This window comes from Notolabrus celidotus, chromosome 2, assembly GCF_009762535.1.
Source record: "Notolabrus celidotus isolate fNotCel1 chromosome 2, fNotCel1.pri, whole genome shotgun sequence".
In the NCBI taxonomy this organism is placed as follows: domain Eukaryota; kingdom Metazoa; phylum Chordata; class Actinopteri; order Labriformes; family Labridae; genus Notolabrus; species Notolabrus celidotus.
Window position 1 is genome coordinate 31,722,614 of NC_048273.1, and position 288,358 is coordinate 32,010,971.

At 39.3% G+C, this 288,358-nt stretch overlaps 4 protein-coding genes and 1 long non-coding RNA gene across 13 annotated transcripts; 3 read left to right on the plus strand and 2 right to left on the minus strand.

Annotated features, from left to right (window-relative positions):
• Positions 1–11,622: 11,622 nt before the first annotated feature.
• mcf2l2 (MCF.2 cell line derived transforming sequence-like 2) lies at positions 11,623–132,262 on the plus strand. Its single transcript, XM_034706807.1, has 35 exons — positions 11,623–11,726; positions 21,122–21,205; positions 25,908–26,022; positions 27,656–27,746; positions 28,662–28,781; positions 30,861–30,977; positions 31,075–31,224; positions 32,591–32,715; positions 32,824–32,938; positions 33,372–33,491; positions 35,080–35,271; positions 36,801–36,992; positions 37,082–37,268; positions 37,462–37,565; positions 44,168–44,256; positions 66,701–66,767; positions 69,012–69,127; positions 72,428–72,497; positions 74,031–74,123; positions 75,940–76,032; positions 78,421–78,543; positions 81,126–81,206; positions 82,439–82,579; positions 86,147–86,239; positions 86,964–87,042; positions 99,645–99,681; positions 99,860–99,957; positions 108,501–108,596; positions 112,085–112,183; positions 115,950–116,021; positions 116,462–116,569; positions 117,623–117,732; positions 120,018–120,133; positions 128,583–128,656; positions 130,771–132,262. Exons 1-35 carry the CDS (start codon positions 11,684–11,686, stop codon positions 130,860–130,862), a joined length of 3,702 nt encoding a protein of 1,233 aa, XP_034562698.1. The 5' UTR covers positions 11,623–11,683; the 3' UTR covers positions 130,863–132,262.
• On the minus strand, positions 49,524–53,275 carry b3gnt5a (UDP-GlcNAc:betaGal beta-1,3-N-acetylglucosaminyltransferase 5a). The gene is made up of 2 exons (XM_034706817.1): positions 53,097–53,275; positions 49,524–51,442 (listed from the first exon to the last, which is right to left on the minus strand). Exon 2 carries the CDS (start codon positions 50,886–50,888, stop codon positions 49,689–49,691), a length of 1,200 nt encoding a protein of 399 aa, XP_034562708.1. The 5' UTR covers positions 50,889–51,442; positions 53,097–53,275; the 3' UTR covers positions 49,524–49,688.
• On the plus strand, positions 52,565–63,230 carry LOC117829228. Its single transcript, XR_004634583.1, has 3 exons — positions 52,565–52,650; positions 52,893–53,101; positions 62,962–63,230. It is a non-coding gene; the product is annotated as an uncharacterized LOC117829228 (long non-coding RNA).
• Positions 132,263–149,782: 17,520 nt separating the features above from the next.
• Positions 149,783–202,611, plus strand: ect2 (epithelial cell transforming 2). 9 transcript variants are annotated; one of them, XM_034707924.1, is made up of 27 exons: positions 149,787–150,161; positions 150,627–150,784; positions 155,844–155,923; positions 158,794–158,886; positions 161,927–162,109; positions 163,677–163,766; positions 164,092–164,199; positions 168,138–168,211; positions 168,707–168,837; positions 168,960–169,075; positions 169,598–169,660; positions 171,582–171,807; positions 171,901–172,083; positions 173,396–173,520; positions 177,176–177,295; positions 177,401–177,469; positions 177,703–177,813; positions 178,406–178,502; positions 178,736–178,817; positions 180,269–180,347; positions 181,414–181,533; positions 183,253–183,391; positions 185,770–185,924; positions 188,719–188,826; positions 192,211–192,345; positions 194,294–195,113; positions 201,282–202,611. In XM_034707924.1, exons 2-26 carry the CDS (start codon positions 150,652–150,654, stop codon positions 195,080–195,082), a joined length of 3,609 nt encoding a protein of 1,202 aa, XP_034563815.1. In that variant the 5' UTR covers positions 149,787–150,161; positions 150,627–150,651; the 3' UTR covers positions 195,083–195,113; positions 201,282–202,611. The 9 variants fall into 9 exon arrangements, with proteins under 9 accessions (XP_034563868.1, XP_034563858.1, XP_034563815.1 ...); XM_034707915.1 differs by having other exon boundaries at positions 149,789–150,161; positions 171,898–172,083; XM_034707943.1 differs by lacking the exon at positions 171,901–172,083 and having other exon boundaries at positions 149,789–150,161.
• A 37,977-nt stretch (positions 202,612–240,588) lies between these two features.
• Positions 240,589–243,741, minus strand: LOC117829052 (the record flags this gene model as incomplete). The annotated part of the gene is made up of 2 exons (XM_034706576.1): positions 242,385–243,741; positions 240,589–242,123 (listed from the first exon to the last, which is right to left on the minus strand). Coding segments are annotated over exons 1-2 (2,892 nt in total), but the record flags the coding sequence as incomplete, so codon positions are not given.
• Between the last annotated feature and the right edge of the window lie 44,617 nt (positions 243,742–288,358).

Sequence of the window (288,358 nt, forward strand, 5' to 3'; positions counted from 1 at the left end):
GTTGGCACATATTTCATCAATTCACACCAGAGCTCAGTAGGGCCCCATATTAAGACAAAATATGCAATATACAGGAAGTACAGGAGGAAGCAAACAACAAACTGCCATTGTGATTTAATGGAAAACATCCATGATCAGAGTTGGTTAGTTTTGCAGAATATTCAGTGTTGAGTTCAATAGAATTGATGTTAGATGTACATTAACTTGATTTTCTTTTGTCAGTAACTGTTCAAATTGACTTTAATTATCAAACTTCCAAATAAATCCCACAGAATCTGCATGTTCCTAGCTCGTCTCAACATTTTGTTCTGCAGTTCAGTCTGCAGTTTAGCTGGTCTTCTTCCAGCAAGCTGTTGTCGTAATTTTTTGGACTGCAGCAGGGAACTGTTTGTGGCAACAATGCTCCAAAACATTCAGCTCAACAAAAAGCCATAAACAGATAAAATGTGTGACAAATTGATGGTGAAACATTTAGAAGTTAGGATGGAAAATGTTCCCTCACGTTTTAAGGAGAATCAAAACAGAACCAAAAGAGAGTTAACTTTGGATCCACCATCTGTCACTAAGCCAGAAATATGAATATGGCATCTGAATGAAGGCTTTTTGCTCGGCTTAAAGGTATTTCAGTGTATTGGTCCTAATGTGTTTCTGCTGAAATATATTCTAGCAAAGATGAGTTGAATGATCTGATCTAGGTAAGGTTGGTTCTCTCTCATCAGTTACAGATTTTTATGTTATTGATCCATTCATTGTAGTTCCCTTGACCAAATGTCATGCAGTTAAGGGAGTTCGCTACTTAAACTGTGTTGTGGTGTTTTCAGACTCTGACCTGTCTGGTTCCTGAACAACAGGTCACAGAATCATTCAAAAGTCCAATCTGTCAGGGTTATTTTGGGCTTTCATGGATGGAGGTCAGAGCCTTAAAGGATTATAGGAGGCTGTTTTTTTAAGGTAGACCTGACATCAAGGTAGTTGCAAGCATTACTGCAAGCCCTAAAGGAAGAGTAATAGCTTAAATAGTTTGAAAGTAGGCTGTAGTGGACATCTACTGCAACGGTATGACCCTGAACTAGATCACTCTGGCCTGCCTGGAACCAATTTCTTACATGTTAGCCAGAATGGAGAACGCTACTTTGTTCTATTAACAATCCCAAATTTCCGTCCCGGAAGGGCTGAACCTGAGGTCTGCTTAGATCATTTTCCAACAGGTTATTGGCCTTGATGTCTAACAATCAGATGAAACCCAAAGTGCTGCAAACAAGATAATAAGCAGATATGACACACAGGCAAGGATAAACATTAGAATAAATGATAATCATATCTCATCATTGAGGCTTTACACTGTAGAATCTGTCAATGACATCAAATCGCAGTTGCCTAAAAGAGCCCAGGAAATATCACCCTTGAAAAATACTTGTCAGATTTCCCGTAGAGATGTATTGTTGCCGAAAAACGATTCCTAAAAAGTTGAGATGCTGTGCCAAATTTTAACAGAAAATCGTGATGGTTTACAAATAATTTAAATGCTATAATTAATCATGAATAGTACAAAGACAACATATCAAATCTTGATCTGAAAACTGTAGTGTTTTATGAAAAATGAAAGCTCTTGTAAAATCTGATGCTCGCAACACATTTCAAACAATTGAGACAGAGATAATAAAACACTGAAATAGTTGTGTAATGTTTGAAAGAAAACACCTGTCGGAAAATCTCCCACGTAGTTAGGTCAATTTGCCACCTGTTAGTTACATGACGGAGTATAAAAAGGACACTCCAGAGAAGCTAAGTCTCTCAGCGGTAAAGATGGGGAAGAGGTTCACTGCTCTGTCAGAGACTGCATGTGGAAGTAGTTCAACAATTTCAGAATAATGTTCCTCAGTGTAAAAATGCAAAGAATTTGGGGATTCGTCATCAACAGTAACTAACATCATTAAAAGATTCAGAGAATCTGGAGAAATTACTGTACCAAAGGGGCAAGGCCAAAAACTAATACTGGATGACAGTGATCTTTGGGCCCTTAGGTGACACTGCATCAAAAACAGACATGACTCTGAAGTGGAAATCACCGCATGGGCACACAATCACTTCCAAAAACCTTTGTCTTTGGACACAGTTAGTTGCTACATCCACAAATTAAGGTTAAAACTACCATGATGCAATGGGGAAACCATACAGGAAAATGATTCAGAAACACCAGCAACTTCTCTGGGCCAGAATTTATTTAATACAGACTGAGGCGAAGTGGAAAACAGTCCTAAGGCCTGACCAATCAGACTTTGACTTAAATTTAAATGTCTTTTTGGAAATCATGGACACTGCATCCACTGCCCTCAAGAGGAGAGGGACCCAGCTTGTTGTGGGCATACAATTAATTAGCCAGCTTCTATATAGGTTTGAGAATGCATAAGAGCTTATGGCATGGGTAGCTTACACAACTGGGAAGAAACCATCAATGCTGAACACTATATACAGGTTTTTATGTTGCCATCCAGAGAATGCATTTTGAAGGATGAGATACATATTACAGCAAGACAATTCCAAACCATATTCTGCTCTCATTAACAACATGGCTCCATAGCCATGAGCCAGTTTACAGGCTTAGCGTAAATAGCGTTGGTAACAAAGACAAAATGTTCTTCAACTTGATCTCGTTCCGATTTGTGATTCCAATTTTTTTACTTACATGGATTCTAAAAAAGTGATCTGATTAAGACATTGTCGATTAGATGCTGCTTCATGCGTCCACATGTTGCTCCTCTTCTTGCCCCTCGTCCACCACAGATTCTTCGTTTTTTTTATGAGCATCAAGTCATTTAACAATCCTAAGTAGCGAAAAAAAATTGTGTTGGCGACAGACCATTTTTGTAAGCTACTGCAATGTGTGTATCCATACCACTTATAACAAAAGCAGAAACTCGTCATGTGGTGCAGACATGTGCAGTGAGACCAGTTTTACCATAACCAGGCAGACACGATCAGATCAAGTGTTTCCATGACACATTTTCATTCTGATGATGAAAGTCCATATAAATATATGCATTGAGTTTTAATGCGACACTACCAGTGTGTGTATTTTTAGGATTTTTTGAGTGATCCCAGAAATGTTAAGAGTTTGTTATGTGACAGTATCATGTTCAATAATAGTAGCATCCATTTTTAGAGTTTACCTTTGAACACAGTGCACACATGGCTGAGCAAAGTGATTTACAGGGGATGTTCTTGGTGTCTGTGCTCTCATCATGTAACACATGTGTTGACAAACAGAACAAACTCTCAACACCCTGTGGTGTGTTGTTTCTGTGGCCCCTGTGACCCCCCTCCCAGACAAGACTTGGCATGTCTAAATATATGGAGACAGCTTAACTCACTCTAACAAGCAGGTACACACATTCTTACAACAAATAATGACCATTAAAACAAGTATAATATTTGTGGTTGTTGTGAGTTACCCTTGTATTCAGTGTTAAAGTATTGTCAGGGTCATGTCTGTTTGTCAGCAGTGTATGCCTTTGAGGTGATAACAATATTCATTTGAATAGTCCGTGTGTGCGTGTGTTTGTGTGTTTGTGTGTGTGTTTGTGTGTGTGTGTGTGTGTGTGTGTGTGTGTGTGTGTGTGTGTGTGTGTGTGTGTGTGTGTTTGTGTGTGCATGTGAGTGTGTGAAAGAGGCCTGTTATCAGCAGATCCTGTCATTAGACATCCTCTGATTGTCTTCTTGTACTGACGCCTTCTTCCTGAGAAACAATAGGAAACCCCCTTCCCCTGTGCCTTGAGGAGCAACCGTCCTCATACAATACAAGTTCCATACAATGTATGTGTGTATGTGTTAGCTGGAGTGCGTTCATTTTTGGGAGTGAAGAGCATTCACTTCTTATTGACATGTGTTATTCTCAGCATTCAGGTCAACATGAACAAAACTTTTGGAACTTGTCTTTAAATAAAAGTCAAAAAAGTTAGTTTGGTCTCTTTAACTTGACCACAGCAGAATTCAATCAAAAAATTTGAAAGAATTCTTAAATGTCAGCGTCTAACCCCAGTCAGTCCCAGAGTAGCTAACAGACTAACAACGGACAAAGACTGCAACTGAGAGAGAGCGAGTGGACAGAAAAAAGAGAGAGCACTCTATAATGATTCATGGCCTGACTCAATCAAAGAGAGCAGCAGAGGTTTATGCTTCTTTTGTAAAGTAGGCCAGGCATTTGCTGCTCTGCTCTTCTCTTTTGTGCAGTCAAATTTATAAACATGTGAGAGTCAGTCAGGGAACAGAAAAATAACCCCTCGATTTGTGACATAACTTGTCTGAGGATTTAACACCATGTGCCAAATTTATGTAAGATGAGTGGATAAATACATTCCATCAACTTTTATGGCTCCTTCAAATGTCTTAGATCAAGGAAACTGCTACTCCATGTGAATCTGAGTTAGGAACAAACCCCTCTTAGCTGTGGGTGAAAAGCCATCTGGAATATAGAACAATCTCCTCCTTGTTCTACTCTTCACCTACCTGTTGTTTGTGAGAAGGGCAGTCGAACAGTCACATACTTGGGTATTATGTCCCTGAATGATTGAAGTGTTGCCTTTTCTGTAGGTATAACTTTGTCTTGTTTTAAGATAATGCATTATTACACTTGTACTTGATGACTTGGTGGAGCTACACAACATCATCCGGGATCTTTTAATTTCTCTGAGTGCAAATAGAAGCCTTACAGGTGCACAAATATCCTCGTACAACCAGGAACTATAGATTTGTCACCGACCTAGCTAAAACAAATTAGTCTCACAATTGTTTTGGTTGTCCAAAGACAAGGCTCTGACATGGTTGACAGGTGGTTGACTGAACTTTTGTCTAAGGCACCTTGTGCGTGTGCAGTCACTACAGCCAGCTGTTCCAAGTGTTCCTAGTGCAAGTCATGAGATTTTCAGGCCCTGCAGACTCAGGTTGCGTTGGTCACATGTTAACAGCAGAAAGCAGTTGACTGCAGGTCTGCTGAGAAGAGAGACAGGGTTTGCATCAGGGTCAGAATGTAGCACAAGAGGACTGAACCAACAAGGTTTCCTGTACCTGTACATATGAATACTGGAATAAGACAAGCAACAGAGAGTGTTTCATACTGATCACAAATAGTTTACAAGTAGAGCCTTAATAGTCAAAATATCAAACACAGACAACTTATATCTTAACCCTCCTGTAACCCTCAAATTTACTAACATCTTTTATCCTTGGGGTCAATTAGACCTCCAGAAACTGATTGTTACCCAGGTTTATGTGTCAGGTACTTTATGTTTCTTTGTTGAAAACCTAAAAAGCCCTTTAAATAAAATGTTTTTTCAAGCATAAACACAATTTAAAGCATTTAGAAAGACTTTATTTGTAAAACAGAAAATCACACTGCTGTGAGTTTGTCATGCTCTCGTCGGCCCTGCCTTGTTTCTATGTTATCAAAACGTATGACACAAGACTCATCATTGAATGTCTTTAGAGACATGGTGACTGGAAATATTATATCTCAATCTGAAGGTTGGCAGTTCGATCCCAGCTCCCACAGCCACATGTGGAAGTGTCCTTGGTTATAGTGACCTCAATATAATCCAAAACAACCAAAACAAATATGCATAAAATGTTGATATTTCTTATGATATATACAGCTAAAACAGCCTTGGGTCAAATTGACCCCAGGGAACACTGAAGTGTTTTGTTTTTTTACAGGAAATTGGAACATATCAACATTTTAATTTTATGTTTTCCCAGTTGTCCCCATTAAATTAGGAAAAGTCATGAAATATGAAGCCCCAAAAAATGATGTTGGTCATTAATTTAGAGACGTTAAACACTGAATGGGGTCCAATTGACCCCAAGGATCATAGGAGGGTTAAAGTAAATCAGCAACTCATGTCTTAAGGCCTCCCCACATATATATAGATACATAAAGATACAAGGATTGTTTCTGTGAGTCTTTTTATGAATGCACAAGTGTGCATAGGTTATTGGTTGAATTAGAATTAGCGCAATCTGCTTTCCTACTCAGTATGGAACCTCAGGAATGTGTTATATTAACCTTTCCTTCTTCATTTGCATGCATAGAAATAAACAAACAACAGAAACACATAGGTGAGTTCATATTTAGGCCTGCATTCAAGCACATCACAATCCTTCAGCAGGATATTCTCCTGCTGCTCAATATTTCCCTGAGGCCAATAACAAATTACAGTTTTAGAATATTTATAGACACAAGTAAGTGTCCAAACCATCAACTGCACACCTATGCAAACTCATTCATGTATAATGTCTTTATATATGTGTGCAATTTAAACTTGTGTATCAATGCTATGTATCTTACCAGTTGGTTGCACTGTGCCCCAGGAGAGACCGCACCCATGATAAAGTAGATCTATTGGCCATTGCAGCATGCACATTGGAACAGTAGCTGGGTTGGATGATAATGCACTGAATTTCTTATAATAAGGATAATTCAGATACTCTCTTGACAGTGCCACTAAAACACATGCCACAGTGAAATGATAGGCCAGGTGGTTCAATTCTAGTTCCTTTATCAGATAGAGACTCAGTGTCCCAGTGCTCCGGTGTAATCTCCTCTGTTATGTAAGCTCTTTGACACAGACTCTATTGTCAGTGTGTAGGAGGTCTGCTGCAAAGAAAACCAGCAGAGTAGACTAGACATTGTAGTGGGCACCTAAGTGACATACATACTTAAAGCATGCACACAGTAGTATCCTGTTCTTGTCTTACAAACTGAAGTTAGTGTGTTATTCAGATGGTGCATGACAACATTAACTCCACCTTACATTGAGGCATGTCTACATCCTTTCCTACCCACCCAATACTTATATGTGTATGTATATATGTTATGTACATGCTTAAAGGTCTCTCTCTCAAAGTATTGCACTGCATGTTGGAGAGATATTTATCCAGAGAACCATACTTTTTGCAGTTTTGAAGCTGTTAAATATTGCTGATTGTGCAAAAATGTGTTATGCTGTTAAACACAAACACTTGATATATCATACTAAAATTCACTGTCATTTGAAACTATCTCCCATCTTACACAAAGAGGTCATTGTTTGTCCAGTGGATGATATCTTGTGATCTTATACCTCTATTGCCATCACATTCCAAATGTACAATATTCCCAGTTAAAAACTAGGGTTGGAAAATATCCATTTATAAGTGTCAGTGCTAGTTTCAGTTTGCTTGTGTTTTGGTACAAAAGCAGAAGGTTGTTGATGGTCTTGTTGATTTTCACATTTACAATTGCAAATATGTTTGTATAGTTAAGTTATGGTGAGGGTTATTTTTCTATGACTTAAACAACCTTGATTTTGTTAATAATGGTGATAAACAGTGGTCCCCTACACTTAAGTCCAGTGTCTTGTCGATCCATCCACCACGACTCCTGCTCAGTGAGGACTGACTCCAATTGGGGCGTTAAAAATCTAAATGTTAAATCTAAATTTAGTGAAAGTCATGCTTTTTACTTTCATTCACATTTCTTGCTTTTGAAAACTTAAATTTCTATGGAGGATTATCAACACATTAACACAATACATGCCTGGGAATACAGGACTGTCATGCGCTTATAGGAAGTCACTCCCAAAACAAATGTGATAACTAGATAGCCATTGTGCGCAATACAATGTGTTTGTGTGTGTGTGTGTGTGTGTGTGTGTGTGTGTGTGTGTGTGTGTGTGTGTGTGTGTGTGTGTGTGTGTGTGTGTGTGTGTTTTCATGTGTATGTTTGCTTCTGTATGTGTGTCAGTATCTACACTCCATGTGTTTCCATGTTTGGGTTAGTATCCCTCAGGTCTTTGTGCATGCATTAGTGGGTGTGTGTGCCGTGTGCATTTGTGTTTACATCTAATTTTTATCATTGTGAACTGTTCATTCAAACGCCATGAGAACACTGGAACACTGGAAAGACCAGAGCGGGAGGTGGAAGTCACATGTGTTTCCATCATGTTTTTTGTGAACAATAAGCTCACGTACACTCATTTACACACATACACACACTCACACAGCCACACACAGAACTGACGTCACAGATATTTGGATTATTGTGTAATATGCTCTAACTGCTCATTAAATTGTTTATACAAGTTTTAACTTTGAGAAGGTTTTTTCAAGAAATCTTGGTCTTAGCACATTGGCCAATATATAACCCTAGTATAGGTATGGTAGTTCTCTTAAGGTGTCCTGTTTCTGGGTCTTGTAATTGCTCAATCAGCCATTCTAAAAACACAAACTCTGTTGCAGTATGAACTTAGATACATCATGTCGCTGTTGGTTAACTCAGGCTGTCCTTCTTTGTGAACAATGTCTCCATTCTTTGCCATATCACCAGCTTTTTCCATTACTGTCTACTTGTAGGGTGATTCTGTTTACAAGTATTTCCCTTTACTTTAAAACTGCAGACGATGCAGTTCAAGTATAGTCCCAGAACTGTGACATTGATGCGATTTCTAATGTTACCAAGGACTTTACTTATGCTTTCTATTTGTTCCCTCTGCAACGGTGACCTTTGAATTTAGCTTATATCTCTTTTGGGTGTCTTTTGATGCCTTTCAGAGATGTTCATCTTTGTGTACAGCTCTTTAAAGACCATGTTTCCCAGTGTCTCTGAACTCGCTGATCAGTGCTAGCTGGTCTACCAGTATTTGGAAATTATGGATCTGTTTATTCAGGACTAAATCTGCCACTCTCACAAAAAGGGCAGCCCTCTTGAGTTGCAATATTTTGATTGTGGCACAGAGTTATTTTGCTTCTTGTAACACAGATATTGATGGATTTGAATTTTCTAAAAATGATTTATCAGGATCAACTCTATGAGTAGGACGACCAGACCAGAGCTTGGATGAATTTCCTGTAAGTGGCAGGGTTGGAGCCAAGCTTTTTTTTTTTATCTTAGATGACTAAACTAAAACACTGACGCACACTGAAAGAAAGCCACCAAAAGCCAACTGCAATAGCCTGAATTGCTGGTTTTAACATTAGTCCCACCTTTGACGGGGCAAATTGCCAATCATAGTTTAGGATTTTGGGTGGCCATTATATTAATTTTTAGGGGGTTGGGCACTCCCCTGGATGTGCTCTAGTGACTGGTCCATGTCTCTAATCCATACAGAAGAGAGCGAAGATACCGTGGTCCCTATGCTTGAGGAAATGCATGAAGGACGTACTTCTGATTCTCTTCTGAACAGAGTATCATCATCAGCATATTGATACTCTGCGATTGAAATTGGAGACCCAATCCTCTGCCTTCAAATATTTCTCTTTCACTAGAAATATACTATATTACTGTGTCATACATCTTAATGCATAGACACAGCTTTGACCTTATTCTCAAGAGTACAGTTACCTGTTTCCTTGTTTACTGTTGTAACGTGAGGGTTCGATGTGTTGTAGTTGGGTCACTCTATTAATAAGAAACAGCAGGGAGCACTTTACTGTATCCACACTGGATCGGCATAACAACACTTCCTTGTCACTCCATCACATATCACAGAACCAACCAATCAGAGGCTATGATGACCGAGCTCCAGATAAATGTAATAAGAACCACAGAAGTACATTCAGCATGTTTTGATCCCAACTAGAAGATGCTGTAGAAATAATTATAGCATTAATAACTTAAATAAAGTTGTATGTAAATGGTTACCATATAAATAATATGAACATATTTTAACCTTAACTCAAACTCCAAACTGACTTTCCTGTTAAAGCTTGCACTATTATCAATATATGATTTGAAAGCACTGGCAGCTACTGCTGGTAATGCAAACTTTTTTTATTCGTCTGAGATCAGTGCAAATTTATATTGCAGGTAAGCAGTTAATATGAGATTTAAAGGCACTGTGTCACTCATATACTGATGCCATTTCATGACATAAATAGTATAATTAGATTATCAGTGACAAGATTGGCGATGTCATTATACTTAATTGTAGTGCTTGTGTTCGGGTTGGCTTTTCCCCAAAATAGCTGAGTCGATATTTTGAACTTAACATCTTACTAAGTGACAGTGTTTAGGGCAGTGTGGACAAAATATGGCAGTGAGAAGTCAGTTAGCAAGCAGAATGAGGTTGTTTTTTCCAGAATTATTTTTTTTACATAATGTAATGTATCGTGACCATAGACTGTATAATATGGACGTAGTATCCGTGACGTCACCCATCTGTTTTTGTGGCGCAGTTTTGAGGCCAATCGTCTGCGGCAGCCATATTGCTGCTGTCAAGACTTTTGTACCAGGCTGTAAACATGTTTATTTGTACTCTACAGATCGGCTTTTTTGAATTGGTTTGTATATGGTTACCGGTACTTCCGGAGCCAGCCTCTAGTGGATCCTCGATGAACTGCAGTTTTTAGCACTTCCCCATAATTTTAGACCGAAGGTTGCCGCTTGATCGTGACTGATACTGTAGCAGGATTAGCAAAAATATGTATGGTTTAGGTTGTGTGTGCATATTAACATTATTTAGAAATTCATTGGGACACTGGACCACACGCCCTGATTGCAAAAAAATGCATTACCTTATCACTCTGCATCGTGCAATGGGATGGGAATGGGGTGTTGAAAAGAAGATCTGATCGCAGTGCTAAGGCTAAGGCAATATCCACTTATTCTAAAGGGGTCACAGGAATCAACACAACATAAGAGGTTCTGATTTGAAAATGTGCAAGCTAATTATTTCAATGCCACAATTTCCTTTTCATCAATTAATAAAAAAGCATTAGCTATCCTCTGCAACTGACTGTAGTATCACTTTGTCTGGGCCTGTTTATTTAGAATGTGGTGTTTTTATGGAGCATTTGTGTTGTATATGGGCATTAAAACTTAAGATCTGTTTTGTGATAAACTATGACTTTAGTCCCCTTCCACGTCTCCGTCTTTACTAGCACACACTTGTTGGTTCAAAACAATCCGAACAGCTAGCTTAAGGTATCACAGAGAAGTGGATTAGGTGTTAAGTTACCTTCCAAGGAAAGCTGGTAGGGATTGACTACAGTTCATCATCTGGCCCATAAAGGTTTCTACCACAGGCTGTTCACATTTGGCAGTCTAGCATGGAGCTCATAAAAGTGTGCATAGAAGTCAGATGCATAGAAACAACAGCAAACAGAAGACAACACCAGCCTGCAAAAATGAAACACACATGGCTGGATGCATGCATACACAATCAGACTCAGTCACACCCTCACACATACGCACACTTTAGCTCAACCCTGTTCTGCATATCTCTCCCTCTACTCCCTTCTCCCTTCTGCTCTTTCTTTCATACACAGTCTGTCTGCCCGCCCTCTCTGACTCCTGATAGGCTGTTTGCCTCTGAGCGCAGAGCTGCTTCCCTACAGCTGGAGCTGGAAAAACTGACCACAGGCGCATGTAACACGCACTGTTCAGGGCTCTGCTCATGCTGTGTGGGTGTGTGTTTGTGAGTGTGAAACTGGAAAAAAAGCAAGAAAGCTTGGGACTTGTTAGTCTAGACGTCTACAGCAGCCTGAGTTGATGATGAGGATCATGATGGTGATGAAGAAGCAGCTGTTGTTGACAGACCGGGGGTGCTGCGTTGCTGCGTTGGGCTGCCTTCACTGCTTTTGGGAATCATGAGAGAACAGTTTTTAACGGGATTACTAATCCTTCTGGAGGAACTGACATTAATACCTGTGAATGTGTTCAAGTGGACAGATGAAGAGTGTCAGACACGTTATAGGTAATGTTTACATATATACACACACACTGTTAAACCTGCATGAACAAATACAGTCATTTCTTTGCTCTTGACTCATCTTAATCTCCATGTTGATGATTAATTCTCTCTTTTGCTGTATCACTCCATCAAAAATATATTACAACGTTAGATACAACTTTAGATTTACAGGAAATGGAAATGGCCATGAGCTGTATTCTGTATCAACACACTCTGAGGCTGTGTTTAGACATCACAACAGTCTGTTGGATAGAAACACATGCATTTGTTGCCAGCCATGCTTTCCCTTTTTCCGTTTCACCAGTCTTTTCCACTGCAGTCCCACAGTCAGATGATTTAGTCTAAAAGTATTTCCTTAAACTTTTAAATGACTGTAATGTTGCCACCATGGTCCTCGTTGCTTGTGCTGCAGTTTGAATCTTTGTTTGATGGTTCATCTGAACATGAAGAGCCTTTATGAGTCATTCTAAAGCATGGAAAGGGTTAATAGTAATGGAGGTGCTTGACATTTTTTCATTGTGTTCTGTTATATAGACTAAAGCGACATAAGTAGTGCTCAGCCTTTCGGGTACAGCCTCTTAAATGTGTGTACTGGGGGAGTATGAGTGGATGGTGAAGGGGTACTACTCCATTTTTATGCTCTCCATCTATACTTTTAATTCTGCAACCCTGGTAATAAACTCACCATGCAGTCACAGCAGTTCAGAAACACAGACTCTATGTTGGCATTTCAACAAACACAGAATTACTGCAAATGACAGACTCCAGGGCTCACTTTCTCTGTGCTTTATGCCTCTGTGCACATAAAAGACATGAGTGAAAGGCAGGGTGACTAGAAGGAAGTTAAAAAAAAAAAGAAAAAACTGAAGTTCCCTGTGAGTTCTTGGACACAGAGGAGTCACTCCAAGCGGGTTTTCATTATTATGGCAACCCTCTACAAAGCAAGAAAACACAAGTAAATACAGAAATACAGCAGGCCAAGACAACAGAATAGAATAACTATATAATTGTTTCCAAGGGACTTTAAGAATTGATGAACATGTCCGGGCGTAACAGGGATGTGCATGGATATTTGAATGGGAAGTTTTGCTAATTGATTGTGTTTTCGGCAAATGGCAACCTCCAGTACTTAAAAAGAAGCCAATGCTTATATTCAAAAGATTGCAGCTCTTGAAGAATCCATTTGAGGCTGTCTTCAAAAGCCAAGGAGACCCCATAAACCAAGCAGTTGAAATGCCTGTTTTAAGAAGAACTTAACAAATTAACAATCTGTTCGAAAACTGAATTTACTCTCCATACCCACCTTCTCAATTTGCAACCTTTTTTATAATGCAGATTTTGATTAATGCGCATCATTTTGCATGATTGTGTTTATAGGCGAGCACATAACTGTTATTCGGGAGGCTTAAGGCCCTTCTCAGCTCCCACTGTTTGCCTGTTTTTGGTTTGACTGAAAGTTATTGCATTTCAGTATGGGGACAGCCATCATTGGCTTTATAATGGTATCTCAAACCAATGGATATATCACTGAGACTACATCAATGTTTTGTACAGTTTATGGTTCTTGGTCACTTGGGGCTGTAAAAACAGCCAAAAACAGTCCTCCAAATGAAGCAACGTAGGATTTTTTCCCAACCCTTTAACACAACTCACACAAGCCTTTTTTAAATAAGCACACCTTCTGTTTACAGGGAACACTGAATATTGTAGGCTCAGACACATACTGTATGTATCTAAAGAACACATTGTACATTAGTTAGGTAACATGAAAAGTCATTGCTGGTTGTTGACGCTGCAAGGTTTAGAGAACAGCTGATGTTGTGTGCAACTAAATACAACATAAGGCGCCATTTGAACATTTACCCTAAAGCTAACAGGTCAACGTTGTGGATGTAGATGTGGATGACTTTTTCTATGTATTTACATCACAAATGCATCCACTTTAGGTAATTTCTCTCAAACAACAAGGTTTACACAATCATACTGATACATGTTAGGTTTGGAGGGAAAGAAAGACAAAGGCCTGATAATGTTGTGGGAGTGGCTTGGTCAGGTGAGCTTTAGGTGAGATTAAGGTGGAGTAGAGATTTGTGATTCAACAAACACGTATAAAAAGAAGTTATTTTGGTGAGTTGCAGTATTTTTGCATCTTAAAATAAGTCAATAATAAGTCTGGTGTCTTTGGTAAAACTTCTGTTTTCAGTGGTGAGTAAATCATGGCTCTGCGCTCTCAAAATCTTTTCAGTTTAACTTCCTGATTTGCTCAAATCAGCTACTCGGAAATCAATCGTAGAAAATATCATGTACATTTGAGCACTAACTGCTTTCATCAATAACTTACATGGATGACATTCTCGAAAACAAAACATGGATATCTATCACCTGAAAAAGTGATTAGGTTAATGTAGAGCAACAGTTATTATAATTATTTGGAGTTTGACCTGATTAATGCAACAGTCGCTACTGTTTGAGCTCAATGTGGTCTAGTTTATCATTGGTTTATCTGCTTAGACTTACTGACTGAGTAACACCAGTTATCTATTGTCTGACACAAAGTATTGACATTTGCTTGAGATAAGTTCAATATGCCCCTGGGATAGATATGGCAAAGCTTTATTATGGAAAGAAACTAAAGGTTAAACCTCACAGAGCTCACATATTGAACTTATCTCTTCACCATTCCCTTGAGCTGTATTGCTGCAATATGCTCCCCTTGACCAACACGATCAAAAAGTCTTTGCTCAAAGGACCACAATGGGCCCCCCTAATTTATTTATAACGGACAAATAAGACATGATTTGGTCCTTGTATTTTTAAGAGATCAATCAAGATAGTTTTGCCAGCATTTGAGTGCAAGAAGTACAATCAGACACACCTTTGCTTGTGTGTGCAGTTGATTAGAAACCTAACCAGTACCGGATGACTCCCATTGGGGTGTCATGGTGCTGGCTCTTGCAACTTCTGTACTTGCATGTAAGAAATAAATGCAAGATTAAGACAAGGTGGTGCTGAACTTATATGTTATGGTTGTCTGCTTTGGCAAACATTGGCTAAAATATGAAAAACGTACTGATTTTTTTCCCCCAGTATTAAAATATATAAAAGTAAGTGATTTAGGCAAAACAAAACAGAAAAAATGTACAGCAACAAACTGTTTGAAGTGATACTCTGCCTTTAAATCTAGTTCTAGACTGTTACAGTTTCCACCATAAATCAGTCAGTGTTTTTCATAAAATTGATCCTGGAATGCTGAACTCCAATCTGTGTGTGAAACAGAGTGTGAGAGCATGCTGTTTAATCCTTTTAAAATTAGAACAGAAGGTGTAAACTAAGGTGTGTGTTGTATGTGCGTGCAGACGGGGGGTGAGGAAGTGTTGGAACCATCAGTGTGTTGCCATAGGAACATTGACTTTAGACGGCTGGCAACTTGGCAGAGTATCAGCGTCTGCGTGTGTTATAGCTCAGTCGGTTCTCACCCAATTCATTAAGCTGCCTTCAGAGTTGTACTTGGTATTTTGCCTAGTAGGTTATACGAAGGCATATAAGACATTTTCCTTTGTTTTAGTGCACAATAATAATAGATTCATCCTCTGTTGGGCTTTCTTGATGAGGGAGCTTATGTTCATCTCCCATAGGAGGCTGTTTGTGATGATGCTGCCCTGGAAACAGAGGGACACTACAGTGTCAAAGAAAGTACCAGAATGCACAGGGAGTAATTCTCCTGTACTATGCTCGTTGACAAATTGTATAAGGATTACTCCATCTCCTGTTATCTTCTGATAATGCCCACATGACACAGCCAGCAATGATTGATTGAGTTGTTTTGCCCATTCTTTTTTCCAGTTCCCCTTTTCTCTTTGGTCCAAAATTTTAAATTTAAGATACGTTTAGGATGAATGGACATGAAAGATGATAGCGAACATAGACACAGCGGCTCTGTGCCCTTGCACTGATAAGGGTTCTAGTTCAACTTTGTTCATGTTCACATCGTACCATTGCTGCCTTCAAATGAAACTCGTTAAGTCGTGAAGTCGTATGGTAAAGTGGTGTGAATGAGTGGCTTGGCATTCAAGTGGCAACACCTTTACCAGGCAATGGTTACATGAAGGCCAAACGTTTGAACGTCATCTGACACATCACAACTCGTGAGAAAATCTTGACTTACGATGTCATGAATACGATGAGAGGGTGTCGTACATATGGCCATTTCTTGTGGACACAGTAAACATGACCCCATTTGAAGGCACCAAATGCACAATGACAATAAAAAAGTATTCTATTTTATTCTATTCTATGACGCATCAGGAAACATGTAAAGATCTAAGTTTATTCAATATAAATGACTTACATTTATACAAATAAAATCACACTGTCTTTTCTGAAATGGAAAAGGATGTGTTCATATGGCCACTTCATGACTGAACAGAGCGCATGCTTCTGCTGCTGAACAATTTGACTGCTACTATTTTTGCTGATTGCCAATAAGCCTTGAAAAACAGTACATTATTTGGGTGCCTGTTGATTTAGCGGCTTACGCGCGCCCCATATACAGAGGCTATAGTCCTCGTTGCAGGTTCAATTCCCTGCTCCAACCATTTGCCGCATTTCTTCCCCCACCATCTACTCTCCAAATTTTCTGTCTCCCCTCAGCCATCAGATATAGGCAAAAATACCTCAAGAATATAACTTAATAGTTAAGTTTAGCACATAGATCAGATACTTTCTTAGTCTGGTGTGGCTTTCCATCATCAAGGTTTAACCTTCAAGCTACTTATTGTGAGTCATAACTCATAAAAAATACCTGAATTGCTGGCCAGGCTTATTAAGGTCTTAAATAAAGTATTGAATGAACATCTTGTGATGCATCTGTACTGTAATGTGTCTTTTTCAAGTTGACAGTAAGGTGCAAATTAAAAGTCTGTGTATGTGATCAAGACTGGATCTCTATTTGTAGGATCCCTGCCTTACCGTGTGTCTGATTGTCCATTGATAAAACCAAACAGGGTACATTCAAAGTCTTAAACCTGGCACATGTTGAAGTTATTCAGGCGGATCCCATCACTATATTTAGCTCAAGTACAACAAGTCTGTTTTTGGAGATACAGTGTATAAACAATTTAGCTAATCTTTCTCAAGCAGCCATTTATCTTCAAGTGTCCTTAAATTGCATGCAACCTAGGAACTCCCTTTGTCAAACTGAGGGATGTCGTGACTCTTTAAAAGCTAGGACATTCAGCGTCTGCAGCCTGCCTCCAGGGACCATGATGGTGTTAAGAATAAACATGAGTAGCTGGCCAATATGGGGCAGCTAATTAGCTTGCAGCCAACGAACATGGCTTGAAAGATTCTCAATTCTTGCCTCTAAACTTGATTTTGTGATTCATGAATCCTGCTGGTTCCATGAGAGCGATGACTGACCTCTTAACACAGCTTGTGTTCTGCTTATAAGAGTGCTTCCTGCTCTTACTCTTTGCCCTTTCAGCCCCGCGTCAGTTTCTAAAAGCAGATTGTTTCTGTCGGGCACTGAAGAGGTCATTCTTCACGTCTGTCTGGCCCACACCTTTCACTTTGATGTTTCAACAATACATAACATCCTCTTTGCTGAAGTGCCAGGACCTGGATAACACTGCTGTTCTATTATGTTCTGGATATGTACAGCAAAGCATTTCCTAGATACTTGCTTCACTCTTAAAAAAGCTTTTCCATGTGTGTCATTCTGTGCTCACAGTGCACCACTCCAATTTTTAATTCTGCAGCTATTTGTATTGGTATAGATTTTGAAGGGGCAACAGGAAGCCTGCTACTTATTTGATGTGTTTGGAACTAGGTTTTTACATGTATGAATACATTATTTAGATATGTTGCAATCTTAAAGCTCATATGAGGAACTTTTGGTGGGTGTCTATTTTTTGCTGCCCTTTGTGCACAAAATGTTCTTAGCCAATTTAGTCAAACATATGTAGTCAGTTTTACTTGACAAAAAATCTAATCCTGCTCAACAGTCATTGAGGATCTTTGTTGTTGAACTTGAAAAAAGACAGTTCAGAAAGCATGCAGTTACTCACATGGTCTGACACCAATGGTTGCCTATTAAAAATAACTATACAGAAATGGCCTTCTTATTGGTGGACTTTTCTAGGTCATGAAGGGACACAATACTACTTTTGGTCTGTTTTTCAACCAGCTTAAAAATTCCACATGAGACCTTTAACCAAAAATAACATCTTTAAAACACTCTATCATCTCTTTCTCTTAATCTCCTCTATCCCTCTTTCCAACCCCAACTCGAGGCAGATGGCTGTGTTACACGAGTCTGATTCTGCTTGAGGTTTCTGCCTGTTGTAGAAAGTTTTTCATGTAGAATCATCTACCAGTCAAGGTCCAGGAGGCAGACACCCTCTCCACTTTTAAGATTAGGCTTAAAACTTTCCTTTATTTAAGCTGGCTCAGGCTTGGACCAGCTCCTAGTTATGCTGCTATTGGCTTATACTGCAGGGGGGGAACTGACACTGGGATCCTATCTCACCCCTCCTCTCTCTCTCTCTTTCTCTCAGTCGAGGCAGATGGCTGTCTAACATGAGTCTGGTACTGTTCAAGGTTTCTGCCTGTTAAAGGAAGTTTTTCCTTGCTGCCGTAACTAGCTAAATACTGCGAGGTGCAATGCTCATGGTGGATTAAGATGAGATAATGAGTCCTGTCAGAAAGAGGGGACTAGATCTTATCCTGTCTTTATGTTGGGTCTTTGTTAATAATTTAACATAGAGTATGGTCTAAGCCTGCTATGTTTGTAAAGAGTCTGGAGATAACATTTCTTGTGATATGGTGCTATCCAAATAAAGATTGATTTATTGATTGATTGATCAGTACAATATATCTTTGTATGGGTGGAATGATATTACAGGTGATAAATGTAGGCATATTCAATAACAGAAAAGATAGCAGCGAGTTCAGCATGATTATCATTTGATTCAAACTGTGACTGATACAGTTTGAGCAAGATGTAAACGAGAGTTTGTTTGGTTTAGCTCTCTTTGGTTTGGTTTCTGGTTTTGATTTCATTAACTGTGTTCACATGTGCCCAGAAACATTCATTATGAGTTTATTTGACAAAGAAATCTAACCTCAAGGCTTACCTGTCAGCTTCTTTTGAGAGCTTTTTAATGAACGCCATCTTGAGAGAAAGCAGATGAAAGATGTGGAAAAAGCTTCTGCTGTGGAGTTCAGATTTTTGGGCTAGTCATCTGTTTCTGGGTTAGGTTTGCGCTGTTTGGCAGAATTTTCACATCCTGATCCATGGCATGAAATAAAGCCTTTGATTATCTATAATCTTTAAATCTGTACAGTGTAATACTCTGTGATTCTGTGGTTGGTTATGATACATTTGTAATGCTCAAAGGGCAGATATGGAAGAAGTATGTATAAGCGTGTGTTATATCTAGTGGATGACTCAGCAAAGTTTAACAGCGAAATAAAAGTTGTATTTTTAACATCCTCGGCATGCCAGCAGACTCAGATATCAAGTACAGAGGTGCATAGATATCTCCTCCCTTAAAGGCCAGACTCACTACCAGCCATTGTGCTCTCCTTCTCCTTCTTTCCACCCCCTCCCCCTCCAGCGTGCAAACCTAGCCAAGCATGTTCCAGAGTCATAAAGTACAGTCAGTGTTAATGCATGTCTTTATTCTCAGGGACAGAGAGAGGTTTGTTCACTGTACATGCGCTTAAAGCTTCAGACCACAGTAGAACAGCAGTAATCATTAAACCATGCAGAGCTATGCATGTGATGACAGAATAAGACCAAAGATTATTTTCTAAATCAAGTAAAGAACAGCTGTTAAATCATGTGACTCTGAAGCTCATCAGTTTTTAATATACTTTCAAGATGACTTCAGTATGACACCGTGCAGAAGTAAGACTCAAATGAAGACTGGTACGTCCTTCATGACGGTAAATAAAACTGCAATAAAATTTTGTTTGCAATTCTGTTTTTACAGAAATGTATCAAAATTTACAGAAATTTAACTGAACAGTATCAGAAAAAAAAAAAAAAGTTTATTCTTTACTTTAACCGTTTGTCAAAAGTATCTCACATCAAGGAGCACTAAGTAAGGGATAATGTTATGATAATGGTTAGCAGGAAATTATGAGAAATAGAGTCCTGACAGGACGGACAAGGTTACTAACTTAAAATACAAACAACTAACTACTAACTTAAAATACAAACACGGTGGCAAAAAAAAACTTGAATTAAAGATCTTTATTTTTATTTTTATTGAATGTATACACTTGTTAAAAAATAGTCCCAGTGATTCTCCTGCAGTTAGCGTTCCATTGCGATGGATTCTTATCTGCCTGTTACGTTCAATTTTACATTAATCTGTCCTCATTCAGCTCCTCTTCTTCTCTGAGCTCTGCGGTTCACACAATAAGAAAGCCAGGGAATAAGCAGCCATAGCCACTGTTTTCGTTTCCTCAACTGAAGGACCTTTATGTCCAGAAAAGTGGTTATGAGAGGATCTTAAATTGACATATTTCAGTATGAAACCTTTTGGATTTTGTGTAAAGCCAAAAAATTACCTGGCTCATCTAGGTCCATATTCATGTGTTCCTTCTACATTGTAAAAGCACCAATCCAAAGAATTGTCTTAATTTGATAATGCTCAAACACATTGAGGATTTCAGCTTTATTGTCCCAGGGTTCAATCAGTTCTATAAAACAAAAAACTCAGAAAAACATTGGGACAAATACAATCTTGCATAAACAAAGTAGAAGAGAAGGATTGTGCAAATACTTTTAGTTTTCCTGAAAGGTCCACAGTGTTTTGATATTTTGTGCTTTGTAAGCAAATATGCATACATTTAATTTGCACTTGTCAGCATTGTTGTAAGTGTTTCTGGCTTGAGCACAGGCAAATTATCTTATTTATTCCCTACAATGCTCAGTTGTTCTCCAGAGGCAAATAAATCTACTAAATGATCAATAAACCATCTCAGGTTGTGGACACAGATTACAGAAACTGGCAGGACTGGTAGAAGAAACATGATATTGTTTTGAATTACTTCCAGAGACTTTAAATAGAAGCTACTTATTATGTGGTGCTTTGCAAACACTCAATGAAAACTACATATCCATGCTTTTTTTTCTCTTCAGTGTTATCTAATAAAGTGTAGATCAATGAGCGAGAGCTGCTACTCCAAATTGTATCATTCCTATTCTTTAAGTGTATTGCCTACATATCCTACCTGAGCTGGACGAATGTGAATCAATGATGTGAATCAAACTGTTTCTTTAGAATCAAACCTCAGTCTCCAGCAGGTGGAGCAAAGTGCCACTGTATGTACTGTATGTATTTGTGTGTGACAGTCTTTATCTGACCAGTGTGTGTCTTCCCTCACAGATGAGATCATGCAGCAGGAGATCAGGCCCCTGCTGGCTGTGGACATCATCGAACAGCTTCACCGCCAGTTTGCCTTGCTCTCAGGTAGGTAACAAGATGCTTCTGTCCTGCTGTATACCATTTGGAGTTCCCCATAAAGAGAGTGCCAAACTGTGTTCAGTCTTATTCATAACAAGATATTAAATACAAATTAGCTGCACTAACTAAACACATCTCGAGGTCTATGAAACACAAGATAAAAGTACAGAACCTCTTTATTGTGTGGTGAATGAATCCTGAAAAATATATTTTGAAATGTATTGACATTTGTTTAAATATGTATAAAAAAGATAAATAATCTGTTGAGAGGATTTCCACAATTTATTTTAAGTTTTTTTTCCTTTCACATAATATTATTGGAGACATACAATACAATACAATACAATACAATACAATACAATACAATACAATACAATACAATTAAAGTAAAGTAAGATCAAATAGAATAAAATATAATAAGTCTTTATTGGCCACCAGGCTGGAAAGTTGCCTAAGGCTCTCCCGATTCATGACGTGGGCACAAGAACATTCAGGCATTTACAATCAAGCAGAACAGCAAAATTACACATAAAAAACAGTGCATGTTATGTCAGGAATTCAATCTCATCAGTCATTTTGCTAGGTTAAGAATGCACCTTGGATAAATGCCTTCTTAAACACAACATTTTAGTTGCGAGAGGGAACTAAAACATTATATATATAAGTTCTCTAAAGTATGCTTATTGGAATATTTTTAAAGAAAAAAGACAGAATTACGCTTGAATTGGGCTTTCAAATTTTCTGCTGTACAGAAATGGAGGAAGTTCCATCGTTAAGACACAAAAATACCTTTTACTCTACAGTACTGTAAAGAAATACAGTGTATGTTCCAGAAGACGTGAATTTTCTGCCTGGTTAGTGTTGAAGAATTATTTTTATCCTAAACTTTTTGCTGTATTTGGAAAGATTTTTTTATTCACTTTCATTTATCTGTATAAACACAAATGACCACTCATACACGGGTAATGGTTTTAAAAACTGTCTCAATTCCCCTTTTTTTCACATACTTGCACTTCTCCTTCTCCTTAATGCTCATTAGAGGTGAAAGTGTCACTTTTAGAAGCGTGGTGTCTTACTTCACCAACAAAATGATGCATTTCCATGTCAGTCTGCAAATTCTAATTCTGTCCTCCTCACTCTGTCTTTTATTGTAATGTCACAACTGAAGTGATGCAGGAAGATCTCAGTTCATGAAAGAAATCAAAGACTACATCCTAAAAGTGTTGGAATCAAATGAAAAAGCATTTGGATGAATAAGTTATGTTAGCAATGAAAGACTTGAGCCAATGAGCGGTCAACAGCTGAGTTTAGACTGTCTCAGATTACCCTGTGATATACTGTACATGTTCACCACAAGTACCACAGCTGCCGTCACTCCCCATTTGATTTTGATACTGTATACGTGAGTTCAGGAATGATATAAACTTCTTTATTACTCAAACTCTCAATCTGCCCTTTTTAACAATTGGGACTTCACCCTCTTATTGCAGGTTACACTATTTTATTTTGAAACTTTGGACAGGACTACACTCTCTGCCAAGCCAGCATTCAGACTAGGTGCCCTCAGACTTTCCAGATGTGTTGTTAGCGGTGGCACAGCAGCCTGTGTGGTTGTACTGGGATTTTTATCATTCCTCCTCTCAGAAACTCTCACAACAGCAAAAATAACAACTGTTTCTAAAACCCTGCTGTCAGCATTACGCTCCTCCAGAGTTACATAAGCTAGCACAGGCTTGGTTGATGCCTTTCACACATGTGAGTGCAGGACATTTCGGTCTTTTATTTTACTACTTTACCACATTTGAAGGGAAACCACTTTTCAACTACAGTGGTGAGGTGGAACTTCCTTCAACCAGTCACATTGTGTTCACAGCCATGTGATGGTTCCTTTCTTGGACTTCTTGTTTCAGAACTTTCATATCTGCTGTTTGTGCAATTTACCTGTCTAGACACTTAGTTACTCCTTCATACCTTTTTGTTCTTTGTGAAACACAAAATGCACATATTTTTTCCGTTTTAAGAAACCTCTCAGGCTTCACAACCAATGACACAAGCTTTTATTTGCCCTCATTTTAATCACCTCTGTGTTATTCAAAAAAAGACTTCCAGTCATATTTGACCACTGATGTATGTATTGAAACAGTGTCAATAGAGGAAATAGAATAAAGAACAGAGGACTTCTCACACTTGTTTTAGCTTATTTTGGCCACTTGAGGGCAGTGCAATAAACTGAAAACATCAATCCACCCATAACCTACACTGCTCATCATGTTCAAGTGGGACTTGAGAGGCAAGAGATGAGCTACACCCAGCACAGCGTCCAGTCAATCATTAAGAAAGCAATAACCATTACCACTTACTGCCAATTTAAAGTCACCATTAATCTAAGGAGCACGTCCTTGAGCTGTGAGAGGAAGTATCCAGAGGGAACAACTGCATGCACCAGGAGACCGTGCAAACGCTGTACAGAAATAATAATCCAAATAATAATAATAATAATAAACTTTATTTAAATATCACTTTTCAAAACAGGGGTACAGAGTGTTTCACAAATGAGAAAGATGATACAAATAAATAAATGTGATGAATTCAAGAAATGTGAGGAATACAGGAAATAAAATAAGATAAAAAGGTTAAAACCACCAAAGATAAAATAATTAAATGAAATAGAAATAAATGGAAAATATATAAAAGCCTAAAAACCACTAATGGATAAGAGGAAATAAAACAGACGGTGTAAGAAGGGCCATAGCCAGGATCTGAACCTGGGTCTTTCTTTTGCCACAGTGTTAACCTCCACACAACCATTAAGCCTGTAACTAAAATAATTTCCTCGGCATATCAGGGTTTTTTCTCTCCATAAAGTTGTCATGTTTAACCTGTTGATGGAACAAAACTATTTACAGACATTGAAATTGCTTTGGAGCTGTGAGTCTTTATAACCTCATAAACGAAATCTCTGAATCTTTCCTTTAAGCTCATACTGGTAGGTCTGGGGAATTCATCATTTAAATCACTTCTTAAAACTCATTTTGATAGACTTGTTTTTGTGTGATGTGATTTGTCGTCATCTTCTTACTGTCTTTATTATTATTTAATTCAATTTAATTGTTTTATCCTCATTTACTGCCTTTATTGAATGTATTCCTTTGATTACTGGTTTCATCTGCATATAATGTTTTCATCTCTTTTTATATCTTTACCTCCTGTTATTGTCTTTCAGCTTCTTGGTTTTCATTTATTCTACTTTGATTTATTTAATCACTTTTATATTTAGGTGCTTTATCTATATTGATAACTTTATCTCTGTATTGCTTTTATTTGAACTTATTGCTTTTACCCCTCTCTTATTGCCTTATTCCCTTTTAATGCTTGTAGCCTCTTTTTTTGTTTCTTTCCTTTTAATTTTTTAAAAATAGTCTTACTTTCTTGGTCCCCTTGGTCACATTATCAGTTCTTGGGTTGCCTGTGATGACAGTTTAAATCACTATTTGGGATCTCTTTGTGTTTGTGTTCTTGATGTATGGTTTTAATTGTTGTTCAAGCTCTTCTTGCTGTTGAGTTCTCATGCTCTGTTCTTATTTATGCCCTGCCATCTGTCAAGCACTTTGTAAACCGTTGTTTTTAAAAGGTGCCATATAAATACAGTTATTATTATCAATTGACGCTCTTTAACCACAGACAGACAAGTGCTCAAAGTAAAATAATTGGGCAAAAGGAAAAACTGCTAATGTACATCAACCAGAACAAAAATGTTCCTTACAAATATGATCAGGATATGATTATCCTCTCTTACTCTGGCTTTCTTTAAACACCAAACCACAGGTCTTTTGAGGCTCATTGTACAAGGTGTCACCACATCACAGCCTGTGATATATTTCAGTCACCTTGCCTCAGCCAGGTCAACATGACCCGCAATGACAAAAACAGTACCGCCCTGCAAAGCCTTTCCGAAACACATTACAGGTGTAAAAAATACAAGTCACACACACACAAATTCTACACCTGCAGGATTTCAGTGACATACTCTTCATCTTTAGCATGTTTGTCAGGTTTGAGAAGATGCATAGACTATAGGTGACAAAGTAAAAAGGAATAGATGAAATGTCTGTCAGAAAAATAGCTCGGTGCTTCTTCAAACTACTTCCTTAGTTGTTGAAAAATGACACCTACTCGTGATTTTTTTAGGCTGAGGTTTCAGAGTATTTTAGGCTCAATGTTGCCATCTTGTGACTTTTTCCATAGAAGCAGCAGGGTTTGTGCTCGGTTGAACATTTCTTTCGCACATATTTGTGATTTTTCATGACTGACCTTCTCATGTCTTATATTTATACTTCCTCTAGGCTTTACTTTTTTATATAGGTATAGACTGAGCTGTGCTGAAAAGCACTTCTAGCTTTAAAGAAACATGTCCTAATCTGTTTATATAAGACAATGTAAAGACGTACCCAGATCCCCTGGACACATTTCAAGTCATACCATAGATCAGATTCAACATGAATTAGTCGTAAATGTGTAAAAAATGGAGCCAATGATGTATTTTGATGAGATGTATAATAGCATGGCTTGAATATAAAGCAAGTTAAAGCTGGTACCAAATATATGGAATATAGGTGAGACCATTGGAAAGTGAGTGTAAGACTAAAGAGTGATCTTATTACATTAAAAGGATTGATATTTAATCTTCTGTGTTGTCTTTGTGTTGCAGGAGGGCGAGGCAAAGATGGAGCCCCCATCATCACCTTCCCAGAGTACTCAGGCTTCAGTGAAGTGCCAGAGGAAGACTTCCTCAATGTTGTTACTTACCTGACCAGCATCCCAAGGTACTGAAACTCTCCTACACACACCACTCATAAGAAACTTCTCTGCACAAAGGACGACATGAAAGCCAACGCAAGACCTCTGTTTAAATTCTCAACATGCTACAACAAAACAGATTTAGATCTCCTCTAAAGGATGGATGTGTCCATTTGCTCAAGATGCCATTATTTATTTTACTGATAGGCTAAAGGAAATATAAGGGCCTTGTCATCTTATTTCAGGTTAACAAATCAAACCTGCATGAGATCTAGATTTATTCTATTCTAATGTCATTGACAAGTCAACATGATAACCAAAACCTAATGTACTTTTGCTTGAAACTAGTGCTTCTTTCCCCACTCTCAGTGAAATGTGTAGTGTACTGATATTCTATTTGATCTCAGAGGTTTGTGTGGCAGTGCAACAAAATTATGACCATTATACTCAATATGTGTGCACAAAGCAACATATTTTTTAGTGCCATGTATTTTGAAATCAATTGCCAATTTCATAAGCACAAACCTTATGAGTTACAGAGAGTAAACCCTGAGGTTATTTGCTAACATAAAGAGATGAAAATATGCCAAATTATTAATTTCATATGGACTTTTATTGGCTTAATAACTAGCAAGTTATTCTTGATAAAATGAACATGCTCTCAAGGAGACTGGAAGAGTAAATTATTTGACAGGACAGGGGCTATTATGACCTTGCATTGTTTGCAAGTGCTAACAAATTAGCAAGTTGCTGTATACAGCAAAAGCCATACTATTAATCAGATTATGCAAACATTGTATAGTGTTAGCACTGAGTCAGCATATTGTAAATATCAGCATATGATAACATATACTTGTAGCAATGTTAACTCAGGCTCTTTTAAAGTTCAAACTATAGCTTTTAGCAAGCAGGCGGCACAGTTGCTAATCTTATATGGCGTGTGTTTAACCCTCCTATTATCCTTGGGGTCAATTGGACCCCATTCAATATTTAACGTCTCTAAATTAATGACCAACATCATTTTTTTGGCTTTATTTTTAATGACATTTCCTAATTTAATGGGGACAACTGGGAACATGTTAAATTAAAATGTTGATATGTTCCAATTCCCTGTAAAAACAACATTTCATCAACATTTTACACACATTGGTTTTGGTTGTTTTGGATGATATTGAGGTCACAATAACCAAGGACACTTCCGTATGTGACTGCAAGAGCTGGGATCGAACCGCCAACCTTTAGATTGAGATATAATATTACAAGCCACCCTGTCTCTAAAGACATTCAATAATGAGTCCTGTGTCATACGTTTTGTAACATAGAAACAAGGCGGGTGTGACGATAGCATGACAAACTCACAACAGTTTGATGTTCTGTTTTACAAATAAAGTCTTCTGAATTCTTTAAATTGTGTTTCTGTTGAAATATATTTTATTTAAAGGCTATTTAGGTAGTCAACAAAGAAACATAAAGTACCTGACACATAAAGTACCTGACACATAAACCTGGGTAACAATCAGTTTCTGGAGGTTTAAATTGCTGGGGTCAAATTGACCCCAAGGATAAAAGATGTTAGCAAATTTGAGGGTAACAGGACAATGATTTGATCATTTTGCACAGAGCAGCAGTTTACTTGTTTTTTATTTACTTCTGTCCTAGCCTGGATGCTGCCAGCATTGGCTTCATCATCGTCATCGACCGGCGCAAGGACAAATGGAGCTCTGTAAAGGCTTCTCTGTCCAGGATCGCTGTAAGTTCCCAATGACTCCTTGTTTTACAAAACATTGTAAATACTTGCATACATGTATTCCATACTAGAACACTTGAACCCCCCCCCCCCCCCCCCCCCCCCCCCCCCCCCCCCCCCAAAAAAAAAGGTGATGCTAAAAGCAGAATCAAATGGATACTTGTTCTTCAATGTATATCTATTTTTCCTCAGTTATTTACTATTTCTTTTTATTTGTGCAAATGGATGATCACTCAGTGTATTGCACATGGTACATACAGTCCATAGTGCAATCACATCTACCAAACCACTTTAACAAAATGTATCAAATCCATGTCAAAATACTCTGTTATAAAAAAAAAAAGATTCCTCCACTTGAGCTAGAAACATGACTTCTCCTGGCTAGCTGGGTGTTTATTAGCACAGTGATACATATTTAACAAGCTATAGTGTATTATTTCATAGTGATGAAGTCCTCATCCTTTACCAGGGCACTTACATCTCTGTGTTGTAATGTATACCTGTGTCCACTAGAGGGCAGTGTACGAAAAACATAAAGTTTCCTCAATGAGCGGTGTCCAAACTTTGAGGTCTCTACGGTTTATGAAAAGTATGTGACCCCTCACAATGGGTTGCTTTTCTGTAAGGGGTGAAGGTTCAACTGAAGACTGATTTTTAAATGTGAAAGATTTTTTAAAGATCGAAGAGGTAAAACTTTATTTTACTTTAGCAGCATAGAAAAACACAACTTAAAAATAGCACCAAAAAATAAAGAAATAAGAAAACACCCATGAAGTAAACACTTTGTATAAATATGGAGAGATCATGTCACTTCTCCGCTTCTGTCCTGGCAGGTGTAGCTAAGTTGAAACAGACTACTGACAAATAAAAGCATGAGCTTGCTTTAATCATTAATATGTGTGATGTTGTGTTCTGCAGGGGGCATTTCCAGGAAACCTGCAGCTGGTGTTGGTGTTGCGGCCGTCCAGGTTCTTCCAGAGGGCCATCGCAGACATCGGGATCAAGCTGCACAAGGATGACTTTAAAATGAAGGTACCGGTAAGCATGCTTCAGTACAAACCATGTAAGACCCTGTGAAGCGACCTTGGGTTTCTTGAAAGGCATTATATTAATATCAGTTATTATTATTATTATTATTATTATTATTATTATTATTATTATTATTATTAGTATTATTAAGAAACATGGATGTAGGAAGACTAGCGACCACGTTGTGGAAGCTAATGGGGATCTGAATAAAGAATAAAGAATAAAGAATAAAGAATAAATAATGTATTTTAGATAGAGACTGAGAGGAGACTTGAACAGAATGCATACAAAATATATGATGCAATTTCACTTTGTCAAAGTGGTATACAGTATTGGTTTCAGTGGGTAACACATGCAAGCTTCACATCCTGTTAATCCACTGGTGGCAGTGTTTCTCACAAACTTATCTTTAGTTGTGGTTGCAGAGGTTCCACATTTGTTGAGTTGCTGCTGAACAGCGATGCATGTGAAAGCAGACTTAAAGGTTAGTGTCGGTTAGTGTTTATCTGCAAGTTGTTTTTTTTAAGAAAGATCAGTTGAAAAAAGAAGAAATAAATCATTACAAAGCAACAAGTTCTCAGATGATGTTAAGTTTAAGCAAACCAACCAAATGAAGTGGCTGCAGGATTCAACTTTCTTTCAGTATTTACTGTGCATCACCTGGATGCATCAAAAAAGGTAGGTTTCCGTGGGCCATCATATCCTGCATCCTTTTTTATTATATGTTTGAAACCAAACCTCCTTTTTTAACACCCTTACCATGCTCACTTCATAAAGCTCAAAACAGGAATTCAAATATTTTAGGCTCATACAGTCTATGCAGATGGCAGTTCAACATGTGTCTGGTTCTGCTCGAGGTTTCAGTCTGTTAAAGAAAGTTCTTCCTTGCCACTGTAACTTGCTAAATGATATAAAGTGCTCTGCTCATGGTGGATTAAGATGAGACAAGAGTCTTACCTGTAAGGTGGGACTAGATCTTATCTTATCCTTACCATTGATGTTGGGTCTTGTTGATAATATTACATAGAAAATGAACTAAAACCATTGTTCTCACTCACAAATAGAACAAACTCCTTCAAAAATAGGCTCACTTTTGCTAAATGAGAGCAACTGCCCTGTCTACCCGCAATATTTCCTTTTACATCGCTGCATGAGAACGTCTAGTCAAACCGCCTTTAGACTTCATGCTCCCAGTTTGTATCTCAGCTTTTATATTTTGTTGCCCAAGTTGAGTTAACAGTATTTAGGTCATTTTCAGGTGCTTTTCTAAAACCACAGAAAATATCATGCATGTTTTTGAAAAGGAGTTATATAACATCCATGCCAGCTAAACTCAAATACTGATGCAAAATGCAGGAATATCAGGTTAAAAGAGACACTTCTGCAACATGTCTAAATGTAGGTTGGTGTGCTACTGAACTCATAGTGTCACTTTTTATCAATCAATCAATCAATCAATCAATCAATCAATCAATCAATCAATCAATCAATCAATCAATCAATCAATCTTTATTTGTATGGCGCCAAATCCCAACAAACGCTATCTCAAGACGCTTTTACTAACATAGCAAGTGTAGGCCTTACTCTATGTTTAATTATTAACAAAGACCCAACATCAAGACAGGATATGAACCAGGCCCCTCTTACTGACAGGATATGATCTTATCTCATCTTAGTCATTGCACCTCACAGTATTAAGCTAGTTACAGCAGCAAGGAATATCTTCTTTTTAACAGGCAGAAACCTCGAGCAGAGCCAGACTCATGTAAGACAGCCATCTGCCTCGACCGAGTTGGGGTTGGAAAGAGGGATAGAGGAGATGAAGAGAGAAAGAGAGAGCGATGAGATGGATAGTAGTAGTAGTAGTAGTAGCAGCAGTAGTAGTAGTAGTAGTAGTAGTAGTAGTAGTAGTAGTAGTAGTAGTAGGAGTAGTTGCTGCTCCCGCTGGAGTCTGGAACGTCCACAGCAGCAGGACGTCTAAGACAGAGGCTCAGAGGAAACTATGAGACAATGGAGCCCAAGACTCCAGAAAGGTCTACGCTTTTAAATGATGTGTGTTATAATCAAAACGTTTTGAATGTGTTGCAGATTGTGATGCTGAACTCTCTGTCGGACCTACACGGCTATGTGGAGAAAGGCCAGCTGACTAGGGAGCTGGGGGGAAACCTGGAGTACTGCCACAGTCAGTGGATACACCATCGAACTGTGAGTATACTTCATCACTCAAACAAGAGATTCAGCAGTTGCCAATATGGTGTGAATTTGTGATGCTAAATCATTTCTTGTGAATGATTTCCTGCAGGCCATAGAGAACTTTGCCATGACGGTGAAAACCACAGCCCAGATGTTGCAGAAGTTTGGGACAGATCTGGCAGAGACGGAGCTTCCCAATGACGTTCAGTGCACCAAAGACTTGCTCACAGCACACACTGACAAACACAACAATCTGAAGGTGATTAAGCACTTCCTTTTGCAACAAGACCGCTTACATGGGCAGCACACTCATGCATTGCAAAATGAGAAAACATTTCCATCTTGGTGGGTTTGAAACTGATTTGTGACTGTGGAGCTCAAGCAGACCAAAAAAACAAGATTAAAGAAGCGCTCCATTTTAGATTCAAATGTACAGTTGTAGAAAAACGGTGTTACATGGTGACTTTGCTTTATGAACAGTCATAAAACAATCCTCAATGGGCTTCTGAGAGTCTGAGTGTAACATTAGTGAGTGCTACATCAGAAGTAGCTGAGCAAGATTAATTTGCAAATCAGTGTGAAATTGGTAGAGATGGGGGCTTATAATCATTGCAGCTCAATGAAGTTGCATTTATTTTGCTATATCAAGCTTCCCATGAAGAATCTACAGACAAGCTAATCATCTCATTTTTTAAGCTAGCTTCAATGCAAACAATTGAATGACTTTTGCCTAAAGCTTGAACTTTTCAACCTCTTGACTTATCTGTAATGGGTAGCAATGTGCAACTAAAACATATTTTCTAAGCTTCAGTTTACAAGTGTAGTATCCTGATGCATCCAAGGGATGGCATTTCAAGCCAAAATACTATTCGATAATCACTGGAATCTATTCAGCGATTATTCCTAAAAATCTAGCAGGACAAGGTGCTGCCAGAAGCTGGCACTGGCAGTGTCTGACTCAACCTTCATCTGGTTTTGTTTCTGTGATGCAGTTGCGTGGCATGTATTTTTACACTTTACAGCCATGCTCAGGCTCTGCAGTGTTCTACGTTTCTGAATATCACACCACTACACATGTATTTCCAGCGACTGTTGCTAATGCTTTCGTCTTCTATTGCTATTTAATGCAGTAAGAATCCTTCTTCTCCTATTATTTCATGTGGTTAGCAAACTATAGCCATCGTCTGGCAGGAATACTGTAAAACATTACATAAAAATGGTACTTTCAAAATGACATAATATTCGCATTTTAATAAGTGAATGAAAAAAACAACATTCGAAAATCATGTCCCATCCCTAATGCATCTGCTCTTTTTGAATCGCTTTTAATATGAAAGAAGTTGCACATGCATCGTTAGAAAGTCTACTGAATAGTTGCGTACACAGGCCAGATACCTTGGACTGTCTCCATCTGTACCTTGCAAGATGCAGCCTTCCTTCAAGAATATCTTACATTGACAAAAAATGTTACATACAACAGGTTTAAATGGAAAATGCTATGGACTATGGACACCAGAGACACATTGCATGTAATTAGTTTGAAAAGGACTGAACTCACAAATTGCCCCGCCCCCCCCATCTGTATGGATGATACTAATGTTGTTTCTTATGTCCCTCTAAACCAGGATGAACTGAGGTTAGCTCTGAAGCAGGGCACCACCTTGTTTGGTTGCATCAAGGAGCAGGCAGCCAAGTCAGAGAATCACAAACTCAACCCTGATGAGTTGGAAAATCAAACCACCGTGGAGAGGTAACCGTGGCAAAGTGTCTTCTATATTATAAATCACATCTCTGTCTCTATTACGGCTGATAGTATCTCTCAGTATGTGTGTAACTAAGTTCCTGATGTGTGTCTCAGGCTCCTGGCCCAGCTGGATGAGACGGAGAATGCCTTTGAACAGTTCTGGTGTAAACACCATCTGAAACTGGAGCAGTGCCTGCAGCTACGCCACTTTGAACAGGACTTCAGAGAGGTATATCTGTAGATCTGTTTGTCTGTTTCTCTGGCCGCCTGTCTGCCTCTCTGGTCTGAAACCTTTGGATCTGGTCTACTATATCTTCTCTTCATACAATTTCAGATGATGTAATAGCACACTTTGAAAAATATACCTTCTGAACAGTTTAGAAGTTTGACAATGAGATTTTTCATTTGTTTCATTGGAGTGCATTTCACATGATAACTGTACATGCTGAAGAAGTTGATTCATCTAAGTATTACCATGAGAACGAAGGTAAATTTGCCCAAATATGACTCATTATTTCATAAACAGAGTATTTATGGAAAGACATAACACTGACCCAAGCAGAAATAACAAGGTGGTATCATCGTGGTAAAGCGGATCTCACGATGCATTTTCAGCTATCTTGTTCTAAATCTATGTCTCTGTCATCTCCGTGGTTCTCCAGGTCAAAGTGTCTCTGGACAGTTTGATGGACAGTCTAACCAGCCTATTAGGAATCGGGGATTGTGTGACCAGAGTTGAACTGCTGCTGAAAGAGCTGAAGACACTGGAGGAGAAGGCTAAGGTCAGTCAATCTTCAACTAATTTCATTTACACTGAACATTATTATTCCATTACCACTTTCAAGTGAACGACTTTAAAAGTGCTGAGACTCATTTCACTCGTTCAATGGTGGAATATTATCAGACTCAATCAGACTTTATTTGTAAAGTGCTTTTCATACAATGATATTGTAATACAAAGTGCTGCACATAGGAATAGTAAGATAGAATAAATTAAAAATGGAAAAAAATGAGAAGACCCCCCCCCCACCATCCCCACACCCCAATCCCAACCCCAGTCCCACTCCCAAACCCATCCCACAATCCATATGCAAGGTTAAGAACAGGATATATAAAATAATAACAATAATAAAAAAAGAATAAAAAACAAACAAATTAAAATTAAAAAAAGAAGTTGCTGACGAACTCAGGAAACGCTGTGCTGATATCGTAATGAGGAAACACTGGAGGAAAAATAAGACGTTAAAACTCAACACAGTAAATTAAACTCACCAAAATGAAATAAATTAATAAGAAATAAAACAATAAAATATTTAACCAGTATAAGAAACTGAGATGTTACTCTAAAAGTTAATACAGCAAGTAAAACAGAATAAAATGAAAATCCTTAGAGCTAATCTGTGAAAAATCACAAGATACGATAACATTAATAACTAAATAAATAACTGAATAATACACAATAAATATATAAAAATTAACTGAATAAATAATATATATATATGCGTTTATTATAATCTAAAATATGACAGTATACATTTGAAAATTAACTTAATTTTTTACTAGATAAGTAAATAAAGTAAGAGCGAATAAGACTCAGTTAAAAGCAAGACTAAAAAGGTAGGACTTGAGTTTGCTTTTAAAATGTCATAACCACTTAAATATTAAATCACTGAATCTGGTATCGATACCAACTCTTGGATGCCTGATTTAAATATGAATGTAGCTTATACAACTAGAGAATCACAATTCATATGTCATATTCCTAACGGATTTTGTGTTGATCAGATACAAACTCCCAGTGGATCAATATGTGTGTAAAAAAACTCACATGTACAACCTAATTATTAACTACCGTATGCAACAGTTACAAAGCTCTCTAGGGACTTTAAAGAAAGCAGGAAAATAGAACATAAATGAATAATTTAATTGGAAAAAAGATAATTGTAGCTCGCCCTCATTGGCTAATTTTTGTCAAACTTTTGATTTTCTCATTCGCAGAACAGCCAAATCAGTAACAAGCAACTAACTATGTCCAATACTTGATGTATACTGAGACTATCTCAATGTTTTCCTTGGATCTGTGAGGTCTGATGAGGTCTTAATTACAAAGTAGAATTTTCTTGGAATGTTTAATTCAGAGACTCTGATGCTCTGAATAAAACTGTTACAAACATGGGGCAGTGGAGTTCTTAATGTTGCTGTATGAAATATTTAAGATAATATCAAACTTTTTCTTCAATCAGCAAATAAGTAATTAAAGAGAATGGATGGGACACAAACTGCCAACTCAGCTGGAGTGGAGCCCCATGTCAGTGCTTCATAAACAAAGCCTCATCATGCTCTAATACTCCAAATCTGTCTTTCTTTAAGCCCACACTGGAAAAGGCGCAGCTCCATGCGCTGCACGGTGACCAGCTGATCCAGAGCAACCACTACGCTGTGGACTCGATTCGGCCCAAATGTGTAGAGCTCCGACGGGTTTGTGACGACTTCAGCAACGAGTCCCAGAAGAAGACAGACGTGTTGTCCAAATCACTGCAGATACACACAGGCATTGATAAGGTGAGGATATGGTATGGCTGGTTCTCTGTCTTCGTTGTCGACCACAGGAAATGTTTAAAGGTCTTTGAATATATATTCCATGATACATATGGTGATCTCTTGAGCTCTCGTACTGTTGCATCTTCTGAAATCTTCTGGGGTGACAATTTGCCAAGAGCTTCTTATATTCCTCATATTCCTTAATGTGTAGGTCATCACAGTCTGTTAGTGTTTGCATATTGATTTTTTTATCTGTCACCTTTTCTTCTTTCTCATTTTAAATGTTTATTTTTTTAACCCTTAATTAGCCAGGTTAGTACCATAGAGATCAATGACTTGTGTCCAAGGGAGACCTGGCCAAGTATGGCAGCAACACAGAGTTACAACAGCAACACAATCAGAATCATACATTAGAACTAAAAGTTCCATGACAGAAGTCAACTAAAAGCATTCACATACAGAAAGCCTGGACTCCAGATTTTTTACGAAAGATTTAAAAACATTCAGACACACAAAGTTCTGCAAATTTAAGATCAGACTGTAGATTGTTCAACGAAACAAAGTGCAGAATTTTTAAAGGCTTTCTTTCAAAGCTCAGTTCGGACTTTAGGAACAGCAAATGCACAATGTTCAACAAAGAAAGTTTGAGAATACGACCTTCAGGATTAAAAGAAAGAAAAGGTATTCTGGAATTTTACCCAGGATGGCTTTATGGATAAAAAATATACCAACGACTGGCCTGACAAGTACTCAAAGTAGTCCAGTTGACTTTGGAATATAAAGTACAATGGTGAGTTAGAAAGCCACATTCCTTGGCATGGGGAAACCGAAATGCTTCCACACTGGAGCCGCCAAAACTTCAAAAGCAACCCCCGGTTCTCCCTCGCCACTAGCGTCTCTACCATTTGGGCTGTAGAGCAGAGGCTGCGTGTGCAAAGGCCAGTGGCTGCGCAAGGGACAATGGTCTCTGTAGATCCCACCTCCCTTTCGCTCTGCTCCACTGAAATAAAAATACATTTTTGAAGACCTTTCATTTTGCACCATCATCGGTTCACAACACACCCTTTGGGTCTTGCAGTATCGTGACATTGATGACACTGTTACATCCCTACCACATGTGATATGATGACCAAAACATCAGAGTCAATTTTTATTACTCAAGGATTTTATATCAGATGTTTATCCTTTACTCTGATTAGGTGGTTTGGCGGAAATTCTAAGAAGACTTTTTCATGATAGTTAACATACTTATTTGACTTTTGACAATATAGTACATTAGAAACTGTGCCCAACAACTGAAGGGTGATGAAATTGTTAAAGAAGGTCATTGTATCTCTGTTCTTCCCTCTCCTGTTTACACCCCATCTTGTATTTCACTCTTATTTTTTTTATTCCTTGTTTGCTATGTGACCAGATGTTATTTGTCATGAAAGAACATCAAACAGAATAAAGAACAAGAAATAAATGAGGACCCATTAAGCCATCACATGGATTTGGATGAAGCACAGTTAAATTGAGTGCAAAGTTTTAACCTGTTTGAAATTCTACAGGTGAACCAGTGGTGTGAGTCCGGCATCTACCTGCTGGCTTCCCAGGCTGTGGATAAGTGTCAGTCACAGGACGGGGCAGAGTCAGCTCTGACCGACATTGAAAGCTTCCTTGAGTCTGCACAGAAAAATCAACTGACCGAGCTGAGGAACCTCCACAACCAGTACGAGGTTGTCCTGTCAGAGGATATCAAGGTATGGTGGACTAAATCTTTGCATGATGTCTGGGTATTCAGTTTAAAAGAGATGAGGACGGATGTTGATAGTTTGCTCTCTGCCTGCAGGCCGGAGTCCTGAAGGCACTGAAGCGCCTGGAGGATGTCCAGGAGATGTTTGAGAAGAGGCACGTCAGTCTGAAGAGGCTGTCGGCTAAACAGACGAGGCCCGTCCAGCCTGTTGCCCCGCGGCCTGAGTCCTCTCCTAAACGGCCTTCACTGAAGAACCCGCCTAGGAATACAGGAAGCCAGCAACGTGAGTTGGATGTTCTATGTGATGCTTTATTTTATTATAACTCACAGATTTATGCAATTACTATTAATGTTGTGATACTTCTTTAAGCCATAATCAAAGAGCATATTGAAACTGGATGCACATTATTTGAATCAACCTCTGAAGAGAGAAATAATTAAAGATGCCTGTTATGTGTCCTTTCAATGCATTTCAGCCCTGGCCCGGAGAGCATCTGATAACTCCAACAGTGGTAAGCCGCCAACTGAAGTTGACCCCAACAAGAAGAAGAACATACGCAAGGCCAAAGGAGGCATCAAGGTATCAACACTGCCACTTCAAATTTGAAGAAGTGATGCAATGTATGTTACAAAGAACGAAAACAGAAAAGCAGCAGCTGACCATGTCACCTGGGTTTATTAACAATAGTTTGATAAATTAATTAGCAGTTCTGCCAACATTCACAATGCAATACATAATTACTCTGTTACTCCACAGCACTAATTGTAGTCATGCATCTATACCTTAGATATATGCCCACCCACCCAGACTGCAAAGTAACATTTCTTACATATTTCAGAGAGGAGGGGCCGGGGCTAATTTATCGCTCCTTCTCTTCTTCATAATTCTAACACTAAATCAGTTATTACAATTACTGCAACAATCTTCATGTCAATCTCATGCTCCACCTTACCCTCGCTCTGTGGAACAAAGTAAAGATAATGAGCAAACTAACAACACAAGGGAAAATTGATTTTTATCGCAAATTGCTGCCCCAGACTCCCTCAGAACTTCTCTATCTCTCCTCAGGAAGGTCAGAGGTCACCACCACACCAGCAGTACAGGATCTGCAGTGATTCAGTGTTTTGTCAGCAGGGGTGATTGCGATTTAAACCCAGCCCCTCCAGCTGAAGCAGGGTCTTGCTAATCAGTATGCCACCCTGCTGCTGCTGTTTGCTCCTACACTGCGATTTTGCTCTGATCTCATTAATTGGTTTACAGTGTGAATAATTTGGATGCACGCCTTGGGGTTATTTTGTGCTGCTGACAAACAGAGTCTGGCGGTGTAGTGATAGTGTTGGTGTGTTAGACCATAAACCTTCCTTCTTAATTGATGAGGACAGCGCTGTGTGAAGTCGGTGCCAAAATGATAAGTTTCCTGCTTGTCAATGGTATCAGTCGACTTGAATTTGCTCAAAAAACTGTACAGAGTTGTAAACGTTCAAGCAGTTTTTTTTTAAGTAATGCAAGATTTATAATTTCTGACAATCTTTACCTCAACAACTGCAGTTGAGATGCCAACAAAAGGCACTGAGTCCCTTGAGTGGCTGTGAGATGACACCTACCAAAAACAGGTTGTCAACTCTACACTTGTAAATAAAGGTCAGAATCATCACATGAGCATATTTAAAGCTACAAAGAAAAAATAGCATTGCAGCTGAGACACATTACAGACAAATTGCTTTCTGTCTGTGAAGGTTGTTCAGACCTTTTTGTAGACAGGAGTAAGAGAATGATCAATGCAACACCAAAATGTTCTCTTTGTACATTAGTATTGAGAGTGAATGTATAGAGAACATGCATTAGTTCTTGTAATATAACATGAACAAATCAACTTCACTTGCCAACTTAAGTGAATCAATACCAGATGATAGCTCCACCTGGTCAATCTAGACCATAGACCTGTTGGCACCGGTGTACTCGGGGGAGGGACAGGGGGCGATGCCCTCTGGATGCCCTTCCAGTGTATAAAATGTGAAAAAGTGACCTCTTAGTTCCTCTCCATTGGATTGATTGCACAAATGCCCTTTGGATGCCCTTGTAGCTAATTATGTTATATTATATTAATTATGTAATATAATCCATCCATCCATCCATCCATCCATCCATCCATCCATCCATCCATCCATCCATCCATCCATCCATCCATCCATTTTCTTCCGCTTATCCGGGGTCGGGTCCCGGAGGTAGCAGTCCAAGCAAATTGACCCAGCCATCCCTCTCCCCAGCAACACTTTCCAGCTCCTCCTGAAGAATCCTGAGGCGATACCAGACCACGTGGGATATATAATCCCTCCATCAAGTTCTGGGTCTTCCCGAGGGCCTTCTCCCAGTTGGACATGCCCGGAACACCTTTAAAGGGAGGCGACCGGGAGGCATCCTTATTAGATCCCCGAACCACTTCAGCTGACTTCTTGTGACGCGAAGGAGCAGCTGCTCTACTCCCGGCTCCCTCCGGAAGTCTGAGCTCCTGACCCTATCTCTAAGGCTGAGTCCAGACACCCTTCAGAGGAAGCTCATTGCGGCCGCTTGAATCCAAGATATTATTCTTTCGGTCATGACCCACAGCTCATGACCATTTTACCCCCACTAGTGAACAAGACCCCAAGATACTTAAACTCCTCCACTTGGGGCAAAGACGCCCCCCTAATTGCCACTGCCAATTAGAACAAAAAATGTTGGGCAAGACAGTTGGTCATTGTATTTGTGTCAAGTGTCATACCGCACTATGACTTAAGTTAATGTGAAGCACATGAAATGCTGCATTGTATAAAGAAACACAGGGAGAGGTGTCATGCATTATCTGAAGCATTGGTTTAACAAAGGTGTCCTGGTGTCATGGGGAATGCAAACAGTTCAATTCGTTATCTAGCAACCAAAGTGGACACTAGTTTGGATTGTTTACTGGAAATGAGATAATCTCCACTGGAAGGATGAGTAGAATCATACAACTAATTCTTAATAAGGCAAGGCACGGCAAGTTTATTTGTAAAGCACATTTCATACACGAGGGCAACTCAATGTGCTTTACATTAAAACATTAAAAGCATTGGAGACATTCAGACAAGCATAAAAGAACACAATTAAATGACAAATGTAATAAAACAGAAAAGAAAAGGCAAATTAGAAATATTAAAAATACAAGAAAAATTTGAATTTAAAGTGAGTTAAAATTAGGGTTGCAAAGGGGTGGAAATTTTCAGGTAAATTTCCATGGGTATGTTAAGCTGGGGAATTTTGGAAATATTCCAAATTGGAAACTTTCCATGGGAATTATGGGAATGAACTGGGAATGAACTGGGAATGAACTGGGAATGAACTGGGAATTGAGGGGAATTTAATGGAAAGGTATCATATCCAAGCATAAATATGTTTTGTTATAAGCAGACATCCATCCAAAATAATACAACTTAAACATTTGTATTTGTAAGTAGAACTTTATCAAGTGTTAAATATATTATTGAACAATCAATTCTTTCATTGAAGATCAAAAGCATGAATGTTGGGTTAAATATTACTCATCCCCCGACCCAACCCATTCAAAGATTAACAAAAATGCAATCCCAACAAAGTCCCATTCAAAATGTGAAATGAAAAGAGCCCCTCTCCCTCCCTAAAAAGTTCCATTCAACATCAAATAAAAAAGCATCTTCCCTCAAGCTTCTCAAGCCTAGCCTCTGCATTTTTGCTCAACCCTTTCAGGCAATGGGCTCTTCCTGGGTCTCATCAACATCCTCCATGTCCACTTCCTCAACATCCAACTCTGACTCTTCCTCTACAGTACGGTGTCATTGTCCAGCCTTGTTGAGGATGGCTCTGCATAGATATTCAACTGTACTTGCAAGAAATCTGTTTTTTTTTTAGTCAGGGTTATGATAAAATATATTTTCCTCAACTATATTTAAGTTCCCTATTAAGAGCCAACCTTCAATTTAGTAGATTCCTGGTGTATTCCCTTTTATTCTCATTAATTCACGTTAATTCCCATGGAAAGTTTCCAATTTTGAAAATTCCTAGTTAAAATAAGCTAAAATTGGAAGGCAGTGGTAAATAAAAAAGTCTTAGTCTTTGATTTAAAAGAGGTGACAGTGGGACTGAAAGCAGACCAGTACCTGATGATCTCAAAGGTTGAGGTGGTTCATAAAGTAGCAGCAGATCAACAATGTATTTTGGGCCTAAACCATTCAGTGCTTTATAAACCATCAGAAGGATTTTAATGTATATTCTCTGACAGACAGGAAGCCAGTGTAGTGATCTAAGAACTGGAGTGATATGGTCTACTTTTTTGGTCCTTGTTAGGACTCAAGCAGCAGCATCCTGTATGAGCTGCAGTCGTCTGATTTTTTAGGGAGTCCTGTAAAGACCCCGTTACAGTAGTCTAGTCTGCTAAAGATATATGTATGGACGAGTTTTTCTGCATCCTGCTGAGACAGAAGTCCTTTAATCCTTGATATATTCTTAAGGTGATAGTAGGCTGACTTTGTAATTGTCTTAATGTGGCTGCTGAAATTAAGGTCTGAGTCTAAGACCTCACCAAGTTTTCTGGCTTGGTTTGAAAATTTCATCTGTGCAGATTGGAGCTGAGCAGCAACCTTTAACCTTTCTTCCTTGGCTCCAAAAACAATCATTTCATTTTTTTCTTTGTTTAGCTGAAGAAAGTTCTGGCTTGTCCATGCATTGATTTGTTCAATGCATTTACTCAGTGTTTGTATGGGACTATAATCCTCTGGTGATATGGTGATGCAAATGTGTGTGTCATCTGCATATCTATGGTATTTTATTATGTTGTTTCTTATTATCTGACCTAAGGGGAGCATGTAGATGTTGAATAGCAGAGGCCCCAGAATGGATCCCTGAGGTACTCCACACACCATTTTCAACTGCTCAGATGTGTAATTATCTATAGACACAACATAGTCCCTGGCATTTAAATAGGACTTAAGTTAATTTAGTACTGCACCAGAGGGTCCCACCCAGTTTTCAAGTCTGTAACCCCACTCACTGTTTATAAGTTTGTGTGGTTGTTTCCATGTATCATTCCATCTATAGTCAGTGACAAGGCTCCTCACAAACCTCAAACCCAAGACACCAGAGATCAGAATCCATGGGGTCATTAATATTTCACAATAACCACCAAACTCTGAAACAGCCAGACAAAGTAGTGGGCAGAGTGCCAAGACTTATAGGAAAGTTTCCTTCAACAGTTTTATAGTCTGAGTTTTATTTCTGTTAGTCTTTAGAGAATAACAAATCCATGTTGCTGACTGAAATAAGTAGCAGCTCCAGCTGTTTGTCCAATTGAATACTTACAAGTGATTTGAAACCACTTGAATGCAAACTTCTGGTAAACACAAGGAATGTTATGACTCAGCAAGTTGAAAGGGATTGCCTGAATACAAATTCTAATTAAACAGTTCAAACAGGAAAACACTTGAGAAGTTATGACTCACTTGACTTGATGTTGCAGTAGATTCTGTGTATATCTTTGCTTCAGCTTCTGTCTTAATGCTGATAAAAGGGCTGTTATACCATTACTTTTTAAAATAACAATTAATCGCATGATTGTCCATAGTTAACTTGCGATTAATCAAAAAATTAATTGCAGCTTCTATCTCTTCTAAATGCACCTCAAAGTGATGCTTTTCAAGTTTTAAATATTGAAAATTGAAGTGGAAAAATACGTTTGCCTTATGCAGTCTTATTATTGCAATAATCCAAAACAATGACAAACACTGTTCAGTGAATTCTCCAGAATGACCTTAAAGGAACTGCATGCTCAAAAAGTACGTTTTGTGCATAACGGTAAACTCAAGCCCAACAAGCAACAATAGATGGGCATATTGACCTGAGAGTAGCATCATACTACACAATATAGTTCAACTAATTGTGCAGTTTTTTAAATCAATCAATCTTTATTTATAAAGCGCCAAATCATATCAAACGTTATCTCAAGACGCTTTTACAAACATACCCTTACTGACAGGAGTCGATCTTATCTCATCTTAATCTACCATGAGCATTTCACCTCATAGGATTTAGCCAGTTACAGTGGCAAGGACAGAACCAGACTCATGTTAGACAGACATCTGCCTCGACTGAGTTGGGGTTGGAAAGAGGGATAGAGGAGATCAGTTCTGCTGAGTTGGTGAGCTCTTTTAAATCCCTTCTTAAAACATACTTTTATCGCAGAGCCTTCCCAGATTTTATCTGAATTCTATTTTATTTTAATCGTCTTAAGAAATATATTTTAAATTAATTTCATTCCTTTCCGTTCTTTTAGGGGAATTTAGTTTTTTTTTTAAATATAACTGCTTGTTTTATTTTGCTGACCATATAAAGCACTTTGTAAATTGTTTTTTGAAAAGTGCTTTACAAATAAAATTATTGAAATTATTATTATTATTATAAGAGAGAGAGAGAGCGAGAGAGCTATGATACTGATGAGACAGATAGTAGTGGCAGTAATGGTAGTAGTAGCTGTTGCCGCTGGAATTTGGCACGTCCGTATCAGCAGGCCGTCTACGGCAGAGATCCAGAGGAACCTACGAGACAATGGAGCTCAGAGACTCCAGAAAGGTCTATGGTTAGTAACTTTAATGGAACAGGAAGACAACAACAGACACATTCTACAAGTAGCCTACATTGGTCAGTTACATTTTTCATCACCCAAAGATCATAACCTTGATTCTTCATTTTTAAAGCAAATAAACTCAGAATGTAAATGTGTTTAACCTTACATAGGGGAAAAGAAGGCCACGCTTGGTTGTTTACAACAGAGATGCCAGGACAACTTTGGCGAGAAGGAAAAGGGCTCTTTCTGTGGAAATTAAGACTCAACGTACTTCAGTGGTAACTCAGTTCACATCAACAGGAAATGTGAACTTTGGTTTTGTGGAGAGAACAATCTGCTGTGAAGCTGAACTTACCATTCAAATGACCCATTTCTTTATCCACATATGGTTTGAGGTTTGCCTCTGCGTACCATTCACAATGTGACTGCTGCTTTCTGATGTTTCATGGGGCAGGCCGAGGGTAATAATCGCAGAAAGTGTGTGCGTTAATCGCATGTTAAAAAATGACTGCATTCATTTTGACAGCTTTAGCTGAAGACTTGTGTATGTTTGTGTTTTTGTTTGTGACAGATTGAGGTGATGCATGAGGAAAGCCAAGGAGGCTCCACCCATGTTGTTGTCACCAATGAGACAGAGGAGAGTCTGTCCAACAGACGCAGGTAAGGAGTGCTCACATGCAGCTTCATTGTTTCATCATTATATTAAAAAGGTCTAATCATACAATTCTGTAAATCAACATTCAAGATATTAGGTCATATTGCATAGCATAACAAATTTAGAAAACAAGCACACAGCTGGCTCTGTTTTCGTTATATGCAGTAATTTTGTGCAAGAGAGGGTGATACAGGATCGTGACATCGCATTTTGTGTGTATGTCAAAGCACATTTCAGAAACAGGTGGTGTAACAGTTGACATCCAGGTGACAGTGCAAGTGGTAATGTAGGAGTTCAGTGTGGAATTTATGTGTCACTCTGTGGGCAGTCAGAGCATAAGAACAATTCTGTATACAACATAAATTATAAAAAAAATATCTCAAGACATTTAATGATGTTAGCATAGAGGTTTTGAATCATGTTTGTAGTCTAGCACATTTTTACAAAACTTGAATGACCCACCAAAATATTTTTGAGCTAGATCTTCCCACCTCCCTTCTTTACATATCTCAATTCTTGAAAATCTCATGCAACTGTTTTCAGTGTTCTGTGTCCATCAGATGCTCAATTTTTTACACTTTTATTCAAATTCAACATCAAGCCTGCTCTGTATGTTTGTGTATAGAACTGAGACTCTAGAGCTATTTCAAAGGGAAAGCGGAAAGTGGTTTTATAGTCTTCCTTCACCCTTCCCTCATTATCTGCTTTATTTGTTCTCCACTATTTTTTTACCCATTCAATTTCATTGCATTGAATGGTAAATTAACTGTATTTAATATAGTGCTCTCTCTAGTCTTCTGACTCAAAATGCTGTACATAACTTGTCACATATACTGTACCAATTCATACTCTATTCACACAATGGAGGCAGAGGTGGCTGTATGTAAAGTGCTTATCAGTATTAGTTAATCCCGTTTACTCACCGCTGGCCAGAGGTGTCAAGTAACGAAGTACAAATACTTTGTTCCCTTACTTAAGGAGAAATTTTGGGTATCTATACTTTACTGGAGTAATTATTTTTCAGCTGACTTTTAACTTCCACTCCTTACATTTTAAAAATAGCCTTGTTACTCTTATTTCTCTTCGGATTGTTTTCATTCTGGCTTGAGCAATTATTTGAACTTGTAACAGTCTGTCAAGCTTAGTTTTTGTTCCTGCATCTCCTGCTTTTGATCACGGAGAGAGACATGCCCAGAAAAGTCTGAAGTAAACTAAGCGAGCTACTGTTTTGTAATGTGTGTGTGTGTGTGTGTTTGTGTGTGTGTGTTTGTGTATGTGTGTGTGTGTGTGTTTGTGTGTGTGTGTGTGTGTGTGTGTGTGTGTAGGTGTGTGTGTGTGTGTGTGTGTGTGTTTTCAGGAAATGTTGAATCACTAACAGAAGTTCAGTTGGCACTGTCAGCTGGGCACTGGTGATTTGTTATGGATTTGTTATGGTGCGTTGCGGTCCGCCATGTTTCTTACTCGTTACATTTATTTGCGTGTTGTGATAGTGTCTTCATAAAGTAATCAAACATTTAGATTAGCCTAGATTAGTTTTGAAGCCTTCGTGTTGAGTAAGACCGTATTGGTCAACACCAGCAGTTCCAGGTCTTGAATGTGTGTGGGTGCTTGATGCTTGGGTGTACATTTACATTTCAATAAAAGCTGTTGATAACATGCATGTGAAGTTTGACTTTTTGCACCATTACAACACTTACAGACAACTAGTCATCATACTTTCCGCTCCATGAAACACGTTAATTCTCAGTAGTACACATATATGTTTTTTAATGTATTTGCATTGTATGAAAATGCGTTCCCTTTCAATGGGCATAAATACAGCTGAAACAGATGCGACCCACACATTTCAACATTAACATATTAATATAACATTATAGTCATTATGGCCTTTAGAAACATGTTTTTTTGGGAGGAAGGGTAGTGCACTATAGGCCCCTGTGACGCAGCCTAAGCTTTTGTCCTTCATGGCATTTTTTTCCCCCTTACATTACTTTTACTTTTATACTTTAAGTAGTTTGGAAACCAGTACTTTTACACTTTTACTTGAGTAAAAAGCTTGAGTTGATACTTCAACTTCTACAGAAGTCTTTTTAAACACTAGTATCTACAGTTGTGCTCATAAGTTTACATACCCTGGCAGAATTTGTGATTGTTTTGGCCATTTTTAAGAGAATATTAATGATAAGAGAAAAAATTTATTTTCATTCATGGTTAGTGGTTGGGTGAAGCAAATGTTTTATCAAACAACTGTGTTTACTCTTTTTAAGTCATAAAGACAACAAAAACTACCCAAGAAATCATAAATTCTCCCAGGGTATGTACACTTATGAGCACAACTGTATATTTCTATCTGAGTAATGAATGTGATTACTTTTGACACCTCTGCTGCTGGCAGGTTTAGCAATCTGTCTCTCAGCATGTGGACAGTATCACCGGGAATTGAACACCTAACTTTCCAATTAAAAGATTACCAACTCTACCACTGAGTCACAGCTGCCCCTTCACATGCATTATAATTTTATTGCTTGACTATAATCACATCAGGTAAAATGTAAATATGTAAATATATATATATATATATTAAAAATAAACTAAGTAAGTAAAGATAATAATGTAGGTATATGTTAATATATTTATATATGCATACATTATTAATATAATATTGAATATCAAATAATAATGTATATATGTATATATGTACATTATAATTTTTATTATTTATTTTATTTGGAATATAAATTTATATATATAAATATACATTTTATTTATTTATTTATTTTAAACTGGTCTAAATGGCCTTAGTGTAGGCAACAATCCTATGTGGCATTCAGTAAAGTCTGATTTAGTAACTCCATCATTTGGCACAATAACTCACAACAGAGAGCACACTTTTTTTTAACTTTTTCTTTTAAAAGCAACCTTCTTGAAAATGCATTTAACCCGATTTTCATTAAGTCCACCTTTTGTATATTATCTGTTTGAAGTATTACACCTGTGGAAGGGTTTTCAAAAGTTCCACTGACATCATGTTCAAAGCTCATTGAATCTTTATGTAAGTAAATATTTTCCATTAGTGAGGTGAATCGAGGCTTGCAGTTTGAAAGCTGACAGAAAACTCCCTTTTTTTGTGTTAGTGCTTTTCCACACACATCTCTGAATCAGTCCTTATTCACATATTACTAATCAGATGCACTGCTGACTGACCTCTTTATGGATTAGTCATACAGTTTGTTTATAAAGACAGATTTACATAATGTTGTTTTGGTATGAGCACTTGTTGACATGGCCGCTTGTGAAAAGATGCAGTCATACTTGCCATGTAAGGCTCGCAAAAGTATATCTAGCTTTATGTAAAAAATGCAAATTACCATTGCAGTGAATAAAACAAATAGTTTATCATTAGCATAGTCTCAGCAGTGAATACTTTTTCGTTATTTTTGGACCCACGATGAGCTTTATAAAGGGCTCTCATGAGGTCATAATGCCAACAACCATGTACGCTTTGAGTATTTCAGCCTGTCTCAGAGGCCCTCTTTTATAAAACCACAGATTGACAGGATACAGCAGAGACTGTGGTGAGAAGGAAAAGATTAGATTCACAGGAAAAGGGATGGTGGGGGTTTGTAGGGCACAGTGTGGTTCAGAGCAGGAAACGTAACAGATAGAAAGACGAAGACAAACTCACAATTTTTAATTCCCATGAACCGATGTTGAATAAGAAGGATATTTTTAACGCAGGTCAGGAGTTAGTAGAAGCTGAATTTTCCCTTGAGTTTTCCCAAGATATATGTTCTGTTCTGGCATCATGTAAGCAACGGGCAGACAGGATGTAGCTTTTTTGATGTTTTACTGGGAAATGTCTTTTGCACTTTGTCAGCAGAATGGCAGAGTGAATGAGAGACAACAAAAAAATCAGAGAAAACAGAGAATGTGCTGCCTCATGTTATTAAGACTGTATCTTGTGAATATTGTCCAGAGCAACCTCCTGTTTGGATGTTTAACTGTTGCCATAGTGGTGTTTAATCTTTAATGTTAAACTGACATTACAATTTCATTTTAAGATTTGGAAGTATTGATTCCTCTGTCAACCATACCCTGGACTTATCTCTTGGTCAAATAAATACTTTCTAAAAAATTTAAAATAACAACATTTAAAAACGATCAAGAACTTCAGAGATAGTCTAATGATGCTAAACCAAATAAGCAGTTAACATAAAGGTATACCATCATACATCTTACCGTGCGGGCCAAGGCAGATGTGTGTCTAAAATGAGTCTGGTTCTGCTCGAGGTTTCTGCCTGTTAAAAAGAAGTTTTTCCTTACCGCTGTAACTAGCTAAATACTGCGAGGTGCAATGCTCATGGTGGATTAAGATGAGAGAAGATCGAGTCCTGTCAGTAAGAGGGGACTGGATTTTATCCTGTCTTGATGTTGGGTCTTTGTTAATAATTTAACATAGAGTACGGTCTAGACCTGCTATGTTTGTAAAAGCGTCTTAAGATAACATTTGTTGTGATTTGGCGCCATATAAATAAAGATTGATTGATTGATTACCCTAAAGGGTTAGGTGCTGTGTCCACTGCTGCTGTTTTTTGCGCTGGCACCACCTACGCCCTCAGCGCCAGCCGATTTTTGTAGCAGCGCTCTCAGTTGAAAAAAGTTCAAATTTTGGAACACCGCCGTGCTCATCGATGTCATTTGTTGTTTACTGACCAATCAGAATCAGGAAGGGGTGGGACTTCAGAAATCAACTGAGTTTAGAGCTGCTGCTAATGCCATGACACAATTTCTATCAATAGTTTCAAAGGTGTCTTGATGAAATTCCATTGAATGAAAGCGAGTATGAAGCATACAGAGCATTTTAAAACAGTCACTACTTAGGGAAGTAGAAATGCCGCCGAACTACTTTTGTAACCTTGCAACATTTAACGCTGGTGAGAAGCGCTCTGAAATTGAGGTTGTGGGCACTCCCAGCGAGAAAAAAAAACAGCAACAGTGGATACGCCATCTTAAACCCAACCACTTGAAAGCCCCTCACTTGAAATTGAAGCTATAAATAAAACTGTGCCATCCAGTATGTTATGTATTTAGGTGTAAAAAAAAATACATCAGTGATAAAAAGCTGCGTGAAGCTCAGAAAGGGACACGTGTGCACAGTATGAAATTTTGTGATTTCCTTCTCAGCCAGTGCTATTTCTGTTCACTTTAAATGTGTAGCAACATCTTTTCTCCTCACGTCAGTCACAGTGAAAAATGAAAAGTAGAAAGTATGTATGCTTAACAGAACAGCTTTGATCTTTATTACAAAATAGCAAATAAAATCAGCCAAAAGTGAAACACGACATGGAAGAAAAAAATGGCAGACTGTTTAAGGTACCATCGTTTGTTTGTTTGGTACGTTAAGTTCTCATTATTCCTTGTGTCTTCATAAGACCACTCATGCAAAAGCAGCCATACAGGAGTAAGTGTTCTGGTAATATGGCGGACAAAGAAGCATCACTTTCACTGCTTTACAGTACAGATTACCCATGAATCCTCTGGAGTGGCTGTACACTGCAGGGTTTGTTGCTGCACGCCACAAAGACCGCACGTCTGTGGCGTGACCGTGTGATGTGATCATGTGATCATAGATGCAGGGATGATATGGAGCCTTTCCCTCCCCTGAAAAGAACACATGCTCCTGTGGGGACACCCCCATTGCCTTGGCACAAATCCCCATGAAGACATCATCGATGTACATGGAAGAGTTCAGCATCAGGGTCGCTTGGTAGATCTTCGCAGCTACATCACCTGAAACCACATACCCGGCTCCAGCAGTGTAGTCTGGGTAGGAAGGCCAAGGGTACAGGTCGTATGGAACATGGTACTTGCTTTCTTTGCGGCGAATGGGAGGTGCTCCTCTGTGTACATGCCCCACCCACAAGTCTTTTGCATCTGATTGGCTACTTAGCTCCTGCCGCAGGTACTTCACCAAATTAGGCATATGGACGAAGATATCGTCATCTGCAGACATGAAGAAGCGTGCCCGAGAGCAGTACATGTGTCCCCAGTGGAACTGCATAATTAGTTTGGTAGTCAGGTTGTGGAAAGTGTCCAAAAAGTCCTGCTGAATTAAGTCGCCATATGTTTTGTCCTCTTTCAGCAGTGCACTCTGCACACTAGCCCTCTGCCCGACATCAGGGTGCACACCGAGGGCGAACATCAACCTCACGTTTTCCCCGAGTTGTGACCAAACAAAGCTCTCGTTCCCCCATGTATCCCTGATGGCCTGGCGGCGCTCAAAGTTCTCAGGCGATGATTTCACAAACAAAAGCAGGAGTACATCCTCCAGTCTTTCCCCATATCCTGTCACGCTGACGCATTTATCTGGGTGGTTGATAAGGTACGGGTAGTTCATCAACCGATCACCCAAACTGTTAGGGTGAGTCTTTCTTTCGTAATCATTGCTAGTGATGGCATAGGAAGAGTTGAGAAAGTCGTAGCTGTTGACCAGGTAGCGGTAGGTGTAGGACTTCATGTGGCTGACCACATGGTGATCCAGCTCCTCCCAGCAAACCATCACCATACACAGGACCAGGCCTGTGGTCAGGAGCTGCACACACTGGCATTTGTGGATTCGGCGGAAGTTCATGAACATTGTGACTCTTATCCTGCTGATCTATTCCTTGATCGGTTTCTTGATAGTTATGTATTTGTGATGGTAGGGTCTGTTATTTCATCTCTGCCTCCATTCACTTTCAAGCTTCACTCGTCATTTTACTTTCACACCTGCCTCTAGGGATCCTTTCATCTATCCAACCATCCTCCTTAAAATCTCATCTGCTTTTACCATACGCCGTCTGTCTCGTCTCACAAGTATCCCCTTTCCTCTCCCCCTCCTGTCCACCAAACTGTGTTTTCCTTCTGATATTGTCAAGTCCAGTTGGCTTTTGTCAGGCTCTTCAGCAGTCTGGGTGCACCGTTGCTGATCTTCCTCCACTGTGCAAAGCAAAAGCTCCACTCCCACATAGTGATCAGACTGCAGAAAGCTCAGTGTTAGAAGTTCAGTCCCTCTCAGATCTTCCAATTCAGCATGCACGTTGATCTCCTATCCTGTGAGCTCCTGATTAGTTTGGCTCTGCTCTTCCACTTCCTTTGTTCCTCCTTCTCCGGGTCACAGTAACGTCAACCTGTCACGGGGTCACATGGCACCTGAAAAAGAGAGCAAAAGTCAAATCGAAGTCTTAAAATAAGATTTAGCACTCTCTGGTGAAACATTTGGAATAAAGTGCCAGTCCTAATTATTTTGTTGATACTGTCTTCAATTAAATATCTACAAAAAATAATTAATAAATAAAAATTCTGGTTCTTTAAATATTTGTCTATTTGTTTAGATCAAATGTCCATTGATTTTGGTGTGTTAGTTACCCTGGGATCTACTATGTTTATACAAGGTAAATATCGTTCCGATGGAGTGTTCATTGTGAAAAAGTCTCTATTGAAACTATTTATTACACACACACACACACACACACATACACACACACACACACACACACATGCACGCGTGCGCACACACACGCACAAGCACACACAGTGAGGCTATAACTTCCTTAATTATACCCATTAATTATGTTGACAGTCAGAAAATAATTATTCTAACTCTCAAGCATGCTTTCAAGTGGCCAAGAGCTCTTCTGTCTACTACACACAGCATTTCAAATGGAATAGCTCTGAAATAAAACACAAGATATGAACTTATCAGTCACCTTTTAAACATAGACATTTGCCTAACATCTCTGATTTGTATCATTGTGTTGCATACTTCAATAAAAATATATATGTTTTGCTGCTGATGGGAAATATATCCCCCGCTTCCTCACACACGGACAGCAAAATCTGATTGGCCACCCCTCATGCATCCTCTAACTCCCAGAAGAAGGATTGTCTATGCCTTGTCAGATGCATTTATTGTGTCAAATAAACTATTTGGGCTGCAGCTAGCTTTCTTTGCATTTTAATGTAGCATATTTTCATTTATTGGTACTTTTACTTTGACAAACATCTTTATTTAAGTCTAAAGAAATGCACTGGTGTTATTGTTGCCACTCTCTCATGCTACTTTTTAAAATCTGAAACATGTACCCAGGAATAGAACACCCTGTTCATACTCTCAGATAAGTAGTCACAGTTGTTATGATTGGTTGAGTTAAAAAAAAAAAAAGGGATACATTTTTTTTTGTGTTCACTTTTTGACTCTGGGCCACCACACTCAAATTCTGGATCCGCCCCTGCATAATTGGCCTTTCTTGGTCACAGGCGTCACTGCCCAATCCCTACTATCGTGCTTGGTACTAACCCGCGCCCTGTAAAGACCTCCTAAAGGAAGGCTTGATCTTATCAGATGGAGGCCAACAGGGGTGAGGCTACATTTCTGATCTTTGTTATCACATTTAACATATTGGGTTAAATGCAGTGCAAAAAATGAAACAGAAACAGTATGCACATAAATAAGCTCCGCCACATAAACCTTGATTAATTCATCCCATAAAAGTTTAGAGGAGAATCAGGTGAAATAGGACGGGTTTACGACCCGCACCTCAGTGACACCGCGTAGACTTAATCCAGTGAAGTCAGGTAAAGTTTTTTTTTTTTTTTAAAGCATGCGCACTCCAGTCACTCGTCTTGTACGCACAGACACAGGGAAAGGAGAGAAGAAGAGAGCACAGCGAATGATTAAAACGACTGCTTCAGTTTATCCGTGGGACCAATTAGTCGATAGTAACACAAAGCATCGGGAACACGCACCCGGCCGAAAGCAGCAACTACAACAAAGAAAAAACTTTCCCCGGAATGTGCCACTCACCGGAGGTATGTCGAACCCACTTCCACAGAGCTGAACACTTTGAGCTGTGATCACGGTTATCACAGCTTTAAGTGGCTGGACACGTTAACCGGTTGTCCCCATCGTTGAACTATCCCTCGGTGTGTGTGTGTGTGTGTGTGTGTGTCTTTCGGATTTGTGGAGCATGGTGCCTGCGTCACCACGTCAGATGTGCGCACAGGTATTGTTACAGTGTTCCACACTCAGAGTGGTGGTGTGTGTGTGCGACATGTCTCTCCCATAGTTTTATCAGTCACACTTCCATGCTGTGTCACTTATTCCAACTCAGACATTCCTAATTCTAAGATTTCTGTAAGACTTTCTTTCACTGTGTTACTTTTTACGGGAATTGGAGATTGTGGTATCAGTATCAAGCCCCAGTATATGTCAGCTGGTACACTGCAAACCAAATTGCACTCTGGGATTAATATAGTTCTCTGAATCTGAATCTGAATGATAGGTCTGGCAGAGTGTTCGTTATCACCACACGGAAATAGAGTGTGGAGAAAGTAAATGATTTGCTGACCAAATTAAAGTGGGCACAAATTCCACATCACATGGAAGTAAGGGGCAAAAGCATCCCCCCTTGACAAAACACATGATTTTATATCAAACATTACTTGATCGTTTTTAATCTTTGATTTTCTGCTGTCAATTTTATATCAATATGCAATTGTGGTGCATCATTGGCTGGCACCTCTATCACACTGTCTAAGACATTTTTCTAATCAATATCCTATTGTCATAATGATATTTCAACTATACCCTCCTACAAAAGAGCTTTGGTATACAAGTGTGAGTTAAAAGTAGTCTTTTTTTTAGGAATACTTCTCAGATTTGTCTTTTATCTGCGTTAGAAAAAGCACCTCTTATAGAAGCCTATAGACTCTTTTGATGGAAAAGAAAAAAGATGCTGCTTTTATATGAATTTGTAAGAGCTTCTGCTGTGAGAAAAATTAGGACTCTGTGAACTGCCAGACATTATTCATCCTCCCTACAGCAGATAAGATGCCCTTGTGCACTCAACACAAATGCTCATGAAGACACACACACACACACACACACACACACACACACACACACACACACACACACACACACACACACACACACACACACACACACACACACTGAGACACAAACATTATGCTTTTTGTTGAGGAGTTTGACAAAGTGAATTAGTTTGTGTCTCATTGGCTGAAGGTTGACAGTTTGATCCTCGATGTCTATATGTTTAAGTTTCTTTGTGCAAGACTGTGAACCCTAAATCACCCCAGTGAATGTAGCTACTTAGATCCTGATGGATGTACAGTATGTGCACAGCAACCTCTGCCACCAGTGTATGAATGTTTGGCCTGTAGTGTTCAAGTGTTTTGAGTGATCCAGACAGAAAAAAGGCCCAAATGGCAAGTTTGTGACAACTTTCTCTGACCTATACTCCTCATAATCAACAGGAAAATATTTAATAGATAACATTTTAACCCAGGTGCACAGTGCAGTTGTCCTGGTGTAAAACTAATCAAGTGTAACCCTGGACTACAATGAGTTCAGGGGTCAAGTGCAAGTTATTCCTCTATCACTAACAGTGCTGAACAATGCAAATTGCTTTATCAGCTGGAAGCACTTCTGGCTGTCCACAAACTGACAGTACAGGGCGTCCTGTTTACTCAGGGTACGTGTCACCCCTGATATTTTCCTTGTCTCCTCTGAGACCTGCAACTGTCATCAAGCATGCTTTCCTGGTATTGTAAGGGAAAAGATGAGAAGCATGGTGACAGCTTACTGAACTCCTAGTTCAGTGGTGAGGAGGAGTTCAAAGTATGAATAAGAGGATATATGTGGGTTGTAGTTATAAAAACTGCACAGTTTGTTGTTATGGATGAAACAAGAGACAGAATTACTTATTATGATATATTAAAACAGTGAGGGCACATTCTCAAATGTTTGATTTAATGTTAACCTTCATCACTGACAGGGCTGTGAAAGGTTAGACAACCTCTACAGGCAGGTTAACTCATCTGACACGGATCACCTAATTCATTTCTGTAAGTTGGCCTTACAAAAAGTGTTAAATAAGTGTTCTATGTTTACTTAAGAAGTTGAACACGGTGAAGAATGAGGTTGTGTCCTTTGAAAACACGGCTAAAAGCCATTTTTTACATCAACAACATGATGTTAGTCATAGCCTTAGGAAGTTAACTAATTAGCTCATATTTGTCAGTATATCTGACAGACAGCTGGTAGAAAGAAGTTAAAACCTACTTTTTTCAGCTTGTCAGCTTTCAAATATGTTTTCAGGAAGTACCCTTTCGCAGGGTCGAGTGGGGGGATGCCATTGTTTAGATAGAACAGGCAGAAGACAGACAGGATTAGGAAATAAAGATGAGATTCCATGCTACTACTAATAATATAGCCTCCATACATGTTTCTCTTCAGTCAGACACTTTTAAACTGATCATAAAATAGTTAAAAGTTTGTTAAATTAACATTTTCTTGACTAGGACTATGTGGTTTTAGGGCTTTAAAGCAGTCTTACCCATTTTTTATGAAGCTAACTGTAGTTGTAGCAGCCAAAGTGCAAGTGCAATTTTATTTTAGGTTACATTATTCATTTTATCTTAAGCTTTCAGCGTTAGTTTCATTACCACGTGGTCAATATGCAGTGGTGTAGCAAGGCTTTTGTCTTGGGTGGACAAACTGGGGCACTGGCTTCTGTAAGGGTGGCCAAGCGTGGTAAACATTAGGGAGTTCTCTCAAACCTTGGAGGGTTGTCTCAAAAATCTACTTTCCTTGTAGTTTCTAACATTTAAATCAGCTGAACTTCATTCTTTAAGGACTCAAAAGGAAGATGTTTGTCTAAAGGGACCATTTACAGAACCAACAAAAGAAAACGCTCCACATTGAAATGCAAAGAAGCTGCTATAGCAGCCTGTTGAAAAGCCACCCAAACAGCTGATTTCAATATTAGTGACAACACCCCATAGACGATGTTTGGGAAGGGCAGGACCTTTAAAAAAAACACTTAGAGGGTGATAGAACAAACATTCTGTCAGTCAAACTCTTTATGGGCCATTCAGAGTAACCTAAACATACAAACTAGTAACTGCGTGGTGGAAGAGTAAACTAGTTAATGCAAGCTTGTCAGGCAGCTGTTGTCATGTCAAAACATATGTATTGCTGTTAATGCAAATGTGAATTGTGCATTAAAGGGCCTTGCTCTTCTTTACTAGAGAAATGTTGTCCATTTCTGATGTAACTGCATCCATGCTAATCTCTTCATGGGCCACCAGAGCTACTTCCTTGCACCACCACTACACCATGCCCATAGCTGCCACCTCTTTCTTCTAAAGTGATGCTGATTGGTTTCTGACCAGTAACAAGTATATCAGCTTTGAGCGTTGCAACATGGATCCACCTCATGACAGATATAGAATCTGGCCAATCCATCTGCTTTGCAAGGTTACCACCCTCTGGCTCCTCTCTTGCGTCTGTGAAGGCTGGATTTGGTTTAAGCAGGTCATCCATTGAAATATTGAAATAAGTAGGGAATTCTTGGAGATCACAGGAAATATTATATATTTTTAAATACAATGTGTGTGTATGTTTGTCCTTTCAAATATATGTTTTTGAATCAATACTATATATTTAAAAAATTCTCCTCCAGGCATTGTGACGATCAAAACAAGCTGTTGACTAAACAGACTGCCCCCCCTGACATCGTAATCACCTTTATTTATTCTTTACATCCAAAACAGCTTGCCCACCATTTTGGGTAACTGTCTTTATATGCGCACAGTAATGTGAATGTACGTGCCGAGTCAGCACAAAGAGCTATAATAGAGGGGCTTTAGCCCGACAGAGCCCCAGAGTAGAGAAGCTGCTGACGGCTGTGCAATGTTGCTTCACAATAGGCTGAACACATATTTCCACAGCAGCATATTTTGACTGAACACTGAGGTCAGCCAACAATGGAGGGCTCTGAAAACATGTGGTCGAGTGTTGACACCCGCCTGTCTTGTGACTAAACGTGCAAAGAGAGGATGTAGTGTCAAGGCTTTGTGTGGAGGTGATCTGTACATTTTGACGTGTGATCAGTTGAATGTTTTACATTCTCAAAAGAAACCGTTCAATGTGAACGTATAGTTCTGATGTGAAGACTTGTTGCTTAAATGTTTTTTAAAAGGGAGAACTTTCTACCACACAGGCATAGAGGCCTTTTTTTGCATCATTTTAATTTTAATTTTATGGAATATTAATAGAGGTATAAAGAAGTGTTTATGTTTATCTTTTTTCAGATTTGATAATTTATGAATTTAATTAATTTTTCTATTTAACATTTTACCCTCTATCTCTCAAAGAGCATACAAAGTGGTCTTGGTAAAAAACTGTATTGTCATCTTCCAGGTGTGAAGTTGAACCACATTCAAGGCCATCAACACACTTCTTAATTACAGGCTTTGTTTCTCTGTAGCATTTGAGGGTGGAAATTGCTTGCCGTACTTGGCACAAAGTTTACCTACAAGCTAATTGAATGACTTACACTATCCTGCTTAAAGCGTATATCATCAACAATTATAGAAGGATTCTATGACAGATGTTTTTTCAGCGACAGAAACTGGAAAAAATATTGTGAACTGTGATAAGACTGGAAAAGACTACAGTGAGCTTTCTCTGGTTGCAGAAAATAGCAAGAAGTGCTGGTCTGGAAAAGAGAACCATGCTATCATGCATTAAAAGTGTTCCAAATATGCAACAGCCACTTCTCAAATGCTCTAAAAAGTGACTTTCTTGGTACATTTGCTGAAAAACTTTCGTATTCGATGTTTATTTAAGTACCTCATATTAATTTAGATGCAGCATACAGCAGAGGCAGAGTGATGCTGGTCTCGTCTTGGAAGCCCAGGAGCTACAGTGGAACACTTTGAACTGGAGTCATGCTCCACTGGGCTGCATGTACAAAAACATGCATTGGTGCCCTTAGGACACATTCACTTGTTTGTACTTTGAAAAACATCTTTGAACATTCACTTTATTTTACATCTGGCAGTGGATAAAGTTAGGTCCTCTCGCTGTTTATTCTAACTTTATCTTGCTAATGGAATTTAATTAAAACAGTATTAAAAATATGTGCTCATTTGATATAGTTTAAAAAGTAATGCTAGTTTAAGAAAAGTGATGCTGGACATAAATGTGCAGTTGATGTTGACAGTAAATGTCTGGGCGCATGGCAGCCTGCATTGTAGATTTCAGTGTTATCTTTCATAAGTCTGTGCAGGCTCTGTCACAGAATCACAGATAGGCAAAGGCGACAACCTCCCACCTCACTAACAGGAATCACCAGACAGCTTATCAGTATTACAACGCTCAGCTAGTGGACAGTTAAGATCAAACTTCTGTTTTGTGTTCTTTTCTGGTCACTTTTAGCAAATCAACTGTTAGTGCCTGTCTCACGTGTGGTTTGTTGCTCCCTTTTACTTTCCAATCGCAGAGGACAACAGTAGCTTATCAACTCTTGAGGCACCAAATAATTAAAGTGGGGCAGATAGAAATTTGAGACTCTCTCACGTGAACTGCAGTGTGATTCTCAAGAACATAAACTTGAGTTGCACACACTGACGGACATCAATGCCCAAGCGTTGATATTCGACACCAAGCTGTTCTTTAAGCTTGAAAAGGCCAGATTACTGCACCAACATGTGTTTTCCCGACACTTCAGCAGACAATGCAGATGAGCTCAGCTTACTAAGACTAAACTCACAGAACTGGATCTGGATTTTGAACAAGTCTCTCACCAGCAGGGAAGTCATATAAATGGGCTTTTCTTCATATGTAAACATCATTTATAAAACCTGCTACCCTTGTGAAAGAGCAGTTTTAATTGCAACCAAATGTGTAAGTTTTCTGCTGTGGCATAGAGCAGACAGAACTGACAGTGCTACTTACTTGGGTGACTTTCAGTACTTCTTATTTAACCTTTTATGCTTGGTAATAGCTTGGCTCCCTCAAAAATAAGTGGTATGACATTGGGGTGTGATATTACAAGAATGTGGAATATTTCTGCTATTTAGTTTGTGGTAGCACACATGTTTTCTATGTGAGTGTATGTACATACTATTTTTGAGCTTAGATAACTCCAGGAACTAGTCTTTGACACACGTGTGTTAAAGATTTGTATGATCTAGACTTCCCCTAATTACCTTAATTCAATAGCAACTAAAGGAGGATTTCATGAAGCAAAAGAAAAGAAGGATTTGATGACAGAAGTTGTGAAACATTATTGATGGAGTCTGACCCAGTTTTTCTTTATGTTTGTGTTTTCGCTGAGCATTAGCATTACTCTACATTGTGTAATTGTCTTATTGGTCAGAGTAATTTCATTGAACCAAAGGTGTGTCCTGTTACATTAAATTATGTCATGTCTTGTGCTCTCAGATGATTCCCCTGCAGTTAAAAGAGGGATGCTATTGTTAACTGCAGCCTCAGCTTGTCAGTTCATATCGAATGTCATAGCAAATATCAGGTGAATGGCAACACCTGCTCTCACACGTCTTTACTGATAGTTAACACTATGATGCATTTAGCATCCAACTGTGCTTAGTGACACAGTTCAGTTGAGATGTAGCAAAGTTGTTTACCTGTCTCTACTGAACACACTGTGTGCGTCATATAAATAAAGTAAACACACTTAGAGGGTAAATAGTCAACTAACGGCACACAGTGCACGAAAACATGCAGGACATGATGTGCAAAAATTGCCTTTATGGTAAAACTGACGTCATGGTTGGTAAGAAAACAAATCATACAGTTACTGTGTTGTCAGCTGTGTCTGGGAAGTGTGTCATAGATACTTCATAAACACTACCCTACAAGAACAAGTAATCCAAGTTTAACTTTGTAAAGAAGAGTTCAGGTTACTCAACTACCTTCTTTAAAAAAACAACAACATTGAAACACATCACATCTTGTTTTGTGTTCTGCTTCAATTGTAACCTGATTCAGGTTTTTTCAGCTCTTAATCTGGTTTGTTGGCCGTATCCAGGCAGCAAAAAAAGCAACCAATATTGTGACAAACTTAGCAGGGGGGAATGTAGTTTGAGGGGAATCACAGAAACCATAAAGGTTAAATCATTGAACAAATGGGGCGGCAGTTTTTTCAACTCTTATTCTGGTCTGTTGGTTGTATCGAGGAAGCAAAAAAAGAAACCGATACTGTATATCAGGAGTTCCCAAAGTGTGGGTCGCGACCCCCTGTGGGGTCACAAGACACAAATAGGGGGACATCAGATGTCTTTTGGAGGTTTTTTTAAGTTATCTAAGATAGTACATTTAACCAATTCTATTAAAAAATACCTAAAAAATTGAAATGAAACCTTGAAAATAGAAAATGTGATGAGTTTTCTGCCTTTCTTTTTGCCAGATGACTATATAACAGTCATCTGGCAAAAATATACCTATATGACATTCTCATATAGGTAGGTTAATTTTGTGCAGACCAACTAAATGAAGCAACATTAAAACGTTTTGAGGGACAGTGGGGGTCGTGAGTCTTTGGCAATACCTAATATTCAAGCCCCCAGGATAAGTTATGAACTGTGTCAAGCCAGTTTTGAACTGAGGGACGTCTTGCTAAACTTGAATGAAAAATGATCATGACACGCCCAAAAACCTATTTCATGAACAATTACCGAAGGAACAATCGTGGAACAGTGATCATAAGCACCTATGCTAACTTTGGCGTAACATCAATACTCAGTTAGAAAGAAAATTACACTCCTACTGGTCTCTATGTTTGTGTGTTATTTTGAATATGTTTCCTTTAATGAATTCTTATCAGTGTATCGTATATGTTGGCTCTGACCTACATTTAACAGAGGTGGATCTTAGAACAGAGTGGGAATGTGTTTGTTTTTGAGCCAGATTATCTCTCAGTTTGCAGTACTGGAAACATGATTTGACCTTAAAAGTTGTGTGCTGTTGCAGTTCTACAAAAAAGCATGCCAGTCTTATCTCCCTGAAACAAATTAGATTCATTCCACATGTTGGATTAAATGATTGCAATCAAGTGAATCTCGAAAAATGTAACTTTTTAGGAAAGAAGCTAAGGAAAAGGATATTTAAATCACTGAAAACTAACTGCACAATGATGCCACAGCTAATTTTGGCAATGCTTTTTTCCATGCATACTCTTGCAGGGTTGGACGGCAACATTTTGAGTGAACACAGTTCCTGCATGATTATTTATAAGGCTTTTCCATCAAAATCAGCATTTTTGGACAAGTTGTACTAAAGGAATTTGACTCATTTTATCATTTGCTGTTAAATAGTCACACAGAAAGAAAAAGTAAGTTAAAAAAGCTGCCCAAAGGCAAACATAAAGGTTTGTTAGTTCTTACATCCTGTTTGCTTTGGGCTCCTTTGCTAAGATATCCTGCTCGGCCTATAAGCCTGATTCATCCCCTCCTCTCCACTGGAACACTCTCCTGTAAACTCTGAATCTGGCTCTGCTGAAAAAGTGCTTTCAGTTCTGGGACTATTTACTTGTTTGACTTCATCACCTTGACACATCCAGCTTGTTTTTCTCCCCCTCTCACTCTGTCAGTCTGCTACTGCAAGCTGACACCTTTAGCCTTGAACACCGGGAGGTAATATAAACTCAATTTAGAGCAACACACTTCAATACACGAAGACACACATACACACTGTGCTATTGTGACTTACTGGGCTGTTTTGGAGTCCAAGCGTGAGGCGGAGATACATCCCTCTCTCCTACCTCTCGGCTCCTGTAAGCTCACTCACTCCCGGTATGTCTGTGTGAGTCCTACTTTCTCATTCCCTCTCTTTCCAAAAACTCCTCTTTTTCTTTCCCCATATCTACTTTCTGGTACTTTATCCTCTTCTTTTTCCGTCTACCTCTCACTTGTCCTTTAGTAGTATCCGTTAGTCTGCCGTGGCAACTCAACTGAGCCTCATATGTCTGCTTTTATTGTCCTCCGAGTCAGTGTGAGCATGTGTGTCAGGAGCTGTACATGTGTGAGAGGGTGGGTGGGTGTCTGGGAAGGGTGGGTGGGTAGGTCTTTGAAAGGGGGAGGGACCACTGTGTGGTGTCAGTAGAATGGGAAGAATTTCAGTTTAAGATGATCAGAGTCAACAGAAAACCACGGTACTCATTACACAGATAATGGATCAATATTAGTACTTATTGCTTATTTCCTGGAACTGGGACTAAAACCTCATTGAGAGTAAAAGCTTTTATTCTGCACAGGAAACTCCCAACAATCATCAAAACTCAATCAATTGCAATCATCTTCATCCAAATGGAGCAGATGGTAATCAATTAAAGAAAGAGGACCTTTATTGAGGCGTCTAAGAGACTGTTTTGTTTTGCTCTAGAGGGATGAGGGACATACTTTCACCAAAAGACAAAAGAAGAAGAGAAACGCTTTCTTATATTTTACTCATGACACTTGTCTCAAGATTTTAACTTTTCCTTGTGGAAATATACTTTATAATTTGGGCGTATGACCTCACTCTATAATACTGTTGTACCCTACTGCAATACTTTGGAACACATTTTATGTGTATATGTATAACTCAATGCTGAAACTGAAGTCTCTAAAAGTAGGTAGCACCTGAGCAAAGATGCAAAGATCAGAACTCAGCATAATTGTATGCAGGCTGACTAAGTGCTGAATGTATAAATATTGGTCTTGAAATATGATTGTATTTCAAGGACTTTTATAGCTGCTTCACCTGGTCTCTGTAAGTATGCATTGAACCCTGAATCTGATCAAATCTTTATAATGTAAGATATTTATGTGGGCTTCTCTGGCTTCATTACATTGGACAGCTGAAAAGAGTCAGGAAATATGAGGAGCTGAGGGTGCAGCAAAGGGGTCAAGGCTGGGACTCGAGCCAGAAGCTGCTGTGATGAAGATTATGGCCTCCATACCCGAGACGCATACTTCAACCACCAAGTCATAAAAATGCCAAGATCTTTTTTGTTCAAATGTAATTCTTTCAAGATGATGTTATAGGAAAGTAAAGCTGGACAGCGGTGCAGTGGTTAGTGCTGTTGCCTCAGAGCAAGAAAGTTCCTGTATCAAATCCTAGCTGGAGTGTTTTCTGTTCTCAGCCCACATGTGTGGGCCAGGTATTCAGGATTCCTCCCCCCACATTCAAAACACATGCCTGTTAGGGTAATGATCACTCTAAATTGCCCATTGTTGTACGTTTGGGTATGTCTGGTTATCTGTCAGTGTTAGCCCAGTGATAGGCAAAGAGCAGGATTAGGATCCCCACTAAACCACAAATGGGAAGTGCTATATTATACCATTAAAGATTTTTCTTTTTCAACTTATATTTATTGCAGAACTCTAGAAATAGATACCCAAAGGGCTAAAACAAAAAATATATGTAATGAAAGTTAAAGGAAAATAAGTTCAAGAAGCAGCCAGACAGAATTTTCACAACAACAACAATGTATTTTATATATTTGTGATTTTTTAATTTAATATTTGAATTATTATTATTTTTTAAATTATTATAATAATAATATCAATCATAATAATAATAATAATAATAATAATATTAATAACAATAATAATAATACAAATAACAATGTATTTTATAGATTTGTGTATTTTCAATGTAATACTATTATTATTATTATTATAAACAATATTAATATTATTATTATTATGATTTATTTTATCTTTTTATATTTTATTCTGAAAAGGGACTATGTATAACATTCAACATGACTATGTCCATTTCAGCTTAGATAAAATAACACTTTAATGATCCTTGGGGGAAATTTGGTTGGTGCCTTTGATTCACTTCTGCCAAAGTGAGCTTAGAGCCAATTAACCTCACCCCTTGGTCGGTTACTCTACATATGCCATGGATATTGCATGAATACATGTGCATACACTTACCAGTGCACCAGTGTCAGGTTATGACAGTTGACAGTTTTTGCATTACAGTCATGTTTAGCATGCAGTCTATGAAGCACTTCATTCCCTACAAAGCCCTGTAGGAGGAGACTGTTTACATGAAACCTATCGTGGTGAAATATTAATGATTTCAAGCGACTAGTGTATTTACTTGGAACTATTCAGTAGGTAAACAACATGCATCTGACACTAACTAATGCTTGGCAATATATAGAATCCATGTGTTGCATCAGCTGACACACACATCATGTGCAATAAACTCAATTAGAGCTTACATGGAGGAGAAGTCGGTGTCTGTGTGCATTGGAGTGTGTGTGTAAAATTGTGCATATCAGCACCAGCACATATGTTGAGTTTGTACACAGCCAGAAGATGAGCACACAAGAAAAGCCCTGTACTTGAGCACATTCTTACTCATAACAAGGTTAGAGAGAGGCTCTTCAGTTACAGTCCATGCAGTGTGAATGTGCAGCAACACATGGGAAGTCTGTAGCAGAGCAGAGAAGGTTGTTTTAGCAAGACACATGCTTCTTCCATTTCCTGTATGTGTGTGATATGATCAATATGAGGAACGGATGCACTAGTTTTAAGCTTTATTGATCTATAAAACTGTTGTGTGCACCAACAGCCTTTTCACACATCTCTGTGGGCTTGTGAATGCTTGTGTCCCACACGAGACGCTTACTGCTTGTCCATCTTTTTGTGCAGAGGTAGAGTATTTTTTATGAATAGAATAAAGCCTTCAAATGACCCCACCAAAAGAGTCTTATTTGTCCAGCTTTATAATGTTAGTGAGCACAGAGAGATCTTATGTTGATCAAAAGAATTCCTTGTGTCCTGTAGGTCCAGGCTTTCTGACACATAGGCCATTTAAAGAAGGAGTCTTTGGACAGCGCCCTCACATCAAAAATGAAAACTGATTCATCAGTTCCTCGTAAAATGTGAAATTTTGAAGGTTGTGGTCACAGAAGCCAATGAGTTTGGAAGCTCTGAAGCTAAAAGGCCGGCTTTGAGTTACAGTATGCCCTCTGTTTTGTTGGTAAAACTACTTTGCTTCCTGTTTTCCTCTTTCCATGTGGCTAACTCTCAAAAACTGAGCAAACACTTCTTCTACAACTTCAGTTATCTTTTGAATAACTTAATAATGCAAAATTGGTGGGGCATCCCTTTGGAGTATTCTAATTTCTGACCTTACCATCATTCGGGATCCAAGATATACCAAACATCTTAAACTGCTGTAAATGTATCACTGGGATCACGAGGAAGAGAGCCCTTACATCACAGGTGACCCTTTTCATCCTGTGTATTCCCAGTTTGAAATGCTCCCATCAGGCCGGCGCTTAAGACTGCCACGAGCCCCAAAAAATGTTCACAAGAACTAAATTGTCCCAAGAGCAATTCAACTATTAAATTCTTAAATTGTATAGCTCAAACCCAAACCCAACTTTTCTATGAATGTTGTATTGTTTATTTGTCTGTGTGAGGCAGTTCTAAAGTCCAAAGTATTCCAAGCAGCATTGTTTTTGACCTTGGTGAACTATGCTGCATATTTGAAAAGAAGTTGCATTTTTAGAGGACTCTGTTTTGACTCCAACATCTCGTCATCAGATTGAAATGTTTGGATGCACCATAGGAATTGGAAAGAAGTGAGCATTCCAAATGTTGGTTGGTTGTGGCCAGTGGCTTGAGGTTAGCCACTAGGGATGGGCATTTCAAGCCATAATACTATTATCACTATAATCTCTGGCATCTATTTGACGGTTACTTGAAAAATGCAGCGACTGTCGCTAATGTTTTCTTCTTCTTTTACTATTTAATGCAGTTAGCATTCTTTGCTAGTGCGGTGAGAAGGAATACCGCATTACAACCAAGCACCAGTAAATATGATGAAAAATTTTACTTTTAAAATGAGAAAATATTCGAAGTAACTCTTCGATTTTTACTAAGTGAACGTATATTCAAATATCAAAAATCCTTGCCCATCCCTATTAGTCACTAGCATAAAGCATCTAAACCAGTACTGCTGAATTGGAAACAGGTTACATTTAAAAAGGCGCACATATCACAAGTTATCCCATACTTTTTATTTCGATTGCCTGGCATTACATAAAGCCAGGCCATTAGCATTACATAAAGCCAGGCCATTAGCATAGCTGGAAAGCTTCCTTCCACATTCATGTGAAAGGATCCCTACCATATCAGTTGAGAAATTAATGAAAGTGAGATTTGAATGTTCTGTATCCTCATGGCTTATAATGGATATGACTGGAAAAACGGAAATGGCACTTTTAATTCCTTTTTGTTTTCCACTGTAAAAGTCTGGTTGTTCTTTTGTAATGCCATTTTGGGACAAATTCTGAAAGAGTTTAGTCTCACAGCTCCTTCAAATGAGCCACAAATCAATCTCTTCTCAGTGAGGGGGTCATTACCGCTGTGCAGAGTGTTTTCATGTTGTTGTCTTTAACAAGTTAGTGCGGGTCTCGGGTGACCAAAGAGCTCTTCACTGACATATTTATTGCTGGTTACTGATCCATTAGTTTGTTTTCCAGTTTGCAAAGGGTCCCCATGGGAAGAAGGATGAATAAATAAAGGGCTTTTGGAGAAATCACCTCATTGTCTCTTCTTCCTCTGCAGACACATCATGACTGAGCTGATTGAAACAGAGAGGCTGTATGTGGAGGAACTGCAGAGCATCATGGAGGTACAGTATGTCTTCTGGCCTCAGTATCATCCTGCCATATTTTACACTCCCTCGACACATTAACTGCAGCTTGAGAATTATCATTACTTCAAAAAAAGGTCCTATCAGCTTAATGTCACATTTCAAATAATTTTGTATTTCCTATATATCCAGATTAATAAAAGCAGTACTTAAGGGTCTTCGAAAAACACCTAAAAAGCCTATAATAGTGTGTAATTTATCTAGTGGCACACTTGACTAGTCACAGGTCCATGTGACAAGTGAGAAAAATGATCAGAAGAATTAAATATTTATAAAATAAAATAAAAAGAACCCAAGTGAAAGATTAATACATATCCATCATTTCAAGTGTTTAAGGGTTTTGTTGTGTTTTTGGCCACGTTTTACAGCAAGCAGCATTTAAGAAAACAAATGTACAAAATCAGAAACATTTTTAAAAGCGGTAAGACAGTTTTACAAGTGATGGAGTATTTGTAATAGTCTCAAAACAAATTTACAAATGACAGATTCTGATGGAAAAGAAATGTACCAAATACCTGAAGTGATCAGTGATTGGTTTGTTTTGGTGTAGAGAAACAGACTGTCCTTTCAAAATAAAAGCCAAGCGTTAATTCTGGATATTTTCAACCAGATAATAAGAGCAAAGAATCCCAGTTTCCACTCAGTCATTTTAATTCAGATTAATAGTGGAACACTATTAAGTGGAAATTGGGATTTTGTTCCTAATCTCTGATTGAAAATATCCAGAATTATCTCTATTTTTTTCAAATTTCAAATGGCTGATATTTTAAAATTCCAAGTTGTGGTGGGCTGGATTACATTATGAGGTTGTCTACTATTAGTCTGAACGATAATTAATCAGTGGAAACTGAGATTTGTTCATAATCTCTGGTTGAAAATATCCATAATTATTGCTATTTTTCAAATTTAGTTTGGCTTTTATTTTGAAAGGACACATCAGAATGACCCGTGATTTACAGGACAGTCCCTTTCTCTCTCCCAAAACAAACCACTCTCTTGATCACTTTTGGATCACTTCTAGTATTTGTTACATTCCTTTTCCGTCAGAACCTGCTGTTTGTATTTTTGTTTCGGGACTGATAAATATGTTCTGTCGCTTATAAAAGTTTTTCTGATTTTTGAAAATTTGTTTTCTTAAATGTAAATTTGTTTTGGCCATGTTTAAAGTGTTTTGTTAATCATATTTTGTTTTATAAAATGTAAGAATGTTTTCCCAAAAAAACAAATTTGTCTTCAACTTTGTAAAAGTGTTTCATCCTTTGTAAATTCGCATTGCACTTCCCAGCCACTGTCCATAAGTTCCCTTCAGCTCCTTCCCATATTGCAATGATATGCTGGCCAGGTTAATGGGTCACTGTAAATCACCTGACTGATGAATCAACTATTTAGGAAAGTTTATAGTGAGCTTCTTGATTCTTTGTGAATTAAGTCATTGCATACTGCCCTAAACATAAAGTGAACAAACTCCATATATTGCTTAATTTCATTTGCACTTATATTTTGAAGTGTCTTCCAATAGAGGGCTTGATCTGATCAGTAATACTTTGCAATCATAATTTATTCAGACAAAGCATTCAAACATTTGTTAGGCTCCCTCTGATTATTCTCAAGCAGTATTGTATGGTTTTCTAGATGATAGAAGAAAATCAATTGATTTGTATATTTCTGACACTGACATTGCTCCTAGGATTGGATTTCATCAGCGATTCTTAATGCAAATAGTATTTTATCCAGATATCAATAGCACGCGACTTTTGTTGCATCCTTGAGGTTAGTAAGTGCATTGATTGCTATTTAGTACAAAGAACAGTGTGATTCTTTTCCTCATCAATTCAACTTTCAGACTCCTTGCAGTGTATGAACTCAGCTATGATTTGCTGAGTTGAATATGTCCACTCAATTTTATATTGGATTACATGAGCATGAAAGGTTGAACTCCAGCAGGAGTGCATTGATTCTGACAGTAGAGTATATTGATTACATGAAACACAGCTTAAAGTGTTAGTGTAAAATAGTCTATTATTCATTTCAATCACCCGTGGTGGTCAATACTCGGATTGAGATGGGCTGAGGTTAAGAATCTTGATCGTCTTATGCTCTTAGGTTGAAATGTTTAGCCGGTATATTTCTCAGTGCTGGACGTTTATTTTTGGTTAATTTGCTTTCTACTCTTTTTTTCCCTCTGTCTTAACATTCCATCCTCCTTACGGACCTCCACCCCAGGGTTATTTTGCAGAGCTGGATAACTCAGAGCTCAGCCACCTCATCCCTCCCTGCCTTGAAAACAAAAGGGATGTACTTTTTGGAAACCTGCCAGAGATATATGAATTTCACAACAAGTAAGTGGACAAAAGGTCAAATAAAGGCTACATTTTCCAGAGTAGTAGTGAAAATCTATCAAATAAAGTGTGTCACATAAACGCTTGGAGCCTACTTTTATTCATCAAGTCATCACAGATGGTGTCATTTATTGTGACGCATTTTTACCAGTTCCCCAAGTCCTCATTTTACCTGTTATGTTAAATAAAATAATGTAATTTGAATTAAAAAAATAAAAAATGTGATTCCCTGTCACTAGGTTTTGGTATCTTGATGTCTACATGGGATCAGTAGAACAAGTTTTAAACAACACATTGACTATAGCTTTTATGATGATCAAAGCAAACTGTTGATAGTTAGCGCCACAACCTAATATAAGGCAACATTAACATCTTTTATGGAAGTGATCCTGTCCACTTTATGAGCTCAAGTTTAATATTCTCTACCCTTTCAGCTTAGTTATTGGCTGTCAGGAACTCTAGAGAATAATGTTTGGCTATTGAGCAACCAGATTTTGTATAATGCGGACAAGCTAGCTCCTTACGTTGTGTGTCTGATACTAGGGGCTGTGCAGGAGTGCATTTGTTTCAGCAGTTTTTATTCACTAAATTGTTCAACTTTTTTATTTACTACTGTGATAATAGTGCAAGATAGAACCAAAAAGGGTTGTTTCTTTTTCTAGCTAGCAAATCTTGGTTTCACAATATGGGTCGCCATTTGTAAAGTTGTGCACATGGAAAATAACAGCAACACTTCTCCACATTTAGCCCCAAAACGTAGAGCTGGGCGATATTGCAAATGATGTGATCACGATAAGATATTTCATATCAGTCGATATCGATAATTATCAGGATAAATATCAAATTGTTACTTCATTTAAACGTAAAGTCAGATTTTTGCCCCTTAGTGAAAGTTGAAGACGGTTTGTTAGTTTGTATCTGGATTTAGTTCTCTGATAAGATTCTTGAATTCATAATTTTTGACAGTGCTATAAGGTAGCAGATCTTTTGTGTAAGATGAGATTTTTGTGAACTTTTAGTTTGTAAATTCTTATTTTTTTCCAGATAATTTCCATAATTTAATCTAAATTTACAACAAAGAAATATAAAATTGTGTACTGTGTATCAATTTAAGAGTATTGTTTCCAACAGCACCCTCTCTCTTTCCAGTAGTTGGGGGGTGTAATTGCAGGTTTAGATATACATTTTCATTGAACATTTGTTATTTATATTGAGAAAAATTATATTACGATAATTATCATTATTGAATTATCGCCCAGCCCTCATAATAATATAGTGTGAATTTTTAAGTCACTCATTTCTATCACATATAAAGCAGTTTTGTGATCTTCTTCACATTTAAATTTGTTTTATATATTGAAGTTACAATTACTGTTACATCCAAATGCTATAATTCTAAATGTTAAATATAAATATAAATGTTAATTATAGATGTTAAATGTTGCTCTGCGATCCTAAATATGCAGTTAATATGCAAATTCACACTGCTGCCTAGCGGAATTACCAAAATAAAAGCTTTATCAAGTGATACAGACTTAGCAATAGCTACTTAGCTTGTCCGTACCACAGACTGGATCAGTACTTTCTCTGAGTGTTGTGAAATATCTTTATGGCCTCTAAAAACAATTTTCCAACATTATTACGGCAGGCAGTCCACCAGTAACTTGTAGGAGTCGATACTGACTTACTATGGTTGGGATACCTGTATTGCTTTATGAAGCTTTTATTTTGGTAGATTGGCCACTGCTAAAAACATGCTAATGTGTTCAGTTTTATAAAGATTACCATAAAAAGTTGTATTTTGCTGTTTTAACTCAAAGTGTATTGTGTATTTTAAGGTTGATTATACAGGAGATGGTGTTGAAGAAGGGGGTCATATTATGTTGCTATTAAATTATAACTAACAATCTCAGTTTCAACATTCATGCCATTTGCTAGATGAGTGAATTACCAACATTTTCCACACATTATGAGTGCTGCTGCGGGGAACTTAAACAGAAACATAGGTCCAGGAGACAGGGAAGCAGCCAGCGTGTTTTCACGTGCTTCACATACAGAAGAAAATGTCTGTAGTCTAACGATAGTTATTGGAAGCAACTGTCAGCAATAATTCCCAAACATCACAGGCTTTACAGGCAGACTAGACTCCCTGAGGGGCCTGAAACAAAGAGTTCTTCCTTTTTTTCCTTCCATTATTTATCTCCATCCTCTCTCTTTTTTCTTGCACTTCCTTGTGACTCTCTCTGTCTGGATCCTGTTTTTGTCTTGCAACTTTTCCAAACTCCTTCATGTTTTTTTTCTTGCCCTGTTTCATCTCTTTGTCCCAGGTGAAGCCCTCAGTGGATTCTCTCCATTTGTTTTGTAACTCAAGGGGCCAAGATTCAAACTGATGTAGGCCCGAGTTATTGAAGGAGTACTTTATCAATTCAATACACCCTCCTATAAGGTTGGAAGACTCAAATTAGTTAGATAGGCGGGATTTGGTCTCACAATCCAAAATAGACTCACTTTTATTCACTACAATGTAAAAAGTTTCAACACAGGATCCCAGACGTCCCCCAATGCAATCAGTACCATCTCCTTTTTGAATCCTCCCTGCCTTTTGAAATGCCCACATCTTTGCCATCTATTTCCATAGTCTGAGTAATTCCACTGACTAATCTAGCATTTCTTTGTCCCCCCGACCCAACCCATTCAAAAATTAACAAAAATGCAATCCCAACAAAGTCCCATTCAAAATGTTAAATGGAAAGAGCCACTCTCCCTCCAACAAAGTCCCATTCAACATGCAAATAACAAAGCATCTTCCTTCAAGCTTCTCAAGCCTAGCCTCTGCAGGATTCTAGAAATCATCTGTGCATGTGATGGAGGAATGCACAGTGCATGTAGGGGGCGTGGTCTCAATAGCCCTGCAGTAAGCAGTGTGCTAGGTGCATGTGATTGAGGAATGGAGTAGATATTGAACTGTACTTCTGCATGAATTCTGGTTGTTTTAGTCAGGATTATGCTAAAATATATTTTCCCCAACTATATTTAAGTTCCCTATTAAGAGCCAACCTTCAATTTAGTAAATTCCTGGTTTATTCCCATAAATTCTCGTTAATTCCCATGGAAAGTTTCCAACTTTGAAAATTCCCGGAATTTTGCAACCCTACACATGACCCAATAACACTTGAAGCTAACAACTCCTTTAACACATAATGGCTAACTCACTTTTATCATTAGATAGAGACTTTCAGCACATCAGATTATATTTACTCTGCTGTCATGCTCATCTGCTTTTTCATAATTCATCTGCAGGACATTTCTGAGGGAGCTGGAGATCTGTGCTGAGAAACCAGAGATGGTAGGAACCTGTTTCCTAAAAAGGGTGAGTTGCTTCACAGACCTTAAGTTTACATTTCAAGCACATGAGTGTTTGAATTTTAGCTGACAATTTCACTTCAAAATGTACTTCAGTGACATTTTTTTCTATTATTGTAAGTACATAAAGTAACTTCACGGATAACACTATTTTTCCTTAAATTATGTATATCATAGTGTGATATTAATGAATATAATATAGACTAAATGAACATGTTAATGACTTCTGTATGGATATTATTAGGAAACAATATACTGTATACACTGTAAATGTATAGGGTGCTTGCAAGACACAATGGTTGTATCCAATGCAACCCAGTGGCTAGCACATAAAGGTAATACTATTCAGTTTGAATCAGAACTGTCATTTAAATGTGATATTATATAGTTTGCAGTTGTTTTGAAATGTACACCATAAACATATATTGGGAGATATTTGTAAAATACAGATAACATTTTACACTCCCTCAGCAAACAGATGGGTTAAAATAAATATATTTGTATTGTCTTTTTCCGTATCAATTAGTAAAATTTGATGTCATTCAATTTTTTTGCAACACAAACATGGCTATTTTTTTCAGAAAAGATTGTACTTTTGTACTACTCACTTGAAAATTAGACCTTGAACTACTCACGACCAAAGTCACCTTGGTCCAAACAACATTGAGTCTTAAAACTAGGGTTGGTAGTCACGGAAAACTAGAATGAATTTGAATGTAGCATTTCCTTGGGACTCCATCTAACCCCTTCCCCCCCTCCCCTTGGAGCTCCTCCAAAATGGCGCCCCCGCTCATACGCATGAGCACCATTGATTCCCAACCATATGATCGTGACTGATTCAAAACCGGTCCTCAGCACATCGTTTGTGTTCTGCACTACGGCAACTAATTTCTCACTCAAACAAACATGAAATGTACGCACAGGAGGCGGGCAGAACGGCAGGACAGGATTTGATTGGTTTCATAATTTGGCTCCTGGTGGCAGGGATTGGTTGGTGTTTTCCCAGGTTTACTCCGGCTGTAGATAGTGGCTTTTTCCACTCTTTTTAAGAACACATTATGTATTGATTGCCATCAGGACATAGAGATCATTTTAACAAGCATAACAAAAAGTGTATCTAAATCTGACTACCAACCTCAGCTTTAAGGAGTTGCATTTCCATAATGTTCACATGTAATAAAGATAATGAGGCTGTTGCCATCAGCTCTGATCTCATGAGACTGAGAATGAGCAACAGGAAAACTTTAGTGTACTTCTCATTTTAATTAAAAGTAGCATCCTGCTTTGTGTGTTATTCCCTTGTGGAACAAATGATCTCTGGGTCATTACAGACATTCTACTTTTCTTTCCATTCCTCCAGCATGCATACATTTTTCCTCAGGGTAATGGGTATAAAGGTACAGAATGAGTCAACGTGTCAGCAAGTAGAGCGCTGACTGACAGATATTTCATGTCTAAGCAACAGTTAAAAATTGGCCTGAAAAATAGTACAGCTGACACAAGGCCCTCTCCTGACTCCAACATGTCTTTGTGTTGACAGAAAGAAGAGCTCCAGGTGTATGAGAAGTACTGTCAGAATAAACCCCGCTCTGAAGTCCTGTGGAGACAGTGTGGAGACAGTCTCTTCTTTCAGGTAAGGCACATGCAATAGAAGTGGAAGATAGAAGGAACATCTATCTGTATTTGTTGTTATGATTAACAATTTCAGTACCCGTTTCATCTTTTTTAACATTCATACATTTTCCCAATTTGTATAAGCACAACATCAGGGAAATTTTGTTGTGATATCTGAGTCATCATTATAAGATAGTTTGTCGTCATTATGAGATAGTAAGTCATCATTATGAGATAGTTTGTTGTCATTATGAGATAGTGAGTCATCATTATGAGATAGTGAGTTATCATTATGAGATAATGAGTCGTCATTAAGAGATAGTGAGTCATCATTATGAGATAATGAGTCTTCATTATGAGATAGTGAGTTATCATTATGAGATAATGAGTCTTCATTATGAGATAGTAAGTCATCATTATGAGATAGTTTGTCGTCATTATGAGATAGTGAGTTATCATTATGAGATAGTGAGTCATCATTATGTGATAGTGAGTCGTCATTATGAGATAGGGAGTCATCATTATGTGATAGTGAGTCGTCATTATGAGATAGTGAGTCATCATTATGTGATAGTGAGTCGTCATTATGAGATAGGGAGTCATCATTATGTGATAGTGAGTCATCATTATGTGATAGTGAGTCATCATTATGAGATAGTGAGTCATCATTATGAGATTGAGAGTTATCATGAGGAATAGTGAGTCACAATTTTGGGATAGTGAGTCATTATGAGATAGTTAATCATCATTATGAGATAGTGAGTCGTCATTATGAGATAGTGAATCATCATTATGAGATAGTGAGTCATCATTATGAGATAGTGAGTCGTCATTATGAGATAGTGAGTCATCATTGTGGGATAGTGAGTCATTATGAGATACTGAATCATCATTATGAGATAGTGAGTCATCATTATGAGATAGTGAGTCATCATTATGAGATAGTGAGTCGTCATTATGAGATAGTGAGTCATCACGATGAGATAGTGGGTCATTATTATGACATAGTGAGTGACCATTATGAGATTGAGAGTCATCATGAGGAATAGTGAGTCATCATTGTGGGATAGTGAGTCATTATGAGATAGTTAATCATCATTATGACATAGTGAGTCATCATTATGAGATAGTGAGTCGTCATTATGAGATAGTGAGTCATCATTATGAGATAGTGAGTCATCACGATGAGATAGTGGGTCATTATTATGACATAGTGAGTGACCATTATGAGATTGAGAGTCATCATGAGGAATAGTGAGTCATCATTGTGGGATAGTGAGTCATTATGAGATAGTGAATCATCATTATGAGATAGTGAGTCATCATTATGAGATAGTAAGTCACCATTGTGAGATAGTGAGTCATCATTATGAGATAGTGAGTCATCATTATGAGATAGTGAATCATCATTATGAGATAGTGAGTCATCATTTTGAGATAGTGAGTCTTCATTATGAGATAGTGAGTCATCATTATGAAGTAGTGTCATAATTATGAGATAGTGAGTCACCATTATGACATAGTGAGTCATCATTATGAGATTGAGAGTCATCATGAGGAAAAGTGAGTCATCATTGTGGGATAGTGGTGATGTAACTTAGATGGTTTCCAGCAAAAGTGAATTAATGTTTTAAACTGAATAAGTCTTACGTGTATGTCCCTTGACAGTTTTTCTGTGATTTTGACAAATCTCATTCAATTGTATATCATTATTTTCCTAATAAGTGGGGGTGTTTTCACATTTTTTTAAAATTGCCTACTGTGGCTTTAACTAGTTAATCAGGTCTGACATGCGTCCCTTTCCAATAAAGCATGTTGTGTGTTTCTAACAACAGGAATGCCAGAAGAAACTTGACCACAAGCTTTCTCTGGATGCTTACCTGTTGAAGCCTGTCCAGAGGATCACCAAATACCAACTCATGCTCAAGGTAACTGCTAACATACTGTACATCATGCAAGTCACAGAAATTGTTTCCTTTTCATTGGCCCAAGGTGCTGTTGGAAGAGACTATTTTATCAGTCTCAATGAACGATATGTACAGTTCCTTCCGCTCTCATATCAATGGGAGAGCTCAGTCCACCGATGCAGGACACAGACAGCAAAACAGATTTTGCAGAGCAGCAGCTATGTCCCCCTTGTAGTGAGGAAGTGAGCAAGCAGATTGGCAGCAGGAGAGAAGACTGCATGTGTACGCTCGGACTATGTCCTGGAGGTTGGGAGATAAAGGTGGGCAGAAAAGATAGAAAACTGGATTTTGTATTGGCAGAACAAGCGTTTAGCTACAGATAAGGAGCAGGGATAGAGAAGAGAACATATTGATAGGCATGGAGGTCCTCAGAGCACTCCAATTCCCCCCGTTTTCTTTCAGCTGCCTGCAGGGGGGTTCTGTCAGCAATCACCGAGTCAGACAACAAGGTAGTCTCAAGGGGAGAGTGTGGCCAAGTGGTTGGAGGAGAGGCACAATCTGAAGAATAGGACAAAGCAGAGATGAGAGTGTAGGTGACAGTCAAGCAGCATGAGTGGGAAAGAGTCAGGTGAGGGGAGAGTCGATAGTTCAGATGAGGCAGTAGAGGAGGAGAGGGAGTGAAGGTTGGGATAGATAGGGACCTTATGAGTAAAAACCAAGGCTTTAGGGTTTACAGAGGGTAAAGGAATATAATGTTGAGTTAATTTTAACTGGTTTTAGTCACAGGAGTGAGAGTTTAAGAAGGTGAAAGAACATAATTAAGGTTATAAGTCTGTTAGATCTTGCATACCAAAGTTATTGAGCTCCTCTCTCTTTAACTCACAGTAGGTCAGGATATTCAATTCCAGTCTTGCTCTTTGTGTTTGATTTTAGATGTCATTAAAAGAATACCCAAAATATGTTTGACTACTTTGTGTACATTAATAATAAGGCTTTGTTCTGTGCAATTATCAGGCCCATTAGTTTCGCCTGCTCCACATAATCCCCCACAGGAGGGCTGAAAGCTTGAGCCTCATGAGGTTTTACTGTTTCACTATGGGCCCAGAGTCAGAAATACAGACAGGATAAAGACATGATCTGTAACCAATTGGAAGACGACAGACCTACCCTGATAATCTGACATCTATCTACTGCATGAAACCCCTCTAACAGTATAACAAATGTGATGAAAAGAACGTTTGAATAGACAGTGCTGACTCAAGGATTTTTTTTATAGTATCTCAGCTTTGAATAGCAGAAAGAGAAAAAACTTGTGTTGTGAATACAAGTCTGAAGTTGCATGGATGTTTGAAGTTTTGAGACATCAAAATTTGACCATATTATTTAAAGGTGATAACCAAGAGAGTTCCCAAGTTGTGGTTAGGATGAAGAGTCTTTTTTTACTTAATGTAATGGCCAGCTGGAGAAGCCCCATCTGGAATTTGCACGCAGTTGTAAGTCATTGTGAGTTTACACCCCAGGTGTTCTGATCTTGGACATCATGTCCATAAACATGTTGAAGTTCCAAAAACTAAAGGAGAACACTTTCATGAAATTTTACGAGATAGATATTGAAGTCATGAGTTATCAGAAACATCTTAGAAGACTTAGCTTCACATGAAAGGCCAAATGCACTGACACTCAACTGTAATACAATTAAATTAAATCATTGTTGGTGCTCTTTTTTCAGCTGTATGTGTCTTTACCATTGACATTACATATAATGGAAAACATTGCTCCACCTTTTCCCATTGTATGGGTTTGAAGCCAAAATATCCCATTCCAGAACGCTGCCATCTTGTAAACTTTCTGCTGCCAGAGTCTGCGCAATAGGGAATTTGTGTTTCCACAGTTACAAGCTCCGCCCTACAGCATAGCATCCCGAGGTCTTACGGAGTTTCTCTCTACGGCAGCTGTCAATCAAAGCAAACCCGGATGTAAAACCCTGTTTTTTAACCTCTAATAACTAACGAAAAAGAAACTGTTCAGAAAGAAGAGGCCTTTAACACAAAACAGTCAAATAATAACTACATATCACCCCAGCATATGGATGTGAGAAAAATTCGTATGACGTGTATTTATTTTTTAAAGTTTGACCGCAGCCCCATTCAAATGAATGGGGGAGACAGAGTTTTTGACCTGTACTGCATCCAGCCACCAGGGGGAGCAGCCTTTGTGGCAGCCTCCCTTCGAGCCGAGCGAGTTGATGTCCATTTTATATACAGTCTATGGTATTTACAAATTAGCTGGTTGGACATTAGTTAAGCACTGCAAATATAAGACCATTTCAAATGTAACTGCTCTTTTCTTTCATTTAATCTTTCCCAATAAATTTTTTTCTGACTCCGCCCTTTCTTTCCTGTCCTCTAGGAGATGCAGAAATGTAATAAGGGCGAGGGAACGGCTGAGCTGGAAGAGGCCTTAGCCACCATGCTGGACATCATCAAGTCTGTCAATGACTCCATGCACCAAATAGCGATCACTGGCTTCGAGGTGTGTAGGATTTTATCAGTCACCAGCAACAACTTTGATTTATGTATGCTGTAAAAGTGAAGTGAAGTAAGAAAACAGAGATACTGAAAAATATAAATAATCAAAAAGATAAAAATAATTGACTTTTTAAATTACTTTAGTTGTTTAAACACAGTTTTAAAGTCGGATTGTTAATTTCCATGCGTTTCCATGTTAGATTTTCAACTTAAAACAGCTTCTGTCAGCTGATTGTTTGTGATAGTGAGTGAGGTTTGAAACCTGTGCCTGAAATGAGAGTAGAGTGTCTGGGCTAAGTGTCAGTTGACACATATCATCATCATGGTTGGCATTGCTTTAAAGTTGAGACACAAGGCTAAAAAGACGCAAATTACATCAACCACAAATCTTTAAGTAGTAAAAAGATTACATATAACATATTGTTAGCCCACATAAATCATGCAGGCTAAGAAGTTTGCTATTTAGCTGACAAAGTTAGAAATGTCTTTTTCTGAGTTACTTCTTTTTGGTCTGTTAAAAAAGTGGACAAAAATGTTAAACAAGTGAAAACATTTTTTGTTATATTGTGTTGACCCACAAGAAGCTAGGTACACACTCTCCTACTTTGCAAATATTACTGATAGCATTTTTGATTTCTTCCATGGGAGTTGACTTTAGCTTCTCTGGGATTTGAAAGGAAAGGAATGCAAAAACAAGGAAACAGACAGATTTGTCACATTAGACAAAGGTGACACAATATCCTTCCCATTTTTCCACAAGTGGTAGTCACAGGAAAGATATGTCACCTCTTTACACAGAAATGTTTTCAATACTCAACTCAACTCAACTTTATTTATATAGCACCTTTCATACATAAAAACATGCAGCCCAAAGTGCTTCACAGAATAACAGACAGTAAGAAAACAACAGCAATGGTAAAATTATAGAAGGCATAGTTAAAAAAAAAAAAGAAATACTTAAAAAAGAAAAGAAAATCAACACAGTAAAATTAATAAAATAAGTAAGAGTGGAAATAAAAGTTAAAAATAAGGTAGAGTTAACGATATCAGATGAACACAATAAATAAATAAGATAAATAAATACATGTTAAAACAATGCTTTACATAATAATGATAAAAATAATAAAAATAATAATAAGAAATAAAATAATAAAATAATAATAAAAATAATAATAATGATAATGATAATGCAGTCCAGGGCTAAAATAAATTACTCCAAATTAAAAGCTAGATTAAAAAGGTAAGTCTTAAGTTTACTTTTAAAAATATACTAATACTAAAACGGTAAACTATCGTTCATTTACATGGAAAAGGCGTAGATCCTCGAGAAACGGTGACATCATAGCCCCATTGACACGTATTATGTTTGCAGTCAAATCGCCACACACAAATAACACGATGGTGTTGTGCTGAATCTTGTCTCACCCTGTCTGGATTCTTTTTCCCATAACAACCTGCTAACCATACATTATCCCTTACACAATGTATAACCTGACACTCCAATATTTCATATTTGTAATTCAATCAATGCATTTTTCAAACAGTAACATTTTGTATTTAGATTATTATTAACAGTTCATCAAACACACTTCTCATGAGTTATTGACAAGGAGAGCATGGAATGCCTCCTTCAAACTCATGCTAAGATAAACATTAACCAAAAACCTCTCAATCTTTTTGAAAGGTCAGGGAGTTAAACCAAGCTGTTTGGTCAGTAAATCATCCAAATGTGTGTGACAGAAGAAGAAGTAGTTGGATTCTTTAAGAATCATCTTCTTCATTTCTGTTTAAAGATTTCTGGGAATGTCATGTCACTACCAGGCAGTTAAACCATTTGTACAATCTGATAAACGGGCTGTAAGAACTCGTAGCTCCACTTGAACTGTACACAGACACAGTGATGTACATCATGGTATAGATCCTCAGGTTACATACAGTTGATTCTTTTTAAAGCATGGTGTAAAGTATATGAAACCAGAACATTCAGGGTGTGTCCGACTAGCTTTTGTGCACCATGTTGGCACCAGAGGAAGCTAAGGGGTTGGGTTCAGTCTCTGTGTGTAACATAATGGTGTAACATGAAACAAACCAATCAGATCGTCATTTTATCCCATTTAAAAGGAACATGTCTGATTGCAGATATCAGCCATTGTTCTTAGTAAAGCTGGCATGGGCTCATGTATCTCTTATCCTCCTGTGCAGTAAAAAAAACATAAAGATATATGGTGATGTTCATATTTGTGTTGTTTTGACTGAAGCAATCACTGCAGCAAAAAGGATAAGCGTCTTCCCAAATCAAGTGAGATTGTTTGCACATTTATGCACTTCAAAAAATAAGAAACTTGAATTGTGAATTTATACTTGATGCATTCTGACAGTTCATAAGTGGCTGTTGATTTGAGAGATTTGATCACAAGCATCAGTGCAGCTGAATTGATGGATTCCACAGTTCCCTATATTCCTCCTTAAGCCTTTTTTATGTGCTACAGCAACAGAACAAACACTTCATCATGCACATCAAGGGACACAATGCAAACTGCAGTGACAGTTATGAATGGTGCTCTAAATGTCTGTCTGTTTGAATAGGGAAACCTGAGTGAACTTGGGAAGCTGCTAATGCAGGGATCCTTTAATGTGTGGACGGACCACAAGAGAGGCCACAGCAAGGTACGACCACACACGCCTAACTGGTTTTAACAGACAATATCATATCACTCCTGTCCTTGCTTCTCTCCACTGGCTTCCTGTGTGTTTTAGAGTGGTTTTTAAGATTTTACTTACCACTTTTAAAGCTCATTTGGTTTGGGTCTCGCCCGAGCTTCATTGCAGAAATGCTGGCACCATACGAGCCATCTCACAGCCTTAGATCCTCAGGTGGGGCACTTTTGGTCATTCCAAAGTTGAGGCTCAAATCCAAAAGGGATAGCACTTTCTCTGTCGGAGCCCCTCCACTTTGGAACAAAAGGCTTGCAGAGTCATTTACACCTTTCAATCTCTTCTTAAGACTCACTTTTACAATCTTGCTGTAAGTGACTTCACCCTTTTTTTCACCCCATTATTTTAATTTTTTTTTGATGATTTATGGTTTTATTATTTATTTTTTCAGTCATTATTCTAATGTCCTAAATCTACCCTTTCCTAATTTCTTTGATATGATGTCTTCTTAAAACTTTTTTTGTCCTTTAATGCCTTTATTTACTTATTTTAATATTTATATTTATATTTATATTTATATTTATATTTATTATTATTATTATTATTATTATTATTATTATTATTATTATTATTATTATTATCATTATTATTATTATTATTATTATTATTGTATTTATTTATTTATTTTATTCTTATTATTTTTAAACTTTTAAACAATTATTTATTGATCTATTGTCTCACCCCTTTATTCTGTCTAATTTGCGTTTATACTTTTTAACCTTTTGGGTTGTATTTTGTCCTTGCATAGTTAGAATTTCTTCTCTCCTCTCTGTCTGTTAAAGGTTTATTTTATCATTCGAATCCTGCCATGCTTTGTTTGTCAAATCACTTTGTAAACATTTGTTTTTAAAGGTTAAAAGTTATTATTATATATGTATTACTCTAGTAGAAAGTCCTGACATTACAGGTCTGAATGGAAGCACTATGATAGGATGCATGTTTGTCATTTTAGCATAATTCAAACAGAGAAGTGACCTTGCAAGTATATCAACACATTTTTACTCTTCGATACAAATTCAGGGATACCTTACATTTCAGATGCATGTCTTAAGATAATCCAATGTTTTTTCTCCTACCAGGAAGCCCTGATTTCAAAGAGCATGTCAGATATCTTCAGAAGAATTTGTTATGCTCTCAATTATTTATCCCTGGCTCTAAAAGTAATTACTGCTACATGTTTTCAGGTGAAGGACCTGGCCAGGTTTAAGCCCATGCAGAGGCACCTGTTCCTGTATGATAAGATGCTGCTGTTTTGTAAGAAACGTGAGGAGACCACAGACGGACACGAGAAGACACCATCCTACAGCTTCAAGCACTCGCTCAAGGTCAGATTCACATTTATTTGTATGTAAGACTGCTGTTGTGATGAAGACCTCACTGAAATGTGAAGGTACACATGCGTTCCGAATCTACAATAAATTGTTGGTGTATATATTAGTTATTAAGTTCCTATATATGATGTGCAAGTTTTTATTTATGGTGAATTCATAGCATCATTCATCATCCCTAACACTACATGCTGTATTTGCTTTAAATAGCCCTGTTTCCTGCAACAGCAACAGCAACTCTTTCTAGAGGAAGGCTGCTGAAGAAACTTTAAAATACCTGCTCAGCACCAAACAGCAGACAGACAAAGTTAATGTCTAACTGTAGACGGCAGTCAAAAACTTACCTTTCAAAGAGGGTGACTAAAAGGGTCTCCAAAGGAATGCTAGTGGTGCTTGGTTTTCTCCTGGATGTGTAAATATGTAACAGTCAACTAACATTAAAGCCCTAATAGACTGAAAAAGGTGATAATGCTGTAGGTTGAATCTCCACCTTTAATTGGTCACAGCTTCAAAGACATGCTTTTGAAAAGTCACATATTCAAGTACTTTGTAGGTATTTCAACACAGAACTGTATTTTCAGTTGATGTTAAACTTGTACAAAAATTGTTCAAGTGTTTTTTCTTGGCATGTAAAAGGATGCAGTTGTGTGCCAGTAGTGGATTTTTGACATTTCTCCATTTAAGTCCTTTGGGGACAGGAGCTGTCATTGATAAATATGCTGTACAGCTTCTCAAGCTCCCATTCCTAACAAGGCTGTAGAGAGCAAGTTACAGAGGAAGTCATGTTTGAAAGAAATGTGGATGTATTTCAGTTTTGTTCAGCTCAACAGATCAGAGTATGACATGTGTTTCAGGATTTCTTTTATGCAGACTGAGGTCTCTTCAGCTAAGTAATGCTGAAATTCACATCCAAATACCTCAAGTAGAGTAGGGACTGTGATGACTTCCAGCCATCAGAATAGTTCACAATGTTGATTTCTGTCAACACACAAATTTATTGTTCCTCAAATCCAAAACATTGAAATTATTTGACCTGGTGGATTTTAAAACTGCACAAATTGTGTAAAAGGTAAGGAAAAATCTCCTGCCAGGAAATCTTCAAAGACTGTTCTTTGAAAAAGAGGGGGGTTTTAACTTAAGAGGGAAGTTAAGATTAAAGATGGTGAGTGTTCGGACCACAAGGAAAAGCTTTTGTATTTTAAATCTGTGGAGTAAAACTGAGGAACAGACTCAACATGGAGCTACAGCAACGTCAGAACATAATCCAGTTCAAGAAGAAGTATAAAGAAATCATTTTCATTAGGTACCAGGAGGAAGACAAGTGTTGAGAATCATAGGGGTGAGCCCGACTAAGGATTTGCTTAGTCGAATCTGAGTCATCAGATTTTGCCAATAGTCGAGAAATAGTTGAATGTTTGTTGTTTTTCCTTATTGACCCAAAGTCTGCATGATGGTGACCGCATGACAATATTACGCATAACCCTTTACAATTAAGAGACTCGTAGCTTAAAGTAAAAGGGACAACAGAATATTATAAGCATAAAACTTAGATTTTTTAAGTCTATATTGCAAAAACAACGAGGGGATGAAGGAGAGAAAACTAAAATAAGGCCACCATCTGTTAAACATGGAACAACGCGCCACTATAGAGTAAAGAATCAGGAGATATTTATACAGTGTTTACACAGCAGAGAGCAGCACTGCGGAGGGTAGTTTGTCCAACTTAAGACTAAACATTTGTATAATGTTCAAAATCAAACCTGAACCAGCTAAAGGGTTTTTAAATCTCTTAACAGAACCTTTTAAAACAGTCTTTCATCGCGTCTTTGTCCGCTTGAGTCTTTTCAAACTGTACGTGAGGAAAACCATCGTGTTTACAGGCAGAAGTGCGCTCCTTGCTTTGTTGACTCTAAATCCTGTTATAGAGAATATCCTCTCTGATGGTGTGGAGGTGGATGGGATGCTGTGGATTGTTTTTGAGGCTTCTGACAGCTTTGGGTATTCCTCCTCGTTCTTTTGGCCCCGTACAGTTTTTGTGTGGTCCGGTAATCCTTGATCTCACAGCCCTCTTCATGAAGCTGCTCCTCATCTTCATCACTATTTTTTATTGGATCAACTGAAGTTTTATTTTCTGACATTTTGAGCTGCCATGAACGTAGAAAGATTTAAAGACCAGCTGAGGTACGTCTGCTCCACAGGTCCCGCTAAATGGTCCACCTTTAATTACCAGGGGAGATTTAATTACCACTTTAAGGAGATTTAACACTTCAAGAGCTGTTCTCAGAATTGCATTAAATACGTTTATATTTATATAAAAATAGGCTATATGAGACACTATTTTTACGGGAAACAGGAAAATAATGTAAAATTAGACATTGAGCACCCCCATGGTTTGAATGGAATGATCCACGTTTCATATGCAAATATTCGACTATGAGATTGGCAGTCGACTAAGACTCGTTAGAATGAATCATTGAATATTCGACTATTTGGGGTCACCCCTAGAGAATCATGAGGGGTTTACTTTTGATTGTTGGTGTAAATATTAAGACAGGATATGAAGATTTGTTTTGTGGGAATGCACTTGTATAATGCCAGAAAATAGTGAATGAAGAGGTAGGGTTAGATAAGTTTGAATTTCTTCCTACTCCTTTTCGCAAATATGAATATAAAGTAAAATGTTTCAGTGCTTGCTAATGGAACTGATTGATTTGGGGGGGGGGTTGTACAAATATTTCCTCTTTTTTACTTGTATGGTTTTTTTTTTCTATAATACTTTTACATGTTTGAAATAAAGACATCAAATCAAAAAATCTAATCAAAATCAAAACTATACTTTAATTGCAGTTCAAGGAAAGACCAGCACCCATTCTTAGAAGCTCTAAAGTCAATGTTAAATATAGTTTTTCTCTTTCCTTTTGATAAAAAAAGACTATAAAGACAACAATACAGTGTACAAACCCTTCTGTCAGCACCTCTGACCTCCCTGTGCTGTTTTGTGACACGGTCTAGTTTAAAAGAGTAAACAATGTTTGAACAAAAGTTACCTAAACAGGAGAAATATTACTTCTTGCAGACGATGTACGGATGTATTTCTCACTAGTGTTGAATTGAGTCATTTAATGAGCTTGTGCCTGTGTTTATTTTAATGAAAGAACAAATTGATTATCTTTGCAATCTTTTTTGGAAAATATATAGAAGCTCTAGGGCAGGGAGGAAAGTGATATATCAGGGTTTGGGGGGGGAACAAATACATTCATTATAATTTTAAAAAACAGAATACTGCGAGTGTCATCTGTTTAACTTTCAATTACATGTTGTGCTCACATTGCTCAAAATGTGCATTATCCATTTTTATTCCTATTTGCAAGTCAAGCTTTGATCAAACACATCACAACAAATGATGTAACACATTCAACTGTGTGGCACGATGGTAGTTCAGGACTTTACAGGATGGTTGAATGAAAATGCACAATCTTCCATCTGCACGTTACTGTTTTTCTGTTGCCTTGATTGATCAATATATCTGTATTTCACTGTCTGTGTCTTTCTATATTTGTGTAGATGAGCGCTGTGGGGATCACAGAGAACGTCAAAGGTGACAGCAAGAAGTTTGAAGTTTGGTACAACGGCAGAGAGGAGGTTTACATCACCCAGGTATGTCTCTTCTCAGGCATATCCATCGTTTCTGCTTCATACCTTTACTCCACTTTTTCCAGAGAGAAAATATACTTTTGCTCCAATACATGTCTGACTCGGATGAAGGAACCTTTAAAAAGCATATGAAAATACAGTGCAGTGTTTGGATTGACATCTGCCTTTTTACTGTACCAAATCTGGCAGTGACTCTTTATATTTCACATATAGATGGGATGTTAGTAGATCCACTGAAGACATTTTTTCTTTCTAAACTTTTTAGATGTTCTTTTTACTTGGACAACTTTTAAAAAGTGATATACCACCAAAAAACAACAACAGCAGTCCAGAATAAGAATAAAATATAAAACAAATGTTATTACATGATTTAAGTTTGAGGAAACTTAAAAGAAGGAACTTAAAAGGAACAATCCAAGCAACATCAAACTGTGTTAGATACCTGGAGGGAGGCTTTCAATGATAATTCCACAGTCCTCCTCTTGAGGGCAGTGTTGCACCACACAGCTTTCCAACTTTACAGTTCCTCTCAGTAAAACAGCACCAGTGTAAAGAGGCTTTGTCGCATATGTGGCTTAATGTTTACTGTCTGTGTGTGTGTGTGTGTGTGTGTGTGTGTGTGTGTGTGTGTGTGTGTGTGTGTGTGTGTGTGTGTGTGTGTGTGTGTGTGTGTGTGTGTGTGTGTGTGTGTGTGTGTGTGTGTTTGTGTGTGTGTTCTCTTCCCTAGGCTCCTTCCATGGATGTGAAAAATATGTGGGTGTCAGAGATCCGCAAAGTTCTTACAGGCCAGCTAGAGGCGTGCAGAGGTACACACACACACACACACACACACACACACACACACACACACACACACACACACACACACACACTTTCACTTCCATCAGCTTGAACTTGCAGCTCAGATAAGCCTCCATATGGATTAATTTGACCAGTACTCACAAAATGATATCACGCTTGCATGCATCTATATGGTCTGTAGCCTACAGAAGGTAAATGATTTTCCAACACACATTTAGCTAGTTGCTGCAGACGTTTTATTACAATGTTTGCATTCTGGAACCGGTTTTCCATTACAGCACATCTAACTCAAACATGTGTCTGAATGAAATGGAATAACCACTCCCATGAGTTTGGAAAACTTTGCACAATTCCTATTCATATGTGCATCAGACTTTCTATTCCATTTTTCCCCGTACTGTAACTTTATCGGCATTTCTTGCTGCAACAGCTTCATTTATTTCTCTTATCGTGATTTTCTTATCAACACAACTATCAGCTCATCTTGTACTCATCATCGCTGCAATCTGGAGATAGGCTTGTCAGTCTCTGCGACCCGGCTGTCAAGCCAGGGAAATGTCCTCATTCTATTACTACTCTGACAGAAGAACTCAAATGTTAAAGCTGGGGTTGGCAGTCTCGGAAAACTATCATGAATTTGAATGTAGCATTTCCTCATGACTCCGTCTAACCCCTCCCCTCCTCCCTCAGAGCTCCTCCAAAACGACGCGCCCCCCCCCCCCCCGCTCACATGCACGAGCGCCGCTGACTTGCGACTATATGATGGTGACTGATTCAAAACTGGTCCTCACCAAAACATTATCATAGTGAAAGTTAAAAACACAAACAAACATGGCTGCTGTTAGTACTCACAACTGTCATTCTAGCATTATACAGTTGTACCAGTGACACGATATCAGGAGAAAAGTTATAACACATATAAAACTGTAACATCTCTACTGTTTGTTAAACGTGTTCAGTGTAGATGCTCTTAATTCCTACAGTGTTGACAGTCAGTGAAGGCATCAGGAGAGGTGTAGAGTGTGCGAGCTGGAGAGAGGAGAGACAAGAGGAGAAATTCTTCATTCATTCAAACATAGATTGTTGCTTTGTTGGTTGGCGTGATCACGGCCGACAGTGAGCGGTTATTAAAGATCAACGTGTTCAAGAATCGGCTCGTCATCCCTACAGCGTCCGGACGGACGCTACAATTCATCTACATTTTCTGTAGGACTTACTAAATGTCATTCATTCTTCTGCTTGTCAGAGCCCCCGTGGTGAGAGCTTTTTAGACTCTGATCCGGACTACAGTCCTGAGCAAAGCACCTCATCGGGTCAGAGGGGACAGGCCCGAGGTCGAGCGAGAGGGGCAGTAAATAGAGTCAGGGGAAGCAAAGGCAGGGGACGGGGACTCAGAGTACATGCTGGGGAAATGAACGCGCAGGAGGCGGGCAGAACGGCAGGACGGGATTTGAATGGTTTAAAATTTTGGCACCCAAAAAACGGTGATTGGTTGTTGTTTTCCCAGGTTTCCTCCGGCTGTAGATAGCAGCTTTTCTTCGCTCTTTTTTAAGAACACAATATGTATTGATTGCCATCAGGACATAAAGATCATTTTAACCAGTATAACAAAAAGTGTATCTAAATCTGATTACCAACCCCAGCTTTAACACAAAAACTTAATTTGTAGTTGTAAGAAATAAGCAAATGTATCACACTATGTTGAACATATGCAGAAATACTATGAGACATTTCAGAACTCCAGAAACTGAAGTGACTTTTATGTAAATTGTTAGTGCTACAGTCAAGACTTGTTTACTTTTCTTGCACTCATGTCCGTTCAATCACTGATCGTAAATGGCATTCCACATTCAATGAGTTAAAGAAACATCATTAAAGTTTTTCTATTAGTTGCTCTAAGCATTTCCTCCGGTGGAACTCCGGTGCCCCCAATCAATGTTGGAATGAGCGCATGGGAAGACTGCATTTCCTGAATTGATTGTAACCTTCAAAAGTAGTGACATTAAAGGGAAGCACCTGTCATAAAGCAGGATGAGATTTCCAATTACAATATTGCCACCAACAGCCAATGTGTAAGTGGAGCACACACTGCATAGTAGCAGACTCTTTCATCTTAAACCTAAAGTCACATAGTATTCAGTTGATTCCATAGACTGTATAATTAATTGACGTAGTATCCGTGACGTCACCCATCTGTTTCTTTTTTAATTTTTTTTATTTAAAGACAGGATTGTAAAGCAAATTCATAAAGCAGAAGCCTCAAAGTTCATACAAAAAATAATGAACTAACATTGTATGAAAAATCAACAACAATGCAAAAGGGAACCTCAAATGAACAATTCACTTCTTATTTAAAGAATATAATTGGTTTAATTTGAGATTTAAACCAAAATTAAATAATAAAAAAAATTATAATAAGTGACATGTCTGTGAATGAATGAGATCTTTAAAAGTAGTCTCAAAAGTGTCCTTAAGATTGGGTTAAAAACAAATGAGATCACTTTAGCTTTTCAACTTTTGAACAAAAATCTGATGAAAATATGACAAACATTTCTTATAACCTACAGGACAGAGAAGCTCTAATAATAATAATAATAGTAATAATAATAATAATAATAATAATAATAATAATAATAATAATAATATGGCACTCAAAAACTGGGTTGCACAAAGCTTTACATGGGCAGCAACATAAAACAAGCAGGTCATAAAATAGCAAAAGGCAAGATAAAGAAATAAAAATAAATAAATTATATAAATAATAAATAATAAATTACATAAAATTCCTTTAAAATAAGTCTAAAGGAAAACAATTATTTTCAAATGTTCTTTTAAAACTGTTAAAATCAAGTAAAAAAAATAACTTTCAGGTAAAATTAGGAAATGCTCTGCGGTAAAATTATGTTTTAAGAAGAGATTTAAACAAGAATCCGCAGACCTGAGGGGTATTCTAAGAAGCGAGTTCAGCATATCCTAGATATCTCCTCCTGATCTGGCTTCACTGTACCTAACAAAGGAGATCGCTTGAATCTGTCACACAAAGCTGGTTATCAACATGTTGAGTCAATCCAGAATTACCCTGAGTGCGTTCACATGAACGGGGCAGAGAAGGCAACATGTGACCAATCACAGACACGGACAGGCGGCCGTCAGCACATCCACATGAATTTCAAACACTGCACTGATATTAGAAAAATATGAAGAAGTTAAACATATAGGCTTATCCAGATTAACTTAAACAAAGCTGTGTTTGAAACATAAAGGAAGAACTGAGGGATCAGACAAAAACTGTTTGAATGCGCAAAAGACGTCTTATTTCTCATCTTAGTGCAGATCTGACTATAATAACTCTGTTTATTCATCATTATATCTGAGACTATAATAACTCTGTTTATTCCCTGACAGTGATCTCTCTCTTTGATTTCATCTTGTGTCGTGTGTAACAGTTTTAGACGTCATATTTCAGCTGCAGACCTGACGGTATCAAACTGAGCGCTGTGGTTAAAGGACTAATACAAATGAGAACATGATTCAAAGTGATAAGAACGCGCAGTTTTATATTTCATGCAGTAAAACAATTTCATCTGAATAATCTGACTTCAGACTCTGTTTATATAAGATGTCAGGAAAGATAATCAATAACTTCAGTGGGCGGAGTTTTCTCTAAACTGATCTCTGATCCTGAGCATAACCTGCTCCGGAGCAGGTTAGGAGTTCAGCATCAGTAACCATGGTGATCTACCCTGGTAAGGAGTGAACCACCTTCGTAGTACTGAAAATCCAGAGTTAACCCTGAAGTTACCTTGATAACCGCAAATCCAGCTTTGTAGTATACTCCTCTGATCTTCTCAGGCAGATCAAAGCTCTTGAGTTTTCATTTTGGCATTTGGAGTGCACAGTAGATGCCTGCCTGAGGATCTCAATGTACAGTATTAAAATAAACTCTTAACTAGTGTCGGAAGATTTCAAGGTCAACCCACTGAAATAAGATCCCCGTAGTCCTGAAATAACATACAATACACAAAAATTGCATTGTTTTCCAGAGTATGAAAAGGAGAAATGTTAGCACAAAAGTATTGAAAAAGATGAAATAGATTAGATGAAAAATGAAAGAAATCATGATTAAGACTACCTTAAACCATCACCCTAGTTATTTAAATGCATATATCTCAAAAACGACATATCCCGAGTTCCGGGCTTCCAGTTAAACTCTGTAAGCTGCATTACACAGCCTCGATGACATCAAGGACTTTAGGCTCAAGGAAACTGTTATAGACACTTTTCCTTTACATTGAACATTTAAAAGGCTCAATGAAAACATAAGTTGAGCCGCCTTTCAACTTGAAGCCTCAGTGAGAGAAAATTATATTCAACAAAAACACACGTGCACGTGTTTTCCTAAAAACATGCAGCATGGCACACCTTCCATGTGTCCCACCTGTGTCAGCTGGCTCCTATCCCCTCTCTCTCCCTGTGTGTCTCTACCTCCCTCGGCCCTCTCTCCACCAGCAGCAGTTGTCCACAGTTCCACTCTGTGGTCCTGACAGACAGGAAAACCACCGCCTGTGAGACGCACACTCTACCCGTCTGACAACCCGTCCTAAGTGTAAAGGAATGTGTGTGTGTGTGTGTGTGTGTGTGTGTGTGTGTGTGTGTGTGTGTGTGTGTGTGTGTGTGTGTGTGTGTGTGTGTGTGTGTGCGTGTGCGTGTGCGTGTGTGTGTGTGTGTGTGTGTGTGTGTGTGTGTGTGTATGTGAGCAGACTGACTAATAACACAGCAGCCCTGTCATGAGGCCTGGAGAGCAGAGGCTGTAGTAAGCCCTGATGATCCATTGCAGCAAGTGCGTGTGTGTGTGTGTTTGCGTGTGTGTGTGTGATTTACACCTCTGACTCTGTGTGAGGAGCGTGGAGGAAAGACAGAGGGAGAAAGAATGAAATTGGTCGGGGAAAAGGAGAAGGGGGAGATTGAACATGATGGGGAGAGCACAGGAGTGGGTGGTGGAATGATGGGTAGAGAGAGACAAAGAGACAGACAGAGAGAGATTCTCAGGGCAGAGGGGGAGGCAGGGAGGCAGCACGGAGGAGAGAAGAGAAGGGAGACCGAAGGGATGAACATGAAAGGAGGGAGGGGTGGCCTGAGGAGAAAAGGGTGGAGAAATAGAGGATGAAGAGGTACTGCAGTCATTTCAGCATTGTGTCGGGGGGAGAGAGACAGTATGTGTTGAGAAAGAGAGAAGAAAAAAGAAATTGATCAAAGTGAAAAACTGATTATTATTTAAGTTGCAAATTCAACCAGAAAGCCCTCATTTTCAGGACTTGACCTGGACTCATGAACTCATAACTCCGACTTAGACTTGGACTCTTCCACTGACTACATTTGGACACATACGCTGAAGAGAGACACTCAGACCTTCGTAGAGACAGTTTTATTGTTTTTTGTAGTTTTGAAATATTAGTCGCTACTTTATTGAGTTTTAAGCAGTGCTGGCACGTGGGATCACCTGCATGCTAGTTCACGTGCAGTGTTCAGTAACAATTGCTGCCTAGATGCCTGAAGAGGTGCAATGACTCGTGTTTTGCTTTCAAGCATTTTAAAGAATATGCAGACAAGAGTACTGCAACATATACGAGATATAAAGTAGTACCATCAAGAGAAGACTGGAACAACTCAATATATCTCCAGGTCGACCCTGCAAAGTATGAGATGCTGTTAGCCTAATTGAACTGTTATGGTTAGCTGGCTGATAGTGGAAGTTTGAAGTTTTTCTGTTATTATTGTGTCATGCATATAATCATATGCCCAGCCTGCATGGGCTTACAGGACACCATGAATTCATGCACTCCAGAGTCAGAGCACACAGCAAGTCTATTTAGTGTAAAGACACAGAGGAAGACAATTTAAACAGAACTAAATGAAGATTAAAATGCAAACTACTTAAAGAGCCTATCTTCTCTTCTAGGCATTTGAAACAGAATGAGCAGTATTAAACACGTCAAATTAAACAACCATTCTAGTTTTTCTCATCTGTCAACCACAATATTTCAGGCTTTTCCGAGCAATTTCATGAAAGAATAACTCTCTGAGGTCATCATAGTTTGTACAGTACAAAAGAAAATAGTAGTTATAGTACTTAGCAACTAAAGTGACCACATGATCCAAGATGTTGGTTGAAATTCTGATCCACAGTAGGTGGATTGCAGGCAGGGCATAACATTAACTTTTATCTCATCTGCCATTGGCTGGTGACCTCCAGAAATTTACCCGCCAAAAATATTTTTCACCGGACAATAATTACCACATATTTTTATTATGAAAATCCAATTGAAGCATCACTTAAAGAATACAGTTAGGCTGCAGCTCATGGTGTGGTTTGTCGGGTCATAAGTAAGCCAGGACCGAGGTTGGCCAGCCTCCATCTAGCTGTATATTCCTCTACTCACGTCTCCTGCCTCTTTGTTTATCCTTTTTGTTTGTGGTTCACGCCGGAAATGTGTCGCCACATGTTCCTGGAAACGCTCTTCCCGCTGTGCATCTTCAAGCAAAGGGAATGAATAGAACTCTAGTAGCTGACGTCACGTCGTTCCTGACGTACCAAATCACAACACAAGTACAGCGAGCCGTGAGGGTCAAAATAATCTGACAGTCGGCAGAAATGGGCAAAAGTATAAAAATAAAGCCTAACATGCAAAACAAAAATTTCCATCGGCTGCTGGCGGGTGTGTGTTTTTGTTTTACATGCCAAACAAATTTTTAACCCCTTATTGGCGCTTGGCGGGTGTTAATTTTACACCCTGGTTGCTGGTATATGGAGTTTATTGGGCACATGAAGTGATCCCATTGCAGCAGAACTGATGAGTGTGTCCCTCCATTACTTGAGGTGCAGAGTGCATTTATGCACAACACACAATGCTAGAATATCACTAATGTATTAAACCGCCAGACACGCTGACAGGATTTGTCCAAATTTTAGGTTGGTAAATGAAATGTGTCTCCTACACATCCTAAAGGTGCCACACAGTCAATCCAGGTTAGTACTCTCAGCAGTTTATAGAGGTCCTTCTTGGAATAAATGAGGACTCGACTTAGACTTGAACACTGGTGATTTAAAACTCAACTCAGACTCTTGGTTTGGTGACTCGACTACAACACTGAGTGCATCCCTTACCTTATAACTAAGATGGACTTGGATGGATGCTGCCTGAACTTTGGAACCAGGCCTCTTTTTTGGGTGTTGGAATATATTTTACAGATATCAAAGTTTTCCCAACTTTTTCAGAACAAAGGGGAAAAAACAGAGAGAGACATTTAAGTAGAAAGAGAGAGGGAGAAATAGAAAGTGCAGACATGGATGGTATTGACAACTGCCTAGTGTCAAATCACTGCTACATCTCTGAACCTTGTCCTTCTGAAATAATACTTTTGCTTCGGAACAGTTCACAGTAATTGAGAAACTATGTTACAAACGGGCCTTGAGCACCCCTTTTCATACAATTTCAATCATTTAATTTTATACACGACGTGACAAATTTGTGCCCTAACTAAAACTCACTATTTGACAAGATTTTATTACAGCCTTTCAAATGTTGGAAATGTCAAATTCTCAATGATCTACAAACTGAATGCTTTCCTCAACCATGGCAAACTGTTGGTTAAGGCCAGTAGTATTAAATCAAAATTCTGACTGCACTTATAACTGTATAATAGAGATGGAAATGATTCCACTGAGTCAGGATCCCTCTCGCACTTTGTACTCACAGCTACAGAATGTCTGCTTTGCTCTATTCAGAGAACTGGAGGCTGTATCCAGAGTCATCACATTGCTTGAGCTGGAACACTTGATAGAATATTCATATTTTAAAACCTTCTCATGAACCTCATGCACCTTTTCTTGCATAACAATAAGACAATTAGACAGCAATTGAAAGTACAAGCAGTAATTGGACGATATTGATCTTCTGAGGAAGACATTTTCAGAGCTGAATTAGAAAAACAACAGCAACAAAGGTGAAGGGAAGATTAATGTCAACAGCATTGTTATATTAATTTGCATCTTATAGTCAGAAGAGAGTTAGGAGGTCAAATGTATATCTTCACAGCCTTCTATAGAAGAACAAGAGAGTTGTGTCAGACTCATCTTTGTGCTGCTCTCTGCTTTCAGAGTTTTCTTATAATAACATTCACATTAATGAAATTCAATATTTCCTCAGATTAACAATTAAGAAACAGAACAACAAAGACAATTCTCTTCTAGCCACTTAAGGCTTCTTTTTTAAAACTTTCATGTTGCAAAGTTTTATTGAAAAATTCCCAGTTGTTAAACATTTTCTTTAAATGAAAGCAAGTGACAATAATAGAATATAATAGCCTTATGTTATGTTAATTCACCATGAAAAGAGCACTTTGCAGCATATGGCAAGTAACAGTGGCAAACCCAAACTTTCTTAAGGCTGATTTATACTTCTGCGTTGAATCAACGGCGTACCCTACGCCGGGGTCCACGTAGCTCCTGTACCTACGCCGAGGCCTACGCACGTAGCTGACGTGCACCTCCTCCAAAATGTAATTCCCCGTAGAGCCGACGCGGACCGCAAGCTCTGTGATTGGTCCGCTCGGGGGCTTTGTCTTTCCCGCATTTACAACACTTCCGGGATCCCGGACATTGGCCGCACATCGGCCATGTATTTCATCTCCTCCTCTCTATTCTTCATGTAATCATGTCTGTATGATAAACAGCAACATGTATCAGCTGTAGATTAACATAACATGCTCTGAAACTCTGTGGAAAGTAAACAGAGATCGTAGCGGGACCGGAAGCAGGCAGCCGGCTATCAGAGAGTCGCACTGCCCTCAGGCGTTTCGGCGGAGAATTGCTGCGCGACACAGACACACCGACGCACAAGTATGTGGGGCTCATGTCCGCGTCAGCCCCTGCTGCGTAGGGGAGACGCAGAAGTATAAATCAGCCTTTAGGCAGAAACCAAACTCATGTTAGACAGACATTTGTCTCGACCGTGTTGGGGTTGGAAAGAGGGATAGGGGGAGGTGCAGAAACATCAAGACAGGGTAAGATTGCGTCTTATGTCATCTTAATCCACCTTGAGCAGAGCACTTTGCATTTAGCAAGTCACAGTGGCAAGGACAAACTTCCATTGACAAGCAGAAACCTCAAGTAGAACCAGACTCATGTTAGAGAGCCATGTGCCTTGACCATGTTGGGGTTTGAAAAAGGGATAGAGGGAGGTGCAGAAACATCAAGACAGGGTAAGATTGCATCTTATGTCATCTTAATCCACCTTGAGCAGAGCACTTTGCATTTAGCAAGTTACAGCGGCAAGGACAAACTTCCTTTGACAGACAGAATCCTTGAGCAGAACCAGACTCATGTTAGACACACATCTGCCTCAACCATGTTGGGGTTGGAAAGAGGGATAGAGGGAGATGCAGAAAGAAAGAGATCGACAGAGACAAGTATCAAAAACAATAAAAACTGTACATTCAGACTCACGAATATGATATGGATAATGCTGGGCAAAGTGGGTTTACTCTTTGCTGGAACTTCTAATAAATGCTAATTGGCCAATCTTAATGCTTAAGGCAGTTTAAGTCAACATGTCTCGTATAAGCATTAGTTTTCTTGGCTGTTAAAGCACAAAAATGTCCTGGCAAATAAACTAGTTATTTAATTAATCTTTATTTAAATGTTATTTTTAGTCTGTGTTCCCTACTTTGTTGTTGCTGTGGCCTGGTAAAGGATGAAGTGCTCTGTATAAGATAAGGGTAACATATAAGATCATAAGGCACCAGTATGTGTAGACAGTAAGAGTGTGAGAAGAGTAAAAAAAAACCTTAAGAAAAAGTTCTGTTCATGTGAATCCACTAGAAGAATTGCACACATATTTCATATACACATTAACAAGCTGACGCAGTGCCAGCCAGGATTCACTCAGCTAAAAAATATGGCCTTTGTTTGATGCCAGTTTGTGTCTGTAACTACACACAGTGTTACTCATCATCTCCACTCCTCGCTGCTGCTCCCTGCTTAAACTTCTCCTCTCAGACTGTTGTTGGCTACACACCTCAATGTGAAGAGCCTGTATGAATAAAACATCACTGGATCCATGATGAAAAAATATATCCCTTTTGCTGAGTACAATATTCGGAGCATGTGGAATGGCTTCTTGCTGAGTCGGCATTCCTGCGACAGGTTCATTGGTTGCTGGGAACAGGAGGTGACAAGCCAGATCATTCACAGAGCTTGGTATTTCACTTATGTGAGCAATGCGTCTGGCCAAGGCTGCGCCTCGCTGTCTGCAGTCATTTTACTAGAGTCCTCCTTCAGATTTCTTGTCACACAGCACAATCCTGTCTCTGATCTGTTAACGTTGCATTTAGGGGTTGATATCCAAAGCTGAATTCACAGTAATTTGAGTGTTGTGATGTTTCTTGCTGGCTTTACGCCACCTGAGGGTGACTTCTACCAGGTCAACAGAAGCAGCTTACAGAGTTGATGCAGCATTTAAAAAAGATTTGAGGCCAGGAAGTTACTTAACAAGCTTTTTGGAATAAGAGAAGCCATCCTTTGATGCTGTTCTGGAGTTCACAGACTTCAAACACATAAAGCAGTAACCTTTCATTTAACTGAATCACTTTGAAGTGGGGCTATGAACAGCAGACTTTTACAGGTAATTGATGTCTTTTGTCATTTTCAGAGGCAGCATTAACATTTAAAGACATAAAGTCAAACACTGCTGTGCAACCTATCTGCTGCTCCTGCTGTGATTTACGTTGTTGCTTTGGCAACATTCTTAATAAACCAATTCATGCAAACATTGACATATCACCGGCAGTTAGACTAAACTACGCTCATTTTCATCCTCTAATTTTTAACCAGGAAAAAGGGAGTGATGCCTGCGAGCTAGTTCAGGCAGGCTGATTTCACACTGATGTGTCACTCTCTCAATTAGCTGAGTAATTCATCTTCTCAGTTTGATGGTCTTTTTTAATGTTTTTTGAGGCATTTTTACATTTAATGGATAGGAAATTTGGAGAGAGACAAGAGGGGGGGAGTGCTCTCTCTCTCTTATTCGCCTCTATCCTTCCTTCCAACCCCAACTTGGTCAAGGCATGAGTCTGGTTCTGCTCAAGGTTTCTGCCTGTTAAAAGGAAGTTTTTCCTTGCCACTGTAACTAGCTAAGTACTGCGAGGTGAAATGCTCATGGTGAACTAAGATGAGATAAGATCAAGTCCTGTCAGTACGAGGGGACTGGATCATATCTTGTCTCGATATTGGGTCTTTGTTGATAATTTAACATAGAGTACAGTCTAGACCTGCTCTGTCTGTAAGAGCGTCTTGAGATAACGTTTGTTGTGAGGCACACTCTTAAGCCGGGTTTATACTTCTGCGTCAAATTGACAGCGTAGCTTACACCCATAGGTCTGCGTAGCCCAGGTACCTACGCAGAGGCCTACAAGTAGCTGACGCCCACCCCCTCCAAAATGTAACTACGCATTGAATCGACACAGACAGCAAGCCCTGTGGTTGGGCCGGCATTGTATTTCCTGCATTTACAGCACTTCCAGAATCGGGCAAATCTGCCGTGTATTTCATCTCCTTCTATCTATTGTTCCCTGTCATCATTGCTGTATGATAAACAGCGCAGTATCAGCTCTAAATGAGCATAATACATTAGGGTCAATGCAGAACTATAAACCAGCCTTTAGACCGCCAGGCCAAAAGCACCCCAGTTTGATGGTCTTTTTAAGCTGCAAGATTTCTGATATCTGAACTGCGCCAGTGCTGCGCTCAAACTTTCAATCTCACCACCTTCCCAGCATCATCCTGTAGGCTCTGTTTATAAAGATATTATCTCGTCACTTCTCAATTCTGCATGTAGAGTTAATCTACGAGGAATGAGGAGGTGCAGTGTCTGAACACCAATCACAAATGTCCTGATGCTGCATTAAACTTTTACACTGAATTCAGATGAGTTATCTGACTGGACCGAACTAAGCATGAACCCCTGAAGAAAACACAACCGATACAGATACTGACAATAAAAACAAAGCTTCTCTCTCTTTCAGTAAAACAAATGTGGCTTCAGAAACTAAAAGTTTTGTAATAGTGTTGAAGGAAATAGCTTTAAGACCCAGACACCAGCTCCTGTTGGGTCTAATTCAAACAGGAGACATTACACACCTCAAGGCCCTCATGTAGCACTAAAGACACGTCGCAGGACAAATTGAGTGCCCTTGAGCAAGGTACTAAAGAGTTCTACAAAATGACAGCGGCTGCAGAAGGTAACAGGAGACATATCAAAATAGTTAGGGATGAAGCAGTGTGTCCTCAGTAGAAAAACAACAGTGTTTTAGCCTGCAGTGTTTCTCAGTGTCCAATTAAACACGTTGGACACCAGAGGCCACCCTTCACGTCTAATCTCTTTGTCAGTTCTTTCAGCCTGAGTGTTCTCTGACCCGGACCTTTAACAAGTAGTTTAGCTGCTTAAACTTCTAAGGGCCTGAATCATTAAGGCAAAGGATCAGAGGATGCCTTTGTAGATCATTTCACTCACAGGAACTTAGTAAAATGTGATGTCTCTTGTGTTCACAGAAGCCAGCCAGATCAACATCTACGGTGGCCCCATGAGGTAAGACACCAATTTCATCTAACACAATGCAAAGAGACATAATGGATCTCATTGACCCTGCTCTTTGATGTCAAAATAACATATCACCATATCATAAAGATAGTGGGAAAGGGAAGTTTCAGGCACAGCAAATATTTCACTGGCTAACGTGGGACTTATCTTTTCTGTGCTCCAATAGGAACGTGCGTAAGATGACACTTAGACAGTCCGATTCATCGAGCCCCGAGTCTGGATTCAGGAGGTCAAACCCCAGCCCTAATATGAGGCAGAAGAGAGGTAAGAGGTCATTTGTTTCCTCTGAAGTCTTCTCCTCCGAAACCAGCATTTTTGATCACCCCTCCTATAGTAAACGTGAACCTTTTGGGGGTTAGCAGAAGACAGGACAGACAAACTCAAAATCACATATACACACACAAACTTGTCCAAGCCTGGATGCTGTACCTCTGCACAAACACACCCACCCACACAATCTCAAATCCACTTATCAACCCTAGCACACACAGCCAGGTCAACAGCATGCAGAGAGGCAGGACAGCCTCTCCACACACACACACACACACACACACACACACACACACACACACACACACACACACACACACACACACACACACACACACACACACACACACACACACACACACACACACACACACACACACACAAATGCACACACACACTCTGTTGTCAGCTACAGTTGGGGATAGGATAACAGTTACGATTTCACGCTTGCGAGAAAGCCCTCAGTGTTATTTTCCAGTGAGTGAAAATATCAACAGTCTATCAGTGACGGTTGTGTTGACCAGAGCTGTATCCATGTGTGCATGCATGTGTGTGTCTGTGAGTGGGCATGGCAGTGTGGGCGTAGCGCGTCCAATTTTAAGTCATGGCAACAAGAGGTATACTCTAAAACTCATTTCCAGGGAACCACCTTGTCTCTGAACTTTGCTTTTATCTCCCTTTCCTTTTTCATTTCCTGCCTACATTCCTTTCTCTCTATCTCTATCCCTCTGTACTACTTCACCCCTTTTTTTCTCTTTCCAGGCGTCTTCCAGTAAATCAATAAACAGAGAAAATACCCACACTTTAGCAAAGCAAAAATCCAGTTTTTGCCTGGCTGTGAAGTATGTTGTCACAAAGAATTGAAATGCTTACCCTTTATTGAAAATGGACATTCGCTGTTTGAGCGTGCATCGCTACAACTTCAATATTAGTTTGGAACCAGCTGTCCTTTCATTTGTGTGTTCACCTAATGTGTTCATACCCTTCGGACTAACTTTAGGAACACTATCATAACAGCTCATCTGTTCAGTTGTGATTTCAGTTTCTCAGCGAGTTTGCTACACGAGCTTCAGGAAGAAAATGTGTGTCATCTTTATCGATTTCACACACACAAAACCCTCAATTCCTAAAGTGTAATCAGAAAGTTTCCACAGTGCAACAGACTGCATGTGGCTAATGCTCTGCTATAAGCTCAGCTGTGATTGTATGCCTTCACTAGATAGCAAAAGTTAATCTTAAATCTGTTGCACACCTGCTTGAACAGAGTTTAAAACTCATGGTGTCCAGTTTTAAGGCAGCTCTCTAAAACACAAGTTATTTCAGCGTTCATAATTTTATGAAGGCAATGCTAGTACAAGTGTTCCACTCATTTGTTAATGTGTGATTAAATTTGAAAGGTGGCTCGTCTGCTCGGTGTATTATAGCTGTATTATACAAGATATCTCTACTGCAACTTTAATGTAAGCAGATGTGTTTTGGGAGTTTTTATAAGGAGACATTATCATAATCATTTATAGGTTAAAGATCTTTATTTTTATGAAGTATCACAAACAATAAACCACATTTTTTTGTACCGCCCTAGTGGTATTCCTTGAAGCACATTTGGCAGAATTAAAGGTCCAGTTAGACAAACAGCCTTATTTAAAACCTTTGAAGTTCTGAGGACTACACAGCCAGTTCAACTTACCTTGGGTATCCTTAAGTTGTCTGGCTGCACTCAACCTAATGAATAAGATGGTGCTAAATGGTCACACAAAGCTGATAATCAACTTGAGTGGCCATGTTCCCATTCAAGATTCAAAAGTCTAACATAAGCAGATCATCACGTTTTATAAACTCAGAGCACATGGTGGTATAAGAAAGTTAAAGATTGATATCAGCACAGCAGAAGATAGCACATGCTGGAAGAACATGTGGCAGAAAGAACAAATACAGACTGAGTGAATATACAAATTGAGTCTTGTATTATCAATTTCCTATCATTGGCACCCTGTTGATCTGACTTCTATAACTCCTTGTTATTTCCTTTCATGAATTTGTTGTTTGGCTTTATTCATGTGGCGTGTATAACATTATCACAGCTGCAGACCAAACAGTGCCACACAGAGCAATATGGTCTGTATGAAAATGTATATGAAAACAAAGGTGAAGACAGTAAGAACCCTTGATTTGAATGGTCAATAATTCATGTGTACAACATGCACAAAGCCCTCTGTTGTAGGGTGATATCAGCAAAACATAATACTTATCCTTTATGAATATATTTAATATGAAAATGTAAAAGTATCTTCTTGGTCTTTCTTCCTCCTCCTGTCTCCCTCAATCAGCTCACAGAGCTTCGCCATCAAGAGAAGTGATTGATCACTTGGGTTAGTGTTTATAAGCGCTATAACTACCTTGTCAGAACTGAAATCCAGAGTGTACCCTGAAGTTACCTTGATAACCAGAGATACTGCTTCGTAGTGACAGCAGATCTAGTTTCTTTCAGATGAACATCTACATTCGGACCTGTAGTTTTATAGTCTTTTAATTGGGCTTCCATTAGCCTTTCCACCTCTTCTACAAGTTTAAGTGATTTAATGTAAACTTACTGTCTGGCTTAGAATATATTAAGAAATTACAACAGTTTGAGATATTCTGTAAGACTGACCAATCACAAGTATATCTATACATTTAAAGGCACTGTAGGGAGATTTTAACTGATATCAGTGTATCTTAAAGTGATGCTGCTTCAAGCTCTACATAGCAAAATGACATCATCAGTGACAAGATTAATTATTTCTTAAATGGAATTATAATGGCTGCATTTGGGTAAGATTTGTTTTTCAGGTCAATACAGTCTGAGTTGATATTCTGCATTTAAATTTTTTATTTTTTGAGGTAAACTTCTATTTAAAGCTCCTGTGAGGACTTTTTAGCTGGTTATGAAACTGATACTCTAAAATTGATACTCTTGCCTCTTTTTGAGCTAAAAAAGCAAACAAAACGATCAACGTTAAGATTGATTATGTCTTATAATTGTTTTTTAATGTCTGAAACCGCCACCACCTGGTAGGTGTCAGACAACGTGATCAACAGGACAAATAGAGGTAACACATTTTTTTGACAAAGATTCTCGATAAGACGAAACATTTGACAGTTGCAACACAGCAGGGGAGATTTATTTGTTGGAATACACAACACAACATAAGAAGTGCTGTTCTGTCCACAGGGGGGCGCCAAAATCAACTCAAAGCAAAAGTTACTCACAGGAGCTTTAAGTACTGTTTTAGTCATGGCTGATAGTGGAGCAGGATTAGAAAAAACATCTTCTCTGCTCTTTGAGGACAAAATAGATAAACTTGGCGCACGTTTATGTTTTTGGAACTTTAATTGGAATATTGGGAGCACACGTTATGACACCAGGGCAGTGAGGATTAACGTTAAACTGGTTTGCCTGTTCATCTTTTGTGAGCTAACTAACATTAAAAAAAATTGAGTTTACAACGTTTTTTATAGTTACGTCATTGTTACATACAGCCAATAATCTAAAGTAGCTACAAATGTACATTACCTCATCACTCTTCATCCTGAAATAGGTTGAAAAGCCAGATCTTTACAACAGTGGGGGATGGTGCTTATGGGAAATGCAGTCTTCTTCCTTGAAAAGCACTACAGATTTCGTCCAGAAAGGTCGCCAGAATCAACATCATTAAGCCTCCTCACAGTGCCTTTAGATAGTCTTTAGAAGTCCTGAAGAAGCTATTTTTTGTTAAGCATTTATTTCAACAGTCTAAAAGAAACTAAGCTACTGTAAAAACATCTATAGATTCTAAGCATCTCTACCTTTTTCATGTACTTTTTCCCACACTCCATGCCCGCTCTCACTCACAATTGGCTCTACACGCGCACACACACACACACAGACCAATTCCCACTGCCAGAACAAAGGTAAAGGTTAGAGATGGTTGACAGCAGCTGTTGTTCTTGGTCTCACCCCTCTAATGGGTGTCTGGCCACTATTATAAAACCAACTGTCCAAACCCAGACCTGCTTCTCACATCCACTCACACGTTCTTTTCTCTTTCTCTCTTTCCCCTCTATCTCTTCTTCTGTGTCTCTGTTGGTCTCAGTCCTCCTTACTTACTGCTGCTTTTATTTTTCCCTCTCCTCACTTTTTCCCCGTGTTCTTGAACATTCTCTCTCCTCCTCGCTTCTTTGTTTTTCTTATCAGACGATCTCCTCTCCTTTTGCTCGCTCCCTTCTGCCTCCTCACTCTTCTCCCTCCATCTTATCGCTCTTCTCACACTGTTTGCTTCTCTGCATGATGTGTTGCTGGTTAAAAATTATAGCGCCGTCTGAGTTTAGCTTGATGCTGTGAATTTTCTCACCCCCAACACACACACACACACACACACACACACACACACACACACACACACACACACACACACACACACACACACACACACACACACACACACAATGAGCAGACAGAAACACTTGTGACTGAGATCTCAGCGCTGATCAGCTGCTCCCCACTGTTGATTAACACACGCGTGCATCCCTGATGTGTGGGTTTTTCTCACATTATTCAGGGGTGTTTGGTTGTCAGTTTGTTCCAGGCATGTGACCCAGTGTGTTTATGAAGTGAGTGGTGTTACAGTAATTTATCAGACTGGAGAAAGAGAAGGATTTTAGTTCATCAGTCATTTACACATGAGGTTAAACTGCAATCTGCGCCTGGGTATATTATAACAATCAGCATTTACATCATGTATCGAGTGCCTAAGGTTATTTAGTACCTTATTTGCCCTCGTGAACTGTGTGTCACAGCCATTTAAGCTGCAGCTGTCAAATCACCCAACCTCTCTCTTGTCCTCTATTTTTCATTACATCAGACCTTGCATGTACAGTCTTAGAATGTCTACTGCACTAAAAACCTTCAAATTTTTACAAGTAGGCAAAATCTAGACTTGCTATTTCTCCTGCTGCAGTGGTAGTATTTGTATGCAGCAGATGTTGCCCCATGTCAGACTTACTGGACCTGACATTGAAGAACTTAAAGTGTCAAGTTATTCCAGAAAAGGTCCAAATGGAGTATTGAGTTACCGAGACTGTCTGGAGTGCAAGTCTAAAGTAATTTCACAAACCTCCAAGTCATGTCTCAAGCTCTTAAAGCAAGGCTGAAGTCAGTTAAAGACAAGTTCAAGTTAAGTACTGTGTCTGCCAGAGCAAGTCTCAAATCAAAGTATATCGAGATAAGTTCAAGGCCAAGTTGAGCCAATTATGTCCCTGTGTTCTCAAAGGATTCTGCCAGTATGTCGTTCAAGTACTGAGCTGTATATGGCTTGTGTTTAATTAGCCTTCTCTTTGATGGGTCACAAAATGCACCTGTGTTGGTCCCTGCTGATGGAAAAGTGATAAAGGCATGGATAACTCTGGTAAAAAAAAAGAGCTGAGGATAACATTTTTGAAATCATTTTTCTCTCTTTTTTTTAAGTTATAATTTTGGGGCTTTTTTCCCCCATATTTATGGAGGAGAGGACAGTGGATAGGTCAGGAAACCAGAGGAGAGTGGGGGAATGACATGAGATTTTTTTCTGAATGTAAAGTGCATAACAAATACAACTTTTTATTATTATTATGCAGGAGGGGGGATGCAATCTGGAATTGAACCCGGGCCATCCACTATATTGGTGCGCAACTTAACCATCAGGCTAAATTTGTTCCCTGAAGCCAAGCATCTTGTTGTTTCAACTTTTTCCCCCATTTTGGATTATGGTGATCTCTGCTCAATGTCTTCATATGATTGATACAGTTCACTGTGCGTCCTTGAGGTTCATTACCAGTTGTAAATTGTGAGTTCTACTCCTGGGCTGGATTTCCGGCTCTAGCTAATACATTCATTTATAGGCAATTGTTGGACTGCTCCCACCCTATCTTTGTGTTTTTATCACACAGAAAAGTGCTGGACAGTATTTATTGCACTTCCAGGACTTATTTATGCTCTCTGTCCCAAAAACTGAACAGAGATTTTGTGGGGGAAAGGGCTTTTGGGTACTCTGCACCCTCAACCTGGATATTTTTTTTCAGAATGGCTTGAAACTCAAGAAGCTGGTGTCATTCCATTTTTCTGAAACTAAAATGAAAGAGTTGAATACTTCAATGAAGCACACTTTTTGGGATGTTGTTTTTTGCTTACCTTGTTGCACAACTGACTCCTAGACAGTTTCTCTTTTATTGCTGACTGTTTTATTTCTGAAGGTCTCCCTTGGAAAAGATATGTGTCATCTCAATGGGACCAACCTAGTTACATTAATTAATTAATACAAAAATAATAATAATTTAAAACTCTGGACCCACTCCTATGAAAAATGTGGTGTATAAAATATACTCTTAACCAACTTTTTAGATGACAAAAATATTATTGTGCTTTTTACAGTAATGCAACCTACAGACCAGTATAAAATGCAGGGATGTTTCATAATGTGTTTTATTATTATATACCCAGGAGATGGCACTCAAAGAAGCAAGTGGTTGAAGTTGGCAAGTGGTTGAAGTCGAGGCAGTTTGAAGCTTGGTATACCCCCTCACATCCAGCTTAAACACATCGCAGTTTATGTTTCCCTCATCTTATTGACCATAGGGGGGCTAAGAATGAGACCTTTTAAACAGAGAGCTGGACCAGTACCTCCCGAAAAGGGGTAACTTGGGTTCTAACAGCCTATTAGTGTTCAAAACATGCTGTAGCAAGGTAGACCAGTCTAGCAGTGCCATTTTTTAAACACCTTATCGCCCCCAGTAGATTATAGTTGCACATTATAATCAGAATCAGAATCAGAAATACTTTATTTATCCTGGGGAGGGAAATTCGGTCATTACAGAACTCTTAAAAAACAGTATGTAATAAAGTCAAAATATGAATTGAAGAAGGAATAAAATAAGGTATAAATATGAAAAAAGTAAAATAAATAAAGATAAAATAAAATAATAATAATTAAGTATATACAGAAGCGCATAATAGTTAGAATGACTTATGTACAAAAGAGCTGGGAATGAAGGAGATATTTATACAAGGATGTTAATGTGGTAAGGATATTGCACAGAAGAATAGAGTGGTGTATCATTAAGTAAATAAACCTTGTGGAGCGATGGTTTAATTGGAAAGATTCCTCAGTTTAAGACAAGGGATCTGTGGAGGGGGATAGCGCAAGCTTCAATAAATTTGTCGCAGCAGTGGGTCCATATGAAACTCACAACTATCAACACTATTGTGGCTGAGCTCCACTACCACAGCTAGCAGGATGATGAAAACAGCATTTATTAGAAAGAGCTACACATCTGCACAGAATCTGCACATTGCTAAACGCAGGAAAACAATCCAAACTCTTCTCCATCTGTGAGACTGCATCTTATGTATTGTTGTAGCATACATTCTGGATTTTATGGTATTTGTTGATGTAATGTAATGAAGACAGAGAGTTGGCACATTTGGCTGAAGATGAGACAAACTCATCTGATAAAACATAATACTGCAAACCTGCAGAAGCAGTTAACTGGGCCGACTGCTCTCCCACTGCGATGTCACTTACAGCCCAGACACACAGGCAAATAGATGGGTCACTCAGGGGGTATAATAATGAAAGGCCAGGAGAGTACATTACTCTCACTTCATCTGTTCACATCACTTCTTTAAAGAGCAGAAGGTTTAAAATGTATGATTGATTTGAGTATCTTTTTTTTCATGCTGCTAAGTTTTTCTTCTAACAGGCTGCTGCTTCCTCTTCTCTTCATGAATATTCTTATGTGTTTATCAAGTTTTTCTTTGAACTGCTGTGTCTCCTGAAGTTCTCAATCTCTTGGCTCATTACTGGGCCTTATTGGGCAGCCCCACTAGAGACTATGAGTTTACTTTCTTAGAATAAAATTATACTTTTTGAAAACAAAATTAAAAGCAAACACGTCTCAGGAGTTATTTACCGATCAAACATGTGATCATGGGTCAGCTCAGTGGCTAAAATAACCTTAAATGTTAAACAAAGTCACAAACTGTGGTTGTAATACAGTTAATGAGACTCAGGACACTCAGTCTTTACACAGATTACAACTATGCACATAAAAATATATGAGATACAACAAACTAACCTCACAACATCACCAGATATAGCCCATAACTGAATGCAAGTACACCCATTTATTGTGTGCTGTTACTCATCTGAAATGATGTACTATGTGCATCCCTTGTAACATCGTGTTTAGAACTACCAATGGGAAGTTTAAGCTTGAGTTCATTAATAAGGTCTACAGAGAGAAACACTATAATCTGATATAACTGATCAGCCAATTGCCTGGCACCATTTTTACTAACGCCACAAATTTATATGTGTTTATTTAGCTGAGTACATTTATAAAACATTACAAGGCTACTGAATAAAATAAAGGGATTTTTTTAACACCTTCAGTCTTCTTCCTTTTCTTCCTCTTCTTCTTTGTTTAGCGTATTCTCCTTCCCCTCTGCTTCAATAACCCCTGCTTCCCTCTCTCTTCCCACTTAGCTGATACTTCAGCCAGCCAATCAGGCCACTCGGCTGCTAACGCTAGGAAACGCTTCACCTTGCAGGGACTTTCCAACAGGAGGTCTCTTCCAGCAGGTAACTGCACCGTGCGAAAGACTGAGTGCTCCTTTGATGCTGCTTTCATCACAATCCTCCCGATCATCATCACTGGTGTCTTTGTCGACACCTCATTGCCTGTTCTTTGTGCTCTTCATCTGTTCCTGCCATCATCATCATCATAATCATCATTATAATCATAATCACCATCATCCTGAGCAGCGTCTTGTCTTGCACTTGTTCAATCTTCCATCCTTCAGTCACCCGGCTGTTGTCCACTCTTTATTCTGTCTTGTTACATAAACTTCTGTCTGTGTGTATCGCGTTGTTGCCAGGCGGATCTCTGTGTCAGTGATGTCTCAGCATGATAAAGTCCACATCTTTCTCCACCTTTCTTTCTCCTGCCATGTGTTCATGTCAGCAATATCTGCATGTTCTCTCACTTCAATAAGGGCATCGTGACTTTGGATGAAACAGACAGAGCTCTGTTAGATGGGATTTGAAGAGGAGAAGCTGAGAGGCAGACAGAAAGCCTGAGAATCAACCCGAGTCCCAACAATGGTGACAACACGGAGAGGCAAAATTCAGTCTCGCAGCACTCTAAATGTCACCTTCTAATATTTTGGCCCTCTTGACATTTGGAAGACTATTAACATATTTTGGAGGAGGACAGGCCTTGATTTCAGGTGCTGCTTTCCATGTTGTAGCATTTCAGCCAGATTTCAGGCTGCGCATACTCCTAATGAGACATATAAGTGAGGGTGGATGCGTGGGTGGAGGATGGGATGGAATGTAATGGAGTCAGCTATCCATTCAAGTAAAGATCCTCAGAACCCCCACAGTAATCCAAATACAAAAGAAGCATGCTTATTTTTTAACTCTGTCTTGTATTGTTATTAGTAAATTACATTTGATTATACTTTGGATTGCAACCATTGCTTTATAACAGAACCATACCATTATAACTGATGCGGTTTCTCTATGAATACAGAGGAAGAAAAGACACATGATACTCATGTAGTGATTTTATTTTTACCCTCACTATCAGAGAAAAGGCACAGGAGGCAAAAGTGTATGGTCTACAGTGTGTGGACATTCTTGCTTTTTTCGAGTTTTGTGGAAGAAACCTGACTCGCCTTCTTAAAACCCTGACCTTTTCCCAATCTACACCTTTTGGAGCACCAACTGTGAGCCCAGCCTTATCACTCAAAATAAGTGTTGAACCTCACTAATGCTCTTGAGACTGAATGGGAGTAAATCCCTGCAGCTAGGTTCCAAAATGTGGGGGGAAGTCAGCACCAGAGAGAGCAGAGGCTGCTCGAGCTGCAGATTGATGTCCATGGAACTGGAGTGATAGTCCACAATATCTGCATCCTCTGTGGTTTTTCCACAGGCTTTACTCAACTCTAAGAACTTCAGCTAAAACATTCTGTTAGGTATTAAAATACCTATCTGTGAATGTTTTTCAAGTAGTTCACATTTTTTTGCCACTATAGGAAGCTCAGCCACACCACTGAGGGGTTGATTAATGGCCAACAATGGTTGGAGTCCAAAATATAATGCAGTGTAACAAAACCAAGCGGCAACCTCTTGTCTGAAAATATGAAACCAATGTGGAGGTGTTAAGAACTGCTGTTCATCAAACGTCCACTTGAGGCTGGCTGCAGTAGCATCAGAAACCACATACACACCTATTCAAAAAAGTAGATATTTACAGCAATTAGAAACATGTTTACAACCTGGTTCAAAAAACGGTTTTGGTCTTAATAACTCAATTCTGTATTGGCATACAATGAACAGGGGAAGATATTTTAAAAACTTAAAAAAATATATGTATATATATTAAACTTACAAGTATTTCGGGCAACATGTAGCTGTTAACATAGAGGCAAAAGGCCCTCCTTAACTCCAAGTCTTTGCGCCATACTAGTTAGATCAACCAAAGTTATATTGAGTCAGCATTTCCAAGATGGCAACCACCGACTATAGGCTTCAAAAGAAGACTACATCCACAGTCTATGAACAAAACTCGCAAATAACATTAACTGTAATAGAAAACAAACAAGCATGTTTTAGTACTAGCTCCATTTAACCCTAACTAGGATGGTACCAAAATGACCAGGTATATTACCAACTTCTACCAATAACAAAGAAAACAACTGTCAAAGCTCAGAAAGCTGTAACATGCAGTTGAAATTAGGTTAGGGGAAATGTGGTATTTTAATCCACATTAAGAAAATAGCCTCCTCTCTCATACTGGCCTAAAAAAGTCTTTATCATCTATAAAGCAGATTAATTTCCTAACAGACTCATATCACTGTCATTTATTGGTATATTTGAGCAATGTCAATAACTGACTGTAACAAACTGTACATTGATTATTACTTTAATTTAATCCTAATAATAAACCTTAAACAAAGCTTATTAATTAACTCATCTCATACAGTTACATTGCACGGTTCACATATACTTGCAATCATACAGTGTAGTTCTCTGTAACCAGCGAGGAATGTGCTGTCTGCTGTATTATATGGAAATCAATGCTGAGTGGATGGCCGTTGTTCTTCTACAGAACAGACTGAAGAAAGCTCTCTCTGTAGCTGCCTGTGCTTCACTGTCCACTCAGTAAGCCCAAGGTGTTAGATCACCAAAGAGAGGACTGAAACCAAGTATCATTCTGTCTGTGACTTGACATTCAGTCTGACATTCACACTGTGGCACAGCATTCTGACTCAGCAGTGAGATATAGCTGGAGTTCAAACTGTGGGTTCACAAGATGTTTAACCCCAGTCATTTCCATTGAAGTCGCTAGGTGTGAATGTCAGTCAAAGGGAAACGTCCTTCAAACTTAGTGAAAGCTGTTCAGTGACTGCGTTGCAGTGATGTTGCATCAGGAAAGAGACATCCTAAAAAGTCACATTTATTCAATTAGTGATGGCTGACAGCTATTTATGTGATGCCTCCCGCTTTATTCTGACTTTGAAAGTCTAATGGGACTCATCCATTGACGTCAGTCTCCATTTCAAAAACTGTTGAACCAAAAGGGGGCAAAAAAGTGAACTTACTTGCTCTTTCTAGCCTTCTTGTCTCATGTAAGTTTTTTCAATTTATGGATTAGATCTCAGCCCAATCCATATCTGACCCTCTGTTATTACATAACCAAAGTTTATTTTCTTAATGTCATTGAGAAGACTAAGTCATCCATCATGTCATGGCCTAAAATAACTCCCTCCACTAAAAGCTTGTCTGAAGATAGCATTGGTAATGGGACTTGTGTTTATGTTTTGTCTTCCAATGCTTCAGCCCACTTTGTGCTTCCTCATCCCCTCATCCCATCATCCCATCATCTTGCGCTGTTGTTATTGTTTACTTAGCTCTTTCACAGCAGTTTAAACATCTGTCCAGCCTGCTTAAACTCTTAATTACTTCTTCCTTACCTCCAATTTATTCCATTCTGCTTCCTTTTGCGTCCCTCAACCTCCTGTTCCCTTCCTCATTCCTCCGTCCTGACGCCTCTCCGACTATAGACCCTGCTGCTAAGGAGTCAGAGCCCACCCGCCGCTTCTCTCTTACCTCCTCTCTTGCCTCATCCACCTCCTCCTCCTTCACAACCAGACGCACAAAAGGTACCTGACTAAAAGTGTTGTTTTTCTGCTGCCGTGTCTTGCTGTTACTATAAATTCTTGCCTTTTCAATAGATCATTTTCTCCGTCTTCTACATCCTCTGATATGAAACAGCACACCAATAGACATGCCCAATCTTGATTGACAGCTTCATTCAGAGGTGCAGTGTTAGAAAAATGAGAGTATTACAACTGCTACATTAAACACATGTTAAAAAAATCTGTCCAAGAACAGGGAACTTTTTAGATCATGCATTTAAAACCATACTTCAGAGAACCCACAATCATCTTTGCCAAATAAGTATATCAAACATTAGCCATATATTGAACAGTCCTACAAGTTCAATGCAGTTGGGCCAACAAGCCAGAGTTTAATGTGCAGAGTATAGAACAGTAAAAGGTGAAGCTACAGGGAGGAATTCTGTGCAAGAAAGAGATTGTAGAAACTATGAAGAGACCAAAAACAACAAGTTGATACTTATAACTGGACCATTACTGTGAAATAAATTCATTCAGGTGTCAAATCAATGCCAATATTCTGTAAATGAAAACTTAAGCCATGTCAAAAAATTACTGGGTTTTCAGGCTTCATAGCAAAACAATGATTATTGTATGCCTTCCATGACTAACAGACTGAAATCCTTGTTCCTGTGTCATCCCTATAATTGGTTAACAGTGGCACTGACTACTTCAAAGCAAACTGCAACCCAGTTGATTCACGTTTTAAGCCTTTTAAAAAAGGCATATGTGTTGATTTTGAGCATGACCCTCTTTTGGAAGAGTTGCACCCCAGCCTTGATACACCCACGCAGAAGCTGGTTGTGTTTATGTATTCTTTGACTTACTGTGACTAAGGGGCGGCTGTGGCTCAGTGGTAGAGTTGGTCGTCTCTCAATTGGATGGTTTGGGGTCCTGCAAGTCCTGCTGTCCAAAACTGACAGTGCCATATCAATGGGGATAGTTGATACTGATGGGTGTGAGCAGATTCTGCTACCAGGGTATGAATGTGGTGTGAATGGGTGAGTGTGACATGTAATGTGAAAGCATTACAGAAGACTAGAGAAAAAAACAGCTTAACTGAATATGAATATCAGCAGATTGAATGCTAAGAGCTGTTGTGTTCGGTTATACATTTAAGGCTCATTTTTAGGCCAGTTAAAGTCAAACTTCTTATTGATATGAGAAAACAACATATACTGTAGTTTCATTTATTGTAAAAGTCAAGCATTTGCCAAAAATGAAAACAATGTGAAGGAGGCAAAAAAAAAGCTGCAAAGGAGTAGACATACATGTTCTTTTTATAAAGCAACAATATGGAAATAAGAATTTTGATAAGCTGACATTTGGAACGTAGGGTGACATTCAAAGTGGCAGTGAAGTGCAATCTATTGCAGGAATACAGATGAGAAGTTCATTTTCACACTGGGCAGGGGCAGCGCAGGAATTAAAAACACCAGAAGAGAGCTATTGAAGATTTCTCTTGAACCGTTTCCTCTCAGTCTCTTCTTGGCTTTTATTGCATTTCTTTTGTCCTGTGTGCGGGCGAGGATGTTTCAATAACGTTCTAGCGATGAGAGCGCTTCAGGTCACATTGGCTGTAAAGTGCTCTGTAAAGTTTGGAAAGTGGATGTCACTTTTGGCCTCTGAGTTTAATTCTCATCCACTTTTTGCAATGATATCAGGATGAAATATTATGCTGCAGTTAGAAACATCCATTGGCAAAACACTGTACCTGTGCAATGTGTATGCCAATGTATGACTGAAGTTGAGGACTTACCTTACCTGTTAGTTTATGAACCTAAATAGGAAATAGCCTAGTGAAAATATTACCTTTTCATAAAACAGGCCCTGAATTCTTGACATTAATTAAGAAATTACACTCAGAAAGTGAAGCGCCCCTTTGACGCAGATGACAACCTGACATGTCAAAGCATGTGAACCACAGATGAAAATTCAAAAATGAATGATGACTTCATTCAATTACTTTCAGGATTCTCATATTGTCCCTTCTGGCATAATTGTTGCCTTCATGAGCTTTACTCTTATGACAAGTCCCAGAGAACTGCCTCTGAAATCTGTGAAGAAGGAAACATGAGTAGTAATAAATTAAAGAGGGCAGGTAAAAAGAGAGCTCAAGATGCTCATACAAGTTTAAAACAGGTCCCCAGATTACTAATTTTAAATAAAAGATGAACCCTGAAAGTCTTAATTAAAATCCATCACAGTTTAGAGATGTACTTTTTGGTTCAACTACAACCAAACACACTTTTCATAAACTGTGTTTATTGTGCTGTTTAGATTATTTATGATATTTTAGCTAAACTCACACTTAGTTTTGCATCTAAAGACAGTAGAAACATTTTCTTTTTCCGTGCAATGAAGTCATAAAGTGTACAAATATGAACAACTAATTGCCAAAACTAAGAAGATTCAAGCCCCAAAAAAATAACTTGGGATGGGACATGATTTTCGAATGCTTGACTCTTTGTTCACTTATTAAAAATCAAAGAGTTAATGTGAATAAAATCTAATTGTGAAAGTATTATTTTCATTGTTTTTACCGGCACCTGATATGGCTATAGAGCGTCTTAAAGCTGTTTGCTGACCGCATTAAATAACAGAAGAAGAAGAATGCTAACTACATTTAATAGCAAAAGAAGAAGAAAACATTAGCAACAGTCGTTATAAAGATGTGTGTAGTGGTGTCAGATATCGAAATGGAGAACACTGCAGAGCCTGAGCATGGCTGTAAGATGAGATACACACCATGCAGCTGCATCACAGACAAAACTGTGAGGCAGCACCTCGTCCCGCTATATTATTACGAATAATCGCCGAATAGATGACAGTGATTATCGAATAGTATTTTGGCTTGAAATGCCCATCCCTAAAATCAACCTATCATTTCGGATCCATTCAGATATGCACTGCACTCTGCTAATGTATTAGCATTGTTTAAATGATGGTTTTTGGTGTCAGACTTTAAAGTTAAAACAGATAGGACTTGTTATCATTTCTTATTCTGCCCATAATTGACTTCATCTTTTTAAATCAAAGATTCTTGTCAATGTTTTTTTTCCAATAGTGGGCACATCAAAACTTTTGTGCACAAAGGAATCAAATGGGCCCACACCAAGAGGTACTGAGAAGACTTTAATCTTTTTAAACTGTCATTTCACACCATACCCACCTCAATGATACACCCTCAGTTAAAGTGTATTCATATTTGACTCATGCCACCTACCTATAGTATGAATATCATCAAATACTATTTATAGTATTATTGATGCTTTGTCAATCATACCCCTATATTAGATTTTAAAAACTACTCTTAATTCAAGTAGGGAGAATAAAGAAGAGCCTCAGTATTCCAGCACTCATCATTGCCTTTAATAAAGCAACAGGAATACATTCTCAACTTTAAAATGAAGTTTTAAAACACTGAAAAAATTAATAAAGAGCTGAGAGTATTTTACTTTTTAAAGTGCAGTTCATTTTTTGCTGTTCTCCAGCAGTGTCAGCATTTCCTCTGTGTCCCAAATAACAGCATACACATTTGGGCTCTATATTTATAATTGTCTTATCAAAGTCATTCCAACCATTTGAAAAATTTGAAAGCCTTTCATAGAAGTTCATCATCACATATTTCATGTTCATACTTAAGTGATTGAAAAAATGTAATTCATACTTTGGGTTAATTCTGTATTCCTTTTTTTCAAATACTTGTTTGTAACTAAGCCTCTTGATGTATGATGTTTCTCCATGCCAGGTCCTCTCTCTGCTAGCATAAAGAGCAAGAGACACGAGATTAAGAGTGATCCCACTCCGTTTGGTTATGAAGGTATAAATGAACATATACATTTACAGTATGTTGTGCATGTAGTGTACAGGCTTGGAGCATGCTGGGCCTTTAATCTTGTTGATTGGGTACAGTTTAAATATGTTATTTTTGTGTATTGTTTTATTTTATGTGTATTGGTTGTGTGCTTGATCACCTTCTGCACTTTTTTCCATTGCTTGCTCACTGTGTTGACTTGTATTGTGGTTTGTGGAGTGATTCGACATTTGCAATGCATGGTCATCAATCAGTTCTATTTATTTATTTTCATAGGTTTGTAGTGGTGGTGGGTTTCTGGATGTCTCGAGTGGTTGTCCACTTGTTTGATTCTGCATGAGTAGAGTGGCTCTTTGATTAGATGGACTGAACTGTGGTTGTGTTTGATAATGCTGAATGAGAATCTTAATGGAAAGGAACATATAAAGCATTTGACCTCCCTCCAGATACTTTGCGCGGTGCTATGGCTGCAGTCAGGAAACGTCAGAGCATTACTAACAGCACTGCTGCTGCTGCCGTCAGCGCGACTGTACCTAGATCCACCTCCCAACCAGGTAACTGCAGTGCAGGACTCGTTTCCTACAGCCATTTGTGTTGCTGTCTTCTTGGTGGATTTTATTTCAGTTTGTGTGTTGAAATTTTTGAGAGAAAGTTTCTTTTGGTTGATGATTGAGCTTCAGGGTAGTGTTTCATTTCTTATTATCTTTTGTTTTCAGACTGTCTGAAATGAAATCTCCTGTTCTCTCCACAGCCATGTCTTTTCCCCTCAAATATGGGTCTTGTAGAAATAGCTCTGAAACATCTTATTATATGTATGTGCTTTTGGTCAACAAGTCATTATAGCTGCATTTCAAATTGTTGATTTGTTATCTACCTCAAGTAAACCACAAGACACTAACAAATCTAACACTATCTGGGAAATTCACTTAGATTAGATTGCGTCCCTTCAGTTGCACCAAGAATTGCACAAAATTTAACCCCCCTATCTGTCCCCTCAACGTCTAATTTATAAAGCAAACTGCATTAATGATATTGAAGCACAAAAGAGCTGCAGTTCTCTGCAGTTTTGCACTTAGTTGTGTCTGAGATAAGCTGCCAAATCCATGCTCTCTGCTGCGCTGTGTGCTCTCATCCTGACAGCGCAAATTTCTATCCACAGTATATGATGGGCTGAATTGTGAGGGGACGTCCTTACCATTTCTGGGGTCATATCATGACATTTGTGATACAAATTTCACAGTTTAAAACAAGCTAACTTCCTGGAATAGACTAGCAAAAAGCAGCTTGTTCAGATGTTAGCTGTTAGCGTCAGTGTTACTGAAATTGGATTTTGCAATGAGGCTCATTTACATAGAAAAGGGTCTGTTTTTCTTCTAACCACTCCTACCGAAGGATTGTATAACCAACAGAGCTCACTTATTGGAAAAATGCTCATTTCGCAGTATGAGGTGCTTTGAGATGTTTAACTTTTGTAAATACTCTCATAACTTCACAGCCACATAGCTTTCCTTTTCAGTGACTATTGACATAACCGGCCTAGTGGATTAGTGATATCCTTCTGGATTTACAAGATAACTTTATTAACAATGTGTGTTTGTTCCCCTCAGGCTGGGCCCAGCGGCGCCTCCCTTCGATGGACACAGACGACTTTGAGACAATTCCCTCCAGTGCAGAGGAATCCTCCAACTCTTCAGATGAGGAGGGCAACAACAAAAATGTAGGTATCATTCATGTATGACCCTAGATGTTACTCGGAGAAATCCTGTGCCTTCTGTCTGAAATGTATTTAAAAGTGAAAATCCAAAACCCAAAGGTGCAATAGTTTCATTCTGAATTAAAACAAGACATGAGTTCATTACCGCTCCAAATTGTCAAACTTTGCCCTAAATGAAAAATGTAGCTCAACCAGACATGTTCTGGTCCTGCTGGGAGACATCAGCTCTCTCCATAAATCATCACATTCTACAATCACTCAGCGTCCCTCGACAGCTCTCCAGTCATCCATCGTTTCCTCTCCACTCATGCTTCACTTTCGCCTCTTTTCTACTAAATCCCCCTCTGATCCCCCTGTTAGAGGACCCCTCCGCCGCTTAATTATTTCCCATGGACATGTGTCTCATTAGCAGCAGGCACTGACGACTTGACATTTAAGAAACGAGAGAGGAGAGACAAAAGACAGGGAGGATTATAGCTGAACAGGTCTGCTGGGCATGGCAGCCTTTCCACATCCATTATAATCTGTGTGATGTACAGCAGAGACACACTAGCACACAATCAACACACACACAGGAAGGTTGTGCATGCATGCACACACTCTTTCAAGGAATTTACATTTTTACATGATACAAGAGATGCCAGTTTTAATTACTTGTGATTATAAACAGTAATAAAAATGTAAATCTTCTCTCTGGATGCAACTTGCAGACAACAAACAAGTAAACAAGTGTTACACCAAACTTTCTGGTGTGTATGGGTGCTATAAAAACATAAAAAATTACCTTAAGTTTAAAGGGCCTTTGTTTACATCCTAAAATACTCAATAATGTATCAAACTAGTCAAAATCAAAGTAGTTTTTATTGAGCTTGTAGAGAACATATTCTTTGAAATCCTCTAAAATTGGATTTGTTGCTAGTCTGTTGCTGAAATTACACCTCCCTTTAGATGATTGACCAACAATTTATGGACATGTCTTACAAAGGATAAATTCTCTGCTAATTTTCTCTAACTTTTTAACAATTGATAAACATGCACTAAAGGTAAGCAAGAAAGTAAAGTTTGTTTTTCAAACACTTCACCGCAAAAACGTGACATCACAAAGGAGCAGGCATCAGTGGCAGGAACATGAATAAACCAGGGATGTATGCTTTTAGTTTACTACACGATTTAACCTTGTCACTGTCACAAGTCCACACAAGAATTACTAGTCCGTTAAACAAGTTATTGGTCTTTTTAACATTATGGGTCTGAAATGCTGGTCATATGTTGTGTCTCAGCTATAACGCAGCCACCCTTGATTGGCATTGGATTGGCATCTCATAGCACAGCGCAGTTTGGTAGTATGTTGATGTAGCATATGTAGATAAAGTTGTATGTAGGCTGTGTCTGGTTAACTCAACCAGAGTGATGCGCAACCAGCACAGGCATGTGTGCGTTAACCCATCGACATTGTGTTCCTGCAGCCTCTGTGGTCTGGTGTTTCACTGTGTTCAATGAACTCTGCTCAGTTTGGACTTTTTTTCAATTCAACTCTGATCATTAGACTAGTTGACCATGAAGCAAACTGGAAAAAATACTGATGTGTCTTTATGAATTAGCAAAGCAAACAGGACCATTAGTATAAAGCCTGACTATTAATCTATTGATTTTTAATGTCTTAAACTGCACCTGGAGGGCAGTTGTCATATGAAGTAATAAAATGAAGACTCCAAAACAGCCTTTTTGTTTGTTTGTTTGTTTGTTTGTTTGTTTGTTTGTTTGTTTGTTTGTTTGTTTGTTTTATACATCATTATCATGGCAAAGATAAGCAATGAGTGATTCATTTAACTTTTATGATAAAACAGATGATGGTGGTGGTGAGATAATAAAAAAAAACACTACTTACACATTTAGAGGATGGAATCAACTGAGAGAAAAAAGTTACTGCTTTGACCACATTTGGTGCCAAAATCGGGTCAAATCAAAAGTTCCTCACAGAAGCTTTAATATTGCTAGTGATCTCCCCCATGCATATAAATACAAATGCATGGAACTTTGCAGGAATGGAACAATGGAGAACTTTTTTTTCAAACAAGTGACTTGCCTGGTTTCTCACACAGTGCAAATAAAAAAAGTCAGAAAAAAATCTAATGTTCACTTGCTTGTTCATGAAGATCTCCAGCTACTAAAATCTACTGTAAGGGATATATGTCTTTATATTCTGCCAAAGTAATGGCCAGCTAAAAATGAGAACTAAATGCAGAGTTAACCTCAACTTCTTGTTGAACTCACTTCCTCTCCTGCAGGGGGACAGCGGGCGTTTCCGGGTGCAGCTGACCTATGAGTCTCGAGAAGCGAAAGACCTCTCTCTGGAGACGGGCGATCTGGTTCAGTTTGTGGAAGAAGCAGAGAACGGACACTGGTGAGTTCCAGCTGGCTCCTTGTAGAGCTGTGTAATGTCAGTCCACTTTTTTTTGCCCTCTCATTATTTCCCTGGTTTGGTCGCAGCCCCTCCTGACTTAGCACTTTCTTTGAAGTCTCTGGCTCAGTGGGTCTCCATCTGCCAACTCAAACACATCTTGATCCAAAATAAAGGTGCGAAAAAAAACATAAACTTACGAGTTTGTTCCCAGTACAAACAGAGCGGGCATGTCACAAGTAAGGTAAAAATAAATTGTGTGATATTGCATAATGTTTTATTTAGGGCATTCTTATAGAGTGAATTATCCTCTATGTTTGCCCACAATGAAATATAATTGCTGTGCACATTCTTTCTTTCCACTCGTATTTGTGCAATGTTTTTTTAGTTCTCCTAAAGAGATTATATTTTTGGTGTGTTTAGTCCCTATTTAATCAGCTTTTATATGTTCAAGTGATAGTAAAAGCCTTTTAGACCTGCACTTATAATTATAACAAAGTTACACTTAATGCCCCCCTGAACATACCTATTGTGGTACAATTTATTTAATCATCTGAGGTACCTCAGAGAGATTTCAGTACAGAAATGAACATTCAAAAAGCAGTCCAGGTAATCATATCTACAAAAACACAGCTAAAAGGGCTTTCCAAAAAAAAAGTTTCTGACAAAATTGATGGCTGGATGGATGGATGGATAGATAGATAGATAGACAGACAGACAGACAGACAGACAGACAGATGGATTGCTGGAAGGATTTCTGGCTGGATGGATTGATGGACGGATGGATGGATGGACAGATGGATTGATGGACAGGTGGATGTGTGGATGGATGGATGTCTAAGCTAAATGGTGTTTAACTCCATACAATCTGCAACTATATGCAGAATGGTTATTACTTTTCATTTTCTGTCTTAAAAACTACAAAGTTTCCCCCTCCTCAACAACACCAGTGGTTTCCTATAGTTTCTTCTATTTTAGAGGTCTGTCCTCACATCCTGCACACCAATGCGCTTCCCAATCACAGCGTAATATGAAAACACATGCAATACAGGCACGTTTTTTGCAGAGGCTATCAATATCTCATATCAATTCATCAACAGCCATTTCAACCACCTGTAGCTGTGCTTTGGTCATTTTTGGCAGCAAAACCACTCAAAGGTGCCATATTGCTGTCAGCTCGTATCAAGACAACCTGTCCAAATGACCCTGTTCGACTGTGTGCTTCTGTCCACCCTGCTATTTAGAATTTCACTAATCATCCAGCCATCCGCTCGTTCAAAAATCCCATCAATGTGTCCTTTTCATGCATCATTTCAGATTTAGCTAAATGCCGCGGTCAATTGCAGCAATGTTGGTGCCAACATAATTCGACAGAGTCTAAATTGAAATTTACAAAAGCGTACCAGCTTTATTCATGACATTGGGGCTCCATCTTCACAACAGGGGCATAACTTCATAATTCTGTAAATGTCCGACCTCACTATGAAGAGGAATGTCAACATTGTTATCAGATCCAAAGTTGTACGCCTGATTCAGGAGGAATTTTCAATGTCAAAGTATCTGCACAAAGCCTGCAGGATGATACTCCCTGACAAATGCCTTTCCCTTAAAGAACATAAACAGATGATGATTCTTTTTTAGATACATTTGTGATTTTGTAGGGTGTGTAAACACAGTCACATCTTTGTCACAGAGATGAGGAGTTGATTGAAGACATCTCTCTCCGGTGTTTGTGTAGCAAGCCAGATTTAGAATTACATGAAGAGCAACTTTAGAAGAACAACTACCGTCATCTGTTCCTGCAGACGAAGCACCGCTATTGAAGCATCGACAAACCTTTATAGAGCACAGCAAAGTTGTGCTGCCTGGGTCTATTTCTCACTAACTTTATTTCTGCAGTGGTGTTTTCGAGGTAATTGTGTTTTTTATGGTTTTCACTGATGAAAGAAGATGGTCTTTTTTAAATCGCTGTCTCATGCTGTTCAGGCCTTTTTCAGATAAAACAAACTGAGGGTACTTTACAAGCAGTGCTTTACTGTTAAATTAAATAGAAAAGGTAAATCAAAAGGAAATTACTCAGCCTTAATGATTTTTATTTTTTTGTTTAATCTTTACACTGGATTGCACACCCCAACCCAATAACAGCCTTAGCCCAAGATACTGTGTAAACTAAAGCAAGTGATATAGATCATTCAGGGAGGTTTACAGTCCGAGAGGGTGCTTGTATATTACAGTCAACACAGAGGAAAGACGTCATCATCATCATCAGGTAGTCACGCTGTGTTTACACTAAACAAAGTGAAAAGTGCCCTCATCTAGGTATTTTAAGCATCCTGAACTCAAATAATCTAGGTTCGTATGCATGCCCAGCCATTGCACAAACAGGACAATAAGTCTTAACGTACCGTTATTCAACGGCCCATTTGGCTGTAGCGTTAGCCGCGTGAACGACTGCAAATAATTGGCCAATTAACTAATTGCGCCATGAAAGTGAGGCTGGTGCAAAACATCATATGTCCAGTGAACCTCCCCGAAAACCCCAATCCAACAAATTTGAATTGCGCATGCCTACTACGCATAAACAAAAAATAAACATGGCGAGAGGTACCGGTGTGACTGAGAGAAGATCAAGAAAAAACTAGTTTTCAGCAGAAGAAATGGACATTTTAGTACAATAATTTAGAATGAAAAAACAGCTATTATCAGCAAGTCAATGGTTAAAGATAACAAACCAAGGATAAAGGGAAAGTTTGGCTGAAGATCTTGAACCAGGTAAATGCGTGTGGTGTTTCTGGGCGCAAAGTAGAAGACCTACAAAATGAAATAATGTCTTCGCATATTTCGTCTTAAACGGTAACGCATAAGCATGATCTCCGCCATCCTTTAAACAGCCTAACAGGTGCGGTAATCCTGCGTTAGCACCTGTAATGTTGGGTCTATCTCCTTTACATGTAATGCTTTGTTGGGGCGTTTACCTGGCTCATGCAGACCGCTAATCGATTTTTCTTTCACCATTAGTACAAATGGCCCGTTTTCATCGCTAATGGCTGGACGGGCATACAGACCCTGAACTTTAACTCTCCTACATTTAAGATGTAATTTTTTATCCTGAACTGGCTGAACTTAATTACTCTGAAGAATGCAAGGTCAACAAAACGCACAGGAGGGGGGATTCATAAGAATGGATTGCAGCCTCTAGTTTCACTAAGAATTGTGCATCATTTGCCCCCACTACATGATCCATCTCAAGGTCTACTATACAAAGTATATTGCGCTAATGATATTGAAACACAAAATCGCCCACAAAGTTCTGCAAAGAGTATCGTGTTTTATTTTGTCTGATTTGAGCAGTGAACATCTTGAGAATTGCATTCTGCACACTCATAATTATAGGACTAAATTATATCAAATAGTGTACATGATGAGCTGGATCAGGGGAAGTCCTTGCCATTTTTATAGTGGAGTCAAATTACATAGAAGCAATCTTGCAAAATGCACTGTGTTCAGTGTGTACGGCACAGTCTGTATGTGCAGGGGTTGAGCTGTAGACAGCAAGACTAATTTAGCTTTTGATTATAATAAATTGTAATAAAGTAATAATAAAGTCATGCAATCCTTTTGTGAATCAGGCCATAATGTGTGAGATTTTTGCTAAATCAGAAACACACAACCTTACACAAAAGTAGTATCTCAGTTTTCTTTGAATATGACAGACTTGCTCTTGATCTCTGTTGTTGCATTATCTTAAGGGTTGAAAACTGTATTTATGACTGGAACTGAGTTCTGGCAGCACCAAGGTTTGGAAGGACGCCTAATGCAAATACATTTTACAAAACTTATATAAACACTTAATGATTTCCTGAATTAAAATATTGAAGTAACACTTTTTGATACTATGTTTTGAATACTTTTAAACTATTTTCAGTGGTTTACAAAAAACGAGAATTTATGTTTCTATTTTACGTAAAACAGTGAAGCTGACATGGGAAAAAGATCCTGTGAAAAGGTTAAGAAAGCTTATAACTGGCAACATTTATTGAATCAGGAATAACAGCTTAGTTAATTATAGGATACCTTAGAGTGCTTTAAAATTCAGCGCACGCAGCAACAAGTATCTTGTTTAGAATAACATCATAAATTGAATTCACGAAAAAATTACACCTTATATTATTTACTAATGAGTAACCATGACAAAACAGAACTATAAAACTGATGGCAGCAAAACAAGACAGGATTCAGAGTTAAAGAGGATGAAGTAGAAGCAAAACTCAGGAAGTAAATGCAGAAACGGACATTAAGGAATCTATTTGCATCAGAAGAAATGCCTTATCAATCAGAAATGACTACTCAATCTGCTCTGACAGTTTCATCAGCATCATTTGTAAGATTTATGACAGGACTCTTGATTTTGGTCGCAGGGTTGTTCAATTTGTCTCATAACTGTCTACTTTTTGGTCAACACATCTTAAATTCTGTTGCTGTTAAAATATATTTCAATCTTATTTTTGTCCTATATTCTTTAGAAAAATACTGCATGCTGAGTCAGTGATTCCACATGCAATTATTAAGTAACCATGAAGGTGTGCAAAAAGTACTTCTAAGCTGTATGCAGCTGATCTTGTACCTCTGTTTTTATAATGTTCAGGACCAAATTGGAGCCAGACTGAGTAAAAACATTCTCATATTTTACCCACAAGCTTGACATATAGTATATAATGCCAACCATACTTGTTAAGCCCCAAAAAGTTGCCATAAAAAGTTCCTTTACAGCTGCTTATATTTAACCCTGTAACATAGTGGCAGCCTGTCCATGGTGTACTCCGCCTCCAGCCTGATAGATGCCAGCTCCAGCCTTCTATGACCCTGAAGAGCATAAACAGATATAGAAAATGGATGGATGGCCCTTACAATATAATGCATTGCAATACCACAACACTATAAACTTCACCCTCTGATATTGACTTGAATCTATCGTCTCTGACAGAGTATCAAGAAAAATCGAACATTTCGCATCAGAGAGTCAGAGTTTGATGTAGCGCTGTAGTGTTGGATTGTGTTAGATTGTGTCTGCGTTGATGATATTATGTAGCTATGCATTGGGAAAGCCTTTTCTCCACTTCCTCTGCTATCTGTAATCATTACCCATTCCAAGACTTTCCTGGTTCTTGAGCTTGGTCCACATTAATCAACCAAGCCTGAGCTAGGAAATGAGACACGAGTGCTACCCTGCTCTCTCTCTCTCTCCCTGTAAGGATTAAAGGCTCAGTGTGGCTCGTTTGGAATTAAAATTTCATTCACTGTAGCATTGCCCTGATGAAGCGGTGGGAGATCCAACAACAAATCGTGTGACTAATGGCCTATTGCCAAATGGCTGAAAACACAATGGCTCCAGATGAATAATAAATATCAGTTTCATTCACCGCACTACCACCATCTATCCTTTTGGCAGGCCAGAAAAACAGAGGCCACTGCCTTTGTGAAGAAACTGCCTTTGGAATCCACAGCTGAAACACTGTTTTGGTCTCATGCAAGCTCTCTGCATTTAGAAGTGACTAATACTCAGTCAGATAAAAGCTTGACTTGCTTTGAACATGCTCATTTTTTATCATCTCATGCATATTTCAGTGCTAAAAACCGTCTCCTTTCTTCTACATCTATTGGCTTTGCTGCTAAAAGGTCTCACTCCCTCACACTTGTCTCTCGTTCCCACTTGAGGAAAATAAAGAATTCATAAATTCTCCCTTATGTTTAAGCTTTAATGTTCGATCAAAGTTAATCTGCGACTATATATAATGAACTGTGTGCTGCACCCTCATATATGCTCCACACATGTGCCAAGGTTTGTGTTGGTGCATTCCTATGTGTCTGCGTTCGTTTAGGTCCATCCGTTTTATGCATATAAATAGATTTTTAGGATGAGTTTGTGTGTACGCTGATGATGGTTCCTTTTCCATCACGAGCTGTTATATGCTTGCTAACGTAACCGTCCCAGAAGTTTGTCGCACCTTTCCAGATTTAGGCTTTCATTTCACACCCACAACACATACACTGTTCCCGTCCCAACTCCTGTGGGCATGCTGTTGGCAGTGTGAGGTGTGTTTGTATAACGGCTGAGAACACATTAGCACATCCGACCACATCCTGTCAACACAGTATGAGCTGAATAAAGAGGGAATTACTTGACTCTGATGTATAAATGAGTCTTACAGCAACTTCCTACATCCTCAAAGTCAACTTTTTTGGAGGCAGAGGCATGCTGGTGGCTCAGCTGGAAAAAGAGGAAAATTACAGAGTTTTTTCAGACAGATTTAGACTGACTCTTTTCTGTCTAGGCTGGTTGCTGTTGTTGCATACAAAGTCAAAGAGACAAAATCACAGCCTAGGAAATAGGTTATTAGATGATTCATCAGGTCACAACTTATATTCAGTACCAGAATTTAGTGTTATGCCAGGGGTGACCTTATAACAGGAAAACAGGAGAAAAATAATACTAACAAAACTAATTTTTTCAAGTGTATTATTTTCTTTATGTAAGAAGACATGCCATTGTAGTCTTTTCCTCATCTTAATCATTAAGATTTTTTCACTTTATAATTGAATGGATACCTTGTTTGGATGTTACAACACACTATAATTAACTTTGGTCCATGTTAAGCCACGAGAATACCATGTCTGACAATCACACTGTATCAATCACTATATAGTGTGTAATTTGTGATTATTTATTTTGGGGATAAATAAAAATAGGGATACAACTAAAAAAGAGCTGAAAAAGTATTGTTAGTAAATTCAGTTTATAATGCACTTCATCAGCCTAGCTAAAGCTCACTCCAGACTTATAAAGTAAACTCACTTCTAACCGTTTGAAATATAGCCCTTCTCTCTGTCTACCATAACACCAATTTTCTGTTGATTTTTATGCCTTTTACTTTTACTTTGGACCATAAATAACAAAAGCAACAAATAACACAAAGTGTACTTTTTGCAGGATTTCAAGGGTTGTCTGGTAGTACAGCTCTGTGCACCAGTTGCTAATTTGACTCAGGTTGTCAAGACTCTAAACATCCATTTAATATTGTTTAATTGAAAATAATCAATTTCTGATAATAATCAATTTCTGATAATAATAATAATAAAAATAATAATAATAAAAATAATAATACAATTAAAATAATAATAATAACAACAACAACAATAATAATGATAATAATAATAATAATAACAATAATAATAATAATAATGATAATAATAATAATAACAACAACAACAACAACAACAACAACAACAACAACAACAATAATAATAATAATGATAATAATAATAATAATAATAATAATAATAATAATAATAGTAATGTATGACCAATTATAGATTAAAATACTCTGAGGTAGTTCATCTTCGTGATTCAAAATCTTCTGCAACAACACCTGACTGATAAACAACCCCAGTCAAACAATCCAAAACTAAAGGAGCAGTTTTCAGGTCAACTTGAAACTGTGGTACTATTTTTATCTATGAAATAATATTACGTAAGCAGATATGACTCTGTTATATTATCTTATTATGATCCAAGCTAAAATGAAGTGTAGAGAAAATGTGGTTCCCCCTTTTGATTTTATGTATGCTGCAATTTGCATAAAGCATCCATGCAAGTCACTATACCTCTTTATCAGGGAGACCAGGGCAGATCTAAGTCCTGCTTTTGTTAGCAAAAAAAAGGTTTAAGAGAGACTCTTCCTTTATTTATTGTTTTCCTTGTGAAGTGATGTATTTGACCAGTTGGCTTTTAGAAGTAGTCGACATTGAAGATGTGATTGTAATTGCAGCTGGTGCACAGTCATTGCTATGTTTAAGTCATTTAGAGCCAATATTATATACAGTGACATCACCTTTTGCTCATTTTTTGTACATTCGCACAGGACAATGGACTCTATTTTTGTACTGAACATTTGCAAGTAGACTATTTCTGATAAATCAGCAATATTGATTTTTTTTTTGCTTTTTTGAATTAATTAATTCATTGATATGGCACTTGTTCAGAACAAAGACCATCTCAGGAAAAAATAACAGGTTTACATCACACTCCTTGTTGTGCATTTGGAGAGATCCAATATAGATCCATTATGAGCAAGCACTTGGAGACATTTGGCATCAGTTTAAAAGAAAGAAAACTTCCGTGTAACAGGCGGAAACCTGGAGCATCACCAAACTAATTAGTGAACAGCCATCTGCTTTTTAAGTAATTAGAAGTTTTTGTTCATTTAATTATTGATGTTGTGACGTAAGAGTACCTTTGTGTGTCATTACAGAAAAACTTTGTTTTTAGCTTAAACAAAACAATTATTTTCTGAAAAAAGGAACCATTGGACAAAAAACAATGAGGTATTAGTGTGTTAACTTTCTTTTTGTGTACCAGTGAAGACCCTCCCCTGCATTGTGTTTCACCCTCTAGGCTAGTGAAGAACCTTATAACAGAGGAGACAGGGCTGGTCCCACCCAGTATACTGCAAACAGCATCTGAAGGAGGTCACTCATTAAGTAACAACTCTGCTATTTCACTCTAACCACTGGCAGCTCTGCTCTAACACTCTCACTTAACCACCAACTCCTCCTCTTCCTATAACTCCAACTTCATCGACTGCTCCCTCACTCTTTCACATGGCAGTTGGGGCCAGGAGGGATTGGGTGGAATTGGGTGGGCCCCGAGTTATATCCTGCTCTGGGAGAGGAACTGTTGGATGGGATTAAGTTTGGATGGAAGTTTGGGGCAGATTGGGGAGGGAGACGGGGAGCTTTTTGCTTGTTGGTTTGAACAATCAGAGCATGATGTTACTGATTGCGGCACTCCCACAACATCACTCACCCCATTGTTTCTTCCTTTATCTCTCTTTCTCTTACTATTGTAGATGAAGGTGTTGGACTTCAGAAAAACAATTGAAAGGTCATAATTGATTGTCTCAGTGGCAAAAAAATGGTACATATATATATATATACGTCCCTTGTTTGCTAATACAGAAAAAATGCATTCAAAAATTGTTTTGAAGTGAGCAAAATGTACTTGTGCTCTAATAAAAGGGACTTCTGTTCATATCAGGGTCTACTATCTTAAAATCTCAAAATCAATCTATGTAAGGGATAATTTATAGTGAGCAGAGGGTCATGTACATTAAAATCCCAATGCAAAACAGAGGGATGCCGTCACCCTACAAGGATTCTAAAGGCTGTAAAACCTTTTTGCCACAGTGTCAGCAGGCAGATATGACATGTCTAGAACTCCTTTACAGGGGTTGATTGGATATGATGTAATCAGGTTGTCCCTGGCATCACATTTTCTTTTGACCAATCAGAATCAAGTATTCAACACAGTCATATCAGGATGTACTATTTTACTCACTTAAAATGCTTACAAAACCAACCTATGTAAGGGATAATGTATAGTGAGCAGGGGGTTATGCAAATTAGCATCCCAACACAAAGCAGAACGGTGTTGTCTCTCCCTGAAGGGATTCTAAAGGCTAGGCAACTTACATTTTTGCCACAATGTCAATAGGCAGAGGTGAAATTTCCTCCTTCTAGGTGATTGATTAGATATGATGGAATCAGTTGTCCCTAGCGTCACATTTTCTTTTAACCAATCAGAATCAAGTATTCAACAGAAGCATATAATAAAGTCACTCTACATCAAATTTGTTGACTTGAAAAAGGAAGACTCACACAAGGAAATGTCTGTGTTTCCATGTAGAGGAACAGTGGCAGTGTAATTTAAAAAGGCAGCTTTCAACAAGGAACTTAAAATATGTCCTTCAATCTGCTTCTGTCAATTCAGAAGTCTCAGTAAACAGAGCGCTCCATAAACAAACACCTTTTATATGATTCTGAAGCTCACATAAAACAGGGGCTCAGTGCAGTGTTGCTAAGTTCATAGTTTGGTGCCACAAAATAGTTTCTCTCACAGGACAGTCACTCCTGGGCTCTTGGCTCTTGGCTCTTCCCCTCTCTCTGTTCTCTCACTTCAATGTCCCCTCTGTCCTCCATCCATCTCTCCTCCATCTCCTCCCTTTCATGCCGGCTTGAAGGCTGGTCCCTGAAGTGTTTGTCATGGCCTTGCTTGTTTTGCTACGGAGCTCTGTCCACCCCTCTTCAAAACAACTATCCCTCTCTTCTCTTTACTTGCCCTTCCTTTTTCCCTTATTTTATCTCTTCCTTGCTCTCTTCTGACTTTTTTATTTTTCAAACTTGAAGAGGACAGAACTCCACGCTCAAGTAGTTGACCTTCAGTATTTTGGTTAAGTGGAGCCCATTTGCAAAAAGCCCTCTTCACCTGTCTGTGTTGATTGCCCATGTCTGCCTTCCCTATAATTCTTTATGCACTCTACTGGCTGATATTGTTGCAGAAATTGAACGCCTCACTATTATGTCTCCTTGTTTTATAGTCCTCTTAAATCTGCATAGTTTGGTTTTTTATGTTTCATTGGCACTGCAGTCCAGGCTGTGCATTCCTCCTCCTAAACACTGTGTTTGAATGCCACAGTTTTTGCATATTGCCCTCATGCACGTTTTGCATATTATAGAATAAGTTTCACTAATGTGTTTGAAGTTTGAGCTGACTCTCTGACTCTGAATCTCTCTTATTTTTCCAGATATCTTCAGTGATATGTGTACAGCAGCACTCTCCGACTCGGATGAAAATGAAGCCAGCACCTGGGGAGACGTGTCTCAGGACAGCAGATAAACCAGAATTACTGTTGTAGTTTGATACCATGGACTACAAACTTTTCTGTTGAATCACAAAAAACATGGCGTTGACTCTGAAAGTGATTTTTAAACTGCAATTTCCTAAAGTGGACTTTAAAATCCCTGACTCCTTGTTTTATACTCTTGGTGGACTACAAATATGCCTGTTATTGTGTTAAGACTGTTTCCCTACATGGCTTGTTGAAGCTTCTTAGTGCAGCTTCTGGAAAAATCTGGAACTTAACCTGCCTGAATGCAACAGTGGGAAAGCCATACAAGACTCTTGATCTGAACAACTTACGAGCTGTTGTCTGTGGGAAATTGAAAACTGCATGGACGTGGACGCTGAACTTTAAATTCAAGGTTGGATGGATTCACATTATGTACTGTAGACAATGCAGCTCCCAAGTGGCCGGGCTGGATACCTGAGAGTTCACTTCTCATTTCTGACTTGGATAACCTTAGGGAAAAGTGAGAGATTCCATGTGCTGGTTGTGAGGCAGCCTTGGCGAGCTGCCCTGTTTCGCTGCTATGCTGCACTCAAGCAAAACTCTCTCAGACCAGATTCTGCCTCTGCTGACCCGCTTCGGCTGCTTCAACTTTTCAGGTTCAGACACTTCACAGTCAACAGCAGCCTCCAGAAGAACCTAAAAGTTTTCTTGCTTGTCTTTCCTGATCCTGCTAGAGTACAAACATGTCGAAATTACATAAGTTATGATATCTCTACATGTCAACTCTCACTCCCTGTAGTCAGAAAATATCTGGATAAATTGCTCTAAAGGGTCGAAAGATATCTCCTTTTCTATGTTTGAATTTATAACCGAGACACTCGTTCTCTGTGCAATGATGAAGAAAAATACCTATTTTACATATGGTTAACTTTCACTGGGATAAATTGTACTATTACGTGTTTATCCGCAGAGTTTCATACAGTAGAAAAAGGTCTGACAAAAACCTTTCAGAAACATAAAGTTAGACTTAGCTGAATTTCAAGATCTTGAGGCTGTAATGCACATTAATATTTGGTATGTGATGTCTTTATTTGCATAGGTCACTGAAAGGCTCCACTAGAAAAGGCTTTTGGTGAGCTCTAGTCTGACTTCTTATAACTATGTTTGCACCAACTATTAACATATAGATTGACATATTGATTTAATTATATAACTCAACCATTTTTTCATCCCTCCAGGGCTGCAAATGCCTAAAAAAGTTGACATGAGTGACTAGGCAAACATTTGCCAATCCAGACATCAAGCATTGAGGAACACTGGAATTCTTCCAAGTTGTGTTTCTGGGGACCTTCTGGGTAACTTCTCTGTTTTGGTCAAAGTTTTGTAACAATATTGTGTATACTTTCCAAAGCTAATGAGGCTATTTAAATGAAGTTATTCAACAGTTTTTTCTGACTAAGAAATCTGATTGGACAGGAGACAGTCAATAAGGGCTGATACAGAGAATATAACTGAGGTGTATGAGTATGTGCATCGCTGCACCTCAGACAGGTGCTCTGAACACTATTCAACAAATCTGTCAATCTGATGCCCCAGAATAACAAATTGGACTCTTATGTCACTGCTTGTCTGAAAAATTAAAGTACACAGATAAATGTCCACGAAGCAATCTGGTAACCCTGGACACAAACAAAGAAAAAGCAGGAGAATGTTTGTGTCACTCTGCAACAGTTCAGTTTAAGTTACTTTGTGAAGCTAGTTGAGTAGGGTGAAGTAATCTGGTAACACCAGACGCATTCACCCCAGTGAATGAGTCTGGGGCATAGTAACAGTCGCATGCAGGGATGCTCCTGGAAGTGATTTGACAGACCGACAACCAATTAGAGCAACACAGCGTTTGACTAAGCGCTGAACGGCAGACCAGCTGAGTTCATTAGTAAATTAAACTTTGACCAAATCATGTCAGCAGTAAAGCACACAAGTCTTTCTTCCGGGTTAACACTGTAATTGCAGTCGTTAACTCTTGTTCTAATAAAATGACATCAAGTTCGTTTAAAAATTACGCAATTCAACGGACCTCGGAAGCTGCCATCTTGACTGTTAGCAAATTGGCTGAGGCAGCTTCCTGTGTCGTCATCTTAGAGAACCCCCCCCCCCCCCCCAATTTCTAAATAAAGGGCTCTGATTGTTCTGGTCTATGTCAGATAAATAAGAATGACAGTGCTTCCAGACCCAATTGCCAGCAAAGACTGAATTTGAGCCAGCTGATGGATCTGGTGATCCCAGGCTATTGGAGAAGCTGCTTATAATGATCTGTAAATCATGACTCTTCGTGGCTATCTTCTTCTGCAGAACTGTTGTATCAAAGCAATATCACACTCAAGGTCATGATGTTGGACTGAATATCAGCACGTTCTGGATGTTTGTTTCGCATGATGGTATTCAGTACATCACTCCCTCTAGTGTGATATTGATTGATTGTACAGAAACTGAAAGTTGATTGGAACAGCAGCTTTTTGTGGATTAACAATCATTTTCACATTCCATGCCATCATTTGACTCAATGGCTACGTTTACATGCAACTTTTAATTCCTCTTTAATTCAGAATTAAAATTAAATCCTCTTTAAAAAGATAAAAAATGACCATGTAAACACCTAATTCCGAATGAAAATGACCATTCCGAATTAAACTTAAACCGAAGTAAGTGGCTGGTTCATTCTGATTTTAAATCCGAATTGAATAATTCCTCGATCATGTATACGTTCATTCCACTTTAAATTAATTCCGGTTGTTCTGCGCATGCTCGTTGCCTTGTCCTGTCGCGATGACGCACATATTCCGCGCTGGCGGGCACATATTCCAGGCTGAGGTAGAGCAGCTTTTGCACTAACCGGCTTTGATTCGCCAATGTCCGGTCTTCTGCCTCCCTTCTCCGGTCGTCTATCTCTCTTCTCCTCCTCAGCTGACGAAAGTGAAGCAGTATGTTTTTGTCGAGCTGCTTATTCAAAACTATAATCAAAATCAAAGTGAAAATTGATCATATTGTGTGGTCTTCCATGTTGTAACCGAAAATGAAAGAAGCAGGAACTGGAGTCTGTTTTCTTCCAGTAAACATAAATACGTCACGCCTGCCCCTGTCCAATCAGAACCCTTTCCAACCCCCAGACGTTAAGAGGAATTGAATAAAGACGATTAAATGTGTTTTCCATGTAAACCTCAACTCGGAATTACTATTTCCATGTAAACACGAAGGAGAAAACTTTAAATCTGAATTATTTAATTCTGAATAATTGATTCTGAATTAAAAAACATCATGTAACCGTGGCCAATGATCATAAAAATGTAATGATAGATGCAGCTTGAAAAAGTAAACTATGCCAATGGTGCTACATGAGAGTGTAATTCCAAAGGATTTCCTCTATGAGCTAATGGCAGTTGAAATACGTTCTAACAGCAAATGCACCTGAGAAACAAATCAAACATAATGTGTTTTTGAGTGATACATACATAATGAATAGCAGACAGGAAGTAAAAATACCATTCAATGTGGTATTATTGCAAGAAACCTGTACCTCAGATGAATTATGATGGAATAGTCACAACCAAGCTTTCTGAGAACTCTGCACACGTGTTTCACTGAATGGCAGCTGCTATAGACAGGACATATCACACTTAATATTCAATCTCTCAGATGAGATATAAGTTTGGCTTTTAGAAACCCAGACGTGAATAGCACGGATAGCATTCATAATATTGAATTTACTCATGCACACAAAAGTCCCCATGTCATGTTGATATATGTCCATATCCATACTGTATCAGTTCATGGCTAACAGACACAAACCCAATCAGAGACCAGATTGATTGTATTCAAGCCTTGAAAGATATTCTTCCTGAATCCAAGCCATAGTCCTGCTTTGCAACAGCGTCACCAGAAACATGGGAGTCTTTTTTAATCCATTCCAACAGAGCTTGCGACATTGTCTTTGTAACTGAGGTATTAACATTTCTTAGCATTTTGTAAACACTCCTGTTGTAGGTCAAGTTTGCTGAAATCATATATTACATTTATCCTTTTTTTCTAAAGTGGACTACAGTAGTTGCCGTTTGCTGCAAATGTTGTTTCAGGGAAGTACATCAGCTGTATAGGTTTCAGCTTCTTAGAGGGGGCACTCAACATCCAAAGGGGGCAATGCGGATATCTTGATGATTGTAAATAAACATCAGTGTTAGTCTTATATTACTTATTTTTTGTTTGTAAACATTCATTTTCTGTATGACTGCTGTATTATTGTATACCATTCACCCTCAGTATTTTGGCATTAAGTTGCATTTCTACTGATAGACTGAATTCTATGGACTGTTCACTAAGACATCAGAATAAGCACAGCTATATTGTACCATTAGTTGTCATGTCAGGTCATGTCTTAGGAAAATGCCCTAATATTTCTTCTGTGACAGAAAATATCTCCTTTGATTCACATTTACCCTGAGACTTATGGGAAATGATTAGAAGACGGGTTTTCAGAATACATAACGGACTGCAAGGACTAGTCAAAATATAAGACAACTGAGAGGAGTGACGGGGATAAGACTTGGAAAAGAAGTCAGGGTTTAAGCGCTCTGACTTTGATAAGTCATTGAAGATCAAATGGTTGTTGATGCTAGAATAGATGGATGGATGGTGAACGGATGGATGGATAGATAGATGGACGGACAAACTGATGGATGGATGGATAGATGGATGAATGAATGATGGATGGATGAATGAATGGTTAAATGGATGATGGATGTCCAGATGGATGGATGGATAGATGGAAGAAAAGACTACAATTGGTGATGTTTGAATGAATAGGTGAATTTATGGAGGGATAGAGAACTATAAATGGATGGATGGATGGATGGATGAAAGGGTGAAATAATGGGGATTGGATGATGGACTCAAGTGATAATTGATGGATGGATGGATGTTTGGATGATTAGGTAGACTGGTGAGTGATAGCTGTTGGTTTTGTGTGCTGAATGGATGGATATTTCAAAGATGGATTGCATTAGGGACAGATAGATGATATGTGCAGAAGAACAGATATATTGAAAGATATTTTGACTCTAACTTGGTCACCACCTGTATCAGAGGGCTGAACTCTTTTTAGGTCATATACATTTAGTATTATTGTAAAACAAAAAACATACTCCTTTTGAACATGCTGTACATTTGTTTATCTTACGTTAAATGAAAATTATTTTATCTTTGTAAAGGAAATATTTATATTGTATGTCATCCTGCTGCAATTTAATTGCCATTTAACAACATTATAGAATGTATCAAGTCTGTATATTATACAATCTGTCATTGTAATGTACATATTGGTTCATTGTGATGATATGCATTTACAACATGAATTTTAAAGTGTTACAAAATGAGTCTGTTGTTCTTTTTATTGACATCTTTAGATAGATAGATAGATAGATAGATAGATAGATAGATAGATAGATAGATAGATAGATAGATAGATAGATAGATAGATAGATAGATAGATAGATAGATAGATAGATAGATAGATGGATGGATGGATGGATGGATGGATATTATTTTTTAAATTGTTAAAACATTGTTCTGTATGGCTCAGCTTCCATAGAGAAAATTAGCTTAATCAAAAAAAAAAAAAAATCAATTACATAAAGAGATTCAATTATGGATTTTGTTTAGTTATAATGATGTTTTTTCAAACAATAACTTCACTTTGGAAAATATAGAGCCTATCCTGTGTGGTCAAATTAAGTTTTTGCGGTTTTTGATAGAACTGCATTGGTAAATAGTTCTGTAGTAGACCTAATGCAGCCACTGTCAAGGTTAAAGTGTTACTAGCAATTTAACATGAATTTCTTTAAATACCTCTTTAATTTTTTAGCCTGCCCTGTGAGAAATTGGTAAGCCATTCAACCGTAATGTTGTGAATGGCCAGCAGAAACAAACTTCTTTAAGCAGCACTGGATAAGGAAATTGGTATTTTGAATAGCAAGTTTAGCTTCAAAGCCCTACCATAGTGTTCTCTGAACAAGACCAAAGCTATTTGCATTTACTGTTGATGTGAACTGTGTCTCAACTGCACTGCTTGCTGCCAAGCACACAGCTGATGCAGAGAGCCCTCATCCCCCTCACTCTGGATAGCTTGCAACGTAAACACCTGGACAACTCCACTGGGTGGCCACAGCTTGCAGTCCGATCATCCAGCTACTGCCAGTATGTACTACCTTCAAGAGCCTCAATTGTAACCATCATTTCAAATCAAGACACTGGTAAGAATTTCTTTATATTTTAAATATGGACTTAAAACCTGTTTTGAAGTAAAAAAAAAACATGCAGCTGAAAATCTGATTAATCATGATAAACTATGGAAATTCTTCTGTTAATTGCGACTAAAACCATTAGTTGTTTGACGGCCCCAGTGATCATTTTTTGAGAAAGTGTAAAAAGAGAGAGTGAATAAGATGAGTTTTAAACACATTTTCTGGTTATTCAAAAATATGGAACACAATACAAGAGTGAGCCAGCTATGTCTTAAAGTGTTGGTTGTAAACATCCATCACATATAAACATTGTAACGTCAAGTTTGACTAGCTTGTTGTAGCTGTTAACACTGAAAATGCTCTCTATGTATCACTTACTAATACAAATATGCTCAGTTTTTAATTGGTAGTCAATAGACTATTGCTCCTATAGCCTGATCTTCAAACAGGTTGTGTTTCTTGTTTTTTCCTCCAACATCCTCTCATCCTCAAAACTGTTGTGAATTTATCATCTCTATTCACTCCTTCACACATCTGTTTCTGCATCACAAAACCCTGATCTGAAAAACTGCTGGAAAATGATTGGCATTCGAGAAGCTTATCTTCCATGGCACATTCAACGGGATATCTTTCCAAGTCATCAAAGAGAAAATAATTCAACACTTTCTTTACATTCAACTTCCTCAGTGTGTCTGTAGTCATTGTGCGCACCTATGAACCAGAGGAAAACACAAGATTTTCACTTGTGTTGTAACTGTGAATTTATGTGCATGCAAGACCAGGGGGAAGAAAACTCTCACTTGGCTCTCAGCTGAACAGAACATTGAACCTCACGGACTGCTATTCTCACCAACAACAAGCCCGAGACTGAGAGGGAAAAAAGAGGTGAAAGAATGGAAAAGATGTGATCACTTTTCAACACCTCACTGTGTTCTCTGTTTCCCAGACCAGATTAACATCAAGGAAAGTAGGGTGCTAAAACGAGATGTTATTAAAATTTGTGACAGTGGGAAGTTAATTTCTGAGCCGCCTAGAATCTTCTCTACACTGTGTTGTATCTAGTTTTGTCGGTAAAGATTAATGGCTGTGTTATAATGAAATGTAATTATGTAAGTAGGATAGGGAAAGAAAATGTAAGAGGATGGAGAAAAGTAAAATGACTGGCAGTATCTTTACTGTTTTTGCTGCAGACATAGCCATCAAGGTGATGAGCGTAAGTGTCTTTTCCACACTGCATGTGATGAAATATAGACTTCATGAAAAGCCCTGGTGTATTTCTGCTCTTTTGTCAGTGATCAATGACTTCTCAGGTATGGCAGAGTAGCGCCCCTGCATCATTACCATTCCAGCGAGGCCTCTGCTCCCCTATCAAGGGGAAGAGAATGAGCTATTAATGTTAGACTTAAAGCATAATATATTCTCTCTGTCTGTGACTGGCACTAACTCTTTCATCTGCTTCTCTCTGCCCCCAGATGAAACCATAATTTAAAGAGAGGAGACATGTGTTATAAGGTCTTAAGTGCTTCAGATTGTCTGTCTGGCCTCATATTCTGACTTTGAGATGAGTTTGGTGTACCATTTTATCAGACTGATTACACTTTTCTATGTTCCTCAAAATAATGTAAACCAAATGAAATGACTTCTTAATCAAGTTAGCTATTTACAAAAAAATGCTTTAGATTTTGCAAGAAATGTGTGATCGTTCCAATAGTGTTTTGCCAATTTGTGTTAATAGAATCAAGGAAACATACATTTTGAACATAGTTATTACCAAAAACAAGCAGTGGCTACATCCCCTAGGAAACTAATTGCATTATTTTCCATTTAAAACCTGCTCCTGATGACTAAATCCTTTAGCCCGACAGCTTTGTTCATTGAAAAGATTTGTCAATAAGTCAGTAACTTTAGCAATCACTGAAATATCTTAACAATTTAAATTGTTGCGCCTTTGAGGACATTACAGTTTCCTGAGTCAAAGTCACCAACAGGCAGGGGTAGAAAGAGGACTTAAATATTCTACTCAAGTAAAAGTACTGAAGTGAAGGGAGTAAAACATGCCCCCAAAAATCATGCCAAAGCACATTTTTTCCAAACTAGCTGTTTTAGTATAACCAACAGCATTAATGTGTGACATGATTTTGACTCTGCACCTATCCAGGTTGAAGTTGTGAATGTTTTTGCAGCACCTTTTGTAAGTGTTGCACTTTGTAGAGCCCTGCATACTCATGTCACAACTGGCTGTGTAAAGAGGCTTGTTATTACCATAGATTATATAATAAATGGACGTAGTATCCGTGACATCACCCATCTGTTTCTGAAGCCAATCGTTAGTGGGAGCAGAGGTGGGTAGTAACGAGTTACATTTACTCCGTTACATGTACTTGAGTAGTTTTTTCAAAAAAAAAAATTTGTTTTGCAGAGTACTTTTTACTCCTACTCAAGTACATTTGTGTTAAAAAATATGTATTTTTACTTCGTTACAATGGGCTGTCCAGTCGCTACTTTTACCGTTCCTTTTTTTCTTCATTTTATATTGTTTTATACTCAGCCGATTTCTCACGCAGCTCCTTCTGATCCAGAGCTGTAAATAGCCTCAACACTGAATGAATGGAGAAGTAACTCCGCCCCCGCCTCCACCTACAGCTGGGGAGAGAGGCTGCGTAATACCTGCGTCCCCTTTGGAGGAACATGTTTACCCTGTACCCAACATCCAGACTCTCTCATAACTTCTAAATGACGAGGAGAAACAGTCACATTATGCGCTGCTTACTTTGTCTATACGGTGCAAATCCTGAGCTTATAGAACAATTAAATATTAAAAGCATGTCATGGTGAGTTATCAGTTAGGTAAGCTAAGGATCAAACTAGTTAATATTAAATCTTAAAAACATGTTATAGTGAGTTATCAGTTAGGTAAGCTAATGATCATACTAGTTAATATTAAATCTTAAAAGCATGTCATGGTGAGTTATCAGTTAGGTAAGCTTAGGATCATACTGGTTAATATTAAATCTTAAAAGCATGTTAGAAATGTTGGAAAGTAATCTAAAGTAACTTATAAGAGCAGTAAGGTAGCATGCTGATAAAAACAGCTCCTTCTGAAGCTCAACAGTCACCCCAGAGAGATTCTTCAGGACTGAGTTCATGGCCTTTTTAAACACTTCCAAGTTGTTTTAGTACTTTCAAGTTATGTTTTTAAGTAAGATGTACTGAAAATAAGTTAAAGGTTAAAAAAGAAAGTTTGGAAGGCATAGATATATTTTTTATTGTAATGTTGGAGTATTAATGTTCTGGAGTTCTGATCACATCTCAGACAGTTCGAAGTTTCAGCTTTTTTTTTTGAAAAATGAAAGCGGGTACATTAGTTTGTGCACATTGCAGCTTCTCTTTCTTTAATGTTTGAAAGTAAACCATGCCTAACAGCATTCATTTTGGCATTTTTCTATTTATGTCACTTTATTAAAGGCAGTGTGCACTTCACATTGTTATTAGCATTTCCAATACAGTACAATTTTATATATGATACTACTCACTAGTTACTCACTACTTGAGTAGTTTGTTTTTTTAGGTACTTATTTACTCTTACTCAAGTACTTATTTCTATGAGTACTCTTACTTCTACTTGAGTAACATCATTAGAAAGTAACAGTACTTTTACTTGAGTACTGTTTCGGTTTACTCTACCCACCTCTGGGTGGGAGCCATATTGGAAATGCTAAAATCAATCTAACTTCTATCGAGCTAATGTGAGGTAAAGAGGCGGGCTTTGGGCCTCCTCGCTAACAGCTAGAGTGTTCCCTCCTGTCAGTCAAATCAGCTGTGCCTCTCATAATGGAAAACTGGTAAATTGAATACCTTTGAAACCTTTATCCCCCCTCATACAGTGTGTGCTGATTGAGAAATAAGCTATTCAGACTCAACTTGTTTTTTGTGGCAGGCAGTAAACATGTTCATTTCTGCTGTAAAGATTAGCTTTTTTGAATTGGTGTGTATGTGGTTTCCATTACTTCCAGAGCCAGCCTCAAGCGGACACTCAAGAAACTGCAGTTTTTAACACCACCAAATTGGCTTCAATTCTGTGGCCAGAGGTTGCCGCTTGATTATTACATGATAAAAATAAGCACTTATTTGTAAGTAATGAGTTTAAATGGCTTCCAATGCAGCAAGCAAAAATTTTTTGGGAAAATGTATTGCAACAAGGGGAAAAGAGTAGCTCATATGACGTGTAAGAGATTTTTTTACTAGATATTAGACTCATTTAGTTAAGATGTCAGTCTGAATGATCATCAGCCATTATGTATGTTAACTACTAGTGATATTCTTTCTCCCAGGATACTGTGCTGATGTTGGAGTAACCTCGCCTGATGAATCGGAAGACTAATCTTCTGTTGTTTCTCTCTTTTTGCCGTAAAGTAATGAATTAGAAGTCATTTACATTTTCTGCTATTGAGACTTTGAAAAGTAACCTAGATACACTTCTAGTAATCGCAAATAGTAGTAACATGTTACCCACAACACTGCTGAGGAGTCACAATGAGGCTGACGTTGAACTCTAAACAATAGGCTATCAGGTTGAATTGGGGTGACATTTGGTGCAAACATACACTACTCCCCTCACCATGAAATTTGACAGCTTGTTCTATCAACCTCAAAAGTTTTGATTTATCCCACTGCATGCCCAGCTGTCGGAGAAACTAACTGGTGTTAAATGAAGTAGATACAAAATTCATCCCATGTGTTTAAAGGTGTACATTCTCAGAAAAAATCCATCAGTCTGGAGCTGAATGAAAAATAATTGATTTGGACAGTTTACAGAGTTTCATTTTTAGTTTTTGATTTTGGGACAGGAAAAATAAATAAGAACACTAGATAAATCCAATAAGGTTAGATTAAGTAATGGTCAGGACTGAAACATATTTCAAATGCTGTTATCACATTCTCACAGGATGGTTCTTACACCATTTCCAAAGTTAAGATGAAGTATTTCTGTCTGAACCACATGTCCTGACAAAATTACCTGGTATTAATGCACTGATAAGCGTGATCTTCTGCACCTGCAGACACATGCTAAGACAAGTCAAGTATGTCTTGAGACGCTGGTTCGTATCTGAGCCAGTGTTGCCCAGGTGCAGAGAAAAGTCTGAGAGGGTAAAATGATGAATATTTAGTATCTCAGACAGAAAGAGCAATGCTCCAATAGCACTCAAAAGTTTATAGAGAAGGACCTTTTGAGCATTTGTGTAAGTGTATGAATACGTGTGTATGCCATAATAATAATCAAGTTAAAGAGATTCTGTGAATTTCAAACATTAGTTGGGGTCTTTGTTTAGTCATCCCAGGCAAGTATTCTGAGAGATAGCTGACATATTTTGGAAAGATGCAGCTCTGCAGAGTTTTGCATATTATAAATTGGTGAGCCACATGAGTCAACAAAATATGAACAAATCACCCTTGGGAAATAACTCTTAAAGATCCGGATTTAATGGAAGAATAAATGCTGGAGTCTGCATGAGAAAACTGCTGCTTTGGAAAGAGAACATACAAACAAAAGAAGTGAGGAAATAGCACTAATGCCTGCACTGTTGGTGAACAGGGGAAATGAGACTACTCAGTTAATTTTGAAAAACTGAAAGAAAAAAAAAAAGTTTTCTGTTTAACATTACAGACTTCTGATTTCCAAAAATGTGTATTTAACAGATGTGTTTGCACGCGTCCTTGAAAACCTGGAAAACAGTTGACCAGTTTTCCAGTACTGGAAATCACCTGGAAAATGGGAGAAAAAGTAAAATGTCCTGGAAAATCACATATAGTCCTGGAAAATTATTCCAACATGGCTGAGTGCGACCTGACCCTATTAACAAAACACACCCCCATTCATTGAAAGTTGAGTGCACACTGTGCTGGAAAAGACAGCGACACTGCGCAACTTTTTTCACATCTTTTCTCCTTCACTTCATAATCATGCATTCACAGAAAACGGGGGTATATTGTCTAGTTTTATGGTATATTAACCTTGTAGAGTGCTCTTTTGATTCAAAGAGTCTTATATTTAAGTTATAGTGTGACCAGTAGAGTCGGGCAGAGAGCTTGGGGGTCTGTGCCTCACAACTTTCTCTGCAGGCTGAGAGCTCAATTACTGTACTCTAGCTCAGTTGTTCTCAAAGTGGGGTTCCCCTGGGGGTCCGCGAACCATAGTGTGGGGGTCCATGAAATAATTTGAATACATTTCTAATACATTATAAATTGTGCTGTGTCATTACAAAACAGCATACACCATTGTTATGATACCATTTGGTGGCTCGAAGGGATATGTGAGTCTTGTTACTGTTAATTTTCTGAAAGCGTTTAAGATCAATTACTTGAAAAGTATAAATACTGTCATGTTGAGTCCACAAGGAATGAAATGACCCTCTGTTTTAAAGTATACAAGTGGTATTTACTTGATTCAAATTGAAGTGTTATCTGTTTATCACTGTGGTACAGGTCTGAAGTATTTACATTGATGCGTTTTACAATACAAATAGTTCCAAGGGCAACCAAGAGTGCAAATGGTAGTAAGCATGTGCTTTAGTGATGGGAAGTTCGGCTCCTTTCAGAGAGCCGGCTCTTTTAACTCGGCTCCCAAAGAAGAGCCGGCTCTTTCGACTCCCGAACGGCTCTAAATTTAGGCTCTTGTGTAGCCTTATGTTTTACCTTAACTTTGCAAAAACGAATGGTTTGTGTTAAAAACCCTTTTACGTACAGTGTTTTTATGAGAAGCCTTATAATTGCTCAATTTTGTGCATTTATTCTGTTACGAAACCATTCTCCCCTGATCCTAGGGTTAGGGATAGGATTATGATTAGGGTTAGGGTTAGGGTTAGGGTTGGAGTTAGAGTTAAGGTTAGGCTTGGATTAGGATTAGGGTTAGGGTTAGGATTAGGGTTGGAGTTAGAGTTAGGGTTAGGCTAGGGTTAGGGTTAGGGTTGGTTTAGGGTTATGATTAGGGTTAGGGTTATGATTAGGGTTAGGGTTATGATTAGGAGTTGGGGTTAGGGACCAGGTTAGGGTTAGGGTTAGGGGTGGGGTTAGGGTTAGGGTTAGGGTTCGGGTTAGGGTTAGGGTTAGGGTTAGGGTTAGGCTTGGGTTAGGATTAGGGTTAGGGTAAGGATTAGGGTTGGAGTTAGAGTTAGGGTTAGGGTTAGGGTTGGTTTAGGGTTAGGGATAGGGTTAGGGTTATGATTAGGGTTAGGGTTATGATTAGGGTTAGAGTTATGATTAGGGTTAGGGTTAGGGTTAGGATTAGGGTTAGGGTTATGATTAGGGTTAGGCTTGGGTTAGGATTAGGGTTAGGGTAAGGATTAGGGTTGGAGTTAGAGTTAGGGTTAGGGTTAGGGTTGGTTTAGGGTTAGGGATAGGGTTAGGGTTATGATTAGGGTTAGGGTTATGATTAGGGTTAGAGTTAGGGTTAGGGTTAGGATTAGGGTTAGGGTTATAATTAGGATTAGGATTAGGGTTATGATTAGGTTTAGGGTTAGGATTAGGGTTAGGGTTAGGATTAGGGTTAGGGTTAGGATTAGGGTTAGAGTTAGGGTTAGGATTAGGGTTAGGGATAGGGTTAGGGTTAGGGTTAGGGTTAGGGTTAGGGTTAGGGTTAGAACCAGAACTAAATTTTTCTGTTAATACAGAAAATATTTAAAAAGGCAGATGTTGAGACAAACCATTACTTTCACACCAAAACTCTGAACCATTGCTGTTGAGTTTTGTTTACAGCTAAATGTTAAATGGAATGAATGAGTGAATCATGAATAATTTAAGTGCCAAATAACATCTTACAATTGCACACAGCATTTGTTGCAATCAACAATCCGAAGGCACGCAAGCATAGGCGGCCCAAGGGTAGGGCTAGGTTTTGCTACTGCCCCAACAAGTATTTTATTAGTCCCACCTTAGACCCACCATGGAACAACCAAGAAAACGACTGATCAAAATGAACCAACTCCAACTCCATTTTCATTTATTTTTGAGTGCTATCATTGACCTTGTCAAACAGCATCTCCAGATACATAGTGTATCATATTGCAGTGAACACTGATCTGAGGTCACAGCTAATCTGTCATTTAATATTATTGGGAGGTTTGGTATCAGAGCCGCGTAAGGCCATGAGCTGTAACATTCAGACATTGTGTAACTGTTGTCATTGTGCACAGTAATGGTATTCAACACCTGTCACTGTCTAAAGAGCATGCATTGTCAGTTTGCTAACAGCTAGCTGTTACTTTAGCAGACTGTGATGGCAGTGAGCCTAATAAAGGTAAATTGTAATAGTTTTATGGATCCATTAATTTTCAGATGCCCTTGGACAGAGGAGGAGCTGGCTGAACCAATGGAAAGTGGGTAAATATGATAAACATGTTTGTACTGAACAATAGCTGCTCACTTGCCATGTATATATAAGTTGCAACATAAAGAAATGTACACAAAAAAATAGTCTGTGCTGCAAAAATACATAACGAAACTTGTTATTTAAAAAGCATGTGGCTGCCTGTACCACTTCTGCTCCTTCTAATATGCATGGTGGTCTGTTTATAATTCAAGAATTGGAAGTCTCCCTACACCTGTGTGTGTATTTATATTTGTATGTGTTTGGTGACTCAGCGTCAAAGAGCAGAGGACTGAGGCAGACACACAAAGGTTCGGGGGAGTGTAGAGAGGACAAAGGCGGGTGGAAGGAAGATAAGGTCTTGACAAAGCTTTGTTCCACACAGTGAACCTCTCGAGGGCTGAATATGAGAGACAGACAGAGATTGTGTGTGCATGTCAGTAAGATGACTGGAGAAGCGGTCCGACAGCCCTAGGAATGCAACAAGCATACTAAGGATTTCACAAAAGCCAAAGTAGAGGAAGAAAAACAAAGGAGAAGCTGGAAGTGAGTGTCTTTACTCTCCTCCAGACCGCATGCTGCTGAGGGACACTGTGTGTGTCAGTCTTTTAAGTTTGTGTCTGTCAGATTGCATCATTATATGTGTAGATATACCTTTATGTGTTAAGTGATGTGACAGGCTGTTGTGTTTCAAATGTTCAACTCGATGCCTTCACAAGGGCAGCAAGATAGCGTACCTTTCTACCAAGTCCTGCAAGCTGTTACATCATCATGGGGATACTTTAAGGATTTAGTGTATAGATTGCATTTTAATATGTCATTTGGATGCTATTTTGACTGCATAATTAAAAACGCTTCTGATGACAAAAAGGTAGTAGATTGTATCATTTAATTGGGATGTTAAGCGTGGGATGTAGGCTTTAATACAAATTTGAGTTATCAACTAGCCACTCCGGCACTACCTTGTTATCTAACATGGTTGAATAGGCTAGCATGTTGCTGCTTTGGAATGCAGATCTAAATAACACCAGGATGTCAGTATGCAAATCATATTGGATGGGCAGAATTACCTTCACAAGTTTGTCAGGTCAAAGGCAGCTATGTATGGCATTTCATGCGGGCAAAGGGTCTTTTTAATGCCCGCATAGCTGCTCGTAGATCAATGTAATGCAATGGATGGAATATGGAAATACAAAGAGGTGGAGGAGCAAACACTCTCTTCCAATAAACCTTCAGGGGACGAACATTGAGGTGGTCAAATCTAACAAGTACTTGGCTGTTCACTTCAACAATAAACTTGGATAAATGCCCACTTTTAAAAAAGTTATTCAATTTTCTTTCACTCACGGGTAAACAGATTTTTTTGTGCATGGCGAAGATGGCAATCATCAACTGTCATCACATTTGGAAAACCCTAAGCCAGGATATGAGTATTACAGTCCTAATCAGAGGGCTGGGAATTACAAACGACAAATACAAACTCAAATCCAACAATAAAAGTTTGATTCCTGTTTAGAAGCCGAAAGGTAGGTTTTGTTTTTGACTGTATATATGTGTGCGTGTATGCCAAACCCAGAGCTGAAAAGCTGCTGTCTGCTTGACAGGAATTCATCATCATCTGTGTGTGAGTAACACACTTTTGTTTCACTGTGAGGGGGAAACAAAAGCCAGTTCACAGAGCTCTGGGCCTTTTAGAAGTCATCCTTTTCACTCTTTTATACAAAGCTCTGTGGAAATGTGCTCTTCACCTTCCTTTCACTCTGAGAGGTGAAACTATCTCAAACATATTTTATTTTGATGGGGTAAAAACAAATAGCATTAGCACAGGTTTTTTAAAAGTGTATTAGATTAAAGTTTATTGACTGTTAGCATACAGGCAGTGCTGGGAAAATAACAATTGCTCCTACTCCCCTTATTTACTTGTTAGCATGCGTGTCCAGTGGCCAGTCCCAGCAAATCATTATTATTGCACTCTAAATTTCTCCAGCTAACAAAAGATACCTGCAGATAATACTGATTTACATAACATAGATCTATTGAACAAAACACTTTAGTGTGCTGCACAGAAGTCATCAAGCCTTCATGTTACGCCCACGGAAGAACGTGAGTGTCAAGAAGTACGCCATGGGTAATGTATCTAAGTTGCTATTATGAAATGCCAAGAGAAACTTAAAAGAGAAAGATGAACTGAAAGATTGAGTGCAGGGACAAAACCACATCATTTTGGCATCCAACCAGAAGTGCAAAATCAGTTTGAGCTTATTAATAGTGGGTTATATGGATGCTGCATGATGGCCAGGTTGTTGTTGTGTGCACTCAGGCTCAGGACAGAACCTGTGTTGTGTTGTCTGCTACCTAGAACCATGTATCCAGTGAAAGAGTGAAGAGAGGACTCAATATGCAGCCTTGCAGCATGATGGGGGCTCAAGGTGAGGTTTGAGGAGATGTTGTTTTGATCTAACTATCACTCTGTATATGTCAGTCTAGTTGTCTTTTACTTTGTTTGGTGTTGATGCCCAGTTTGCTGATCAATGGAGATAGTGTTGTGTGGGTTGTTGAGTTTAGTTTTCTCAACATAACTTCTTTAATATTCCTTTTCTGGTTGTAGGTTGGAATTGGAGGAGGTCCAATGTGAGCCACTGTGAGATGTGAGACACTGTGTGCACGAGGGCCAGTGTCGTGCAGAAAAGGTGGTTGTAAATTATATGGACAGTTGCCTGGGTCAATGACAGGTTAAATTGACCCGCCCTCTGGAATAGGATAAACTGCATGAATGCAACAGGGTGTGTAGGAGAAAAAAAAAACGTACACACACATTTACCACAAGTATCAGACACTACAGGTTCCTATGGGAATACTAGAGATAAAAACAGTAGCATTATAAGTGGATATTAAATCAATGTACAAGCAGCTATTCAGTGCAGTAACCAAGGAATACATAATTATTTGAATAATTTTGAATATTTTATTGATTTTTTTTCAGGGTCAGCACACATAGCTTGTTCTACTGCAGAGTATGGACAAGTGTGGGAATAAATGGCAGCCTGCAGGGAGATGCTCAGTTTTAGGAGAGTAGTGATTCTTACTGATGTTTAATATAAAACATTTTTCCTTTACTAATTTTGTAATATAACACACTTTCTTTTTTTTCCCCACACATTTGATTGTTAAACATTTTTTGGGGGCTTTTATACTTTTGTTTGGAGAGGATAATACAGAAGACAGAGCAGGAAACAGAAAGAGAGAGTGGGGGAATGGTATGTGGGAGAGGGGCTGCAGACTGGAATCGAACCTGAGCTGCCTGCTATGTGGGCGTGCGACCACTTTTGATTTTTAAAGTGACTGAAATTCTCTTGAAACACATTACCGAGGCCATTCCAGCTTTTGTTTCCCCTTTCCGAAGATCCAGGCTCTGCCATCAGCTAGTTAACATTCGAGGGGTGGACATTGAGGTGGTACCTACCTACAAATATCTAGGTGTACACCTGGACAACAAGTTGGACTGGTCCCTTAACACAGATGCACTCTACCAGAAGAGGCAGAGTCGCCTCTTTTTCTTAAGGAGGCTCAGATCCTTAGACATCTGCAGTAAGATGCTGCAGATGATTTATCAGTCTGTGGTGGCGTGTGTGTTATTCTATGCTGCAGTCTGCTGGGGAAGCAGTATAAAACCCAAGGATGCTAGGCGACTGGACAAATTAGTGAAAAAATCTGGCACTGTGATTGGAACCAGGTTGGACTCACTGGGGGCTGTGGTGGAGAGAAGCACACAGAAGAAGCTAGAAGCCATTCTAAATTACACAGATCATCCACTTCACAACTTCTTTGTGGACCAGAGAAACAGCAGCAGTGGACGGCTCATCTCTCTGAAGATGAATTCAGCTCAATTCAATTCAATTCATTTCAATTCAATTCAAAAATTGTGTGTGTATGTGTGTGTGTGTGTGTGTGTGTGTGGGGGGGGGGGGGGGGGGGTACTTAAAACTATAAATAACAATAAATGCCTTAAATAGAAAAGGATTGGATTGGATTGGATTGGATTGGATTTTTATTAAATAACCAAAAAATGTACAACCTTACTCCAACATTTCACCATTTAACAAGCTAAACCACATCATGCCGCTGAAAAAGAAATATCCTCTGTCGTCTTGGACAAACACATGAAGTCATCGACCCGCAATGTTTTCTCATCACTTGGGTGCAGCAGCTCTTGAAAGCAAACGGATGCGCAGCCGCAGTCCGCATCGTGATTTGAATAAACGGGCCAATCAGCGGGCTCGGCGGACCGAAGCCGCCGGGTGTCGACCAATCAGAACGCAGCTCAGTTGTTTGCCTTTCCTTTTGAATTGAGCTCGAACAGAAGCTGACAACTTCCCTGGACACCTATTAGCTGTCAACAAACTAAAGCAGATACATTTCGACTTTTACTTTGGAGTGTTTTACACTGAAAAGGCAACATGCATTGATACGAGATTTGATATTCAGCGGGGCGATGCCACAGTTGTTTTGAAGAGTGTTTTGGACCGAAGAGTTATTCCCAGGACCTCCTCTTTGTGTTGTGGGGACTTTCTAGCTCGGTAGCTAATTTAGCTAAGTTAGCTAGAGGGCTGAAGAAACTCAACCGTTCAGCGGCCTTTCAGAGTTTCCTCTATCTCTGTCTTCAAACAAAGTACCAGACATCGATACAGTTGGTAAGTTTGCTCTACCTTAAGGTCATTTTAATTGTGCTGATGGAAACGTACCTTTCTGTAGACTTAACGTAAAGTCAGGTCTGCTGACGTTAAACTGGAGGAATGTGAGGCAGTAAGAGAAGCTAATGTAACTTTGTCAGTGTAAAGAAAGGTCATTTCCCTGTTTGTTTGCCTTCATACAGCGGAAAAGAACCTCTACGTAAGATTACGTGCAATAACAAAAACGATGTGCATTGACTGCAACTATAATCAAGCCCATATGTCTTCCAATATGATCTAACTTACTGTTAAATCTCTGCCTGGCTTAACAAAAGCTCTCACACTTCCTCTGTTGAATTGTTTGAACGTGGACAGTGTTTGTGTTTGACAGTTGCCACACTTCTCTGTCTCCCCTCTCTGACTTGTTATGTTCTCCCTCTGTGTCTCACTCTCTTCATTCCCTGTAACTTTTGATACTTCGGACAGTTTGGTGCCGTCTGCAGTGCCTGCCATGGCTGACAGCAGCATACTGACTTTGGGGACAGCTCGGAGTCTGTTGGTGGATTCTTCGGTCTATGACTCAAGGATCGCCGAGACCACCAAGGACCATATATTTCTGGGCATGTCATGCGAAGATGGGGAAGGTCAGTCTGCAAAGTCACTGTTTTGTTTCTTCTGCCCAGTCTCTGTTCTTTCCTTTAAGTGTCTCTAAGCACCAAACGATGGTAGATACAACACATATGACAACCCCTATGACAGGCATCTCGAAAGTACGGCCCGGGGGCCAATTGTGGCCCAAGGTCCCTTTTATTTATGGCCCCAAGCTTCAATCTTAAATTGTGTTATTTATAGCAAAGAAATTAATCACCTTCTGAATCATCTGTACATTTGTAGTTTCCTTCAAGCACACAAACAAAACTAAAGTAAATCCAGAAACGTCTCAGAAAGCTTCATATGGACTATCTGTATAAAGCCAAAGCACTGGGAATTCTGCAAGACAGCAGTAAAGAAGAAACACAAGAACTCTTAAAGCTGACATGTTTTCAAATTTATGTTTTTATCATGATATGAAAATGTTCTTGATGAACACTAAAAGTTCAGAAGACACAAAAGAGGACACAAAACAAGATCAAAATTATGAAATTGTACAGAAAAGGCAAAAAATTTGGTGCATAAAAATTGTTCAGAACTCAGGAAAATAATTATTTTGTTATGAAATGTTGTATGCTGGTCAGAAAAGTTTTAAAAACAACATGAAAAAGAAGTGTAGTGAAATCCAGATCGTGATCCTGCCATAGGAAAATAATGAGACAATATTTTTTCCCACATTGCCTGACCCTGATGAAAACATTTTCCTCCAGAAGAAGATAACGTTTGCTAATGTTTACATGGCTTTTGGAGAACTGAGGACTACCTAGTTACTGATTTATTGAGAAAAAAAAAAAATTGTTATTAAATAGAGATTTTATATATAACTTTTATGATTCCCATGTCTCAGTAGGAGCCACTGGCCCTGAGATATTCTGACAACATCATATGTGGCCCTCTTTGAAAAAGGTTTGGACACCCCTTCCCTATGACATTCATATTAGAGTAAGTTAAAACTGTCTAAAATCTAAATATGGATGCATGCAAAGAAACCAGAGAAAGACAAAGAGAACAGTGTCGCAAGTAAATTCCAAAACGCTGTGTAAAAGTCGTTTTAGACAAATGAGCTTAATCCCCTCTCACTCATCATCACTCACTTATCATCCCAAATGATAATCAAGTTGAATTAACACATCATAGAACAGTTTAAAAAAAGTTTATTCCTTCCAGTAAATCCTAACTCCTCCATTCTAACCTGAATAAAGGGGAGATTTTTTAAATGTTGTTTTTTTTATAAGGCCCTGGCATGCTGTGTGGTAACCTTATTTATTTTTATGTTTATTTAACCAGGTTGGTCCCATTGAGATCAAAGATCTCTTTTTCAAGTGAGACCTGGCCAAGACAGTCAGCAGCAAAAAAAACACAAGTTACAGACATAGACACACAGAGAACCACACACAGAGAAGTACACTTTACAAGCACGTTTGTCGCAGAAAGAGCTGTCACCTAGGAGGCAGTTGTGGCTAGATACACTTTAAACAACGACATTCTAAAGATTCAGCTTCAAGGTCTTTCATTTAAGATTTAAAAACATTCAGTGACACCAGCTCCTTGAGTTTCAAGCCATTCTGCAATAAATTCCAGGCTGAGAGTGCAGAATACCTAGAAGCCCTTTTCCCAGTTTCTGTACGAGCTTTTGGGAAAGAAAACATTAAAAAGTCCTGGGAACGCAGTGAGTACTGTCCAGCACTTTCCTGTGTGATAAAGACACAGAGGTCGTGTGGCAGCAGACCAAGAATAGCCTTATAAATGAAAATGTACCAATCTACGGGTCGCCAGGGACGACCAACCAACCCAAGAGTACAACTCACAATGGTGAGTCAGAGCTTTACAATTGGTAATGAACCTGAAGGAAGCATGGTGATCTGCATCAATCTTGTTAAGACACTGAGCAGTGGTGTGCATGTATAGAAGATCACCATAGTCAAGCACCGGAATAAAAGTTGCAACAACGAGACGCTTCTTTACACTAAAAGAGAAACAGGATGTGTTTGGAAAGTAAAAACTCAGTTTCAGCCTCAGCTTTCTCACAAGGTACAGCACATGTTGTTTCAAATGAAGGGACTCATCAATCAAAATACAGAGGTGTTTGTAAGGGGTAACAACCTCTATCTCCTTTCCCTCTGCAGTGACCACCACTGGCACACTTTGTGATCCAGCCTTAGAGTTGGTAAACTACATAAGCTTAGTTTTGTCTGCATCTAAAACAAGCTTCAGCTCAAGCAGTGTATCTTCAACAAGTTTAAAAGCGTTCTGCAAATATTCAACTGCTTTGAAAACAGTTGCTGCACAACCTGTACATGACAGCATCTTACAAACTATGTGCGCCAATTCAAATGACTATACCCGTAAGTCACACATTCATCAGTGACACTTGAGCTACAGTACAGTTGCCAAATCAACAGGACTACTCTGCAAGGCCACTTTACAAGATAGAGGAAAAGCTGAACAGTTTCCAGTTTCAAACGTTGACTATCTGAACAACAGCGGTCTGTAATGTCATTTCATTCTGGTGTATACATCAACATTATTAACATGATGTTAAAGACACGTGGTTGCTTTGTGTCAGTGCAGTAGATTCATGCAGACTCAACACTGTTTGAACTGTAACAGTAGTTAAATCTGTTTATGATAAGATAAGATAAGATACTCCTTTATTTGTCCCACAATGGGGAAATTCACAGCAGCAGTTAAAGCAGCAAACAAGAAGGTATACAGTACAAGAATTTCAACAAGAATATATATAGGAAAGAATGTCCATCAAGGACAACAGCTTGGTCATAATTCTCCTGTCAGCCACCTCCTCTACAGGGTCCAGAACTGAGCTGGCCTTCTTCACCAGTTAACTCTTGCTATCCTGTATCCTGTCCGCCCACAGCAGGTGAAATCCTTCCAATGTGGCGTTCATGTCCGGTGTTAGCTCTGTTAGCATGATGCTACTCTGGTGCTGGGTTAGCTCGTCCACCTTATCGTAGATAGATCTTACATTCCCCATAACGGTGGGTGGAAGGACAGATCTATGTCGTCTTTTCTAAGCTTGCACCTCAGCACCAGCACGTCACCCTTGCCTCCTTCTCCTCAGCTCGCGGGGAACCTCGGGCCTAGCATCGTTTAGCATCGACATGCTACGGGATGCTAACAGCTGATCTTGTATGTAAACAATGCAACCATGGTTACACATAGGATCTCCGGACACACACAGGAACAAAAATAGTAAAAACACCACTGCAAACGTAGCCAGTTTGGTGTCCATGGCCAACAAATGAGTCATTAACAGTCATGACAGGCTCCAAATACAAAGAGAATTAAAGAGATATGAAAAAAAAGTTCAAAAAAGAACAACGAAGAGAGAGCTGCTGCAACAAGCAGCCACTCGAGCGGCGCTAAGCAACGGGAAAAGTCTTTGTCAGTATCAATCAAAATGATTTGTTGTTTCTTTGTTTTGCTTATTTACACTAGTGTGTGTACCCTTTATCTCTCAAAGACTCACACTTACACACTGTAAGCCTGGCGTCAGTGAGGATTCATTGCTGTGTATGAATTTATGATGGGTCACATGTAGTGCTGGGTAGGGATGTAAGGATATTTCACAAGACAGTAAAAAATTTTGAATTTGAATCTGGTTATTATTTTTAAACAGTAGAAGGCGCTATCTGCATTATACTGCTTATTGAACATCATTAAGTCTCTTGCGCTGCTCTCTCGTCACTCGCTGAGTGGAGGTGTTTAAGTTTAAAGCATGTTTCAGAATCAGCTGACTGAAGGTGTTGCACACAGCGGAGACGCTCAGCTGGGGGCTGAGGCTGAGTGACAGGTCTCCATGAGCGCTTTTTTCTATGCCGCCGGACTGATTCTGATCCGGTTGCGCTCCCGGCTGACACCTGACCGCACTCACATGCTTATTTTTCTCAAGTAGAACGAGAAAATTGGACACTGAGTCCAAAATCTGATTCTGTTCAGTTGTCCTGTTGCAGTAAATCCACATGTTGTAGTCTGAGTCTTCACTCTATGACCATGCGTCCACAGAGATTATTTATAAGCCTGATCCTCACGTTGATATTCAGCGTGTAAACATTTTGAACTCCTCAATATGATCTGTAGCTGTTTAATACCGTCAATAATATACACTGTGTCATGAAGGAAAATTTGATTGAGGGGAAAGAAACGCATTTGGCATTATTTTTGACATGGAAAACGTTCATTTAAAAAAAATTATTAAACGATAATTGATCGTTAACATTTCCAATGATTGATCATGGAAAATTATTTTTACATTTCTAATTTAAAGAGATTTACCTTATTTGTTTTAATATTTAATACTTTCATTTGTAATTTGTTCACGTAAAATTTCTCTATAATTGTTCTGAAATTTTTCAACAAGGTATTTTTGTACGGTGATTTTAGTTGTTTTTTTTCAATTTGGGGAAAAAAAAGTGTGCAGTGGTTTAATTTGAGTTACAACACACCTTAAATATAATAAAGGATTACTTTGTTTACAAAGAAATATAAGAGAACAAATATATATTGCAACTGTCCATATCTGAGAATTGAAATAAAATAATAGTTATTTAAATTTTGAGTTCAATCCAGTTTTCTTGAAAATCGTTAGAGAATCGTACCGTGAACCAAAAACCGGGATTTGAATCGAATCGTGGGTTGAGTGTATCCTTACATCCCTAATGCCATCTACTAATTCTTTCATTAGGTCAGTATTGATTATAGTTCTCCCCCAAAATGATAAGTGTGTGTTCAAAAACAACTTTGATTCTGTCTCTGTTACTCAGCTCTACCCCCTTCCCAATCACGCTCACACGGCCCCTCCAGCTTTCCTCTTTGGAACATCCAGCAGCGTGTCCCACCCAGCCTCCTGCTGTTTGCCTCGCCTGTGTCTGATCTTTTTACAGTATTTCATCAGCAATAACACAACTTGAGTTTCAACATGTTTCATTCCATATTGTCACAACAGGTGATCCGCTTGTGGACGGGACTTGTTAATGACATTGTGTCACATCCTTCCTGGTTCACATCATCTCTCTGTTTCTCTTCTTTGTACAGATATGCTTCCAAAAGTGGAGACACGGGTCGTTCTGGTGGGAGAAGCTGGCAGGAACGAAGCCCTGGTCAAAGCACTGCAGGTACATCATGTCTTTATTAATCCTGAGGGTCCACTCTGGCCCTCTTGCTTCTGTCAAGGCGGCGGTCTTTTACCGTCTGGGCTGGACAACATCACTGCTGGTTTCAGTTTGATAAGTAGAACGAGGACACTCTGGTTTGATGGATGATGCTGTGCTTCTGTGTTAAAACTGGAAATAGATTTATATATTTGAACTTGACGCCAGAATTTCCTCACAGGTCCAAAATACAAGTTGATTACAACTCAGTAAATTGAAAATTTCTCCATATTTTATATGCTTTTTGATCGCAAAAATACATCGCCACTCTTCTAGTTGGACAAAATTTTATTGCACTTCTTGCTTTCAAAAATTGATAAGAGCTCTTTTTCTTGCTACTTCCGTCTCATAACTACTGAAGATGAGTGTGTGATACTTGATAGCCTGCAGACCTACACTATTTAACTGAAATGACTGTATATAAATGAATGAATGAAATATAGTACTTACAGTTGCTGACTCTGGCTTGTGAGTCTATTTTTAAGCCAAACTTCCCGCTCAGACTATCCCAACAGAGATTAACAGCTCAATTCAACTCCTCTAAACGGAGAGTGCTTCTCAGAGAGTGTTTGTGAACTCTTAACAAGTGAGCCGCAGAAGAAAACGATCTTGTCCAGTTTTTCTCTTAATCTTTGACAAGGAGGGAATTGGATGAAGGAGGATGTTAAATAGTCTTATTACTTCAATGACACCCACACAGTTTTGTTCTCTCACTCACTCTCTCTTTCAGAAGTTATTATTATTTTTAAGTTATATTTTGGGGCTTTTTGACTTCTTTGAAAGTACAGTTGAAGAGAGACAGGAAATGTGGGGAGCAGAGAGTGGGGAAAGACATGCAGTGAATGGTCACGGCCGAGGATGTGTGTGGGGCTCTTAGACCGCCAGGCCACCAGCGCCCCTCAGAAGTTATTTTAAAGTTATTAAAAGAATAATCCAAACTTTATTTAGTAAGGATTGTATGTGAAGTAACGCTCAGAGTGCTTCAAATCAAGGGATGGTTTTTAATGTTGATGTTTAAATGTTATGTTGACAGCGTGCAGACTATACATGCTAATTATTCAGACGGCTCCTATGAGGCCCTACAATATGATTTTAGATGGGCTGAGATTTGTGCCACTAGAAACAGAAATTGAATAATACTATTGAATTTGAAAAGCATGATTTGAAATTGAAATGAATGTTTTGAAACTTCATTTTATTGGCTTTGAAATTGTATTTAACCTACCTGAAAATTCAACTCTCTATTTTCCTTAAATTCAAAAATTCAATTTCAGTTCGCTCAATTCAGATTCAGTTTTACAATTCAATTTCAGTTCAGCGTGGCACAACCATTACGTCGTCTTTGTCCGTGAGGAAGAGTAATCGAGCACAGATCATAGTTTTCAGTCACGTAACCACGTTACATTTTACAGCCATGATCAGTCTTCTGAAATCCGTGTGGTAGTGTGACATTCAGAAACGGAGAGAGTCGCCGCGACTGTCGCAAAGGTTTTTTTCTTCTTTTGCTATTTATTGCAATTGGCATTCTTCTTCTTCTGTTTGCTAATATGGTTAGCAAACAGGTTTAAGACGCTCTATAGTCACCATCTGGCGGGAATACCGTATTACATCCAGGCAACCGTGAAATTGAATAAAAATTTGTACTTTTAGAATGAGAAAATATTTCAAGTTACTCTTCGATTTTTACTAAGTGAACGAATATTCGAATATTCAAAAATCCTCCCCATCCCTAGTACTGGTGCCCTGACCAAGGTCATGAAGTGGTCTTTGGCATTCTCAGGAAGTACTGGAACCAAGTAATTTTTTTTGCATTCGCACATCACACTTTTTATGGTTACATATAAATGCACATGTCGTCCGTCAAGAAAGAAACCTCATGTTTCAAAGCCGGATAACTTTGTTTGAAATTTAGTACAGAAGCCTCTCCTTGTTCAAGTAGTCGCCATAAATATGCTATTTGTGTCATCCACTGGGGTAGCAGCATAATGAAACAAACATCCTGTACCAACTAATGTAAATATTTGTTTGAACTGTACAGCATTGTTCATCAGACTATTGTATCCTACAGCGGAACATCCTGTCTGAGTGTATAGACTCTTGTTGGGATAATTATGGGTCTATCAGCGCTTGTTTGTATCCACTCCAGTAAACTGCGTGGTTTTGTGTCTTTGAGAAATCAGCATGTGAAGGTGGTTTGGAGGCGTGGCGGCAGACTAAGTGCTGCTAGAATGACTTCCTTCCCAGGTCTCCTGAGCCCTGTCACTTCTGAAGGCTTCCTGCTTAAATCATCTATTTCTCCCTGCCAATCTGCAGTGCAGCCACATCCAAAGACATCTGCCGACAGCTCCATCAGAGCGCTCCCGATTGCCTGCCTGACCGCCTGCCGCCACCCCTCATGCAACCCACAGAAAAAGAGTCCCCCCCCCCTACTATTTCTTTACGTCTTTTTCCCTTTTTGTCCTCGTCTTTCCTCCTCACCCCCGCCCTCCCAAGGGCTTTGAACTTTTATATTAATTTTTAACAGAAATTCCTTCTCCTCCCCAGCCAGCCCCCTCTGAAGCTTGATATTTGTTTGAAGTCTGTCTTTGCAAGGACAAGGACTCCGCCCCATCTCTTCCTCGCCTCCTCCTTCCTCCTGCATCCCTAGACCTATCCAGCCTCTCTTTTGTCCTCAAATGGGGGTTAATTTGTATGATTTTCCATCTTGCTCCCTCTACTATTTTTTTTCTCGTTCTGTCTCGACCTTCTGTCCTTCCTTCCTTTTTTTTTCTTTCCCTTTCGTACTCTCAAATGCCAGTGTTTGACATCCACTTCCTGCTGGTTGGTTTTTACAGGCCATCAGAGTAATGGAGGTACCCGTGGTAAAGATAAGAGACGGCGAGGCGGGTGCCGAGGAGAAAATGATGATAAAATCTATAGTCAATATGGTACAGTACGATGTCTACCTCTTTGTGTGAATGTCTGACACTTTGATTGGAACTCGGGGAAGTGCTGCATGAGTCTTAATTCAAACTGGCAAGTCACTCAATCATTGTGCATGGTCAAGTCACTGTTGGTGAAATGATATGTGGGGGACATTTTAAATAAGGGTGAAGAACTACTCTATCGGATTGATCTCTAACAGAGATGTGCACTCAAATGTCAATGCAAGGTTTTACAGTGAGGAGAAGCCATTTAATGGGAGTTCTGTTGCTCCTTATTGAGTTTGAATATGGGCTGTTTTCAGCTGTTTAAGTTGCAAGCAGTCCATTGCAAATGTATTAGCTCACAAACTATCTTACAGACAAGTGTGATGATTTGAAATGGACCTAAAAGGCTTTGATTTTTGAGTGTCATGTCTTACAAAATGAAAAACAACTACAAAATATTTTAGTTTGCTTTCTCTTTTTAAAGTCTGATAAACAAACCAATTGATCGCTACCACTTTTTTTAAACGACCTAAGTCAGGATTCTCTTAGCTTAAATGAGCTCAACTGAAACTAGGTTAAATGGCTAATGTTGTTATCCAAAGTTAATAACACCAGCCCCTCTGGAGCTCATTCATTTACACATACACACTAAAGCCTGGTTTATACTTCTGCATCGAGCCGTCGACTCTACGAAGCAATGGTTGATGAGGACTTGAGCACCACATACTTCTGCATCGATGTGTCGCGCAGCAATTCTCCACCTGAAACGCTTGAGGGCAGTGTGGTCTCTCTGACAGTCGGGGTTGCTTGTTTCCGGCCCCGCTACGTTTTCTGTTTACTGTTTCACAGCAATTCAGAGCACATTATGTTAATCTACAGCTGATACGTGTTGCTGTTTATCATACAGCAATGTTGACATGGAAGAGTAGAGAGGACACGTCGGAGGAAATGAAATTCAAGGCTGATGTGTGGAGTTCTGCGGGAGATGCCAAGCAGACCAATCACAGGACTTGCGGTCGGGGTTGATTTGATTGATTGATTGATTTTTTCATTTAATACATTGAATAAAACAAGGAAATGTAGTGTGTAGTTATATTTTGGAGGAGGTTTGCATGGGCTACATCCTAGGGATGGGAATTTACAGTAACCCTTGTACTAGATTACTCGAAGTACCTAATGAGCGACTACTCGAGTACTCGCAATTCTTTTTTTCCCCTTCTGGTTTCGTCACAACAATGTGTGCTAACAGGGCTAGCAAAAGACGTGATGTGAGAATAGACGGCATAAAATATGGACGTAGTATCTGTGATGTCACCCATCTGTTTTGAGACCATTCGGCGGCGGCAGCCATATTGCTGCTGTCGAGCCAGTGTGACACAAAGAAGCGGAGTTTGAGCCTCTGAGCCAACAGCTGCAGCGTTCCTGCAGTCTTTTTCCCATTCATGTGTATGTGACTTCAAGTACTTCCGGAGCCAGCCTCAAGCGGATCCTCAATGAACTGCAGCTTTTAACACTTCCGCATTGGACTCATATTTTTAGACCGGAGGTTGCTGCTTGGATGTGAGACTGCCTGTTATCTGTCTCCGCTGTTTTCTCCTTGTGCTTTAAGCAGGTGGTGAAGCATCAGACTAGTATTTCTATGGTATGCAAGTTTAACGCCACATATCTTGCGCTGCACATTAACTTTTTTAGTTTTTTTCGAAGCACTTCCAGACATCACTGTTTTTTAACTGACATGTTGCAGCTGTGGCAGACGGTTCTGTATTTATTGTGCTTTTGCTTTCAGTTGAATAACGTGTTCCTAGAGAGTTGCTGTAGCTGCCATAAAACAGTTGTTTTTGCTGAAATCTGGCTCCGTGTGTACTAAAGCTGTAACCATGGCCGGAGAAGTCATACGTTTATATCCCATTAATTATTTTCCTACCTAGTAAAATCAGTTGGGTGAAAACAAAAAGCACATGGTCGCACATGGTCGCACATGGTCACACATGGTCACACATGGTCCCACATGGTCCCACATGGTCACACATGTAACTCTGTATGAGTTCAAGTTATGTTGCTAGGTGCAGAAGTAACAAGATGCTACTTGAATAATGTGGTCAATGGCGAGTACCCGAGTACTCGAGTACCCGAGGATTCGTACTCATCCCTACTTCGTGCATTGGCCTCTGCGTAGGTACTGAGGCTATGCAGACCTGTGGTGTGGGCTATGCTGTTGATTCGACGCAGAAGTATAAATCAGGCTTTGCACACAAACCTAGAGCTTGTTTATTTCAGAAATGGTTCATAGCTTTAGGAAAAGTTGTTAGTCAGAATTGTTATTCCACAATCTCTTATACCTGGTCATCACACTTGAAGAGAAGGCAAACTAGGGTATTTTGCAAAATGTTAACCCACTTCCTTTTAAAAATTTGTTTTTACCTCCACTGTGTCTCACAATTGTGTCTCTTAGCAATGTACTATCAAGGCAAATTATAACCCTGTACCTGTGTGCCACTTAACTCCCTGCACCTTTGTCCTGTGTTTACTACTGGAGCCAATTTTCTGTGACAATTTGATTTACAGGTCATACTCTAACCAGCGCTGTTTGGGTAAACAGAGCAGCCTGCCCGACCCACACACACCCTAACAGGTTCACTTTAAATCAAAGAAGGAATAATTGGTTGTTAATACAGTCACATGGTGTTTGGCCAGAAATTACAATTACAACAACCACTGAATATGTGTGATCTTCTTCAGTTCTCTTTCACTTGATTCTGCTTGATGGACTGAAGAACAAGAAAACGCTATGTGCACATTTTCAATGATGAATTTGAACGAACTAGTTTTGTCTCTGCATCCGCTGCTTTATATGTAAAATGATTGGCTTCTGTTTTGGAATAGTCCTTTAAGTGTCAGCAGAGAACTTCAGCTTATAATCAAGTCAACAGAAAATAACCTACATCCCACAGCCTCACTAACAAGGCTAACAGTTACTTGTGTGTGTGTTAATGTTCAGTTCATTTCAAGTTTATAATGCACTCCTCCATCACTGACTATTTTCATTTTCTGCATTCAGGACATCAACACCCCGTGCTTGATCACAGACAACGTCCAGGAGTTTGGGGATGGAGAGAACACAGACTTTGAGACGGTCTTTGTCCTCACAAACTTTGATTCTCCAGACTACGACTACCTCTACAAACGTGACAACCGCATCATCGGGCCGCCTGTCGTACTGCACTGTGCTGCAAAGGAAGAAGTAAGACATTCGTTGGACTCAAGCTCTTCAGAATCTAGCTGCACTCACTAAGGATGCCATCAAAAAGTGACTGAATTAATTTTAATATCTCAATTGCAATCCACCACCTCGCTCTGAGAGTGTGGCTTCCTAAACCCTTTTGAACCTGGGATTCAAATGAAACATTTACAGCATCACTTTGAATCTCTCGGCTCCAGGGAAATATATTACCTGTTTGTCATGTGGGGAGGACTAACAAGAGACAGGCCTGAGCTGAACCTTGATTTCAGAATGCAGGAAACAGAAAAAATCATTATGGCTCTGAACAGGATAATGACAGGGGAGCCGCCTCCACCTGCTGTGATGTCTGTCTGACCGAGACTTCTCATAGGATGCTAATGTGGAACATGAACAATTTGCCTTGCCTGTGGCTGCTATCATTAAGACAGAGCACTGCATGTACTTGTCAGCTGAAGACAGCGCCTACACAGACACGCTGTGTTAGACTGCAGTGCAGAGCATCATAAAGATGGAAACCTCTTATATCAGGGGGCATAGCGCTCGGCTATTTTGCAGTATTTCACCTATGCAAGTCATTCATTTGGCCTGAGTACAAAATAGGGTAGTTAACATTGGTAATGAGTAGGGTTGCAAAGGGGTGTAAAAATTCTGGTAAATTTTCATGGGAAGTTAAGCAGGGGAATTTGGGAAATATTCCAAAATGGAAACTTTCCATGGGAATTATGGGAATTAACTGGGAATTGAGGGTAATTTAATGGAAAGTTATCATATCCAAGCATAAATATTTGTTTTGTTATTAAGCAGACATCAATTCAAAATAATACAATTAAAACAGATTTATTTGGAAGTAGAACTTCATCAAGTGCAAAAATGCAATCCCAAAAGTAAACATATTGCCACATAATATCTTCAGAATATTTTATCAAAAATGCAATCCCAAAAGTAAACATTGCCACATAATATCTTCAGAACTGACTTCACGTTGTGTAGTCCACAGGCCCAAATGTGTGACTTCAATACTCCTGTGCTCTGGGCTCAAAAGTGTGGTCCAGGATTCTAGAAACCATCTGTGCATGCAATGGAGGAATGCACAGTGCATGTAGGGGGCGTGGTCTCTATAGCCCTGCAGTAAGCAGTGTGCTAGGTGCATGTGATTGAGGAATAGCATAGATATCCAACTGTCCTTGCATGAAATCTGGTTATTTCAGTCATGATTATGCTAAAATTTATTTTCCCCAACTATATTTAAGCTCCCTATTAAGAGCCAACCTTCAATTTAGTCAATTCCTGGTTTATTCCTGTTTATTCCCATAAATTCCCATGGAAAGTTTCCAACTTTGAAAATTCCTGGAATTTTGCAACCCTAGTAATGAGCAGTTACACGAGTTGTTGTAGTTTCTAAAAACCATAGTTTTTTGGGGGGACTTTATAAATACATGTCAAGTATGATTCTATAGGTGGTTTTGAGGAAATTTTAGCCTCTGCTGTTAAAAAGCAGAAATGATAAGTATTGAAATGTTAACCCAAAGCTTAAATTGAACTGATCTGTGTGCTTTTTTCCCCACAGCCTCTTCAGTTTTCTTGTCGTCCTCTCTATTCGACCACGATGCTCAACATGTCACTGTGCTTTACCGGCTTTAGGAACAAAGAGGAAATGGTGAGTTTACCTTTGTAGCTTTATGCTAAATAAACAGTTGTAAAGAAAGGTGATCATTTCTATACCAAAGTTTTAATCTTAATCTACATGTGGAGATCAGACGTGTCTAATTTACAGACTAGCCTGTCTGGAACATCATCCCACTATCATTTAAAAAGCAGCTGTTTTTCCTAAACAAGTTCAGTGCTATTCTTGGTTTATTGCTAAGTAATTAATCAGTGCCTAATTAATGGTTTAAGGATTTTAGAAATCAAATGTATTTAAGGACATGGTAATGTCTCCCTTTGTCCTAAGCTTGTGCTTGGTGTATTTTTCTTTTATGCAGAAGAACCTGGTGAATCTGGTACATCATATGGGTGGAACCATCAGGAAAGACTTCAGCATCAAGATTACTCATCTCATCGCCTACTCCACCCATGGAGAGAAATATAGGGTTTGTACATGCAGCATTTCTGTTATTTTAAGGAGGGAGTATTATACTTCTCTTCAGGCTTTAAAATGTCCCTCTGGTACCTTTGTTGTAATGTTATATCATTTAAAGCTAAAAAAAAAGATCCCTATTTTTCCCACACTGGTGTTTAAGAAAATTCCTATTTCAGCCTCTGTCTGAAACACTTTGTTTTAGCTACTGTCTCTTAAAGACCCCCTTTCCTCTGATTGGCTAGCCCTCCAGAGGCCTGTTGGAGGTGGGCTATGGGCAGACCGTTTCCTCCCATGTTGCCGGGTGCATTCTGTTCCGCTGCGCCAGTCACAAGATCGTTATGTGATGACTTCATTGTTTCAGGAAGTCTTGTGAAGATCTTGTGGTATCTTAAGAACGGACCTTTTTGAGCAGTTTACACACAAATTTGGGGATTACTATAGCATATGAATACCTAGCGATTTGAACATTCTCACACTTTAAGTATGGACTTCTAACATTGCTACTTCATATCTATGTTTAGAATATAAGAACGCATAAGGTGCTGTGTCCACTGCCACTGTTTTTTGTGCTGGGAGCGCCCACAACCTCAATTTCAGAGCGCTTCTGACCAGCGTTTACTGTTGCTAGTTTAAAAAAAGTAGACCCCTGCACTTCCGCTTCCCTAAGAAGTGACAGTAGGATCTGTTTTAAAAAGCTCTGTATGCTTCATACTTGCTTTCATTCAATGACATTTCATCAAGAAACTGTTAAAACTATTGACAGAAATCATGTCATAGCATCAGCAGCAGCTCTAAACTCAGAAATTGTACCTCGAAAAAACAAGTGTGATAACTTCTCTCCTCCGTACGGATCTCCGCAATTGTTCTTGACAAAGTTCATTTCAGAACTGATTTCCCACTCCTTCTTGATTCTGAATGGTCTGTAATAATAAGTGACATTGATGAGTGTGGTAGTGTCCCAAAACTTGAACTGTTTTCAACTGAGCGCTGCAACAAAAATCAGTAAAGGCTGAGGGCGTTTTTTGCACTGGGGGCGCTGAGCACTGATAATGCTGAACCACATTGAGTTTTAAATTGGACTGGGCAATAATTCCATCCATCCATCCATTTTCTTCCACTTATCTGGGGGATCGTGGGGGTAGAAATGCAAGAAAATTGACCCATAATAATTTGATAACAATAATTATTGTGATATCATTTTTCTCAATATAAAAATAACAAATGTTCGTTACAACGTCAATATAAATAAACCTGTAAATACAACCACTGGAAAGTTAGGGGCCTCTAATGAGCCTTAAATGCCAGTTGTCATCCAACATTAAAAAGAAGAAGAAGACGGCATTGAACAGCCAATCATGTCTCAGGGTGAGAGGTAGGCGGGGCTTAATGAAGTTTGGAGCGGAACACTGAGGAAAACTCAAAACCTACCAGCTCAAAGCAGAGTCGTCAGTCTGCTGACTCAGCATTAACTATTAACTTCATACACTTCATTAAATATACTTTCAGGATGAGGGTCAAGGGAGAGCACAGAGACAACTTCTGCTGTGCATTTTGAACATGTTTAATGTCCACCGAGACTGTAGGACAACTGAACACTGAATAACCGTGACACGTTCACTGCACTGAGGGAAACTATCACTGCCGTAACCCTCAGTAATCTTATACACAGTACACAATTTGATATATCTTTGATGTAAATTTAAATCAAATTATGCAAATTATCTAAAAAATAAGAATCTTCAAACTAAAACTTCACAAAATTCTCATCGTACACAAAATACCTGCTTCCTGTTAGCAGTGTCAAAATTGAGGAAGGGATTCAAGAAGATTATCAGAGAACTAAATCTAGACACAAGCTAACAAACTGTCTTCAACTTTCACTCAGGAGCAGAAATCTGCCTTTAAATTTAAATGAAATAATGATTTGATATTTATCGTGTTAATTATCAATATCGACTGATACGAAAAATGTTATCATGATAACATCTTTTTCAATATCGCCCAGCTCTAGTTGAATATGAAATAGCCGCTGCCAGCTCAAAAACGTTGGCAGTGGACAAGGCACCTAATACACCCTCTTTAAAGGTGACATATCACGCTTTTTTCATCAATATATATTGGTCTAAGAGGTCCCCAAAACATGTCTTTAAAGTTTATGCTCAAAAAAACACTTTGAAATCAGATTTTGGCATGCCTGAAAAGCCCTCTTCTTCAGTCCTCCTCAGAACACTCTGTTTTCTCTCTGACCACGCCCCCTCAGGAAGTGGATGTGCCGCGGCTGTCCAGCACGTTGATCTAATGTTTACATGTTGGCTGAATATACACGGCTGCTCAGAGATCACGTTACTTCAACCCTCTTAATCTGATCCTGACGGAGAGGTGCCTGTAGCAGGACTGGTCACAGATTTAGTGTTTCTTGTTGTTTTATTTATCAGTATGTCCACGTGTGTCTTGGTACACAGCTACAGCTATGAACATGTAGCTATGTGGCTATGCTAATTAGTGCTAGCACTTATCCATGACAAATAAAAATCATCCACTAGATCTTCAAATCTGCAGACGTGGGGAGTAAAACCGACCTCTGCCAGAAAGGCAGCGGGACCTTTTCTGAAGGATTGGTCACAGATTCTGTGTTTCTTGTTGTTTTATTTGTCAGTATGTCGACGTGTGTCTTGGTACACAGCTACAGCTATGACATGTAGCTATGTAGCTATGCTAACTAGCGCTAGCACTTATCCATGATAAATAAAAATCATCCACTAGATCTTCAAGTCTGCAGACGTGGGGAGTAAAACCGACCTTTGTGTTTATTAAGACAGCCTACAACTAGCATGCCTCCCTCCTAAGCTCCTTGTTAGCACACATTTGTGCAGGTAATGAAAAACGGAGGGGGGGATTCAGTATTATTTTATACAGTCTATGGGCTGAACAAGCTCCGAGCTCTGACTCCATCCAGACCGGATATTGTTGTTATGTAACAAAAACACGGAAGTCTGAAACGGCTCGTTTCACACACATTTACAGAAAGGTGGAGAAATCAAAACAGGGGCAGAATGGATTTTTTTCATTCTCGGGGGGTTCGTAGACATGCCAGGGACACATATTTCAGGTAGAGAACCATTAAAAAAGTCAATTTTGCATGATATGTCACCTTTAAATGGACTGTGATCTTGTTATTTATTGCCCTGTCCTGTACCAATTAAATCATTCATGGTAAATCCAACAATTACATGTGTATCTATCTTCAAACCCTTGCCAAAACACAATGTACTGAATATTCTAGAAATGGAAATGAAAAGGGATGAATGTTACACCAAAATGGAGGAAGAAGTGAAAATGAACAAAAGCAAACCAGGTTTTTACCAGCCTCGCTTGAATCCCAGTGCAGGGGTCTGATGTCAGAAAATGGGAGAGACTATTTATTGAACTCAGATCAAAGCGAGATCCAACCAGGAATGAAATGACTAAAGGGATCAGTCCAAGTTGATGGATGGGCGACTGAAGAGATTGACAATCATTCTCTCTGCTTTTCCCTTCATGGATTAACAGATGCTTGATAATGTTCTTCTTTCAATCATGTCTGGCAATGATTTAATCTTCTTTGTCTTTCCCTTCACTATGTTGCTCTCGCTTACTTCAAGTCCCCTATCCTCCCTCAAAGTCTTGTCAAGGCTGTATTTTGTTCAAGCGGAACAAGAGAAAATAGCAAGAGCTTGTAGGCTTCCTGACAGGCAGTTGCTCTTGTTTTCATTTGAAAGTGTGTTTCTAACTAAAAAAAGGGAATGTTTCAACCACGGAGCGTCTTGTACGTGTTTCTGTAATGTGCCTGAAGTGGAATCTGTTGGTACCTGTTGCATTCTTGTTGTGATTCTGAGTGACAGGATGATCAGGTGTGGTGTTTATGTTTTTGTTTTCTTCACCATGTCTTCTTTGCCTTCATCACTCCAGCTGGCAGTGTGCATGGGGACACCCATCCTCACTCCATCATGGATTCTCAAGGCCTGGGAGAGAAGAGATGAAGCGTAAGTTAAAAATCTTTGAAAGAAGCCTACATATTGTCTTTTTTTGAACTTTTATTTATTTATTTCATGTATTGATTGATTGATGACAAGTGTTAGCTGTATTCACTGTGTACAATAAACATTTTATAGCTTTGATCTCAATCTGGTTTTTAATTATTTTCTACAAAGTTACTACTACTGTAGCTTTTTGTTTTATCAGATGATTAATTACAATACTCATGAAGTCTTTTTCACCTAAAAAAAAAAAAAGAGAATAACTCTATTGTTAGGAACAGTGTCTAAGTGCATGTTCACAACTATTGTTTTATCTACGCAAAGATTGAAATACACTTGAGAAAATATTTGAATACATTTTCAGAAACTACATCAGTCAGTTCAGACTTTATATTCACATGTGGATCTTTTTATGCTTTAACAAATGAAGTATAAAATACCTGAACACAAGCCCGGTTGCAGAAACGATGATGGTGACTGTTTTCCTCCCTTTTTATCAAGATGCTTCCATGCAGGAGAAGAGGAGTTCCGAACAGAATTCAAAGTGCCTCCATTCCAGGACTGCATCCTCAGTTTTCTCGGTTTCTCAGATGAAGAGAAGGCCAACATGGAGGAGAGAACTCTCAAACATGGTCTGTGCTGCAGCACGTAGAGCTTAGCTTTTGTCATTAGTGATTCTATTTTTTTCATATCTGTGTAGTCAGTTGCATGCTGATGTATTCCCTCATCATCTTCCTGTATTCGTGTGTTTAAGGTGGCAGTTATCTTGAGGTTGGAGATGAGAGATGTACACACATGGTGGTGGAGGAAAACTCAGTAAAGGAGCTGCCGTTTTCTCCTTCAAAGAAGCTCTATGCGGTCAAACAAGAGGTAGGCCTTGTTATAGACAGTTGAATTTGTTTCAATAGCTCTTTTTAAAGAAAAGCAAGTTTGACACGACTATCATATCAGCCAAGAACTTTCTTGATATAACAGAACAGATGATATACTCCGCGGCTTTGCTTCAGGAAGATTCAGTCACAGAGAGGCTGGAGCAAAATAATGAATCCTCTCAGTTGTTTCCTCCTAAACAGAATGCCAAATGATCATCTGATCAGGATTCCTTTTAGGTTAAACCTCAGTCGATACAGTCTCTCTGTCTGGGCTGTCAGAGAGGGGGATCAATAATAGATTTCCCGTCTCAGCGGATGAATAATTTGAACCAAGGTAGAGTGGTGGTTCAGTTGTAGTTGTAACCCCACAATCAATAGGGCCTTTTCTTTACTCTGCCAGTTTTATTGGTTTTCAAAGGAAAGTGTGGGTCATTGAAGTATCAAATCTTTTTTAATTTTCCTATCACCCTCTGTGGTAACCCACAGGTCAGTAAAACCCTTTTCCTCTCTTCTGTGGTAGTGGTTCTGGGGAAGCATTCAGATGGATGCCCGTGCTGGGGAGTCGATGTACCTCTATGAGAAGGTGAGTGTTTGGTAATCCATCTGAAAAGGGCTTTTTTTTTTACCCCTGTATCTGTACTAGCATGATGTATAAATGGTATAAAGGCACCAGATTAACTAAAACAAAATAGAAGAAAGTAATATGAAGTACTTAAAAATAAAATGAAATAATTACAATATAATCATTTAGATCAGATAAGTACTGGGAAATTGAATTAAATTAAATTAAAATAAAGAAGAATTAAATACAATTGAAAATTATGCTAAAAATAGCAATAATAAAGTCCAGGGCTAAAAAGAAATTACATCAAGTGAAAAGCCAGATTGAAGAGGTATGTCATTAATTTACTTTTAAAAAAACTAATAGTGTCCTCAACTTCTTTTCAACCTTCTCTCTCAAAACCAAGCTTCCCCCATTTTGGTTACAGTACTTAATATTTCTGTCACCTTAAAGTCACTTAATCTTAAACAAAACTTAATTGTTAGGTTATTAACACACTCTTTTATTTGAAGTGAAAACGATGCATGTTAGGATCATAGACTGTATAATGAATGGATGTAGTATCCAGATTCAGATTCATCAAAGTAAAGATCGTCTTTTTGAATTGGTGTGTAATTTGTTTTATGGTACTTCTAGAGCAAGCCTCAAGTGGACGCTCGAGGAACTGCAGTTTTAAGCACTTCTGCATAGGCTTCATATTTTGAGACCAGAGTTTGCTGCTTCGTTAGGATAAAGCTTAATGCCCCTTTTGAAACATATAGCAACTGGAAAATATTGCATACCTATGGATCAATTCAATTTACTACCACATCAAGAGATTTGAACATTTTGTCCCGATAAATGTGTCAGTATAGCATCCTCATAGAGAATAAGTTAGCTTTCTCTGAGGCTTCTTACAAGATGCTCACCGCTGCTTTTCCTCAGATCACACACACTCCCCCTGCAGCATTACAGCAGGGATAGCTGTGCTGTGTTTTACACTTGTGAACCTGCTTGGTTTGCAGGGGTAGCAAGGACTAAAGGCCAAGGTATTCTTGAAACCAACTAAAGAATCTATAACAAAGTTCTGTTTTTGAAATGCCAGTGTTTAAACTCTTCACAGTGGCTACACTGATTGGCTTGTCTTTCTGTGACGGTATCAATTATTTTCCACTGCCTCCTTTTCCCCTGCTTTCACCTGGCTTGACTCTCTTATAATCAGTGCCTTTTAGTTTGACATTTTGGGATATATGTCTGAAGATTTACAACCCAGTGTGACACTATTATACAGGCAAGAAATATAAGATTTAAACAAAAAAAAAATAAAGAAAACATCTGTGATTTACTAACCTTGCTACCAATAGTTAATGCATAAGGATGTCCTGATCCCAATCTCAACTATCCGATCCGGACGTTTTTATTTAATTGACCGTTGATCTGTATTTGAGCCGATCATCTCATCGGATCATTTACGTCCGCTCTCACTGAACACAAATTGCAGCTGATTGTAATTGAGCGTTCTGAGTTCACTTAACTGTGTATACATAGTTAGAAAATAAAAAATGGGACGTTGATGTAGAGCTAAAGCCATGATTTAAATTTTATTGTAAACTAACATGTGCACTGCCAGACACATAACAGAAAAAAGCATATGCTCTACACCCCCACACGGTAACTCTCCAGTAACATATTTTATTTGAATGGAATAAACTTAAGACATATATTAGGGTTTTTTTTGACTACTTATTTTTGTTAAAGTAAAAAAAACAGTGTTCAGCTCTACTCTCTCACCTCTTGTGCAACTATTATCTAGGTAAACACAAGTATCGGATCGGGACTCGGTTCCGCTAAATATTCAATATTAAAAAGTCGGATCGGGGGCCAAAAAAGCTGATCGGGACATCCCTATGAGTACACTTTATTACTTGCATTTATATGTTTTTCTTTCTGGCCTATTCTTCAGAACGACAGCCCAGCCATGAAGAAAGCTGTGTCCCTCCTGTCCCTCACCACCCCCAACAGCAGCCGTAAGCGTCGACGTCTCAGGGACACACTGGCTCAGCTCACCAAGGAGACCGAGATCTCTCCCTTCCCTCCGCCCCGCAAAAGGCCGTCAGCAGAACACACCCTGTCCATGGGTTCTCTGCTGGACATCTCAAACACTCCTGACACGTGCAAAGCCTTGGCAGGTAAGACGGAAATGCAGAAGAACTGGAACACACCTGTCTGATCCAACCTGGGTTTCTGCTCGTTACGGGTGATTCCATTTTTCATTCCAGAAGACAGAGTAGGGAACAGTTCAGGGAGCAAAGAAGATGATACTGTGACCAGGAATAGGATGAGGAGGAGAACAACCAGGGAGAGAAGGATTAGGACAGAGAGGGAAGAGAGGAGGAAAAGGTCAAGCTTGAGTTCAAGAACCTTTCAACAACTGGAGGAGCAGCCGCAGTCAGGAATTTCTACAGGTCAGGTTTGCCTTCAGAGTGGAACTGTGCTGATATGTTATCAGATATTAGGCCCTCATGAGGCGAAATGAAGCAGTTGTTAGTTTGACGAAAGGATGGAATTAGTAATTTAATGTCATTGATTTATGAATAGGGTTGAGTACCCTTTTAGTTGTATTGATTCCAGTTCCAATTCCAGTTGTTATCCATTCTTGATTCTGATTTCATTTTTTTGGAGAGTAAAAACTACTGAACATTATGAAAACAAAACTAAGCCTGCCTTTATTGTTGGGATGTTCAGGCTCTCAAAACTGTCAATAGTGACATGGATTCCAGTGTTTCTGCAGCCAGACTCAAGCAGACACTCAATGTATTGCAGTTTATAACACTTCCGTTTGGGCCTCATATTTTAAGACCAGACGTTGCCGCTTGGTCCGTTAGGAATTGAAGAAGCAGAAGCGAAATGTGCATTCCTGATCCTATTCCCAAATCTGAGAAATTTGGAGCTGGCTCCAAAATTGAACTGGTCTTCGGTACCCAAGCCTATTTATAAAGGCTCAACCCAGGGCGTAAAATTAACTTTTTACCTCATCTGCCACTGGCTAGTGCCCTCCAAAAATGTACCGTCCAAAAATACTTTTCACTGGCCAAATAAAAAAATCATGCCTTATTTGATTTTAAATAATTACTATACGTTTTTATTATGAAAATACAGTTAGGCTGCAGCTCATGGTGTGGTTTGTCGGGTCGTAAGTCAGCCAGGACCGAGTTTGGCCAGCCTCGTCAATTTTCCAGTTTTCTTTAAAACGTCATATCGTAACATTACTCCGTTTAGCTGTCTGTTCCTCTTCTTGATCGTCTCCTGCCTCTTTGTTTATCCTTTTTGTTTGTGGTTCACGCCGGGAATGTGTGGCCACATCTCCCTCGAGACGCTCTTCCCGCTGTGCTTCTACAAGCAAAGGGAATGAATAGAACTCCAGAAGCTGAAGTCACGCCATTTCCGACGTACCAAATCGCAACACAAGTACAGCGCACCGCAGGGGTCAAACTGGCCTGACAGAAGGCAGAAATGGGCGAAAGTATGAAAACAAAACTATAGGGGAACTCGGAGACTGTAGATTCATGCAGAGGCCAAGTGTCCATTCTAGTGTGCACATTTGTAAAAGTAACTCCTTAATTAGTCTGGATATGTTACCAGAAGTATGCAAGTTTAATTTGCTCATTAATACCTTTTGAGTAGGTGTACTGTCGGCTGTAATTGCTTGTCTGAGATATGTAACCTGTCTGTATTTCACTGCAGCATCAACAGCTTGTCTTCCTCTTGTCTCTCCAGAGAGTTCGAAGCCCTCTAAGAGCTCAACTCCGGTTTTGTCCAAGCAGTCAGCGAGGTGGCAGGTCTCCAAGGAGCTCTACCAGACTGAGAGCAACTATGTCGACATTTTGAGCACCATCCTCCAGGTATCAGTGTGTTCGCACAATGTGGACTTTTCTAACACTCTCTCGCAGGCTGGCCAGTTAGTTGCCCCTGACAACAGTTTCGGGTTAAGCTACAATCATTAAAGGTGTGTGAGTGCGTGTGCTGGTGTGTGTGTTTGTATGCTCTCACTTGGCCTGTCTTATCAGTCCGTCCCAGCGGAGAGTCAGACAGCTGACCAGTGAGGGAGAAAATGACCTGCCTGACCGTTTCTCTGTCTGTCTCCCTATCCTTCCAAATCTCTCTCTTCTGTAGCTTTTTTCCTCAGCCTCCTCTTTTTAGGCTTCCTCTGTTGATGTTGCTTCCTTTTGTATGTACTCTGTCTCCTGCAGCATTTTCTTTTATGTCTCAAACACCTCTGCTCGGTTTTTATCGCCCACTACTGTGTTTAACTGTTCCTTGGCCTCACAAAGAGCATGCTGGTTCCAACTAAATCTAAGAATATCAAGTTAGCTCTGTGGTTCCGTTAATCAATGTGAAAACAGACTTTCTACATGCTGCTTAAACCTCTTTCATAATGTCAATGTAGCTCTACAACAATAGACTTTATCACAGGAAACAGAGGAATCTTTTCGTCATCACTTCATGCAATGCACAAATCATACCTCTGCTGATTGCTTCCTTTTTCAAAGTCAATACAGGCTCTTTCCTCACTTCAGTTAGCAGAAGGAAATATAAACTTGATCTGTATTTTACAGTCACATACCATGAGCTCATGTTCAGGTATGCAGAAGACAGAAGACGTACCGAATTTCAACATAAGTTCACCACCATGAGATAGTTCGATCATGTAATTCCCTCCTTTTAAAACTAGGGATGTAAGGATATATCACAAGATGGTAAAAAATCGATACAAATAAGGATGGATTAAAATCAATTCAACAAAATTTAAACAGTAGAAGGCGCTATCTGCATTATACTCCGCTTGTTGAACATCGTTAAGTCTGTTGCGTTGCTCTCTCATCACTAGCTGAGTGGAGGTGTTTTAAGTGCTTCAAGCATGTTTCAGAATCAGCTAACTAAAGGTGTTTTGCACAGCGGAGAGCTGACTGACAGGTCTCCACGAGCGCTTTTTTTCTACGCCGTCGGACTGATTCTGACCCAGTTGCGCTCCCGCTGACACCTTACAGCGTTTAAATGCTTATTTTTCTCAATAAGAACGAGAAAACTGGACACTGAGTCTGAAATATGATCCAGTTCAGTTGTCCTGTTGCAGTAAATCCACATGTTGTAGTCTGAGTCTTCACTCTATGACCATGCGTTCACGGAGATTATTTATAAGCCTGCTCCTCACGTTGATATTCAGCATGTTTACATTTTGAACACATCAATATGATCCGTAGCTGTTAAATACCATCAGTAATATACACTGTGTCATGAAGGAACATTTCGTTTAGGGGAAAAATGCATTTGGCATTATTTTTGACATGGAAAACGTTCATGTTTTTTTAATGATTAAACGATAATTGATCGTTAACATTTCCAAAGATCGATCATGGAAAATACTTAATAATTTACATCCCTAATTTAAAGAGATTTACCTTATGTTTTAATATTTAATACTTCCATTTGGGAATTGCTTTATTTGAGTTACAACACACCTTAAAAATGAAAAAGGATTACTTTGTTTATGAAGCAATAAAAGAGAAAAAAAAATATCAATTGCAACTGTCCATATCTGAGAATTGAAATAAAATAGGTTATTTAAATTTTGAGTTCAATCCAGTTTTCTTGAAAATCGTTAGAGAATCGTGAGTGAATCGTATCGTGTATCCTTACATCCCTAATTGATTTTTATCCTGATAATAATCGATATCGACTGATAGGAAAAAAATATCGTGATAACATCTTTTTTTAATATTGCCCAGCTCTAACTACAGTCATGGCCAAAAGTTTTGAGAATGACACAAATATTACATTTTCACAAAGTCTGCTGCTTCAGGGTTTTTAGGTGTTTTTTTTTAGATGTTTCTATGGTATAATGAAATACAATTAGAAGCATTTCATAAGTATCAAAAGCTTTTATTGAGAATTACACAGAATTCATGCAATACGTCAATATTTGCAGTGTTGACCCTTCTTTTTCAAGACCTCTGCAATTCTCCCTGGCATGCTGTCAATCAACTTCTGGACCAAATCCTGACTGATGGCAGTCCATTCTTGCATAATCAATGCTTGGAGTTTGTCAGAATTTGTGGGTTTTTGCAAGGTGCTCCATCATGCTGGAAAAGGCATTCTTCATCACCAAACTGCCCTTGGATGGTTGGGAGAAGTTGCTCTCGGAGGACGTTCTGGTACCATTCTTTATTCATGGCTGTGTTTTTAGGCAAGATTGTGAGAGAGCCCACTCCCTTGACCGAAAAGCAACCCCACACATGAATGGTCTCAGGATGCTTCACTGATGGCAAGACAGGACTGATGGTAGCGCTCACCTCGTCTTCTCCGAACAAGCCTTCCTCCAGATGCCCCAAACAATCGGAAAGGGGATTCATCAGAGAAAATGACTTTACCCCAGTCCTCAGCAGTCCAGTCCCTGTACCTTCTGCAGAATATCAATTTGTCCCTGATGTTTTTACTGGAGAGAAGTGGCTTCTTTGCTGCCTTCCTTGACACCAGGCCTTCCTCCAAAAGTCTTCGCCTCACTGTGCGTGCAGATGCACTCACACCTGCCTGCTGCCATTCCTGAGCAAGCTCTGCACTGGTGGTGGCCCGATCCCGCATCTGTAACACCTTCAGGAGACGGTCCTGGCGCTTGCTGGACTTTCTTGGGCGCCCTGGAGCCTGTTTGGCAACAATTGAACCTCTCTCCTTGAAGTTCTTGATAATTGGATAGACGGTTGACTGAGGTGCAATCTTACTCGCTGCTATAAACTTCCCTGTTAGGCCCTTTTTGTGCAATGCAATGATGGCTGCACGTGTTTCCTTGCAGGTAACCATGGCTAACAGATGAGGAACAATGGTGTCATGCACCATCTTCCTTTTAAAGTGTCCAGTCACTCAATCATGACAGATTAATCGCCAGCCTTGTCCTCATCAACACTCACACCTGTGTTAATGTGTGTGACACCTGTGTGTCATTGAAATTCTGTTAGCTGGTCCTTTTGTGGCAGGGCTGAAATGCAGTGGAAATGTGTTTTTGGTGATAAAGTTCATTTTCAAGGCAAAGAGGGACTTTGCAATTAATTGCAGTTGAGCTGATCACTCCTCATAACATTCTGGAGTATATGCAAATTGCCATTATAAAAACTGAAACAGCAGACTTTGTGAAAATTAATAGTTCATTCTCAAAACTCATTCTCAAAACTTTTGGCCATGACTGTATAGCTTCTGTATATGAGTTGCGCTTAGACTGCTTGGCCAATGACGCCCCTGAACTAGAGTTTTTAAGATGAGCTGCTGATGCTAACATTTTGTTGGGTTGGAAAGGAAGCTGTTCATTTTGATGTTTAGTTTTTGTGCATGTTGAATTATGATAATCTTTATAGAGTCCTGGATAAGCTGAAGTAAATGGATGGGTGGATGGATGCATGGATTTATATAGAACTTTTCAAAACAGAGTTACATAGTGCTTTACAAATAAGAGAGACACTAAAAGACAACAAAAGATAAATAATGTTTTGTGTGTGTTGTTATTTTCAGCTTTTCAAAATTCCTCTGGAAAAAGAGGGGCAGGTAGGTGGACCAATCTTGGCCCAAGAGGAAATGAAGACTATATTTGGCTGCATCCCAGACATCTACGAGGTTCACACCAGAATAAAGGTAACACTTCCTAAACAATGTATAAAAAATGTGAACAAACGATTGTAATGGGGTCAATTTTAAAGAGGAGTTGTTGAACTGTGAGTATTTGTTATTGTTCATCAGAGTGATCTCGAGGAAGTCCTGACAGACTGGTCAGAGGACAAGAGTGTAGGAGACATCATCCTCAAATATGTGAGTAGGAGCCGATTTTTATCAGAATATACATGTTTAATTTTCACTGCATATTTGTCTATACAATAAAACATACAGGACCTCATGGTTTTACTGATACTGAGAGTTGGGCTTTGAGCGGTTACACACTTGTAGGAGGGACATGATAGTGAGAAGAGTGAATCATTATTATTCTTTTTGTGTTTTATCTTCCTTTCAATCCCTCTGGCTGGTCCTCTCTTCTCTCTCTTCAGTCCAGAGAGCTGGTGAGGGCCTACCCACCCTTCGTCAACTTCTTTGAAATGAGCAAGGACACCATTGTTCGCTGTGAGAAACAGAAGCCGCGCTTCCATGCTTTCCTCAAGGTAGGCCCTTTGTATTCATTCTTTATGAGCTTTTTAGCTTAACTGGTTGTAGGCAGATGGAGTTGTATTTGCACAAGAGACGAGCAAGTTGTGGTAAAAATAAATGAATACAACGTTGTTGGTTCACGAGTTCAACCATCTCCGAACCAGCGCAAGCACCAGCCGGGAAATACAACCTGGTTCACATTGGTCGAAAAGGGGAGAAAGTTGGATCTTCTGGCTCATTTGTATGCACTTTTATTCATTAAGTGCTTTGCGTTGACCATATATGGTTGAATGTGGGCGTGAAAAGGGCGGATTACGAGGCTGAACTACGTGCGCATATTTCAAGATGGTTTGTGATTTATGAACAGACCATTGCATTTTATAAATGAGACCCCTGCTCTTTTGAAAGCATAATAATGAGAGAAATTATACAATTCCCCCTCCAACTTTTCAGCACAACAATTGGTGCTACATGCAAAAGTGTCAGTTAAAAGATTTGCCTGAGAGAACTGACTTGTGTTTTTCATGTTAACATTATTTTTCTTTATACACTTGTCTTGATCAACATGATTACACATGATGAAACAGTGATGTTTTCCTTTGACAGATCAACCAATCCAAGCCAGAGTGTGGCAGACAGACACTGGTGGAACTGCTCATCAGACCAGTGCAGCGGCTGCCCAGTGTAGCCCTTCTCCTCAACGGTAACACTTACACAGCCCTTTGTAAAGAAACAAACTCATCTCTTGTGCTAATTATAACCATCCTTGTCTTTCCTCCTTATCTTTGTCCTTCCCTACCTGTCTTCCTCCTTCCTTATCTCCTGTGGATACCTCCTTTTCCTCCCTGTTCTTCTCTATTCAACTTTCTTAAGATATTTTCATCTCTTCCTCCCTGTCCACTTCTTACTAAACCTTCTCTTTATTCCACCGTTCAGACATAAAGAAGCATACATCAGATGACAACCCAGACAAGATAACGTTGGAGAAAGCTATCGAGTCTCTGAGAGAAGTCATGACGTGAGTTGGCGTGACTTTACCCTTCCTTCTTGTGAAGATCACACAGCCATCATTGTTTGATCATTTCCAACAATACTTCCTACACTACTGTCATTTTTATGCTTAATCTTGACCACTAAGCAAGTTCAACTTGTAGTAATTAACCATCATTTAGACAAGATTAAGCTAAAATCAGTTGATAGTTTTAAAGTTCCTTTGGGAATATTTTGAAGCCTTATATACCTGAGACTGGTACGATGATGATCAACTTGTAGTTTGAGTGTATTTTCAGATCGCAGAGCAATCACATTCAGTGCTGTGTGTCAACCTGTGCTCTAATCCTGTAGCTGTGGTCCAATCAACCACATAACTTCATCAGTAGGTGGGCTTTGAAGCCATATACAGCATGAACCGACTCTTCAAGGGAGCATTAAAGAAAACCCTGCAGTGCCTTAAGTGATCCCACCAATGAGTTCATAATGTATATCATCATCCACTTGTACAGCAAGAGTTTGCTGTACCTGATGGTATATCATTATAACCATGTAGCCCTATTGCAGAATATTCTAAACTTGATAAAACATTAACATTTAGCAGTATGAAAACCTTTATTTTAAGATGGCATATGGCCTGAATTTTTGGTTCTATTACAGCTATAACTTTTTAAATGTTGCCACGTTGCAGCTGTTCATTTCACTCCCTGATTTCCTTGATATTACGGATTAGGGATGCAATGATTAAAGATTTTGGTGGTACGATATTGTGAGAGAAATAATCACGGTTTCAAGATTATCCAGATTATTATGCGTTTAATTTACCAACAGGTTTTAAGGATCCTTCCTATGAACATTTAGAGTGACTAACAAGTTATTTGTGTTCTGGAGTTTTCTTATGTACTAGTTTGTCATAAAAATGTCTAAAGTGGCAGTTTTTTATTTTAAAGATTAATGTCTGGTACTTCCTTGATGAATGAAGTTGAGTTCTAATATTTTTACATAGTTTGTAGTATTTGCATATGGTCTGAAATATAGCATATGTAGAACGTTTTTGTTGATTTGGGTTCCCAGGGCCTTTAAGGGTGTTGACTCTTTAAAAGACTGCAATACTTCAAAAGTTAGGACTTCAGTACTTCTGGTTTGGTCTGTGAGCAAGAAAATCTAAGGGCATTGACTAGTGATTTTTTAATTACTGTGGTCATTATTCATGGACTTTGAGTAGCAGTTGTGAGCACTCGGCTGTAAATAACTTTATGAATGTGCATTTGTACAAGGACTTCAGTTGATTGGATGTCTTAAAACAAGAAGCCATGAAGTACCATTCCTTTTTTGATTGGTAAATGGAATTATTTAAGATTAAAGATCTGATGCATTCATTAAATTAGATGTTCATATTGCCTTTTGCCCATTTTGCCTCATAGAGTCAGTCAGTTTCCTTCATTCTGTAACATTTCTCCTTCCTAACCTTCCAACCAGACACATCAACGAGGACAAGAGGAAAACTGAAGGCCAGAAGCAGATCTTTGATGTTGTGTATGAAGTTGATGGCTGTCCTGTGAGTGTGACAATTGCAATGTTTTTTGCAAATCTGTCGATTTTTGGAGCATGTGATGTGCCGTACTGCTTTTATTTAATCTCACACAAGAGCCGGCTGAAAATTCGGGGTACTGCATGATATCCCAAACAGCCTTTTATCCACTGTAGAGATCAAGAGAGTCCTAATTTACTAACACATTATGCATTTTACTGTTTTATGTGGAAGATTTTAAAATCATCACTGAGGCTGGGCGATATTGAAAAAGGTGTTATCACGATAACATTTTTCATGTCTATCGATAATGTTCACAATAATTATTAAATTATTCTTTTATATAGTTTAAAGGCAGATTTCTTTTCTCCTGAGTGAACCTTATCCTGCTGCTTATCCGGCTGAAATGAGTGTGATTATTGGCTGTTCCATGCCGACTTCTTCTTCTGTTTAATGTTAGGTGCGAACTAGCGTTTTAGACACACTAGCGCCCCCTCCCTTTCCAGTGTCTGCAGGTGTTACAGGTTTAAATATATACATGTTTTAGTGTACATCTGTTATATTTATATTGAGAAAAAAATATTACAATAATTATCGTTAGCGTTTTAGCGCCCAGCCATATTATCACTCTTACTTGTTTTGAATGAGACTAGCGATTTCTGAAGACAAAAGAAATCTGAAAACTGAGCAATATTTTGATTTAAATCTTCTGAAATTTTGTAGAAGAAGATGTCAAATAACTATTTTACAATAGAGTCTTCCACTGCAAACAATTGTCAATCTTTAAAACATACATGACACTTATACTTTTGTTAAATTGTCAATGTAGGTTACTAACATATGGACATTTAGAAGAAGAAATAATAATGGGGAAATTTTGAAAGGAGATGACTTTAAGTTAGTTAATGAAAATAATGAACCTTATTTGAACCTTCTATAAGTCTGTAACTTCCAGACTTCGCGTCTGTTCTTCAAAACTTTGCCTTCATCACACTTCCTCCCTTGCATCTCCATCAGTTAGGTTTAGAAATGACTGTCAGATTCAAACCAGTCACCCTCCCTCACACTTTCTAACTCTTTGTGTCCTGTGCAGGCCAACTTGCTTTCCTCCCATCGCAGCTTGGTTCACAGAGTAGAAACCATTGCCCTGGGAGACCAGCCATGTGATCGTGGGGAGCATGTGACACTCTTCCTCTTCAATGACTGCCTCGAGGTGAGAATGCATTTGATACTAGCAACAGCTTTGATTCATAGAGTCTGTGTAAATACTGCAGGAAGGTGCAAGATTCTGGGTGTCGGGAGTGTTTTGGTTTACTGGTTGTAAGATTTACCACCATTAATGTTGAAGTGGACTATTAAGAATTAGGGTTGCAAAATTCTGGGGAATTTTCAAAGTTGTACACTTTCCATGGGAATTAACGGGAATTTATGGGAATAAAAACAGGAATAAACCAGAAATTTACAAAATTGAAGGTTGGCTTTTAATAGGGAGCTTAAATATAGCTGGAGAAAATATATTTTAGCATAATCCTGACTTAATCAACCAGATTTCATGCAAGTACAGTTGAATATCTATGCTATTCCTCAATCACATGCACATAGCACACTGCTTACTGAAGGGCTATTGAGACCACGCCCCCTACATGCACTGCGCATTCTTCCATCACATCCACAGAGGATTTCTAGAATCATTGACCACACTTTTGAGCCTGTGGGTTGGGGGGATGAGTAATATTTCACTCAAAATTCATGATTTTGTTCTTCAATGAAAGAATTGATTGTTCAATAAAATATTTAACACTTAATTTAATTGTATTATTTTGGATGGATGTCTGCTTATAACAAAACATATGATACCTTTCCATTAAATTAGCCTTAATTCCCATAAATTCCCATAAATTCCCATTCTTCCCATGGAAATTTACCTGAAATTTTCTACCACTTTGATACCCTATTTAGAATTCAGCCAGGCTCAGTGAAGTTGCCTCACATGTTGTTTACATGCAATCATAACAAGTTGCTGCATCACCTGAAAGCTCCTTCTCCCTCCAACAGTTTAAGCCCCTAAATCATTTAACCAGTCTCTTTGCTCCTGCGCCACGTTTGTTAAGGGAGACTCAGCATGAATCTCAGCATGTCACTGAACACACACTGTGATCCATGTGCCCATTCGGTGGTGAGGTGGAAAGAGGCCTTTTGCAGAGTAGCAAGATTGAATGGGTGATCAATTCATGTGTGTGCAGTCTATCACTGCTGACACAGGCTGTGTGTGTTAATTAGCAAAGGGGCAGCCTAAGAACAGGGTAGGCAATCATGAAAGAGAGGAGGTGGGTGGCTGCGCTGAATCAGGAGTGTCAGTGACACCTCCTAATTAGCTTCTGTGTGTGTGTGCGTGTGTTTGCACGTGTGTGTTGAACAAGCTGTCTGACATTTTCCTATGTGGTCTTGAATGTATTTTTATCGACTGGATATTATGTAAGAGTGGGTGGTCTTACTATAACTCCCCTCCATCATCACTTATCATTGATTAACTTTTGCATTCATATAATCACTCTCGCCTTCCTCACTTAAACTGTCAAAATAACAATGACCTACGATGTAGTGTCCTGTTTTATCCTCTCCCCCATCCCTCTATCCACCTCCCTCCACCCTGTTTCGTCTTTCTCAGCATCTAATTAATGTGGCATTAATGAGTTGCATCGTTTACCTCTATGAAGGCCGCATTGATTTATTGCCAAGTAACCGATAGCTTCACCCACACACTGCAAAATGCACCCACACTCAATTTTAGAACATCAAGGACACACACACGCGCACGCACACACACACACACAAACACACACAAGCACACACATTGGATGCTATGAAGTTGCCTTTCTTTACATCTACATCCAAACTTGCGGTCTAAATTTGTGCATGTGTGTGTCTGTAGATTGCAAGGAAGCGACATAAGGTGATCAATACGTTCAAGAGTCCACTGGGACAGACGAGACCGCCTCCCCCTCTCAAGCACATTGCATTGATGCCCCTGTCCCAGATTCGGAGAGTGCTGGACTTGCAGGACACAGACGGTAAGAAAGTTGCATCTGCATGTCATTGGAGTATGTTTTTAGTTTTCCTCTATACCTTCAGTTTTTTCTCCATAACTGCACATTCCCTCAGGAACGACAGTGTTAAACAGCACAGTGTTGGAAAGAAACAAACTCCAAGATACATGCTCTGTTTTTTTTCCAATCACTGCAGCACTGAAGCAAAAAAAAAAGATATATACATAAATCAAAACATTTTAACTCGTGATTTTTCACATCTGTTGTGCAGCACTAGTCAGAAACGCATATATTCTACTTGCTACTGTCACTTCTCATGTTCATCCTTGCCATCGAAACCCCTCAATATGCTGTTCAGTTAAAGACTTTATTATAAGATTTTATTCTCTATGTAGACCACGTAAGTCTCAAAAGAACTTTAAAAATGCTGGATTTTTGGAGAGGATTTGATGGTCAATGTGAACATAAGGACATACTCAATCACTAGAAGACATTGTTTAAAACAGAAAAAGAAGAAGGAAACACTGGAAAGCCACTGATTTCAGTGTCAATCCTACTGTGAAAATAAACCACAGGAAATAGATTTCATAAATCCTCTGCAATGACCAACCTTTGTCCCTGTCCTGTTCTTCAAACCTCTATTTACATTGGCTAGAACAGTGAAAACACACTGGAGTTGAGCTTGACTGGAATAATTGTGCTTCATTTGCAATTCGCTACAGAAGTACTGTATGTCAGGGCGTCGTAGTCGGTGGGGAAAAGTGGGACTGACTACCTAGGGCCCAAGTGGGGAGGGGGGCCCCTAATGGGCCTGAAAGTGTTTGAATTTTGCGACCCTAATTGCAGCTTTTTTAAACTAGGGCTGAACGATTTTGGAAAATATTCGAATTGCGATTATTTTCCTTAATATTGCGGTTGTGATTTAATATGCATTTTTTATTTTAGGTCCTCTTCTCATGTATTTTTCAACAAATACTGGCAATAAATCAATCTGTATTATAATAAACAATACCAGATTGAATTGTACTTTCTTATAGGCTAGGCTTATGTTAAGATAAAGGCAAATGAAGCATGAATTAATATGAAAGATGGTTTATTTATCGACTTCAATTACAGTTTTTAACTTACTAAATACTTTGACTTGCGGCTGAGTGACAGGTCTCTTTTTTTTTCTTCGCTGCTGGACTTATTATGCCCCGGTTGCGCTCCTGGCTGACACCGGACCACGTAAACGTTCTAATTTTTCTCAATAAGAACGAGTAGACAGAAAACTGGACACTGTGAATCTGACAGGACTCAGTTTGATCTCGTCTTAATCCACCATGAGCATTGCACCTCTCAGTATTTAGCTAGTTACAGCAGCAAGGACAAACTTCCTTTAAACAGGCAGAAACCTCGAGCAGAACCAAGCTCATGATAGACAACCATCGGCCTCGACAGAGTTGGGGTTGGAGAGATGGAGGGAAATAAGAAAGAGAGAGAGAGAGAGAGATGATAGTGATGAGACGGAGAGTAGTAGTAGTAGTAGTAGTAGTAGCTGTTGCTGCTTAGACACAATTTAGACACCTGACGTATCACAAGACTTTTAATACGGTGCACTGTCTTATAAGAATAAACACACATCACACATCTAATTTCCCTTTGTACTGTTAGTTTCATAAAGAATATATTAACCAGGGCCGTTGGCCTAGCAGTTTGAACATGTGCACCATGTGCAGAGGCTATAGTTCATGTCTCAGGGGTCGCTGGTTCGATTCCCGGCCACAACCCTTTGCTGCATCTCCCCCCCCCCTCTCTACTCCCCACATTTCCTGTCTCCAGCTGTCCTATCATTAAAAGGCAAAAAGGCTCCGCACTCACTGCAGTGCATCGTCTTCTCCGGCCCTCCTAATAATTGGGGTTAAATACCAGGTTAACATTTCTGAGGAGTGTGATGCTCCCTCCTCTACTTTTCTGAAGCCCTGTTTTTCCTGGTGTCCTGGGTTTTGTTTAAGATGCCCTCAATATTTAGGATCCAGTAGGACATGCTGAGATATGTGCAGGGGGTCTGAAAGCCAGCGTTCTGTATATAGTTCAGTATTCCTTGTATTTTCTTTCACCTTGCAGTTTTACATGAGAATCCATTGTTCAGAGACAAACTTTGTTTTCACTGAGAACAGTAATGATTGATGTTGGGAGGAATCTGGACCAGGCTCTGAAGTTGATTTGTCTTTCATGTTTTGCTTTCTTCCCCCACTTCTGTCTGCTCTTATCTTTCCATCTGTTTCTCTACCCTTCTCCCCGTCCAACACCTCTCCTTTGATTCTATCTCATTCTCTTTATCCCAATCTCTTTGCTGGCTGATTTTCCCCCTCTCTTTCACTGTCCGTCCATCTCTCCCTCCTTCTGCATCCTCCTTTCAGAGTGTTTGAATGCATTTGCCTTGGTGGTTCGCCCTCCAACTGAACAGGAGAACTTGTTGTTCAGTTTCCAATTGGCTGGAGAGGACACCGTTAAAAGCGCCTGGCTGCGAACACTTTGTCGCCATGTCGCCAACACCATCTGCAGGGCTGATGCGGTGAGTAACCAAACACTCGAAACCAAAGCACAATAAAAGTGAACAAGTCTGATTGAAGGTAAAAGCAATGGCGCCGTCAACAGCAGTAAACAGTGAAATAATCAACCCGGTACACATAGTAACCTTAATGTGGTGACAAAATTTGGACGCTTTTTTATCCATGTCCAATACAAAACAAAGACATGTACTGTAAAATGAAGGGGTTAAAAATCTATCAAAGACTTCTTAAAATTAATATTATAACGTTTGAGTATTTTCTTGACCTGCAAATCCAACAATGAGATTGAAACTGGTGTGGAAAGAATGACATTCTAGGGGGCATTTTTTAAACTCAATTTTGTAATGCTCGTGGATGGATGGACGTCAATTTTAAGTAATCTTCGTCATCCATCTTTGGAAATTTTAACACTAGTACATAGCACTAGGAATGTAAGGATACACTCAACCCACGATTCGAATCGAAAACTGATTTTTAACCAGATTTTTGGTTCACGGTACGATTCACTCACGATTCTCTAACAATTTTCAAGAAAACTGGATTGAACTCAAAATTTAAATAACTTTTATTTTATTTCAATTCTCAGATATGGACAGTTGCAATATACATTTGTTCTCTTATATTTCTTTGTAAACAAAGTAATCCGATTTCATTTTTAAGGTGTGTTTTAACTCAAATAAAACCACTGCACACTTTTTTTCCACAACTTCCAAAAAACTAAAACCACCGTACAAAAATACCTTGTTAGAAAATTTCAGAACAATTATAGAGAAATGGAAAGTGAACAATTCCCAAATTGAAGTATCAAATTTTAAAACAAATAAGGTCAATCTATTTAAATTAGGGATGTAAATTTCAATTATTTTCCATGATCAATCTTTGGAAATGTTAACGATCGTTTATCGTTTTCTGATGCTATTAAACAGCTACAGATCATATTGAGGTGTTCAAAATGTTAACACGCTGAATATCAACGTGAGGATAAATAATCTCTGTGGACCCATGGTCATAGAGTGAAGACTCAGACTACAACATGTGGATTTACTGCAACAGGACAACTGAACAGAATCAGATTTTAGACTCAGTGTCCAGTTTTCTCGTTCTTATTGAGAAAAATAAGCATATGAATGCAGTAAGATGTCAGCCGGGAGCGCAACCGGGTCAGAATCAGTCCGACGACGGAGAAAAAAAGCGCTCTGGGAGACCTATCACTCAGCTGCAGCCCCCAGCTGATAGTCTCTGCTGTGTTCAGTCAGCTGATTCTGAAACATGCTTTAAACTTAAAACACCTCCACTCAGAGTGACGAGAGAGCAGCACAAGAGACTTAATGATGTTGAACAAGCGGAGTATAATGCAGATAGAGCCTTCTACTGTTTAAAAATAACATCCTGATACAAATTTTGTTGAATCGATTTTAATCCACCCTCATTTGTATCGATTTTTGTACCGTCTTGCGATATATCCTTACAGCCCTAGTAAAAATAGTACATTTTATTTAAAGACACCTTTCAAAGCACTCAAGCACTCACTTACAAGGCAGAGTTTAAAAAAGAACATGAATATAAAAATGAGTTTGATAAAATCAACAAGACATGATACAGTGTAAATAGTAAATAAAATGAGCAGGATAAGATACTGTGCAATGAAAAGTTGTAATCAGAGTTAATATGCCAGTTTAAAAAGATGTGTTTTGAGACGAGATTTGGAAATAGAAAAAGAGTTGATGTTATGGATGTCCGGATGGAGGGAGTTCCAGAGGCGGGTGGCAGACTGGTCAAGAGCTAGATCCCATGGTGGTCGAATAACACAATAATTGATATGCTGTTGTATTAGACTTTACATAAGAAGTAGAGCATAAACTTTGTTGTTTAAAAGCACAGATCCATTAACAGTCCTTCCAAAATCCCTACTATCACAGAGACTTTCATTGTAATATGTGCTGCTTGTTTGCAGCAAATATAGTGTTTTTAAAACTAACCTGAAAGACTGACTGGTTTGATTGTTGAATTGTTAGAATAAGAAACTAGTTGGAAGTATTATCGACAACAACAACAGCAGAAGTAAATAAATAAATGGGGAAATATTTGAAAAGTAAAAGCAGTCTTTTGCAAATGACAGCACATAAAGCACATTGTGTACTGTTTCAAGATGGATACAACTGGAAGCATGAATTAATGCACTCCAGTTTTCTTATTGGGTGTTTCAGGCAACAGGATATTGCATGTGGGATTAAGTGGAAATGAAGAACAACATGTATGCTTGAAATAATGAGGATATGTTATCTGATGTGCTCAATATTAAACGTTTTTGGACAACAAAACAGCTTATGGCAGGGAAAAATACCAGCTGTAGTAGTACAGACACTTTCAGAAATACCACTCCTCGTTGGTTGTGGTCTAACTTATGGGTTAAATTTCCACCCTCATTCTTTGCTGGTTATTTGAAATTGAGACTTTCAGCTGCACTGAATAATGTAAGCAGAAGGGGGCGATGTTGGCCTCTGGTCTGCCTGCCACTTCACAGCTGCATTCCTAATGCTGTTTTCACTGGGTCAGCGCTGCACTGTGAATACCAACAAGATAGGGCTCTGCTTGTTAACAAGCTCCACTGCAGGGTGCGGGGGAGAGAGAAATAAAGACTGTGTGTCTGTCTGTGAATCCGACTACACATCCCCTCCTTCAACTGTTTTTGCAGCAAAGCAAAATGTATCTGTTGGTATTGATTACATGAATTGCACACTCCAAGTCTTTTAATTCCTCCTTTTAAAGCTATTTTGTTTGTTGTCTTGTAACCAGGAGGACATGATTCAGTGTACGGACCCAGACTCACTGCAAGTCAGCACCAAGGATATGGACAGCACCTTGAGTAAAGCCTCCAGGGCCATCAAGAAAACTTCTAAAAAGGTAAAGATAGAGGGATCAGTTTCTTCAACATTCCAAGCTTCAGCTTCAGGTTGGTAGTCAGATTTAGATACACTTTTTTTGTCTTTTTTTTTTTATTATTATCATTTTTTTGGGCCATTTTGCTTTTATTTGATAGGACAGCTGAAGAGAGGCAGAAAATGTGGGGAGTAGAGAGCGGGGGAAGACATGCAGGAAATTGTCGACAGGCCGGGAATCGAACCGGCGACCCCTGCGATGAGGACTGTAGCCTCTGTATGTGGGGCACCTAGACTGCTAGGCCACAAGCAATCCCCTTAGATACACTTTTTGTTATATTGGTTAAAATGATCTTTATGTCCTGATGGCAATCAATACATAATGTGTTCTTATAAAAGAGCGAAAAAAAGCCGAAGTAATTGACAGAAAACTGGACACTGTGAGTCTGAAATATGTTTCTGTTCAGTTCCTTTATTGCAGTAAATCCACATCTAGTCTGAGCATTCACTTTATATGACTGTGTCAGCAGAGATTATTTTTGAGCCCGCTCCACACGTTGATATTCAGCGTGTTAAACATTTGTATGCCTCAATATGATCTGTTGCTATTCAATTCCATCAAATATATACATTGTGTCACTATGGAAAATTTGATTTAAGAGAAAAGGCGCATTTGTTTTTCACATCGCAAACATTTATGTTTTTAAAAAATGATAAATCAATAATTGATCATTAACATTTCCAAAGATCAATAACAGAGAATATTTAAAATACACATCCCTAGTCTTGTTTTAAACAAGAATAAGGATGGGTATCTTAAGTATTCTTAAAAGTATTCTTTTAAACAAGACTAGGGAAAAACTTGGGTACTTAACAGACACCAGCTGAGCAGAGAGAGGGGTACAGAGATAGATATAAAGGGAGAGGGAGATCGCACAAGACAAAATATTTCCTGTAACCTGATTTTGTTAATAATTAACATAGCTTACCTGCAGTCAATGCATTTCATGACAATTTTTTTTCCGATGAAAGTTAACTGTAGGCTTGAATAAAGCGGTATGAATGGTAATTCTTATACTAAATAACTAAAAGCAGTGTAAAAATAAGGAGTCTCTCCACAGGAAAAAAAAGGATTGAGCTTTTGCTTTGAAAATAATTCCTGAAGTGCTTTCATGCTACATTTTCCATGCTGTTTACCAAAATATAACTGATTATAAAGCCAATAAAGACTGCAATGTATAATTTTCTACATCTTTTGCCAAGACCCCTCTGTGGCTCGTGGGAAAAAAAATCCTTCTATTCCCTAGAGTGAGACACATGTGAGACTTTTTGCTACTCACAACAGCAGAATGAACGTTCTGATGTGTTGACTGCAACGCGGACATGAAAATCAAAGCAAACGGCTTCATCAAAGGGTTCCGTTTGCTGAGGAAACGCAAGCATGATCAGGGTTTACAATGCCAAACCGTACTGAACCATGTTAAACCAAACCAGACCAGACCAGACCACATGGGGGAAACCCTCAGACTGGCAGGACACAGTCAATTGTACTCCAGATCATGGAGAAAATATGCATATTATCTAGACATTATTTGAGACTTTTCCTCTTTATCATTAATATGCAGTTTCTCATAAAATTGACTTGAACTAAAATCTGTAGGATTATTATTTGTATTTGTATTTATCTATTTATTTTCAGCTGTCCTTCCCAGCCTCTCGTTGAGCGGGCAGCTAAGAATATTTATTTTGAACCAAAACCAAGCATGGTACTGCCTGAAACAATCTTTGTAATGGGATGATGAATATGTGAAAGCGTCTAACAGTGTGCAGAAAAAAATTGTTTATCTGATTTTTAAAGCTGCTTCTGGGAACATTTTAGGGAACACTTGAGAGCAGAGAAAGTTGAGAGCTTAAATAAATACTATGGGCCGGATTGTCCTGCCACTTATTCCACCAATTTCTCTTGTTTTTTACAAACGTATCTTCTTCTCCTTATTGCTTATTTTGCCGTTTTAGGTCACTCCAATGTCAGAGGTCAGCAGCTGTTTACTGTTTGATAAATACGTTTGCATTTATACTTGAATAGATAACATTGTATCATAATTGACAGTGATACTACCAGCAAAATGTTTGGCCTCTCATAAAACCCCAGGACTTCTCACAATTCCTCTCAGAAGCTGCCACAGAGGCTAATAACTTTTTGGGAAGCTAAGATAGCAGGGGGACCCATATCTTAACTTTCACCTTTTAAAGCTTGCTCTGAAATATGGACTTTTTTAATGCCAATGATTCTCATTTTCTTCATCCTGTTTCATCTTTTTATCCTCTCCTCTTATGCAGTCTGTGCATAGCTTCATGTCTTGGCGTGGGGGTGATTGCTCTCCTGATTTATTTAAAAACTCCAGCACAAATGTTCATTATTTGGACTACTCGAATAACACTAATCTGATCCTTTCAGTCCACTGAATTAAGACCCCACAATCATGTGCTGACTTGATAAAGTTATTGGAAAATGTCCTATTTTATATAAAGAACACATGAACTATTTCAATAATGTCTTGGGGTAATGCTTGGTTAGGTCAGTAGGTTAAGGGATATGTAATTGACCTGTATGTTTTCAAGCAAGTTATAGGGATTGTTGGTAAACAAAGGATAACACGTGTTTCATGATTTAGAAATGTGATGCCAGGCCAAACGGCAACCTCCGGTCTCAAAATATGAAGCCCATGCGGAAGTGTTATAAACTGCAATTCATCGAGAATCCACTTGAGGCTGGATGCAACATCACCAGAAACCACATACACACCATTTCAAGAAAGAAAATCCCTGCAGCATTAATAAACATGTTTACAGCCTGGTTCAAAAAAAGGCTTGGCTGTACGTAGCTAATTTCTCTATCAGCTCACACTATTATGGGGGGGGAATTTTGCCCTAATAAGGACATGACTGACAGGCGGGAACACATAGCTGTTGGCGAGGAGGCTCAAACCCTGCCTCTTTACGTCACACATTGCCTGGCTGAGTTCCCCATTTCCAATATGGCTGCCGCCGCCGCCAATTGGCTTCAAAACAGCACTCAGGAACAAATGGGTGACGTCACAGATACTACGTCCATTATTTATACAGTCTATGGTGTTTCATGATTTAGAAATGTGATGCCAGGCGTAGGTGCTCTGTAAAAATAAAAAAAAAGATGGAAAAAAGACTCAGTGATACGATACTGTGTTTGGAACAAGTAAAGAACAACACTGTATAATCGATCTTGGCTGTGATTGATACCAAGTGCAACAGAGTGATTTTTACAGATACTAAAATTACAGAAGATGTTCCAAGCAATAATAACACATGGCCACATGAATATGTCTATATAAATATGACTTACTAACATTCTGTTCTGTATGTGTCCCAGGTGACAAGGGCCTTTTCTTTCACCAAGACCCCAAAGCGTGTGATCCAGAGGGCGTTCATGGCCAACAGTACTCCAGATGAGAAGTTGCAGAGGCTGAGTTGTGAAAACCGTATTGGCAGCAGCTCCACACTGGCTGTAAGTGTTTCTGTTTACACGCATATCTTAAAATAATACAAATCAAATTCTCAATAGTGTTTGTACAGTTCATGTTGTCAAACACTATTGAGAATCTTTTTTTTTTAACATCTCAAATTTTATGGTATGTATTGATCACTGTTTTTGTCTTGAGCTGACTAGGGATGGGGATCAAAACCAGGTTCTAATGAGGACTTTAAATCAAATCATTGGCTTACAAACATATTTACTGTCTAATAAAGTTTTGGAGCAAAATTGAATTGCCAGCTTACAGGTATTGAACCACACAAAGAAAAATTCTGATGCTCAGTGGCTTGCATGGTTGGCGTGTAAACACATAGTTTGGCTACATTTTATCAATACAAAATATAAGGAGGAAGTAAAATGCACTTAATGTTGCAAAATGATTACTTGCAGAACCAAAATGCAGTACCTTCGACTGTCTTTGAATTAAAAAAAAACAAACAGTCATTTGTTACAGTCATCTTGCTACTCCATTAAAACCACAGCAGTGGTTGCACCCAAACTTTGTTAGTTCAGAATGACAGTAATGTAATATTTTGATTTAGGAAGTGGGGATTAAGTTGTTTGCAGACGATGTCTAGTTTCTTGGTGCTATGTATTACTTATTGGACGTTAAACCTGCATGGAGGACCTTAGGCTGGTGGTGCTAGATCTGCTAACTGTAGCCACATGCAGCAAACCAATTTGACATTGTTTACACACCTAGACTGTGATCCTATCTTTAGCCAATGTAAATTCCCACTGGCCAACTAGTCAACCAGTAAGACAAATCTGAGAAAATAGTCAATTGAGCAAAATGTATGTAAGCTTCAGTTTAAGATGCTGAAAAATGTGTCCCTTCAGAACATCCCTTGTTCAGACTTCATCAATACTGACTGGCCGTTACCATCTGTTCCTTGTTTCCTTTCTGTTCTCTCCATCTCATTCTCTTTTCACTGGCAACCAGGCAATTGATCTGTCCTTGAAAATTTGATGGGATAGATTTCAGTCAGTCAGTCTTTTTGATGAAAGTCGATTAAAAAGCAGAAAAGAGGCTTATGCTCTTTAATGTGCTGGGGGATTATTTTAGCATTATTTATTAACTTATTTCCTTTGTTCTTTTGCCAGTGTTTTAATCATTTATAGAAATATAGAGTTATTAAAACAAACAGTGGAATGAAAAGTAGAACAAGAAGGTAACAACATCAAGTGAAGCTATTCATTTCATTGACGTACCCAATAATGCAAGATATGTATTTGACAGAAAGGCAGTCCTTGTGGCTTTTTAGCAAGAAGTGAAAAATATTAAGAACTGACCTCATAAACCAGAGACCGGTTGTTGGCTTCAGCTTCTGCTTCTTCTTGATGCTGTTCCAGATGAAGCCAGGTGTTTTTGGTTTTACCCCTGAATAGGGCTGGGCGATAATTCAATAAAGATAATTATCACAATATAATTTTCTCAATATAAATATAACAAATGTTCTCCAAAGATTTTATATATTTAAACCTGTACTTACACCCCCAACCACTGGAAAGGGAGGGTGTGCTAATGTGCCTTGAACGCTAGTTGCTACCTAACATTAGACAGAAGTAGAAGACTGCATTGAACAGCTAATCACGTCGCAGGATGAGAGGTTGGCGGGGGCGAAAAGACGTTTGGAGCGGAATGTAAACAGAGCTGAATCAAGCGACAGTGACGATGAAGAAACCTAGCAACTCAAAACAGAGTCATTAGTCTGTGTCACTGTGTCGACCCAGCAATATTGACTGATATGAAACATTTTATTGTGATAACATCTTTTTCAATATCGCCAAGCTCTACCCCTGAAGATGTTCTTTGCTTTTGAATTGCATTACAGCATGTCTGCTCTGTCTCTGTCTTGTTTTGTGATTTCATGATATGTCCCTGTTCCATATGTGTTGTCCTCTCTGTTATGTGCTCCAGATGTCTCGCTCTGCCTCAACATTCAGTTTGAGTGATTCTGCCAAGAGTAGTGCCATGGTACAGCGATCCAACTCTCTGGACCATCCTCCTGTCAGAGCCAGGGTCTCTGTCTGTATGCGAACCCCCTGCAGCCCAGCCCAAATCCCCCCTAATAGCCCTATCCCCGCCCCTCGTCCTGAGCTTAGCCAAGCCAGGGTCCCTGTCTGTATGCAAACCCCCTGCAGCCCAGCCCAAAACCCCCCACATAGCTCTATCGCCGCCCCTCGTCCTGAGCCTAGCCAAGCCAGGGTCCCTGTCTATATGCGAACCTCCTGCAGCCCAGCCCGAAACCCCCCACATAGCTCTATCCCCGCCCCTCGTCCTGAGCTTAGCATAGGCCTCAGCCCTAACTATCGCTCTAACAACCAAGAGCGCAGGTCTATCCTTCATGCTCCATTATCAACCCAATCAGCTCAACCTCAAATAGGCCTTTACAATGCCAAACAGCCACCTTCTTCACCCCGCCACGTAACAACTTCCATTCCAGCTGTTCCAAACTCCCCTCAGAGCATCACCCAAACCACCCAGCCAAAACCTAGCCAGTATGTGTCCAGAGCTAACCATTTTGTGTCCAGACCCAGCCACTATGTGTCCAGACCTTCTGTAGGGCCCCAGGCAAGGTTCCCAGCTCCTCCTCAGCCTGTCAGTGTCAAAGGCAAGACCTTTTCTGACCCGTCCAAGGGTCCTCTAGTCTCCTTGGATCCACGCAAGGCTGTCCTGACCAGTCCTCGCAGGGAGACTCTGCTTTAAACCATCGCTAACCTCAGTCCAGGAGTCTGACGTGAGCAAATATTATTGTGTTCTCATTTCAGCTTGGGGTGCACCAAAATCATTTCTATCTTTTTTCTAAATAACCCTTAGTACACAATCTCTGTTAGCCTTTTAACACCCAATTACCACTGGTGCATTTCTTATCCCAAATCAACTCCTTAAAAGCTGAGACCCTGAGATACAGATCATTAAATACCATCAGTTAAATAACAGTCGGCCTAACAGCTGAACGCTGAACCCCTGTGATAAGTTACATAGATAAAGATGTATCAATGTAAGCACTGATGGATGGATTATCCACCGTTGTATCAGTGTACATGTAAGGGCAGAGATTGTAAGGGTTGATTTGGCATAGCTCTGTTCTTGTGAATCACCTGGGTTACTAACTGGTGTTGGAGGTGGCTGGGGATCTCCACGAGGTGGCTGCTACTGATGATTATTGTATCCATGTAAAAAATGTTACATTTGGGGTTGACATAATAGAGTTGTCCTAACGGAAGCCTGTTAACTCAAGCTGCAAACTCCGGTCTAAAAATATGTGTCCAATGCGGAAGTGCTTAAAACTGTAGTTCATCGAGGATCCACTTGAGGCTGGCTCCAGAAGTACCAGAAACCACATACACACCAATTTAAAAAAGACGATCTTTACAGCAGAAATAAACATGTTTACAGCCTGGTACAAAAGACGAGTGTAGTCTGGATAGCTAATTTCTCGATCGGAACACAGTGTACGGTGGTTGAATTTTTTTCCATTGCAGCAGTTTTTAAGATATTGAGATTACGAGTCTTCCAATGAGAGGCACAGCTGACTTGATTGACAGGCGGGAACACTGTAGCTGTTGGCCTCTTTACGTCACAATCGCTCGACAGCACGATTGGCCTCAAAACAATGCTTCAGGAACAGATGGTTGATACTACATCCATATTTTATAAAGTCTATGGTTTTACCACAGGATAAAACGCTTCCTTAAGAGAGCGTTTAAAAGTGTCTCACACTACCGCCTCATACTGATAGATCTATGAAAGTCACAGAAAAGGGTTTTACAAAATAATAAATACATCAACGTTTTTGCTTAAAACCAGACAATCTCTGTTGATATTACACTCAGCTTTCTGTAAGTGCAAAGTGCAAAAACATTTCAGTCATACCGACACTTTTAAAAACAAATATATGAGATTTAAACTTTATATCCACTGTTTCTTTTAAATTGAACTTTAAGAACTATTGTCAATGTCAGTAGCAGAAAATATCAAGTAGAAAATCCAAATGTCATGGCATACCTTTAATTTTTGGATGTCATGCTCTTTGTGTTTTGGCTTGTTTACAAAATAACTCTCACTAAAATTAAAATGTCAATGTATTCATAAGAGGAAGGCTGACTTCCCATCTGAGGTTTAACCCGCGGTGGTAGATGACCTGTTTTGTGTCTTACATTTGAACTGATCTGATGGATGAGTCTGTGGACACTTTATGTCCCAAATTCAATAGAAATACAACAACAAATTTAGTTTTACTGATCACTCAGGGCAACATATAATAATGGTGTCAACCATATAAAATATTTGTATTTAATTTTTCTTAAAGAGAGAGTTACTTTAGTACATGTGAATGCATTACACACTAAATCAGTCATATAGTATTTTCACCATTTTTAAAGGTATATTTTGGGGCATTTTCACCTTTGATGGATAGGACAGTTGAAGAGAGACAGGAAAGGTAGAGAGCAGAGAGTGAGGGTAGACATGCAGCAAATTGTCAATGCTGGGATTCGAACCCACAACCTAGCAACGAGGACCACAGCCTCGGTATATCGGGTGCTAGCTTAAACCGTGAGCCCAACGGCGCCACGTAACTTCACAATTTTGATATGAAAGCAACGACTGAATTCATTGAGCTCATTTGCTGAATACGCTGTATCTGGTTAGATAAATATGTATAAGAAGAAATAAACTAAGTGTGTCCTAAACATTGTGAAATATAAACGTAGCATGACTTTTAATATTCAACCTGTCAGCAAGAGGAATATGCTTCTTGTATAAAAAGGTACACCACCAGAAGCAGCTGTCTTTTCTGTTCTTTTTAAGTGGTCTTTAAATACATCATAGAGCAAAACTGCAGTGAAAACATATTCATTAGCCTTTATATAGATACTGTTTGTGACATTACAGCTGTCAGCGCTAGGAATGGACTTAGTTTGAGTCATACCCACAGAGATAATTGTTGTAACTAATTTTAGAGGTGGCTTCGTGGGGTGCAACCAACACACTCACCAGCTGCTTTGTGTTACAATTAAAATGCAATTGAAACTAATGGACATTTTTCCTCCATGTTTTATGTGGATTTACACAAAATATTCGGATCCCCTTTGGCTTCCACAACGTAGTCGCTACTCTTCCAGGGATCCACACATAACAACAATAAAAAACTGTAATTTACAATCCCAATTCAAAACATCTTAAAATATATAATACAATATTGCTGAACATGAAATAAGCTATAGCAACCCTGAGGAAATAGAAAGAGAAAGTAATACAAAGAATAACGAAACAGTCAGAAGATCACAACAGATAATAATTGAATCTACTTTAAGCTTCAAACAAATCTTTTGATGACTTTTTTTAACAGAGATTTTGTTCTTGAGATTTCTATTTGCGATGGGAAGAGCATTCCAGGCATTAAAACCTCCTATATAAAACAGTTCACATCAAGGAATTTGTCCTTGGGCTCAGTTATGCCAGTAGCTCTGAACTCACTTGACGCTTAGTGTGCTTGTGGCACGAACCTATGTACACCAGCTTTTCTTGAAAGAAGAGCTGCACTCCTATTTTTGGATTGTGTTATTGTTGTAGATCTGTCACAAGTTTGTAATACAGAAATAAACCAGCCAAATGCCAACTTAAAAAAAAAGAAAACCTGCGCTGGTAAAGAAATCCCCTCTTTACCTGCTGTACTGCATGAGTTGTAGTGATGAGGCCATGCTGGGCTGTGACTTCTCAGTCAGAGAGACTATCCACAATGAGTGACAACAGTACCTTCCTCAGCAGAGGGAGTGTTAGCTCTGCCTTCCCCCTGCAGTCTATCATACTCTGTTCAAACAGGTGACACTCTCAGGTTAGATTTACAGCCCTGCAAGTAAAAGACTGCTGTGATAGGGTTGTGATCAACCCCTCTTAATTAGCTCCAGTAAAAAGCACATCTGGGTAAACTTTATGTTGAGAGGAAGAAAGAACCCCTTGACATGGCACTGGTAATATATCTCTGGGGCAATCTGTGTGTGTGTGTGTGTGTGTGTGTGTGTGTGTGTGTGTGTGTGTGCGTGTGTGCGTGCGTGCGTGCGTGCGTGCGTGCGTGCGTGCGTGTACTGGCTGAATCCTAAATGAAGACATCTTCATGCACACCAGTACAAAGCAAGGCAGCTCTATTTGTATAGCACAGTTCATACACGAGGGCAACTCAGTGTGCTTTACATTAAAACATTAAAAGATTGGAAACATTCAGACAGGTATAAAAGAACATAATTAAAATGACAAATATAATAAAACAGAAAAGAAAAGGAAAATTAGAAATATATTAAAAGTAAATTTAAAATTTGCATTAAAGAGAGTTAAAATGAGCTAAGATAGGAAGGCAGAGGTAAATAAGAAAGTCTTAGTCTTTGTTTTAAAAGAGGTGAGAGTTGGAGCGGACCTACAGCTTTCAGGGAGTGTGTTCCAGATATGTGGTGCATTATGACTAAACGCTGCTTCACCATGTTTCATTCTGACTCTTGGGACTGAAAGCAGACCAGCACCTGATGACCTCAGAGGTCCAGATGTTTCATAAAGTAGCAGCAGATCAGCAATGTATTTTGGGCCTAAACCATTCAGTGCTTTATAAACCATCAGCAGGATTTTAAAGTATATTCTCTGACAGACAGGAAGCCAGTGTAGAGATCTAAGAACTGGAGTGATGTGATCTACCTTTTTGGTCCTTGTTAGGACTCGAGCAGCAGCATTCTGTATGAGCTGCAGCCGTCTGATGGACTTTTTAGGGAGTCGTCCTGTAAAGACCCCGTTACAGTAGTCTAGTCTGCTAAAGATAAATGCATGGACCAGTTTTTCTGCATCCTGCTGAGGCAGAAGTCCTTTAATCCTTGATATGTTCTTACAAACTAAGTGTTCATGAGTATGCCAGGTTAATTACAACAGCTGTATCATGACGGTCAGATATGTTTGCATTGTGACCAGTGCTGCCCTGCCCACTTCTCCTGTGAAAGCAACCTGTTCATCTGCTCATTCATGTAGTTGTAATCACCCTCTGTATTTCTGAACCCCTGTAGCACCACTAACTTATATTTAATCGCTGCCACCTTTCACTAATTACTGCTCATCAGAAAATTCCAACAGAGTGCAGAAGAGAGCACTTGAGTGTGTGTGTCTGTGTATAAAAGAAGCCAAGTGGGAAGTCATTGAAGTGTGTTTTTGGTGTGCTTGTCCTTTACTTTAGTGCCAAGGTTTGGCTTAGGAGGCAGAGAGATGCTAATAACAGCATTTTGTCTTAGTCAACTCGGCACAAAAACCAACCTTGTCCACACACAAACACTCAAAATCACTCTTGACTGTGCGATAGAATGCTAACATGACAATGTATCTCAGCTATTCAACTTAAAACTGAGTTGAATGCTAAGCAGACACTAAATACTAATAAAATCAAACTTTAACCTATGCTTTCATATCCTAATGAATAAGACAAAGTTCTCCTGCTGATTACCAAGTGATAGTTGAGATCTGAAAACACTGAATTATGAAAAAGATTGTCTGACTGGACACACATGAACAGTCAAACAGGAAAAATAGATTTTGACTGCTCATGTTTCTTGCTACATTAGATGTAGTTAGTTCAATGTGATAATGTTACTGTATCCTAGTTATAGACTTAAGCCTGGTTTATACTTCTGCGCTGTAGCCATAGACTGCATAAAGTATCTGTTTCTGAAGCGCTGTTTTGAGGCCAATCGTCGGCTGCATCCATATTGCTGCTGTTGAGCGAGTGTAACGTATATAGGCGGGCTTTGAGCCTCCTAGCCAACAGCTACAGTGTTCCCGCCTGTCAATCAAGTCAGCTGTGACTCTCATTGGAATACTGGTAATCTCAATATCTTCGAAATTGCTGAGTTAGAAGAAAATTCAGCCCCCATACAGAGTGTGCCGATCGAGACATGAGCTATCCAGACTACACTCGTCTTTTGTACCAGGCTGTAAACATGTTTATTTCTGCCGTAAAGATCGTCTTTTCTGAATTGGTGTGTATGTGGTTTCTGGTACTTCTGGAGAACTTTGATGAACTGCAGTTTTTAGCACTTCAGCATTGGACTCATATTATTAGACCGGAGGTTGCCGCTTGTCTGCGTAGCTCTGCAGTACTCTGCCGAAACACTTGAGGCCAGTGTGGTCTCTATGATAGTCGGGTTGCCGGTTTCCTGTCACGGTACATTTTCTGTTTGCTTTTTCAAAGCGATTCCGAACATGTTATGTCAATCTTGAGGTAATACAGGTTGCCGTTTATCACACAGCAATTATTACCAGGAAGAATAGAGATAAGAAGTAAGGCTGGTTCTCCGTTTCTCAGAATCGAATAATCGTCGAATAGATGCCAATGATTATCGAATAGTATTTTGGCTTGAATTGCCCATCCCTAATAAGAAGACGGAGGAGATGAAATAGGTGGCTGATTGACGTCGAGTGCTGTACATTCAGGAACTACAATGCCCTTGTGAGGACTCATCATAGGACTTGTGGTCCACGTCATTTCGACGTGTGGTTACATTTTGGAGGAGGAGCACGTCAGGCTCCGCACGTCTGGAGCCGAAAAAGAGTTATGCAGAGCTATGACGTAGGCTACGACGTAGGCTACGACGTAGGCTACGACGTAGGCTACGACATAGGTTACGACGTAGGCTACGACGTAGGCTACGACGTAGGCTACGACATAGGTTACGACGTAGGCTACGACGTAGGCTACGTTGTCGATTCGACAAGGAAGTATAGACCAGGCTTCAGAGCGCACAAAATAATAAAAACTAAGATGATGGACCAACAAAAAGATGGATTCACCTAACATCATTAGAGGCATTAGTTTTCTCTCACTTTTTCTAGACAATATTTTTGTTGTACCTAATCCTCTTTCTCTGTTTTACAGGCACACCATTCCCCATCAATGGTAAATCTGCATTCCATGTTTGAGAGGAAGTACCACACATTCAGTCGTTCAACCACCCACCTCATCTGAGGCTCTGTGGCTGCTGCTGCTCTGGAGTACCAGCAGGAGTCAAACAGCTCTCACCTGCTTTGCCTTGACAGCAGCTAAGAACAGGACCTGAATGGACAGGTGTTTGTGTTTGAAGCTTAGGCTACCTGTAAAGTATGACAGACTTGTTATTTCCCCATACTGAAGCTCTGCACTATCCGCATGTAGCCATGTTTTCCAAAAATGCACTTAAGCTAGGGACAAACTTCAGTCTGATATTTGACAGTATCAGGATTGTCCAGCTTAGTGCTCCCCGGCTGAAATGTGGGCCTCTTCGAGTCATCTGCCTGATGCCGATCATGTGATCCACAACAGAAAATATAGTTCCTTATTGGATCTTGCGTTGAAGAAGGCTTGGCACATCTCCTCAAACATGAGCAATGCTTGAAATAAGTGTCACTCTGACTTTTCTGGAACGGTACTACACCACGCTCGAGGCTTCAGTGCGCCATGGCACTGATTCTGGTAAGGTTAGCCTTACCCTTTAAAAGTGAAGGATGCTCTGTTTTTTGAAGACATTTGTTTATAGATTATCTTGAAATTATTGATTTTTTTTGTCAAAGTGATTATTATCTTATCTCCTGTTCAACCTGTTTTGTCACCACAGTGTACCTCGTTCAGTGGAGCATTAACACTAACTATATATATATACCAAGGTAACGCCAGTCTCTCCTGGTTTAAACGGAGACTTCATCCTGTCCAGTATCTCTTAATGCCAGTTTTATGTCGCTCTGCTTTGGAACAACCGTTAAACCTATCCTCAGATGTAGGGGTATTACTATTTAACAAACAGGCTGCAAAGCTCTTTGTAATATATATTTTATTTAGCTAAATTTAAAGTTGATCTTGTGTCCCCTTTACTGTGTTGTGGCTTCTTTAAGTGACTAACTGGGTGAGAGACCCGTCACATAAACTGACATTTACTGTTGTTTTGCAGAGTAGACTTAACTTCTCTTGATTCTACTTTTTTTTTCTACTTACTAACTCGCGTTAAAAAGTGTTAACCAATGATAGCTTAAAGCTTTTATAAAGCTTCAGTTTTAACATTTAAGAGATTGATTTGAGAGGAATAAAAGCACATCTACTCATCCTCCCTGTATGTCCGTCCACGTTTTAAACTATCTTTTTACCTTGTCTGTAATTGTCTGTGTCTGTATTTGTTTAAGAAGGGATGCTGCATCAGTGTATATATTTATTCTGGATCAATACATTTTAAAATCTTCTTCTCCTTTCTTGCTATTTATGTTTTTTCCTATGCTATGTCTGCCCTTTCTCTGTTTTAATCGAGTTTAAAACTCCTCTTTTGGTTTAATCTTTGGTATTAAATGCACTTAAACATGTACCTGAAGATGTATGCTTTTTTTAAACTTTTGTTTGTCTTTTTAAAAGCAGGATATAAAAAAATATTCATCCCATTCATTTGTCAGGCATACTGATTTAAGATGCTGAGACGTTTGTGTGAAAATAAAATCTTTTTATTTCCTCTTCTTGTTCTGCAGTGAGGTTTTCTGCTGGGAGTAAGTGTGTGAATAAAAAAGGAAAGAAAAAAGACAATTTGTCAGGAAAATGCTAAATCCGTTTTTGCAAAGCTGATCTTAATTCTCCTCGATATCCCTTGTTTGCAATATAAGATGTATCAATATTGAACTTATTAAGCTGCTTAAATGAGGCTTGAAATGTTAGATTAACCAAATATCCATGGCGCTTCCACTTAAGTTTGGAATCTTTGAACGTCTGTTTGTGATTTTCCAGGCCTGTTCATGATTTGCATATTGCTTTGAAGCAAGCTTATGATTACTCCTCAGTACTCGTCTGTACTTGGTGCTTATTTGATGTAGGAGTTGGTTTAGAAGTTTCTGGTTCCCCATTGACTGGGGAGTACACTTCCCCAGTTCTCCTTGTCTTCATAAATTGGAGTTGCTGTTAAATTCACATTTGAACCAAAAGAGTAAGTCTGGGCTTTGAAGACAGTAAACACTTCAGAGAAATTCTGACAAATCGGCAAAACTAGGCAGGAATTATTTACATTGGATGTAAAATATGAAAAGATGTTTGATGCATGCATGGCTCTTTTTTGCCTGTTGTATCTGTAGTGTCTCCTTCACTGATAATTTAAACTTCTTCTGGAAATTCCGACCTGTAAAGGCTCTGACATGCGTCTAAAGTATTTGCAGACAAAACTGCATTCTTTGACTTTCACCATGTTTCAAACCCTCATGATATTCACATGCTCCAATTACATGAGTGGACCATTATCCCTTTTATGTTTTCCACTGCAGTAAAGCCTGGTTTATACTTCTATGTCAAATCGACAGTGTAGCATACGTGCGTAGGTCTGGGTAGCCTACGTCAACCTCCTCCAAAATGTAACTACGTGTCAAATCACCACGGACCGCAAACCCTGTTAATGGTCCGCTCGACAGCATTGTATTTCCTGAATTTACAACACTTCCAGAATCTCCGCAAATGGCCATGGATTTCATCTCCTCCGAAGTCCCCTCTCTATGCTTCCCTGTAATCACTGCTGTATGACAAACATGTATCAGCTGTAAATTAACACAATACATTCTTATTCGCTGTGAAAAAGCAAGCAGAAACCGTAGCAGGGCCAAACAACAGGCGACCCGACAATCTGATACTACAGTGCCCTCAAGCGTTTCGGCTGAGTATTGCTGCACAACATAGACACATTGACGCACAAGTATGTAGTGCTCACATCTGCGTTGAATACTGCTGCGGGGTTGATGCAGAAGTATAAACCAGCCTTATGGATCCACTAACCTCTGTAAATTCTTCCACAACAGTTTTTTGTCTGTTGAGTTTGGCACCCCTGAGGACAAAGTGGTACTGCTAACATCTTTGATTTTGTCCTGTACATGTATACGTTGTTTTTCAGGACAAAAAAAAATCTCATTCAACTAGATTAATATTTGCAGTGAAAAGAAATATAAGAGAATACTTATTTAGTGTGCTGTAAAGTCTAAGACCTAACATTTCACTGTGGTTATAAGCATTAAAATTCACAGTATAGGAATTGTCCATCTTGGATATTGTTTGTTGAGATCAGGCGGCAACCTCCGGGCTAAAAATATGATTCTAATGCAGATGTGCTAAAAACTGCAATTCATTGAGGATCCGCTTGAGGCTGTCTTCCGAAGTACCGGAAACCATATACAAACCAATTTTAAAAAGCCAATCTTTACAGCAGAAATAAACATGTTTACAGTCTGGTACTAAAGGCAAGCATAGTCTGGATAGCTCATTTCTCGATCAGAACACACTGTACAGGGGGCTGAACTTTTTTCTAACGCGGCAATTTCGAAGATATAGAGATCACAAGTCTTCCAATGAGAGGCGCAGCTGACTTGATTGACAGGCGGGAACACTGTAGCTGTTGGCTAGGAGGCTCAAAGCCCGCCCCTTTACATTACAATCGCTTGACAGCAGCAACATGGCCCACGCCGACGATAGGCCACAAAACAGCGCTTCAGAAACAGATGGGTGACGTCACGGATACTACGTCCATATTTTATACAGTCTATGGTTGAAATTGGATTGGAGGAGGAAGTGATTTAGGTTTCATAACCCACACAAACTCATGCAATTAGGCAGGAGCCATATTTTAGTGGTTCTATTTTAAAGGTGACCCAGACGGTCGTTGCTGATGGTCAATGACCAGACCATCTTTGTAGTAAAATGGGTTGCAAAAAAGTAGTTTGCATTACAATATTGTATACAGCGCAAATGCGCCAAGTCCTGCAAAAACTCTGGCTTGCTTAAGGACAAAAGACTGCTTGAGTCAGTCAAGAGCAGCAAAAGTATCCATGGAAAAAGTAACTTGGTGAGTCATACTCCTCTTTTGCATTTAATTTGAATTGTACCTGTTATTTGATGTAAAGAGCCAAACTGGTTTCTTTGAGGTTTATTCATATGAGGTTACATAATGATACAGGAAGGATTAAAGGGAATATACACACTTTCTGCATTTCCAGTTGAATCAGAATATATGCTGAATTCTCACATCATGCTCACACCACCATGGTACCGTGCACCTGTTAATGATAACAGAATTCAACTTAATACTACAAAACCATAAAGCTCTCATTACTGTGGAGTAACAGTAATGGTTTAGTAAGGCTAACATTGGCACTCGCTGGCTAATGCTAATAAAAGTAACCAGTCATCATGGTGAGCTTATGCTCACGCTAGCTTGAACCACCATTAATTCCAGAAATAAATTAGCTCTAGCTCTCAAGCATTAGCGCACAAAACATCTGAAACCAAAGGGTTTTAGACAGACAGATAACTTTATTCTCTCAAACGATCATTAAAAGACAACATATCAAACAAACTGGAACCCTTGGTTAGACATTATAAGTTGCCTTGCTGTTGTTTTGATTAAATGTAACTTACATTGAAGTTTATTTGTGAAAAAGATCCATGAAGGTTGTATGTGTGCTAGAGTCTGGTATGTTGGGCAGCCCATGCCATGTCATGTGTTGGGATGAGAGAGAGAGTGAGCTTTTTGATCCACACTGATAAGGCTTGTCCAGCTGGCCTGTCCTGCACAAAACTACAAATGTTTGTTGACTGACACTGTAAACATCATTGAAAATATGTGTAGGATTTTTCTGCATCAGAGGGGTTGACAGGGGATCTAAAGCAGTATGGTAGGCAAAGCCTATAGTTATCAGTCCCATCTCTTGTGGCACCATCTGCCCGTTTGGGTCCAGGAGGCAGACGCTCTCTTTACTATAAAGAGCAGACTTTAAACTGTCCCTTTTAAAAAGCTTTTAATTAGGGCTTGCTCAACCTTGCCTCTGACCAGTCCTAAATTATGCTGCCATAGAGTTGAACTACTGGGCAACTACATAAAGTGAGTTCTTTTTGGACCCCTGAAAAAAATATAGTGTGTAAAGGAGTGACTTTGTCCGTCTTCAACATGTAACAGTCCTGCTTTTAATTTACAAACTCCTGCTTATTATCAACCTACAGACATAAACAAATTGACAGAAAATTTTGATTGAAATATGATTTCTAAAATTATTTGTGATTTATTCATTTAACTAAAAAGTTAGCACCTCTGATTACACAACTGGTAGCGCTTCCATGGCAAAGGATTCTGATCAGTATACTTGCGGGAGGAATTAACATTAATCTGAATACTTTGATTCATGATCAAACGTTAGTCTTTTGATTATAAATCGAATTGAAGATAAAGTTAGACAAGGTAAATGGGAATGCTGCACAAATATTTAGGTTCATATTTTCCTTCTATGGGCTTTGTAGTTGACACCTTTAAGTATAATTAAGGCAATGGTAACAACTTTTAACATTGTTGTTATTACCACCACCGCTTATCAGGTTTAAGTTCCTCTTTAGGGATCAGCAATTTAGAGATGCTTAGAGAAGGTTAGCTCCAGTACTTCTCAGGCTGAACTCACACCTGTGTGCAATAACTATCATAACTATCCATAACTATTTCTAGACTTTCAAGACCAGCTTTAGATGAAAACAACTGTTTCTGTAAAAACATTTGACAATTTAGAATGTTAAAAGAATCTTACATTTTTTTCACAGTGTCAACAGGCAGAGTTGAAATTTGCCAGATGCCTTCTGGTGCTTTTTTTTTTTTTTTTTTTTTTAACTTTATTCTACTTTTATACTTGTTTATTAATTACCACTATTATGGAGTTTGGACCAATACGAATCAAGTATTTTACACAGCAGGGTAATACAGATTAATAATGTAGTTTATTGTGGTAATTTATGTACTATTTGCTGCTTTTGAAGGTCCACAAAGCTGATACATTTAAACAAATCAAATGTCACTGCTGTGACTGGTCAGTTATTTTATCCTGCCAGAATAACTCAGACATTACGGTGATTGAGTATTGTCTTTCTAGTCATGGCAGTACTATTTTCTACTTTTGGAAATACCCCAATTGAAGAAGCATTCATGAATCGAAAAATGTTTCTTTCTCCTAGAAAATAAAATACTATTACAGATCTTCAGTTTCTGTTTCTGGATATAATCCATTTATAGGTCTTTTTAACTTTGTAATAGTGTACTATGTTATCCAGAGACTTCCTTGTAAAGTGAAGGTTAAACAAATTACAGCAGGGTGACTGTTACTTTGATAGTATTAATGATATAAAGCCAAATTAGAAGGAAAAGATGAAGCTGGGCAGAAAAAAAAGTGGTTTTATGAACTTTGACACAACTTTAATGAAGTACAGTTGTATTAAAAAGGTGCTAAATTTCAGCTCCGTGAGTTCACACATCTCTGGCAAAGTCAGACCTTCACAGCGTGTCCTCTTGCTCTTAGCTTAACTATAATCACATTAGCTACCCCTGAGTCGGCTGACTTCCTCCTACTGAGTCAAGGTGTGTTTTGAATGGTGAACCTTTAAATTTCCCCACATTAGTATTTATGTCACGGCAGCAGGCTGGAAAGAGAGCTGCTCCTGTTTTGTCCTCTTCACATGCAACCTCTTCAAAGCATTAGGAGATAATCTGTGTCTCCTGGATAAAGCGTGGGATGTGCCCGGCTGCCAGCGAGCAACTGCAGGTAGAGTGCCATGCAGGCCTGAGGCAAGGCGAGACCGGGGAATAGCCACAATGAAAAGGCACCTCTTCACGGAGGACACTCACTCTTTTCATATTTGCCTTTGCCTTCACATCAAAGTGCCTCTGACTGGCTGTTTAGGGGTGAAACGAAAAGGGAGACCAGGTAAAAGGAAGAGGTAGGGGGGCTTAAGTTGGACAGGTAGGGGTCTATAAACTCCAAGGTGTTATTAAAGAGAAGGCCACATAAAAAAAATTGTGAAAACGACAATTAAACCAAATAATTTCACTTAAAACTATAAATGGGAAAGATGTCTCAATGCTGAAATTCTGAGCATGCTTGTGAAAAAAACCCATTTCCCCTCTTCAAACTGATTACACAGAGAAGACACAACTAGAAAGAGAGCACAGTTTGACATTGAAATCCCTCTGGAAAATGACGGTGTGGAGATTGAACCTATCTCATGTATAGGAGTTCTATACTCTGAGAGAAGTTTTCATTTTCAGTGAAAGTTTCTCTTTATTGACCGTGACCGAAAATGTAGCGTAACTGGAAACTAATCTGGGGATACTCCAGACAGGTGGATTAAGAGTTTGTGGAGTATGAAACACTCACTCCCTGTAACCTTGAACGCTAGAGCTTTCTCTGCGAGAAGCTAAGACAAGCCAAGCCATAACTTTTTGACAAGCATTTTTTAACAACTGGAGATAACAATGGAATACTTTGACTGCACTCGAACCGACTCTCCAGAGCATATCAGTCCAGAGCCTCCCAGTTTGTTATCGATATCCAGGAGCATCCAGAAGCATGTAAACAGGTGTAACGGCCACACCGTCCTGTGGAGGTGTCTGTGCAAAAGGAGAAAGAGACGCCTTTGTCTGAAGCCGTTTGATGACTTTGAGAAGAGATAAGTTCTCCCCCATCTTTTCTTTACCTTACAAAGTTTAAGTTATTGTAGTGTGTCTTAATAAAAAAATTAACCGTCATCTGAAACCCTGAGGCGGCATCAGAAGAAAGCTGTGCGAGCTGGTCTTGGGAACTGTGCATGGTGGTTAGGGAACGGCAGCTATGGGGCAATGTTTGTAAAGTTTTGCACACTGAAAATAACAGCAACATTTCTCTACATTTAGCTCCAAAATGTCATAAAAACATGGTGTGAATTTTTAAAAGTCACCTTTTGATCACAAAAGCAATATTTGTGATCTTTTTCACTTCGTCGTGACATATATATATTTAAGTTAAAATAACTTAAATTGGGAATATAAATCTAAATGCTAAATGTTAAATATATATATGAATGATAAATATAAATATAAATGTTAAATATAAATGTTGTTCTGCGATCAGTACCAAAATAAAAGATTCATAAAGCGATACAGATATCCCAACCAAAGTCTGTCAGTACTGACTCCTACGGGTTGCTAGCCGGACTGCCCGCCGTCCATAATGTGCACTGGTTTAGCAGAAAATGTTGGAAAGGCAATTTTTGAGGATATTTAGAGATTTCACAACACTCAGATACAGTACTGGCCGAGTCTATGGTACGAACTAGCTAAGTTTATATTGCTATGTCTGTATGCTTTATTACACTTTTACTTTGGTATTTCTGCTGTGCAGCAATGTTGTTTTTGCATATTAGCGAAATATTTAGGATCGCAGAGCAACATTTAATATTTAGATTTAACATTTATATTTATATTTATATTTAGGATTTTGATTTAACAATTAACATTTATACTTTTATTTAGCATTAAGATTTAACATTCATATTTATATGCAGCATTTGGATTTAACAGTGATTTTAACTTGTATTTTAAATGTATTTGTGACAACAGAATTAAATGTGAAAATGATTAAAAATATTCCTATAAATATTTGATGAAAACAAAAGTGACTTTTTGAATTTCACACTACATTTTTAAGACATTTAAGAGCTAAATGTGGATAATTGTTGCTGTTATTTTCAGTGTGCACAATTTTGCAAATGACGCCCCATCGGAAGTGACTAAAGGTGAGGTCGGCCTCTTTTGTCTTAGCTCAACAGCCACCTGTTTTCTTCTCCTTTGGTTATTGCACAGGCAGCAAATGCCTGGAGGCCCTAGACGACAGTTGTGCCAGAGTTGTGTTGTTGTGACAGGCCAGATTCAAAATGTCTCAATTTGATAATTCCACAAATAATCAGAGCAGAGAAAAGTAAAATAGTTGTAAGCTGCATGGCCAAGTAGCTGCTTCAAACATCGGATTCATATGGCTAAAAGTTTAACACTATACACTGTGGCCAACTGTTTACCAGCAGTTGCAAACCTCCCAAGCAGAAAAGCACACGCCCTGATCAAGCGGCAACCTCCGGTCTCAAAGTATGAAGCCCATGCAGAAGTGTTATAAACTGCAATTCATCACGAATACACTTGGGGCTGGCTGCAAAAACACCAGAAACCACATACACACCAATTCAAAAAGACGATATTTGCAGCAGAAATAAACATGTTTACAGCCTGGTTAAAAAAAGAAAGCTTAGCTCTACAAAGCTAGTCTCTGTATCGGCACACACTGTACGGGGGTGAATTTTTTTCTAACACGACGGTTCAGAAGATATTAAGACCACAAGTTTTTGCCGGAATAAGGACATGATTTATATGACTCCCAGACGGGAACACAAAGCTGTTTGCTAAGAGGCTGAAACCCGCCTCTTTACGTCACACTTTGACTGGTTGAGTTCCGCATTTCCAATGTTAACACGACTACGCTAGTCATAGGTTTGAACATTGCAGAAAGGAAGAAAATGGCTCTTCCTGTATCCATTGATTTAGAGCAGATTGGAGGTTGTATGCTTGAGTTTTCAAATATGAAATATAAGGCCAATTTAACATTGTATGAAAGTAATAGACAATATTGATTTCAAATCTAACTGAACTGTAGGACTGTAAAAAGTCATCCATACATTATGAGAAAAAATATATAAATGTTATGTTCAAGGGGTTTGTATAAACGATATAAAGATTATGGAGGACCTAACCTCTCAAGTGTCCTGTCCTGTGTGATTGTTTGAGAGAGAAAAAGAGAGAGATGGTTTTGAAGAGAGAAAGAGGGAGATCATGTGACTCTGGTGGACTATGGCTGACCTTCAGAACATCAATATGCTCCAAGGAGAAGAAAGCTCAGCTGGATATTGACCAGCTCTGATCTGCCTTCCATTGGCTTTTTCTCTTTTCCCCACTCTTCTCTTCACAGCCAATTACTTCCTTAATTGGTTCAATGAGCTCCTCCCTCAAGTACTCGAGTCATCATTGCTCATTTAAAACAGCTGAAGGATAGATACACTCCTCACTGACAGGGCATATTGATTTCAGAGCTGCAAAAAACAGTGCGTTAATGCAATAACCCTTCTGTACTATTTATTTTATCCATTGAATCTTGATAGATTTTTGATGATGTCTCATTGTAATTTTTTTGTGTTTAATTTTAGGATTTATTATCTTTTAAATACTTCTGTTTTTCCTTTTATCTTACCATCTGTTTGTTAATTTTGCAAAAAAATACAAAGGCAAATTCTTGCTTGTGAAAACCCAGCCAAATGATTTGTGAGTAATTACCAAGTTTTAAAAAATATGAACTCTGCCCTTGAAATCAAAAGACATTATATTAAAACTGGTTTTAAAATATATATTAGTATAAGCTTGATGGTTAAAAGAAATAAGGAACACATTTCTTATAGAGATAATCTGATAGAAAGGTAGCACGTGCTGCCTAGTCAGTCAAATCTTGTTGGAATACAACAAAATGACTGTCTATTTGTGTATTTCAATAGTGTGTTGCCAAAAATCCTTGTTCAGTTCCCTTCAGCCTTTTCCCTCTGCAGAATTCTATCACCACATTTAGTGATGCTGCAATACTGAAACCAAATGTCTGGACTCCACCGCAGACTAAACTGAAGGCTGTCCAAATTCATAATTTATCAGCCTCAGTCAGACTTTCTGCAGACTTCCAGAAAATCTACATCCAGCTGCTGGATAACTTCCCTCAGTCAACAGCTCTGTGGCAGCTACAACATGACAAGCCTGTATCTCTGCTTTTGAGAGGTGCAATATATTTTTAGTTATTATTAAAGTTTTAACAATCCTGTTTTAAAGCATAATTCATCTCCTCATAGCAGAACACCCTAAAGTGCTTTGAGTGAAAATGGCATTATACATATGAAAAAAGTCAAAGAAGGACTGAGTCCAAAACTCATGAAGGTTAGAATTGGAATTCAGCCAAATAGTCCTAAAAACTCGAGAGTCTCTGTTTGAGAACAACTCACCAAGGACAGACAGAGCGAGTGAACATTGTGTGGACTCAAGCTGTGCATACTATTCAGCATGCAAAGTGTGGATGTGAGAGGTAGCTGAGTTAATAGCAAATTGAACTTGATTTTAAAATCGATTTAGGTTCTTTGTTTTTTTAACCCCTCTAATCCTGCATTCACATCATCATTGAAATGGCTGAGTGTAGTCCAGAAAAAGCAGGTGAGGATGATGAACATTAACGATAACCGGAGACAGCACAGAGAAAATTAACTGCTGCAACATGAAACTCTGGTTGAAGCCTCTGATGTGGTTCAAACAATTATTCTTAACAAAACATAAATAACAAGTTTATGTTTTCTTCCTCACTACAATAGATAAAGTTCATCTTTTACTTTCTGTGCTGCTTAATTGGTACATGAGGAACAGAGCAATGGATCTGGTGAATGATAGTTGGGCAATTCATCAATATTTGTGAAGTCAGCATGAACAGCATAAATATGATTTAAGTTTGAAAATGTGCAAAAAGAAGAGGAAACATCTGTCTTTATACATAAAAAAAAAAAAAAAAAAAAAAAAATATATATATATATATATATATATATATATATATGAATATTAATAAACAGAAATTGGAGCATTTACATGTTTTTTTTATTCAATTGCAATTAATCACAGAATTTCAATGGGTAATTTCGATTCATCCAATTTTTCTGCATGTTAAAAATTCCATTATTTTGTTTGTCAAAACAGCTTTAAAGTCCAGAGCAAACGATGTAAAGCAATTCTTACCAGTGTCTTCATTTATAAGGCACCTTTGTATCTTAAAGAGCTCTTCGACCAAGAGTTCCGGGGTCATTTAGCCCCAGAACTACTTTCCCTGGAACTAAAATGTTCCTGTGCCCCCATAGTTGTCTGCATTTCAGCTTAGGACTGAAGTCCCGGGTAGATTGTGCAAATCAGGCCAGTGAGGTAAAGAGGAAAATAAATGATAATTGCACTACACCACCAGACCAGTAGAGGGCAGTAAGACAAAGACGAATGCCATTTATCACACATGACACCATAGAAGCAGACGGACAGGTAGGTATCATTACGAGCAACACAACAACAGTTAGCCTGTCAAACAACAAGTGAGAGGAGATGAGCGTGAGTAGCAAAGACGTTTCAACACAGCTTTGAAATCATTTTTAAGTCGGCTGATACGCTCGACTTGCCGTAGCAGAGATTGACCGGTGTTATGGTTTAAAGAGTGACCCTGTTAACTGCCAACTTTCAGCCGGATGCATCCCTCATAAACGTCTTTAGACTATCATTAAATATCTGATGAGGATATTTGGACATTTGAATAAAAACTAAACTAGGATGCATTCCCAGAAACTTCTTCTGTGTTTCAACAGCCGTGTAAACTCCACAAACACTGACACGTTCAGTTGAAGGTCTCCAGTTTACAGGGTCACTTTTAAAACCGTAACACCGGCAGAGATGCATTCGCGGTTGACTGAGAGAAAACTACTGTGACAAGCTGCTGAATCAAGGGAATCACAGCTTCTTCTTTTGAAAAGTAAACACACATACAAAACAGATAGAACATATTTAAGAAAGAGAAATCAAGTGAATCAAAGAAGTGCGTGATGTTATTGTGGACAGCGGGTTAATCTACCAATCCGACATGTTCAGCATTGCAGGCCCTGACCCAAAAGTCCCGGGACCTTTTAACAGTACTACCCCCCAAGCGGGGGCTTTTCAGGAGGGAGATTAACTACCCCTGAACTAAATTTAGACCCTGGTTCCTGCATTCGAAAAGCAAGTAGTTCAGGGGTAAAGTGTTCAAAAAACACCTATAGTGCCCTATTGCCCCTCTGGGATGAGACGCTCCCAGCATGCAGGCCTGCTTACAATACCTAAAGACTCCAAAAGTAGTATGGGAGGTAGAGCCTTCAGTTATCAGGCCCCTCTCCTTTGGAATCATCTACCAGTCAGGGTCTGGGAGGCAGACACCCTCTTTACTTTTAAGATTAGGCTTCAAACTTTCCTTTATAATAAAGCTTATAGTTAGAGCTGGCTCAGGCTTGGACCAGCTTTTAGTTATGCTGCTAGAGGCTTAGACTGCCGGGGGGAACTGACTCACTGGGATCATATCTCTCTCAACCTATTTTCAAGGGAGGATACATTTGGTTTTTATTTCACAAAGAAAATGGATTCAGTTCCAGTTTGCATGTGTAATTTCAAAGAAGTTATGATGGTGTCAATTAACTAAATAAAATACTCATCACTATAATTTTAATTTTGTGTCCTGATGTGTTTTTTACCTATTCCATCAATTTATTCTTAGATCTTTTTATTGATTATCCAAATTATCTGAAAATAATGTCTGAGTAGTCAAAATGACTGCTATGGTCATTCTAGTAGTTGCAGATTTCTGGGAGACTGAGTGTTAAAGGATAATACTGCTATACAGGAAATATTTAACAGTACATGTAAAAACTGCCCAATCAGTGTCAAAATGGTGTGCAATTATACTGAGATAATTTTGATTCCTCACTGATGTCCAGGGATCCCCAGTTAACACAATAGCATTTTCTCTTTTCAGGAGTTCCAGTTTGGTTGCTTTCCTTTGTTTCATACAGGTCCTGTCTACTTGAAAGTGCTGTTCTTCACAGTTGTAACACATAATGCCAACCTGAGGATGTCCTTGAGTCTTGCACAATGATGAGTAGCCTGCAGTTTACTTGGATTTATTTTCATCCACATGTCTGTGGAGATTTGAATACATCTGAATACTCCACAATAGCTTTCTGCTGGCTTTTGTCATGCATTTGCTCTGTGACATCAGTCTGTAGGCTCCTGTGTGCTCAGCTTGTAGGTGGTAGCTCACATGTTTATTGATTCCCAGTATTTTTTATTATTTTCTATGTTGTAGATTTATCGTGAAGACATCAAAACTATGAAGGAACACATATGGGATTGTACAGTAAATGAAAAAGTGTTTATAAAACAGAATATGTTTAATATTTTAGAGTCTTCAAAGCAGTCACTTTTTGGTTTGATGACAGCTTTGCACACTCTTGTTATTCTCTCAATCAGCTTCATGAGGAAGTCACCTGGAATGGTTTTCAGTTCCAAGGTGAGCCTTGTCAAGAGTTCATTTGTGGAGTTTCTTGCCTTCTCAATGTGATTAAGACCATCAGTTGTGTTGTGCAGAGGGATTGGTACACAGCTCTACACACTACTTTAAGAAATGAAAGTCAGTCAGTTTGGACAATTTCAAGAACTTTGAAAGCATCCTATGGTGCAGTTGCCAAAACCATCAACTGCTCAGATAAAACTGGTTCTCATGAGGACCGCCACGGGACAGAAGACCAAGAGTTAACCCCGGCTGCAGAGGATAAGTTCGTTAGAGTTACCAGTCTCAGAGACCACAAACAGCACCCCAGATTGGACCCCTCACAAATGTTTTGCAGAGTTCACGATGGTGTGAATCAGGCCATCATGGTCAAAATTACTAAAAAAGGAAACACCACAGAGGAAGAACAGGAAGAGAACCCCAGGAATGGACATTAGACTAGTGGAAATCTGTATTTTGGACTCACAAGTACAAATGAGAGTTTTTGGGTTCTATCTGCCATGTTTGTGTGATATGCAGAAATAGTTTCTACATGTATGGTTCCAACCGTTAAGCAAAGTGGAGGAGTGATGGTGTGGGAGTGTTTTGCTGGTGACACTGTAGGAAGTGACAACTTTTGCTCATTTTGGCCAGGGTCCCCCCCTTTTGTTTCCCATGTTTTGGAGGGTTTCTTTTTCAAAATAAAGCTTGGCGTTTAATTGTAATTTCTGTGCGGCACCCCTTTTTATATGATGTGGTCTACACTTTTTGACAGTGACCCCTAACACACCTCCAGTACAGGGCTATTTGACAAGAAGGAGTGTGATGAAGTGCTTCGTCACATCACCCGCAGCCTGTTGAACCAGCTGTGCGTCATATCTGCAACAATATTTTGATTAGTTGGGACGTTATAGTCTACTAGTTAAGATGAACCTTTCGTCCCTGTGGTGCGACCAAACAATGACACAATTTAAGTTACAAACTAACTAGTTTCAGCATAATTTAGGGTGGACTTCACACCCTAACTTAGGACTCAACTTATGCACAGCTGGTGCAACAGGCTGCTGGCCTTCACAAACACCTGGCCTAAACCCAACTAAGACGGTTTGGGATCACTTGGACCACAGAGGACCTCTGGGAACACCTTCAAGACAATTGGAAAACTACTCCAGGTAACTTCCTCATGATGCTGATTGAGAGAATGCGAAGAGTTTTCAAAGTTGTCATCAAAGCAAAAAGTGTCTACTTTGAAGAATTTTAAATCATATTCTGGTTTGTTAAACTCTTTTTATTTACTGCATACTTCAATGTGTGTTCATTCAATGAAACAAAGAAAATAATGCTGACTCTCTTCTGTAGCTCTTTAATACAGCTTGTAGTCAGCGCAGCAGAAAATCCAAGCATATACAGTATTAAGTGATCTGGCCACCAGAATTGAACAAAAAGACGGAGCTTGAGGATTACAGCTTGATGTTTATATTGTGTGTTTATTGGGCCAATTTTAATCCAACAATTACAGGCAACCCCTACACACCTGCTCATTATGGAACAGGTTTCCTTTCCAGCTTTTGTTGATCCCTCTTCTGGGTGTAATTGGTGCTTCATTAGGGAAAAGCCAACAATAACTCCACAACACACCTGTCCTCAAATGGTTTAGCTTTGTCACAACAAAGCTGTGTCTCCTAAATCAATTAATGGATTTCTTGTGGTAGCAGCTGCCAGGTTTCTCCCACGACTGAGGGCAGTATTGTCTGTCTGGGTCCCTGTAACGAGTCCCAGATGAATTAACATGGATGAGAACTTAATTAGAACACTCTGCTATTCTTCTTTGCCTCTCTTATTCTTTCTAATGGTACTTAATTTCTACTGTTATCCATTGGTAGGGTCTTCTGGCTGACAAAGATGACGCAGGACAGGTGAATGGAGCTTCAGAGGAAGACAAAGATGGAGAGGGGGACAAGGAGAGAGAGATGTTAGCAAATGACTTCAGATCGATCCTTCAAATGAAGAAAAATGGCTGTATGGCACCAGGGGCTTCCAGCTACTCATGAGCCCTGAAACAGGTGAGAAACACTATCGACGTCTCGCTAAGCTGAGTGTTTACTCACTACAGAGGACTTCAAAGGCAGAGAGAGGCTAAGGGTATTTACATGTTTTACCATAGTAATAATAGGACCAGGGCATTCACTTTCCCCCCTGAATTCTCCTCGCTTTTACATTTTTCTTTCATACACTGCCTGTGCATGTGCGCATATAAACTTTGTTTTGCTGGCATGTTCTTCATGATAAGCGTATTGCTCTGGGGAGATTGCGAAACACAACACATTCCGTTCCGTTCATCGGTGGATCCCTCTTTTAAGTTTGCTGCAAACAGGCCAGAATTAATTACCCCCCAAATGGAGATCCTTGTATTTTTCTCCCTGTAGCTCTGTTTGTAAGGACGCTGAGCAGCTTGCTGTTTACACGGCCTTAGCGTGATGTATGTGGGATTCATTTCTACGCATATAAACATTTTCATCAAGAACAAAAAAAATGGAAGGAGGAGATCAAAAAACACAGAAAAAAAGGTTCTTTCCCTTGAGGTGAAGCTGTGAGCTTACCAGATGTCTATTTACATAAGCTGGCTGTACTGGGTGAATACAGCACATGCTGTGAAAGCTTAAATGCAGGCTGGGTATTTACTGCAGGTTATAGGACCCTAAGCCGCTCGCAGTTTTGAGTTCCATGAATGCTATCTAAAGAGTGACTTAAATCCAGAGGGGATCTCAGCTTGAAGAAAGGATAACAACGGCTTACCAGGGTCAATTTATTGAAAAAACAAACGTCTCATTTATGTGACATTTGGCAACACTTGGCACACGCTGTTTATTCTGACTGCAACTACATGAGAGATTCAGGATCGGACAGAGGGGACGTAGTGACTCTGATCCTCCTGCACGGGAGGATATTGTTCGCGCTGTTACTCCCCGATCTGCCAGAGACGCAGGTGCGCGTCAGCAGCAGGGGCGTCTCAGCGCTTTGCGGACTCTGCAGCCCGGTCATCAGACGGCTGCGTGCAGGTTTCTTTTATTACTCTTAATAGTGTATTGCTTCATGTTGGGTTGGTTGTTTGTTTCTTTATATTGGTTTTGAGTTATTAATTTTCCTTTTCCTTAATTCAGGTCTTTTGTGTTAATCTGTTGTTTGTGGATATTTTGTTATACTTATCTTTATTTGCATGAGTGTGGTTATTTTCATTTGGTTATTTTGCATCCCGTTATTTGATTCGGTATTTGATTTGCATGAGTGTTTTTGTTCATTGCATTATTTATTTTCCTTGATTGATTTGTTTGGATTTATTTGAGTTAGTTTAGTTACTTCAGAATTGTTTTGTTTGGGGTTGTTTGATCATTATATTGTGCGTTTTAAAGAGAACATTGTCTTAAAATAAATAGAGTTTTCAAATTGTAACCTGCCTCTGCCCAGTCGTCTCGAACCTGTCGCTTTCAGTTAGCAAGTTAAATTTATGGTTAATATTTCCCAGGGATGAAATTCCCCCGGGTGGCGTTGCCGAATCACATACAAGCCCGGTGCCTCACGTCACACATGCACAAATATATAGCTTGTGTATAATTATGTAGCCTGTGATTCAAATTTGCTGAAATTATTTCAAAGTTTTAACTATTCTGGACCCTTTTCTCTCCATCTCTTCTGGTTGCTTTCTACTCTTCTCTCTTGGTTAACAGGTTATTTCAATATTCCACATACATGTGGTGTGTCATGTTCACACCAGACCTGAAATGAAAAAAATCGTTAGATGGCTTTATTTGCGCATATTTGAGTGCCAGAATATTCTGTGTTTACTCGCCATATCTGCGTGAGTAGCTTGCTCCATTTGTTGCACGAATGATTCACTGAAGATGTGATTTTTCAACCCGTGCGAATGAAGCAAGTAGTGCATTGAATGCATCACAAAATATGCACCATTCACATGTAGAACTTGCTCCTTTTGCACAATTTGCACTGCCCAATTGGCATCATTCACGCCGGCCAGCAATTCCTCACATCTCTACATTTACTTTATATGTATTTCACTTGCACAAATGGATTTTATTCATGTTTGGTGTGAACACTACTTTAGTTTCTCTCATGTAGCAACCTCTGGTGTTGAAAGATGAAGCCAGTGCGGAAGTGCAAAAAACTGCAGTTCCTACTGTGTCAAGTCAAGTCACGTCAAACTTAATTTATATAGCACATTTAAAAACAACCCCAGTTGGCCAAAGAGCTGTACAAGATTGAAAACACAATCAATAAAAACAAATCTTAATTAATAAAGAATAGATATTAAAAACACAATAGATAACACAAGAAAAAGACACAATTAATAAAAGCAAAATAAAATGTTTTAAGTAATGATTTGAAATTGTCAATAGTCTGAGCATGTCTAATATCAGGAGGCAGCCTGTTCCACAGTGTGGGAGCCAACCACCGAAAAGGCTCGGTCGCCTCAAGTTTTGAGCCTTGTGTGTGGGACATCTAAAACCACCTGGTGCGTTGACCTGAGTGCTCTGGCTGGAGCGTGCAGGTCCAAGCACTCAGGTATGATGGTGCCAGCCCATGTAAGCTTTTAATAACCAACAACACAATCTTGAACTGGATCCTGAAACTGACAGGAAGCCAATGAAGGGAAGCCAGCACGGACGTGATATGATCTCGCCATCTCTTCCTAGTCAATGTGTCCACTTGAGGCTGGCTCCAAAGGCCTAGAAATCTCCATCAACACCCATGTTATTAAGCTCATTTGTACAGCAGAATCAAACACATTTATAGCCTGGTATTAAACGTTTCGGTCTGAATATTTAACTTATTTATTTGTAAACAATGTACAAGGATGATGTTTTATTAATGCATACACATACTTGCATAGTTAGGGCATAGCTCAGTTAACTAACAGGTAGGCGCAATCTAACTTTTTGCCAGGTGGTACAAAGACATCCTCAAGTCCACCTCTGCCTGTGTCTAAGTGGACCTGAAGTTAGCTTGTGTCAGCATTTTCAATAAAGCGACAACATTGTTTTGCCTCAAAACACCTTCAGAACCTGTATTTCCCTTGAGGCATTTATTTTAGTACTGTAACACTTTTAGTTTACTTGGTAATACTAGTTATTTTTTATTGTTGAAATAACATAATTTCCTGTGGGGGTGGCTCCCTAGGCTCGGCTGCATTGAGGCAGGCAGTGTTTGCTGGACAGTCAGTTCTTAACCATCCATGTAGAAGCAGCAAAGAGGCAATCAGTTGAGTTGATAGTGTTTAAAGAATATTTACATGTATGCGTAAAGTTATGGTTTGTGTGTAATGAGGATTTACCATGTGTTGAATGAGACAAACAATGTCTTATTCCTTGGTTTGATGGTGGATAGGAGCAATTTCTGAACTTGCTCTATATCCTCCAAGCTCTGTATCTTTAAAAATGTTTGTGCATGACAGCTTTACAATTGATAAGCAGTTCCGTGTTTGGCCCAATTTATCCAACATGATGCTTTTGCACATCTGATCATCCTCTCATAGAGATCCTTCCTCTGCTATTCTTCCTGTGATTTCTTCCATTCATTTACTTGTAAAGGGTTTTTATAGGCCCTGTGAGGCAAATTATGATTTGTGATTTTGGGCCAAGCAAATAATAATAGACTTGAAGTAATTCACTTTTTAGTCGTAATGTTGAGAATCACAAGATTATTACATATTTTTATGGCTGCTAGACTTTCCCTTTATGGTTGTACTCCTTTAAATTAAACCTTAATGTGCAAGATCATAGTGCTTTTTCTCTGCAATGTATCTACACCCTGCACCTTGCTTATTGCTGTTAGTCTTCTGTCATCAAATTCAAAATGCCCGTCTCACATTAAATGATAATCAAATAATAACTACGTATCACCACAGCTTACGGATTTGAGAATCGTTCATTTGACGTGTATTTATTTTCATTCAAATGAATGGGGGAGACTATGTTTTTGACCTATACTGCAGCCAGCCACTAGGGGGAGCAGTTTTTGTGGCGGCCTCACTTCAAGCGAGATGACGTCAATTTTATATGCAGTCTATGAGACCGACCAGACACGGATCTGATGGAGGTCAGATGTAATGTGGAGCAGGCACTGGTATCTTTTGTTTTTCATAGGTTTGCAGACAGTTGGACATTTGGAAGGCACCTTCTTTTATTAAAAAAGGCTAACAATACTAACTTGACCTGCCCTCCTTTGTGTCTCTGCATAGAGCATGGCTGAAAACAGTGACCTGAATCATCAAATGCTGCGTTTTTTCTTTTGCAAACACTCAAGGTTACACCCCTGACGTCCATCCTAGAATGCACTTCACAACCTGCAGCCCCTCTGTTGTTCTGAAGCGCTGAGCTGATACAAGAGGCAGACTGCAGCATCAGAAGACGGGGCTGTCAACCTGATCAAGTTTACCGAGACTCCAGGCGAGGTTAAAGGCAGACTGTGGACTGACACAGAGCAAATATGTGTGTGTGTGTGTTTTTAAGTATCCGTGTGCTGTGTTCACACGTGAGGCCCTTTGCGCTGTCAACCAAGGAGTGATAGGATTGCCAGGTCTTGTGTGTTTACTTTCATGATGAGTCATTCATTAGTATGCAGTGCAAGGACTAACACACACATCAATACACACATCTCCCTCTCTACCTCTACACACACATTAAGTGTCTTACTCCTCCACCTGAATCTGTAAACAACACACATATTCAGTTTTTCCTCCCATGCTCCCTTTACACACACAAATAACATTCTTCTCTTCTTTTTTTTTTTACTTGCTCATCTTTTCAGCTCCAGCAGAGAAGTGTGAAAAGGTCAATACTCTCAGGTAGTTGTGCTGCTGCTAATGAAAGTGGAGAGGCAGCGGATGAATTGACCTGTCATTGGCTCACTGCTTCCACTCCAGATGAGCTCTAACTGATGTGGTGTCTGATAATTCTGCTGTTAGCCTCTTCACATGCACGGACATCGTTTTGTTCTTTTTCTGTCTTTGAAAGTAGCCCTGAATGCAAATGTTGCCCTCAGTTGAAACTAGGTATAAACACAGATATATCAGACCAATGTATGAAGTTAAGGTGTTAACTTAAATTCGGGAGCAGGACCACGCCTAAACCACACCCTCAATCACCTGACAAGCCTACTTAAACGAAGCCAGCCTACTCCAACCGTTTGTCTGTGATTCTTCAACCCACCCTCCCTCACCATTCTCTGCTTCAATTAACCTTTTTCCTTATCCCTTCTACTCAACTTGTGCTCGCTTCTTCTATGCTCTTGTCTACTTCCAGGTAGAACCCGGGTCAAGATCAACTCGGCAGGATAACGCTGAGACGGAACCCCCATCCTGAGTCTCCTTCTGCTGGGCCACACTACGCACAAATAATTCATCAAAGGTTCAAACTTATATCCGTGAATTGGCTTATATCATCACGCTTAAAGGTCTCAGACCCAGTTAGTTTGTATGGCAAGATGAAGCACTTACAACTTTAAATGCTATGGCTTTATAAAAAAAGCTTCCAAGATGAAAAAAGATGTATACAAACAAGAATGTATTCTCAATTTTAGGGAACAAAGTATTAACGGCAAATCCAACCACATGCAAAAAAAAATTCTGGGTGTTGAGAGAATAGTCTCACAACTCATCAGCCTTAAAACAGGTGCCAATATGCAGGTTGTATGCATTATACAGACACTTGAGAAATCTCCTTATTTGAAAATGTATTTATAGTTCCCAAATTGTCAAACACAGCAGCAAGGTCAGAGGCACTTAAAGCTGCTGTTGGTAGGAATGGTGTAAAAACATTACTTTTTTTCTGCTGGGTTTGTAAGTGGAGTAATTTGACACTATTGCGAAATCTCTGCGTTTTCCAATGCCTTTGTATCAAGCAATGTTATTCCCCTCATTCCCCTTATGATGGACCAATCACAGCTAATCTCCAATCCTCTGTCCTGATTGGTTAAGGGGCAGCCCCTACTACGTCCTCTGATTGGTTATGAGTCATGACTGAACACGCCGATCTGTGTTGGAAGGCTAAGAGGAAATCTGGTTGGGGGGGATTGTGTTGACATTCGAAGTCCCTCTCTCTGAACAGATGTTTACTCTGTGACTACCAACAGCAGCTTTAACGACAAAATATGACACTCTAGGTTCCACTCTACTGCCATATCTGTATGTTGCTTTGATGTGCCCTTATGAGCAGTGTTGGACAAGTTACTGAAAATCAAGAATTAGTTACAATTTCTCTTTGCTTCAGTACTCATCATAATGTCCCCTTCCTCTCGTCTCACCAGTATTTTGACTATTGGCTCTCTTAAAGCAGCAGACTCAGCAGTTGATATGGGATGTCTTCAACAACATGTCTTGCTATCAGTTTACAGTCTTCTACCTTCCTTTCAAGCCTTGGCTGTTTGGATGTCGTTGCTCGTCCTCAGTCTGCTGAGCTAGTGTGGGCTACACCTTTGTCACTGGTGTTTGCAAAGCCCGGCTCTCTGGTAACTAGATTGGGAGTAGCATGTCGTTTGGTAAGGTGCTTTATGTCATTAGAACAGCTAGTCTCGGGGAGCCAGTGGCCTCGCGGTCTTAGCACCCCATATCAAAAGGCTATAGTTCTTGCCGCAGAGGTCACTGGTTCGAATCCAAAACACAAAATTCAGTATGTAGTATGTGAAAAAGAGCAATTTCTGCAGTATGCCAAAACTCCCCGGATGTCGACTGATTTGGGAAAATTTCACAGTATGTATCGGACTAGTCTCCTTCGAGTACTGTTTCCCACAATGCGCAGCGCTCGTTCCGCCTTTTCTTCTTATTTGTCTGGGCGAACTCCGCTTGTATGTGCTGTGAAAATTATGAAATTACATACAAACCATTTCTAGCTTTTTAAATAATTAGTAAATGCTAAAGAAGCAGTTTCGCTATCAGCTTGGCCGTTGTTTACTTCCGCTTTCCGAAACTGTCTGTCGAACAGAATAGTCTACATAGTAAATCCAAACCCAGTATGTAGGTAGTATGCAGCAGGCCGTTTCGACAAAGTTTGGTTGTGTTCAGCATTTCCAATATGGCACCTGGTGACGATTGGCTCCAAAACAGTGCTTCAGGAATAAATAGGTGATGTCACACATACTACGTCCATTTTTTTTTTAACCATGCTGTAGTGACAGTTGTATATTCATTACTCAAAAAACTTCAATTGTTTCTCAGTAAGATTCATTTTTAAAGACTTATTTCTGTTTTACATTCAAGTCACATACTCCAGAACGTGGCGCCCTGACGTCTTACCGGCTATTCCTTGAGCCTGCCCTTATGCTAAGTAGTGTTAAGCTGTGATCACATGGCTGCAGCTTGGCAACCTTTTAATAATATAAAGATAAGCACTGTTGACTTTTATGATAAAAAACAATCCCTTCATTCTCTTGATTAGCTCCCGTGACAATAAATCAAACATTTAGATTTTGCCAAACAGTTACGTTGATCTTATCAAGCCTGATTTCCTTTTCCCTCTTCTTTGCCTTCCAAATTTCTTTTGTATACAAAAAGTACTAGTCTACTGATCACAGCTGTACAGGAAAACACAGAGACTGATCCAGATAATAACCCGGATCATGATACCTTTTATCAATGACCATCCTCCAGTCTATGTTTACATGTAAATAGGTGGTAATGAGGATGTTCTCTACCTATTTACTGAATGTGTCTCGACAAAGACACCCAAGGAGCTCATATCAAAACACTTCAGTGTGCTTCGGTGTGTGTGTGTGTGTGTGTGTGTGTGTGTGTGTGTGTGTGTGTGTGTGTGTGTCTCAGAGAGAGAGAAAAAGAGACAGAGGGCGAGATGAAACATAAGGATGCTAATGTCTTATTGATGATGTAATCCTGGAGGGGCCTATTGAAGATGTTCTGCCTGAGCACCAGGGGATGGACAAAGAAAGGCAGAGGAGAGAGGCACAGCGTTTAACCTTGATGTGGTAATGAGTGTGGACACTGGGACAGAGCTACTGAGACCACTTGTCCTGGATGGTAGCATCAAGTAATGTCTAATAGTTTTCTATCATGATGTTAGAGTTCAGTGTACAGCTTGAATATGACTCTGATGGTTTTCAACGAGATATTCTCCAGCTTATTTGCTGCCATCAGACACGTGACACGTGTTTATTTTTTTGAATAGAAAGCATGTGTTTGTTTTCTCAGGCAGGATGTGTCGAATGGTGTCTTGATCTCCGTTACGCAGAACGTCTTCTTGCACAGATACATTGCTCTGAAGATGGAGAGTTAGAAAATTGCACCGCTGAGTTAATACATGACATTGAATAGGAAAATTAAAGCTACATTACCAACAAACAGTCTAATTCGGTACGTTTCACAGTTGTTACCGTTTCCAGCATCAAAAGTAGGGAGAGGTACCAAATAACCGATCTCTACCGCCCTTCTTTTTGACGTCCTTCTGTTTGGTTACCAAACAACCCTCATGCCTATCCGACCCTAAACACATAGCTAGACCCTAAAATCTGTTGATTGACAGAGAGGAGGAGGAGGGAGAAATCAATACAATGATGTGCCTTAATGAATTTTAACTTTGTTTTATGTATGCTTTTATTCATTTCAGGAAATGCTATTGGATGATACTAGTGTCCACGACGGTTTTGTTAGAAATCAATCTTGATAAAAAAAAACAGGTGCTTGACACAGACACCAGCTGAGCAGAGAGAGGGGCATGGAGATGGATGCAAATGGAGAGGGAAACTACAAGAACAAAATATTTCCTGTAACCTGATTTTTTAAATTATGAACATAGCCTACCTGCAGCCAACGTATTTCATGGCATCTTTTTTCCTGACAAAAGTCCACCATTGGCTTATATAAAGTGCTGTACAAGGTCATTAATTTACCAAGTAACTGTCCTGGGCACCACTTCAGAGTAAAAGCATTATGTGAAAACAAGGCTCTCATAAGAAAACACAGATTAGATTGAGGTATTCGAGAAGTACTTTTAAGCTATATTTTTCATACTTCTAACATACATTTAGCTGATATAAAGCCAATACAGACCACTAGTATCACTTTTCTGTATCTTTGATGAGATCCATGTGCGGCTCACGGAAAATGTCGCCTTCTTTCCTTGTTAGACATGTGTGAGACTTCCTGCTCAAAACAGCGGAATTAACAGTCAGATCTGTTAACATCATAGACTATATAATAAATGGACGTAGTATCCGTGACGTCACCCATCTATTTCTGAAGCGCTGTTTCAAAGCCAATTGTCGGCTGGAGCCATCTTGGAACTAAACTCAACTCGCTGAACTCAACCTAACTACTGTTGAGCTGGTGTGAGGTAAGGAGGCGGGTTTTGAGCCTCATCACAACAGCTACAGTGTTCCCACCTGTCAATCAAGTCAGCTGTGATCATAATGGAAAACTTGTAATCTTAATATCTTGGAAACTGCCGAGTTATGAAAAAATTCACCCTCCATACAGTGTGTGCCGATCGACAAAATGAGCTACGCAGATCAAACACATTTTTTTGAACCAGGCTGTAAACATGTTTATTTCTGCTGTAAAGATCGGCTTACTTGAATTGGTGTGTATGTGGTTTCAGGTACTTCTGCAGCCAGCCTCAAGTGGACCATCGAGAAACTGCAGTTTTTAACACTTCCGCACTGGCTTCAATTCTTGCAGCCGGAGGTTGCTACTTGGTTAACCTACATGCCATAATGAAAATCAAAGCTTTCCAAGCAGCCAGCACACTTCCTAAGTGAAGCGCCAAAGGGTACAGTTTGCTGTGGAAACGCAGGCAAGATCTGGGTTTACTGTACCAAACAAAACCTGTCCACTTGGTGGAAACGCAGCATTAGCTACCAGTGCTTCCTTTAGAGAAATAAGCTCTTCAGACCGAAGCCATATTTTGAACCAGGCTGTAAACATGTTTATTATTCCTGCAAATAATGTCATTTTTGAAAGGGTGTGTATGTGGTTTCCGGTATTTCTGCAGCCAGCCTCAAGCGAATGCTAGATGAACTGCAGTTTATAACACTTACGCATGGGCTTCATATTTTGAGACCGGAGGTTGCCGCTTGGTTGTGATGCGGGAATGTGGTGGAGCATGTAGTGTGGCCCAGCAGGGGAGACTCAGAATGGGGGTTCCATCTCAGTGTTATTCTGCCAGAGCTGATCTTGATCTTGAGAAGTGAGCATGTTGAGTAGAAGGGGATGAGGAAAAAGGCTAATTGAAGTAGAGTAAGGGAAGGGAGGGTTAATTGAAGAATCATAAACAAATGGGGGGAGTAGGCTGGCTACGTTAAAGCAGGCTTATCACGTGATTGAGGGTGTGATTCAGGTTGTGGTCCTGCTTCTGAATGTTAATTTGTATAGAAAAGTTAGAGATACTAAGTCTTTTTGTCAGAAAGACAGTATTTAAAGTATAGATATACATGTGAGGCTGATCATTAATTTGGGTTAATTATTGCTATGTGACCTCTATCTTCCTATCTTCAGAAACAGATGTCGCTCCACCTGACGCTGTGGAGGAAAGGATGCTGAAGACAACTCCCCCCGTCTCCTCCCGATTAGCTCCATTTTCTTGCATCTCATCTGATATCCCCGACGTCCACAGTCTGAGCAGTCTCGCCTCCAGATGGTTCTGACGTCACCAGAGGAGCAGCTGTTCTAAAATCATGCGATCAACTCGTCCTTTTATTAATGTCAACTGATCAAAGCAAAGGCTGTGCAGCTCCTCAGACAAAAAGTGGGAGTGACTACAGAGGCATCGTCAGGACTCTGGTGTCAGCAGCCACATCTGGATGAGGATGTGATCTTTCTACAAACAGGAAATGGCCATAATGACTGCAGTGTTGTGTTTATGTAAATAAAAACTGTCAGGAGGCTGATTACAGGGAGAGGGCAGGGCATCTGAGCACCAGGCCTTACCTGTGCCATGAATATTTGATTCCCTCTATTGTTCAGGAGAAAAATATTCATGAAAATCAGGAGAGGTTCCCTTCAACAGCCTCCTCTCCCTCCTCTGATACTTTCTCACCCTTCCTCCCCTCTTCCCCCAGCTCTGCTGACCTCTGCTCCAATTTTCATCACTCTCTCTTTCTTCTCCAACCTTGTCTTGTCTGTCTCTCCTGCGCTCTTCCTCTCCCTCTGTTCGCTGTGGCTTTACATCTTGGCCCGGATCCAATCTCCTCTCCAGTAATTGCCTCATCCAAAAACTTTCTGGAGAGGAGTAGAGGAGCTTTGTGCGCTCTTTTGTGTACCGACGACACTGATTGTTCGCAAATGAGCTGGCAGCATATTCATTCAGCGGGAGGTGATAAGGAGGTGCTGTCAGGGGCCAGAGGACAGGGGGAGATAGGATGGAGGGAGGAGGGAGGAGAGCAGAAAAGACACAGATAGAGCAGACAGAGTAGGGAAGATGCAGAGGGAAGTCAAAAAAAATGAGGAGGGGGGGATGCGGTAGACAGAGTGTTTGAGCTGAAAAAGTGCTTACTTTCAAAAAGACATGAAATAATCAAGGCAGATTCTCCCAGCAGCACCAATTAAACTCTGCCAAAGAAACCATCTGAGTCAGGGAAATGTGTATATGTCAGTGAGCATTCTCTATCGCTGCTTTGTTTTCTGCTATCAGGCTGATCATTTCATTTTAAGAACTCCAGATGACTGTAAATCTGACTTGATCCCCTTGATGTTGTTTTCCCTCAAAGGAGCTTTTCAGATGCATTGACTACTACATTTGTGATGCTGAAGTGTTATGTATACAAATCTCTGTTTGTCTGGTTAAAAAATGTCTCTGCTGCAGCATAATCTCAAAGGCCTTAGACAATCTATTTCTTGATTTGGTTCATATGATGTGTAAAAACAGCTTTAGGAGAAGTGAGTGTAGAATTGAAATAGAAGAGATGAGCTTGCAAATGTCTGTCCTTGTTCAGATTCATTGACCTTGGTCAGGACAGTTACCTACATAAGGGTATCTTTTTATATTAGTGTTATGAGTGCAATTAAAAAAATATATAACACATTTCACAAATAAAATTACAAAATTACATTCCTTTAAGACGTTTACCAAATGTTATATTTTGACGATATGGCTCTCTTTTTCCCTGTACCTACGGTTTTAAAAGAGCACTGTAAAAACTGTATGTCTACTTATGCACTGTAAACCCGAACAAGTTGAAATGACTCGAAATGTTTGTCGTAACTGATTGTATAAGAGTTTTTAAGTAGTGGAAATAAAATTTTTGAGTATAACTGAAATAATAAAATACGATTTCAGTTTACTCAACTGTTTTCTTTCTTTTTTTTATTTTCAAGTTTCCCCAACTCAAATCTAGTTACAATTTTTAAATATTTTTAGTTCATACATACTAGATGAAACTGACTACATGGTTTGGTTAGTTTATTTTTTCCTTGTGTTTCATGCAGGGTTCCCACACGTCCTCGAAAACCCGGAAAACCTGGAAAACAGTTGACCAGTTTTCCAGTACTGGAAAACACCTGGAAAATGGGAGAAAAGTCAAATGTCCTGGAAAATCACATATAGTCCTGGAAAATTATTCCAACATGGCTGCGTGCGACCTGACCCTATTAACAAAACACATCCCCATTCATTGAAAGTTGAGTGCACACTGTGCTGGGAAAGACAGCGACACTGCGCAACTTTTTTCACATCTTTTCTCCTTCACTTCATAATCATGCATTCACAGAAAATGGGGGTATATTGTCTAGTTTTATGGTACATGAACCTTGTAGAGTGCTCTTTTGATTCAAAGAGTCTTATATTTAAGTTATAGTGTGACCAGTGGAGTCGGGCAGAGAGCTTGGGGGTCTGTGCCTCACAACTTTCTCTGCAGGCTGAGAGCTCAATTAACGTACTCTAGCTCAGTTGTTCTTAAAGTGGGGTCCTGGGACCCCTGGGGATCCGCGAACCATAGCGTGGGGGTCCATGAAATAATTTGAATACATTTCTAATACATTATAAAATTGTGCTGTGTCATTACAAAACATCATACACCATTGTTATGATACCATTTGGTTGCTGAAGGGATATGTGAGTCTTGCTACTGTTAATTTGCTGAAAGCGTTTAAGATCAATTACTTGAAAAGTATAAATGTTGTCATGTTGAGTCCACAAAGAATGAAATGACCCTCTGTTTTAAAGTATACAAGTGGTATTTACTTGATTCAAATGAAAGTGTTATCTGTTTATCACTATGGTGCAGGTCTGAAGTATTTCCATTGATGCGTTTTACAATACAAATAGTTCCAAGGGCAACTAAGAGTGCAAATGGTAGTAAGCATGTGCTTTAGTGATGGGACGTTCGGCTCTTTTCAGAGAGCCGGCTCTTTTGACTCGACTGCCAAAGAAGAGCCGGCTCTTTCGACTCCCGAACGGCTCCTAATTTAGGATCTTTAAAGCCGTAGATTTTACCTTAATTTTGTAAAAACTAATGGTTTGTGTTGAAAACCCTTTTACCTATGGTGTTTTTATGAGAAGCCTTATAATTGCCCAATTGTGTGCATTTATTCTGTTACAAAACCATTCTCACCCTGATCCTAGGGTTATGATTAGGGTTAGGGTTGTTATTAGGGTTAAGGTTATGATTAGGGTTAAGGTTATGATTAGGGTTAAGGTTATGATTAGGGATAGAGTTAGGGTTGTGATTAGGGATAGGGTTCTGATTAGGGATAGGGTTAGGGTTAGAGTTGTGATTAGGGTTAGGGTTGTGATTAGGGTTAGGGTTGTGATTAGGATTAGGGTTGGGATAAGGGTTAGGGTTGTGGTTAGGGTTGTGATTAGGGTTGGTGTTGAGATTAGGGTTAGGGTTGTGATTAGGGTTGTGATTAGGGTTAGTGTTGAGATTAGGGTTAGGGTTGTAGTTAGGGTTAGGGTTAGGATTAGGGTTAGGATTAGGGTTAGTGTTAGGGTTAGGATTACGGTAAGGGTTGTGATTAGGGTTAGGGTTGTGATTAGGGTTAGGGTTAGGGTTGTGATTAGGGTTAGGGTTATGATTAGGGTTATAATTAGGGTTAGGGTTATGATTAGGGTTAGGGTTAGGATTAGGGTTGGGATTAGGGTTAGGATTAGGTTAAGGGTTAGGATTAGGGTTAGAGTTAGGGATAGGGTTTGTGTTAGGGTTAGGGTTCTGATTAGGGTTAGTGTTGTGATTAGGGTTAGGGTTGTGATTAGGATTAGGGTTAGGATAAGGGTTATGGTTGTGGTTAGGGTTGTGATTAGGGTTAGTGTTGAGATTAGGGTTAGGGTTGTGATTAGGGTTAGTGTTGAGATTAGGGTTAGGGTTAGTGTTGAGATTAGGGTTAGGGTTGTGATTAGGGTTAGGATTAGGGTTAGTGTTGAGATTAGGGTTAGGGTTGTGATTAGGGTTAGTGTTGAGATTAGGGTTAGGGTTGTGATTAGGGTTAGTGTTGAGATTAGGGTTAGGGTTGTGATTCGGGTTAGGGTTAGGATTAGGATATGGGTTAGGGTTAGGGTTAGGGTTGTGATTAGGGTTAGGGTTAGGGTTGTGATTAGGGTTAGGGTTATGATTAGGGTTATAATTAGGGTTAGGGTTATGATTAGGGTTAGGATTAGGGTTGGGATTAGGGTTAGGATTAGGTTAAGGGTTAGGATTAGGGTTAGAGTTAGGGATAGGGTTTGTGTTAGGGTTAGGGTTGTGATTAGGGTTAGGGTTCTGATTAGGGTTAGTGTTGTGATTAGGGTTAGGGTTGTGATTAGGATTAGGGTTAGGATAAGGGTTATGGTTGTGGTTAGGGTTGTGATTAGGGTTAGTGTTGAGATTAGGGTTAGGGTTGTGATTAGGGTTGTGATTAGGGTTAGTGTTGAGATTAGGGTTAGGGTTGTGATTAGGGTTAGGGTTAGGATTAGGGTTAGTGTTGAGATTAGGGTTAGGGTTGTGATTAGGGTTAGTGTTGAGATTAGGGTTAGGGTTGTGATTAGGGTTAGTGTTGAGATTAGGGTTAGGGTTGTGATTAGGGTTAGTGTTGAGATTAGGGTTAGGGTTGTGATTCGGGTAAGGGTTAGGATTAGGATATGGGTTAGGGTTAGGATTAGGGTTAGGGTTGTGATTAGGTTTAGGGTTAGGGTTATGATTAGGGTTAGGGTTATGATTAGGGTTAGGGTTAGGATTAGGGTTGGGATTAGGGTTAGGATTAGGTTAAGGGTTAGGATTAGGGTTAGAGTTAGGGATAGGGTTTGTGTTAGGGTTAGGGTTGTGATTAGGGTTAGGGTTCTGATTAGGGTTAGTGTTGTGATTAGGGTTAGGGTTGTGATTAGGGTTAGGGTTAGGATAAGGGTTAGGGTTGTGGTTAGGGTTGTGATTAGGGTTAGTGTTGAGATTAGGGTTAGGGTTGTGATTAGGGTTGTGATTAGGGTTAGTGTTGAGATTAGGGTTAGGGTTAGTGTTGAGATTAGGGTTAGGGTTGTGATTAGGGTTAGGATTAGGGTTAGTGTTGAGATTAGGGTTAGGGTTGTGATTAGGGTTAGTGTTGAGATTAGGGTTAGGGTTGTGATTCGGGTTAGGGTTAGTGTTAGGGTTGTGATTAGGGTTAGGGTTAGGGTTGTGATTAGGGTTAGGATTAGGATATGGGTTAGGGTTAGGGTTAGGGTTGTGATTAGGGTTAGGGTTATGATTAGGGTTATAATTAGGGTTAGGGTTATGATTAGGGTTAGGGTTAGGATTAGGGTTGGGATTAGGGTTAGGATTAGGTTAAGGGTTAGGATTAGGGTTAGAGTTAGGGATTGGGTTTGTGTTAGGGTTAGGGTTGTGATTAGGGTTAGGGTTCTGATTAGGGTTAGTGTTGTGATTAGGGTTAGGGTTGTGATTAGGATTAGGGTTAGGATAAGGGTTAGTGTTGAGATTAGGGTTAGGGTTGTGATTAGGGTTAGTGTTGAGATTAGGGTTAGGGTTGTGATTAGGGTTAGTGTTGAGATTAGGGTTAGGGTTGTGATTCGGGTAAGGGTTAGGATTAGGATATGGGTTAGGGTTAGGGTTAGGATTAGGGTTAGGGTTGTGATTAGGTTTAGGGTTAGGGTTATGATTAGGGTTATGATTAGGGTTAGGGTTGGGATTAGGGTTAGGATTAGGTTAAGGGTTAGGATTAGGGTTAGAGTTAGGGATAGGGTTTGTGTTAGGGTTAGGGTTGTGATTAGGGTTAGGGTTCTGATTAGGGTTAGTGTTGTGATTAGGGTTAGGGTTGTGATTAGGATTAGGGTTAGGATAAGGGTTAGGGTTGTGGTTAGGGTTGTGATTAGGGTTAGTGTTGAGATTAGGGTTAGGGTTGTGATTAGGGTTGTGATTAGGGTTAGTGTTGAGATTAGGGTTAGGGTTAGTGTTGAGATTAGGGTTAGGGTTGTGATTAGGGTTAGTGTTGAGATTAGGGTTAGGGTTGTGATTCGGGTTAGGGTTAGGGTTAGGGTTGTGATTAGGGTTAGGGTTAGGGTTGTGATTAGGGTTAGGGTTATGATTAGGGTTATGATTAGGGTTAGGGTTATGATTAGGGTTAGGATTAGGGTTGGGATTAGGGTTAGGATTAGGTTAAGGGTTAGGATTAGGGTTAGAGTTAGGGATAGGGTTTGTGTTAGGGTTAGGGTTGTGATTAGGGTTAGGGTTCTGATTAGGGTTAGTGTTGTGATTAGGGTTATGATTAGGGCTGGGTTATGATTAGGGTTTGGATTACGGTTAGGTTTAGGGTTAGGGTTAGGGTTGGGATTAGGGTTAGGATTAGGGTTGGGGATAGGAATAGGGTTAGGATAAGGGTTAGGATTAGGGTTGGGATTAGGGTTAGGATTAGGGTTAGGGATAGGATTAGGGGTAGGATTAGGGTTAGGGTTGGGATTAGGGTTAGGTTTAGGATTAGGGTTAGTGATAGGGTTAGGGTTGGGATTAGGGTTAGGATTAGGGTAAGGGTTAGGATTAGGGTTAGGATTAGGGTAAGGGTTAGGATTAGGGTTAGGGTTAGGGTTAGAGTTAGGGATAGGAATAGGGTTATGATTAGGATAAGGGTTAGAACCAGAACTAAACTTAAGCATACAGAACCTGAACCAAACTCATGCAAACAGAACCAGAACCAAACTCAAGCAAACCCAGCCAGAACCGAACCAGAACCGTACCAGAACCGAACCAGAACTGTACCAGAACCGAACAAGAATCGAACCAGAACAGAACCGAACCAGAGCCATACCAGAACCGAACCAGAACCGAACCAGAACCGTACCAGAACCGAACCAGAACCGTACCAGAACCGAACCAGAGCCAAACCAGAATCGAACCGTACCAGAACCGAACCAGAACCGAACCAGAACCGTACCAGAACCGAACCAGAATCTAACCAGAACAGAACCGAACCAGAACAGAATCAAATCAGAACCGTACCAGAACGAACCAGAATCAAACCAGAACCAGATGTGTACCAGAACCGAACTAGAACCGAACCGAACCAGAACCGAACTCAAGCAAACTGAACCAGAACAGAACCAAATTCAAGCAAACAGAACCAGAACCAAACTCAAGCAAACATTATTAACGTCCTCAGGTTGGCATTGAGAAAAATCCGATGCCTCAGCTTGGATGGGCTGATCCGACTTCTCCTATCAGTGAGTATTTGATTTGAACAGATGTAGCCACGATACACAGCCTCCCCTCCATCACCTGTATCCTATATCCTCACATGTGATTGGCCGCAGGGCCGCCATGCTGACCAATCAAAACAAAGTTCTGCTGTGAGCAGAGCTGGGGCTGAGCACTGTGAGAGCTAAGCAGCAAAAGGAAAAAACTGAGAGCCGGCTCTTCTGATTCACTATAAAGCATCGGCTCTCAGAGCCGCAGCTTTTGACCATGACACATCAATAATGTGCTTAATCTGTGTTACAATTATGAGGGGGCCTTGGACAATTTTCTCACCTGTAAGGGGTCCCTAGCTCCAAAAAGTTTGAGAACCCCTGCTCTAGCTAGTAGGAGTGCAAACTCCCGATAGTGAAAACAAACAGAACAAAAAGAGTGACACAGCTGCACAGAAACTCCACGTTGTAGACATCGCTGATCATAATAGACATTGCCAAGCAGGAAGACAGTTTACATTTTTTTAAATCTCTGAGAGATCTTCAAATACAGAGTTCGATTTTTTCAGAATTTACGGTAACTCAAATAAAAAAACGTGACATTTGCTTTGTTTTATATCGACCACTTAGCAGGATGAATATCATGATTAAGAAGGTATATTTTGAGTTTAGTTGAGTTGAGAAACATTTGTGGCCATTTTTGTCATTCAGTTTTATTTAGGTCATTAAAGCACTGATCCTCTGATCATTATTATTATTATTTATTTCAGTAAGGCAGCTTCCTGATTCCTTTGCTGGCTCTTTTGTTTTTTACTTAGCTCATTTTATATTGTTTGAGAAAAGAGAAAGCTTAGCTGTTGCCCATCATAGTTACTCGGTTGCACTAATAAAGTGAAGTGCTGTACAGCTGTGGTTGCATTATTCTATTATCAATTATTATCTGTACATCTGTTCTATAATTAATTTGCCATAATTTTTAAGTATGTAAGAGATGATTTCATTTATGGCCATAGACTACATGTCTTTCAATGTAGACTTCCACTGAGAGGAACATATTAGACTATTTAGGAACTAAATTTAGACTGTCATGCCAGCCTGATCATCACTGAAAATGTCCTGGAAATGTCCTGGACATTAGTTTTGCCGAAAATGATCTCTGGAAAAGAGTGGGAACCCTGTTCATGCCTTTGTTTCATCTATCCATCCATTATCTTGACCGCTTATCCCGTTTCGGGGTCACGGGGTGCTGGAGCCAATCCCAGCTGACTTTAGGCGAAAGGCGAGGTACACCCTGGACAGGTCACCAACCTATCACAGAGCAAACATGGAGAGACAGACAACCACTCACACCTATGGGCAATTTAGAGTGACCGATTAACCTGGTGAGCATGTTTTTGGACTGTGGGAGGAAGCCGGAGTACCCGGAGTGAGCCCACGCAAGCACAGGGAGAACATGCAAACTCCACATAGAAAGACACCTGCCCGACCGGGGACAAACCACGGGGCAACAGCCCTACCCACTGCACGGTCCGCCTTGGTTCCTCTCAGTGTTTCTTCTGTGTTAGTTATCCTTTGTCTCCCTTGTTGTATTTTCTTAGTCTAGTCTTGTGTTAACTGTTTTATTTTGTAGTTCTGAATCCTTTGTGTCTCCAGTTTAGTTTTGCCGCTTCGTGAAGCACAGCCCGTGTTTTTTTAAGTGTGTGAAGACTTGCGTGGTGACGTTGATGACGTCATACGCAGCATCCCTCTGTACAATCAAAAGTTGTTAATTGGACATGGATATTAACTCAATAAAATGGATCCACATATAATTAAAACGACATTAATTGTTCGGATAACTCAATAATTCATTGTTGGTTCAACTAAATAGCTGGTTTTGGGTGCTGTACCCTTAATGGCTATGAGTTAGAAGTACTGTACGGGTTTACAGTGTGGGTACACTGGCATGTTGGACAATCAAGTAATATAGTGTCATTTGCACTATGATTTCGGCACTGAGATTTGTCACTGGCTGTAGTCGTCTCACCCACCATTGTGATTTGTATGTGAAATCAAATTTGCCTTCTCTGAGTGCACGTAGGTATAAACACTGGCTGACCCTAATCTATAAGGCTCTTTTAGGCTTGATTCCTCAATATTTGTGCGCTTTAGTGCAGAGAAAAATCAGTTCCTATACCCTGCGTTCCAACACTAATCTTGTTTTATCGGTTCCTCGGGTAAGGACTGAATCCGGAAAAGAGCTTTCAGCTTTGCTGCCCCTATGGCATGGAACGCTCTACAGACTTCATTGAAACTCTCTGAACTTATGACTCTTCGAGCCTTCCGTTCTATCCTGAGGGACAGACAGCGTGAGAGCACTGAACAGTGCCTGTGTTTTAAACCTTAAATTATTGTTTGTTGTTTTGTTACAGCTTCCACTCCTCTTATTCATACTGTAAAACACTATGTATTTATAAAGTGTAGGTTTTAATTTGTGCTGTCATTTTCCTGTGACTGTTTTGTGACATGTGCTGCTGACCTCTTGGCCAGGTCACCCTCGTGAAAGAGATCCTGATCTCAATGGGTTTTACCTGGTTAAATAAAGGTTAAATAAAATAAAAATGATCCCCTGAATTTAGCTACGGCACCTCTACCCGGTCAAATGTCTTCAGAGGTAAGAGCAGTTGATAAAAATGTAACTCTGTTAACTGTTACTCCGTACACAAATATGTTAATCTTGAAAAGAGCTAATCTGTTAATTCTGTTCAAAATTAAAAAACGTTAAAATCAACACTAAAGTCTGATGGTCTGCCACATTGATATCAATAAAGATCCATGGATTACTACAAATCTACAAAGCCCACAAGCTCTTGCTCAAGTTGTCTGCAATCCATCTTATCCACCTTCGTCATGCTCCTACAAATAATATTTACTGAATGAGGTGTGAAATGCAGCAGTTGGAAGATGTAGAAAAGAGCGGTTGTTGTTATGTGCCTACAGATTTGTAGTGATTGACATTTCTGAAAGTAAAAACTGAACAAATGGAGGATCATATTTATCATGCATCACAAGAAATACCACGATCGCTTCACTGACAGAAGGTTTGAGCAGGGGAGCGTTTCAATCTGACCGCTAGGTACAGCTTAACATGCCCATTTATACACACTGTACCTTTAAGTGAAGTAATTATTTCCTGAGATATTAAATAACACTATCTGTCTGGCTCCAACTTTAATAGACTTAAAATTAAGCAGCCTTTAGTTATGCTACAGTCTAACATGCACATGAGGTTCATTAATGTAGTTTGCACCTCTGAAATATTATTTCAGATCAAACTCTGTTTGAGTATTGTAGAATGCAAGAAATGCGGCAACTGTTTTTCCTTCTGCTGTTCTCCCATATGTGCTAAAGGTGCAAATACCACACATGTATTTATGTTCAAAGAAAAAAAAAAACAAGAACATGTGAGGACAAAGAAAACATGTACAGAAAGGAAGTGTTAAGCCGAGAAAAAAGGTCATGCTTACAGTGCATATTGGAGAAGAGCGATTTCAGCACAATAGTTGTTCTTTCATATTTTATTTCCAATACAATGAAAACTTTAACTTGAGTAAAAAATAAAGTTCAGCAAACTTCTATAGGTGAATCTGTTCAAGACTATAATACACCTTCATACTTGGCTTAAAAAACCTCTAGGAAAAAGAAAGACCCTTCATTCTTTTGACAAAAATGTTATAGTATGCGCACATACATGAACACGCATAACATTTGTTTCACTGTTACAGAGTAGTTTAAATCTTATATGAACTGACCTGTTGGGTACTATGACTCACCTTGATCGTGGAGCTCTGTGAGCCGATCGTGACAGGGAGGGGGAAGAGAGACAGGGAGCACACTTTATCTACCTGTATGGATTTCCATAAGAAAAAATAAATAAAACGCTCTTGATTGTGCTTTCCTTTCGTCACATGTCAACAGAGGCTAAGATAGGTTAATCATGAGAAGTTGCTGTACTGTATTAAATATGAAACTATGCGTGCTTATCACTTTGAATTATGTTTTAATTTTTGTTAGACCTTTCTCCACACCACTCAGTTTGATACTGTCAGGGCCGCATCTGAAATACAATTTCTAAAACTGTTACGCATTCCACTTAAAAATAGACTGACAAAGAGTGACTAATACCTTTCAGGCAATAAACTACTTATTATAGTCAGATTGTGCAAAGTGATGCACTAAGTCTGACTGTGCACATTCACTTCCTGTGTTTTTATATTCTCTCTCAGTTCTTCTTTCATTTTTGCAAACACAGCTGTGATGATGTTAGTCTTGATTATTAGCTTTCTTACTGATCTTCCGGTTATGTGAGAAGCTTGATTCTGATTGGTCAAAACCCCTTGACAACGGTTATTAACTTTCACTTACATGAGCAGCACCTGAGGCAAACTGATCACATGTCAAATCAATCCGTGGAAAAGAGTTCCGGCACATTTAGCTTCTGCTTGTTGACACCACAGACCGTAAGGTGACGGGATAACCGTTAGCTTCCATTGGGAACATATTGGTAAGCAATTTGGTTAAAACGTTAGCTTCAGTTAGCATGCTAAATCGGCAAGCTACGGATGTTTACACTGTCCATCGGATCCTGTCCATCAACATTATCAATGGCAGCGGAGCAGGTGAGAGCCACTTTAGGTTAGCGATCTCTATAGAGAAACTTAAACCATGAGTGGTACTGATGATAGCAGCAGGGTTCAAAGTTGTGACATTTGTTTATTTTTAAAGGTGTGTGAACTGCAGAACTCAGAAAAGAAGGAGAGCTGAATGAGGACCCTTTCATGTTAAATCCAGCGCAACAGGAAATAAAAATCCATTACCATAGAATCACTGGGACTATTTTTTTAAAACTGTGTACATAAATCACTTTAAATCAATAAAATAATACATTTTTTGCTCTTTTTTTTAAGAACACTTATGTATTGATTGCCATCGGGACATAAAGATAATTTTAACCAGGATAACATAAAGTGTATCTAGATCTAACAACCAACCCCAGCTTTAAACACTGATTATTGTGAAACATGACTCAACTGAATCACTCTAAGCTACAGTTTATCTGCATTTTTTAGATTTAGGTCAGACAATATACCCGGTTTTGATTTCAGTTGTATGCTAGTATCAGAATGCATTCTTACATTAGCATTTCACATAAATAAGCTTTTGCTGATTTTGTAATACATGTGTTATTATGTGAAATGTTGAAAAAATCTAGGACCAAGATGTTGAGCTAAATACAGTTTTTTTCATTTTGGAAGTAAGTCATGTACAAGAGTTAAGCACGCCTGTGATAGATGTCCAAAGCCTTTTATTCATTATGTGAAATGTCAAAACACACTTTTACAGGTGAAATAATCTGAACTGTGTAATGAAGTAATACTCAACTCAACTCAACTCAACTTTATTTATAAAGCACTTTAAGAACAACAGTAGTCGGACACAAAGTGCTGTACAGAAACATAATGGATAAAAACAAACAATAAAAATCATAAAATCAATAAGAACAATAAGATAAAATAAAGTTAAAAAATAAAAATAAAAATAAAAAGGCACTGAAACAAGAGCAGGGTCTCATGCTGAGTCGAAAGCCAGGGAGTAAAAATGGGTTTTAAGACGACTTTTAAAAGTGGACAGTGAGGGGGCTTGTCTGACGGCTAAAGGAAGATCGTTCCACAGTTTGGGAGCAGCGACAGAAAAAGCCCTATCCCCCCTGAGCTTCCGCTTGGACCTCGGTACCTCCAGGAGCAGCTGATCAGCTGACCTGAGGCACCGAGCAGGGGCATAGAGATGGATCAGCTCAGAGAGGTAGGGCGGGGCGAGACCATTTAAAGATTTAAAAACAAATAAAATAATCTTAAAATGGACTCTAAAATGCACAGGCAACCAGTGGAGGGAGGCTAAAATGGGCGTTATGTGCTCCCTTTTACGTGCTCCAATTAAAAGGCGAGCGGCTGCATTCTGGACCAACTGGAGACGTGCGAGGGAGGACTGACTGATTCCTAAATAAAGTGCATTGCAGTAATCCAGCCGGGATGTGACAAAGGCATGGATTACTGTTTCAAAGTGCTGTCGTGCAAGGAAAGGCTTCACCTTTGCCAGCTGCCTAATGTGAAAAAAGCTGGACTTTACTATAGAGCTGATCTGCTGATCCATCTTAAAATCACTGTCAAGCTTAAAACCCAAGTTTGAGACTTTCGACTTAAAATAGACGGCCAAAGGGCCCAGATCAACCGGAGGGAGTTCACAAGGGCCACTGGGACCAAACACCATTACTTCTGTCTTTTTTTCATTGAAGTTTAGAAAGTTCAAAGCCATCCATGCTTTGATGTCTTCAAGGCACGCAAGAAGTGGTGAGAGGGAAAAGGCATTTTTCTTTTTCAGCGGCACATATATTTGACTGTCATCAGCGTAGCAGTGGAAGGAGATGCCATGCTTTCTCAGGATGGAACCCAGAGGCAGTAGATACAGTGAGAACAGCAGTGGACCTAAAATGGACCCCTGTGGAACCCCATACAGAAGCGGAGCTGAGTCAGAAACAGAGTTTCCAATGCGTACACTCATAGACCTGTTGGACAAATATGATTTGAACCATTCAAGTGCGGTACCACAGATGCCCACTAGTTGGCTTAGCCGAGCCACTAGGATACTGTGGTCCACCGTGTCAAAAGCCGCAGTTAGGTCCAAAAGGACAAGGATGACATGGTCACCAGAGTCATTTGCCAGGAGGATGTCATTACAAACTCTTAACAAAGCCGACTCAGTGCTATGGCGTGTTTTAAAACCAGATTGAAAAACTTCCAAGACTTCATGCTCGTCCAGGAATGACTTCAGCTGGACATGGATAACTTTCTCTAAAATTTTTGAGATAAAAGGGAGCTTGGAGATGGGCCTATAGTTGGCCAGCACACTGCGATCCAGGCCAGGTTTCTTAAGTAGGGGCTGCACCACTGCATGTTTAAAACTTAGGGGAACAATACCAGAGGACAGACTGCTATTGATGATGGCCAAGACTGACTGCCCTATACTAGGGAAAACCTCTTTAAACAGGCGAGGAGAGACAGCATCACAGGGAGAACCCGAAGGCTGAAGATGGTCAACCAGATCTTCTAAAAATGACAGAGACACAGACTCAAACCTATCAAGAGCTGCAGAACAGGGAACAGGGTCAGAGGGGTCAAGAACAGGAGCTGAGATGAGAGACCTTGCAGCAGCCACCTTATCAATAAAAAAGTGTAGGAAGCTATTGCATGATGCATGAGATGCCTCCAAGTTGACAGGCTGTGGGGCATTAAGAACAGTGCCAATGGTTTTAAATAACACACGCAGATTATGACGATTGGACTCAATAAGGTTTGACAAATATTCCCTTCTAGCCTCTTTAACAGTGTTCTGGTAGCATCGCCAACAGTTCTGTAAGATTTGGAATGAAACCTGCAGCTTGTCCTTCTTCCACCTTCGCTCAGCCTTGCGACATTCCCGTCTGGTTGCGCGAGTGTCCTCGTTCAACCAGGGCTCAGATTTAGCCCTGGGTTTCACAGCTTTTAATGGAGCCACAGAGTCCAGTATGGTCAGACAGGATGAGTCAAACCAAGAGCTGAGCTCCTCTGTGTTACCAGAGACAGGGTAGGCACAGAGCTGATCAAAAGCCACAGAGAACCGACCAGCAGTAAAAGGGTTAATAATCCTCCGTCTCTGAACCGGGGCGCGAGATTCAGAGACAGCACAGGAGAAATCAACATCAAACAGTACAGGCATATGATCCGAAAACACATTGTCACAAATCTCCACGTTTGACACGGATAAACCATGCGAGAGGACGAGGTCTAAGGTGTGTCCACGTTCATGTGTGGGACCAGACACACACTGCACCAGGTTAAAAGAGTCAATGAGGCTTATGAAGTCCTTTACCAGCGGCTTATCGGGACAACACACATGAAGATTAAAATCCCCAACAAAAAGGGCACGGTCATATTTGGGCATGAGCTCAGCCAGAAATTGAGAAAAATCACTGACAAAGTCCTTATTGTATTTGGGGGGTCGGTAAATAACAGCGCACAGCACCGGGTCGGAGCGACCCACTTCAAACATAGTCACCTCAAAACTTGCGAAAGAGGGTGAGTCGACGTACTGCTTGCATTTAAAGACATGTTTATAAACCGCCGCCGTTCCTCCACCACGACCCGACTTCCGCGGGGAGCTAAAATAAGAACAGCCGGCCGGTAAAAGTTCGACCAAAGCGCTACAGTCACCTGCACCGATCCACGTCTCCGTCACGCAGAGGAAGTCCAGGGCACAGGAGCTGAAGAAATCCCTCAGGATGAAAGTTTTGTTCGCCAGGGATCTGGCGTTTACCAAACCAATCCTGGTCGGAGCCGGGGCCTGCGGTTCGGTAGATCCTGGAGCCAGGGGCAGCGTCCTCAGGAGCTGGTGGTTCACCCCACACCGAGAGAGCCGAAGAGGGCAGAGGCGGCGGGGCTGGAGTCCCTCGACTGAGCCAGTGACAGGTACCAGGCAGACATCAATGGGGTCGATGAAACGCCGGGGCACAGTGACAGAAGGGAATAATCCATATCCTGCCCGGGGGAAAGACGAAGAACGTGACAGCCAGAGCTTCAGCTTCACAAGCCGACCACCGCGCCTGCCGCGGCGGCGAGGACGCCGCCGCCGAGAAGGTAGGGCCGAGACCCGGCACAGGTGAGGAGGGATCCCCGCCAATAGCGGGGGCAAAGTATTCCGTCCACCTCGATCAAATGCACTTAACATTTTGACATTTTGCCGGAGAGATAGAAGAGACTGGCGATCGTACATCAGCAGAGACTCGATTTGTTTAGTGCCAATAGATAATAACACCAGTACTACTAAGCAGAGCAGGAGAGGCAGGCGCCGCAGCCGACGGCCAGCCACACACACTGGCGCCATTTTTCCTCTCTCAACCTCTCTAATATCATAAGAATATATCAGTTGAAATAAATATCCTCCCAAAAACCTTGCAGCTTTTCATTCACAGATACAATTTCTTTGCAGGTTTGTCATTTTGCTTTGATTCATCGTAAAGTTGTTTAATGCCCCGTAGCAACGTAGCTGAGCTGACAAAGCCGCCGCAGCTAGAGACATTTAAAAACACAGTTTATTCATTCCCATCAGATTGCCTGTCTGAGTTCCTGTCTTCCACAGCTGAACAGACGAAGGCAGGATGTTTAGTTGGATGTTTCCACACTTAAGATGTCTGCTCAGATATTGCCAGTCAGAGCAACCTTTTAAAGCTCAAGGCCCTGTGGAACAGAAAAGTACAGCATCTGACATTCTCCTCTCTTTTTGTGCTCAGAAATGATCATAAAGTATAATTTAATTCTCTTTTCATTCTGTCTGACATTTAACAGTCGCACACACACACACGCCCTGTACTTGCACATTTACATGGCTGTGCTGTTCCAAAAAAGGGCTTAAAAAATAGCCTAAAAAATTGAGTGTCATCAGAATAAAGATTCACTGCATTTCGTTTTTTCAATCAGTGTTGCCTTCAAATGCAACTTGAAGGTACATTTTTTTTACACCAATACGTATCTTTGTCTGAAAATAGCTGCAGAGAAAGTAAATAATTATTTGGCAAGGCATCTTTATTTCTATAGCGCATTTCATACACTATGGCAACTCAATGTGCTTTGCATTAAATGCATTAAAAGTATTGGAAACATTCAGACTAGCATACAAGAGCACAAATATAATAAAACATAGAAAAGGATAATTAGAACTATATTAAAAGTAAATTTAAAATTTGCATTTAAAGTGAGTTAAAATAAGTGAAACAAGCTTAACGGAGACATAACCGAGCAGATTAGACGAAAAGGTGTTTCTATTCAGTTAAGCTACATAAAATGCTCCCCCCACATTGCGTCACATTGAATCAAGTTGTGTCTCTCACTCTGCCTATGGGCAAAGAGTAGAAGTAGTAGTAGTAGTAGTAGTAGTAGTAGGAGAGTGTAATTACGAGCTGACTTTTCATACACAAAAACCTATAAAACAAAGTATTGAGACACTGTCATCTCTCTTTCTCCATCTCTGTCTGCCTTTGTCTTTCTGTCTCACTTCACTTTCATCGGCCTTAAACATTTGCTTTTTAAAAGACAGAGATGCAGACGCACTGAAGGAGGGCTGCATGAGGCGCAGCGTGAAACATAGTCACTGACTGAAAAAAAAAACTTCTGTTCTGTGTCTGTATTTTTCCCACTATCAACAATAATGAACTACAGTGATTTCATGCGTCTCATCTCCGATTGTATAAGTCAAAGCAGTTGAAGACGTAGATTTTGTAGTAAATCATACAATGGACTAGATGCGGAAACACACAAGATTGTGCCCCTTACAGAAAAAATAATAAATAATTAGTATCTTCACTGCATTTTTATAAGTTAACATCCTGTGATGATGTGACCACAGTATTTCATGGTATAGCTAACACCGCTCACTCACCAATTGGGCCCGGATCAATCTCAGCTGAGTCTCATTGCTCCTCAACTTCACGTCTCTTGTAGCTGTGATTTCTTCCAATGCTGTCCTGTTCTCACTCTCTTTGAATTCTAACAGGCTCAAAGATAAAAGCATCAGGTCTGTCATGTTCAGATTAATAAAAATGTTCTTCTTTATTGACAAAACTAGAATTTAAATTAATATTGATTCATGTTGAACATTAGAAAATTAGAAACCTTAAATATAAATTTCCTACGCATTGATTCACTGGGGTCTCCAACCTGCAAGTTGCACTTTAACATATACGATAACAGTATATGTATATAAAGGCAGAACACTCATTACACTTTATATTTTCAAGGTTTTACTTCAAGTTTCAAGGTTTTACTTCAAGTTTAGCTATCCGTGTCAGTATCCGTGACACCAAAGTCAGTGGAAGCCATATTGGAAATGCTGACTCAACATACCTTTGACCTAGCAAGAGGCAAAGAGGTGGAGTTAAGGCTAAACGCTATAGTGTGCCCGCCTGTCAGTCAAGCCACTCATGCCCTTGATTATGCAAAACTTGCAAGTTTAATATCTTCAAAATAATGAGTTGTAAAGCAATTCACTCCCCATACAGGGTGTGGGAGTAGAGAAACTAGCTATTCAGACCACAAACTTTTTTTAACCATGCCGTAAACATGTTTTTTTTTGCTGCAAGTTGCACTTTAACATATACGATAACTGGCAGTATACAACTAAGTTGTGTGATGGAATATTAGACCAGATGTGCTGCATGTGAAAGAGCAATTAGTCTTAATTTCCGATGCATTGATTTTATTGCATTTTAATAGGACAAGTTTTATTTACAAGAATGCATGTTCAAGTGTTTATAGAACTATTTGTTCAAATATTAAAGTGGAAACTGTCATGAAAATATGAGTCCCCAATTCCTCTGCTTTCATCCTTATATTGATGCAGAGTCCTCGTTTCTGTAAGCCTGAACACCTGGATAACGAGAAAGACAGCATTATCTAGGGCTGGGTGGTTAATCAAAAATGTATCCAAACCCACATTCAGAACCTCTAACTGATGTCATCTGGCCATGTTGGTTATTTCTTTCTTTAAATTTTTTTTTCTGTTATCACTTCTTTTAAAATCATTCCCCAACCATGTGCGCTCATGTACTGTCCCCTTAAGAAGATAGACAGCGTCACATGACTCAGCCTCGCCCAGCCTGTGGCATTGAAGCAGCATTTAGGAGAACTAAACCAACCCTAACAGCTTGTACTTAAGACGAATGCTGTGTCCTTTGTTGGGACACATTTTGGCTTTAGTGAAGATTTCGCTGAACAAAAAAAGCCAAATGGAAACACTGCAAACTAAAATTGGCTTTAGGGAACAAAGGTAATGCCACCAATCTGTTTTGACACCTTTTGCACGATTATATTACTGAATATACTCTTACAATCCAATTTTTCTTTTTTTGCAAGTTTATGTTGATGGTTTGCCATATCAAGGCAAGTGTGCAGGGGAAATAAAGACCAACACCTTCCTGGAATTGGTCTGCACAAAAGGCAACAAGCTGCATGGTCCTAAGATAAGTGCAGTACAGTCTGTCTTAGCTCATGTTGACAGCATGTCAAAGAGAATGAGATTAGGGGATCTTTTTGGAAATTAATAGAGATGGGAAGAGTCAATGAATATGATCATAGGAAGGTCTTCATAAGTGTATAATAACCATAGACCGTATAACACATGGAGACAGTATCCGTGACACCAAAGTCAGTGGAAGCCATATTGGAAATGCTGACTCAACATACCTTTGACCTAGCAAGAGGCAAAGAGGTGGAGTTAAGGCTAAACGCTATAGTGTGCCCGCCTGTCAGTCAAGCCACTCATGCCCTTGATTATGCAAAACTTGCAAGTTTAATATCTTCAAAATAATGAGTTGTAAAGCAATTCACTCCCCATACAGGGTGTGGGAGTAGAGAAACTAGCTATTCAGACCACAAACTTTTTTTAACCATGCCGTAAACATGTTTTTTTTTGCTGCAAGTTGCACTTTAACATATACGATAACTGGCAGTATACAACTAAGTTGTGTGATGGAATATTAGACCAGATGTGCTGCATGTGAAAGAGCAATTAGTCTTAATTTCCGATGCATTGATTTTATTGCATTTTAATAGGACAAGTTTTATTTACAAGAATGCATGTTCAAGTGTTTATAGAACTATTTGTTCAAATATTAAAGTGGAAACTGTCATGAAAATATGAGTCCCCAATTCCTCTGCTTTCATCCTTATATTGATGCAGAGTCCTCGTTTCTGTAAGCCTGAACACCTGGATAACGAGAAAGACAGCATTATCTAGGGCTGGGTGGTTAATCAAAAATGTATCCAAACCCACATTCAGAACCTCTAACTGATGTCATCTGGCCATGTTGGTTATTTCTTTCTTTAAATTTTTTTTTCTGTTATCACTTCTTTTAAAATCATTCCCCAACCATGTGCGCTCATGTACTGTCCCCTTAAGAAGATAGACAGCGTCACATGACTCAGCCTCGCCCAGCCTGTGGCATTGAAGCAGCATTTAGGAGAACTAAACCAACCCTAACAGCTTGTACTTAAGACGAATGCTGTGTCCTTTGTTGGGACACATTTTGGCTTTAGTGAAGATTTCGCTGAACAAAAAAAGCCAAATGGAAACACTGCAAACTAAAATTGGCTTTAGGGAACAAAGGTAATGCCACCAATCTGTTTTGACACCTTTTGCACGATTATATTACTGAATATACTCTTACAATCCAATTTTTCTTTTTTTGCAAGTTTATGTTGATGGTTTGCCATATCAAGGCAAGTGTGCAGGGGAAATAAAGACCAACACCTTCCTGGAATTGGTCTGCACAAAAGGCAACAAGCTGCATGGTCCTAAGATAAGTGCAGTACAGTCTGTCTTAGCTCATGTTGACAGCATGTCAAAGAGAATGAGATTAGGGGATCTTTTTGGAAATTAATAGAGATGGGAAGAGTCAATGAATATGATCATAGGAAGGTCTTCATAAGTGTATAATAACCATAGACCGTATAACACATGGAGACAGTATCCGTGACACCAAAGTCAGTGGAAGCCATATTGGAAATGCTGACTCAACATACCTTTGACCTAGCAAGAGGCAAAGAGGTGGAGTTAAGGCTAAACGCTATAGTGTGCCCGCCTGTCAGTCAAGCCACTCATGCCCTTGATTATGCAAAACTTGCAAGTTTAATATCTTCAAAATAATGAGTTGTAAAGCAATTCACTCCCCATACAGGGTGTGGGAGTAGAGAAACTAGCTATTCAGACCACAAACTTTTTTTAACCATGCCGTAAACATGTTTTTTTTTGCTGCAAGTTGCACTTTAACATATACGATAACTGGCAGTATACAACTAAGTTGTGTGATGGAATATTAGACCAGATGTGCTGCATGTGAAAGAGCAATTAGTCTTAATTTCCGATGCATTGATTTTATTGCATTTTAATAGGACAAGTTTTATTTACAAGAATGCATGTTCAAGTGTTTATAGAACTATTTGTTCAAATATTAAAGTGGAAACTGTCATGAAAATATGAGTCCCCAATTCCTCTGCTTTCATCCTTATATTGATGCAGAGTCCTCGTTTCTGTAAGCCTGAACACCTGGATAACGAGAAAGACAGCATTATCTAGGGCTGGGTGGTTAATCAAAAATGTATCCAAACCCACATTCAGAACCTCTAACTGATGTCATCTGGCCATGTTGGTTATTTCTTTCTTTAAATTTTTTTTTCTGTTATCACTTCTTTTAAAATCATTCCCCAACCATGTGCGCTCATGTACTGTCCCCTTAAGAAGATAGACAGCGTCACATGACTCAGCCTCGCCCAGCCTGTGGCATTGAAGCAGCATTTAGGAGAACTAAACCAACCCTAACAGCTTGTACTTAAGACGAATGCTGTGTCCTTTGTTGGGACACATTTTGGCTTTAGTGAAGATTTCGCTGAACAAAAAAAGCCAAATGGAAACACTGCAAACTAAAATTGGCTTTAGGGAACAAAGGTAATGCCACCAATCTGTTTTGACACCTTTTGCACGATTATATTACTGAATATACTCTTACAATCCAATTTTTCTTTTTTTGCAAGTTTATGTTGATGGTTTGCCATATCAAGGCAAGTGTGCAGGGGAAATAAAGACCAACACCTTCCTGGAATTGGTCTGCACAAAAGGCAACAAGCTGCATGGTCCTAAGATAAGTGCAGTACAGTCTGTCTTAGCTCATGTTGACAGCATGTCAAAGAGAATGAGATTAGGGGATCTTTTTGGAAATTAATAGAGATGGGAAGAGTCAATGAATATGATCATAGGAAGGTCTTCATAAGTGTATAATAACCATAGACCGTATAACACATGGAGACAGTATCCGTGACACCAAAGTCAGTGGAAGCCATATTGGAAATGCTGACTCAACATACCTTTGACCTAGCAAGAGGCAAAGAGGTGGAGTTAAGGCTAAACGCTATAGTGTGCCCGCCTGTCAGTCAAGCCACTCATGCCCTTGATTATGCAAAACTTGCAAGTTTAATATCTTCAAAATAATGAGTTGTAAAGCAATTCACTCCCCATACAGGGTGTGGGAGTAGAGAAACTAGCTATTCAGACCACAAACTTTTTTTAACCATGCCGTAAACATGTTTTTTTTTTGCTGCAAGTTGCACTTTAACATATACGATAACTGGCAGTATACAACTAAGTTGTGTGATGGAATATTAGACCAGATGTGCTGCATGTGAAAGAGCAATTAGTCTTAATTTCCGATGCATTGATTTTATTGCATTTTAATAGGACAAGTTTTATTTACAAGAATGCATGTTCAAGTGTTTATAGAACTATTTGTTCAAATATTAAAGTGGAAACTGTCATGAAAATATGAGTCCCCAATTCCTCTGCTTTCATCCTTATATTGATGCAGAGTCCTCGTTTCTGTAAGCCTGAACACCTGGATAACGAGAAAGACAGCATTATCTAGGGCTGGGTGGTTAATCAAAAATGTATCCAAACCCACATTCAGAACCTCTAACTGATGTCATCTGGCCATGTTGGTTATTTCTTTCTTTAAATTTTTTTTTCTGTTATCACTTCTTTTAAAATCATTCCCCAACCATGTGCGCTCATGTACTGTCCCCTTAAGAAGATAGACAGCGTCACATGACTCAGCCTCGCCCAGCCTGTGGCATTGAAGCAGCATTTAGGAGAACTAAACCAACCCTAACAGCTTGTACTTAAGACGAATGCTGTGTCCTTTGTTGGGACACATTTTGGCTTTAGTGAAGATTTCGCTGAACAAAAAAAGCCAAATGGAAACACTGCAAACTAAAATTGGCTTTAGGGAACAAAGGTAATGCCACCAATCTGTTTTGACACCTTTTGCACGATTATATTACTGAATATGGCCAGTCTATGGCACAGAAGAAAGACAGACAAGCAGGTGCAATATCCCCAATATACCCAGTCTTTTCCAGAGATCATTTTCCAGGATATTTCCAGGACATTTTCAATGATGACCAAGCTGGTATGACAGTCTAAATTTAGTTCCTAAATAGTCTAATATGTTCCTCTCAGTGGAAGTCTACATTGAAAGACATGCAGTCTATGGCTATCCATGAAATCATCTCTTACATGCTTAAAAATTATGGCAAATTAATTATAGAACAGATGTACAGCACTTTATTAGTGCAACCAAGTAACAATGATGGCCAACTATCATGTCAGCTTTCTCTTTTCTCAAAAAATATAAAAATAGCTAAGTAAAAAACAAAAGAGCCAGCAAAGGACTCTGGAATCTGCCTTACTGAAATAAATAATAATAATAATTATAAAATCAGAGGATCAGTGCATAAATTGACCTAAATAGAATTGAATGACAAAGATGGCCACAAATGTTGAATGGGGCTGTGTTTTTTAATCCTTGTCAGGTCGCACACAGTCATGTTGGAATAATTTTCCAGGACAATCTGTGATTTTCCAGGACATTTTACTTTTTCTTCCATTTTCCAGGTTTTCCAGGATGTGTGGGAACCCTGAATATTGTGTATTTACAAGTGATATGGGAAATGAGAAAAAACGAAGAGCGATAATAATTCCTTTAACTATTTTGAAATCAAAAAGACAATATATGCACCCTTTAGTCAGAGAAAATACAATAAATATATAATATAAAACAGTACAAACCATGTCAATGAAATATAAGGGAAAACAACAACAATTGTCTATTGCTCATAATCAAGGTATATTGATTTTAGGCCATATCTCCCAGCACCAGCATTATCTCTGTGCACTCAAGTGCAACCATGCAATGACTTTCAGTTAAAGTAGTACTCATACATTTCTTAGTTCAGTTTACAAACCTGTTCTGAATGTTCACACAGTGTAAGAGTTTTGTGCTTCTCTGAGGTGACATTGAACATGTCAACCTCCTACATGTCATCATCTGTCAAAAGCTTTTAGGGCAGCTTCAGTGCACTGATTCTGCAAATATCAGAAGGTTTGTCGGCTTCACCCTTGGATGGAAGGGGATAAAAAACGAGTGGCAAAGTGTTCCCTGGAGTGGTGCTAAAATGGAGAAAAGCTATTTTGCAGGAAGAGAAATTTCAAATGTAATGCCCCAAGTATGCTTCAAAGAAGTGCCTGTCATATTGTCAAAAATAGACAACCCATTTTATTCCAGTTTGTCTGAAACATTCTGATTTTAAACTGTTCTCTCAAAGATTATCAACTTCTATAATACTTTGTTAAGGATCCAAAAGTGGCATGCAACTTTATGACTTAGGCAGGACATAGGACTAAACACCTATAATAATCCTCTTACAATCCAATTTTTCTTTTTTTGCAAGTTTATGTTGATGGTTTGCCATATCAAGGCAAGTGTGCAGGGGAAATAAAGACCAACACCTTCCTGGAATTGGTCTGCACAAAAGGCAACAAGCTGCATGGTCCTAAGATAAGTGCAGTACAGTCTGTCTTAGCTCATGTTGACAGCATGTCAAAGAGAATGAGATTAGGGGATCTTTTTGGAAATTAATAGAGATGGGAAGAGTCAATGAATATGATCATAGGAAGGTCTTCATAAGTGTATAATAACCATAGACCGTATAACACATGGAGACAGTATCCGTGACACCAAAGTCAGTGGAAGCCATATTGGAAATGCTGACTCAACATACCTTTGACCTAGCAAGAGGCAAAGAGGTGGAGTTAAGGCTAAACGCTATAGTGTGCCCGCCTGTCAGTCAAGCCACTCATGCCCTTGATTATGCAAAACTTGCAAGTTTAATATCTTCAAAATAATGAGTTGTAAAGCAATTCACTCCCCATACAGGGTGTGGGAGTAGAGAAACTAGCTATTCAGACCACAAACTTTTTTTAACCATGCCGTAAACATGTTTTTTTTTGCTGCAAGTTGCACTTTAACATATACGATAACTGGCAGTATACAACTAAGTTGTGTGATGGAATATTAGACCAGATGTGCTGCATGTGAAAGAGCAATTAGTCTTAATTTCCGATGCATTGATTTTATTGCATTTTAATAGGACAAGTTTTATTTACAAGAATGCATGTTCAAGTGTTTATAGAACTATTTGTTCAAATATTAAAGTGGAAACTGTCATGAAAATATGAGTCCCCAATTCCTCTGCTTTCATCCTTATATTGATGCAGAGTCCTCGTTTCTGTAAGCCTGAACACCTGGATAACGAGAAAGACAGCATTATCTAGGGCTGGGTGGTTAATCAAAAATGTATCCAAACCCACATTCAGAACCTCTAACTGATGTCATCTGGCCATGTTGGTTATTTCTTTCTTTAAATTTTTTTTTCTGTTATCACTTCTTTTAAAATCATTCCCCAACCATGTGCGCTCATGTACTGTCCCCTTAAGAAGATAGACAGCGTCACATGACTCAGCCTCGCCCAGCCTGTGGCATTGAAGCAGCATTTAGGAGAACTAAACCAACCCTAACAGCTTGTACTTAAGACGAATGCTGTGTCCTTTGTTGGGACACATTTTGGCTTTAGTGAAGATTTCGCTGAACAAAAAAAGCCAAATGGAAACACTGCAAACTAAAATTGGCTTTAGGGAACAAAGGTAATGCCACCAATCTGTTTTGACACCTTTTGCACGATTATATTACTGAATATACTCTTACAATCCAATTTTTCTTTTTTTGCAAGTTTATGTTGATGGTTTGCCATATCAAGGCAAGTGTGCAGGGGAAATAAAGACCAACACCTTCCTGGAATTGGTCTGCACAAAAGGCAACAAGCTGCATGGTCCTAAGATAAGTGCAGTACAGTCTGTCTTAGCTCATGTTGACAGCATGTCAAAGAGAATGAGATTAGGGGATCTTTTTGGAAATTAATAGAGATGGGAAGAGTCAATGAATATGATCATAGGAAGGTCTTCATAAGTGTATAATAACCATAGACCGTATAACACATGGAGACAGTATCCGTGACACCAAAGTCAGTGGAAGCCATATTGGAAATGCTGACTCAACATACCTTTGACCTAGCAAGAGGCAAAGAGGTGGAGTTAAGGCTAAACGCTATAGTGTGCCCGCCTGTCAGTCAAGCCACTCATGCCCTTGATTATGCAAAACTTGCAAGTTTAATATCTTCAAAATAATGAGTTGTAAAGCAATTCACTCCCCATACAGGGTGTGGGAGTAGAGAAACTAGCTATTCAGACCACAAACTTTTTTTAACCATGCCGTAAACATGTTTTTTTTTGCTGTTAAGATCGACTTATTTGAATGGGTGTGTGTGTCGCTTCCAGTCTTTCTGCAGCCAGCCTCGCACATCCAAAACTGGTGCATTGGCTTCTTATTTTAAGACGGGAGGTTTCTGCTTGATAATCACCTGCAAATATGGTGTGCGTTTTCATTACCTTGGATAGGCTCTTGATATTTAAACAGGGAACTTGTTTTGTTGACCAGGTTTGCTTGTTGCACTGCCATGTTTCTACAGCAGCCCAGAAGAGATCATTTCTTCGATCCCCCTTTTCAACCCCAACTCGGTTTGGGCAGATGTCTGTCTAACATGAGTCTGGTCCTGCTGGAGGTTTCTGCCTGTTAAAGGAAGTTTGTCCTTGCTGTTGAAACTTGCTAAATGCTGTAAAGTGCTCTGCTCATGGTGGATTAAGATGAGGTCAGACTGAGTCCTGTCGGTAAGATGGGACTGGATCCTATCCTGTCTTGATGCTGGGACTTTGTTAATAATAAAACGGAATACGGTCTAGAACTGCTCTGTTTGTAAAACGTCTTGAGATAACATTCGTTGTGATTTGGTACCATATATATAAGGATTGATTGATTGATAGATAAAACAAATGCCAAATCATATTTTCTACAAAGCATCTCATTGCAAAAAAAACAGGCATAATATTTGAATTCTCTTTTTTCCCTTTCCTATCTGAAATTTGTATTTTTGATTTTTGATTATTCCCTTTTGGTGGAGTGTTCATGTTTTGGATTATGCAATCAAGAGAGGTTTCTTTCCATGGCTTTTCAAAAATTCTACTTCATGCATGCAGTTAATGAATATCCATCCAAGCAGTTCCTCCAGTTGCCTGCTTTATCACTTGTCATCGGCAATGTTGCCACATTTTCCCTGTAAAAAGAAGGGAGGACATTGTGTGCCATATTTTCACACTGACGCCTTGTCTGAATCGTGGCTCGTAGCAGCACACGTTGCAGTGCAGCTGTCATTTCTAGTTTTAGACTGAAGCAGTTCTCATTCAAATGCAAAGCATGCACAATTTGGAAGTACCTAATGTACTTGTCTCTCGGAAAACCCCAAACTTGTCCTCCATGTCTCTTCCTGGCTCTTACAGTTTTTTGCTTTAACTTTTTATTATAATTTTATTATCATACCAGCTTTTGAATCCTAAAATCCCCTGGTTGCTATATAATAAAACAAACTAATGTAACATCCCTATTTCTAAACATTTATAATGTCCTTATGTCCTTGAAGTCTCACATTATTACAATACATGTGACACTGAACTTACGATACAGTGATACAGCACTTGACCACAAGCATACTTTACATTAGATTTATGTTTCACCTCTTTTTTTGTCTTGACGCTAATTGGGAGTTAAAGATTCTGCTGAAAAAAGTGTGGAGGAGTAACTTTCACACCCATGAGTAGATATACAAGCATTTACTTTTTCAGAAACTGACTCACTTTAAAAGCCTTGCTCAATTTTTCGATTAGATTTATATTTTACACTACCTCCTTCAAGGGAAAGCTGAGAACAACATAGGTGTGCATGTGTCTTACAGGCAGATTCAAAGGTTTATCTCAGGGCCGACCATAATCCCTAGTGATTTACTGTAGCTGCCAGCAGGTGGATCACACTGAAAGATAGATTGTGTCTCTTCTTCTTTTTACACCCATCTGCAGAGAGTGAAAGACAGGGAGGACCGAGAAATAGAGAGAGAAATGATGCATTTACACTGCAGGCAAAGATGTGAAGTCTGATCTGATCATATCTGATAGTTCAGCAATGATGTGTGAAGGAACAGAGAGGCTTGCTGAATACAAGTGATGGACAAAAACCTGCAGTAGCTGACCATTCTATTAAAAATACCAATTCTCTATTATAGTTGACAGCACCGTCGGACTCAAATAAGTCGCTTGATTGTGTAAATGACTGAGTTAATCATGTGTATAAATTGGCGAATTGAGTAGAGCCTGTGTGAAGGTGTGTTCAATATTTTGTAGCGGAATCTGTAAGCAGCTCAAGTTTTCCAGCAGTGCTTCGCCGCCCTGTCTGGTTGAAATGTTCATCACTGCTGGTTGTTTGGTTGGTTTGGCCAAAGGCATGCTTCATTGCATCCATAACTAGACAACAGCCTGGAGCACACATCTTCATAACTGGAGCTGAAGAGTTTAATCACTGACTGTTCACAAAGTTTTCACTATTGTAAACTTTTGTTAGAGTCTGACAGAAAAATTCTGCTGGATCCGTGTCCGGTCCGTCTTTGATCCTTCACTGCACTGGAGTTGATAGGTTTCTGTTCTAGTCAATCTGTTAACTCCCACTGGATCCGCTCCGTTATGTTCCAGCTGCGTCTCTGATCTGGCAAGCCGGAGCACAACGCATCAATCTCAACAGAGAAGATGGAGCGGGACAGGAAGTCAGGCACCAAATCAAAATTAAACCTCTGGTTAATTTGCAGAATAAAACACTCTGTGTTATCGCCAGATCCTTTTTTACTAAACTACAACAACAAACCGTCATGATGAGCGGAGCCAGGCCTGGAGTCAACAGGTCAGAGGTTTTCAGAGGCCAAGAAAGACAACATGGATGAGGAAAGGAGTCGGATAATCGTTGATTCTGAAATCACCGCAGGAAAACCTTGGTCACATGACTCACATGGTCCTGCTCCGTGCTGCATTCTGAAAACGCAACCGGTGGGTGTTAACAGATCTCGTAGTCGGGCCACAGCGGTTTGAAGACAGACCGGCCACGGATCTTGTTGAAGTCCCAGGTAAGACCACTTAAAGTGCTATACACTATACAGCATCAGTCAGCCAATTACACACACTCAACTTCTCATCAATAATGTTGGGTTTACCCCGGAATCTTGTGTGTTTACTTGCTTACTTTGCACAAATAACTTGCTATTCACACATTAAAATTGCGGGGGCACTCAATAAGTTTGAGCTCAACTACTGAACAGGGAAGGCGGGTATGCCAAAGGGGAAGTGCTAACAACATAGTACAACTGATAGCTGGAATAGAGTGACAGAAAAAGGTTCTCACAATTTACCAGATAATCTGACCTCCTTACTCACTTTCCTCAAAGTGAGCTCCTGTTTATTACCGATCCCATAAAATGTGTCCAATATATTCCAGATGAATGAACCTCCCCTTCTTGTATGTCACATCATATGTTACAGGAGGATCTGCATACTGATTGGCTATCACAGCATGAATGATTCACTGGAGTTCAGTTTAACAAAGGTTGTGCTCTGGGCTTTTGGTATACAGAGGAATAACTTAACCAATACATTTAGTTGTATGCATTCCTTTAAACTCATTGGCAAAATCAATGCAGTTATCAGAAGAAGCTGAAGTTTCACAGTTCTTGTTGGATAGTCAGTTGCAAACAAATCTGTAACTATGTCCCCTTGTTTTGGACATCCACATGAGATATTTTTTACTATTTCTATATCAAGAAAAATGACCAGAGATGGCTTGCTACCACAGTCTGCTGACCTGTATGATTGCGCATGCTGCACTGTTTGGTAAATGTTTGTCATTTCAGCTTGAGTTATTTCATCTTTTTGGCAGTCCTGATATGCTTTCAGGCCTTTATCCATCGTCATTTCTCTTTCTGAGCCCCATTTCTGAGTGAATGTTGCATGCAGCGTGTCGCTTTAAGTCATATCCAACGTGCAGTTTAAAAAAAAATGGAACTCTTGCAATTTTTGAAAATTTTGCAAAAAATACATCCTAGGCTTCCTCCTCCCCCAGCTTCACCCAAGAGTCAATACTTTCCCAGACTTTATTTGGGAGCATCTCCTTTTCTTTGTAGTAGGTTCCGTTATATTCCACCAAAAAGTGCATTCCTTGTGCCTTAATTTTGTGCCAGTGGGGCATGACATAGTCAACAAGGATGTTCACAGGTTGACATGCCCTTAGCCCCATGTGTGTTCTTATTGATTGACATCTGACAGAGCCAGTGGTGTTAGCCTTCTCTTGCTTTCCACATAGCCATTGGATAAAGGCCAGGTTTAAGGAAGGTGAAAATATTCCCTTTTTGGAAAACAAGAGACAATCAAATACGGGACATTGTCTGAATTTGCAGGACGTGGCACAAGTGATATAAAGTGGGGGCACCTGGTCACCCTCGTTAGCACAGTGCAGCTGAAAAAGCACTCAGGAGGGCCCACGCTCGATGGTCACTACCGCCACTTTTCCATCCATATGGAAAGAGACAAATCTCTTAATGATGCAGTGACAGCCTTATATTGTTCATAATGATACATCCAACCAATAGATGTACATAGTGACGATATGACATAGACATGATAGTTATTTATAACAATCTTGTCATAGATACATTGACGATTTTTAATTAGTCTTCACTTGGTCTTCAGATCTGTACTTATTGGAATGTTACAAAACCTAATTTTAATTCCAATACAATCATTATTGTTCCAACTTCCCACCTGTGTGCTCTTTTCAAACTTAAGAAGAAAAGGTCTGCTGGGAAATAAAAACTTTTACCTCCAATGACCTTATTACGCCACGTTATGTGATAAAATGTGATCATACTTTTTTGTATGAAATATCCTGGACCACAAATTATCAGACTGCCAGAGTATTGAAAAATTAGCACACCAAACCATACTACCTGCTTCCAGATGATAATGCTCGCTCATGAGTTCCATCTAGCTCCATCTAGAAGAAGCTGTAACGACCCTCCAACGGTCATCTTCCTCAGGCAACAAGGCTACTTCGTCACCGCAGCCTCAAAGGCCCGACCAAGCTGGGTCTGCAGGTGGACCTACAGATATTCCCTCCTCAGACAGAGGACTTTATACTACAAATGTGCCACCTGACATCAAGATCTATATTATAGCAATTGTTCCATATCAATCCACCGGACCATTCCCCAGAGATAAAGATCAAGGAAACAGATGTTTCTCCGAAAGTTGTTAAACCACCACTACAAAGGCATGTGTCAAACTCCCACAAGCATGGCTGTTATTTGCCCACCCTGGACTGTGCTTATTGGGAACCTATTGGTTGTTCGCAGACCAATGTGCACCTTTCTCTTTCAGTGAGTTGAATCCAGCTGTTAAAGTACATAAGAGCCCCAATGCCATGGCAGCATCCACTCATAGGCTTCAGGTTTTTCTTGCCCAGGACCAACATACACATACATAATACATCTCCTGTGTGTTGCCTTATGTGGAGATACAGCCTGTGTAACCAAGTGGTACAAAGTGAAGGCTCATGCTCCTGAGATAATTTTAAAATATAGAGTTTACGAGCATGTCTATGAATGTATTCTATTAATACTCTATCATAATACACATTTTGATCCTCAAATTGACACTTTGCTCTGCCCTCCTCATTTTCCTGTCATGTACCCCTTAAAATGACAGTATACAATTTCCCCTCACAGCAGAGTGACGTTTCTTTAGAAAGTCAGGAAGTGCCTCTTTCTCTGCATGACTTTTATTTCTGGGCTCTTTGTTCACACACACAAACATATTATTTTAATATTCCCAACAAAGTTCATGTTCTTATTTGGTAAGGCAACGATTCAAGGTGTAGATATGGCCAATTTTCCACCGGCTCAAAGTGGTAATCAGCACAATTACAGACTGATCATCAGTTCTTTTGGTTAACCAACAGAACCGATGGAGAAGTTCTCTGTAAAATAATTGACAAGAAACTAAGTTTCAAAGCCAAAAATGCCTGTACCTACCCAAATTTGCATTGTGATTAGGGTTGAACCAAGTCAGAGGTCTTATCTGAGTCCAAAACTGTAATATCTTAGCATCCCCCACACACAGATTTCGAGAGCACAGTCTGCATCCACAGTTTGATCAGAATCCAGCTCTTGTGTCCTGTGGATGTGTCACTCAAGGCCACAGTTTCTGTCTTTCCTGACAGCTTGCGACATTAAAAAGATTGTGTTATTGCATTCCACAGGGATTGTGATCTCATTTAAAGCAGACTACTGTGATGATAATGTGAATAGCACTGATTATGTCTTTACAATGGTTACTTGTCAGTGGGCATATGTTTGGCTGTGAAAGGACATTTTGTCTTTGAAGTCAAAGTGGTGGAAGCACGGAAAATAGCAAGCATAAGGATGTGAGTGACATTGATAAGAGTTTAATGGTGACTGGGTCAGAGCAACTCTGGCAACAAGGTCATAGGCAGCCCCAAAGCTTCATGCCTGAGGGGAGCAAAGGCTGGCCAATGTGGTCCAATTCAACAGAAGAGCTACTCGAGCTCAAGTTGTGGAAATATTGAATGGAGGTTTTCATAGAAAGGTGTCACAACACAGTGCATGCAGTTTGTTGCATATGATTCTGCAACCAGGGTTTCATGCACAGCTAAATGGGTGCACAGTTAAAGCACCTTCAGTGGGCACATGAGCATCAGAACTGGATGACAAAGCATTGGAAGAAGGTGGCCTGAAGGAACAAGAGATTGCATTCAAGGTTTAGATACCAACGGAATAGAGCATTTATAGGATGTGATAGACTACCAAGTCCAATGTGGGCAAAAATAGCCACTTTGCAACTTGTAGGACTTCTTTGTAGTGTTTTTTGTATGTTTTTATTTCTCACTAGGGATGCACCGATCCAACTTTTTGAGGTCCGACACCGATACTAGTGAATTGGTATCGGCCGATACTGATACCAATCCGATATAATTGTTAAATTAACAACTTGTATTCCTCAATATGAAGATTAATCTAGGTTTATGATGTGGCAAAATCTGGGTTTCTGAAATTTGTATATCAAAATGTAATAAACACATATATCTAAACTGATTTTCATTATTGAATTAATTTAAGTATAATTATAGACAGCTCCAAAATGTTACCACTTTTAACTTTTAAATGCAGCAGCAGATTAGTCGACAATTAAAACCTCAATCAAAAAAGAAAATCTGCATCAAAAGACAAACTAAAGACTTTTAAACATCAAATCAAAATCACTTGACCTAATAATGCAACAAATTTGATTAATTAAATTTTGTAAACCTGCAGTTTGGTAGGTCATTATTCAAAACTAACATGAAATACAATTCAATTGTTAACTTATAAATGCAGCAGCAGACTAGACAACAATTAAAACGCCTTTAAAAAAGCTGCATCAAATGACCAAAGAAATAAAATGGCAAACATCAAATAACAATTATGTCATAAAATAGTCAATATTGCATTTGATAATTAAAGTATTTTTCACCAGCAGTATAAACAAGACCTGTAGAAAAAAATATTTCCAAACCTTGGAGACTTAAGTTCCCAAATACATAATATAGCAGCTACACAAATATTCAAGTTCAAAATCAAATTTCTCAAGTAATTCCTGTATAGAAAAACACCAAAATAAATGTATACATTTTTATGAACTACTTTTTACCCTTGAAACATTTTGTGTAAAACTGAACAGATAATCCTTTTTATAATAATATAGCAGCTGTTGTGTGATTTTAACAGGAGGACAAAGTAAAGGGACCTTGCTTGTTCACTTAAGCAGCAGTGACAGGTTCTTATAAAAACAAGCATTTCTGCTCTCTCTGGGGTTAGCCTGTTCCTCTTTTCATCCACAATGTTAGATACTGAGCTGAACTCTCAGTCTCTCACTCTCTACACTGGTGCAGGGGGCACTGAGGAATTTTGAGGCACAGGCAGCAAGGCCAGGGAACCGAAGTCTGTTGACTGCCCAGTACTGGAATGGGTTGGCTGAGGCAGGAATATGTATTTGCTGTCAAATACGGCTGTACTTGGACCCTCCTGCTCCTCCAGGATTTCTTCAAGTGCTTCCATAAAGCAGCTCTTGCTTGTGGTACTTGGTCCTGGTTCTGCTGCTTCCACGCTGAGTCTTTGCAGGTGGCTCCGAAGCCTCAAGTGCTCTGACTGTGGTTCTCCCCTGTTCCTTTTCAAGCTGCTGGACCAGTGCATCTCTTGTGTGCTTTACTGCGTCTGTGCTTGTAAAGTATCTGAAACAAAAATAATAATAAATTGAATAAACTGTTAACTGGTGGTCAAAAATGAATGCATCATAAAAGTTAATAAAGTAATGCAATAGTGTATATAATAAGTTATCTGTAGTGTGTAATTTATTGTTATTTCATCTGCTATAAGGTGTCTTATTAACGTGCATATTTGTATGAGGAAAGAGAGCTGGATAATTAAGTTGGATGTATTCAATTATACAACAGGTTTACAATCTTACCTGTCTATATTGTGGGTCAAGCAAAAAGGCTACAGAGTACAGAGGTTGATCTTCCACTGTGCTGAAGCTTCTGTTGACAGCTTGTAGTAGGGTCCTTTTCATGGTTTTAATCCTGGAGTCCTCTGCGTTTTCCTTAGCCAGAAGATGTTTGAGAACGGTGACGGCTGGAATAACATCAGTGGCGGTGGAGGTGGATGAGCTAACTTTCCTGGTTAGCTCTTCAAATGGGTCAAGAACCCTTCGTTTTCTCCAGCAAGGCCCATTGGTTGGCTGTCAGCACCGTGGGCAGAACGTGGTCAGCAACATAGGCAGAAAGGGCTCGCTTCTATTCTAGGAGACTCTCTCATGAAGTACGTACTGTTCCACCTCGTTCAGACATCTTGTTGCAAGCATTTAACCGGCATTTGCATCTCCACCTGGATGTCTTGTAGGCGTGAATATGCAAGCGGAGAATGTTTAAAATGTCCCACAATCTGTCTCCCACTTGCAAGTGCATCCCTCACGCTCCGCTGTGAAAGTAACCCCTCGTTAATTACCAGCTGCATTGTATGTGCAAAGCAGCTTAAGCTATTCACTCCTGTGTTGTCCCGTGCTTTTTTCACATTGGTAGCGTTGTCTCTCAGGATGACATGCACTTTATTCAATGGAATGTACCACTGGTGGAGCATCTCCTTAATGGCTGTCGAAATCGAGTCACTGGTGTGTGATCCACGGAAGTTTTTAGATTGTAGCACTGTACTCTGTGGCATGTAGCTGCTATCCAGCCAATGTACCGTTTAACTTAACAGTGACATCAGGCTAATATCTGAGCTCCAGATATCTGTAGTGAAGCTCATCGCTTTAACACCTTCCAACTCTGTTAGCAAGTGATTGCATACATCTTTGTAGAGTTCAGGCAGAGCGGTGTGGGAAAAGTATTTGCACAATGATAAACTATAACTGGGTTTCAGGTGTTCCATCAGGCGGCGAAATCCCTCATTTTCAACAACTTGCAGGGGCTGCTTGTCCAAAACAATGAATTTGAGAACCTTCTCTGTTATTTTTCTCGCTTTTGTGGGACATTTCTCACATCTTTGCAACACAGCTGACAACATTGGCTGCTTCAATTCGGCTGCCGTTTTCGACCGGTTGAACTCTTGGTATTCTTTGGCATAATGCTTCTGCAAATGCTTGATTAAATTGGTCGTGCTGTATTTTGCTATGCTACCGCCACCCCTGAAAACATTAGTTTTGCAGATATCTCAAGCTGACGTTTGCATAGGCGTAGCAAGCGTGAAATGCCTCCAAACTCCTGAGCCTTTCTTGTTACCATCCTCCATGCTACATTAGCTCTACAACTGCACACACCCACCTGCGCATTGATGAAATAATTGGCGCACATGGTTGTTGTAAACAGAGGAGCACAGAGTCCCAATTGCATAGATCTGCCCTACGGATCGGTCCTATGGATCTGCCCTTTGTCGCCGTTATCAGATCTAGCCTTTTTGATCAATTTCTGGCCGATATCCGATACCAGGATCGGATTGGTGCATCCCTACTTCTCACCAAACACCAAGACATAGTTGCACAATTTATAATTTTCTGTTCATTACATATGCATTTGTACAAAGAGAGCACAGTTTACCAAAGACAAATTCCTTGTGTGTTCAAGCATGCTGATTCTGATTCTGATTCTGAGTTGGTATTTACATTCAGGACTTTAATGTACAAAGCAACCAACAATTAGGCATTGTAAGTGTTGACTTTAAATCTGACACACTTACCTACATAGAAAATGTAATTGCAAAAAATGCTAACTCAAAGCAGCATACAGCCAAATCCCCATTGGGTTCTGCTGCCTGGTTTGTGCTGCTTACTGTTTCTTCCAGTCCTTGCACTGGATTGTGTTTACTCAACTGTGTTTTCCCTCTTACCATTTTACTCCTCACATTAACCTCCGTGTATAAAATATGTATGAAGTGTATTGACATTAAAAGTGCTTTTAAAATTAATTGTATGCGACGTAGTTCACCTAGAGTAACCTGGACCCGGTTCCTAAATCCCCTTACTCAGAGCGGGAAATGGAGGCCTTGCATCAGCCATTTAATCCACTCATTAATTATACATGAAGCTTGCAGAATTATAATAATTGTTTACCTATTGGAAACCACCTTGGGCACAATTAATCTTTTCAAGATGCCAATACAGTAACAATGCCAACAGAGTCTCCTCACTATGTCTCGCCACTCAATAAAATGCCACTAATTTATTCGGCTGAGAAATAAATGCATGTCCATATTGCTGATCGCCATATTGTTTTCTCTGCCATTATACAGGAGAAAGAGAGGGAAAGGGAGTTGAATAGGGAGGTGAGAGATAATTGAATGCAGAAGGATAGCATGAACGTATTCTGAATCAGTCGGTTCTTTTGAACAAACATGTAAAAGGCCCTTCATCCCTCCTACGTATGATTCAAGTCCGCAGCCCTGCGCTCGGATTGCTTTGCATCTCTCTGTGTTCATTTTGCATTTCTTTGTAGTTGTTTGATTGACTTTCTGAAAAGAAACATTAAACAGTCACTTCAAACAGATTCTCAGGCCCAAGGGTCCCACGAATGAACACTGTGGAGCAACAGAGAAAAAGAATAAGAACCAACAGAGTGCAAAGGTCACTGATGCTCTCATAACAGGTATCTCGAAAGCTGAAGGCCAAGTAGGTGTCAGAAACACCATTCAGGGAACAGAAGTATAAGTCAAGCCTTCCTATTGATAGACTTAATGCGAAAAAATGAAGTTGCATTGTCAGTCATGAATTGTCTGGATGAAAAAATGAAGAAAAAAAGAAAGCACTAGTTTTGTAGGAGGTGTGGAGTGGAACTGAAGCAGCATTGTGAGTCTCAAGGTTAATGTTTTCACTCCAACATAACCAAGCTGAGTTGGCGGAGACGGTTTTCAGATTGTTTTATTTGCCTCAGAGCACAAACCACTCCTTCAACATCATGATGTACTGCAGTATTATCAAAAGTTGAACAATAACTGATAATGTTATATCATTAAATAAGTAAAAATACATTAACACAAGTTCAGTCAGTCAACTCCCGTTTACTTAATAAGTTTATTGCAGCATACAGTATTGTGTTTGGCGTGTGGGCTCCGAACTTCATTACTCGTAGATTATTTAAATGCAGACATTAGGAGTAATGAGATAGGACTAACCCCCTCGGAGCCCGCAGGTGGAAGCCGGGGAGGAGGTGGGGACAAACTTCACACAGAACTGAGCAGAACAGCAGGAGCGCTGCAAGCAGAGGCAGAGACAGGGAGACTTGCCGTTTAAATAGACCGCTGAATGAGGATGTTGAGATCAGCTGATGGAGAGGTGGTGACGTGTCAGTATGATGAGCGCGGCTCGAGTTGTCTGCCTGAACTAGCTTGCAGGCGGCGCTCCATTAGCATGATGATATCTGCTTTGAGGGAGAGCGAGTTTGAGCTAAACTTCAACAGCTATGCTCAACAGGGTCAATGAAAGCTTGGTTGTTTTTTTAAGTTATATAATTTTTGGGGCGTTTACACCTTTATTTTATAGAGGACAGGACAGTGGATAGTGTAGGAAACTTAGAGAGAGTGGAGGAATGACATGTAGGAAAGAGGCCGCAGGCTGGATTCGAACCCAGCCACCCGCTACATGGACGTGCAATTTAACCATTAGGCTAAATGCGCCATGAAAGCTTATTTTTATAGTGGGGTTACTTGCCTTACAAGTGTAATGCAGTAAGCTCAGCCCCCTGGAGAAAATGGCCAGAGAACTGGAATAGAAGCTAGGCTATGAACCATTCAAAAGTCGTCCGCTTTATTACGTAATTAAGCTATTAATAAAATACCCAAACACAAATGTCACTGTAAGTCTGCGCCATTGCAGTTCTTCTCCCTCAGAGAGCCACTTTGTTTCCGCACAATTTGTGGGTGTAATGTAGGTGTTACTTTGCCTGCAGCACACTGGTCAACCGTTTGGGTCTGCAAAGAGACAAAAAAATACTGCCAAACTTAGAAGCGACTGACATTGACACCTTCATAAACTAGAGTAAAAAGAAGAATAACAAGATTCAACAGAGTGCAAGAGAGGGAAAAAACTTCAGTGGTATCTAAGGGCAGAAGACAGTGCACACAAATCCCTAATTCCCTGCTGTGCCATCTTGCGCCCAATTTTTTTAGGAGATAAATCCGTAAACCAGAAGAGCCAATCAAAAACTAGTCTTCAAAGTAAGTTTTCCACTGTCCTTCATTGCATAATGACACAATCAATGATTAGCACGTTCATTGAACGCGTTCATATTTTGGTGTAGGGTGAACTGAACTGCTCAGTTTGCAGCTCATAAATGGGAATGTGAGCTGTCGTTCACCCCGGAAGTAGAGAACGACTGCACACATTCCGGTGGCATCCGAGAGGTATAGAGAGTTACAGAGTGCTGTGTTTACAGCAGCCGAAGTCAGTCTTACGGCACCTGACACACATTCGGCATGGTTTATGCATCTGGTAATCCAGATTAGGAAAGCAGTACCTGTGAAGCCAGCTGTTGTAAACATTTGAAGGAGTTTTATGACAGACCCCCACAGGCTCGTTCAGTTTTAGAGAGCTGTAGCTTTTTGAGAATGAGGAATAGTTAACAAAGTGTTTGTTCTGTGTTTATTTAACCTTATCTATTTTATTTTAAGGGATCTTCCTTGTGTATTTGGGTGTTAAAGTCAGATCCTTTAGCTAAATATTCAGCTGACAGGTTGTAGAGTTAGATGTGTGTTTCGAAGGTTAGATTTTCTTGGCTTTTACACTTAACACCAGTTTATAATTCTAAAGTAGAATACAATAATTCATGTAATATAATAAATGAAGTATAGGAGGCTCTACTGAAAAATAATATAGAAATGGTTAATTTTTGTGGACCGTGATCTTAGTTGAAAATTTAAGAAAAAAAATAACTGAGTGTGAAATATCTCATTTTAGACTGTATGAACAGAAATTAGAACCAGTTCATTTTTTTGTGTGAACTTGCACAACACTGAGCACGGTATGTTTATCAAAATACATCGACAGCTTTTGAGGAGAAACACTGAGCTGAAATGAACTCTACAGCCATTACTGAGTGAGCCAGACAAAGCTCAGCAATTTGTTCATTGAATGACCTTAATGTATTATCACAACTGATGGTTAAGCTGTCAGTTGACCTGGAAAAATTCGAGTTGCCTCGTAGGTGATATAACCACTTATTGATGTGCTGCAGGCAGAGGAACCCCACTTCTATGTGATCAGCCCAAGAAGCTGCTTTCTGACCACAAATTGGAGCTCTGAAAATGTTAAAATTATAGTGTACACTTGTGCTGAAATTGGTGATTGAGTTGGATGTTCTAAAAAATAGCTAAGTGACAGTAAAATTGTAGTGGGCTCCCCTAATTGAACTTAACGTTATTGAAACAGAACTTCAGTGAGAGGTTGATTGCAGTATGTGCTTATTTCACCATGATGCTTTTAGAATGGCCCACCCCTTGGCTGTGTGACTAGTGATAGTCTTCCTGGTTTATGATCCCGCTGTAATGACTGATGACTTGTATGCATATGCAAAAGATTCATTTCTCTTTCATTTAATCACACACTCTTACCCTAGAGCTGTGTTGATCCCCTAAAATACACACTAACACACCTACACACATCCATGAACACAAGACAGAATGACCGTTGGTTGCTTGGCAGTCACTTTCAGAAGTGTCAGCAGAAAGAGGAGGGTAAGGGGTGTTTGATGTGTGCCTTGTTTTCCCTGAGGATTGCTGTCCGTGGGAAACGGGCGCTGCATGGGTCTTGTGGTGTGATCAAAACCCTCAGATATTCCCTGTCCTTCAGAGGAGAACCAGTTCCCTTTGTTGTGTATCGATGAAAAATGCTAATATGCCTGGATTCTTTGCACTGCACACTTATCGGTGATATAAGTAAGTAGCGGGTGCCAGGTTTTCTGCTCTGCAAAGAGGAAAAGTACCAATACATTAGGGGAATGAGGCTTAAAGAGTCTCACATGGTTATTATCTGTCAAGGACTCGGGAGACATCTTCTCTTGAAAAAGACAATTGCTTGAAACCAGTGAAATGGGGAGTAACATACGATTTTACCGTTTTTATTGAGGTTACAGATTATGTGATATAAAGGAAAATGTTGATGTTGGAGTCTGTGACCGTGAGTGTCTTGATGGTTTACCACAAGTGCATGTGTGATATGTTATATTTTATACTGAAGCACTTATTGATGTTAACTAAACATATTTTTTAGGTTTTATTTAGTGTTAAAAGTGCAGTTTCTTGAGTGTCCACTTGAGGCTGACTCCAGAAGTACCAGAAACCACATACACACTATTCAAAAAAGGCGATCTTCACAGCAGAAATAAACATGTTGACAGCTTGGTTAAATAAATGAATATAGTCCGAATAGCTCATTTCTCGATCAACACACACTGTAGGGGGAGTGAATATTTTCATAACGTGGCAGTTTCGAAGACATTAGGATTGCAAGTTTACATTATTAGAGGCAGAAATGACTTGATTGACAGGCGGGAACTCTTTACCTCACACTAGCTTGACAGAAGTTAGGTTGTGTTCAGAATTTCCAATATGGCACCCAACGACAATCGGCTTCAAAGCAGAGCTTTAGAAACAGATGGGGGACGTCACAGATACTACGTCCATTTATGATACAGTCTATGGTTTTTAAGTTGAAGTTGTTACTTATATTCCTTTGTTTTTATTCCTTTGTTTTAGTGGGCAAAAAATGTACTCGCAGTCCACCAGTCCACCTAACTAAAACCCTTCATCCCTTTAAACAGAGTTAAGACTGAGGTTAAACCAGGATCTTTAAGAGAGCAAGTGTTAACCTTCCGATTAGACAGATTATTATGACAAGTTTTGTAAAGTTGTATGCAGTGTACTTTGGAAGACAACAGCGTTATGATGGTACATTGTCATTTTGAAAGAGGTCTGGTAAAACAGATTGTATGTCTGGCCTGTTATTTGCAGAGCTATTAGAGTCTTTGTGTATTTTTGGGGATCCCATAGAGCAACAGAGTCCTCGGGTACTGCTTTGACAGGAAGTCAGAGTTTTTGCGTTTGATCCAGCTACATTCCACGGCACGCTTATGAAGGCTGTCAATTTCAATTTTAATTCCATTCCCTGGTTTGTTTTTAATCCCTCTGTGTCACCCAAATGAGTAAGCATCCTGACCCAATTATAGTTTGTATCCCTAATCACAACACACTTCCCTTGTCTGTGACTCTAGATTATACCAAATCTTCAAATTCTGATTGCATGACCTTTGGTATCAATTTAACATGACAGAAGAAATGACTCTGGGACATAGGATTTTTTTACATTGTATTTAGTTATTATTGGCTTCAGATTGCAATCATGCAAGCTCAGTAAAGATCTATTCATGACATATCAAGGTTCTATTTAATAAAGTAACTTGCATCTATGTAATGAATTGCTTTGTATACCTACATTAATATAATGTCAGTGTTGTTTCTTTATCTCTTGGAAATTATTTTTATTTGAAATTGGAGGCAGAGTGAAAGAAAACACAGAGGGCCCAAATCAAAGAGAGAGGAAGGGATTCATTTGCATGTGCAACATAAAGTATTGTTGGTTTGGATAGAGGGAACAACAGGGTGGCAGATGTGGAGCACAAAATGCAAAAACACTTAAAAAGTATCACTCCAGAACGTCTCGAAGAAACCAGGTAAAATAAGTACAAGGACAAAGTTGTTCTTTCATTATATATAATTGTAGAAATGTTCCCTTTTTAACGCTGCTAGAATATTGTCAAGTCAAGTTTACTTCATGAGCAAGGCCATTTTATAAGAATGTCAAAATGTTCATATGAGAGTGATTGAAAGGCTTTTCAGAGAGGTTGAAACAGGTGGAAGCTGGTGCTGTTCTTTGAGAAATTAAACTCTCTTTCTATTCTGGGGTTCTGACATTGAGGTTGTGTCTAAAACAAGCAGTTTTGACAATGGTTTAAGAAGGTGGATTATAGTACAGAAGGAAGACTGTTGCTTGAGTCCTTTCTCCTTTAAAATAGATTTTTTTAAAGGTCTGTTTAATACTGTGAGTGCTAGCAAAGATAACTCAGCCAACTGAGTAGAGTAGAGTAGAGTAGAACTTTATTGTACCCAAAGGGCAATTCCGTTGGCATACAGTAGTCCACACAAGTAAAAACAAAAAACCGCACAAGATCCACACATTGTCCGTGCATAGAACACAGTGGTTACAGATTGTTCAAGAAACCAACAGCCGACAGAATAAAAGACAGTTTATATCTGTTAGTGCTACACCTGGGAAGACTGAACCTGTAAAGGGTGCTGGGGGTCCATGACTATGGCCTTTGCCTTTGAGATGGCTCTCACTTTGTAAATGTGACAAAGGTAGTTAAAAGAGGCACCAGTGATCTTATAGCACTGCCTGATGATTTTCACAAGCTTATTCTTGTTTTTAAGACTGATGCTTCCAAACCAGGAGATCATATGAAAAGTTTAAACAGACTCAATAAAAGCAGAATAAAACATTTTCATGAGAGTAAGATCCACTTTAAAAATTCTCAACTTTCTTAAAAAGAACAGCCGCTTGTTTGCCTTTTTACATATCAGATCAGTGTCAAAATTTAGCTTAGCATAAAGAACAGTCCTGAAATATTTATGTTGCTGCACTGCTTCCACTGGCTCACCCTTAACCACACATGGGGGTGGGGCAGAATAAGAAGAAGGGAGGGGCCTGCTCCTCTGGTAGTCAATAAACAGTTCTTTGTTTTTGGCCACATTCATTTGGAGGAAGGACCGGTCACAACAGTGAACAAAGTCATCAAGGACAGCCATGGTCCTGCTCATTTCCATGTAAAAGGCTCACAATAACAGAGTCATCGGCATACTTAAGGACATATCGTGATCCATAGTTGCTCTGACAGTCATTAGTGCAAACGCAAATAAAAAAGGAGAGAGCACACAGCCCTGAGGGGATCCGGTGGAGGATAAAACCTTACTAGACAGGGTTTTGTTGACTCTGACCCTCTCAGTTAAAAAGTCTGTCAGCCAGCATACAAGACGAAAATCCATATTAAAATTTGATAAAAGACTCTGAGCAAGAAATTGAGGCTGAATACAATTAAAAGCAGAAGAAAAATCAATAAGAAGCAACTGTGCATGATTATGTTTCCTTCCAGCTGAGGTGCCGATGGTATCAACACTGTTGCTCAAAAATTGCTCTGCATTTGTTGATGGGTAACATCAGACCTCCACCAGATCTGTGGTCCGGCTCCGTGCTCATTCGTTCGTCAACACCCACCGGCTGCGTTTTCAGAATGTAGCACAGGGCAGGACAGCCAGACAGCTGAAGTCATGTAACCAAGGATTTCCCGCCGTAATTACTGAATCAAGGATTCTCCTCATCCATGTTGTCTTTCTGGTCCTCTTAAAACCTCTGACCTATTGACTCCAGGCCCGGCTTCACTCATTATGATGGTTTGTTGTTGTAGTTAAGTGAAATACCATCTGGTGACAACAGAGAGTGTTTTATTCTGAAAATTAACTAGATGTTTCAATTTAGTTTTGGTGCCTGACTTCCTGTCCCGCTCCATTTGCTCTGTTGAGATTGATGCGTTGTGTTTTGGCATCCTGCAAGAATAGAAGTCTTGTGTATCTGATCCGGAAGGGTCACGTGTGCCAGATTAGATACGCTGCCGGAATGCGACTGAGCAGATCCGTTGGGAGTTAATACATTAACTAGAATAGAAACCTATCAGATCCGGTGCCGTGATGAATCGAAGACAGACCGGACACGGATCAGGTGGAATTTGACCGTTAGACTTGTTTTGGTTGAGCAGACAACTTTGAGTCGATGTGTAGCTGCTGGAACTAAAACACTGGACACTCTCAAATTCACATGCGAAGATGCAGTGTGGGATGAAATCAGTTATCTATATGTGCTGTATTTGTATATGGATGGAGAATCAAAACGTCACATGCCTTGCACAAGACCATTTTTGTTTTGAATTTGTGTTTTTGCATACTGTCATTGATGTGTTGTTTTATATTGGTGATGCTGCAACAGTGGGGTCGCATTATTATGTATTGCTTAGAGCAGCACAAGACCTTGCACTGGTCCTGCCTATGAATAATAGATAACTACATAACAGAATAACACTTTAAGTAGGAAATTAGGTTCTCAAAACAGTCGTCGTAATATATTCTGTGTCAGATATAAGATCTAGGAGTTTTTAGTCCTTCTTGTGCATGCGTGGGTCCTCTATGAGTACTTCAGCTTCCTCCCACAGTCCAACAGTATGCTTGTCAGGTTAATGGGTTACTCTAAATGCCTGTAGGTGTGAGTGTGCGCAGGGTTGGTTGTCTCAATATGTTGGCCTTGTGATAGACTGGTGACCTGTAGGCTCCCTGCAAACCCAAACAGGATAAATGGTAAGAATATTGGATGGAGGGATGGATGGATGGATATAAGATATATCATTGAGCACACAATAAAATATATATATCTTTCAGGACTTAAGGTTTTATGTATATACTAAAATGTATTATGAGTTATTTAATGTTAACTTCTTTCAGAGATTGTAATGCAAATCTGAAAAGTGAAACTCCTTTCATGATTTAAAATGACTGAAAAGTGTGCAGAAATGGCCTGATGAAGATTTTGAAGAATGACAACATTTAATATATTTCTAAAAGCACTTTCATTTCTTAGATTTGATTGTCTTCAGTAGCAACCTGTTTTAATTACCTCAATTTAATGAACACTTACATTTGGAAACGAGGTCATGTTTTGACTTAACTTTGTTTACCACAAAGAAAACTTTTAGCTGCATCGTGTGTGTCGGTGTGTGTATGTGTTAAAGCTTGCAGAAAACCTATTGCACTGTATTCCACTAATTCGGGCAATGATTGTGGGTCACAGAAACTATTGATAGTGTATGTCAAAGAAAGGCTTGGGTTGTTCTATCTTTTCATCTTCTTGATAGTAATCTGTGGAATCGTTTTAATCTTACCAACTGTATGAAAGTGCTATACAAATACAGTTTGGTGTTTGGGTATGAAGGTTGGAACCACAGACAGAAGGCTGCACAGAGAGGTTTAAAGACATTCTCAACCCCATGGTCTCCAAGCGTAAATCAAAAAATTTCAAATCGTCCATCACTCTAAAATGTTACTCCTGCAACAATTCTTCGTGTTTTTTTTTTCTCCTTTCTTTTCACAGAGGATGGTCCAGTATGTCCGATGCTGAAAAACTTGAGAAAGGCAGCACTGAAGCACCATAGCAATCCGAGTGTTCAAATAGCTCTTATCATTAACTTCCACTTAGATATTTCTGGGTCATTTCATCCAGTTAGAAATCTTCCAGAGCAAGAAGTTCATTCAACTGCAGCCAAAGTTTGTGATTGAGTCAGCCATGACTCTGGTCCATTGGTTCAACTTTGTAAGAAACAAATTGAAAAGTAACACCCACCAATAGAACACATCCAGTCATCAACCAGCAGTATTGCTACATCTCGACTCACTGCAGTTGCCATTACCCTTACCTTCAAAGCATCATCCTACATAGAGCAAAACATCCAACTTACGAATGATATACCCAGATGTGACCCAGGTCAGTCTGAACAACAATATAATAAGTCTTCTTCATCAAAGCATGCCCATGATCATAAATATGCATCAAGCCAGTGCAGTCATCCACCATGAAAGTAATCCACACACAACTACAAAGGTTTCCAATGCCTGCAATGTCTGTCCAATCACTCCCTCGTGAAAACAGTTTTGTGCAGCATATGTACTGTATACTGCCTGACAGCAGATATTAACATTTCATACCAGTTAATGAAAGCAGTGGGTGATATTGACACCATTACATTAAAAGTTTTCAAATTGCAGCTCTACTTCTCTGAACTTGAATCTTAAGTTGTCAAGTATGGCTAGTAATTTATTTTTCCAACCCAACATTACTTCAGGGACTTGCATGATAAACCTAAGACTTTGTCCAATGCCTACTTTCCATTACAAATCTAACCAGACTCTCTCACATAGGCAACTTTTTAGTTATTTCAGCACTAAGCACATTTACCAAACTCAGCTTTCAACACCCCTGACACCACGATCACAACATTTTGGTGGCAGGGTTTTACCAAGAACAAGGAACTCTACTGTTTCTCTCAACGTTACATTCCCCAACCATCTGTCCTTATATCTATCTTCTTCCACTTATCAATGGTAGGGCTGCAATGGCAGCAGACAAAGCAAGTTCCTTCAAACATCCCTCTCCACAGCAACGCTTTCCAACTCCTTCGAGGGGTTCCAAGGCATCCTCAGGCCAAATGGGTTACATAATCCCTCCAGTGCATTCAGGTCTACCCTGTAGTCTCCCCTCTATTTTGTGTGACCCTCAATGGGAGGCACCCAAGAAGCATCCACATCAGACACCTCCCTGGCTCCTTTTGATGTGAAAGTGAGTATGTAATTATGATATGAACCAGTGTCACTTGTCTCTAAGCCTGGGAATCTTCAGCTTGTCAACTCTTGCTACAGCCTCTGTCTTCTCCAGCTCACTGTGTCCCTCGACTTTACTAACACACACACCTGCTCCTCTCTACACAGCTCTCCTCCTTTCACCTGTGGCTACATGACAGTTTGCACAGCTTGTGCACATGTTGAAGATTAAAGCTTAACACATTTTGCAACATTTTGCAGCACTTTGCACTCCCAAACTGCACAAAAGGGTTGCTTGCATATTCTAAATCAGCAGTAAAGTGTTTCCATGCTTGTTGGACATCCATCCATCCATCCATTTTCTTCCGCTTATCCGGGGTCGGGTCGCAGGGGTAGCAGTCCAAGCAAATTGACCCAGACATCCCTCGTTGGACAATGCATGTTTATTATATCTGTTTGAAAGTGCCTTCCATGTATTTTGGATGCTATAGTTCATTATTGAGACATTGCAGCATGGCAACCAAATACATGCTGTAGCCTGTGGCAACTGGTAAGAAATATTTTGTGGAGCTTCAGTTTTGGAGAGGACTAACTGTAGAGGCACTTCATAGCTGAACAAAAAGAAAGTGTTGTCCAGATGGTCACACCTACTTTTATTCCATTTTGCTTGGACTTCCTGTTGTCCATTGCAAATAAATATTAGCCTGGTAAACTTGTAATGTATGTATATGCCTGGTCATTACACTCAGTTACATATCTATAATTCACCCAGTTACCATTGCATAATGGATACAATGCTGCCACTTTGTCCCAAGGGCCTCTAATCATCGCTATTATAAACATCTTCAGAGCTGTCAAACCTTCAAATCACCATTTCTTTCTGTCCATATTGTTGACTAGATTTTTAACTTGGGTTTTAATTTATATTAGACTGAAGTCCACTTCTCTCTTCACCCAACCAGTCCACACATCAGGACTCAGGTATATATACACATTTCTGAAGGTGGCCGTAGAGTTCCTTTCGTAAATAATTTGATGTAACATATTTTCAGCAGCATGGGCTGTTTTATCTAACCTTATTCAGAGCTGGGACCTCAGACAACAAGTAAGTGACCCTAGGCACTGAGCCAAGACAATGCAGGAATGCCTCAGTGACGACTTTGTGAAGTTTGGCCCCAACTTAAACCAATCAAACATCTCTAGGGGGCCTGAGAATGGCTTTTCAAGGACGCTCTTCAGCCAACCAGAAAGAGTCGAGAAAGAATCTGCAGAGAGGAAAGGCAGAAAATCCCCAAATCCAGGGGTGGAAAGGGTGTTGCATCTGTTACTGAGTAAAGGCTAATGTGTCATATCTTGGCTTTTCCATTTCACGCGTGTGAAATTTGAAGGAGGTGATGCTGTTTACTTCTGAATAATTATGGAATTGGGCATGGATGTTAGTTTGTCGCTATCTTCGGACATTCAAACTAGATACCCTGTGGTGTTTGAGGGAAATTAAACATCTAGTCAACATACAATCTTTATTTTAAGATGATGAGGATATCATTATATGGTTATCTAGCCTTTGTGACTTGTGATGCTGCAAGGAAACCAGGAAGGTCATTGAACATGGCAGCAACTTATCTAGCATGATTCTAACATCAGCAGCTGTACAGGTTGAACGTACAGAGTTAAATGCAATTTTCTTTACAGCAATTTCCAGGTCTATAGAGCTTTTTTTAACCTACTATCACATTACTTTATTGCTTTTCGCCCAACGCCTGCACTCAAACGAAGAATTGAAGACGAAGCGTTCAATTCCACTTGATGCAAATATACTCTTTCATCATGTAATGATGGTAATATTAAGAATCAGATAATGCACATGCAACGTTCTTGTGCCCTGAGAAAAGGAACAATCTAATGAACAAAGCAGCAGTAACTGAAGTGGAAATCTCTGCTGTAATTAAAGAGAGATTCAGTGATAATAAAATGCCTACAGAGATTTATGGAAATCACTTCAAGGAGTAATGGTTGAACCCACTTACCCGACGTGCTTTCTGCAATAATTATATATATATATATATATATATATATATACATATATATATATTTTCACACACATTTAAAGTGCTGTTACTTTGTAGTTCACTCAGCCAACACACAGATGACACCAAAGCCGTTTCAAAAACAGCCAATGTTTAAAGACGTACTGTGCTGCTAATTTTACTGACAGGAAAACCGTACAACTTCAACAAGATTTTGAGGGATTGTTCAACTGGGGAATTAAGTCATGATGAAAAGGTTTGTTCCTCTCTCTTACACAAATGCAAAGGTTTATAAGGGCCGTTTAAACTGGACTTGGTCCTCATAAACTCTCAGGATGAATAACTTTTTCATTATGTTGAGTGGTAGCAGTCCAGCAGCAGTACCTTCTCTTTTAAAAATCCGAATATTGACTTTGGCACTTCTAGGAAGAGAAAAAATTGGATATGCACATACAGTATATGTTGCAATAATGCCCCATCTTTACATGACTTCATGCATATCTGGACTAAACTTGTATCAGTAAAGCAATGTGTTACAACCATAATCAAATTATTTTTGGTCTTTTGCATTTAATTAGCAGTTACTAAATGGCAATACATGCCACATATTGTCAGGAAGAAAAGTAGATTTCCAGGTGAGTCAGACTTTTTGCCATTTCTGTTGCTTTCTCTACTGTGTGCCCGGATCAGTTGAGGTCAAACCCTGGCCTTCCCTGGTGTGGACTGTCATGCCAAGAGCTCAATGCTGGTTTCAGTTGATTGAGGTTAACAAATATACACAGACAAAGTTCAGCCAAAATACTTTTACATTCAGGGAGGGACAGGAAGGGACACTCAAAGTCAAGCAGGGTAAGGGAGACTGAGAGAGTCTGAACAGTATGACATCATACCAAAATCATGGTTAATTTCAAATGTTACTTTCAAATTCCAGGATAGCATGAATTTGTAAAAAATTTAAGTAAGGTTTATTTTTCTAAAATCACACGACCACCAAGGCCATGCATCATCATAACTGTTTGCAGTCAAAGCATCTTATAGGGATGATAATAATGATAACAAAAGTAATAACATATTTTATTTATAATGTTCTTCAAATTTAGAGCAAAACTCAAAGTGCTACAAGACATATCATTAAAACAGCAAAGGTAAAATCAAAGTTAAAAACAGACTATAAGAACAAATATAAAAATGGAAAACTTCAAAACAGCCCATTCCTCAAAAATAGGGCAGTAATGAATAAAAGCACTAGGAAAACTAGGAAAATGCACTCTGTAAAAGAAAAGTCTTGAGTTTCTTTTTGATGGACTCAGTGGTTTCTGGTGCTCTCAGATGGCCAGGGAGGGCATCCCACAGATGTGGGGCAGCACAGTAGAAGCCCTGGTCTCTGATAGGCCCAATCTCAATGTCCTCCCTGTGCCCTGAGCCCTTCTTGACTTAATTGACGTCAGCTGGAAAGTGATTGAGGGCAGGAGGCTGTAAAGGCTCAAAACCGATTAACTGGAATGGGACAGCACTTTGAGACTTCTCACGTCACCTGCATGACGTCATGAAGCTCATCTTAGAGATATTAGGAATTTTTATTGCACAATTTTGACTTTTCTCAAATTCAAGGCGCTTAAGTGATGACTGACTGCCATGTGATCCAGGCTCTTACCGTACAGACTGCTTAACAACACAATTTAAAATATATAAATAGGCTATATAACTATTTTATATAAATTATACTGTATACAAATATCTATGAATATAAATATATTGAGGCTGTTTCCTATATTTATACTTTTTTACCTGTAAATTTCATTGCAACTTTCATATTTTCTTATTTACTGTCACACTTTTTTTAATTTCATGTTACGGCGTTCGTTCACCCTTCCATGCTCACAGGCTTCCCCTGGGAACCCGTGTTTCACATCACAATGCTATGAACTGTGGATAATTCCCTTACGCTAAGTCTGCAACAATGACCACTTACCCTCACACATTCGATGATTTGACAGTGGGACAGCCCTTAACCCTCACAGACTTAGCGTCACGTGCCTCAAAGTCAGTGAGTGATTGAGGGTAGACATTGAGATTGGGCCATTGTGTGGGGTTGGTTTGGGACGATAGAGGTGGTTGGTGCTGGTGGAACGGGAGTTCTTGTAGTGGTCTGTTGGGTCAGCAGTTCTTTTAGGTAGGGGTGTGGGTGGTTCTGGTTAATACATGGAGCCAGGATGGGTGTGATGTGTTCATGGTAATGCACTCTCATCAGGATCCTAGCTGCATAGTTTTGGATGAACTTATATGTGGTTAGTGCATGTGTGGAACCCAAGGAACACATATTGGTAATTATCATCTGAATGAACCCCATCCTGCCTTTAAGCATGGTCAGACAGATTTAGCTCAATTTCAACCCATTGATCGTCCCTGCCTGATTTTTGAATGAAGCTGCATGTCTGCCAGATTGATATTATGTGATTGCTATTTGTAAGATGTTAGTCAGCTACCCATTAAAAAAAAGCATTTGATATCTCAGCTGCCTCTAAACAGCAGCTGTAAATATAATTTTGTGCAGCTGTAAATGTCCCCCCCCAAAAATCAGCAATTTTTCCTGCTTCTCAATTTGTATTGAAACCATGTAGAACATTGACACCTAGTTAAAGCGGAGTACAGTTCCTTGAATTTTGACATTTCAGAGATATTTGAGACTTTTTGGCTACTCAGGCGAGCCAACTTTACTTATTTTCCTAGTGGATGTGCTGAGTCAGCAATATTAAATTTGTGCTGTTTTTCTATGTTTGTAGCAAAAGCACAAGTGGATCATTTTATGGCATAACAAAAACCAAAGCAAAGTTATAAAAATGTGTCTAACAGGTATCTAAGGACACAGAGAAGGCCATAGGAGAGGAAAACAAACACTAAGAAGAAAACAAAAAGAGAGGCTGAAGAATAAATAGACAAAGAGAGGAAGGAAAAGATGAAGGTGAATTGGAAAAGAGAATAAAGCAAGAGTCGGGGTGGTGTGAGGGCCAATGTCTGGAAATAGAACCAGCATAGACTAAATAAAAAAAAGCCCCACCATCACTGCAGCAGCAGAGCAGCACAGTCCGCAAATTCCCTTATAGATATTTTATGGAGCGGAAATCATTCGATGCACCCTCACTGTTCTGGTCAGAGCTAAAATGGAAAAAAGGAAAAGAGTAGAGGAGGAAGGCAGAAAAAGAAGGTGAAGCATGCTGCAGTTATTTTTATGTAATGGAATTTTAACGAGGGGAAGCAGACATCTGGGAATGGCTCAGTCACTCAGAAAGCAAACATACTGTAAAATATATATGACGTGTCAAAGAATTACTTCAGTTTGGGAAATCTGAGACCATTTGGGGAGAGTTTACAATGAACATCAGTTACAAGTCATTCAAAACTTGATCCTTTAATGTGAATATGAGAATGGAGTTGCTGTTACGGTATGTTATACTTTTAGGACTTTTTCTTGAAAGCATTGGAATGTGGCAGCATATTTCTGACTATTAGGCTGTTTAAAACCAACGTGTCAGGATCAGTTTCTTTCCCCTTTCTCTTGTATGCCAAGCACATTGTTAAAAACAAAGTGCTAAAGCAGAAATCTAAAGTGTCTTAACCTAAGTTATATATGGACTGAATGGTACAGAATCAGGCAAACCTCTTTGTAATTGAGTCTTCATGCTAGTAGGTTATTCACTTCTTGGTTCCATCCATTTTTAACACACAAACACAACCATCAGCTCACTTACATTTGGTCATTTGCAGGGGTGTTGCCAGAGATTCCAGGCCCCATGAAAGAATATCACATCAGGTCCCACAAATTCACTACCACAGATGTTCTTATATTTGTATGTGCCTCTGTCAGTCATGGTTCCTTAAGGCCAAATTCCACCAGATCCTTGTTCAGTCCATCTCTGATCCGTCACGGCACCGGATCTGATAGGTTTCTATTCTATCAATGTGTTAACCCCCACTGGATCCACTCCATCGCGTTCCAGCTGCATCTCTGATCCAGCAGATCGGAACGCAACGGATCAGCTACGCAAGACTTCCATTTTTGCCGGATGCGGGAGCATGATGCATCAATCTCAACAGAGCAGATGGAGTGGGACAGGAAGCCAGACACCAAAACAAAATAAAAACCTGCTTAATTTTCAGAATAAAATACTCTGTGTTATCGTTACATCGTTTTTAACTTAACCACAAAAAAAAATGACAAAAAAAAAACAAAAACATTTTGAGCCCAGCCAGGCCTGGAGTCAACAGGTCAGAGGTTTTCAGAGGACCAGAAGGACAACATGGATGAGGAGAGGAGGAGGAGGAGAATCCTTGATTCAGTGATTGCCGCAGGAAAACCTCTGTCACCCGACTCCAGCTGTCTGGCAGTCCTGCTCTGTGATGCATTCAGAAAACACAACCGGTGGGTGTTGACGGACGAGAGCCCACAGAGCCAGACCACAGCGGATCAGAGACGGACCTGACACGGATCTGATGGAAGTCTCGTGTTAGAATCATCCTAGCTTTTCTCGCCCTCATTGCGCACCTGGTCACGTTACTGATTGGAAAAGTAAATCCTACTGTTTTTGATTGTTTTAAAAGGGAGAACATGCGGCAGAGGTTATTGTACGATGAAGTTTTCACTCTGTAATACTTATGCCAATAGAAACACATAATTTGTTGTAAGCCGTTACCCATGACTCCCAATTAAGTCATAAGGACAGAGGAAGAGTAACACTACTAGGAAAAGGACCCTTAGAAATGACTTGTTTAATTATAACAGTTATTCAGTAATGAAATTTAATTTGACACAGTAAGTGTACATAGGTTGTGTTCAGTAATAAGTAAGCACTTAGTCTTCTGACCACTCAAAGCCTTGACGTAACATATCACACTCACCCATACACACCACATTCATACACTGATGGCAGAGGCTGCTATGTAGACTTATCAGTTTTGACTAATCCCACCACACACCAATCACCAATCACCCAGCACCAGGGGCACTTTGGGTTTAAGTGTCTTGCCCAAGGACACTTCAGCATGCAGGACCTGGGAACACCGACCTTCTGAATGAGAGACAACCGACCCTACCACTCAGCCACAGCCACCCAACACAACAAACTTAGATCTATAAAGAACAGTTATAAATAAAACCAACACACTATAATACAGGGAACAAACACAGTACTGAAAACAAAGGACAAAATTAGAAGTATTGTTTGAATTTGAAGTTAGAGCTCGTCTTGCAATACCTCTTGCCAGCCCGTTCTCTTTCCTTTGCAGCAGGAAGACAACACAATCTTTGGTCTGTTACGATGGTCACTGTAAAATATCAGGCAATCACAGAACATTTAATATGTGCTGTGACTTGATCGACAGACATGACAGACTACATGGTGGTACTATAAACTGTATGAAAAATGATATCCGTGACATCACCCATCTGTTTCTGAAGCGCTGTTTTGAAGCCGATCGTCAGCGGGTGCCATATTGGAAATTGTGCAAACAAGCTAACTTTGTCCAAGCTAGTGTGAAGTAAGGAGGCGGGCCTTTAAGGTTTTTGCTATCAGCTACAGAGGGCCCACCTGTCAATCAAGTCAAACATGCCCTTTTTTAGGCAAAACTCTTAATTTTAATATCTTCAGAAATACTGAGTTATAAAAATATTCACCCCTGGCACAGTGTGTGCCAAGAGAGAAATTAGGTGTTCAGACGCAAGACATTTTTTTTAACCAGGCTGTAAACATGTTTATTATTGCTATCAAGATCGGCTTTTTTTAATGTTTAATCTTGCTGCAAAGTTTGTGTTTCATGAATGGGTGTGTATGTGGTTTCCTGTGTTTCTGCAGCCAGCTTCAAGCGGATGCTCAATGAACTGCAGTTTTTAGCACTTCCGCATGAGCTTTATTATTTAAGACCGGAGGTTGGGTGTTGTGTGATCCCCAACTGATGTGATGACGTTGAGGGAAGAAGGGCTGGGTTAGAAAATGGAAGTTACTTATCAGGTTGTTGAAGTGTGTCTGCTATTTCCCCCTCTCTTTTCTGTTGTGGTAGTCCTTCAATGACATGCCATAGGTGGGGATATTGTTGCCAGAGCTTGACAAACGTTTCCTGTGTCACATAGTTCTATCTGGCAGCACCAACTCCATCATTCTTCTTTCCTTTTAACATTTTGTTTGTTTATGCTTGTGACTTTTGCTTGTGCAGAGCACTGTGTGTGCAATGTTACTGCTGTGAAGGAATATATTGTAGAGGGCAGCTTTACAACACACTTTATCTCAAGACGCTTTATAAACAGAGCAGGTCTGGATCGTACTCTATTACCTCTTTTCGACCAACGTGAACTGGTTGTAATTCCAGGCTGGTTCTCGCGCTGGTTTTGAGCTGGTTGAACTCGCAAATCAACATTGCATCCATTTGAAGAGATGCGTCATGACGTCAGATTTACCTGACCGTTTTTCCCAGCAGCGCTAGCGCAAACTTTCCCTCACAACAACGACAGCTTGTCCACTCTGCCAACCACTGCTTTGCCTTTGAATCCATTAGTCTTTTCTACTTTTTCGCTGCAGGACAATGGCAGAAACACATTTGCTTTGTGTTTTTGATCACAGCAAACCCACCCCCTCGCCCCTGATGTAAGCAATTCGCGGTTCTAGACCAGCAAAGAGTTGGAGCTGCTCTGGAACCGGTTTTCCTGGTAGGGAGCCAGTTCAATCACAGTTAAGTTTCTCTGTGCACCGGCCTTGAAACTGCCTCGGTCAAAAAGGGTTATATGTTAGATTATCAACATTATCAAGACCCAACATCAAGACAGGATAAGATCCAGTCCCCTCTTACAGACAAGACTCTCTCTGATCTCATCTTAATCCACCATGAGCACATCACTTTTCAGAATCTTGCAAGTTACAGCGGGAATGACAAACTTCTAACAGGCAGAAACCTTGAGCAGAACCAGACTCATGTTAGACAGACATCTGCCTTGACCAAATCGGGGTTGGAAAAAGGGATAGAGGGAGATGAAGAGAGAGAGAGATGATAGTGGTGAGACGGATGGTAGTAGTTGTAGCAACTATCAGTGACTGTTTTGCCATGTAAAAGAAAAAATATGGATTCTATTACACCAAGCAGTAACATGTATTTTCAATCATATTCACTGCTCTGTTTGGGTAGATCTAAAGTGCTTAGTCATCTACATATTTTACTCTTCCCTGACTTTTTGACTGCTTTGATATCTAATATGAAGATTGGATGAGGAGAGGGTCAATGCGTTTTTTATTTCTTTTCACAGATGGAAAACTTTTCGGTAAATTATAAATCTCACCGACTGCCTTCCTTTTCACCTTTGACTTTAGAATTGGGGGGAAATGGAGAAGGTAATCACTGTGGAAGGCAGAGATGAAGCCAGACAAATCAAGGCACTTAGATAAAGCGTGACAACATAAGAGATGGTTAAACACAGCTGACCAGGAGGACAATACAGTTTGGATGCAGCTTTGCCACAATGTGTAAAAGCCTTTTGACAGTGTGTGTGTGTGTGTGTGTGTGTGTGTGTGTGTGTGTGTGTATGTGTGTGTGTGTGTCAATGTGGGACAGTGGCTGATGGTGTGATTAATACAGGCCATCAGTAACAGCAGCAGTCTCGCCTCACTGAGCAGCAGAGAGACTTGCCTGGCGATTCACTGAAAAGTGAATCGCCAGGCAAGTGCAAAAAATGCACATGTACACACACACACACACACACCCCTTCCCATTCATCATCCCAGTTGCAGGACAGCTAGGAGCTGTAAGTACTCTGCCTTTCTTTCTTCCTTTCTCTCAGCCTGCACACTCCCACTCTTCCTCTCCACTATGCTACACTGCCTCAGAAGCCATCAACTTCACTCCAGCTCCATTTTTCTCCCCGTCTCTCTCTGCTCTCCTCCTAAATCACTTACCTGTGCTAAATCAAAACTGTCCCACACATTTTTACCTCTCGGCTCGTCCACACTTCACTCTCAGACCCCCATCCAGGTGTGGAGCTGGCTTATGTGGGCTGAGTAAAGGAATGTGTGGGTCGATGAATCTGAATGAGAACCCTGCTTCCACCTGATGCAACCATGGACAATACTTCACGGAAACAGGGTTATAAACAATACAGGAACACTATAAATCCAGCACAAATTCATATTGATATGATATAAGAATTGTTACAACTTTTACACTGAAGTTTGTACTAGTGATGGGAAGGTCGGCTCTTTCCAGAGAGCCGGCTCTTTTGACCCGGCTCCCAAAGAAGAGTTTTTCATGAGTTTGGTGGAATTTTATATGAATTAAATACATTTAAGTATCAATATAAGTGCAAAAACAGTTATTGAACTAAATAATGTCACATCTAATCACTAAGCACGACATTCTGGTGGGAGGAGATACTAATATTATTATATGGCAAATTCAACAGTGGCGCACATCAGTGTTGTAAACAAACACACACACACAATCTTTTTTTGCAACATCAACATCATCTCGCAGCGCTGATGACAGCGCTTGACGTAGTCGGAAGCAGGAATTTTTAGATGTGTTGATATTTTGGCGGCGACAAAAGTCATTTAGCAACCAGGTCAAGATGCCGAAGTGGAGAAAGTACAAAAAAAGCTACCGTAAGGAATGGGAATTGGACCTTGACCTAAAATCATGGGTTGGGCCAGCTACAGATGAGTCGAAGGTGCATTGCAAGTATTGCCATACTGACATTAGAGCCCATTACAAAGACTTGAAGGATCACTGAGCAACTAACAAACACAAGTCTCGTTGCTTACAGAGTGTGAAGTCATTCACTGTGCCCATGAGGAGTGGAGGCAACAGCCAAAACATCAACAATGACCAGAAACGCCGTGAGCTCAGGATAGCAACTTATGTAGCTTGCCACACTTCAATTAACGCTGTGAATGACAGGTGGATATACTGCAGGATGAGACCAAAGTGTACTGCTGTCATCAAATCAGTGCTAGCGCCACATTTCAGGCAAGAGCTCAGAGAGGACATCGGCGAGTCACCTGACTCACTTTATCTGGATGAAACCACTGGCATTTCCGTGAATAAACAGCTTTGCATTTGTGTGAAATGTAGCTCCAAGAAACACAACAAGTTTGTCAGCACTTACCTCGGCTTGGTTGAACTTTCACATGCAGATGCCACAGGGATTGTGGAAGCTATCACATCCTTTCTGGAAGATGTCAAACTAAAATTGAGGAACATGGTAGGAATCGCTACAGATGGAGAAAGCGTCATGGTTGGTAAACAACATTCTGTTTACACTATGCTGAAACAGCAACAGCCCAGTTTACAGCTAATTCGCTGTGTGTGTCACTCTCTTGACATCGTTGCTCACAAGGCGATGCAGCTTCTTCCCAGCAATGTAGATTATATGATCAGAGAGACTTACAAGTGGTTCTCTCATTCAGCCAAGCGCCGAAGCAACTATCGCGCTATCTACCAGACCATGAACAACGACGAATGTCTGCTAAAATTGCTGTCACCAAGTGCTACCCATTGGTTAGTGATCGGCAACTGCATTGACAGTATACTTCAGCTAGATGAGGAGCTGAAGTTGCATTTCACTCTGGTAGCAAATGCTGAGCATTGCTATTCTGCACGACTCCTGACTGAGATGTACAGTGACCCCACTAACAGTCTTTACATGCATTTTCTATGGCCAGTTCTCATTGAGATCAAAACTGTGAACAAGTACTTTTAACTGGAAACAGGAGACAGCTTGGGTGTTTACAGGGACCTTAACAGGCTGTTCATGTCCACACTAAGACGAGTAATCAAGCCCAGCATACTTCGTATGAGCACTGACCAACAGCTCCGGGAACTGGACCTACAATACCTAAACATATTCCTGTCACCCCTTGATGCCGACCTGGGAACATCTTTCAGTCAGAAATTGGAGGAAAGTACCCTACCACTTGAGAAGAAGCAGATCATTGCAGCACGCTGTATGGACTGGATGAAAGAAGTCCTGGTGCAGAACCAGGTATGCTTACCTGCTTCTTTGGAGATGCTGCGGAAACTGGAGTTACCATGCCCGGCTTCTGTAATGTCCACCATCAACAGGCGACGGCTCCAGGACTTGCCAATGGATTTTTTCTCATGTTCACATGACGCACTTGAGACCCAGTGGAGAAATGTGGCATCAGCAGGTTTCTCCCATGATCAGCCTATTGATGTGTTTTGGTTGGAGGTGGAGGCCTTTAAAGATGCTGGAGGGAACCATTGCTCCCAGGAGTTAGTGCTTGGCACAATCAGATTTCTCGCCCTGCCCATCTCAAATGCTCATGTTAAAAGAGCATTTTCCCTTGTAACCTTACTTAAAGACGATACTAGAAATCGCATGGGATTACTGCTCCTTTCCGCGCTAATGGATGTGCGCGCGGGTCTAACATGGAATGGGTGGACCTCAGCCACATTCCAACCTCCCCGACAGCTGTTGGAGAGGTTTGACTCATCCATGTCCTAGACAGCTGTGCCAGACTGTATATAGTTCAACAAAAGTAAGTTTGGACGTTCATCTGCATTCTTCATCAATGTGTTCAAGGTTCAATACACATGTTCTTCATCCAAAGCTAAGCTGTCACACACACACACACACACACACACACACACACACACACTCACACACACACTTAAAATCTAATAATTCTGATAATTATTGTCTGTTAATGGTTATCAAAATCTTTAAAATGGGCTACTTTATGTATTTATATTGTAGTGCAGTGTGCACGTGCTTGAGAGCTCTGAACGTGTTTGTTCTTGTTCAAAGAGGGAAACAGATACAAGCGCTATACATTGTTGCAGCATTGACATGAAAAGCGATAGTTCTCTTCCGTTATTTTGTTCAGCTCTTGTTAAGGAATGGAGATACGCAGTGGATTTTGGCAAAGCTACTTGATGAAACTAATAATATGTGGAGGGTAACATTTAGTCCAGGAGGTGGCACTAACAGACCGTAAATTTGTTTTCAGCGATTGCTGTAAGCTGCTGTCATTGTAACCGCTTTAAAGTACGTATCACCACACGTTGTTGGAAAGATCTCATGAAAGAAATAAGTAGCAGTGTAAGCCTCCTTGATATCTAACCCCTGAACATTAGGCCAACTGTAGCAGGAAGGTTTTTTTTTAAGAAAAGTACAGAAGTGAACAGAAAATCTGATTGAATCTGTATGTTGACCCATAGGTCAGGCTAATTCAATAATCCTAACACTTGTTCTATTCGGTGACTTACTTGTGCTACCTGTATCTGCCAAGCATAATCAAATATTACATTATTAGATGTACAGTAGGCTACTCAGTGTGACTGTATTGTTAAATGATTAGACTCAGGAAATGCCAGAGCTGCTGCCTGGCAGCCAATTAG

Bases quoted from the DNA above. Each gene is read 5' to 3' on its own strand.
- mcf2l2 (XM_034706807.1), top strand. From the start codon at position 11,684: ATGTGTTCAAGTGGACAGATGAAGAGTGTCAGACACGTTATAG. The intron at 11,727-21,121 runs GTAATGTTTACA...CTTCCCTCACAG, and splicing joins GAGTGTCAGACACGTTATAG to ATGAGATCATGCAGCAGGAG. The intron at 120,134-128,582 runs GTGAGTTCCAGC...TTCACCCTCTAG, and splicing joins GAAGCAGAGAACGGACACTG to GCTAGTGAAGAACCTTATAA.
- b3gnt5a (XM_034706817.1), bottom strand. From the start codon at position 50,888: ATGTTCATGAACTTCCGCCGAATCCACAAATGCCAGTGTGTGCAGCTC.
- ect2 (XM_034707915.1), top strand. From the start codon at position 150,652: ATGGCTGACAGCAGCATACTGACTTTGGGGACAGCTCGGAGTCTGTTG. The intron at 177,814-178,405 runs GTAGGCCCTTTG...TTCCTTTGACAG, and splicing joins GCTTCCATGCTTTCCTCAAG to ATCAACCAATCCAAGCCAGA. The intron at 185,925-188,718 runs GTGAGTAACCAA...TCTTGTAACCAG, and splicing joins CCATCTGCAGGGCTGATGCG to GAGGACATGATTCAGTGTAC.